This window comes from Hypanus sabinus, chromosome 11, assembly GCF_030144855.1.
Source record: "Hypanus sabinus isolate sHypSab1 chromosome 11, sHypSab1.hap1, whole genome shotgun sequence".
NCBI classification, from domain to species: domain Eukaryota; kingdom Metazoa; phylum Chordata; class Chondrichthyes; order Myliobatiformes; family Dasyatidae; genus Hypanus; species Hypanus sabinus.
The window spans coordinates 17,866,278-18,154,635 of NC_082716.1; the positions used below are offsets into that span (position 1 = coordinate 17,866,278).

At 41.5% G+C, this 288,358-nt stretch overlaps 3 protein-coding genes across 5 annotated transcripts; all 3 read left to right on the forward strand.

The window, feature by feature from the left end:
* The first annotated feature begins 27,496 nt into the window (after window positions 1-27,496).
* Window positions 27,497-160,473, forward strand: LOC132401727 (volume-regulated anion channel subunit LRRC8D-like). Its single transcript, XM_059983853.1, has 3 exons — window positions 27,497-27,770; window positions 63,908-64,035; window positions 157,350-160,473. Exon 3 carries the CDS (start codon window positions 157,352-157,354, stop codon window positions 159,827-159,829), a length of 2,478 nt encoding a protein of 825 aa, XP_059839836.1. The 5' UTR covers window positions 27,497-27,770; window positions 63,908-64,035; window positions 157,350-157,351; the 3' UTR covers window positions 159,830-160,473.
* Window positions 160,474-179,153: 18,680 nt separating this feature from the next.
* On the forward strand, window positions 179,154-189,487 carry LOC132401728 (volume-regulated anion channel subunit LRRC8C-like). 3 transcript variants are annotated; one of them, XM_059983854.1, is made up of 3 exons: window positions 179,154-179,463; window positions 181,394-181,533; window positions 185,662-189,487. In XM_059983854.1, the coding sequence occupies exons 1-3, from the start codon at window positions 179,298-179,300 to the stop codon at window positions 187,981-187,983; spliced, it is 2,628 nt and encodes an 875-aa protein (XP_059839837.1). In that variant the 5' UTR covers window positions 179,154-179,297; the 3' UTR covers window positions 187,984-189,487. The 3 variants fall into 3 exon arrangements, with proteins under 3 accessions (XP_059839837.1, XP_059839838.1, XP_059839839.1); XM_059983855.1 differs by lacking the exons at window positions 179,154-179,463; window positions 181,394-181,533 and adding an exon at window positions 183,172-183,267 and having other exon boundaries at window positions 185,659-189,487; XM_059983856.1 differs by lacking the exons at window positions 179,154-179,463; window positions 181,394-181,533 and adding an exon at window positions 183,224-183,267.
* Window positions 189,488-195,602: 6,115 nt separating this feature from the next.
* Window positions 195,603-231,507, forward strand: znf326 (zinc finger protein 326). The gene is made up of 15 exons (XM_059983860.1): window positions 195,603-195,754; window positions 197,965-198,189; window positions 205,372-205,437; window positions 207,447-207,545; window positions 207,738-207,819; window positions 209,891-210,332; window positions 213,779-213,947; window positions 219,147-219,187; window positions 220,703-220,799; window positions 220,888-221,002; window positions 226,017-226,164; window positions 227,681-227,783; window positions 229,021-229,151; window positions 229,658-229,753; window positions 230,739-231,507. The coding sequence occupies exons 2-15, from the start codon at window positions 198,075-198,077 to the stop codon at window positions 230,952-230,954; spliced, it is 1,920 nt and encodes a 639-aa protein (XP_059839843.1). The 5' UTR covers window positions 195,603-195,754; window positions 197,965-198,074; the 3' UTR covers window positions 230,955-231,507.
* The last annotated feature ends 56,851 nt before the right edge of the window (window positions 231,508-288,358 follow it).

Below are 288,358 nucleotides of genomic sequence, written 5' to 3' on the forward strand. Positions count from 1 at the left end.
TATATTTTATTTACTCATTTGTGCCAATATTTTGTGCTGTGTGTGATATATGTGATATATTTGTGGGTGCATCGTGGTCAGGAAGAATTAAATTGACTTTATTTCTTACATCCTTCACATACATGAGGAGTAAAAATCTTTACGTTACGTCTCCATCTAGTTTGTAAATGTGCAATGTGCAATCATAGTAATTTATAATAAATAGAACAGCCAATGTAACAGAGAAATACACTCAAATCATTGTGAGTTCATCAGCCTGATGTCCTGGTGGAAGAAGCTGTCTCGGAGCCTGTTGGTCCTGGCTTTTATGCAGCGGTACCATTTCCTGGATGGTAGCAGCTGGAACGGTTTGTGGGTGGGGTGACTCCATGTCCCTAGTGATCCTTCGGGCCCTTTTTACACACCTGTCTTTGTAAATGTCCCGAATTGTGGGAAGTTCACAACTACTGATGCGTTGGGCTGTCCGTACCACTCTCTACAGATGCGGTTCTGTGCAGAACATTGTTTCCCTGAGATGTCAATACAGTCAGATGAACTTGATAACGTTAGAAAATCAAAAACAATGCAGATGCTGGAAATCCAAAGTAAAGTTTGGGAAACCCTCAACAGGTCAGACCTGGAATGTTAATTCTGTATATTTTCCCCACAAATATCACCTGACCACTTAAGCATCTTCAACTTTTTCACTATTTTCTTAGGTAATGTTAGTGAAGTGTATGATTTACTTTAAAATGTAATAAGAGAATAAGTGAGCACATACTCTTGGTAGAGTCAAAATGCAAACATGTGTCTACCTAGTGCATGACATTGCATTGCTCCAAAGCTGAAGTAAATTTTATTACCAAAGTGCATATATATTACCTTATACAAACCTGAGATTCATTATCTTGTGGGCATACTCAGCAAATGTGTAGCTACAACAGGTTCTTGAATCACTGAATTACTATTCAATAGTAACTGTTCTTGAACCTGGTGGTGCAAGTCCTGAAGCTCTTGCACCTTCTACCTGATGGGGGCAATGAGAAGAGTGCACGTCCTGGGTGGTGGGGATTTCCGATGATGGATGCTGCTTTCCTACAACAGTAGACGTGCTCAGTGGTTGGGAGGGCTTTAGCCGTGATGCACTGGGCCGAATCCATTAACTTCTGTAGGACTTTCCATTCAAAGGCATTGTAGTTTTCATACCAGGCCATGATGCAGCCAGGCCAAAGCTCAAAGTAAATTAATAGCCCAAGTACATATATGGCACAATATACAGCCCTGAGATTCTTTTGTTCTGCCTGCATACTCAATAGTTGGTAGGACAATGGGTGATGATCATCATCACAACCTTGGATAGAAGGTATGGAGATCCTGAGATGCCCAGCCGTCAAGATCCCCCTCTCGGTCTCACCAGTGTGGTCCAAAGGAAACCTATGTCTGGCACCAGATGGGCTGCAGGAGCTGCTGGAAAGATGTTCGATGATGTCCAGCTGCCTTAGAGGAGTCCACTCCGAATTTGCTGCCTAGGTTTACTCACGTAACCTTCGCCTCTCCTGAAACAGCTCACAAGGCAGTGGGACTATCTACCCATTGCTGGGGATCTAGTTAATGAGCACCAGGGCATGTCCACACGCCAGTGGGCCTAGCGTGCTACATGTGCAGGGGTCAGACCTCTTCCCCCATCCTCTGTAGTTCAGCCTGAGTCTGAAAGGAGTTCAGTTTCCATGTGTCGCCAGCGAGGAGGCACTGCATGAGGCTTGCTGTTGGAGAGACGGTGTACTGACGGGGAGAGACTGACACATTCAGCTCTCCTTTTCGCGAGACTGCTAGCCAGCGGTGGAAGCTGAAATCGAGAGTGTCAAGCACTACCACTACACTACCACACTTGACTCATTACAACAACCATTTTGACACTCATACTCAATAAATCCATAGAATGATAACCATAACAGTATCAATGAAAGACCGCACCAACTCGGGCATTCAACCAGTGTACAAAATACAACAAGCTGCAAATACAAAAAGGAATAAATAATAATAATAAGTATGAGAACATGAGATGAAGAGTCCTTGAAAGTGAGTCCATAGGGTGTGGGAACATTTCAATGACAGGGCAAGTGAAGTTCAGTGAAGTTATCCCCCCTAGTTCAAGAGCCTGATGATTGAGAGGTAATAAATGTTCCTGAACCTGGCGATGTGAGTCCTGAGGCTCTTGTACCTGCTTCCTGATGGCAGTGGTGAGAAGAGAGCTTCACCTGGATGGTGAGGGTACCTGATGATGGATGCTGTTTTCCTGTGATAGTGTTTTATGTAGATGGGCTCAATGGTGGGGACGAATTAACCTGTGATGGACTGGGCTGTATCCACTCCACAAAGTAAAGTGGACCAAATTATTCTTAAACTGAATTAGATGAATACATTTGCCAGGGTATCTTTCCAGAAGTTATCAGAAATTTGGGTGATCTCACAGAGGTACATAGAACTGTGAGGGACATGTGTGGACAATGCAGGAAGACAAACGTTAAGATAATGTGCAGGCAAGGATAATTTACAGATGTACTGTACAGGATCAGAAAATCTGCAGAGGCATGTAAACTCAACATCTCCTTCATGAGCACTCGCCTCCCCAGCATCAAGGGCATCTTCAGCAGGCAATGCCTCAGAGAGGCAGCATTAAGGACCCCACCATCTAGGACATGCCCTCTTCTCAATACTATGATCAGGGAGGAGGTGCAGGAGCCTGCAGACACACACTTATTTAGGAACACCTTCCCCCTCTCTACCATCAGATTATCCTAAGATGTGTCTGAGCATCTGAATGGATCATGAATCCGTGAAAACTACCTGCCTTTTTGCTCTTTTTTGTACTACTTAATTATTTTTTAATATTTCTTACTGCAACATAGTATCTTTATGTATTACACTGCTTCTGCAAAATGACAAACTTCATGACATATGTCAGTGACGATAAATCTGACTCTGATTAACAGACCTCCAAGAGGACCTCAACCCTGTTGTAGGATTTGGAGGCTTGCATACCCCAATGAGCTATGATGGCTGGAGCCAGGGACTCCTGCTTTGGCTGTGGGTAGGGTCACCCATGCCAAACAGGTCAAAGGGTAGAGGCCAGACTAAGAGTGGTCCACCGGTCCTCCAGGTTCAGGGGTTCAGCTCAGGGTTAACAACACTGACTGATCAAAAAAAGAATTGTTATGGAGAAAGCAATGTAGAATCCTTCTATATAGACAGTGCTGGAGGCCCTACATTGCTGCCCTAAACACCAGCGGTGTACCAGGAATTACCATAGGACCATAAGACCATAAGACATAGGAGAAAAATTAGGCCATTTGGCCCATTGAGTCTGCTCCGCCATTCAATCATGCCTCATCCTTTTTTCCTCCTCCTCAACCCCATTTCCCAGCCTTCTTTCAGTAACCCGGGGGTTCCCAACCTGGGGTGCACGATGGAATTTTAGGGGGTGCGACAAACAGTGGCTTGTGTCCTTGAGTGAGGAGTCACGAGTCATCACTCAGCCAGCTGCCAGTGTGCCTTGAGAAGTGGTAGTAACATTTGTCCTAAGCACACTCCAGTCTCCCGCTGCCGGAGTCGAGAGAGACGTAAACTCACTCCAGTCTCCCGCTGCCCGAGTCAGCGTTGAGGATTCTCATCAGTGTAACCTGGGAGTTACACCTCAGAGTTGAGGAGTCTCATCAATGTTAGCTAGAAGGCTATATCTCAGAGTTAAAAATCATTTCATAATGCCAAAATCCTTATACACCCCGAATCAACCATCGAGTAACGACTTTGCGTTGAAACTAAACCCGCAAACAGTAAGTAAATTATTCAAATATAAAATTTTAAAAAGCCGCATTTTGATTAAAAAAAAGCTGCTGAAGTCATTCATTCGCATTTGTCTCAATGCATTAAAGAAGTTTTTGAATTTCAAAGGTTTTTTTTTCTCTTAAAGGTTTTTTTCTTGAATTGTTGATAATTTTGAATTGTGTTAGTTGAGGAGGTATCATGGTTAGCACCGAGGACTTTGAATCGTGTGATGGGAGTTCATATCTCTGGTAATCATCGGAAATAGGTGTGTAAATTCAGTAGAGAGTAGCCTAATAAGTCACGTCGTGTCCCCGTAGCATTTCCACCTGACGATTTATCTTGGCGTAACCGCAGATAATATCGGAATATAATATTCAAAAGTGTATTTCTCGCGATACTTTGCTGTAGGCATTCTGGTTGAGTAAAGCGGTCATCCCTGACTTAGATAGTTTTTCTCATATTAGCTCATATTTTTCTCTTTACCCTTAACCCTTCATCATGTCAAAAGAAGGAAATGGAATGATGACTGTCTTCTTTGGTTTCACTTGCACAACAGGAAATGATGGCTTCCAAAAACCCCAGTGCATTCTTTGTAGCATTGTGTTTTCCAACTCAAATCTGAAACCATCCAATCTTCAAGAGCACTTCAAGAACAAGCATGGCGGAGCTGATGTTGAAGGACATGATGTTGGGTCATTGAAAATCAAAAGAACTCGTTTTGATTCACAAGGAACATCAAGCCATGTGCACTGGAAATGGCAACAATTATCCTGGGCAAAGAAGCAAGAAAAAAATTTGAACAGGTTCCCTTATCAAATAATGTCATTCACGAACAAATCAGTGATTTGAGTGAAGATATTTCAGACCAAGTCATCTCAGATGTCAGAGCTAGTCCTCTTAAAATCTCTATTCAGTTGGATGAGTCAACTGATGTCTCCAGTTGCAGTCAACTCATCACATTAATGAGGCATGTCAATGATGGTGCTGTGAAGGAAGATTTCCCATTTTGTAAAGATTTGAAAACAAACACAACTGCAAAGGATGTGATGCAGCTGGTGAAAGACGTCTTTGCCAATCATGATTTCGATATCAAAGTCATTGGTTCTGTGTGCACTGACGGGGCACCTGCAATGCTTGGAAATAAATCTGACTTTTCTGCATCGATGAAAAAGGAGATTCCAGACCTGCAAGTTACCCATTGTTTTGTTCATCGGCATGCTTTGACATCAAAAACATTGCCTCCAAATTTGAAGAAAGTCCTTGATACTTGTGTGAAGATCATCAACTGGATCAGGGGCATGCTTTGAACCATCGCATCTTCAAATCATTTTGTGAGGATCTGGGAAGTGAGCATTCAGTTTTGCTTTTTCACACAGAAGTCCATTGGTTGTCACAAGGACAAGCTTTAACTCGCTTCTTTGAACTGCGGGAAGAAATCAAAGTTTTTCTGGAGGAGCGTGAATGTGATCTGGTTGGGGCAATGGAATCACAGGAATTCGCTCAAATGCTGGCTTACCTCACTGACATTTTCACTCGTATGAATGACCTGAGTGTTTCTCTTCAAGGAAAAGGGATAAACATATTGAAGGCTTGTGTAAAGTTGAATGCCTTCAAAGAAAAGTTAATCTTTGACGTTGAAGGATGGAAAGAGGCAGTCTCTCAAATTTTCCTTCACTAGAAGAGATGGTTGATGATGCTGGATCCATAACTCCTACTGTGCGTGAAGAAATTGTGGCTCATTTGGAAATGCTGTCAGAATTGTTTGATGGATATTTTGCTGCTGGAGACCTGAAGATTTCAGAAGAATGGATCATGAATCCATATTCCTACAATTTGGAGAAAATGTCAGATGATGAAGAGCTGAAGGAAAATTTTATTGATTTGCAGACAAATTGAGCTCTTGAAGTGCAATTTGAAAGCAAGACTTTGGAGGAGTTTTGGTGTGCAGCACTGGATATGTTCCCAAGACTTGATGGAAAAGCATTCCGTGTCCTCATTCCATTTGCAACATAATACTTGTCTAAATCTGGATTCAGTTCAAGACAAAATCTAGACTCACCTGAGTCCACAGGCAGACCTGCGGATCACAGTCAGCAAGAAAGTTCCACGTTTTGACAAAATCATGAATGAGAAGTAGGAGCAAAGAAATCATTGAATTTTATGTTCACAATTGGGATTGATTTTACTGTTTACAATTTTTTTCTGAATAAATTAGAATCTAATTGCTCAATTTATATTTGCATTTTATGTACTGAGTTAAAGCTTTTTTTTAAGTTCAATTTGTTCACCCGCAGTATTGTATGTGGTTCAATTTGTGGTTCAAAAATTGGAAATGAGACTTCTTCATCTTCAACTGTGATATTACTTTTGTAGGGCGTGGAAATATTAATCAAACATTTCCTAGGGGTGTGGGGCATAGAAAAGTTTGGGAACCACTGCTGTAACCTTTGATGCCAGGTCCAATCAAGAACCTATCAATCTCCGCCATAAATACACCCAATGGCCTGTCCTCCACAGCTGCACATGGCAACAAATTCCACAAGTTCACCATCCTCTAACTAAAGAAATTTCTCCACATCTCTGTTTTGAATGGACGCCCCTCTATCCCGAGGCTGTCTTGTCCCAGACCCTCCCACCATGGGAAACATCCTTTCCACATCTACTCTGTCTAGGCCTTTCAACACTCGAAAGGTTTCGATGAGATCCCCCTTCATTCTTGTAGATTCCAGCGAGTACAGACCCAGAGCAATCAAACGATCCCCATGTGATAACCCTTTCATTCTTCTAAGATGAGGAGCCCAAAACTGTACACAATACTCAAGGTGAGGCTTCACCACTGTCTTATAAAGCCTCAGCATCACATCCCTGCTCTTGTATTCTAGACCTCTTGAAATGAATGCTAACATTGCACTTGCCTTCCTCACCACCAACTCAACCTGCAGGGTGTTCTGCACAAGGACTCCCAAGTCCTTTTGCATTTCAGATTTTTGGATTTCCTCCCCATTTAGAAAGTAGTCCACACATTTATTTCCTCTATCAAAGTGCATGACCATGCATTTTTCAACAATATATTTCATTTGCCACTTTTTTTTCCTTCTGCATCTTACCTGTTTCCTCAACACTACCTGCCAATCTTCATATCACCTGCAAACTTGGCAAAAAAGCTATCTATTTCATCATCTAAATCATTTATATACAGCATAAAATAAGTGGTCCAACACTGTGGAACACCACACAAGTATCCTTTTATTCCCACTCGCTGCCTTCTTCCAATCAGCCAATGCCCTAATGATGTTAGTAACTTTTCTGTAATACCATGGGCTCTTAAATTGGTAAGCAGTGTAAAGTGTGACACCTTGTCAAAGGCCTTCTGAAAGTCCAAATATACAACATCCACTGCATCCCCTTTATCTATCCGACTTGTAATCTCTTCACCGGTTCATCAGGCAGAATTTTCCCTGAAGGAAACCATGCTGACTTTGTACTATCTTGTCCTGTGTCACCAAGTACTCCATCACATCATCCTTAACAATTGACTCCAACATTTTCCAACCCACTGAGGTCAGGCTAACTGGTCTATAAATTCCTTTCTGTTGCCTTCCTCCTTTCTTAAAGAGTGGAGTGATATTTGCAATTTTCCAGTCCTCTGGCACCATGACAGAGTCCAGTGATTTTTAAAAGATCATTTCTAATGCCACCACAATCACTAACGCTACCTCTTTCAGAACTCTAGGGTGCAGCTCGTCTGGTCTGGGTGACTTACGTACTTTTAGGTCTTTCAGCTTTTTGAGTACCTTCTCCCTTGTAATAGTAACTGCACCACTCTTCTCTTCCTTCGCACACTACAACATCTGGCACACTGCTAGTGTCTTCCACAGTGAAGACTGATGCAAAATACTCACTTAGTTCACCTGTATCTCCTTGTCCCCCATTATTATTTCTCCTGCTCCATTTTCTAGTTGTACTATGTCCAGTTTCATCTCTCTTTTATTTTTTTACATACTTGAAAAAGCTTTTACTACCCACTTTGATATTATTTGTGAGCTTGCTTTCATATTTCATCTTTTCCCTTCTGATGATTCTTTTGACTGCCTTTGTAGATTTTTAAAAACCCAATCCACTGTCTTCTCACTAATTTTTGCTTTGCTATATGCCCTCTCTTTTGTTTTTACCTTAGCTTTGACTTCCCTCATCAGCCACAGTTGCACTATTTTGCTATTTGAGTATTTCTTCATTTTTTGGAATACACATGTCCTACATCTTCCTCATTTTTCCCAAAAATGCACAGCATTGCTGCTCTGCTGACATCCCTGCCAGCAGCTCCTTCCAATTTACTTTGACCAACTCCTCTCTCATACCACTGTAATTTCCCTTACTCTACTGAAAAAATGCTACGCCAGATTTTACTTTCTCCCTATCGAATTTCAAGTTGAGCTCAATCAAATTGTGATCACTGGTTCCTAAGGGTTCTTTTACCTTAGGTTCTCTAATTGCCTCTGGTTCATTACATAACACCCAATCCAGTATTACTAATCCCCTAGTAGGCTCAACAGCAAACTACTTTAAGAAGCCATCTCTTGGGCATTCAACAAACCCATTCTCTTGAGATCCATTACCAACTTAATTTTCCCCAATCAACCTGCATGTTAAAATCTCCCATGACTATCATAACATTGCCCTTTTGACACACCTGTTCTATTTGCTGTTGTAATCTGTGGTCCACCTCCCAGCCACTGTTGGGAGGCCTGTATACAACTGCCATCTGTGTCCTTTTACCCTTGCAGTTTCTTAACTCAACATCTTCCAATCCTATATCATATCTTTCTACTGATTTGATGCCATTCTTTACCAGTAGACCCACACCACCCCCTCTGCCTACCTTCCTATCCCTCTGATACAATGTGTAACCTTGGACATTCAGCTCCCAACTACAACCATTCTTCAGCCACGATTCAGTGATGGCCACAACATCATACCTGGCAACCTGTAATAGTGCAACAAGATCATCCACCTCATTTCTTATACTCCGTGCATTGAGATACACCTTGAGAACCGTATTTGCTACCCTTTTTGCATCCCTATTGTATTGATAGTCACCCTGTTGGCTGCGACAATGTCCCATCACCTGCCTGCCCTTACTGAAGGTCTGACTGCACACTATCTTCGCTTTTTTATTATCTGTCCTATCCTGAATCCCTTCATTCTGTTTCCCACAACCATGCCAAATTAGTTTAAAGCCTCCCCAACAAGTCTAACAAACCTGCCCGTGAGAATCTTGGTCACCCTCAGGTTCAGGGGCAACCCATCACTCTTGAACAGGTCATATCTCCCACAGAAGAGATCCCAGTGATCTAAGAATCTGAAGCCTTGCCCTTGCACCAGCTTCTCAGACATGCATTTATCTGCCAAATATCCTCACTGACGCGTGGCACAGGCAGCAATCCAGAAACTACTACCCTGGAGGTCCTGCTTCTCAGCTTTCTTCATAGCTGTCTAAAATCTCTTTTCAGGACCTCTTTGCTTGTCCTTCCTATGTCATTGGTACCAATAGGTACCAAGCCAACTGGCTGCTCTCCCTCCCTTTCCAAGATGTTGTGGACGTAATCTGAGATGCAAGTAAGTACGTGAAGAGAAGGACAATAATTAAAGGTGTGAGAGAAAAGGATGTCTCTTGACAGTGCCGTCCCAGCCAGTAAGTTAGAAGCTGGATTTGGTTTTAGTCTCTCAGCAAACAGTCAGATTACTCAGAAAACAGATTCTATAGGAACAGGGGAAGACAATAGAAACAACTTTTGACGGACTCTACATTAAATTCAGGTTAAAATTTCCAGAAAAATGCCATGAGTAGGGGTTAATTACACAGAAATTATTTGCATAGGATCAATCTCAGTCATTTACCATAGGATATTCACCAAAGTCTGAATAAGAAGAGAATCACATAAACACTATTTATAGCCATTAAAATCATTATGAGAAATATTATCAGCACTTCAATAGCAAAAGAAACAAAAGCCTTTGGACACAGAAAGAGCTGAAGCAGAGCAAACACTGTGAATAGTCAGTAAACACCATGAACAGCCTCTTCCTCCAAGTATTCACAAGCAAGTCACTGGCATCGTGCCCTCACAACAAAGGTAACCAGCCAATAGATGGATTCAAAAACAGCAAATTCCCCATGGACACTATTTATATCAAAGATGAAAGCAACTTGAGGAAAATATACACAGCCTTGATAATTATTTTGGAGCATTCACAAGACGCTGGGGAGTTCGAAATAAAACTGGGTGGTGTCTGTGTTGAAAACAGTGACCAATTCAAATTAGATGACAAAGGCATTTCTGTAATAACTGTTACAATATTCAGGACATGCCAAAGCATTGTAATTACTATCATAATGACGGAAATAAAGCAGTCCATTTTGGCACAGCATGATTCTGCATTTTTCCCTTGTATTTGATCCGTCCCATCTCTGCCAACTTAGAAGTCTGCATAGATTTAGCATGTCATCTAAAATTTTGACAAACTTCTATAGCTGCACAGTGGAGATTATCCTGACTAGTTATATCACGGTCTGGTATGGAAGCACCAATGCCCGGGAACAGGAAAGTCCACAAAAAGTAGTGGATATGATCCAGTCTGTCCCGGGCAAATCCTGCCATATCATTGAGCCTACCTACAAGGAGCACCTCCACAAGAAACCAGCATCCATCATCAAGGACACCCACCATCCAGGCCATGTTCTCTCCTCGCAACAAGAGTTTTAGGTCCTCACTATTGTTTTCAGGAAGAGTTATTGCCCTACAACCATTGGGCTCCTGAACCAGATAGGAGAGCTTCACACTCCTCAACTCTGAACTGATTCTATAACCTATAGATTCACTGTCAAGGACTCTAAAACAAATGTTCTCCTTATTATGTATTTATTTATTTTGTTCTGATTAATTTGTCTTCTTTTGCACATTGGTTATCTCTCAGTCTTTGTTTATGTATTGTTTTTCATAAATTCTGTTGGATTTCTCTATTTTCCTGAAATACCTGCAAGAAAATAAATCGCAAGGTAGTATATAGTTGTATATGTACTTTGATAAAATTTATGTTGACTTTGCCGTTGAACTCTCTGAGCAATTCCATTCCCCGGCGTAATTCTCTATTTTCTCACATATCCCTGACAAGTATTTCCCAATTCTCCCACCAGCCAACTGTTCTAGTGATTTCCAAACAGCCAACACACCTTTGGGATGTGGAGGAAATTAATGCATCCATTGGAAACTCAGGAACCCCCACACAGACAGCACCAGAGGTCAGGATTGAGATTAAGCTGCTCGAGCTGAGAGGTGCCATTACTACTTGTTATGATACAGTGCCAACTGTGACGCTAGGAAGAAAATCACAGCCTCTGTTTCAGTGATGTTAATTGAGGATTAACTATTTAGATGCTCATCCAAGACCTTGCAACTAGTCCCCTGGTTCTTCTTCAAAACTAACCCTTGGTAATTTTTTACAACCTCTTAAGAAACCAGATACACTTATTCAGGTCCACTAACGAGCCCTTGAATATGGCACATTCCACTGACTATTCTATCGCTGCTCCTCTGCCTCCTATACCACCACTTTGTTGCCCTTACTTCTGGTGCCTTGCTCTTTAGTCTCTGTCTGCATGCAGGTAGGAGGACAGCCGGATGATCGGATTTCCCAAAATGTGGTGAAGGGCCAGACAGTGAGCATTTCGATGGTAGTGTAGCTGGATTGAGTACTTCATGCCTGGGCAGGCCACCAAAAAGCACTGAGCTCTGAGATTTTTAGATCACCTGAAGTGGTTAATTGTTGTTTAGTAAGAGTCGTTAATCATTTAGAGTTCCTAGTGTTTTTCTCGAGTGTCTTGCTTTTTGTAATGTGGGTAGCCTGGTGCTTTCTGTTTGAGCTTGTTCAATTTATTTTGATAGGCTCATGAATTCTGTGTTACTTATATTATTTAAGCAGATGCCTGATTAGTGCTAATTGTGGGGTCCTAGATTTGAGAATGTTACTTCTCATGGCGTTGTTCGGCTGAGCACAGATGTTCTTTTGGAATTATTATGAATAAACTTTCATTGTCGTCTTTACATCGGAGTCTGCCTTACCTCAGCATTAGCGTTCCAATATTGGCAGCACACACTGTGACTGTGTGTGGCAGTGGCAGTGGTTGAGTGTGTTGGGTTCTCTTGTGTTGGAGATGATGTACTGATGGTAGTTGGGTGAGATTAGGAGATAAAATTACATGAGAAGAAATGGAATTAATTAGTCAGGCATATGGGGGTGAAGAATTTTAGGAATGTATTTTGATTGTACCACATAGACATTGTAAGTAATACTGAAATGCAAAGGGTTAAAATAGAAGGAGGTTGAGCTGCAAGGCTGTTTTTCAACTGGAAATGATTGTATAATGATATCCCTCTCACTGTTGTACATTCTGCCCTTGACCGTGTGGGTTTCCTCCTGGTGCCATGGTTTCCTCCTGCTTTCGGAAGATGTATGTGTCAGTAGATTAATTGGTCACATGGTTGCACTGAGTCATTGGGCCAGAAGGGCCTGTTACTGTAATAATACATAAAAAATGGTGGAGGAACTCAGCAGGTCAGGCAGCAGCTAAGGAAAGGAAAAAACAAGCAAAGTTTCAAACTGAGACCCCTCATCAGAATTTGGAAAGGCAGAATAAGAAGGTAGATGGAGGGGACGGAGTACAAGGTAAAAGGTGATAGGTGAAGCCAGGCGAGGGAGAAGGTGCTGTAGGCTGATGGGGGAGGGACAATAAATTGAAAAGCTGGGTGGTGACAGGTGGAAGAGGTAAAAGGGTGAAGAAGAAGGAATTTGATTGGAGAGATGAGTGGACCATGAAATAAAGGGAAGGAGGATTCTAATGCCCAAAACGTTGACAGTTTATTCCTTTCCATGGATGCTGCCTGACCTTCTGATTTCCTCTACCATTTTGCACGTGTTACTGTGGATTTCTAACATCCGCAGAATCTTTTGTGTTTGTGGTGTGCCCGTCACCATGCCATATCTCCAAATAAATAAATATATCTTAATAATTAATTTACCTCATGTACCACCAATATCCATGTGCATCCGTGTACCTTCCAGAGGAAGTTGTAGAGGCAGGAACAATTGCAACATCTAAATGACATTTGGATGGGTATGGAGTTAGAAAGGTTAGAGTAATATGGGTCAAATGCAGCAGAATGTTCTCAAGTAGGTAAACTGACATGGATGAGTTGGGTCACAGGGACTGTCTTCATTTTACAGAACTATATGACTTCAGGATGAAGTAGTAAATGCATTCAAGATGAGGTAGATAGTAAATCGGATTCAACACTGGCTTCTCCGTGTTAGTGGAGGGTTGCCCCTCTGACTGGAGGCTTGTGGCTAGTGGTGTGCTGCAGGGACCGGTGCTGGGTCTGTTGTTGCTTGTCGTCTATAGCGACGATCTGGATGATAATCTTATAAAATGGATCAGCAAATTTGCAGAAGACACCACGGTTGGTGGTGTAGTGGACAGCGAGGAAGGCTGTCAAAGCTTGCAGCAGGATCTGTACCAGCTGGCAACATGAGCTGAAAAATGGCAGATGGAATTTAATGCGGACAAGTGTAAGGTGATGCACTTTGGGAGGACCAACCAGGGTAGGTCTTACAAGGTGAGCGGTAGGGCACTGAGGAGTGTAATAGAACAGATGGATCTGGGCATAGAGGTCCATAATTCATTGAAATTGCTGTCACCAGTAGTTAGGAACATAAAGAGCACATTGGGCACCTTTACACATTGACCTTCAGAAATCGAAGTACTGGAGTTGGGATGTTGTGTTAAAATTGTATGACACTGGCGAGGCCTAATTTAGACTACAGTGTGCAGTTCAGGTCACCAGCCTACAGGAAAGAGCTCAATAACATTGAAAGAGTACAGAGAAATTTCACAGCAATGTTGTCAGGACTTGAAGACCTGAGTTATAGAGAAATGTTGAATAGGCTAGGACTTTATTCCCCGGAGCGTAGGAGAATGAGGAGAGATTTTAAAGAAGTGTTCAAAAATACGAGGAGTATATATAGGGTTAATGTAAGCAGGCAATTTCCACTGAAGTTGTTTGCTATGCTCTGGGTGCAGGTCAATGGGACGTGGCCTAATAACGGTTCAGCATGGACGAGGTTGTCAAGGGCCTGCTTTGGTGCTGTACTACTCTATGACTACTTATAAGGAGATACTTCCGGTACTACAGTGTTCTTTCAGTATTAGGTGTATAAGATGATGTTGAGAGGCACTGATCGTGTGGATAGTCAGAGGCTTTTTCCCTGGGCTGAAATGGCTAACACGAGAGGGTACAATTTAAAGGTGCTTGGAAGAAAGTACAGAGATGACCGGGGTAAGTTTTTTACACAGAGAGTGGTGAGTGTGTGGAATGGGCTGCTGGTGATGGTGGTGGAGGCAGATACTATAGGGTCTTTTAAGAGTCTCTTGGATAGGTACATGGAGCTTAGAAAAATAGAGGGCTATGGGTAACCCTCGGTAATTTCTAAAGTAAGTACATGTTCGGCACAGCATTGTGGTCTGAAGGACCTGTATTGTGCTGTAGGTTCTCCATGTTTTATGTTCTGCACTGATTTTTCACTTACATCTTAGTATTCATATCCCTGGAGTGGGGAATTTCATTGTATTTGAGTAACTACACCTCCAAGAGGACCACAGCATTATCATGGTTGGAGGCTTGTGTGCCTCAGTGACCCGGAGAGCTATGTTGGCTGGAGTCCGAGCTTTATGCTTTGGCTCTTGGTGAGGTCATCCATGCCTAACAGGCCAAACAGTAGACGCCGAACTAAGAGTGGTCCACCGTTCCTCCAGGTTCAGGGGTTCAGCTCAGGGCTAACAACCCTGAATGGTAAAACTAAACTGTTACGGAAACAGCAACGAAGGATCCTTCTACATCTGTGTCGGATGGCATTCCTGAGTTTCCACCCAGTTCTTGCATTCCTGACAGTAGTGAAAACTGAGAGGAAGCTACTGGTATGATGAACACTGCCAGAGAGATGGAGGAACGTCATTGTGTCCCAAAGCGCCGCAGTATAATGGGCAGTAAGAGTAACGACAGACCCAAAATCGTAATCGATATTATTAAACAGAATTAATGGTCAAGTTCAGATTCAAAGATGAATGTAGTAGGGATAAGAGGGTATGCTTATTTGCACAAAATGATTAGTACATGCAGTGGACTCCCCTATAAAAGAAATGAAGAAGAGAACGTTTACAGGATTGTTCGCCTTCCCTTTTTCTCACCTTCTCCTCCACAAACAGATCCCCTAGGAAGGACAGAACTGAAAGAACTGTGGTGCAGGTTAGGCGATGATATGGTATCATCATTCTCATGATGAGTGTCCCTTTTAGATAACGTCCCAGGTTCACTGTGACCTTCCCTCGAAGTTTCCTGTTCCAGTGACAGGAAGGAAGTCGCAGAAACAGACCATTCGACTCATCTAGGGTCTAGAACTAGGACAAAGCTGGAGTACATAAGGTCTCAACACATCAGGTCAGACTTGCCTAAAAATTTCCTGTTAGTTGTCAGATGCTGACAAGTCTCTCCTCCACACTGAACTGCGTTGAAGTCACATTGCTTTAATCAAGGATGCAGACTGCATGCTGGGCACTCTGTTCCAGAATCAACTCCTCAACTAGCTGCTTGCACCCAGAGAGTGTGGACAATGTTCAGACTAAGTATGATGAGTGGCAAGTAATACTCACACAGCACAAGTACTGGACAATGATCTCCAATAAGTTCAAGTTTATTGCCATTCAACCATATACGTACTTACAAACAGCTAAACAAAAAAACATTCCTCCGGATCAAGGTACACAGCACAGTGCATATAACTCACACACAACCCATAAAGTAATACTGCCATAAGTAAATTAACAAATAATAAAATACATTCCATAGGATTGACAATACGTAAAATGCAATAACAGAAGTTCTAGCCATGCTCCACCACAAGCATCCTGGGGACATCAGCTCAAACCAGAAAGCAAACAGAGGCAGCCACAGAAGTAGTACTTGCCCAAGAGAAGATCATGGTTGTGGTGAGGCGTGACTCACCTCCTTGCTCCCCAAACCCGTCTCATTAACCACTGTGGGGTGTAGGTTATACAAAGAGACTCAAGAGGCTTGGACACTTCTCCCTGGAAGGTAGGAATAGATGGCGGGGTAGTATAGTGGCTAGTACAATCCCTTTACAGTGTCATTTGGAAGATCTGGGCTGGACTCCCGCCGGTGTCAGTAAGTAGTTTGTACGTGCTCCCTGCGAGTGTCTGGATTTCCTCCCGATGCTCCAGGATTGATACCTCCCACACTCTAAAGGCACAGTGTTAGAGTTACTAAGTTGTGGGCACGCTATGTTGGTGCTGGAAGAGTGGTGCTACTTGCGGGCTGCCTCCCCCGGCGCAGTCCTCGCCTGATTTGATTTGATGCAAAACGAAGCGTTTTCACTGCATGTTTCGATGTTCATGTGATAAATAAAGCTAATCTCTCATCCTCAGCAGGCCAAGAGCTGACCCTATTCAGCAGGGGTTCCCACCCTGGGGTCCACTGACCCCCTCAGTTAATGGTAGGGGTCCACAGCATAAAAAAGGATGGGAACCCCTGTTATGGAGGTTTATAAAATCATGAGAGGCATGGTTAAGGAGAAAACTAGCAGACATCAGTTCAGAGTGAGAAGGAAGAGATTTAAAAGGAAGCTCAGGGACAACTCTTTCTAACAGTGGTGGGTAGATATATGGAATGATCTGCCACAGGAAGTGGCAGTGGCGGGTATAATTACTACACTTAGGTAATGATAGGTATGATCCAAAGTTCAAAGTGAATTTATTATCAAATTACATATAGGTCACCATATACAACACTGAGATTCATTTTCTTGCAGGCATACTCAATAAATCCATAGAATAATAACTATAACAGAATCAATGAAAGACCGCACCAACCTGGGCGTTCAAACAGTGTGCAGGAGACAACAAACTTCAAGTACAAAAAGGAAGAATTAATAATAATAAATAAATAAGCAATAAATATTGAAAACATGAAATGAAGGGTTCTTGAAAGCAAGTCCATTGGTTGTGGGAACATTTTAATGATGGGGCAAGTGAAGTTGAGTGAATTTATTCCGTGATGGTGAGGGGTAGCAACTGTTCCTGAACCTTGTGATGTGAAACCGGAGGCTCCTGTAACTGCTTCCCGATGGCCACAGTGGGAAGAGACCTGAGTGGTGGGGATATCTGACGATGGATGCTGCTTTCCTGCAACAACACCCCCGTGCAGATGCGCTCAGTGGTGAGGAGGGCTTTACCCGTGATGGACTGGGTTGTATCCGGTACTCTTTGCAGGATTTTCCATACAAGGGCATTGGTGTTTCCATTCCAGGCTGTGACGCAGCCAGTCAATATACTCTCCGCTACATGTTTATAGAAGCTTGTCGAAGTTTTACATGTGAAGTTTTAGGTTTAGAGGGACATGTGGCAGCCACGGGCATTGGTACCAGCTTAGGTACGCACCTTGGTTGGCATGAACGAATGGGTCAATGAGTCTGTTTCCATGCAGTTTAACTCTATGCCTTACATATGTCAATGAATAGGGAAAAAATTTCTAGGAAATCAATTATCAGCAACTCCATTTGATTGTTCCAATCAAATTGATAAAATCTGCTCCGAATATAACATTTTAGTATGTTTTCCTGGTTTCATGTAGAAGAAAAACTTGGTCTCCAGAACTTCGGGTATATTGTTATAAATGTCCACACTAGGTGGTTGAGGAACAGCTACTTTCTAATCAGGTCTACATGCAGAGAATAGGAGGAATTTAGAAGATTCTTTTATATAAAGCATCTGATGCTGCTTCTGTAGTTAGAGACTGAGATTGAGATTTATTTTTCAGGTGTACATCAAAACATACAATGAAATGAGTAATTTGAGTTAACAACCAACACACCTAAGGATTCATTGGGGCAGCCGCAAGTGTCACCACACATTCCACTGCCATCATATCATGCGCACCACTTTTGACAGAACAACACGGAACACAACGATCAACTAAACAACAAAAACAAAACAAGCCCCTTTCCTGCCTCTGACCCTCCCTTCCACGTCCACACAGGGCCAGTCCTCCAACACCACGACACACCTTCGAGCCTCCAAGCTTCAGGCTTCAGTCAACAAATGCACTCAGAAACTTCTATAGTTGTACTGTGGAGAGCATTCTGACAGGCTGCATCACTGCCTGGTATGGAGGGGCTACTGCACAGGACTGAAAGAAGCTGCAAAAGATTGGAAATCTAGTCAGCTCCACCTTAGGTACTAGTCTATAAAGTACCCAGGACATCTTTAGGGAGCAGTGTCTCAGAAAGGCAGCGTCCATTATTAAGGAACTCCAGCACCTGGGGCATGCCCTTTTCTCACTGTTACCTTCAGGTAGGAGATACAGAAGCCTGAAGGAACACACTCGGCGATTCAGGAACAGCTTCTTCTCCTCTGCCATCCAATTCCTAAATGGACATTGAAGCTTTGGACACTAACTCACTTTTTAAAAAATATACAGTATTTCTGTTTTTGCACATTTTTAAAATCTATTCAATATACATAATTGATTTACTTGTTTATTTATTATTACATTTTATTTTATTTATTATTTTCTCTCTGCTAGATTATGTATTGCATTGAACTGCTGCTGCTAAGTTAACAAATTTCACAACACATGCTGGTGATATTAAACCTGACGCTGATACTGATTCTGGACTTTGGATCCATCTCCTGGCTTCGACATTCGGTATTGAAGCCCAGACTAATTGACGATGGGACCCTGCAGCTAAAACACTGGTGCATCAACTGACCAATCCTCGTGCCTCCTGCTCACATGAACATGCACCAGCCTGGGACTGCCTGACGACCACAGTCTTTCTTCATCCCCTTGTCCACATCGCTAGCCTTCTAGTGCAAAACCGAGGTCTGGATTCTGGATATATTCACTTAGCCTTTCAAGTACAGAGTGGAGGCCTTGACCCCAGATGTCCTTTGTTTCCTCTCCCATGTCACTGGCCTTCAAACACAGAGTGCAGAGTGGAGGCCTAACCTCTAACTCCTCCACATCCCTGTCACTGAAGCTCAATCTGAGCTCTAACTCCAGGATTCACCGTCTCTAAATCCTAACTTGACCCCTAACTCCCTTCTCTCACCCCAAATCCATCCCGACAAATTTTAAAAAGCAACTAAGTCTGAGGTATGATCTCAACGGAGACTGCAGCTCAATACCATCTGGAAGAGACATGGTTTTGAGCTTGAAGTCAGAGGGATCCAGGAGTTATCCTGGAAAGACATGGGGCAATTGATGCTGCTTCCATAGTTAATGTTAAATGTGAGATAGATAGGAGCAAAGGAATTTCAAAATAAATTTATTATCCAAGTACGTATATGTCACCGTATACAACCTGGAGATTCATTTTCTTACAGGCATTCATGGTAGAAGAAAGAAATACAATAGAATCAATGAAAATCTGCTCACGAAGACTGGCGAACAACCAGTGTGCAAAAGAAGACAATCCATGCAAATAAAATATATAAATAGTCATACAGATAGATGAATTAGTAAATAAATAATACTGTGAACATCAGATGTAGAGCCTTGAAAGTGAGTCTGGAGGTTGTGGAACCAGTTCAGAGCTGAGCGGAGTGAAATCATCCACAATAGTTCAAATGCCTGATGATTGTAGAGTAATAACTGTTCCTGGACATTTTGCTGTGGGATCAAAGGCTCTTGTACCTCCTGTAGTTGAGAGAAGTGAGGATCTTTACGGATGGATGCTGTCTTCTTGTGGGAGTGTTCCTTGGAAATGTGAGATCTTATTGTGAACGGATTTAGTAGGTTAGGATAGAGCACAGGCTCCCGACATCCAGTCTACAGACCCCTCGCTTAATGATAAGGGTTCGTGGCATAAAACAGGTTGGGAACCCCTGGCATAGATAGATGTGGGGAGTCCTGAGCAGGTAACATAGGATCAGTAGTAAGCTATCGACTCACTTAAACCTGTTGTGTCATTAGGTAAGGCAAAGGCTGATATGCATCTTCATTTTGATATCTGTGGTTAACCTATTTTGCAGTAAGATCAGTCAAGCTCTGACTTTAAACCAAGATTTCAAGTCCTAGAGTCACAGAAAGATACAGTACAGAAACAGACCCTTCAGCCCATCAAATGTCTGCCAACCATCAAGCACTGATTTTAACTAACCCCACGCAGATTTCATTTTATTTCCCCCATATTCCCATCAGCTCCTCCCAAATTCTACCACTCACCTACACATTAGCAGAATCTCTTGAGTACCATAATTTTATCTCTCGGCCCTCTGTATTCCAACATATACCGACCGATCACGCTTCAAAATGTAGGCTTTTAAATTTTGGGGGACATTACTGAGCAGGTCAGGCAGTGTGTAATGAGACAGACATAAAATGGATGTTTCCACTTAACGACCTTTCAGCAGAGAATCAGCTGTGTTTTGAATTGCAGAGTAAGTGAAGGGGTGGAGGAAGCAAAGGAAATATCTGTGATACGATGAGATCTGATGGTGGTGCTGCCTGAGAGAAGGTCCAAAGGTTTGTTAATCCTGGATGGAGAGACTATAAATTAAAGAAAGGTGTTACGATAGGCACCCATGGGTGCCGGCCTCTGGGGTTTAAATGTCTGACCCTTCGGAATATGCATAACTGCTTTGGCCCCTTTAAAGACCCAGGCCTGCCCTGCTAATTGGCAGCCATGTTTGGTGCCAGGATTTTAATATTGAAAGAGCCCCTGAACTGAAGTTCAGTGCTCTATCATCAACTCTCTTTTGGATTCTCGCATCAAATTTAGTACCCCATTCTCATCTCCGTCTTGTTTCATTTCTCAGAAAATCCAGCACTTGGTTCCAACCATCCATGCCTGGGTCTCTCATTACAAAGAGAAGAAGAGAAAAGGACAGAAAAAGAGAGAAAGGGCAAAGCTGGTACTGAGAGAAGGACCCTGTAAAAACTTATGACTGCAGATGCTGGAAATCCGAAATAAAAACTGAGAATGCTCTAAATAATCACGATCGGGTGGCATCTGTGCAGACAAAGAGAGAGCAAGCCTTCAGATTGATGACCAGATCAGAGAACATTCTCAAATGGCAGGGCTAGCCAACCATGGCTGATAAGGGAAGTTAAGGAATGCATGAAAGCCAAACAAAGGGCAGAAAGGTAGAAAAAGTGAATGGAAAGTTAGTTGATTGGGAAGCCTTTAAAATTCAACACAAGGTAACTAAAAGAGCTATAAGAAGGGAAAGGATGTAATATGAGGGCAAAATAGCCAAAAATATAAAGCAGGATATGAAAGGTTTTTTTTCAGTTATATAAAGAGTAAAAGGGAGGTGAGAGTTGATATTGGACCACTGGAAAATTATGCTGGTGAGATAGTAATGGGGGACAAAGAAATGGAAGATGAACTTAATGGGTACTTTGCATCTGTCTTCACTGTGGAAGACATTAGCAGTGTGCCAGTGGTCCATGAGTGTCAGGAAGTAGGAGTGAGTGCCATTGCTATTACAAAGGAAAATGGTGCTAGATAGACACAAAGGTCTTAAGGTGGATAAGTCACCTGGACCAGATGGAGTGCATCGCAGAGTCCTGAGAGAGGTTGCTGAAGAGATAACGGATGCATTGGTCATGATCTTTCAAGAATCACTTGATTCTGGCCTGGTCCCAGAGAACTGGAAGGTGCCAAATGTCACTCCATTCTTTAAGAAGGGAAGAAGGCAAAAGAGAAGATATTATAGGCCAGTTAGTCTGACCTCAGTGGCTGGGAAATTGTTGGGGTCTATTATTAAGGATGAGATTTCAGGTACTTGGAGACTAATGATAAAATAAGTCAAAGTCAACATGGTTTTTGTATAGGGAAATTTTGCCTGACAAATCTGTTAGAGTTCCTTGAGGAAGTAACAAGCAGGGTGGACAAAGGAGAGGCAGTGGATGTCTTTTACTTGGATTTTCAGAAGGCATTTGATAAGCTGCCACACATGAGGCTGCTTAACTAGATAAAATCCTATGGCGTGACAGGAAAGATATTGGCATGGATAGAGGAATAGTTGACACGCAGGAGGCAGTGAGTGGGAATAAAGGTTGGTTGGCTGCTGGTGACTAGTGTTCCTCAGGGGTCTGTATTGGGGCCGCCACTTTTCACATTGTTTGTCAATGATTTAGATAGTGGAATTGATGGCTTTGTGGCAAAGTTTGTGGATGATACGAAGATAGGTGGAGGGGTTGGTTGTGCTGAGGAATGCAATGTGATTGGAGCAGGATTTAGACAAATTGGAAGAATGTGGCAGATGGAATACAGTACTGGAAAATGTATGTTAATATATTTTGGTAAAAGGAACAATAGTACGGACTATTATCTAAATGGGGAGAAGGTTCAAACGTCAATGGTGCAGAGGGAGTCCTCGTGCAAGACTCCCAGAAGGTTAATTTACAGGTTGAGTCTGTGGTAAAGAAGGCAAATGCAATGTTGCCATTCATTTCAAGGGGAATAGAATATAAAAGCAAGGAGATAATGTTAAGGCTTAATAAGATACTGGTCAGATTGCACTTAAGAGTATTGTCAACAGTTTTGGGCCCATATCACAGAAAGGATGTGTTGTCATTGGAGAGAGTCCAGGAGAGGTTCATGAGGATGATTCTGAAAATGAAGGGGTTAACATATAAGGAACATTTGACAGCTTTGGGCCTGTACTCACTGGAATGGAAACCTACCAAATGCTTAACGGACTGGATATGGTGGAAGGGGAGAGGATGTTTCTTATGTGGGGAAATCCAGAACTAGAGGGCGCAGCCTCAAAATTGAGGGGTGACCCTTTAGAACAGAGGTAAGGAGGATTTTTTAGTGAGAGAGTGGTGAATCTGTGGAGTGCTCTGCTATAGACTGCGGTGGAGGCCAAATCCGAGGGTAAATTTAAGGCAGACGTTGATCGTTTCCCGATCAGTCAGGGCATCAAAGGATATGGCGAGAAGGCAGGTGTATGGGGGTTGAGTGGGATCCGGGATCAGCCATGATGGAATGGTGGAGCAGTCTTGGGCTGAATGGCCTAATTCTGATCCCATGTCTGATGGTCTTACCTTCTCTCCTGCTATGTTCATCATCATCTTTTGTTGCCTCAGTTGCTTTTGGTGCTGTTTCATATCCTAACTGAAGAAGACAGTGCCAGCAAACAACACGACCAAAGGCGATCTCCTTCAGACAGTTCAAGAAACTACTTTTGCTTCCTCATCTTCTTTCGGATATGATTCTACTCCAATTGGATCCAGTGATTCACATTTTGGAGATGTGTCTTCAGGCTGATCGAGCGAACTGGCACTTTGCTGTTTGCGAGGGAGTTCGGTGACATTTGAAGTGGAGTGGGCAGCCTGGTTAAGAGGCCTGGACACAGGATGCGAGCCCACAATCAGCTCCATTCCTCACCGATTGAAGCATTGAGCAAGGTTGAAATCAACGAGGACGAGGCTGTTCAGCGTCATCTTCCTGGCTTTGATTGGTATCTGTCTCAGTCTTGCTCGCTGCTGCTGGAGGAAGGTGGCTGCATTTTACAAGGTCTTGCTCCCTCCCGCTTGTTGCTTCCAGAGGAATGTGTGACTGGTCTCTCTCCCTCTCATTTGACGATGCCACAGTCTTGGATCTTGGGCAAGGTTTAATCAACGCAGTTTGTGGATTGGACTCTGGAGTTCATGTTATGATGTTGTTCTGCTTTCGCATTACTTCTTTTTTATTGCTACTTCGTGCAATTTTGATCAGGATACACTGGCTTCGCAGCCTGTAGTCAACAAACAACAGAGCACTAAATTGAACTGTACTGAACTAAACTAAATATTCCTAGATTGTTTCAGTGACTCTGTGCTTAGATATTCTGTGTTAACATAGAACATAGAAAATCTACAGCATGTTACTGTCATGGTCCAGTCCGTGAAGTCTGCGTTCCAGTTCACGGTCCGGTCTGTGGACTCCGGACTCCGGGTCTTCTGGCTGTCCGTTGTCTCAGTTGGGCTTAATCACAGGCACCTGGTTTTCATATTGGGGCTGGAATATAAGTGGCCCTGGGTTTGTGTGTGGTTGCTGGTTTGTCTTGTTGGTGCCCTGTCCTTGCCTCTGTTGGGTAAGTCAGGCTGTCTTTGCTGTTACCCTGAGGCTGGACTGTTCCCTTCCTTCCCTCTGAAGCCTGGCCAAAGCCCTGCTGGCTACCCATGCCTGTATTGCCATCAAGTTCAGCTGCTGGAGTGAGACTGGAGCCTTGCCATGCCTACAGAAGGATCTATCTATTGTTGAACTTGGAACGGTCTCCTTGTGTCTCTGTGTTTAGTGTCTGTGTATGAGACCCAGCCCTATGCCCTGTTCCCAAGGAGGGGTCCTGGCTCTGTGTTCTGTGCTCCAGTCCAAGGCTCTGAGGAGGTTCCAGTCTGTGTCCAAGTTGTAGCCTAGTCCCCAAGTCCTGGTCTCATCCAGGGCTAGTGTCTGTGTTCCAGCTATGCCTCTCTCTGCTTCTGCTTTGCTCTCCCTCGAGCTAGGCTCTGCATTACTGCTCTCCCTTGACCAAGACCTAGTCTGAGCTTCATGTCCTCATCCAGCCCTGGAGTCCTGTGTCCTGCCCCCCACGTCCAGTCCTCAACTGGATCTGGAGTCCAAGACCCAGGTTCTGGGTCCCTGTCCAGTCTCTGGCTCGGAGTCCTTGTCCAGGTTCCAGGTTCCTAGTTCCTCGTCCAGCTCCCACTTTCTGACTCTAGTCCTAGCCCATGCCCTGTCTCCTAGTCTTGTCCAGTGTTGTTTCTTCCCCACTTCCCTTGCTTTCTTGATACACCTAGTCCTCTCCCTAGTACTTCAGTGTCTGTGTCTTGCATTTGGGTCTGTTCCCAATGCCCACCTTATGACAATTACAAGCCCTTTGGTCCACAATGTTGTGCTGACTACGTCACTTACTCTAGAAACTCCCTAGAATTTCCCTTCTGCAGAATCCCCTATTTTTCTAAGCTCAATGTACCTATCTAAGAGTCTCTTAAAAGACCCTATTGTATCCACCTCTACCGTTTTTCTTGGCAGTGCACTCCATGCACCCACCACTCTGTGTGGAAAAACAAGAACTTGAAGCCCTGCCTCCTGCACTAACTCCTCAGCCACTCATTCATCTGCACTTCATCAGCCCACGGCACTGGGAGTAATCCAGAGATTACCACCTTGGAGGTTGTGCTCTTCACCCTCCTTCCTAATTCCCTCAGCTTACTAGCAGAACCTCTGCTCTATATCACTGGTACCAACATGTACCACAACCTCCCGCTACTCTTTTTTTTTGCGGTTGCATGATTCGGCCATTTTTATATGCACTTTTGAGTTTGTGTTCTTTGAACGATTCCATGGTGTTCCTTTGTGACTTTTCCGGAGACTCTGATCATGGAATGATTGCTGATGCCTTGAGTATCTCAGACATTGCTGATCCCTGGAGTTTAGAGAAAGATGTGGAAAAACAAACAAAAAAAAAATCCAGCGAGCAGCAGTTCTGTGGGCAAAAACACCTTGTTAATGAGAGAGGCCAGAAGCCTTTTAATGGTCAGACTGGTTCAAGCTGACAGGAAGGTGTCAGTAACTCAAATAACCATGCATAACAGCAGTGGTGCAGACCATCTTGGAATGCAGGACAGGAGGAACCTTAAAGTGAATGGGCTATAGCAGCAAAAGATCACACCAGGTCCCATTCCTGTATCTAATAAAGTGGCCACTGAGTGTATTTGAATTATTGTTGACTAACCTTTACTAACAGGGCCCATCTAGGACTTTTTTCCTCTTTATCAATTCTATCAGGTGATTTAATCAACCTCTATCAGATCTATCTTCCCCCATAGTCATATCAGATGATGCAACTCTTTCTGATAGAGAGGAACTGTCAGTTTCACTTACTCAACAACAAAATTGGAACATAGAACATGATGTCGTGCCGACTTTTTAAACGACTCTAAAAACAATCTAACCCTTCCCTCCTACAAAACCTTCAATTTCCCTAGCATCCCTGTTTACCTAAGAGTTCCATAAATGTTCCTGAAGCATCTGCCTCTACCACCCGCCGTGGCCGGGCGTTTCACGCAGCCCTCAAAATACCTCCGACTTACACCCCACCCCCGCCTCATACTTTCCTCCGATCATCTTAAAATGTCCCTTCGTGTTTGCAATTTCCGCCCTGAGAATACAGTCTCCGGCTATCCAGATAGTGGGCAACACACAACATCTGCTAGATTTAGACTCAGATTAATCGATGTACCCAGAGGTAGAAATAATCTTTTACTGGAAGGTCACCAACCCGCTGAAATTCATAGTCTGAACTGTGGTTGTGGTCCAGGCGCAGACCGATGCATCGAGCAGAATGAGAGTCCGGCACGGACTAGATGGGCGGAAGAGCCTGTTTCTCGGCTGCTGTGCTCGATGGACCTATGACACGAGAAGTCAGAGTCCTGAATGACAGCCGCGTTCTCCCTCAGTAACTTGAGCCTCGCTGGAGTGAAGCCCGAACAAGGTTCAATTATTACGGTGCGGTACCAGCATAATGGCAGGAGCTGCGAATTGTGATTGATCAGCAAAGATCAAAGGCGCGTTTGGTGGATAGTGGTTATATTTATATAAAGAAACAAAGAAGGAAATATTGCTCTGATAGTGTGCCTTATGCTATACGGAAATTTGCCTTGAATTGTGTTTATATAGGTGTTATATTAAAAAAATATGCGTGCAATATGTAGATTATGTATTCAGCATCTGCAGTCTCCTGTGTCTGGATGAAATGGTATTTGAATTTATTTGACTCTTGTGTGTCTGATACATCTGTCGGTCACTTTACACTAAAGTTGCGGGTAATCGTTAAGCACAAGAGGTTTTGCAGATACTGCGAATCCAGAGCAACACACACAAAATGCTGGAGGAACTCAGCAGATCAGACAGCATCTTTGTGGACATTTCGAACCGACACCCTTCATCAGGACTGGAGAGGAAGTTGGGGGGGGGGAAGAAGCAAGAAAGTTGCGGGTGTTTTTGTTGTGTAAAGTTATCTCCCTAGCGTGCGCTTGTTTCTGTGTTTACGCGCGTATATACATGAAATGCAGCGTTTCAACATGGTGGCCAACTTCCATTCTGCCCCCCTCCCGGCCCAATCGGGCAACAAACTTTTAATTCATTCTGGGGATATGGGTGTCGCTCCGTTGCACGGGCTGACGACGCTCGTTCGCTTTCTAGTCGCTGCTTCCCTCTGTGGGATGATTCCACCCAACGTGGCAACAGCCAGTCGGCTCCGACCTAAACAGGTTCTGACTAGTCCTGCCGCGCCTGCCTGCCAGCCTGAATGATAAACTTGATTAATTTTTTGTTTTTTTTTTGACGAAGTAGAACTAGAAACGCAGTAAAATATTAGATTGAAATTGACTCCAGAAATTAAACAGAATGCATAATTTATTTTTGATTTAGTTTATATGTGCGTGGAAGCCATGGTTTTATATTAATGTGATATTGCAGTGAAGAGGTGCTGCAATAAGTCTTTGTGTTATGTTAAGTGTCTTTTTTGATGTAATTCCCCCACCTCTCTATAACACACATACACACACGCACAAAGCCCATTGGTGTTTGCCGGGTGCCTGAGTTTTGTGAATAGAAAGTAAATAAGGGCTCGGCTCGGCAGCGCGTCGTCATTTAAGAGCAAGCGGCAGAGGGAGAGGGTTCCCCGGCGCAGAGCGGGGGGAGACAATTCCCGGCCGCCCTGCCGCCGCCGCCGCCTCCTCCCACTCTCGCACCGGAGCGGAGCCGCTCCGCTCAGTCTGGCGTTCAGACTGACAAGGGGGAAGAAGAGGAGGACAGCGGCGGTCCCTGTCACTCTGCAGCCGGTGAGTACCAATACTGCAGCAAGCCATGGCAGAGTGCTACCCCGTTCCGCTCTCTCTCTCTTCCCCCCTTTCCATTGTTGGCCACGGCCAAGGTAGCGAAAGCGGAGCCGGTTCCGTGTAATTCTCCTCGGGATCTGCAGCTGCCATTAAGCCGGCGTAGTGAGTGAAGGAGTGGGGGAAGAAGATAAGCCTGACCGCGCCAATATGTGGTGTTTCTTGCGATGTCCCTGCCGATAAACACCATACTATGGCGGTTCAGCTTCCAACCGTATACAAGTAGTGCAGTGCCTATAGGGGTTCAGTGCGCCTTGTATCCTCGTCCAACTATCTTTTTTTAGCGGAATTTAGCAGAGAAACATTATGACCCAAGGAATAAATTGCGTCACTTTTTGCTGAATGGAAAAGTGGAAGCCGGTTTTTATTTTTTAAATGTTGAAGTTTGCATATGTTCTGGATTTTTGGGGAGGAATTATCCAGAAGCTTCATTCTCAGGGCAGAACGACCCAGTCCTACAATATTGAGTATATGAGCCTTGTATAAATGTGTGTATGTACGTGTGTGTTATTCTGGCAAATCCACAGGGCAGTGTAATAGCTTGCATCGTTTTTTTTTCCCCAAGAAAATCGCATTATTCTGACTCGCCTGCAAAAAAAAAACAAGTTAAAAGGGTTGCACAAAAGTTGTTTTGACAAATTTGTGTTCTCAAAGGAATTGTAGGTCAGAGCTTGTTAAAACACATTCACAGCACATGTATTCTCCACAGCTACTCTCTCTCAATTTGAGACAATGTGTAGATTTTATTTGGAGGGAACATACTCTTAAGTACAGTTGCTGTGTTACATTGTAGCTAATGGGATAGGATGGATGTGTACATCAAGTTATGGTGTTCAAATGACCAGTTTCCTTCCAATCATAAACAGTAGGGAAAAAAAGTTCAGTATTGGAAAGATTGGCCCAAATGCTTCAACTCATTCAACAGAGCATCCATTCGCCAGGCACCAATTCCTCAGAAGGAGAATCCCATTTTTTTAAATGTTAGTTCCTTCAAATATTTATGCTCTTGTATCTGAGCCCATTTTCTTAACTCTTTTTGTAACTGAGGCCTAGCTAGAGGTTTAGCACAGTTTGGTATTTTATATATATACCTCAGATTATAAAGTCGATGCACTTTTTTTGAAAAGAAATATTAGAATTTAGTTATTAACATAAGTTAATACACAACTATTTACTTTGGCATTTGTATCTTCTTACCAAATCAATAGCACCCTGAAAACATCATAATTTTTAAAGCCTCTATCTAAAACTCTTCATAGAATCCTAGTCCATTACAGCACAGAAACAAGCCCTTCAGACCAACTGGCCCTGGCTGACCAAGATGGTTACATCTGGCTACATTTGACCAATCTGTTTCCTATCCATGTGCCTGTCTAACTGTTTTTAACATGTTTTTATTGAACCTGTCTCAACCATTTCCTGTGGCAGGTCAGTCCTCATACAGTACTTACTTTGTGTGTGTGTGTCTGTCTTTTTTTTAAAGTTGTCTTTCAAGTTTCTATGCAATCTCTCCTCTTACCTTAACCTATGCTCTTTAGTTCAGAAGACTGTGTGAATTCACCCAATCTGCTCCTCATAATTTCATATTGTCTATAAAATCACCTCTTTTCCTAAGCTCCAAGAAAAATAAGGTCCATCTTGTCCAATCTCTCCCCATAACACAGTCTCTCAAGTCCTATTAACACCTTTGTAAACAGGAGAGATTGTGAAGATGTTGGATAACTAGAGCAACACACAAAATGCTGGAGAAACTCCACAGGTCAAGCAGCATCTATGGAGATGAATATGGAGTCCCGATGAAGGGTCTTGGCTTTAAATGACAATTCTTACTCCTCTTCATAGACAACACCCTTGTAAATCCTTTCTTCACATTTTTTCAGTAGCGAGGTGACTAAAGCTGGACACAATACTCTGAATGAGGCCTCATTGGCTTCTTGTATGAGTGCACTTTGACCTCACAACATTTTTACTAAGTGCCCTGACTGGTGAAGGCCAGCGTGCCAAAAGTTTTCTTTACCACCCCGTCTCCCTCTGTTTAGGGCACCATCATTCATTGTGGAAAGTCCTACCTGCATTTGGCCCCTAGTTGATCAAGATCCCCTATAATTTTGATGACCTTTATCATCGATTTTTAGTGTCATCTGTGAATTAATTTTGTTCTTTTCCTCTTTAACACAGAGGTTTTTTTTGATGATCTATCAAATTTAGTAATAAATTGGGGGTAATTTTTATTGAATGATACAAAACAAAATTAAGACAATTTAACACGTTTTCCCTATTCTGACTCTTCTCCAGGTGGTGTTATTCCACTGCTCTTTTCCTGCCCAAGAAATGTTCTCTAAGTATTCATCCAAATTGATTTTGAGAGTTACTATTGAATTCTGTGTCCATCTTTTCCTCCTCGTTGGCAGCTCCTTGGATGGAAGATGACTGACTTCCATTTTGATTTTGTGGGTTCCAGACTGACTAATGAGGTGAATGTAGGAACTGAAGGTTCTTTTGCAGATGGGGCAGCAGGTGCCTGATGAGGCATTTGGGTGGGTAGCACTGTGGACCGCTCCTTTTGCCTGTTGCATGCGTTTTCTGTCTGCTTCTAGTACATGAAGTTGAGGTTCAAGTGACATCTTCAATGCTTTTTCTCGATTATGTGCCAGGGATTCGCAAGAATCGGTGGTGACTTATTCAAAGGACGTACTTAGGTCTGTATGTATGTCTGTCTGATAATCCTTTCCCATGACAGGATTTAGAATAGAGTCTGTTGCAGGGTTCTGATATGCCGGGGGGGTAGGGTAGTTTACAAGCAATGTGGTCCACTCATTGTAGTCGGTGCAGAGCAACTGGTGCCTCAATGCCAGGGGTGATGGCCTGCGAGAGAATGTTGATGCGGACTTGCCAATCTTTTTGGTGAAACTTTCGGGTTGTTGTGAGGAAATGTCTAATACCAGAAGCCGTACATTGAAGGTGAGAGGGGTAGGTTCAAAGGGGATGTGAGGGGTAAGTTTTTTTTTAACATGGAGAGTGGAGGATGCCTGGAATGTGCCTCCTGCTATGGTGCCAGACACATGTACATTAGAGGCTTTTAAGAGGTGGTTAGATAGGCAAGTGATCGTGAGGAAGATGGAGGAATATGGACATTGTGTAGATGGGAGGGATTAATTTTTAGGGGTTTTCCAATATACCTTTTTAGGTGGTTCAGCACAGCATTGCGGACCAAAGGTCCTGTTCCTGTGCTGTAACGTTTTATGTTCTGTGTGAAGTGTTGATGGTGTGTACAGACTTCAGGTGCCTGGCCCAAGTAGACCAAGTCAGGGTAGCGTAGCGACTAACATAATGCTTTACAGTGCCAGCGATCAGGATTCAATTCCCAATGCTGTCTGTGAGACCCCTGTGACTGCATGGGTTTCCTCTGGTTGCCCGGGTTTCCTTCTACAGTCCAAAAACATAGACGTTAGTAAGTTGTGGGCTTGTTATGTTGGCAGCAGAAACACGGGGTTGCTTGCAGCCTGTCCACAGAACACCCTTGGATTGTGTTGGCTGTTGTTGCAAATGATACGTTTTACTGCAAGTTGAGAGATGTAAAGCTCATCTTTATCTCAGAAGTGCAGGGTGCAACCACGCACTTGAGTTTGTAGCACGTGTTTCTGTCACTCATTCAGGCACCATATCCCAGATCTAAACAACTTGTGTTGTATTTGCCTTGTTTTATGATAACTCTGTTTCCTACCATCACCAAAACACCTGCACTTAAAGATTTCCCCTTGTTTAGTCCCTCAAAATCCTTCTTGTCTTTACAACCTTTGGAAAATTCCCTTTAATTACTGTTCCTATGAATATTACTCCTTATCTCTCTGTGGTTCCACTTGCATACTAAAGCTTGGATACTCTTCCTTGTTACTCAGAATTGAGCACAAGACTTGCATTAGATCTGACAGGTGAATTACAACAACAAGTTATAATTGAATTGTAATTTACCAGACATTGGTTGAGGAACTGCTTTGCTCTGTGTTCAACAGGGAGGATTTGCCTGTGACCAAATGTTTTAATTTCACTGCCCATTCCCATTCCAAATGTGTTGATCCGAGGACACTCTCAAGTTGGAGGTGCAGGACCTCGTAGTCTGTATGGGTGGCCTCCAACCTGATGGCATGAACATCGATTTCTCTAACTTCCAGCCATTTTCCCCCCTCATCTTTTGCTTTTTTTTCCTATCCCCACTCTGGCTCTCCTCTTAACCCTACCCCCCCCCCCCAACTCTGGACTTCTCCGTACCTACCCATCACCTTCCCCTGGTGTCTCTCATTCCCTTTCTCCCCTGATCAACTCTCCAATCAGATTCCTCCTTCAGTCATAGAAACATAGAAAACCTACAGCATAATACAGGCCCTTCGGCCCATAATGCTATGCTGAACATGTACCCTTTCCATCTATCACTTCCCAGTTTCTCTTTTCATCCTATGTGGTCCGCCCACCTGGCTTCACCGATCACGTTCTTGCTTGTACTTCATTTCCACCCCACACCCCCACCTTCTTAATTTGGCTTCTTCCTTTCCAGTCCTGAAGACGGGTTCAGATTCAAACATCGACTGTTTATTTCTTTCCATGGATGCTGCCTGACCCGCTGAGTTCTGCCAGCGTTTTGGATTTCCAGCATCTGCAGAACCCCTTGTGTTTATAGTATGGCATTTTCTTGCCTTTTGTGCTTCCTGTTTACAACATCAAGAATCCTGTCCTCTTGCCTATTTGTTGACTCACCTTCCACCTTTTAAAGTCTGGTGCCATTTGAGGCCTCAATGGTGCCTCTACAAGACTCACATTTATGACGAAAACTATAGCAATTACATTTTTATTGTAAATCTGTTCCTTTTATCTTAACATCCACAGAGTTAGAGACAGTCCACTTACTGACAACTTCACTAGATATACTATGGATGTGCATTACGTTCTGGCAAGGCCAGTGATGCCTACACCTTCTATATGACTAGAAACAAAAGCCTTGTAACTATAAGTTCTGCTACAAGCATCTGCAGATGCTAGAAATCTAAAGCAGCACCTACAAAATGCCGGAGGAGTTCAGCAGGTCAGGCAGCGTCAATGGAAAAAAGTAAGCAGTTGTACATACACAAAAATCCAACTGCAGATGCTGTGGATCAAAGAATGCGTACACAACGCTGGAAGAACTCAGCAGGCCAGGCAGCATCCGTGAGAAAAGAGTGTTTTGGGTGGAGACCCTTCTTCAGGACTGAGAAGGAAGGGGGAAGATGTCAGAACAAAAAGTGCGGAGAAGAAAAAGGGACTGGCTGGAAGTTGATAGGTGAAGCCAGGTGGTCGGGAGAAGTCAAGGGCTGGAGAAGTAGGAATCTGATAGGAGAGGAAAGTGGACCATAGGAGTAAGGAGAGGAGGAGGGCACCCACCCAGGGGGAAGTAATAGGCAAGTGAGGAGGAGTAAAAAGTCAGAGTGGGGAAAAGAGGAAGGGGTGGGATATTGTTCACCGGAAGGAGAAATCAATATTCATGTCATCAGGTTGGAGGGTAACCAGGAGGAAAATAAAGTGTTGCCCTTCCCTGAGAGTGGCCTCCCCTTTTGACATGTAGTCCCCTAAACAGGCTGAAAGTTAAAATCATTCATTGGAGTTCTGCAGCATAGAAACAACCCCTGTGCCCCTTTGCTATCCCTTTCCCTTTCTCTCAATTCCTCTGCCTCCGCTGCATCTGCTCTCAGGATGAGGCCTTTCATTCTAGGACAAAGGAGATGTCTTCCTTTTTTAAAGAAAGGGGTTTCTCATCATCCACTATCAACTCTGCCCTCCATTGCGTCTCCCACATTTCATGCACCTCTGCCCTCACCCCATCCCGCCCGCGAGCCCACCAGGGGTAGAGTCCCCCTGGTCCTCACCTATCACCTTACCAGCCTACAGATCCAACGTATAATCCTCCGTAACTTTCGCCACCTCCTATGGGATCCCACCACCAGACACATCTTCCCCAACCCCCAACTCTCGGCTTTCCGCAGGGATCGCTCTCTACGTGACTCCCTTGTCCATCCCTCCCCACCGACCTCCCTCCAGGCACTCATCCCTGCAAACGGAAGAAGTGCTACACCTGCCCCCACACTTCTTCCCTCACCACCATCCCAGGCCCCAGGCAGTCCTTTCAGGTGAGGCACCAGTTCACCTGTGAGTCATCTGTGGTGATATACTGTATCCGGTGCTCCCAATGTGGCCATTTATACATTGGGGAGACCCATTCCATGCTACTTCACTTCTGATGAAGGGTTTCGGCCTGAAACGCTGTCACTACCTCCTCCCATAGATGCTGTCTGGCCTGCTGAGATCTGCCAGCATTTTGTGTTTTTATTTATTTCCAACATCTGCAGATTCACTCATGTTCCCTGTGTCCCAACTTGTCCAAGCTGCCATCCTTAGCTAGTTCTACCTGCCTGCATTTAGGTCACATCTTCCCAAACCTTTCCTATTCATGAGCCTGTCTTTAAGCATTGTAATTGCACCTGAAATCCAGTTTATAATCAACTGACATATGTCATGAAATTTGTAGTTTTACAGCAGCAGTACAGTGTAATATGTCAATATACTATAAATTACAATATGAAATGTATACAATCAATATGTAGTGCAGAAGGAGAGCAAAGATAGCGAGGTAGTCTTCATGGACTGTTCAGAAATCTGATGGCAGAGGAGAAGAAGCTGTTTCTAAAACCTTGAGTGTGATTAGTCTGTGTACCTCTCCCTGGTGGTTGTAATGAGACGAGGGTATGTCCTGGTTGATGAGGGTCCTTCCTAATGGATGCCGCCTTCTTGAGGAATCTTGTCATTGATGGTGAGGAGACTAGTACCCATGATGGACCTAGATGAGTTTACAACCCTCTGCAGTATTTCCAACCCTGTGCAGTGGCTCCTCTGTACCCTATTGCAATGCCGTCAATAAAAATGCTCTTCATGTTACATCTGTAGCAATTTGCTAGACTCTTTGGTAACATATCAGATCTCCTACAACTCCTAATGAACTATAAGTGCTGTTGTGCCTTCTTCATCAATATGTTGAGCACAGGATAGATCTTCAGAGGTGTTGACACCCAGGAACTTGAACAGGTCTCCGTTCCACTGTTGACCTTTCATTGAGGACTGTTGAATGTTCTCTTAACTTTGCCTTCCTGAAGTGCCTCTACCGCTCCCGATGCACACCATCTTCTGTGTGCAAAAGTGTTCCTCTCGGGTCCTCTTCAGTTCTGATCCCCTCTTTTTAAATCTAAAATATAGTGTTAGGCACCCCTGGGGGGAAGACTGTGGCTATCCCCCCTTGTCTATGCCTTTCATGTTTTGCAAACCTCTCTAAAGTCGCCCTTCAGCCAATTTCACTCCAGAAAGAACTGTTCCAGTCTCATATAACCCAAGGTGTCCTGACCCAGCAACATTGTTGTGAGTCGTTTCTGCATCCCTCACAAACTTAATCACTTCCTTCTATAGCACAGTGATTAGAACTGCACTTAATGTTCCTGGTGCAGCCTCGCTAACATGCTGTTCAACTGTAATGTGAACAAAACAGTTCTGGTCAGCAGCTTGATGGGCAGAATGACCCTATTACTTGTGTTCTTAAAATGTCAATGTGTCTGCTTTATGCAGACACCAAGAAGCGTGTTACCTATTTCCAGGAATGTGTTATGCAGAGGGTGCTGGGGTGGAGATATGTCCCTATGAAAGGAGGTGTAAGGTGCTCCTTCCCTCTGCTAGCCTGTAGGCCACCCTCAGGCAAGGTAATAGCAGCTGTTTAGTACCCCTGATCAGGGTCTCATGATGCCATGAGAACAGGTGGTGGATGGTCCTATGAGCAGCTGGTGCATATCACAAGTCCAGGTTATGCAACCACTGACACTAGGCAGACAATCTCTGAAGAATATTGATGATGGCTGGGGTAACCCACATTGTAACAACACTGCCCAGAAGAAGAAAATGGCAAACCACTTCTGTAGAAAAATTTGCCAAGAACAGAAATGGTCATGGAAAGACCACAATTGCTCATGTCAGGCATATAAACGATATAAACTTAAGTTAGGCAGAGTGGAGCACTGTTGAAGTTTGCAAGCATTGCAGATGTGGTGGACAGTGGGAAGAGATTATCTAAGATGACAACAGGATCTAGGTCAACTGGGACTGCGCGCAAGGGAATGGCGGGTGGAATTTAACTCGAATGAATGAAAAATGATGTATTTTAGGAAACTAAACTAAGGCAGGATTTGCATAGTCCAGTCCTCTTTATCCTAATGTAATGCAGCACTTCCTTGCAGTATTGTCAAAATGTCATAGAGTGTTTACAGGCCCATTGACCCATCTAGTCCATGCCATGTATTATTCTGTCTGTTCCCATTGCCCTGCACCTAGACCATAGCCCTCCATAGCTCTCAAACTTCTCTTACACGTTGAACTGGAGCCCACATCCACCACTTCCACTGGCAGCTCATTCCACATTCTCATCACCTTCTGAGTGCTAAATTCCCCTTTGGGTTCCTCTTTGTATTTCAGCTTTCACCCTCATCCTATAATAATTCAAATCGCACCCAACCTCAGGAGAAAAAGCCCGCTTAGATTTTTATACCTCTATCAAATCTACCCCCATCCTCTCATTGATACTAAAATGTATGTAGACAGTAAAGATGATCAGAAACTGCAGCAGGATCCTGATCGGCTAGATATGCAGGCTGAATGATGTTCAATTTAGACCTTGGAAAGTTGAACTGTTGTGGGACTCGTACAAGAACCTAGGAATACAGGTATATAGTTCACTGAAAGTGGCTTGGTATGTAAACAAGTTGGTGAAAAAGCATTTGGCATGCTAGTCTTCATCAGTAAGGGTACTGAGTTTAGGAGTTGGGATAGCCAGACTAATTCCCAGGGCAGAAATGGGTGATATGAGTGGGCATAATTTTAAGATGATTGGGGGAAAAGTATTGGGGTGGTGGGGTTGGATATCAGAAGTAATTTTTTTTTAAACAAAGTAGTGGGTGTGCGGAACATGCTGCCATGAGTGCTGGTGGGGGCAGCTACATTAGAGTTATGTAAGGGACTCATAGATGATAGAATAATGGAGGGCTATGTGGGAAGGGAGGACTAGATTGCTCTTACAGTAGAAGTTGGCGCAATATTGTGGGCCGAAGGGCCTCCACTGAGCTGTAACCTTCCATGTTCTATTGTGTTGAAGTGATCGAGAAATTAGAGAGACCCTACTCTGAGTATCGTGTGATGACATGGTCATTCTCTTGTAGGAAAGAAGCCAGTAAACTGGAAAGAGTGCAGGGAGTATTGACGGGAATGCTTCTAGGACTTGAGTTGTAGGAAGAGGTTGTACAAACTTGGACTTTATTCCTTGGAATGCAGGAGATGGACAGGGGGCCAAGGAGTACAGATAGGGTGAATGCATGTAGTCTGTCTTTTCCCCAGAGGGGGAAGAACTGAAAACAAGAGGTTTATGGTAAGACATGGTGGATTTAAAAGGGACTTGAAGAGTAACTACTTCATGCGGAGAAGTGGTGCGTCTGTGGAATGAACTGCCTGAGGAAGTTGCTGAGGCAGGTCCAATAGCAACTTTTAAAAGTCTTTTGGATAAATACAAGGTGAGGATTTTAGAGGATACAGTGTAAATGCAGGCAAGTGGGTCAAGCTTGATGGACAGTATGGACAAGTTGGGCCAAAAGGCCTGTTTCTGCGCTGTATTATTCAACTCTATGTAAATATAATTACACTGACTCCATATTCCAGCACCAGTGTCTCAGGTTCCATTCTGCCACTGTCTGTAATGAGTTTGTTCTCACCATAACCACCTGGGTTTCCTCCAGGTGCTCTGGTTTCCTCCCACATTCCAACGACATATGGTTTATATATTAATTAGTTACATGGATGTAACTGGGTGGTGAATCTATGGAATTCATTGCCATGGGCAGCTGTGGAGGCCAAATCATTGAATATATTTAAAGTGGCAGTTGATAGGTTATTAATTAGTAAGAAAGTCAAAAGTACAGGAAGAAGGCAGGAGAATGGGGTTAAGAGTGATGATAAATCAGACATGATGGAATGCGGAGCAGACTAGATTAGCCAAATGGCCTCATTTCTTCTCTTATGTCTTGTTGTCTGTAACTGTTCAAGGCAAATGCATGCATGGTGTGGGGCTGGCCAAATTAAATATAATTAAATATAATGCTGTTGTAAATTTCTGTATCATTTGCAGTGTAGGACAGTGTTCTGTTTGCTTTCTTAATTAGTCGCTGTAACAGCCTGCTAATATTTTGTTTATTATACAAGGTCACCAGATTTTTTTTCTCTGAACATAAGCATTCATCTTAGGCTTGCATCGTATGCAGGTGAGTAACGTACACAAAATGCTGCAGTAACTTAAGGAATGCAAAGGAACTCGAGGCCTGTTGGAAATCTGCCTACTGTTGAAGAAGTTTGAAGAGTTCCTCAAGCATTTTGTGTGTGTGTGTGTGTGTTTGTGTCACTCTGGATTTACAGCATTTGCAGGATCTCCTGTGTTTACCATATAAGTAATCTGCTTTTCTGTTTTGCCTAAACCTCACATTTTCCCACATAATGCTCCAGCAGTTCGGCTGTACTTCAGTGCATGAAAGAAGGAATTGTCAGACTTCCCAATGGCATCTTGTTGAATGAGGGAAGATAAAACATGCAGATAAGCTACTACAATTGATTTTGTGAAATGGTGGAACAGATCATCTGTTGAGCAGTAAGAAGAAGCAAAAATCGCATGAATAGTTTATGCACTCATTTAGCTTTTCCAAGGAAACTCAAGGACCTACAAAACATAAGCCTGACTTTCAGGCCTAAAGCAAAAATCTTTGCAAATACACACAAGATTACCAAATCCAAATAAAACAGATCATCAGATCTCCCTCCCAAACACAAGCACAGTTGTATAATCTTGTCTGACAGCACGATAGCATAGGAGTATAACAGTAGCCTGTGAGTACTGCAAACACTTTACAGTGCCAGCAATCACTGATTGGAATTCACTTCTGCTGTCTAAGGAGTTTGTTCATTCCACAGTGACCATGTGGGTTTCCTCTGGGTGCTCTGGTTTCCTCCCGCATTCCAAAGACTGGTGGATAATGTTACTGTGTTATGGGCGTGATATGTTGGCGCTGAAGCATGGTGACACTCACAGGTTACCCAGAAAATCCTCGCTGACTGGATTTGAAGCAAACTATGCATTTCACTGTATGTTTGGATGTATGTGTGACAAAAAAAGCTAGCCTTTCTATCTTTCTTTCTTTCTTTTCCAGCATCCGTTAGAAGAAGAACCAACATCTCTCGCCTTTCTGAATGTACCCCATATTTCCATCAGTCCTGCTTAAACCTTCCTCAAAGTTCAAAGTAAAATTTATTATCCGAGTACATACATGACACTGCACACAACCCTGAGGTTCTTTTTACTGAAGGCATGCTCAGCAAATCTATGGACTAGCAATTATAAGCAGGATCAGTGAAAGAGCAAGAACATTGAAGACAACAAACTCTGCAACTGCAAATATAAATAAATAGCAATAAATAATGAAAGTCCTTAATTGAAATGATCGGTTGTGGGAACATTTCAATAGATGAGTGTAGTTTATCCTCTTTTGTTCAGAAGCCTGATGATTGAGGGGTAGTAGCTGTTCTTGAACCTGGTGGTGCAAGTCCTGAGGCTCCTGCACGTTCTACCTAATGGCAGCAGCGAGAAAAGAGCATGGCCTGGATGGTGAGGATCTTTGATGGATGCTGCTTTCCTACGACAGTGTTTCATGTAGATGTGCTCAGTGGTTGGGAGGGCTTTACCTGTGATGTACTGGGCTGGATCCACTACCTTTTGTCAGATTTTCCATTCAAAGGCATTGGTGTTCCCATACCAGTCCATAATGCAGCTAGTCAATGCACAGATATAGAATTTTGTCAAGGTTTTTGAAGACATGCCGAATTTCTGCAGACTCCTGAGGAAATATGCTTGTGTTAAGCTCGCATTTGAATGGAGGGTTACTGAAAGAGAGAATTCTATTCTTAAAAAAAACTAATTTTCTACATTTCCATGACATTTGAGCTGTTGACTCTACCTGCCACTTGGGTGACAGAGTAGCGTATTGGTTAGTGTAATGCTATTACAGTATCAGAGACTCAGGTTCAGTTTTGCCACTGTCTTAAAAGAGTGTGGCTATTTGCAGGGTTTCCTCCGGGGTGCTCCAGTTTCCCCTCTTATTCCAAGGATGTACAGGCTGGCAGATTAATTGCTCAAAGTTCAAGCTTAAAGTTGATTTATTATTAAAGTATGGCTATGTCACCATATATAACCTTGAGATTAATTTACTCGTGGGCATGCTCAATATGTCCATAGTAATAGAATCAATGAAAGACCGTGCCAATTTGGGTGTTCAACCAGTGTGCAAAAGACGACAAACTGTGCAAATGCAAAGAGTACTAATAATAAATGAGCCATAAACATTAAGAACATGAGATAAGGAGGCCTTGAAAGTGAGTCCATGGGTTGTAGGAGCAGTTCAATGCTGGGGCGAGTGAAGTTATTCCCTTTGATTCAAGAGCCTGATGGTTGAGGGGTAATAATTGTTCCTGAACCTGGTGGTGTGAGTCCTGAGGCTCCTGTGCCACCTTCCTGATGGCAGTAGTGAGAAGAGAACATGTCCTGGGTGGTGGGATGATTTTGCTTTTCTGCAAAAGCGCTCTGTGTTGATGTGCTAAATGGTGGGGAGAGCTTTACCCATGGTCACGTCACTGTAGTTGGGTAATATGGACTCATTGGGATGGACAGGTCTGCTAACCTTCCAAATAAATAAATAGTATCACCCTTATTCTAAACAAGTCTGCTCCAATTATGCAGTATTTTTCACATAATTGTTATTAAATTTCCTTTGTAAGACTTTTATAATTAGTAAAAAGCAATACGATGGAAGAACAATTCGAGAGAAGTCCATCAATGGGAACATAATGGCATATTATACTGAGAGTCAAGTGTTTTTTGTTTTTGGAGATGACCTCTGTAAGGTGAACAAGAATCAATATTTAATCCATTTGTGGTTATTCTATTATATTAACATTTATTGTTAAAAGAATGCTGCAATTTAAAACTATTGAAACTATTTGTGACCTTAGCTGTTTCTAAGATAAAATTCTATAGCCCTCAATACTTGGAGGCTGGATATAATTTTGTTTTTATAGCTGCTGTATAGAAAAACAAAATTCATTCAGACCAAAGCCAGTATATGGCAAGTTGTGTTAAGATAGATATGAGCGCACCAGGGCAGTACTTCATTGCAGGTGTGTTTCTCAGCAGAAGCCTCATTTTGCAATGTGGATTCTACAGTCTGTAATATTATAACGGTAGTGTAGTGGTTAGCACAACGCTTTACATTACAGGTGTCTCGAGTTCAATTCCTGTTGCTTGTGCATTCTCACCATGACCATGTAGGTTTCCTCCAGGTTCTCTGGTTTTTTCCCCCATATCCAAAGACCTACTGGTTGGTAGGTTAATTGGTCATTGTAAAACGTTCCATGATTAGGCTAGGTTTAAATCTGGGGATTGCCGGGTGGGGTCGGAAGGGTCTATTGCGTGTTGTATCTCAATAAATAAATAAACACTGGAAAAACTAGAGACTAATTCCATTCTACAATACTTGCTGTTATATCTAAAAGAGCTGTGCCGCTCTATAAAACATTTTTGTCCGCACTTGGAGTGTTGTGCTCGGTTCTGGTTGCTTCATTATTGGAAGGATGCGGAAGCTTTGGAGAGGATGTTGAGGAGATTTGCTAGGATGCTGCCTGGATTAGAGAGCATGCCTCAAGAAGAAAGGTTGAGTGGGTTAGGACTTTTCTTTTTGGAACAAAGGAGGATTGAGGTGACTTGATAGAGGTGTGCAAGATGATAAGAGGCATAAATCAAGTGGACAGCCAGAGACTTTTTCCCAGGACCAACATGTCTTGTCCTCCAAGGGACAAGCTTGTCATGGTTTGGAGGCTTGTGTGCCTCAGTGACCTGGAGAGCTATGTTGGGTCGAGTCAGGTCTTTGTGCTTTGAACTGTTGGGCATGGGTGACTCTACCATGAGCACAGTAGAGCCCTGAAAAGTAGAGGACAGATGAAGAGTGGTCCACCAGTCCTCCAGGTTCAGGGCTAACAGCTCTGACTGATACAGCCAAGTTGGTACGGAAACAGCAATGAAGAATCCTACATCTGAGTGCAATGGTGCTCCTGAGTCTCCACCCGGGAGACAGTAGTGAAAACTGAGAGGAAGCTACTGATATTATGAAGGAATCCCTGAACACTGCCAGAGTTGGAAGACATTCATTGCTGCCCTAAATGCCAGCAGTGTAATGGGCAGTAAGCAAGAAATGGCTTATACCAGGGGCCATAACTTTAAGGAGTTTGGAGAAAAGTGTAGGAGGCTTGTAAACGAGATGGCACTTTGACGATTGATCATAAAGAGATAAATAAAGCCTTTCAAGATTTTTATAATTCTTTATATCAATCAGAATTTGTTGAGGATTCTTCCATAATGGATGAATTTTTAAGAAAATTGAATATCCCGAAATTAACAACGGAAGATAGTGTACTTCTAGATGCACCTATTACGGAAACCAAAGTAAAAGAGGCTATTTTTTCAATGAATTCAGGTAAAGCCCCTGGTCCGGATGGTTATACTGCAGAATTTTTAAAATCCTTTTCTTCTATACTCTCCCCTTGGCTTTGTAAAATTTTTAAAGATGCGTTAACTGTAGGTAAATTACCACAATCTTTTTATGATGCCTCCATTTCTCTAATTCTTAAAAAAAGATAAAGACCCCACTGAATGTGCATCCTATTGGCCTATATCCTTGCTGAATACGGATTCTAAGATTTTTACCGAAATTTTGGCCACTTGATTAGAAAATATATTACCTAAAATTATTTCTGAAGGTCAGACCGGATTTATTAAAAACCGTTATTCATCTTTTAACATCAGAAAATTAATTAATATAATTTGTACTCCATCAGAATACCAGAATGTGTTATTTCCTTAGATGCTGAAAAAGCGTTCGATAGAGTTGAATGGCCATATTTATTTAATACGTTGCAGAATTTTAATTTTAGTTTAAAATTTATATCATGGATTAAATTAATATATTAAAAACCTTTGGCTTCGGTTCTTACCAATAATCAGAGATTTTTTTTCAGTTATCCCGTGGTACGAGGCAAGGCTGTCCTTTAAGTCCTTTATTATTTGACATTGTTTTGGAACCTTTAGCCATTGCCATTTGTGAATCTCCTAATATTTTTGGTATTACTCGTGGGGAAGGGACATAAGTTATCAATATATGCTGATGATTTGTTACTATACATATCTGACATTGAGAGATCTATTCCTGCTATTTCGTTCTTGCTTACTCAGTAGCTTTTCTGGTTACAAACAGAATTTTAATAAGAGTGAATTATTTCCATTAAATATGCAAGTTCCAATTTATAAACACTTACCATTTAAACTTGTTACAGATCATTTGGGTATTAAAATTACCAAGAAACATAAGGATTTATTTAAAGTTAATTTTTTACCTTTAATTGACCAAATCAAGCAACTTGTTACCAGGTGGTCCCCATTATCTTTGTCATTGGTTGGTCGAATTAATGCTATTAAGATGATAGTATTACCCAAATTTTTATATTTATTCCAAGCATTACCAATTTTTATTCCTAAATCTTTTTTTGATATTATTGACTCCAGAATATCCTCGTATGTGTGGCAGAATAAAAATCCTAGATTAAGTAAAAAATATTTACAGAAGCCTAAGAAGGAGGGTGGTTGCCAAACCTGAGATTTTACTATTGGGCAGTTAATATTTGATATTTAATATTTTGGATGCAAGAATCGATTATAGTATCTTGCCCACAATGGGTAAATTTGGAATGTAAATCTGTACAAGACTTCTCATTGTTTTCTATTATAGGATCTTCGCTTCCTTTTGCTTTATCTAAATTGAATAAACAAATAACCAATCCTATTGTTAAACATACATTACGAATATGGTTTCAATTTCGTAAATTCTTTGGCTTGAATAAGTTTATCTTATCAAGCCCTATTATATCTAACTTTCTTTTTTGGCCCTCTTTTATGGATCAAGCCTTTGTATTATGGAAAACAAAAGGTATAACATGTTTTCATGATTTTTTTTTAGACAATAGTTGTATGTCCTTTGAGCAGCTATCTAATAAATATAATTTGCCTAAAACTCATTTCTTTAGATACTTGCAAGTTAGAAATTTCTTGAATAACGTGTTACAGTTTTTTCTGAAATTATGTCCAATGGACATTATGGAAAAATTTTTAGCTCTGAATCCTTGCCAGAAGGGTTTAGTAGCCATCATTTATAATATGATCATGAAAATACAGCCAGAAGTATCAGGAAAAATTAAGAAGAAATTGGAAAAAGTATTTCATTGTCTTATACCCACTGAGCAGTGGGGGAAAATTTTACAATTAATCAATTCTTCTATTTGTGCTAAACATGCCTTAATACAATTTAAGGTTGTACATGGGGCTCACATGTCTAAGGATAAACTTGCTCAATTTTATTCTTATGTTAATCCAACCTGTGACGGATGTCATTCTGAAGTTGCTTCATTGACCCACATGTTTTGGTCTTGCAAAATTATTGGAAAAATATTTTCGGTATTATTTCAAAAGTTCTGAATATTAAATTGCAACCGCATCCTATTACTGCAATTTTTGGTTTACCAATGGTGGATAATAGTTGGCGGATGATTGCATTTGTAACGTTAATGGCTAGAAGATCTATCCTATCGAATTGGAAAGAATTTAATCTTCCAACCATATTTCAGTGGTTTTCTCAAACTATTTCTTGTTTGAGTTTAGAAAAAATTAGAAGTGTTGTTTTTGACCCTTCAATTAAATTTGAAGAAACTTGGAGACCATTTATTCAACATTTTCAGATGAGCTAAACTGACTTTTCCTAAACCTTACTTTTATTATCCTTAATTATTTGGATGGAGGTGCGGAGTTATTGACGCTACTGTGTATATTTGACATAATGCAATGGCCCATGTTGGTTAGATTTTTTTTTGGAGGGCTTTCTTACTTACTCCTTTTTTCGTAATTACTATGAGTTTGGGAGGTTATTATATATGGATTATCATCTATTTGTATTTATACTTTAAACTATTAATTATGTTTTCTCAAACTCTCTGTATCTATGTCTCTCTTATGTTTGTTTAAAATTAATAAAAATATAAAAAGAAAGAAAGAAAGGAGGCAGGTTTTCAACATGGAGGGCAGTAGGTATGTGATACGTACTGCCAGGGGTGGTGGAATAGGCAAATAATTGGGAATGTTTAAGTGACTTTTGGATAGGTGCATGGATGAAAGAAAAATGAAGGGAAATGTTAGATTGATCTTAATGGGACAATACCACATCATGGGCTGAAGCACCAGTACTGTGCTGTACTCTTCTATGTTCTTAAAAGGTAGAATTACGTGGGGATAGAAATCGTGCTGCAGTTTATAAAAATCTTGCTGACACCATAGCTGGACTATGTTGAAAAACATACATTTGGAGGAAATATAGTTCAGATGTCCAAGATTAATTACTGGGCTGTGTTAAATAAGAGATTGCAGACATTTTAACTGGAATGAAAAAAGTGATTTGATTGGGGGAAGGAACCAAAAAAGATAAAAGGACACCCATTCTGCATGTTAGATGCTTTAGTACAAGGGCATAAATTCTAAAATGAGAGCAATGCCATTTTGGGGGAACGTTGGGAAAAATGTCTATACACAGAGGGTAGTAAACTTAGAATTTCATTCCACAACTGCAGCTGAAGCTAGTTAAATCTTTTTAATGCTCATTTGAGAAGAATAAAGGATGTGTGGAAAGGTGTTTGGGCACACATCAGCTATGATCATCTTGTCAAGTGGAATAGGCTCAAGGCTGAGTAACCTGTTGAGGGTATGTTTAGGAGCTGCTCTGATTGACCCAGTGAAATTCTGTTTCATTGCATTCAATTGCATAACTTTTCTTCCTACTTTACAGTTCCATCTGTGCAGCAACTTAATGGATAATTGCTTAAACAGCTGCTGAGATGAAGTTCAGGCATGTTTGCTGTGCAACAAGTGATTTTTTTTTCTTTCTCCATTATTTATTTTCTTAGAAGACTGTCCTGTGACAAGAAGTCTGCAGTTAAACTTCCTGTACATGCTCCAGAATTATTGATTGCAAAGAAAATGAGGGATGGAATTTATTTAAATCTGTATTTTCTTTTGGCTAGTTTTAGAATCTTCTATTTGCAACTTTCAACCATTTACCATTTAAAAAAAAGTTGTAGGAAGATTTTAAAAATCTTTCTGTAATCTTGGCAAGAGGTGTTTATAACACTTAAGTTTCAACACTCTTGCAGCCAGATATGCTTGTGTTGTTCATTTGATTTCTCAGCCCATTCAGTCCTTTTTCTCTGGTCACTGAAACAAGGATTTTACAATTGTTTTGCTGATTGGAAAACAACATAAAGAATTGGAGTAGGAAAGCAAGGCTGCTTGCGCCTATGTTGTTAGTTTTAAAAAAAAATCTAAGCCTCCACATTAACCATACCTTATAAGAGTTGAGCTTCCTTTTTAAATATACATCAAAACATGCAATTAAATTTGACGTTTGTGTCAACAACCAACAGTTTGAAGATGTGCCAGGAGAAGCCAGCAAGTGTCAATGTAGCATGTTCACTATTGACTAACCCTTGCGTCTTTTTGCGATGTGGAGGAAATCGGCGCACCGTCAGAAAGCCACACAGTCATGGAGAATGTCTGTAAGGAATTTGCACAGCAGTGGAATTGAACCTGGTTCACTCTAACTATAAAGCTTTGCAATAACCATTATCCCACTGTACTACCCTATATTAGGGATATATTCCCCATATTATTTAACTTTCATAATGGAAAAACAGTGCCGTGCAAAAGTCTTGGGCACATATATGTAGTGAGTCTGCCTAAGACTTTTGCACTAAAACGTAATTTTCAGAATCAGGTTTAATATCACCACCATATATCAGGAAATTGGTTATCATAATGGCAGCAGTGCAATGCGATGCATGATAATATAGGGAAAAAGATAAATGTATTGCACTAAGTATGTATATTAAATTTGAAATGTGTATATTTAAATTTTATGTATTGCACCGTACTGCTGCCACAAAAAACACAATTTTCATGACATATGTGAGTGATGATGAACCTGTTTCAGATGTGGGTCTCTATTGTAGACTGAGAGTGCAAAAGGTGGCAGGGAGTGCAGATGGAGTGGAAAGTACCAGGGAGACATTCTGTAATGATCAATAAACCAATTGTTTGGAATCAGATGACCTGGCCTGAAGTCTCAGTGCTAATTGGGTCTGTACCTGTGCCACCAGTCCCACACCCCTCCCGCAACGTACCACCCTTGCCATTCCCAACATCTTTTGCTCCCGCCAGATTTACAAACTTGCTTTTTGCTCCATGTTGACAAATACAGTACCGTCCGAAAGTCCTAGGCAGCCTTGGACTTTGTGTGTGTGTATGTAAATGTGTGTATGTATATATATACATATATATGTGTGTGTGTGTGTGTGTGTGTGTCTGGAAAAAAAATCCTGACTTTTGTACAGTATTGTATCTTAACACGAAATATACTGATCTACATATCAACAGCATAGTGGTAAAGTTACTGTGCAGGCATCCAATGGCTTTTCAGGGAACCATTTGAATCAGGTTGGCTAATGTGTTTATATTAACATACTAAACTGGAATTTGAAAAGTCAGTGTGAAATTACGGCATTATCATTAAAAACCAGTGTGATTCACTGATGTTCTTTGAGGAAGTATGTTCTCCTCCCTTGTGCTGCTCGTCCTATCAGAGACTCCAAGCCCACCATTGGCTTGGCTTGTTAGGGTCTCCTTGCTTCAGGCAATTAGAGATGTGCTAATTACCAACGTAATCACTTCTCATAAAGTAACTTGATTTAAAAATCTCATGGTAGAGATTTAAAACATGCCAGGAAGTGGCAATTTAAGCGTAAATGGCCAACGCCTTAATCCTGAGATTACAGTCACACCCTAAACCAGGACATTTCAACCAAAAGCAGCAAGAGTCTGCAGCAGTGGAGGTTCACCAGGATGCTGTCTGGGTTAGAGGGTTTCATCTGTCAAGAAAGATTGAACACATCAGCAGTATTGGAGGTTGAGGGGAGGCCTGGTAGACGCATATGAAGACAGTGAGACAGATGGGTAAGAATTTTTTCTTCCAGGGAGAAATATCAACTACTAGAGAACAGCTTTAAGATGAGTAGGGGGAAAGCTTTAAAGGGCATGTTTCTTTTTCTCGCAGTATTATAGACAATAGGTGCAGAAGTAGACCATTCGGCCCTTCAAGCCTGCACCGCCATTCTGAGATCATGGCTGATCATCTACTATCAATACCCGGTTCCTGCCTTGTCCCCATACTCCTTGATTCCCCTATCCATAAGATACCTATCTAGCTCCTTCTTGAAAGCATCCAGAGAATTGGCCTCCACTACCTTCCTAGGCAGTGCATTCCAGATCCCCACAACTCTCTGGGAGATGAAGTTTTTCCTGTATTGGGTGCAGGGTGGTGGCAAAAGCGGATACAATAGTGGTGTTTAGACAGCCACACGTAGGGAATGGAGGCATATGGATCAAGTACATGGAGATGGGATTTCATTTATTGACGTGATTGGCATGTACTGAAGAGCTTGTGCCTGCACCATACTGCTCTATGTTCCATTTAACCTGTCATTCCAACTAAGTAATTTGTTTTCATTGTAAATCCAGAGAATGCAAGCCATTCTGTGTCATTTTCCTTTGTAGAAATACCCTCCTATTCCAGGAATCAGTAAATGTACATCCATTGACCATTCCCTGTGTCCATTACTCCAGATGTGCTACACATGTTCAAATGATCCATTAGTGAGACACAATAACTTTCCTATTAAATCTGTCCAAAGTGTCCTTGATTAACTTGTGCGTCACTCACTGCTCATTTATATGATGGTTAAACTCTTCCCAGTGATCTGCCCAACACCAATGTTCTGCCCATTGGTCTGTAGCTATTATGTCTTTTTTTTCCTGCATCAAATATGTTAGCAATCTTCTGGTTCTCCTGCATTGAGCCAATAGAAAAGAGATGGCTTGTCCGCTCTTGCTTCACAGAACAGCATATGATGCAATTTTTTGGGGCCTTTTCACTCCCATTCTTTCAAAGCTGCCAGATGCCTCTACTTTACCTCTGTATAGAAACTGAGTTTCCTTTGCAGACTGAATCCCTCAAAGGAAAATGGAGCCATTGTCTTAAGTGGTTTATCCGGGCTATACACGCACAACGTTAGTGTTTATTTCTGGTGATTATCCTTTCTCTTTGAACTGGTTATACTCCAGCTGTGACCCCTATGTGCATCTTGGGGTTGCCAAGATTTGGCTGCTGCTGGTCTGTAATCTATGCTGCACCCTGCACCTAGTTCATTAGTGGAGGGATAGGTTTGAGGGGCCAAGTGGGTGGCTCCATCTTGGATCAACAAGATCCTTGTGTAGGTTCCTGGTGGAGTTTGATTGGGTGGTGGATGAAGTGTACCTGGAGATGATCACAGAGTTGTAAGACCTATTAAATGTTTCCTTGAGTGGAGGGGATGTTTCCTCTGGTGGGGGAGTCCAAGACCAGAGGAGACAGCCTTGGAATAGAGGGACATCCTTTGTAAATGGAGATGAGGTATTTCCTTAGCCAGAGAGTGGTGAATCTGTGGAATTCACATGGCTGTGGAGGCCAATTCATTGGGTATATTTAAAGCACAGGTTGACAAATTCTTGGTTAGACCGGGAAAAGTCAGGAGATTGGGGCTGAGCGGGAAAATGGATCAGCCATGATGAAATGGTGGAGCAGACTTGATGGGCCAAATGGTCTAATTCTGCTCTTGTATCTTAGCCTTACAAGACATGAGAGCAGAATTATGATCTTCAGACAACTTAATCTGTGCTGAACTATTATTCTGCCTAGTTCCATTGCCCTGCAGCTGAAGCCTAGCCATCCATACTCCACTTCTCCTGTCTGTGTACCTATCCAAGTTCCCTTTAAATGTTGAAATCGAACCCGCACCCACCACCTCTACTGGCAGCTCATTCCTCACTTGCCCCCCTTCTGAATGAAGAAGTTCCACTTGATGTTTACCATAACCATTCAACCTTTCATTGTTGACCCATGACCTCTAGTTCTAGGCTCAATCAACCTCAGTGGGAAAATGCCTGCCTGTATCTACCCTCGTAACTTTGCAGCAAATCTTTCCTCATTCATCTGTGCTCCAGTGATTTGAAGCAAGTGGCATGCCCAGGGAAAACCTGAATGGGAAATTACTGATGAAGTTTGCAGACAACATAGGTGGAGGGGCAGGTAATGCTGAGGAAGCCGGGAGTCTGGAGAAGGACTCAGACTGATTGGGAGAATGTACGATGGAATCCTGTGTATGGTCATGCATTTTGGCAAAATAAATTAAGGAGCAATCTACTTTCTAAACATGAAGAGAATTCAAAACTCAAGAGGTGCAAAAGGACTTGGGAATCATTGTGCAGGAGTCCCTAAAGCTTAACCTGCAGGTTGAGTCTGTGGTATGCAAAGCAAATGCAATGTTAGTGTTCACTTCAAGAGGACTAGAATGTGAACACTAAGGATTAGATACTGAGGGTTTATAAGTCATTGGTTACACCACACTTGGAATATTGTGAGGTGTTTTGGGTCCCTTATCTACGAAAGGATGTGCTGGCATTGGAGAGCTTTCAGAGGAGGTTCACGAAAATGATCTTGGAAATGAAAGGGTTAAAAGTATGAGGCACTTTTGATGGCTCTGGGCCTGTACTCACGGAAGTTTAGAAGAATGAGGGGGGGTTCTCATTGAAACCTCTTGAATATTGTAAGGCCTAGATAGAGCGGATGTGAAGAAGATGTTTTCAAAAGTGGGAAAATCTAGGACCAGATGGCGTAGCCTTGGACTACAGGGATGTCCACATAGAACAGAGATGAGAAGGAATTTCTTTAGCCAGAGGGCGGTGATTCTGTGGAATTTGTAACCACAGGAAGTTTTGGAGGCCAAGTCATTGAATGTATATTTAAAGCGGTTCTTGGTTAGTCAGGGTGTCAAACCTTATGAGTAGAAGGCAGGAGAATGGGGTTGGAGGAATAATAATTCCACCATGATGGATTGGTGGAGCAGACTCAATGGGCTGAATGGCCTAATTCTGTTCCTGTGCCTTGTGGTCTTATGAAATGAATGCCTGTCTAGTTCTGCACATGGGAAGATTTTTATTCTAGAATTGTTAATCGTTTTTGCACTCGAAGCTGCTTAAGTAATGGAGGAGAGCTGGATATTAGAATGTTTTCTAACTGTTCCTAAACAGTAGAGTTTAATTAAAATCTTTCTTGGGCTTCAACCTAAAGTGCCAAAAGATGCACATTCTTGATTCTTAAATCATAAAATATATGTCCTTGTTTCTGAAAATGATGAGTCAAATCATCTGCTGTTAACTTGCAAAGGAAGCTCTTTAGGTAACTAAATGGCTTCATCTGCTCCAGTGAAAGCTCTCAATCATTTGGCAGATGTGTACTTGGATAATAGATTGGTGTTATGAATAAATAAGTAACCCTTCCATTGTTCCATTCTCTGTCCAGTTTCAGAAAAGGGAGTGACTGAATGAAATACTAAAGAGTGCCTGACAAATGCCCTCTTCTCATTACTACCATCAAGGAAGAGGTAGAAGAGACTGAAGGCCCACGCTCAGTGTTTTAGGGATAGCTTCTTCTCCTCTGCCATCAAGTTTCTGAATAGTCAAACTGGAAGTCAAAAGAAGAAGAGAGAGATGTATAGGCAACAGGGAGGAAATAAGATGCTTGAGGAGTATAAAAAGAGTAAGAAAATACTTGAGAAAGAAATCAGGAGGGTTAAAAGTAGACATGAGGTTACTTTGGCAGTCAGGGTGAAGGATAATCCTAAAAGCTTCTACAGGTATGTTGAGAGCAAAAAGATAGTAAGGGATAAAATTGGTCCTCTTGAAGATCAGAGTGATTGGCTATGTATGGAACCAAAAGAAATGGAAGAGATATTAAATGGGTTTTTTGCTTCTGTATTTACTAAGGAAACTGGAATGGAGTCTATGGAAACAAGGCAAACAAGTAGGGAGTTCATGAAACTTATACAGATCAAAGAGGAGGAGGTGCTTGCTGTCTTGAGGCAAACCAGAGTAGATAAATCCCCAGGACCTGACAGGGTATTCCCACGGACATTGAGAGAGACTAGTGTTGAAACTGCAGAGGCCCTGGCAGAAATATTTAAAACGTTGATATCCACGGGTCAGGTGCTGGAGGATTGTAGGATAGCTCATGTCGTTCCGTTGTTTAAAAAAGGCTCAAAGTAAGCCGGGAAATTATAGGCCGGTAAGTGTGACATTGGTAGTAGGTAAATTATTGGAAGAAATACTGAGAGATAGGATCTACAAGTATTTGGATAGACAGGGACTTATTAGAAACAGTCAGCATGCCTCTAACCAATCTATTAGAGTTACCAGGAAAGTGGATGAAGGGAAGGCAGTGGATGTTGTATACGTGGACTTCAGTAAGGCCTTTGACAAGATCCCACATGGGAGGTTAGTTAGGAAGATTCAGTCGCTAGGTATACATGGAGAAGTAGTAAATTGGATTAGACATTGGCTCAGTGGAACAATCCAGAGAGTGGTAGTGGAGGATTGCTACTATGAGTAGAGGCTTGTGACTAGTGGTGTGCCACAGGGATCAGTGCTGGGTCCATTGTTATTTGTCATCTGTATCAATGATCTGGATGATAATGTGGCAAATTGGATCAGCAAATTTGCTGATGATACAAAGATTGGAGGTGTAGTGGACAGTGAGGAAGGTTTTCAAAGCTTGCAGAGGGATTTGGACCAGTTGGAGGAATGGGCAGAAAAATGGCAGATGGAGTTTAATGCGGACAAGTGTGAGGTATTGCACTTCGGAAGGTCAAATCAAGGTAGAACATACAAGGTAAATGGTAGGACACTGAAGAATGCAGTAGAACAGAGGGATTTGGGAGTACAGATACATAATTCCCTAAAAGTGACGTCACGAGTAGATAGGGTTGTAAAGAGAGCATTTGGTACATTGGCCTTTATAAATCAAAGTATTGAGTATAAGAGTTGGAATGTAATGGTGAGGTTGTATAAGACATTGGTGAGACCGAATTTGGAGTATTGTGTGCAGTTTTGGTCACCTAATTATAGGAAGGATATTAATAAGGTTGAAAGAGTGCAGAGAAGATTTACAAGGATGTTGCCGGGACTTGAGAAACTGAGTTACAGAGAAAGGTTGAATAGGTTAGGACTTTATTCCCTGGAGCGTAGGAGAATGAGGGGTGATTTGATAGAGGTGTATAAAATTATGATGGGTATAGATAGAGTGAATGCAAGCAGGCTTTTTCCATTGAGGCCAGGGGAGAAAAAAACCAGATGGGTTAAGGGTGAAGGGGGAAAAGTTTAAAGGGAACACTAGGGGGGGGCTTCTTCATGCAGAGAGTGGTGGGAGTGTGGAATGAGCTGCCTGATGAAGTGGTGAATGTGGGCTCACTTTTGACATTTACGAAAAACTTGGATGGGTATATGGATAAGCGGGGTTTGGAGGGATATGGCCCAGGTCAGTGGGACTAGGCAGAAAAATGGTTTGGCACAGACAAGAAGGGCCAAAAGGCTTGTTTCTGTGCTGTAATGTTCTATGGTTCTATGGAACTGAAGGCCTACGTACAATTGTGTGTGGAAGCTTTAGAGAGAGCGAAGGAGATTTACTTAGATTTTGCCTGGACTAGAGAGCATGCCTTAGAGGATAGATTGGGTGAGCTAAGGCTTTACCCTTTGGGTTGAGAGGTGACTTGATGCAAGTGTACAAGATAAACTTTATTTTTCCCCCAGGGTAGAAATGGCTAATACAAGGGACTTAATTTCGATGTGATTGGAGGAAAGTGTAGGGGGATGTCAGAGTTGGGTTTTTAACACAAAGTACGAGTGCATAGAAATTACTGCTGGGGTGGTGGTAGAGGCAGATACATTTTAAGAAATTCTTAGGCAGGCACATGAATGATAGAAAAACGGAGGACTGTGGAGGGGGGAAGGGTTAGATTAATCTTGGAGTAGGTTAAAAGGTCAACACAGCATCGTGGGATGAAGTTTCTGTACTGTGCTGTAGTGTTTGACGTAAATCATGAAAACTACCTCTCTATTCTTTTACACTATTTCTATGTGTTTATTGTCACTTATTATTTGTTACGCCTGCACTGTACCACTGCCACAAAACAACAAATTTAACGACTTGTGTCAATGACAAAAATCTGATTCTGATGCTGAAAAGGATTGCTGTGTCACTTTGCTTGTATTTTTTTTAAACCTGGAAAATGAAGGCATGTGTAAAGGTCTGGCTGTGATCCATTCAGCCTTGAGTGTGATTGAGATTAGAGCAGATGGGGGAAAGCCCAGGCATGTTTTTGTACATAGCCAATGCTAGCTGATCTCAGCCCGGTGGAGCGAGGAAGTAGGAAAGAGATGACAGCTGACTTTCTTGTTTACATGGGGGGAGAAAATTAACCCAGGCTACTGCAGCTGGGAAAATAAGCACAGGCTTCTGAGGGTGAGATATTGCTGTGCTCAAGCTTTGGCCAGTTAATTCACATGCTGATCCTTGCACTCCAGGCCAACCGTTGTTATTTGGATGATGTCACTGGAGCATGGTACATATTCAGAGTAGCAGAAGCTATACTCAATGGCCACCTAATATTAGGTACACCTTTACACCTCATTAATGTAATTATCTAATCAGCCAATCATGTGACAGCAACTTGATGCATAAAAGCATGCAGACATGGTCAAGAGGTTCAGTTGGTGTTCGCACCAAACGTCAGAATGGAGAAGAAATGTGATCTAAGTGCCCTTCTGGAGTGATTATTGGTGCCAGATAGGTTGGTTTGAGTATCTCAGAAGATGTTGGTCGCCTGGGGTTTTCATGCCCAGTAGCATCTCTGACCGCACAACATGTTGAACCTTGACGTGGATGGGCTACAGCAGCAGCAAACCATGGATATTTGCTCAGTGGTCACTTTATTAGATAAAGGAGGTAGAGTAGAGTGGGAGCCACTGACATTGGGGAAAAGGAGGAGGGGATTGGGACATGGGAAGATGTTACTTGTTCTTCTGTTTTCTTAGTCCAGTCTAAACATGACCTTTTAAATGTCATTGAAGGCAAACTGGTGTGGTATTGTTACTGAGACATGCATAACATGACTCATTACAGCCCTATTCACTGCTTTGGTATGACAATACTACGAGCAGTCTGCCCAACAATGGCACTCTTTTTGTGTTCTTTCTAGTATAACTTATGTTGTTTAATGCTTTTCTTGTGAATGTCGTGCATCTGTGAAGTGGCTGCAATTTTTTTAAATTGCACCCATGCATACATGTTCAATGTTCAACTTTGACTGTAGTGCACTCCGCCCTTGTAAAGATGGATGAGGCATGCTAATGCCTCAGGTGAAGGCAGGTAGTTCCACTTGTGCTGAGGAAACATTATGGACCATGACAAAATCTTGTGTATTTTATTTAGAGATACATTGCTGAACAAGTTTGTCTGGCCCTTTGAGCCACATTGCCCAGCAACCCCAGATTTAACCCTAGCTTAATCATGGGACAGTTTACAATGACCAATTAACATACTAACTGGCAAGTCTTGGACTATGGGAGGAAGCAGGACCTGGGGAAAACCCACTCATTCTACTTGAAGGACATACCAACTCTTTGCAGTGTCATTGGTTTTGAACTCCGATGCCCTAAGCAGTAATAGCATCACACAAACTGCTACGCTAATGTGGGCACAGTGCAATCCTTTTCTGCTATCTGTGAAAAGCTGGGTCAAAAATACTACCTGCAAGATATAATTGTAACTGCAGAATAGCTGACGTAATCAAATAAGAAACACTGGGAATTATATAACTGGTCTTCAAGGCAATGAAGAAATTGTATTCTATGCTTGCAACCAGTCCTCCTGCACATTAACCCAACCTCTTTCCCCTCATAAAATCATTGGATGAATTATTACTCACCTAAAGTATTAATGATCACTGCTCCTTTTCAGATAGATCGTCAGACATAAGAACTGAATTGGGCCATTCGGCCCATTGAGTTTCTTTGTCATTCGAAGGGAAAAGATGAAATATGAAAGCAAGCTAGCAAATAATATCAAAATAGATAGTAAAAGTTTTTTCAAGTATGTTAGAAATAAAAGAGAAATGAGAGTGGATATAGGACCGCTAGTAAATGAAGGAGGAGAAATAATAATGGGGGACAAGGAGATGGCTAATGAACTAAATGAGTATTTTGTATCAGTCTTCATTGTGGAAGACACTAGCAGTATCCCTGACTATGCAGTGTGTGAAGGAAGAGAAGTGAGTGCAGTTACTATTACCAGAGAGAAGGTGCTCAAAAAGCTGAAAGACCTAATGGTACATAATGGTGGATCCAGAACTGGCTTGCCCACAGAAGGCAAAGAGTGGTTGTAAATGGATCATATTCTGTATGGAGGCTGGTGACCAGTGGTTTACCTCAGGGATCTCTTTGGAACCCCTTCTCTTCGAGATTTTTATAATTGACCTGGATGAGAAAGTGGTGGGGTGGTTAGTAAATTTGCTGATGACACAAAGGTTGAGGGTGTTGTGGATAGTGTGGAGGGCTGTCAGAGGCTGTCAGAACTTACCCCTGACATCTCCTCTGTACCTACTCGCCAGCACCTTAAACCTATGTCCTTTTGTGGCAACCATTTCAGCCCTGGGAAAAAGCCTCTGACTATCCACATGATCAATGCCTCTCATCATCTTGCACACCTCTATCAAGTCTCCTCTCATCCTCCTTCGCTCCAAGGAGAAAAGGCTGAGTTCACTCAACCTATTCTCATAAGGCATGCTCCCCAATCCAGGCAACATCCTTGTAAATCTTCTCTGCACCCTTTCTATGGTTTCCACATCCTTCCTGTAGTGAGGCGACCAGAACTGAGCACAATACTCCAACTGGGGTCTGACCAGGGTCCTATATAACTGCAACATTACCTCTTGACTCCCTAAATTTAATTCTACGATTGATGAAGGCCAATACATCATATGCCACCTTAACCATAGAGTCAACCCGCGCAGCTGCTTTGAGTGTCCTATGGACTTGGACCCCAAGATCCTTCTGATTCTCCATACTGCCAAGAGTTTTACCATTAATACTATATTCTGCCATCATATTTGACCTGCCAAAGTGAACCACCTCACACTTATCTGGGTTGAACTCCATCTGCCACTTCTCAGCCCAGTTTTGCATCCTATCAATGTCCCACTGTAACCTCTGACAGCCCTCCACACTATCCACAACACCCCCAACCTTTATGTCATCAGCAAACTTGCTAACCCATCCCTCCACTTCCTCATCCAGATCATTTATAAAAATCTCAAAGAGTGAGGGTTCCAGAACAGGTCCTTGAGGCACACCACAGGTCACCACCCTTCATGCAGAATATGACCCATCTATAACCACTCTTTTCCTTCTGTGGGCAAGCCAGTTCTGGATCCACAAAGCAATGTCCCGTTGGATTCCATGCCTCCTTACTTTCTCAATAAGCTTTGCATGGGGTACCTTATCAAATGCCTTGCTGAGATCCATATACACTACATCTACAGCTCTTCCTTCATCAATGTGTTTAGTCACATCCTCAAAAAATTCAATCAGGCTGATAAGGCACGACCTGCCCTTTACAAAGCCATGCTGACTATTCCTAATTATATATACCTCTCCAAATCTTCATAAATCCTGCCTCACAGGATCTTCTCTATCAACTTACCAGCCACTGAGGTAAGACTCACTGTTCTATAATGTTTGATGGCTCTGGGTCTGTACTCGCTGGAATTCAGAAGTATTGGGTGGGGGGGGTGGGGAATCTCATTGAAACCTTTCAAATGTTGAAGGGCCTGGGCAGAGTAGATGTGGAAAGAGTGTTTCCCATGATGGGAGAGTCTAGTATGAGGGCATGGCCTCGGGATAGGGGGACGTCCTTTCAAAACAGATGTGGAGAAATTTCTTTAGCCAGAGTGTGGTGAACTTATGGAATTTGTTGCCACATGCAGCTGTGGAGGCCAGGTCGTTGGGTGTATTTAAGGCAGAGATTGATAGGTTCATGATTGGACATGGCATCAAAGCTTACGGGAAGAAGGCCAGAACTGGAGTTTAGGAGATGAGAACAAAAAGGATCAGCCGTGGTTGAATAGCGAAGCAGACTCGATGGGCCGGATGACCTAATTCTGCTCCATCACAGTTTAGTTATACCTAACTTGTGTATTTTTTTGTGTAATAACATTAGCATTAGCATTTACAGAATATTGACCTGAAAGCTACCACACTGGTACAATGTACTGCAATAAATATAAACTGTGGCCAGTTAATAGCACTCTGTGCTTGAGGGTTGCAGGTTCGAGACCCACTTCTGAATTCTACATAGATATCATGACTGGTTCTCCTGTGCGTTATTGTGAGAGGTCTGTACTCCCAAAGGTGTCATCCTTAAGACCAGGCAGGAGGCTTTTATTTCAGATGTTTGTTACATATGCATGGAGCTGGATGGACAACAGAGTAGTGTTTTTTACTGAGTCATGTTAGTAACAGTAAATGCCAAATTGCAGCGTGGGAGCTACAACATGCATACTTGAAGGCCCAAGCCAAATAAGACTGCCTCTGTCACGTAAGAGACCTAGTCGATGGGTGCCACAGTAGCATAGCAGTTACTGAGATGCCTTCAATTTCAATGCCCTCTGAAAGGAGTTTCTACATTCTTCCTGTGAGCATGTGGCTTTCCTTTCACAATCCGAAGACATACCATTTGGTAGATTAACTGCTCATTTATTGTAGATTGTCATGTGATTAAGCTAGTGTTAAATAGAGAGGTTGCTGGGCAATGTGCTTCATTGGGCCAGAAGGGGCTATACCACACTATCTCTAAATAAAACCGATTCACTTCGCCATCCCTTTGGCCGCATCCACACTTGCTCGTTTGCCGTGTTATTACGATTGATCTGATGCAGTATGTTAACATCTTCAGTTTATTTACCTCCATCTCTCCAACCCCCCCCCCCCCCCCCCCACCACCCAAACTAATTCCTAAATCCTGAGGCTCTGTCTGTGTTTTTAAAAAGAGCAGAGGTGAATTATCCCCTGTATCATGGCTAAAATTTATCCCCTAATCTGGATCATTGTAAAAGCAGATTATCTGGTTGTTACCATGTTGAGTGTAGCATCTTGCTCCACACAAAGTGGCCATTACATTTCCTGTTGTGTAATAATGCTTGCACATCGAGTCTGTTTCAGGGCAGTGCAGGTTATCTCTCTGTGTTACTTGTATTAGATCAAGTTGCTTCTGCCAACATTGATAGGCCCTGCGGTTCTTTACACTGTTGTGTAACTTGCTGTCTCGTGTGATGTGCAGAGTGGCTGCCTGGAAAAGCTGCTGGAGAGGCAGAGCCAAAAGAGCTGTTTAGAAGACACTTGGATCGGCACGTGAGCGTGTAGAGAATGGAGTGGTATAGACATCGGTGTTCCCGGGTGATGGGAATCCTTAAAGATGGATGCTGCCTTTTCGAGGCATTGTCCATTGAAGATGTCTTGGATACTACATGCCCATGATGGAGCTAACCAATTTTACAACTCTGCAGCTTACTGTATAGCAGCCCTTCCTCCCCACCCTCATACCAGTTGGTGATGTAACTGGTTAGAATGCTTTCGACAGTACATCTGTAGAAATTTGCAAGTGTTCTTGGTGACATACCAAATCTGAAACTCCTAATGAAGTATAGCCTCTGTCTTGACTTCTTTACAGCTGCAGCTATAAAGAAGATACGTGAAAAGCTTGTCTTGCATACTGTTTATACAGATCAAGTCATTACAGTGTATTGAGGTAGAACAAGGTAATGATACTGAATAAAGGGTAACAGCTGAAGAGGAAGTGTGGTGCAGGTAAAGAATAAGGTGCAATATCATAACAAGGCAGATTGTTAGGTCAAGTGTCCGATTTATAGATTTAATAGTCTTATGATGGCTTTTGTATCTTCTGCCTTTTGAGAAAGGAGAGAATATCCCAGATGAGTGGAACCTTTGATTTTGCTGGCCTCTTTACTGAGACAGCAAGTGGTTATCGATAGATTCCATAGTGGGAAGGTTGGTTCCTGTGATGTGCTGAGCTGTGTTCACAACTCTCTAAAGCTTCTCTCAGTCACGGGTAGAGCATTGGCTGTACCAAGCTATTACACAACCAGACAGAATGCTTTCTGTACACCACACACAAAATGCTGCAGGAACTCAGCAGGCCAGGCACCATCCATGGAAAAGAGTCCAGTCAAAGTTTTGGACCGAAATCCTTCAAAGGGGCTTGGTACGAAACATCGACTGTACTCTTTTCCATAGATGCTGCCTGGCCTGCTGAGTTCCTGCAGCATTTTGTGTGTGGCACTTGGGTGTTCAGCGTCTGTAGATTTTCTGTTGTTCGAGGATGCTTTCTGTGGTGCATTGATTAAAACTGGGTGAGATTTGACAGAAATATGCCAAATCTCTAGCCTCCTGAGGAAATGGAGGCATTGGAGAGTTTGGCTGTGACATCAACATGACTGGACCAAGACAGGTCATTGGTGATGTTCACACTGAGGAACTTGAAGCTCTGAATGCCCTCAACATCAATACTGTTAATGTATACAGGGGCATGTGCACTGCCCACTCCTACCCCCCACCTCTCTGAGATCACTGACCAACTCTTTTGTTGGCATTGAGGGGAAGGTTATTGTTATGACACCATGTCACTCAGCCCTCTACCTCCTTCCTGTACACATCTCAAGTAATGATGAGTCAATGACAGTGGCATCGTTTGCAAACCTGACAGGGGTTGGAGCGGAATCTGACCACTCATTGTAGATCAGGGGTTCCCAAACTGACGTCTGTAATGGTATTGGTACTGGCATAAAAAAGGTTGGAAACCCCCTTGTAGAGGGAGAGAATGGGGCTGAGAACATAGATAGAAAGGATTCATTCAGTTGAACATTTTGACTTTATTCTACTTAGTTGGGACAACATCCTGGGCTGAAGTGCCTGTACTACTTTATGTTCTATGGAACATCATTGTGGAGTTTGTGTGGGTCTAAGTAAAACAAAATCTGACAGCACTCCAAGCCAGAGTGCCTCAGGAAAGACAAAGATTCAGGTGGAGAGTCCACAACCTGAAAGATTAGCCCTCTTTCTCTCCCCGTTGACGCTGCTTGACCCGCTGAGTGTTCTCCAGTATCATTTTCATGTCCCAGCAAACGTTTGTATTTTTCAAAGTTCAAAGTGTACTTATTTATGGAAGAATATACGCAGTATACACCGCTAAAACTGGTCTTCCCCACAGACAGTCACGACACAAGCAGCATGGGGAGAATCCACTCAAAGGTCAAACATCAAACCCACCCTACCCTGCACACAAAAAAAATGCAAACGGCAATAAAAAAGCGAGCAAAAACGCAATAATAAAAACAAAAAAAAATGATCAGAAGGCATATTTCAGTAGCATCCAGCTCGGTGTTTATTATCTACAGGCTGCTCCAATTTAAAAATTACCCATTAAGTAATAAGAAAAAAAAAGGCCAAATCCATGTCACTGTGCAATTTGGAAGCTGGGTAATCTTTGTCATTTCCATCCCTGTGTGATACTTTTCCTTTTGCCTTGTGCTTTCCAGTCAGTGAGGATATCTTCATTATGTACTAATGTTGTCTTGGATGCTTGGTTTATTTTTCATCCGAAATAGTTCTTCCACAGGTCACGTTAGAAAGTGTAAGAGTGTCTCTCCTTACCCTAGAGAGCCTGAGACTAAGGTAATCTTGTAGACTGAGAGAGCGTAGAGCAAGACAGTACAGTACAGGCCGTTATGATCTACTCTTAAGATCAATCTGGCCTTTCCCTCCAACATAGCCCATAAGTCTTTGATTATTTTGTGCCAATGTAAGAGTTTCTTAAGTGCGCCTTATGCAGGGGCTCCCAACCTGGGATCCACAGACCACTTGGTTAATAGTAACAGTCCATGGCGTAAAAAGGTTCAGAATTCCTGCACTAATAGATCTGCCTGTGTCACTATCCTGGCAGGGTATCCTATGTACCCACCGCTCTCAGTTAAAAAAAAACTTGTCTCTGACATCCCCCACCACCGCCCCCATACTGTACCAAAAGTACAGCACAGAAGCAGGCCCTTTGGCCCATCTAGTCCATGCTGAACCTTTTTAAACTGCCTACAGCCATCAACGCTGCACTAGGACCACAGCCCTCCATACTCCTACCATCTGTGTACCTATTGAAACTTCTCTTAAACAGTGAAACTGAGCTCATGTGCGCCAGTTGTGCTGGCAGCTTGTTCCACATTCTCACGACCCTCTGAGTGAAGAAGTTTCCCCTCATGTTCCCCTTAAACTTTTCACCTTTCATCTTTAGCCCACGACCTCTGGTTGTACAGGGCAGAAATGGGCCATTCAGCCCAACCTGTTCATACTGACATTTGTGCTTCATTTGAACCTCCTCCTTTCTTTTCCATTTCTAAATCTATTGTCATGGCTCTCTCTTCCGTTCTTCCTCGTGTGCTTGTTGATCCTCCCCTTAAATACATCTCCTTCCTTCAGTCACCAGCTTTCACATTCACATGACCCTAGAAAACTCATAAGTAGCTTTAACTAATTGAATTTTTTTGGTGATTTTTTTTTCTTGTAATGATGCTCTCTAATTATGCCTCTTTACATCCTCTTCACGTTCACTCTATCAAAACCATACCTTTACAGGTCCTTCAGCCTCCACTCAGCTGCTTCATCTCTGGAGAAGAATCAGAATTAGGTTTATTATCACTGATATGTCTTGCCATCTGACTGGGAACGCCAAACTGTGTGTGTACCAAGCCTGTGTTCTTGGCACTCTCCTCTGCAGCACAATCTATGCTACTTGAGAAGAAGTTGAACAGCTTTCACCTGTGCTGCCTCACATGGATCCTGCACAGAGCCACAATTTAGAGGTCTTTCAACGCGCAGGTATCCCCAGCACGTTTACCCTTGCCAGCGCCAACACGAGGGGAAACTCCTTCACTCAGAGGGTCGTGACCCAAGTTGACTTTTCTCATGTCTTGCAAGGCGGAAGAATGCCAGCAATGTTGCAACAGTACCGTGCAATGCAAGAGAAAAAAACTCACTAAAAGTTGCAGTACGAATGTATAAAAACGAGTGCAGAAAGAGAACAAAGTAGTGAGCTTGGGTTCATGGAGCATTCAGAAATCCGATGGTGGAGGGGAAGAAGTTGTTTCTAAAAGGGGTGGGGTGTGTGTCTGTCTTCAGGCTCCTGTACCACCACCTTGACGGCGTGACTGGGCTGGTGAGTGTCCTTAATGAAGGATGCTGCCATTTTGAGGCATCGCCTTCTGAGGATATCCTTGATGGAGGAGAGGCTAGTGCCCATGATGGAGCTGCCCGAGTCTGCAGCCCTCTGCAGCTGTTTATGTTCTGCGCATGGGTACCACCATACCAGACAGTGATGCAGCCGGTTAGATGCTCTCCGTAGTACATTTGTAGAAATCTGCGGGTGTCTTTGGTGACAAACCAAATCTCCTCAAAATACAAAAAAACGTTGAATGAAGTAGCAGGCATTTCATCAGGCCTTGTTGCAGGTGTTTTGAAACATGGGCAACTTGCTAGCGCCTGACAGCTTCGCGTTAGCTCCAGAATATTCGGAGCACTTAGCATTTGGCTAAGGAATAAGCTGCTGAAAGTTGTAACATAAATTGCCTCTGTCAAACGTGTAATGGAGTTTGTCAGGAAGTACCAGTACACAAACGATAAGAGATTTTCTTTTAAGGATAGAAGCAGAAGAAAGTAGTTTATTAACCGAGCTTTCTGTTTTGCGTAGGTATCCGGCTCTGACAGTACTTTAAGGTACAACTCTCCGGACGTGCATCCATTTCAAAATGGCATGAATGCTCTGACAGCCTCAACTGCTGACAGCAAGCTTGATCCTTTTACATTTCATTTCACCAAGTAAGTAAACTGTTTAAATATCTGTGGGAATTTTTCAGCAGTTAGGTTTCATCTTGTCTGTTGCATGGCAGCTACTTGTAGAATTGTTCCTTAAATTCACTCTGGCCAACCGTCGACAGGAAAGGAAAGCGAATTGCTGGAAGAACCCTGCTGATCAGGCAGGATCTGTGGTGGCAAACATTTTGGGGCCAAAGCACTGCATCCAGATTGAAGGTGTATAGTGAAGTTGGCCAGTACAGGTCCTCCCCAGCTTATGCAAAGCCCATACATCAGCACAGTAGTGTAGAGCAGAATTTTAGCACCAACAAACCAGATTCAAATCCTGCTGCTCTCTATTAAGAACGTTCTTCCTGTGATCGTGTGGGTTTCCTCTGGGTTGCTGCCATATTCCAGTAGAAAGGAGTCGCAGTTTAATTGGTCACACCGGTCTAACTGGGCAACACTGGCCCGTTAGTCTGGAAGGTCCAGTTATCGTGCTGCATCTGCAAATAAAACTTAAACAAAAATATGACCCGGTGTTAGGGTGGTGTTAGCAGCTGAGATGAAGCTGCGGGCACCTTCAGCCGTGTGGGAACTCGACTCGCGGGCAGATTTCTGACCGTTGAACTGTTTGGGTTGCTGCTCGCAGGAACAGCACTCTGACCCGGAGAGGACGTGAAGATTGAAGTGTGTGTGATGGGGGAGGGGGTGTTAGGTGATGGGTGGAACTAGAGGAGGAGGAGAACGATGGGCAGGTGGAAGTGAGTAGCCCTAACGCGTACATCTGTGGAATGTGGGAAGAAAGCCATGTGATTACAGAGAGAGCGTGCAACCTCCTTACAGTGGCAGGAACTGAACCCACGTCACTGGCGCCATAATTGTGTTATGTTAACTGCTACGTGACCACGCTGCCCTCTGTAGCTTCTTGCTTTTTTGCGCTGAGCAGCTGTCATACATATTAACAGGAGGAACGATGATAGTGTGGATCAGCCCAGTGGTGTCAGAGAATTGTAACCAGTTTGGTTTCCTCTCTATCCTGTGTTGTGTATGTACCTGACACTTGTGCTGTTCTGACTTAAAGGCTTAATGTAGCAACACACTGTACTTGAACCAGAGAAACATTTCTGTATTTGGTCACTTTACATTGTATTAATTATGCTTAATATGTAAATGTCAAGGTAACAAAAGTATCACTGTTGGTTGGAATGATCTAAGTAGTTTATTATTTACTCTGAATCCTTTTGAGGATTGTCCACTTTACAAATGTTAATTACCCATTTTGACCATAAGACACAGGAGCGGAATTGAGCCATTCAGCCCATCGAGTCTTCTCTATCACCATTATAGCTGATTTACTATCCCTCTTGACCCCATTCTCCTGCCTTTTCCGCAGACATTTTGATGAGGAGAAATGTAATTAGCTCGAGGTCGTGAATCTGTGGAATTCATTGCCACAGGTGGCTGTGAAGGCCAAATCATTGGGTATATTTAAAGCAGTGGTTGAAAGTTTCTAGGTTAGTAGTGGCATCATAAAACATAGGAGCAGGATTAGCCTATTCGGCCCCTTGAGACTGCTCTGCCATTTCAACATGGCTGATCCAATGGGCTAAATGTCTAATTCTGCTTTTGTGTCTTGTGGTCCTGTGCTGTTACTAATCAAGAAACCTATCAACTTTAAATATACCCCAAATGACTTGGCCTTTGTAGCCACCTGTGGCAATGAATTCCACAGATCCACTACCTTTGGCTGATGAAGTTCCTCCTCATCAAAATGTCCGGGGGGGAAAAAGCTGGAGTATAGGATCTAGAAGGATAATAAATCAGCTATAATGGAATGATAGCGAGGATTTGATGGACCAAATGGCCAAATTCTGCTCCTGTGTCTTATGGCCATAGTGGGTAAATAACATTTACATGGAGGGCAATCTAATGGCCATATGGCCAATCAACAGTGATACTTCTGTTTCCTTGACATTTAGGTATTAAGCATAATTCACCACGCACTGACTAGAGAGGTTCCTCCTCATCTCTGTTCTAATGAGATATCGTCATATTCTAAGACTCTGGTTCCAGCCTCCACCCATTATAGGAAATACTCTCTTCATGTCCAGACTGTGAGTCTTTCAATTAATCAGTAGGTTTCAATGAGATCCCCCTCATTCTTCTAAACTCCTGCAGATGCAGGCCCAAAGCCATCAATTGCTCCTCGTACATTAACCCTTTCATTCGCATGATCACTCTCATAAATCTCCTTTCAACTCTCTCCAATACCAGCACATCCTATCTTCAATAAGGGGCCCAAACGTTGTTGTTGTGTTTTTTTTTGCAGCTGTTGAGTTTTGGTGTTTCATGTGTATATTGTGAACACCAGCAATACTGTGACTAAGACTTTGGGGAAAGCTTACTCTAAGGGCGTGAGAGTTGTATTTGGCACATGCTTAAGGTCAGTGGGGCTAATTTTAGGTTTAATTTATGAAAGCTCGAACTGTTTTTGGGAGAGAATGTTTTGAACCCGTAGGCAGTAGGGAACAGAACTGCTGTTTACAGATACAGTAATCAGAGGTGGTTGAGACAGAGTTTCAAGAAGTTTGGCGCTAAATTAAAATAATGTTTGCATACTTTCACAGGATGTGGACCCTACAGCCAAGGCCTCATTTATTGTCCAAACCCTGATTGCCTCCAGAACCAAGTGTCTGAACAGAGAATACAGCACAGCAGCAGGCCTTTCAAGCCATTTATGGGTGGTTAAATATCAACCCTCTGTGGGCATTTAGATGTACATAGAGCTCAGACTTGATAGATTCACTTTTCCTTCCCCAAAGAGGACTAGTGAACTGGAATTGAAGGGTCTGTTTCTGTCCTGCAGTGTTCTATGTCTCTAGCTTTACTGAGGCACTATTGTAGGGTGACAGCCCTTCTTCGGTGCCTTGGGCTACTGAATTGTCCAGTGGAAAACTGTAATCCTTGGGAGTCATCAGCATACTGTAGTAGCCCCAGCCTTGATTTTGCATTTTAACATTTTCATTTGTAAAGCACATAGCTGAGTTTTAGTTTAACATATTCAGTCCAAAGTCTTGGCAGGATGTGCCCTCTGAAGTACTTGTACTGTCTGTGACTTGTATATAACTGCAAGGTGTCTGTGGTGCAGTGAGTTGAGAGGTCCCCCATGGGTCAAGGTTGTATCTCAGCTGTCTTATGTGAGAAGCAAGCCAGAGCAGAAGCAAGCATGGAGAGCAAGATTTTGCCCATGTAGTAGGCACCCCCTCTCCATGCATCTGATGAACCCAGAGGAACGGTACAGACAGATACATTTTGGCACCCAGTGGCATTTCAGGAGTTGCCAGTTAGCACTGAACTCAATGTCGGTGTGCCTTGGGGACTCCAGCTTCTGATTTTCTTTTTACCCTCTACCCTCGGGGTTCCCTCCCAGAGACTTCCCCAGGAGTGGGTATAGCCACAAGACTGTGGAGGTTTGACTTGATTGTTGTCATTTCCCGAGATGAGCCACCAACCACAGCTAACAAGCCCCATCTGCCCAAAGTGATCGGTTTTAAGGCACCAGTTACCTGACTTTGCCCCTTCTCCTGTCAGTAGAAATGGTTCCACCAGGCTTAGTAGCTAAGCCACACATGAAGGCCAGGGGCTGGACTTGGTTGTCAGAGGCTATTTGAGGTGCACGCCATTGGGAGCATTTAATAGGTAGTGGGAGCTTATCCCCTCTACTTCCCCCAGCTATAGCAAGGAACCAGTACGGTGAGTTACTGGCTCAGTATCTGGAGATCTGGGTGATTGGTGCAAGTTCAAATACCTCCACTGAAACTGGTAGCAATTCTACTGCTAGTGGGAAGGGAGGGGCTGGTTTGGGTGAGGAAGTCTGTCCTTTACTGTAGTAGTAAATCCCCTCAGGGTGCCACATGGAGTGACAGCTGGGCTACTGGTGTGAAGGAATTCAATGGAACAGTACTGAAAGCTTTGAAACGACGAATGTGAGAATGAAAAGACATTGCACAGTTAATTGTAAATATTTTTTGCTATGAATAAAGATTATTTTGGTATTAAAAGACGTAAGTTTTGTTCCTCAGTAATGGTTGCTATGGAAAGACCAGAAGGTTGAAAACCAACCTTGACCAATGTCACCTAATATGTGACCTTGGAACCATAGCAATAAATGTGACACACTGTTGACTACCCTCTGAAACAGGGCAGTTCAGTTCAAGGATAGATGGAGACTGTATATAAATATTTGCCTTGTCAATGATACCCATGTCCTCTGGATGCATAAATGAAGGGTACCTACTTAGTAGTTTGGATCAGTTCTGTGAAGACCAGTGGGTAACAGTCCGGAGTACCTTTCTATTCTATATGCACACAATGAACTCACATTGTTTATGTACCTATGACACAAGAGATTCTGCAGATGCTGGAAATCTAGAGAAACAAACACATGCATGCATACACACAATGCTGGAAGAACTCAGCAGGTCAGGCAGCACCTATGAAGAGGAATAAAGAGTCAACATTTTAGGTTGAGACCCTTCATCAGGACTGGGAAGGAAGGGGGAGGGGTTGTCAGATGACAGGTGAAACCATGTGAGGAGGAAGGTGGGTGAAGGAGAACAGACGGCGAGAAGCTGGGAGGTGGTAGGTGGAAAAGAAGGAAAGTGATCAAAGAGAGTTGACTGTGAGAGAAAGAGAAGGGAGGGGGGCACCAGAAGGAGGTGATGGGAAGGTGAGGAATAGAGAAGGAGTAAGAGGAAGGTCAGAATTAAGTATCTATACAAGTACAGAAAGCTATGGGGAAATGGACTTGGAAATTGGAATAATATACAGTATTGTGCAAAAGGCTTAGGAGCAAGTATATAACTCGGGCACCTAAGACTTGTTCACCGTACTGTATTTGTCGACATGGAGCAGAGAGTGAGTTTGTAAATCTGGCGGGAGAAAAGGATGAATTGTGCAGGAGGGGTGTTGGACAGGTGGTAGAGAAGGAGTGCGAGGGATGAGAGGTGGCGCATGTGCAGATACACCCAGTCCAGAGACACTAAACAAGATCATTTGATTCCAAACATTTGGTTTATTAATCATGACAGAATGTCTCTCCAGTGCTTCCTGCTCTCTCCCCTCTTCTTTCCCCTCTCCCTGCCCCCTTCCCACTCTCAGCCACAACAGAAACCCATATCATCACTCTCATATTTAATGAGATTTGCTTTTATATGTGGCATTCAGTATGTGTGTGTGTGTGTGTGTGTGTATATATACACATAAATATTTTCTTTGTATTCAGCTAGAGTTCCTAAGACTTTTGCATAATACTGTAGGTCAGTACTTGATGGTCAGAATGGACACCATGGGCTTAATGATCTATTTCTTCTTCATTTGTCTCTCAAATCAACAGGAAAAAAAACACAATCAAGCAAAGCCAACATAGTTTTGTGAAAGGGATATTATATTTAAGTTTTATTTGAGAACTTTGGATATGTTAAAATCAAGGTAATTGAAGAGTGACGGGGAGATAGATGTTAGTGCATTTGTATTTTCATAAAGGCTTTTGATAAAGTATCATGGAATTGTCTTATGAGGCAAATCTCACAGAACAAGGGCTAATAATGATAGAAAATGGACTAAGCAATAACAAACAATATTGATTCTAAACAGGTCATTTAGAGATGGCGAAAACTGATACTGGGATCTTTGCTGGTGCCACAGCTGGGTAAAATTTACACTAATGACTTGGGTTGAAGGATGAGGGACGCTCCTATGTAATTTTGCGAAAAACACAGATAGGTGAGAAAGTAACTTGGACACGAGCAAATGCCTGAAGTTATTCGGTTTTACAGAGTAATAACACTAATGCTTGGTTGTCTTGCTGTTATTGGAGCAGAAAACTCTAGGCTGTGTGACTCAGATTTTTCAGGAATTTTTCAGAAAATTAAACATAGAGCAGTTTCCAGTTCTCACTGTCTTTAGCTATGGTCTCTTTCAAAGGGTGTAAGTAGGGTTTTGTGACAGACTACTTTTGATATTTTCTATTGCACTGCTTTCCAATTTGCCCTAAGCGAAATTAGATCTGCAGAATTTAAATGTGCATTAGTTCCTAATCTGATTGTTGATAATAAACTATATAAAGAAGTTAAATATCTTTCCATGCAAATATGGAAAATTTGGAGAGCAGTTTTAATTCGATGTCAAAGTAAATTTATTTTCAAAGTACACATATGTTTAAATGGTTCGGCATGTGCCTTTGGCAATGAATTCACAAGATTCACTGCCTTCTGGCTAAAGAAATTCTTAATCATTTCTATTAGGTACTGCAAGTGAGCAGTTGTGTCTGAGAAAGTTGAAAACTTAAGTCTCTCCATTTTTGTAAACTGTGAGCGAAGTGTATGCTATCAATTCTGAGTGCAGTTAATGCAAATACTTGGTTTGTCTATCAGTTGAACTTTGTTTTAACTTTGTGGATTTGGGTGTTGCTGATAATGCCAGCATTTATTGCCTCTCCCTGATTGTTCATGGATGAAGGAGGCTGTAAAGTGTCAACCACATTGGAAGGTCAAAATCAGAGACAGATCTGGGTTTCGTATCACTGACCTACGTTGTGAAAATTGTTGTTTTGTGGCAGCATTACAGTGCAAGAGTTTAATGTCTGCATAACCATGTGGGTTTTCCTCAGGTGCTGCAGTTTTCTCCCTTATTCTGAAGACATGCGGGTTGTAATTTGTGAGCATGCTTTGTTAATGCTGGAAGCATGGACATATTTGTGGACTGCCCCAGCACGTGCTCAGTCCGCGTTGGTCGTTGAAGCAAACAACACACTTCATTGTATGTTTCCATGCATGAGACAGATAAAGCCAGTCTTTAACTAGTCAAGTAATGTTTGAGTTCATGGACCATTTAGAAATCTGACTGAGAATCTGAAATACTGATTCTGCCTTCAGGTTCCTGTAACTGCTCCCTGATGGAAGTAATGAGATGAGGGCGTCTCTCAGATGGTGAGGGTCCTAAAAGATGGATGCTGCCGGCACCTTAAGGTGCTTCCTATTGAAGATGTCCTCAATGGTGGGGAGGAGGAGGGCTTGTGCCCAGGATGGAGCTGGCTGAGTCTGGGGTTATGCATGGAACAGACTGTGTAAGGATGTTACATCTTCTTCCCTGAGGGACGTTACCAGAGGCTTTGTCTTGCAACATTTCAACAGTTTCCTGGTCACTGTTACTGAAACCAGGCCTTTTGTTGCATGGAATAGGGAGTGTTCTAGTTACTTATTGCATGATGTGTGAAAAAGCTCCTCTTTGTACCTCTTCCATTTCAAAACCCTACCAGCTGGCTTTACAACTTACTCAATTTATTATTACTGTTGTATGACCAGGGATTTGAAACATTTGTATAGTTATAATGTAATAATGCAGAGCATTTTAGTACAAAACTATTCCCATTCCAGTGATTATGAACTTGGAAATTGTGACCTATAAGTTACTTAAAGACTGCTTCCTACTTGAGCTTAGTTTGGCTCAACCTGAAACATGTTGTTATGGAATGAATGAACACCTAAGACTACAATGCTCAAGTACATTTGGAGCAGATGGGATTGGCAATGTAGAGGAAGGACCTAAATGCCCTCCAGTTTAACTCATTGTATCTGTGCCTGAAAGCAAACAAAAATGTTAATTGGATATGTTTCCAGGTATTATAGGAATTGGGGAATATGATGAAAGGGCATGACACTAATGCTTGAGGTCAGATGTGCCTTTGCATAAAATTGCATATTTGAAGGACTGAATGGCCTATTCCTTTTCCTATTTTCTTACACTCAATGTGAACTTAGTTAGGTACCTCCATAGCTAATAGTGGTCACTGAATATATGTTAATGGTCTTTTGCTTCTGTATCCCATTCTCTTCAAAGTCCAAAGTGGTGTGTGTTCAGAGATGTTCTTCTGCACACCACTGTGGTAACGGGTGGTTATTTGGGTTATTGTCACCTTCCTGTCAGCTTGAACCAGTCTTACCATCTCCTCAAAGTTCAAGATACATGTATGTCACCCTGAGGTTAGTCTGCTTCCAGGCATTCACGGTAAGTACAAGAAGCATAATAAAATCAATGCAAGACTGCAACCATCAGGACAGGCAAACAACCAATGCGTAAAAGACAATAAGCTGTGCAAATAAGAAAAGAAAATTGATAATAATAAGTAAGAATGCAATAGATATTGAGAACATGAGATGAAGAGTCCTTGAAAGTGAGTCCATAAGATCAGTGATGGCGCAGATGAAGTCATCCTCTCTGGTTCAAGAGCCTGATGGTTGAGGAGTGGAAACTGTTCCTGAACCTGGTAGAATGGGTCTTGAGGCTCCTGTACCACCTTCCTGGTGGCATTAATGAGATATTTTCACCCACAGAAATGCCACTCATTGGATTTTTTTTTTACACCATTCTCTATAAATTCTAGAAACCATTTTTAGGTGGAAATCCCAGGAGATCAGCAATTTCTGAGATACTCAAGTGACTCCATCTGGCACCAACAATTGTTCCAGGGTCAAATTTCTTCTCCATTCTGATGGTTGGTCTGAACAACAGCTGAACTTCCTGACCATGATTAAGTATCTTCATTGATGAGCAGGTATACAGGTGTACCTAACAGTGTTCACTGTAGCCTATAAGGCCATTGGCATAAATAAAATGAAGCCATGGCCTTGTAGGCTACTATGCTTCAGGTATTCTGTGCAGATACACATTAAACATGATGTGCGTTTGTGATATTCCCCAATTCCTAAATGCAAGTCACCAAGCTCCACGGTTTTAGGTGGTTCTTTCTATTTTCCACCAATTACGTTAATTGGAGTCCTCTGCTCAGAGAGCACTACTTCCTATTCATCTGGCCCAGTCCTCTCGTAATGTAATATCTGACGCAGAATCAGGCTTCAGCCTTGTACTGAAGGGAATTGAAATTGAACAGTTCAACAAAAGTAGAGGTCACAGTTAAAGTGAGTCAGAAAATCTAGTAACTCCAGTGTGAAGAAGTTATTAGATCTGTAATTGATGAAAAGGTGTTGACAGTGGCTCAAAACATCTATTGAAAGGGAGTAAACGGGGGGGGGGGGGGTAACTTGGTGGTGTAATGGTTAGTGCAACACCATTACAGCTTAGGGCAATGGAGTTCAGAGTTCAACTCCAATAACATCTCTGAAGAAGTTTGCGTGTTCTTCCCATGTGTGCGTGGGTTTCTTCTGGGTACTCCAATTTCCTCCTCCTGTCCAAAGATGTACTGGTGAGAAGGTTAATTGGTCATTGTAAGTTGTCCTGTGATTATGCTAGAGGTTAAATTGGTGGGTTGCTGGGCGGTAAGGGCCCTTTATCATGCTGTATCTTTAAATAAAATTTAAAAAATAATCCTTTGCAATCCCTCTCCTAAAAAAATTCACTGGACTTCTGAGTAAGAGACCAAAAATGGGACAAAATACCTGAGTGAATCAAACTGTTTGCCAGTATGAAATAATCAACATCATCCATTTCCTTTCAATGTGCTAAGTTTATGAAGATGGCTTAAATGGTGTTATCAATAAAGATTATGACCCACCCAAAGTGATGATAGAGCGGATAAGCAGCAACTTTATCTTGGCAGTCCATGCTGCCTCATTTAAGAACATCTGCTTTATGGTTGCCACTTGTGTGCGAATGAGCTTCAATAATATTTTTTAAATTCTAAAGTCCAAGGTACATAGGTAGCAACATGCACAAAATGTGGATGTGGAAACTATGTTTCCTTTGGTGGGAGAGTCTAGGATCAGAGTACACAGCCTCAGAATAGAGGGGTGTTCTCTTAGATAGGGGATGAGGAATTTCTTCATTCAGAGAGTGGTGAATCTGTGGAATTCATTGCCACAGACAGCTGTGGAGGCCAAGCCTTTTTTATATTTAAGGCAGAGGTTGATAGATTCTTGATTGGTCAGGGCATGAAGGAACATGGGGAGGAGGCAGAAGATTGGATCTGAGAGTGAAAATGGGTCAGCCATGATGAAATGGTGGCGCTTACTCAATGGGCCAAATTCTGCTCCTATATCCTATGGTATTGTGGTCCAAAATGCTGGAGGAACTCGGCAATGAGACACATTTATAGAGTAGAATAAACAGTTGATGTTTGTGGCCAAGACCCTTCATCAGAACTGAAAGTGATGGGTGAGAAAAAGAAGCCAGGATAAGAAGATGAGGAAGGCAAGGGGATGGAGTGTTACATTATTATTATTATTATTATTATTATTATTATTGTAGTTTTAATTGTATTTACTGTGAATGTCTGCATGAAAATGATTCTGATTGTTGTACAGGTTTCCCTCGCTATTCGAAGGTAGAGTGTTCCTATGAAACTTTTTGTAAGCCGAAATGTCGTAAAGCGAAGAAGCAATTACCATTAATTTATATGGGAAAATTTTCGAGTGTTCCCAGACCCAAAAAATAACTTACCAAATCAAACCAAATAACACATAAAACCTAAAATAACACTAACATATAGTAAAAGCAGGAATGATATGATAAATACACAGCCTATATAAAGTAGAAATATTGTATGTACGGTGTAGTTTCACTTATCAGACTTGGGAAGACAGCGAGCCAAAATTGATTTGGAGAAAAAAAAAATCAGCAGGTACACACATGCGCAAGCAACTGCCTGCACAAGGCTTCACGGTCATTGTAGTCTTTCTCGGGGTATGCACATGTATAAAGCGGGCATCTTTATTTTCATAAGTGCAAAAATCCTCTTTGCTTAGCAAAAACAGGTACTAATGTAGGTCTTTCGTAACAGCGAGCTGCTGTAAAAGGAAAGTTTGAAAAGCGGGGGCCACCTGTATTTGATCTTTGATAATAAATTTACTCTGACTTTACAAGCTTAGACTGTGATAGGTGAGACCAGGTATGGAAGGTGGGAGAGTGGAAATGATGTCAGAAGGTAGGTGCAAAAGGTGAAAGGTTGAAGAAAGAGAAACCTTTTGGGAGAGAAGAGTGGGCCATGGGAGGAAAGGGGAGAAGGAAGGGTGCCACAGGGAGGTGTTAGGCAGGCGAGGGGAAAAGAAGGGTTAAGAGGGGAGCTGTAATGAGGAATGGAAAGAGAGAATGGGGGAGAAGAAATGACTAGAAGTTAGAGAAATCTGTATTCATGCCGTTGGGTTGGAAAATACCCAGGTGGAATACGAGGTGTTGCTCCTCCAGCCTAAATGTGACCTCATCATGGCAGTGGAGGAGCCGTGGGGCAAACATGTCAGATTGGGAATCGGCAGTGGAATTAAAATAGTCGGCCAACTGATACCTATGTTGGTTTCTTCGAGCAGCTGAACTAGTTTCAGATAAACAAGAGATTCTGCAGATGCTGGAAATCTAGAGCAAACCACACAAAATGCTGGAGGTACTGTGCAGGAGAGGGATAAAGAGCCAACAGTTCGGACGAAGGCCCTTCAGGATTGGAAAGGAGTGGGGAAGAAACCAGAACTGGTTTTAGAATCAAAATCAGTGTGTTATCACTGAAATATGCCTTGGAGTTTGCTGTTCTGTGACAATATGTACAAAAAAGAACTTGAGCCACAGTAAGTAAATTGCAGTAGTGTTCATGGACAATTCAGAAATCTGATGGCAGAGGGGTAGAATCTGCTCCTAAGACACCAAGTCTGGGTCTTCAGGCTCCCGTACCTCCTCTTTGATTGTATAAAGAGAGTGGGCATGTCCCAGATGGTGAAGGGCCGTAATGATGGATGCCACCTTCTTGATGCAAAGCGTTTGGAGATTACCCCTGTGCTGCACAGCTCTGTAAACACTTTAAGCCACTTTTTCTACTGCTGTCTATATTGTAAATACATGCTGGTATTTATGCACATTTTATTCCTTTAATCTCCAATTTCAAGTCACGTCACTTTTTATTGTCATTTCGACTGTAACTGCTGGTACAGTTTTTACATAGTAAAAACGAGACGTTTTTTCAGAGCCATGGTTACATGACACAGTACAAAAACTAGACTGAACTATGTAAACAAACAACACAGAAAAAAACTACACTAGACTACAGACCTACCCAGGACTGCATAAAGTGCACAAAACAGTGCAGGCATTACAATAAATAATAAACAGGACAATAGGGCAGTAAGGTGTCAGGCCAGGCTCTGGGTATTGAGGAGTCTGATAGCTTGGGGGAAGAAACTGTTCCATAGTCTGCTCGTAAGAGCCTGAATGCTTCGGTGCTTTTTCCCAGATGGCAGGAGGGAGAAGAGGTTGTATGAGGGGCGTGTGAGGTCCTTCATAATGCTGTTTGCTTTGTGGATGCAGTGTGTTGTGTAAATGTCTGTAATGGTGGGAAGGGAGACCCCCAGTGATCTTCTCAACTGACCTCACTATCCGCTGCAGGGTCTTGCGATCCGAGATGGTGCAATTTCCGAACCAGGCAGTGATGCAGCTGCTCAGGATGCTCTCAATACAACCCCTGTAGAATAAGATGAGGCTGGGGGGTGGGAGATGGACTTTCCTCAGCCTTCGCAGAAAGCAGAGATGCTGCTGGGCTTTCTTTGCTATGGAGCTGTTGTTGAAGGACCAGGTGAGATTCTCCGCCAGGTGAACAGCAAGAAATTTGGTGCTCTTAACGATCTCTACTGGGGAGCCGTCAGTGTTCAGCGGGGAGTGGTTGCTCCGTGCCCTCCTGAAGTCAACAACCATCTCTTTTCATTAACTCTTTCATTTATATCTGTTTAATTCTTTATCTTTTTTATAAAATTCTTTATTTTTTATAATTGCTGAATGTTTTTCTTTGTTATTGCTTCTAGTGTCCTGACCACACCATAGCAATTTTCTGATGTATGTAAATGTATAAGATGAACAAAGTTGATCTTTGATGTCATTTGTATCAAATTCATGGAGAAGGGAAGGTGATAAACAGACTCAGTGGCACTGGAATAGTTTGCCTGACATAAGGTATGGATGCTGGTTTCTGCAGCTAGTGATCTGGGTAGCAGCAGAGTCTCTAATACAAAATACTGGAGGAATTTAATAGGTCAGGCAGCCCCTATGAAGAGAAATGAACAGTTGACATTGGGGGCCGCGACCCTTCAACGTGGCATAAGGTCAAATTTTCAATTCAGTCAAATACAAATGAAAATTTGTGGCAATTGATTGCCGGGGGAGGATGTTTGTTGGGGAATTCTGTTGTTCAATGGGTGACCATCCCTAACTGACTTTGAGAAACTTGTGGTAGTCAATGTCTTGATCTGCTGCTTGCAGTGAGCGTGCTTCTCGAATATCTAAAATTTATCTAGTAAAATATCTAAAATTTACAATCAATGCTGATTAAAACAGACATTTCCAAGTCAGAATAGTCCATGATTTGGAGGAGAACTTGCTGTTGGTGGGATTTCCACAGGTCAGCTGCTTTTGATCAGATTTTACACTGATGTTTATTTTTGCTCATTTTCACTAGTGAAGAGGTTTTTATTCCAGGCTAGTTAATTACAGATTTAAGATTGGTGGAGCAGACCCAATGGCCTCAATCTGCCACTGTTTCAAGGTCTTATCTACTGCTATTGAGATGGGATGCAAACTCCTGTGCTTGTTTCATTGGCCCTTGCCTCCATGTTGCATCTCTGCTACACTTCACTATAGAAGCTTCTGGCATCACCATCTCCCTTTAACTAATTGCAGACTATTTATTAGTCATTCTGTTGTGTCTTTCTAGAGGTGTCAGTTTAAAGCACAAAGCAAGTGATTTCATTTCTGCTTTTGATAGGGGAAGTTCTAGCGAGATCCTTGCCCTTGGGTGTTCCTGGTATGCAAATTGATTTCTGTGACGTGTATTTAGCAGCCACTTTATTAGGTACACCTGTACACCTTGTTAATGCAAATGTCTAATCAGCCAATCATGTGGCAGCAACATAAAAACACACGGACAAAGTCAAGAGGTTCTGTTGTTGCTCAGATCAAACATCAGAATGGAGAAGATCTTTGTGAATAATTGTTGATGCCAGTCAGGGTGGTTTGAGTATCTCAGAAATGGCAGATCTCCTGAGGTTTTCATGCACAAGGAATCTCTCGAGCAGGGGTTCCTAACTGGGGTTCCACAGACCCCTTGCTTAATGGAATTGGTCTGTGGCATTAAAAAAAAGCCTTGCTCTCGAGTTTACTAAGAATTGAATTGACTTTATTTCTTACATTGTTTATATACATGAGGAGTAAGAGTCTTTATGTTATGTCTCCATCTAAATGTGCAATCATAGTAATTTATAATAAATAGAACAGTCAATGTAACATAGAAATACGCTCAAATCAGTGTGAGTTAATTAGTCTGATGGCCTGGTGGAAGAAGTTGTCCCAGAGCCTGTTGGTCCTGGCTTTTATGCTGCGGTACCATTTCCCAGATGGTAGCAGCTGGAATAGATTGTGGCTGGGGTAACTCGGGTCCCAATGATCCTATGGGCCATTTTTACACACCTGTCTTTGTAAATGTCCTGAATAGTGGGTAGTTCACATGTACAGACGTGCTGGGCTGTCTGCACCACTCTCTGCCGAGTCCTGCGATTGTCACAGAAGGTATCGTCCTCATACCAGACAGTGATGCAGCCAGTCAGGATGCTCTCAATTGTGCTCCTGTAGAAAGTTCTTAGGATTTGGGGGCCCATACCAAACTTCCTCAACCGTCTGAGGTGGAAGAGGTGCTGTTGTGCCTTTTTCACCACACAGCTGGTGTGTACAGACCACGTGAGGTCCTCGGTGATGTGGATGCTGAGGAACTTAAAGCTGTTCACCCTCTCAACCCCAGATCCATCAACATCAATAGAGGTAAGCCTGTCTCCATTCCTCCTGTAATCCACAACCAGCTTCTTTGTTTTTGCAACATTGAGGGAGAGGTTGTTTTCTTGACACCACTGTGTCAGAGAGATGACTTCTTCCCTGTATTGTCTGAGATAAGGCCAATCACTGTAGTGACCGGTAAATTTAATTAGCAGATTAGAGCTGTGGGTGGCATGGGGAGGGGTGACAGGGAGGAGGGGAGGGGTCTTAGTACACAGCCCTGAGAGGCTCCTGCATATCCAAAAAAAATCCAGTGATTGGCAGTTCTGTGGGCAAAATCACCTTGTTAATGAGAGTGGTCAGAAGAGAATGGCCAGATTGGTTTCAGCTGACAGAAAGGCAATAGTAACTCAAACAACCATGTGTTTAACGATGGTGTAAATCTGAATGCACAACACATCGAACCTTGGGCTACAGCAGCAGAAGACCATGAAGATTCGCTCAGCGGCCACTTTATTAGGTACAGGAGGTGCCTAATAAAGTGGCCACTGAGTGTAAGATGGATTGCAAAATAAAGTTGGAATTCCAGAGCAACACCTATAAAATGCTGGAGGAACTCAGCAGGTCAGGCGGCATCGATGGCTAAGGATGAAGAGTCGAAGTTTGGGGCCGAGACTCTCCTTCAGGATTGAGGTAACTCCACATTACAAGAATGGCGTGCAGAAGAGCATCTCTGAAAGCTCAGCGTGCTGAGCCTTGAAGTGGATGCGCCTCAGCTGCAGCGGACCGCGAACAAACACGCCCGTCACTTTACTGGGTAACGGAGGCACGTAGCAAAGTAGCCACTGAGTGTACATATGTAGAAAGATTTGTCATTTCCTTACATGATTACAGCATCAATTCCTCTAATTTGCAGCATTGTATAACATGGTATTAGGCAGATGTGAGTCCCTTTTAATATGTTATGGACTGTTTTAATTGGTCAAATTGCAGGTTTGATCCTAGCTCTGTCTTTAAGCTTGATAGATAAATAAAGTCACCACCTTTATTACAGTACCCTGGCGTACTTTAATTGACAAGAACAATGAAGGTCTAAATTAACTGCACTAAGGCATGTATTTACAGTGTAATGGTAGATATACACTGCACATCTGCAGTTATGAGCAATGTAGACTTCTCATGGCAATAAATCAATTGAAGATTAACCATGCAATTCTGCTGAAGAGCGTATCTGATAATAAACAGTAAAGACCCTTGCCCAACGCGCAGAGAAAGAGAAAAGACACAAGTCACGCAAACGATAGCAGCATTCCGAACCATACTGAGTCCTCGGATCTGAATATCTGGAGAAGGCCCAAAGCCTTGGTCTCAGTTAATCATGTCAGCAGGGCAAATGGCAGTGAAACACAGCCACGGGGCCAGGCTCAGGGCTTCAGCGCCATGGAGAGAAGAGTGGACATTCTGGGAGAGCGAGTGAGATCGGCCCGACCCTCACATCCAGTCCTGACACCCAGCACCTGCAGGAATTTTTATTGTTGGATTGTTATTATATTTTCAAATTTGTTTCAGATTTTTAACCCAATTACTGCCCAATTATTGGACACTGATTTTTTTTTTAAAAAAAGGTTCCCCTCCATAAAACATCACTTGAAAAGCCACTGGATTTTCTTTTATGAACGGTTTCCTAATGCTGTTCAGTGGAAGGGGAAACGCTATTCCACTGGGGAGGGGGTGAAAATGGAGTATTTGCGAGTGTGTATAGTTTATCTTTTTGACTCTGGACTTGATTTCTTGCTGTGGATGTGCCTTTCAGTTGGGCAGGAGTATGAAGTGTGGAGCTCTGGTGGTTATTGTGATCGTGTGCATTGATATTTCAATTTTTCTCTTGACTGGAACCAAAGCTTGCTCTGCAGGGGGGAGAGAATTTAAAAAGAGACATAGGGTAGTAATTTTCTGTTGTAGATAGAGTATACCAACCACCACTTTGGTGTTGGATCCACATTGAAAACTTCATGGTCTCTGAACAAGTCTACTGGACCACAGGGAGGTAGTTGCCCCTAAGTTGTAGGTGGCAGGTACTTAAGTGACTGTCAGGAGAGGGAAAGGGAATGGGCAGTTAGTGCAAAGCATCCCTGAGTTCATTCATTTCCCCCCAATGATAAGTCGATCACTTTGGATACTGTTTGGTGGTGGGGTGGGGAGGCCACAGCATCCCGGTCTCTGACACTGTCTGTCCCTGTGGCTCAGAAGGCAAGGGGGGAGAAGAGGTCTGCAGTATTGATAGGGGGTTCCATCATTAGAGTATTAGACATGAGGTTCTGTGGACACGATGGAGATACCTGGATGGTGTGTTGCCTCCCAGGTGCCTGGTTTGGGGATGTCTCGGGTTTGGTCCATGATATTCTAAAGGGGGGAGGGTGAGCACCTGAAGACTTGGTAAAGTGCTTATCAAAAAGTAGTCAGCCCCACTCTCCCACTGGAGTTTTATTGTTTTACAACATTGAATCATAGTGGATTTAATTTGGCTTTTTTGACACTGATCAAATGAAAACGACTTGTGTCAAAGTGAAAATAGATCTCTATAAAAGTGATCTAAATTAATTACAAATATAAAACACAAAATAATCGATTGCTCAAGTATTTACCCTCTTCTTCTCTCCCCCCCCCCCATTAAAATGACACACCAGATCATCACTGGTGCAGCCAGTTGGTTTCAGAAGTCACATAATTAGTTAAATGGAGATTGCCATGTGCAGTCAAGCTGTTTCAATTAATTGTAGTAAAACTATGCCTGTATCTAGAGGTCCAACTGCTGGAGAAACAATTCTGGCAAAAACTACACCATGAAGACAAAAGAATACGCCAAGCAACTCCACAAAAGGTTATTGTCAGGAGATTTCCAAGAAAATTTCCAAGTCACTGAATATCCTTTGGAATACAGTTCAGTCAATCAGCAAGAAATGGAAAAAATATGACACAGCTGTAAATCTGCCCAGAGCAGGCTGTCCTGAAAAACTGAGGGATCGTGCAAGAAGGGGACAAGTGAGGGAGGCCAGCAAGAGACCTGTGACAACTCTGGAGGAGTTACAAGCTTCAGTGGCTGAGATAGGAGAGACTGCACATACAACTATTGCCTGGATGTTTCACCAGTCGCAGCTATATGGGAAAGTGGCAAAGAGAAAATTACTGTTGATAAAAGCTCATGTGAAATCTCACTAGAGTTTTCCAGAAGGCATGTGGGAGGCTGGTAGAAGGTTCCATGGTCTGATGAAACCAAAATTAAGCTTTTTGGTCATCAGACTAAACACTATTTTGGGACGTAAGCCAAACACACCATCCCTACTGTGATGCAGGGTAGTCACTGCATAATTCTGTGAGGATGCTTTACCGTAGCAGGTCCTGGAAAGCTTGTGAAGGTAGAGGGTAAAATGAATGTAGCAAAATACAGGGAACTCCTGGAGGAAAACCTGATGCAGTCTGCAAAAGAACTGCAACTTAGGAGAAGATTTGTTTTCCAGCAAGGCAAATGACCCTAAGCAAGAAGCCAAAGCTACACAGGAATGAATTAAAAACAATAAATTTAATGTCATGGAGTGGCCCAAGTCAGAGCTCAAACCTCAATCCAATTGAGAATTTGTGGGTGGACTTGAAAAGAGCTCTCTACTCACATTCCTCATGCATTGGAACAGAGCTTGAACAGTTTTGTAAAGGAGAATGGGGGAAAATTGCAGTGCCCAGATGTGTAAACCTATCCACACAGACTCAAGGCTGTAATTGCTGCCATGGTGCATCAACTAAATACTGACTTGAAGGGGGTGAGTAATTATGCAATCAGTTATTCTGTGTTTAATAATTGTAATAAATTTAGACCAATTTGTAGAAACTTGTTTTCACTTAGACATGAAGGAGTCTTTTTTGCTGATCACTATCAGGAAATCCAAATTAAATCTGCTGTGATTCGATGTTGTAAAACAATAAAACATGAAAACTTTTGGGGTGGGCGGGTGAATACTTTTTATAGGCATTGTACATATTGGCACGAATGTCATTGGTAGGAAAAGGGAAGAAGTCCTGAAGAGAGTTAGGTAAACAGCTGAAAAGCTTCCGGGGTAGTAATTTTTGAATGGCTGCCTGTGTCACATGTCAGTGAGGGTCAGAATAGAATGATTTGGCAGATAAATGTGTGGCTGAGGAACTTGTGCAAGGGACGGTAATTTAAGTTTCATTGGGATTTCTTCTGGTGAAGGTGTTACGCCCGTGGCCCCCTCCTTTTTGAGAATCGCAAGATCACTATTAAGTCAGGTCAGGAGACCCAGGAAATGAGGGAGAGACACGCAGAATCCACAAAGTGTTTGGAATGTGTCCTGGCCTCCAAAAGGTGGAACCATTGATAACGGCTATTGTCTCTTGGAGACGGAATTGTGTATTGAATACTGTACGATGCATCGAAGCCCCCAGGCAATGAACCGGGGGGGGGTTGGTGGAGGGATTGCATCATCCCAACCTGATTGACATCTGAGACCCTGTGAGTCAGGATAAAGGAGGGTCTGGGGAAACAGCCCCTCAGACGCACCAAAAGAAATGCTAGAACTCCTGTAACAGCGTAATAGCGAAAGCCGGTGGAAAAGCCCATGTGCGTCCTTTTCCATTTGCCTCGGAATTGGTGGGCCTTTACCACGAAAGCATGGCTTTAGCTAACCACAAAGGGGAAATCAGTCCCCAACGACTCTCGAAGGATTGACATCATAAAAGGAATGGGCAAGTTAAACCTCCATCTTTCTCTCCAACCAAAAAGTTGCAGCTTGAATGAACTTGAGTGACTTTTATATTTCCATCGGACAATACATTACCCCTTAGACAACGATAGAGCTATTTCTTATTGATTATTATTATACCCGTGCTTTTAGATTTAGTATTGACGACGTATATTATCTGTATGTTTGCATTGATATTATTTTCGTGTACTTTTATCAATAAATACTGTTAAAAATAGTACCATTGGACTTCAACGGACCTCTCTATCTTTGCTGGTAAGTGACCCAGTTACGGGGTACATAACAAAAGTAAAACTTCTACAAAAGGGACGGGTTACACCTGAACCCAAGGGGTACCAATATCCATATGGGTAGGTTTGCTAGAACAGTTGGGAAGGGTTTAAGCTAATTTGGCAGGGCCATGGGAAACTGAGTGATAGGGCTGAGGTTGGGACAGTTGATGTACAAGTAGAGGCAGTGTGTTCTGAGACTGTCAGGAAGGACGGGCAGATAATAGGGTAAAATTGCAGTCAGTGGGATGAGTTGAAGTGTAACGGAGACAAAATTGAAAAGCGTGATGAATACAGGACTGAAGGTGTTGTATTTGAATGCATGCAGTATATGGAATACGGGAGATGATCTTATAGTACAGTTAGAGATTGGCGAGTATAACTGTAGGCATCACTGAAACAGGGCTGAAAGAAGATTATAGTTGGGAGCTTAACATCCAAGGATACACCTTGTATCAACAGGACAGGTAAGTTGGCAGGGGGGTGGGGTAGCTCATTTGGTAAAAAAAAATGACATCAAATCATTAGAAAGAGGTGACATAGGATCGAAAGGTGTTGAATCATTGTGGGCAGAGCTAAAGAACTACGAGGGTAATAAAGGCCCTGACGGGAGTCTTATTGAGGCCTCCAAACCATAGCAAAGATGTGGGTTACAAATTATAACAGGAGATAGAAAATTCAAGTATAAAGGGCAATGTTACAATCATATTGGGGATTTCAATATGCAGGTAGATTGGGAAAATCAGTTGATGCAGGAGTCCAAGAGGGGGAATTTCTAGAAGGCCTACAGGATGGCTTTTTCGTGCAACTTGTGGTTGAGCCCACTAAGGGATCTGCTATTCTGGATTGGGTATTGTGTAGTGAACCAGATTTGAGTAGGGAGCTTAAGGTAAAGGAACCCTTGGGTGCCAGTGATCATAACATGAGAGAATTTACTCTACACTTTAAGAAGCTCAAGAAACTAAAGTCAAATGTATCAGTATTACAGTAGAATAAAGGGAATTATAGAGGCATGAGAGAAGAGCTGTCCAAAGTTGATTGGAAGTTGACTGTAGCAGGAATGACAGCAAAGCAGCAATGGCTGGAGTCTCTGGGAACAATTCAGAGGGCACGGGATAGATACATACCGAAGGAGTATTCTAAAGACAGACTGACACAACCATGGCTGACAATTCAAAGCCAACATAAGCAAAAGAGAGGGCATATAATAAAGCAAAAAGTTGTGGGAATTTAGAAGATTGGAAAACTATTGAAAAACCAACAGAAGGCAACTAAAAAAGCCAATAATATCAAAGAGGATACCAAAGTGTTTTTTTTTCCTTAGATGTATTAAAGAGGCAAGAGTAGATATTGAACCACTGGAGAATAATACTGGAGAAGTAGTGATAGGGGACAGTGAAATGGATGAACTGAATAAGTATTCTGTATCATCCTTTACTGTGGAAGACATTAGCAGTATGGTAGAAGTTCCAGGTATTGGGTCAGAATTGAGTACAGTTACTATTTCTAGGGAGAAGATGCTTGGTAAGCTGAAAGATCTGAAGGTGTTTAAGTCATCTGAACCAGATGGACTACACCCCAGGGTCTTGAAAGAGGTAGCTGAAGAGATTGTGGAGGCATTAGTAATGATCTTTCAAGAATCACTAGATTCTGACATAGTTCAGAAGTTGGGAAGGTGGTGGAGTTGTTTGTTAAGAATGTGCTTTCAGGGTACATGGAGGGACATGGTAAAATAGAGTAAAGTCAGCATGGTTTCCTTAAGGAAAAATCACGCCTGGCAAATCTGTTGGAATTTGATGAGGAAGTACCAAACAGGATAGACAAAGGAGAATTGGTGGATGTTGTGTATTGGAATTAAAATAATTCCAAGAAAGAAAAGCTTACCGTGTGAGAATCACTTGATGGCTCTGGGCCTGTGCTGTCTGGAGTTTAGAATAATGGGGTGGGGTGGGGAAGGATTTCATTGAAATCTATAAAATGCTGAAAGGCCTTGATAGAGTGGATGTGGAGAGGGACATACATTTAGAACAGAGATGAGGAATGTCACTATCCAGAGGGTGGTGAATCTGTGGAAGTCATTGTCACAGACGGCTGTGGGGGCCAGGTCATTGGGTCTACTTAAGGTGACGGTTGATAGATTCTTGATCAGTCAGGTCCTGAAAGGTTATGGGCCGAAGGCAAGAGAGTTGAATTGAGAGGGAAATGAATCAGCCATGATCAAATGGTAGAGCTGACTTGATGGGTGGAATGGCCTAATTCTGCATTTATGTGTTAGAGTCTTGACCAACAGCTTGAGTAACATTGAAAGAGTTCTGCCTTCTGCTGTGCTTCCCATAATCGATTACATTGGTGGAAGAGAGTTCACAGATGAAAGCTGGATTTGAATCCTTGCCAGATGTACTAATTGACATAAATTCCTTCGGTTTGGAGGGTGAATAAATTGAGAAAGATCACAACTCAAACTACTAGAGGAACACAAGGGTCAGATAGCATATGTGAAGTGAAATGAAGAGTCGGTATTTCAGATGGTGTCCAAGATGAACAAGCCAAGTCATTGACTGTCCAGTTCACTCCACAGAAGCTGACTGACCCGCTGAGTTCCCCAAGCAGTTTTCTTTTTGGCCCCAGATTCCAGCATCTACTGTCCCTTCTCTCTCTCTCTTACAAAAGGTTTAAGTCTGTGAAGTGAGGTGTGGGATGGATACCTTGTGGTACCAGCAGCTACCCAGTACAGTCCCCTGATACAGCTGATTCCTCAATGCAGAGTAATCCTACCCATCCATCTGCCTCACCATGTGTCATTTGCATCAGCACTGTGCAAGGATGTACTGGGGGAGCACACAAGTTTCACCGTGCCTCTATTGCTAACGTAGCATGTCTACAGCTCTGTAACCTAACCATACATCTTTGCAATGAGGGAGGAAACTGGAGCACCCGTAGAAAACCCTCACAGACATAGGGAGAACATACAAACTCCTTACAAACAGCATTGGGAATCGAACCCCAACTGGGTGATCACTGATGATGTAAAGCGATTGCAGCAACCACTACACTAACATGCCACTGACATTGTATTGATTTGTGTAGGGCATTTAGCCCAGTATATCAATGCCAACCTGAAATTAGCCTACCCATTTCATTTACTCCTGGTTCATAGTTCACAACGCAGGTGGCAGGGTTGTAGAGTCACAGCACAGAAATGGGATTTTGGTTCATTAAGTCCTCTGTAGCTATAAAACACCTTTGTTTACATTATTAAATGTTTATTAAATTGATAAAGATCTTCCAATTAGTGCTGCTTAAGAAGCAGATTTTGTTCTGTGACCTCCTTTCCCATGAACCGTCCTCCAAACAGTTGGAGGAAGCATTAATCTCATCTGTGACTGGGCTTAAACCCTGCCAAAAGGTGAAAGGTCAGCTTTTAATGCACAATAACATCTACTGTCCCACGCCCACCAGTGCTCTGAACTAGAGTCCAGTCTTCAGTAAGCAGAAACCCAAGGTAAATTATAGTCAGCATTGCTGTATTGCTGAAGCATGTGATGGTGGTTTGGCCCTTTTGCTTTCAAAGCAGCTGCAGTTCCTGTAAGTCTGCCTGCTTTGATTTCAGGCCTTGGTCTCTGATGTTGTTGTGATTGTTGGGGCATAGTTAATGTAATAGGCAATCTCTCTTTTTGTTTGTTTTTTTTTGTTGCACGGGAAGAAGAGAACTTACCTAGTTTATGCACTGGGCTCACTGCACAGGATCAAAATAAATTGCAGAGAGTTGTAAACTTAGTCAGCTCCATCGTGGGCATTAACCTCCGTAGTAACCAGGACATCTTCAAGGAGCGATGCCTCAAAAAGGCGACAAGCGTCATTAAGGACCCCCATCACCCAGGTTGTGCGCTCGTCTCATTGCTACCATCAAGGAGGAAGTACAGGAGCCTGAAGGCAGACACTCAACAATTTAGGAACAACCTCTTTTCCTCTGCCATCCGATTTCTGGATGGACATTGAACCCATTAACATTAAAATTGTGTGCCTCAGTAACCCGGAAAGCTATGTTGGCTGGAGTCTGGGCCTTCTGCTTTGGCTGTAGGTAGTCTCATACCAAGCAGGTCAAAGGGTAGGGGCCAGACTAAGAGTGGTCCACTGGTCATCCTGATTGGTCAAAAAATTTGTTACTTATTCAAGTTAAATAAAATATATACTGTAATCCGTGTTTTTTTCCATTATGCATTGCATTGTACTGCTGCCACAAAGATGACAAATTTCACAATGCATGCTGATGATATTAAACCTGATTCTGACTCTGAGCACATTCTCACCTATCACCTACCGCCTTGTACTTCTTCCTCTCTTCTCTCCACCTTACTGCCTGTCTTCTCAGCTTTTTCCAATCCGAATTAAGTGGCTCGGCCTGAAATTTCAGCTGTACTCTTTTCCACAGACACTGCCTGGCCTGTTGAGTTCCTCCAGCATTCTGAGTGTGTTGCTTGTGCTCTGCAATATCTGATAGCTGTTCTTTAACGAGACTTCTCCTCCTGGATACAATCACTCAGAGAGCTGAGCTTTGAAATACTCACCACAAATGGCCTGCTAATCCACTCCTGTGCTTTCCATGTTTTGTGTTTTAATCCACAACGTGTATTCTAGAGTTAGAATAACAGTCGTAGTCACACAGCATGGAAATAGGCTCTTCAGCCCAATTGGCCCAAGCTGACCATGATTCCCTTTAATCTAATCCCATTTGTCCATGTTTGCCCCAAACCCCTCTTAAACTTTTCCTGTCCATGTACCTGTCCAAGTGCCATTCAAATGTGCCGCTTGTTCTTTCCTTCTATTTTTTAAAATAAGAAAGAAAACAGCATCTGTAATCAAGGTCCCCCACCATCCAGGACATGCTCTCTCCTTACTGCTGGGAGATACTGCAACCTTGGGTCCCACACCACTGGATTCAGGTACAGTTATTACCCTACAACCGTCAGTCTCCTGATCTAGTGTGGATAACTTCACTCACTTCAACACTGAACTGACAACCTATGGACTCACTTTCAAGGATTCTGCATCTCAGTCGTATTTTTATGCATTTTTATTATTTGCAGAATTTGTCTTTTCACATTTGTAATTACGGGTTTACTTTGTAATAAAAAGGTTGCTTTGGTTAATGTTTATGCTCCAAATGTGGATTGTCCTGACTTTTTTAAGTCTTTATTTACTTCTTTACCCAATCTAAACGAATATGTTAATAATGGGTGGTGACTTTAATTGTTGTTTAAATCCTCTGATGGATAAATCTTTATCTATTCACACTTTACCTAATAAGTCGACCACTTGTATTAACTCCTTTTTGACTGACAATGGAGTTTTTGATGTTTGGAGATTTCGGCATTCTAATGACAAAGAGTTTTCTTTTTTCTCACATGTTTATCACTCTTATTCAAGAATTGATTATTTTTTTGTAGACTCTTGTTTTATTCCATTGGTAATCGGTTGTAACTATGATATTATAGCTATCTCTGATCATGCTCCGTTATTACTTTCTATGAAATTTACGGATACAGCTTTTAATGCTAGACAATGGCGATTTGACTCTACCTTGTTGCAAGACTCTGACTTTATTAAATTTATGGAGGAGCAGATCGACTTCTTCTTCTCAACTAATTCTACAGATGATATTTCCTGCGGAACACTTTGGGACACTTTTAAAGCTTATATACGTGGACAGATTATTTCTTATTCTGTTGGTTTGAGGAAACGTATCAAGATGGAAACTCTTTTATTGGTTGATAAAATTAAAGAGATTGATAAGAAATATTCGATTGCTCCTAGTAAGGAGCTTTACAAACAAAGGGTTGAACTTCAAATGGAACATAGTTTATTACTTACATCCTCGATTGAAAATCAATTAATGAAAACTAAATCTGATTTTTATATACATAGTGATAAATCTGGTAAACTGTTAGCTAGTCAATTGAAGAATGCTCTGGTTAAACATCAAATCACTAAGATTGGTCTGCAGAATGGGAATCTGACAGTTAATCATGATGAGATAAATAAGGCATTTCAAGATTTCTATACCTCCCTGTATCAATCTGAATTTCCTCAAGATTATAATACCATGTCTGATTTTCTGGGGAAATTAAATTTTCCAAGGTTATCATCTGATGATCTTTTGATATTGGATACTCCTATTACGGATGTAGAAATTAAAGGGGCTATTTCCTCAATGAATTCTGGGAAAGCACCGGGTCCAGATGGTTATACAGTTGAATTTTTTAAATTTTTTTCCGCTACTCTTTCCCCTTGGTTAGGTAAGGTTTTTGAGGAGGCCATTAGATTAGGGAATTTGCCACAATCTTTTTATAGAGCTTCCATTTCTCTAATATTGGAGAAAGATAAAGACCCTTCTAATTGTGCTTCTTATAGACCTATATCTTTATTGAATGTAGACTCCAAGATTTTTTCTAAGTTACTGGCATCTAGATTGGAGAAGGTATTACCCAAAATTATTTCAGATGATCAAACTGGCTTTATTAAAAATCGTTATTCTTTTTTTAACATTAGGAGATTGTTGAATATTGTTTATACTCCCTCACATGATACTTCAGAATGCGTGATTTCATTAGATGCGGAGAAAGCATTTGACAGAGTTGAATGGCCTTACTTATTTAATGTGTTGGAGAAGTTTAATTTTAGTCCGATATTTATATCATGGATTAAATTGATTTATCATACTCCAGTAGCCTCAGTGGTTACCAATAATCAAAGATCTCCCTTTTTTCGCCTATTTCGGGGCACTAGACAGGGATGTCCTCTTAGTCCATTACTATTTAACATTGCCTTAGAACCTTTGGCAATTGCCATCAGACAATCACAGGATATTTTGGGTATTAATCGTGGGACAGATATTCATAAGTTATCTTTGTATGCAGATGATTTATTACTATTCATTTCTAACCCGGAGAAATCCATTCCAGCAGTTTTATCATTATTGGCTCAATTTAGTGAGTTTTCTGGGTATAAGAAATCTTAATAAAAGTGAATTGTTTCCATTAAATAAACGGGTCCCAATTTATGGTCCCAATTTACCCTTTAAATTAGTTAATGACTCTTTTACTTATTTAGGGATCAAAATCACAAAGAACCATAAAGATTTGTTTGGATTTAATTTATTACCCTTAATTGATCAGATTAAAGGTTTGTTTACTAAGTGGTCACCTTTGTCTCTATCTCTAATAGGTAGGATTAATGCTATTAAGATGGTTATTTTACCTAAGTTTTTATATATTTTTCAAGCGATACCAATTTTTATCCCGAAATCTTTTTTTACTAATGTTGACTCTAAAATTTCTTCATATATATGGCAGTATAAAAATCCCAGGTTAGGTAAAACATATTTACAGAAGACAAAAAAGGAAGGCGGGTTAGCATTACCTAATTTCAGATTTTACTATTGGGCAGTTAATATTAGATATTTGTTATGCTGGTTGAAAGATGGGGGTGGATCTTTTGGCCCTTGTTGGGTGAGTTTAGAAACTAAATCGGTATCAGAAATTGTCTTTTCACATTTGTAATTTATAGATTTTCTTAAATTCGATTGGCTTTATTTTCCTTTGAATGCCTGCAAGAAAATAAACATCAAGGGAGCATATGGTAACATATGATTACTTTAATAATAAATTTATTTTGAATATTTGAACTTTGTACCTGCTTCAACTACATCTTCTAGCATCCTGTTCCATATTTTGACCGCCCTCTTGTGAAAAAGTTGCCCCTGGAATTCCATTTTAATCTTTCCCCTCTCACCTTAACTCTGTGTCCTCTTGTTCTTGATTTCCCAGTACTGTGAAAAATACTATACACATTCACTGTACCGTTGGCCCTCATAATTTTATTCACCTCTATATTATCACCCCTCATTCTCTGTTCTCATGAGTAATGTACTAACCTGCTCAACCTCTCTCCATAACACAGTCTCTCAACTCTTGAAAACTCTCTGCACTCTTTCCAGCTTAATGGCATCTTTCCTACAACAGGGTGACCAAAACAGAACACGTTGTTGCAAATGCAGCCCAACTATCATCTTGGACAACTGCAGCATAACATCCCAATTTCCATACTCAGTTCCTTGAATGAAGGTTGGTGTGCCAAAATCGGCACCCTGTTCACCTGTGATCTCTTTGTCTCAGGTTCTTGTTATTTATTGCTATTTATTTATATTTGCATTTGCAGAGTTTGCTGTCTTCTGCACTCTGGTTGATCTTTCATTGATCCTGTTATAGTTATTATTCTATAGGTTTGCTGAGTCTACCCACAGCAAAATGAGTCACAGCATTTGAATATGGTGACATATTTGTACTTTGATAATAAAATTTACTTTGAAGGTTGAAATACAGCACTAAGAAAACTTCGACTAGTCCACATTTTGTGCTGAGTTTCCATCTCCTGGCAAAAAATAGTGAAAATCTAGCTGTTGCTCTACCATTGTCAGCTGCAGCTCAGTCTAAATGTACTCTCGCAATAGAATCACCCAGCACTACCCTCAACCCTTCTTGTCGAAAAATGGTGAAGTCAGTTGAGCAGATTTTTATTTGTCTTGTCAGTTAGCTGGTGGGAAACTGGCTGGAGATGATCTGTGGTAAGTGCATCGGTCATAAATTCCCAGGGTGATAGAAGAGCCAGATGCATTAGGGACTAAGAGACTCTTAGATAAACATATAGATGAAAGAAAAGAGGAAGGTTATGTGAGAAGGAAAGGTTAGATTGATCTTGGAGTGGGTTAAAACATTGGCACAACATAGAGTTGAAGGACCTGTACTGTTACATGATCTACAGCATTGATGCATCCTTGCTTGACTCCAGTCTAAATTAAGATTTGGGTCTGCTCTGGATTTGATGGTTATGATTATGTCAGCTAGCCATAATGAGTCAGATGGAAGATGCACACTGCTCTGCAAAAGTCAGAGGCACATGGATAAAAAGAAATTTAAAGTGAAGATGCTTTCAAGAATAATGAAATGAGAATTTTCTAAATGTTAAAAAAAATTATTGTAAAGAGCTGCAGACAGTTTAAAAAAAAACTAAAATCAAAGCAACGTCTGGTGTCACCACCCTTTGCCTTTTAAATGTGCTTCAATTCTTTTGGTTACACCGTCATGCAGTTTTGGAAGAAAATCGGCCGGTAGGTTGTTCCGAGCATCTTGGAGAACTTGTCACAGTTCTTCTGCAGACTTTGGCTGTCTCACTTGCTTCTGTCTCTCCAGGTAATCCCAGACAGCCTTGATGGTGTATATTCAGGGCTCTTATGGAGGCCGTACCATCTGTTTCAGTACTGTTTGTTCTTTGTTTCACTGAAGGCAGATCATAATGACCTTGGCTGTATGTTTGGGGTCACTGTTGTGCTGCAGAATGAAGTTAGGACCAATCAGCTGCCTGCTTTGATCGTATTGCATGGGAAAAGAATCAGCATTGAGCATTCCATTAATTTTGACCAGATCACCATTCTGGGCTGCGTTTATAGAAATGTAGCCTAAAGCCTGCAAGAACTTCTGCCGTTCTTCATGGTTGGCTGCATACACTCACCCACTTAGCACTCTCCTGCTCTTCTGTGGGCAAACTGTCTCCAATCTAGCCAAAAGTTTCAAATTTAGACTCATCAGTGTTGTTGCCATCGTTCGGCACCCCAGACCTTCTGTTTTTGTGCAGAGGTGAGTCTCTTGCCTTGCTTTCTACTTGGGAGGAATGGATGTTTAGTAGTGCTCTTCCATGAAGACCAGTTCTGACAAGACTTCTCTACACTGTTGAGGCGTATACTCTGGTCCCACTGGTTTCTATGAGATCAGAGATGATAGTAGTGTTAGACTTCTTCCGATTTGGAAGGTATATCAGTTTAATGTATCTCTTGTCTGCTGCACTGTTTTCATTACCAACTGCTATGTTTCTGGTCATCCGTTTCTTTGTGCTTGTTCAGAGGAGCTCTGACAGCACATATTGAAACTCCCATCTGCTGCAAAATTCTTGCTTAGGAGAGACCTTGCAGAGCAGGATGACCATTTTGTGTCTTGTTGCTATGCCCACTCTTGCTATGCTGTAAGAATTGATGATTTGAAGGTTCAACTGTTACATCTGCCACACCTTCACTTTTCAGTTTGGTTGTCCTTCTCCACCTGTTTCTGTTTTAGTTAATCAGTTTGGTTTATTCAACTCTGTCATTGATCATTAGCACCTGTTTGTTATCATTGTTTAATCTCACATTGGATTATATACAGTCGGCCCTCTTTATCCGCGGATTCCACATGTGCGGATTCAACCAACCGCAGATCAGGAAAACCCGGAAGTTCTCTCTCCAGCACTCGTTGCTTGAGCATGTACAGACTATTTTTTCTTGTCATTATTCCCTAAACAATACAGTATAACAACTATTTACATAGCATTTACATTGTATTAGGTATTGTAAGTAATCTAGAAATGACTTACAAGTACAGGCATTCCCCAGGTTATGAATGAGTTCCATTCCTGAGTCTGTCTTTAAGTCAGATTTGAAGTCGGAACAGATATGTCCATTATTATTTAGCGTCAGTTAGTCAAATGTTTTTCTTAGCATATAGTACATATTTTACCTTTCTATGCATATAAAACACTTAAGAAAAATACATATTTCAATAATTTAACCACTGCTTTGCTTAGTAATAATTGTAGCTTTCATCGGGGCAGGGCCTTTCACATGCTCCATTAAAATTGTTCAGATCGTTGACTGACTGCAGCCTAACGCTTTTCCAATGACCGATGGTGTTTCACCTCTTTCCGATTGCTTTATTACTTCCACCTTATTTTCAATCGCGATCATGATTATTTTCGTGAACAGAAACACTGTGGATTCAGAGCTGCGCAGCCAGGTCCTAATGTCCACCACATGGAGACATGTTAATTAAAGTCCGGGATTCTGCTGGGTCCTAAAGACCACCGCACTGTGACAGATTAAATAAGGGACTTGAGCATCTGTGAACTTTGGTATCCGCGGGGGGGGGGGGGGGGGGGGGTCCCGGAACCAATCCCCCGCGGATAAGGAGGGCTGACTATACCTACAAAGTGATCAAGTTTTTATTTGAAAATGGTCTATTACTTAATATGTTACTTTCTTTAACAAATACAAAAGTTTATCCGTGACATTTAATTTCTTGGAAAATGAATGTTTGGAAATGTAAAATTTGCTCTTTTCTGACACGCTAATGCAGAAGGCAAAAGAAAACATCTAAAACAAAATTTATATTAAAAACGATCAAGAGTGCCTAAGACTCTTGCACAGTGCTGTATGTGTCATATATATCTCTACAGCAGACCTCGCTGGAGACAGCTCTTAGAAAATTCTCCAAATCCACTCACCATATTGCATAAAGGCAATCAGGCTTTGGAATGCTGAAAATTAACACTTTCTAAGAAAAGGAACCAAGTCAGGTCATCAATAATCACAAGTGTATAATCACAACTCTGTGGCTCTGTTTAACCCGACTAAATATTGGCCTGTAATTCTTTTGATAACTGGCATTTGCATAATTTCTTCTAGACGCCACTGGTGCCAAACTGCTCTCTGCCATTTCTTTGATTCATCAGCTGCATGGAGAGTGGGAGCCTGCTGCACGAGCAACAGGTTGCTGTCCATATTGACCTGGTACATCCATGATCGTGTGGATAGTCAGAGGCTTTTCCCCAGGGCTGAATTGGCTAGCACGAGAGGGCATAGTTTTAAGGTGCTTGGAAGTGGGGTCAGAAGAGATGTCGGGTAAGTTTTTTTTACACAGAGAGTGGTGAGTGCGTGGAATGGGCTGCCAGCGGCGGTGGTAGAGGCGGAAATGATAGGGTCTTTTAAGAGACTCCTGAACAGGTACATGGAACTTAAAAATAGAGGGCTATGGGTAAGGTCTAGGTAGTTTTAAGGTGGACATGTTCGGCACAGCTTTATATTGTGCTGTATGTTTACTATGTTTCTATGTATATGCCATCATGGTTGTTTAACAAGCTAAGCATTTGTTAACATTGCTTTCTATCAAGTCATTCTCTGCTATGAACCATAACTTCAACCCTAAGAATTGTTATGTTTACAGTTTTCCTGATCTGTGTGAGAAATGTGTAGAGCTAGTCATTACCAAATGACGACATGATTACTAACAAGTCTGGCACGAATATCTTGGACCTAATTACGTCTGAGATGGTTGACCTTCATGCCATGTCTTGTAGTAATTCTATGACGCCAGTAGACAGTGCACTTTCTCAGTGTTCCCACATGCACTGCGTAGCCAATGTACGCCTGTAATCATCAAAATAATTGTTATATGCTCTGTTGTTTTAACCTTCACTTGGCCTGATGAGTTTGGATGTGCTGGTTATCTTAAGAACAACTGGCATGACATTGTTGCAATGGTTGTATGGCTTGGTACTAAAGATCAAAGTAAATTACATATCAAAGTACAGACTGTCTGTCACCAGATACAAACCTGTGGGCATACTGTTACGTATTCAGGCAACAATAAATATATGAGTTCGGCAAGGGTTTCTTATAACAAACAACACGTTTGTTAAACACAGAAAACAAACCCCCCAAAAGTAAACAAACACTACCGTAACCGGAAACAGCTGCTGAGCGGCAGCCCAAACAGTTCGTAAAGTGATATTCCAAAACAGTTCTTTAAAGTGGTATTGCCAAAAGTTCGATATGCTCACAGTCCATTTAAAAGGAGAGACTTTACAGGACGATTTAGGTTCTCTTTCACGTCGCTTGCTTCGATCCCCGACGTCGAACTTCCCACGAAGAATTCACGAAACAGAACGGCTTAAAGGCACTGACCTTTCCTTCTCCACTACCTTCAATCCTTTCTAGGTAAACCTAGGGATTAACACGAAGATAGTCAACGAAATCCTTCCAAATAAGGATCAAACAAAGGTCGCCCCCGTTTCACCGTAGAAAGCGATTCTCCTCGATCTTTAACTTCCAACTTCGAATCTTCACTCTCCTCTAATTTCCTCGAACTAACAGAATCATAAAGAACCTGCTGGCAATGACCTTTTAAACTTTAGCGTTAAATAAAAACTTCATCCTTCAGCTAAACTGCGTCATCTCTTAAAACACGCAGTGGCATGAAGTCAACCTGGCAAATCCAGCCACGAACTGCCCCTCCTCACAGGGTGGGGTCTACCTTTTATAACCTGTGTAAAAAAAAAAAAACCCGTCACATGATCTCTACTGGCGGGAAAATGACATCATTCCACCATCACAAGACCATCACCTCAAGTCCAGTACAGCTTCAACCCCAGTCACATGACAAGGGCACCACTGTCATGTGTCACGAGTACGTAACACCTCCCTCCAAAAAAACATTTTTGGTCTGACAAGAACAAAAGTTTTTAACAATTGCTTACAAAAAAAACAAAGGTATAAATTTTATAACATATACAATACACAACACCATCATATAACAGCTTATAAGTCACAATACAGTAGGAGTGTTACAATTGAAAAAAAAACCACTCCATAAAAAAAATTAGTGTACATTCAACATCGAGATAGACAAACAGCAACCACATTATCTTTACCTTTAATATGAGTCATCACAATATTGTACTCTTGTAACATCAAACTCCAATTTAATAATCTCCTGTTTTTGTTTTTCATCTTACTCAGAAAAACTAACGGATTATGATCAGTGTAAACAATAGGTGGTTTCTGAGTTGTACTAACATATACCTCAAAATATTCCAAAGCTAAAACAAGAGATAACAATTCTTTCTCTATTGTCGAATAATTTCTTTGATGCTTATTAAATTTCTTAGAAAAGTAAGCTACTGGATGATCAACCTCATCACCCTCATTCCTTTGCATTAATACTGCTCCTGCAGCCTCATCACTAGCATCCACAGCCAATGAAAAAGGTTTTCCAAAGTCAGGTGCCTTAAGCACAGGTTGTTGACATATCATTGTTTTCAATTTTTCAAATGCTTCTTGACAAGGCACCGTCCATACAAACTTCTCATTCTTCCGCAGAAGGTTAGTTAATGGAAGGGCAACATTAGCAAAATTCTTACAAAATTTCCGATAATATCCTACCATTCCCAAAAACCTTCTGAGAGTTTTTTTCCCCGTTGGAGTGGGAATCTCTAAAATTGCCTGAACTTTTGCCTGAACAGGAGCTACCTTACCTTGACCCACAACATAACCAAGGTAAGTCACAGTGGCATGTCCAAATTCACTCTTAGCTAAATTAATAGTTAAGTTAGCTTTTGAAAGCCTTTCAAACAATTTCTCCATCGCAATAATGTGTGCTTCCCAAGTATCATTTCCTGTCACTAAATCATCAATATAAGCATCAGTATCTTTCAATCCCTGAATCACAAAGTTAATCATCCTCTGGAAAGTACCTGGGGCATTCTTCATCCCAAATGGAAGAACATTATACTCACATAACCCAGATGGAGTTACAAATGCAGAAATCTCTCTACCTCTGTCCGTTAATGGAACACACCAATATCCTTTCAATAAATCAATCTTTGTAAGGAACTTTGCCTTTCCAACTTTATCTACACAATCATCTACTCTTGGAATTGGATATGCATCTGTTTTCGTTACAGCATTCACCTTCCTATAATCCGTACAAAACCTAATACTAACATCTGGCTTTGGCACCATAACACATGGCGAACTCCAATTCGAGTTGGAATGTCTAATGATATTATTCTCTAACATATATTCAATTTCTTTCTCAGCAAGTTCACATTTTTCCATGTTCATCCTATATGGATGTTGTTTGATAGGTTTGGCATCCCCAACATCTACATCATGTGAAGCTATAGTAGTCCTTCTCGGAACATCTGGAAACAACTCCCTATATTTAAAAATCAACTCCTTCATCTGTTGTCTCTGATCTAACTGTAAATGTGCTAATTTTTCATCAATATTTTCCAGAATGGTTGAATTTGGTAACCTAACAGAAACAATGTTGGATTTAGAATGAAAGTCAGATGAATCATCTATCATGTTCCTAGTTAAATCAAACTCATTCTCACTAACCACAACAGTCACAGTATCAGATTGTTTCTCAAAATATGGTTTCAACATATTTATATGGCAAAGTTGTGTTGACCTTCTACGATCTGGAGTTTTTACCACGTAATCCACATCATTGATTTTAGACACAATTTCATAAGGACCATGAAATCTAGCTTGTAAAGGATTTGTCTGCACTGGGAAAAGAACCAACACCTTATCTCCAGGCTTAAACATCCTCATCCTAGCATCTTTATCATACCAAGTCTTCATTTTCTCCTGAGCCAACTTTAAATTTTCCTTAGCTAAGCTACAAGCTTTATGTAACCTGTCCTTAAATTTCAACACATAGTCCAACAAATTAGTGTGTACTTCCTTATTAATCCACTGTTCTTTCAACAAAGCTAAAGGTCCTCTAACTCTATGCCCAAACACAAGTTCAAATGGACTAAAACCTAAAGATTCCTGTACCGATTCCCTTACTGCAAATAAAAGTAAGTTTATACCCTCATTCCAGTCACTTTCATTTTCCACACAAAATGTCCTAATCATATTCTTGAGGGTAGAATGAAACCTCTCCAAGGCACCCTGCGATTCTGGATGGTATGCAGACGAAGTGATTTGCTTAGCTCCCAATTTATAAACTATCTGTTGAAACAATCCAGACATAAAATTACTGCCTTGATCAGTTTGTATCTCCTTAGGTAATCCAAAATAAGTAAAAAAATTTATAAGGGCCTTTGTCACAGTCTTAGCTTTTATATTCCTAAGTGGTACCGCCTCTGGAAACCTAGAAGAAGTACACATGATAGTCAACAAATACTGATAACCAGTTTTTGTCTTTGGTAATGGACCAACACAATCTACAATAACTTTAGAAAATGGTTCACCAAATGCTGGGATAGGTTGTAATGGAGCTACTGGTGTAACCTGATTTGGTTTACCCACAATTTGACAAGTATGGCACGTTTTACAAAACATCGCCACATCTTTTCTTAGACCAGGCCAGTAAAAATGTTTTAAAATCTTGTCCACAGTTTTCCTTACCCCTTGATGTCCACCTAAAGGCACACTATGAGCTAAAGTCAAAATCTCATTTCGATAAGCTTTTGGAACAACTACCTGGTAAACAACATTCCAATCCTCACTTGCAGGAATTGTAGGCGATCTCCACTTCCTCATCAACACTCCTTTTTCCAAGTAATATCCTACTGGCACCTTATCAATTTCACTATCTAGTAAAACCTGCTCTCTTAATTTTATAATCTCAGAGACTCTATTCTGCTCTGCTATCATCTCCTTCCGAGACAAAGATAAATCTTTATAGTCAGACTTACTCCCAGAATCTTGTTCAAACAACGAAGATAAGAAAGTCTCTGACACATCCTCAAAACTTGAATCCTGAGTTGAACAGTCCTGAATAACAACCTCATTCTGCGCATCAATCTTTTTAGCCATAGCTCTAGTCACAACACAGGAAGAATCTGTGTTAGAATTCAACTCTGGTTCCTCTGACTCCATTGTCAAATGCACTTCAGGAAAAACTTGTCCACCTGCCAAGTCATTACCTAACAATAAAGAAATACCCTTCACAGGTAAGCTATGCTGTAATCCTACTTTAACAAATCCAGTAACTAACCCCGACTTTAAATTTACTTTATGTAAATGTACAGGCATAAAATCACTCCAAACACCTCTTATGTAATTTACCTCACCAGTATCAGACTCTTCATCAAACTTCAACACACAGTCTAACATCAATGATTGAGAAGCACCAGTATCCCTAAGGATTTTTGTTGGCACCAGAGTAGATCCTTCCTTCAAGGATACAAACCCTTCAGTTATAAAATGATCATATCCCTTTCTAACTTGGTCAGACTCTAACAAAGCCTCATTTGTTTTTATCAAACCCTGTAACTTTACAGGTGCTTCAGTATGTTGCACACAAGCATCTGGAACTGCTTCCTTCTCTTTCTTTTTCAATTTGAAACAGTTAGCTATTACATGGCCAGGCTTCTTTCAATAGTTACAAGTAAGACCAAACTGTCTTTCCTTCACAGGCTTTCCTTTCTCATCAACTTTCTCATTAACCTCCGATTTAATTTCAAATTTACCTGGAGTCTCTGTGTTATTTTTCCTCTTAAAAATTCTGCCCTGAGGAAATTTGTTCTTATGGATCAAAACATACTCATCAGCTAATCTAGCACAGTCCTGCAATTTACCAGTATCCTTCTCATTTAAGTAGGTCCTTACTTCAACAGGAATGCTTCTTTTAAATTCCTCCATTAAAATCAGCTCTCTCAATGTATCATAGTCCCCATTTACATTTTTAGAAGAAACCCATCTCTCAAAACACATAGCTTTATCATAGGCGAATCCCACATAAGTTTTTTCCACAGACTTTTTCAATGAATCTTTCCCTATATGCTTCTGGGACTAACTCATATGCGTTTAAAATATGACTCTTTACAATATCATAATCAAGAGCTTGTGCAGCTGTTAAAGCTGTGTAAACTTGTGCTTTGCTTTTAATTACACTCTGTAACAACACTGACCATTTATCTTTCGGCCACTCTGACATCCGAGCAATAGTTTCAAAATGTTGAGAATACCTTTCCACTTCTGTTTCACTAAATGGAGGGACCAATTTAATTTCTTGACTAGCAACAAACGTTTTTTTAGAACCAGAAGACTGATTTCCAGTCCTTAATTCCTCCATTGCATATGCAAATTCTCTCTGCTTTTGTTCCATCTCCAATTTACACCTCTCCAATTTCATTTGTTCGATTTGCAACTGCATCTCCAGATTACTTATTGGAAACGACTCTAAAATCGATTCATCAAAAACACCCGAATCCACATAGTGTGACGCGATTTTCCTCTGTATTACAGCCTTAGAAGTAGTCTGCAAAATACCTTTAAGTCGCAATCTACTGGCTATCTCAAACACCTCAGTTTTTTTCGCCTTCGCCAACACCTCCGCAGCTGGCGAAGCCAGAAACTCATCAATATTCATTGCTGCCGAATACCACAACAAGCCAAACAAAAGAACCGAGTAATCCCCGTTTCCAAAACACCGATTTAAAAGTCAGCAAGCATTTAAACTCAAAAGTTTCAATCCCGGACGAGCCAATGTTACGTATTCAGGCAACAATAAATATATGAGATCGGCAAGGGTTTCTTATAACAAACAACACGTTTGTTAAACACAGAAAACAAACCCCCCCAAAAGTAAACAAACACTACCGTAACCGGAAACAGCTGCTGAGCGGCTGTTCAAACAGTTCGTAAAGTGATATTCCAAAACAGTTCTTTAAAGTGGTATTGCCAAAAGTTCGATATGCTCACAGTCCATTTAAAAGGAGAGACTTTACAGGACGATTTAGGTTCTCTTTCACGTCGCTTGCTTCGATCCCCGACGTCGAACTTCCCACGAAGAATTCACGAAACAGAACGGCTTAAAGGCACTGACCTTTCCTTCTGCACTACCTTCAATCCTTTCTAGGTAAACCTAGGGATTAACACGAAGATAGTCAACGAAATCCTTCCAAATAAGGATCAAACAAAGGTCGCCCCCGTTTCACCGTAGAAAGCGATTCTCCTCGATCTTTAACTTCCAACTTCGAATCTTCACTCTCCTCTAATTTCCTCGAACTAACAGAATCATAAAGAACCTGCTGGCAATGACCTTTTAAACTTTAGCGTTAAATAAAAACTTCATCCTTCAGCTAAACTGCGTCATCTCTTAAAACACGCAGTGGCATGAAGTCAACCTGGCAAATCCAGCCACGAACTGCCCCTCCTCACAGGGTGGGGTCTACCTTTTATAACCTGTAAAAAAAAAAAAACCCGTCACATGATCTCTACTGGCGGGAAAATGACATCATTCCACCATCACAAGACCATCACCTCAAGTCCAGTACAGCTTCAACCCCAGTCACGTGACAAGGGCACCACTGTCATGTGTCACGAGTACGTAACAATACTCACTTTGAACTTCCCTGTAAATGTCTAGTAAACTAGTGGAGGAATGGAAGTGCTCTGAAAGCCAGTATCAACTTAATGGGCCAAAAGGCCTTTTCTACATCACAACATGAGCCAAAGGGCTTGTACAGCTCTGTAGTATTCTTTGTTCTAATTTTATAGGTAAAGGGGGACATTACTAAAGTCAACCGTGAATTACTGACTTGCTCACAAACGTGAAACGGAGGGCGGCATGGTAACTTGGTGGTTAGCACGACGCTTTACAGTGTCAATTCCTGCCGCTGTCTGTGAGGAGTTTGTACATTGCCCCCTGACCACATGGATTTCCTCCCACAGCTCAAAGGCTGCTGGTTGGTAGGTTAATTGGTCATTGCAAATTGTCCTATGATTAGGCAGTGTGGCTCGAAAAGGCTGGAAAGGCCTATTCTGCGCTATATCTCAATAAATAAATAAAATTCAATCTATTAAGCATAATTTTTTTTGTTGAGATACAGAATAGGCCTTTCACTCACTTTGAGTCCTGCTGCCCAGCAACTCCCTTTATAACTCTAGCTTAATCATGGTACAGTTCACAATGACCAATTAACCTCCCAACGGTACATCTTTTGACTGTGGGAGGAAACAGAGAACGTAGGAACTCCTTACAGACAGTGGCAGGAACTGAAACCAGCTTACTGGTACTGTGAAGCGTTGTGCTAACCACTACGCTACCGCAACACCAAATATAATCAACGAAAAATTGCAACAACAGGGCAAAAGATAACAAACTGTGCAAATACAAAAAATAAAGAAATATAATAAATATGTAATAAATATTGAGAATGTGAGATGAAGAGTCCTTGAAAATGAGTCTGTAGGTTGTGGGAACAGTTCAGTGTTGGAATGAGGGAAGATCCCCCCCTCCAGTTCAAGACCCTGAAGGTTGAGGACTAATAACAGTTCCTGTACATGGTGGTGTTAGTCCTGAGGCTCACATACCACCGTCCTGCCCTCAATAGGACATGTTGGTTCACAAGAACAGCTCCCACCACGGTATTGGCACTGTGAGCCTCGTCTTTCGAGGTGAGGATGTTTCCTATGGTGGGAGTGTCTAGGATCAGAGGACACTGCCCCCTCAGAACCCTTTGGACCAGAGATGAGGAAAAATTCCTTTAGGCAGAGGTGGAAAATCTGTGGAATTTACTACCACTGACAGCTGTGGAAGTTGATTAGTAAGGGCAGCAAGGGTAATGGGGAGAAGGCTGAAGAATGGGTTCAGAGGGACTGTTTAATGGTTTTATTCTGACGAAGCTGGCCATTGTTCACTTATTAATGGTCAAAATAAAAGTGTCAGCCCTTCTGTTCAGTTTCCTTCTGATTCTGTGAGAATACTACCTTGGGTGGTCTTTTACCCTCGACCATTCTGATATTGATTACACAGATTGCAGCATCTCGGACAGTTCAATATTGTTTTCAAGGTCTTTCCTTTCTTGATCTGCAAAGAATTTGCATTTTGTAGATCTGCGCAATTCTGATCAGTTGTATTCTTTGTGCAGTGGATATCTCAAGCTGCCTTCTTCATTGGTGAAGTATTCAGTCACTACAGCTTTCAATGTAGTTAGCAGCTGTTGATGTTCCTTCAATATCCTGCAACTCGTCATCATCATAGCATTAGAGGGGTTATTGCATTTTCTTTGATTCGATCATTTTCTCCTTAAGCCTGTGAAGCCACTTTCCCCAGCAGGGCAGGCCAGGGATGACTAGTAGTGCACAATAAATGATGTGAATTAGGCATGGCCGTCGCAGTCTTAGCGGTATGCTAAGGATGGTGCTGCACTGACTACTCTGAGCATTTTTCCTAACATTCAGTATACACAGTGGCCACTTTTATTAAGTACAGGAGTGGAACCTGGTATGGTTTTCTGCTGTTGTAGCCCGTCCACATCAGAGTTCGATATGTTGTGTATTCAGCCATGCTCTTTTGCACATCACTTTCCTGTCAGTGAACCAGTCTGGCCTTTCCCCTCTGCCCTCTCTCATCATCAAGGCCTATTGGCCCACAGAACTGCCACTAGCTTGATGTTTTGTCACTCCATTCTCTGAAAAGTCTGGAGCCTGTTGTGCATGAAATTCCAAGCAGATCAGCAGTTTCTGAGACACTCAAACCACCCTGTCAGGCACCAGTCACTCCACAATCAAAGTCACTTGCATCACCTCTCTTTCCCCATTCCTGATGTTTGGTCTGAACGACAATTGACTATGTCAGCATGCTTTATGCATTGAGTTGCTGCCGCATGATTGGCTGACTGGAGATTTGCATTAAAGAGCAGGTGTACAGGCCTAATAAAGTGGCCACTGAGAGTGCATGTTCAATGTTAATTGTTTTGTATGTTTCGAATCTGGTGATTATTCAGCACTTTGAGGTTTAACTGACTCAGATACAAACATCAAAGATGAGAAATCCTGTTCATTGCATTAAGAAAAATAAACAAGAAATAGTACATTGTTTGTACTACTCATAAATTTGTGAAGTTTGTGATGATAAAGTTCAAAGTAAATTTATTATCGAAGTACTAGCTATCCTGAGATTCACTTTCTTGTTGACATTGTCAATCAATGAAAAACTACACACAACGTGAAAATGAAGGCAAATTGTGCAAATACAAACAAAAAACAAAATAATAATAAATGTATGATAAATAATACTGTGAACATGAGTTGTAGAATACTTGAAAATGAGACCACAGGTTGTGGATTCAGTTCAGCATTGGGCTGAGTGAAATTATCCACGCTGGTTCAGGAGCGTGATGGCTGGGGGTAGTAACTGTTCCTAAACCTGGTGCTGTAGGACCTAAGGCAACACGTAGAGTTCCACTTTCTTCATTGCCAAGGTAAACTCTGATGTGTGCGCCTGTCTGTCTAATTTGGCTTAGAACAAATAGCCAGCTTCCTTTTATTATCATGGTCAAAATTTTGGGAATTCTATCAATTATTCATTCCTAGAAAAGAAATGCACTCAGATTTTTGAAAGGCGTTGAATTGTAGATAATCCTTATCAAAGAATTCGTAACAGGAGTGGAGGAGAGGGAAGGGGGTATTGGGGGGAATGATACTGAAACAAAAAGCACTGGCAAAAGTCTAGAATACTGGAAAGTCTAAAAAACTATATTTTCCAGAAAGTCTAGAAAACTCCACAGGCAAAGCAGCATCTGTTGAAAGTGAAATGTTACGTCAGCCCCATTGAGTTTTGAAAAAAACTGGAAGAAGGATTGGTTATCTGAAAATACTGTATTCAGTGTTAAATCCATTCCCACTTCTCCACTACTTCAAATGCATTTGATTCTAATGTATTATGTCTCATCCTTCATCCAAAGTGCTCTTTCCCTCCCCACTGATGGTGCTTACCAACTGGATATTTCCAGCGTCCTGTTTTAATTTCAGCTTTCTACCATCAGCGGTATATTGCTTTTGGATTAATAATTCACGTGCCGTGTAGGTTCTGACAGCTGAGTCACTGGTGGACAAAAGTCACGAATGTGCTCTGATTCATTGCTTGTACTTATGCAGATGAACAAGTTGCATGTTCTTTTGCATAAACAAAGAAGATGAGCACATTTCTCCCCTCTAGATCCCCTCGCCCACCCATTTCTATCTATTATCCCCATCACTGCACTGCGAACATTAAAAGCCACTTTTTATAATGCTATTTATATTGTAAATACAAGCTGGTATTTATGTATTTGTGCTCATTTGATTCCGTATCTGAACTTCTAAGTTTATTTTATATATGTAATTCTGTATAATTTTTGGACGTTACTGGTTTTTGTTGCATGTCATGCCAACACACCACAATAATTTCCTAATACATGTTAATGTGTATGGTTAATAAAGTTAATCAATCTTCATGCTGCAAATAGAACACTTTAACTTGCAAAGTATTCTGCCGGGATCTGAAACTGGATATCAGTGATAGTGTTGATACAGGATGAGGCAAACCTATTTTATACGCTACTCTTTCTGGAGTCAGTCATAGAAAGGTACATCACAAAATCTGGCCCTTTGGCCCATCTAGTCTGTGCCAACCATTTAAGCTGCCTGGTCCCAATGACCCTTACCCAGAGCACAGCCCTCCATAACTCTGTCATCTATGGACCAATCCAAGCTTCTGTTAAACTGTGAAATTGAGCGTGCATGCATCACTCGCACTGGCAGCTTGTTCCACACTCTTACCACCCTCTGGGTGCCCTTTTCCACTGCATTCTGCTTGATATTGCAGTCATATGCTATGGTTTGGCAACGTACCAGGTTTACCATTCTGATAATACTGTTGACAATAGAATCTTAATGGTGTGTATAGTGTAGAAGGTTGCTGCAGGTTACATCAGAACATTGACAGAATGCAGAGCTGGGCTGTGAAGAAGTAGATGGTGTTCAATCTGGGAAAAATATGAAGTGGTACGCTTTGGAAGGTGGAATTTGAAGGAAGAATACGGGGTTAATGGCGGGCTGCGTAACTGTGGAGAAACGGTGTTCTTGCGGTTCACATCCATAGTTCCCTCGAAGTTGCAGCACAAGTTAATAGAGTGGTTATGAAGGCTTATGGTGTGTTGGCCTTCATTTGTTGGGGAATTGAATTCAAGAGCCACAAGGTAATATTGCAGCTCTTCAGAGCTCTGGTTAGACCACATTTGGAATACGCATTCGGTTCTGCTCAACATGTTATAGAAAGTGTGCGGAAGTTTTATAGAGGGTGCAGAGGAGACTAGTCAGGATGACACCTGGATTAGAAACCATGTTTTATGAGGATAGTTGAGCAAGCTAGGACTCTTCTCTTTGGAGAGGAGGATGAGAGTCTTATGAGGATATGTTGAATATCTTTGGAGAGGAAGATAAAATGGGAATTGCTACAGGAGTACAAGGTGAGAAGCAGAGATCGAGTGGACAGACAGAGACTTTTCCCCAAGGTGGAAAAACGAACATGAGGGGTCATAACTTTGTGTTGGGGGGAGGGAAGGTATGAGGGGATGTCGAAAGTAGTGTGTGAGATGTGTGGAATGTACTGCTGATGTGGTGGTAGAGGGAGATACATTAGGGACACCTATGGGACTCTCAGATAGGCACACCCATTCAGCATCCTCTGATTTTCTACCATCAGGCAGGGGACTCCGATGCATAAAGGCAAGAATGGTCAGGATGGGAAACAGTTTCTTCCCCTAGGCCAATAGGCTTCTAAACTCCCTGCCAGATCGCATTCGAAGTGTCACTTAATCTGCTCTGCACCTGACAGTATTTAATTTCTGCAGTTATGCATAATTCATCTGTAGATTTTATCTTTACTTTCCTGTTATTGTGTGTTATGTGTGTTATATGTGTACCACTGCTCTTTACACCTTGGTTTGGAGAAACGTCTCGTTTGACGATATAGATGTATACAGTTAAATGACAAATGACTTGTCATGATTGATGAAAAATGGACGGCTATGTGGGAGGGAAGGGTTAAATTGATCTTGTAGTAAGTTATAGTGTTGACTTAACATCATGGGCCGAAGGGTCTGTTCTGCGCTGTAGAGTTCGAAGTTCTCAAAGCAGGAGTGTTGAAAATGGTCACAGAGGGAGAAACAAAGTTAACCATTTCTAGTAGATGACCTTTCTTCACTTTAGGTTATTTTAATGACTTCCTGTGATTCTGAATGTACCATACTTTTGTCCAAACCAGCTGGTGTGCCTGATAAGAAATGTGCTGTTGAGTTCTTGATGGCATGCAGTGTTTTATTGATAATATAATTATTGGGGACTTCAGTTAAACATACTGAAGCTGTGTTAAGTGTGTGTCTTCATCAAGTTTTCAATACTTGCTTTGTTGCACTTTGAGTCTTGCGATCAAGGCCATGTATGAAGCAACTTATTTCCAAGACAAAATATACAGTTTATCCCTGTCCCTAGCAGCAGTCACCCCTGGAAACCATCGACTTAATCTTTCCAAAGTTTCATATGAGGAAAAACATCTCCTGTGTACATTAAGCAATGTCAATGACTTCCTCAAACTCTGACTGTAGCAAAATAAAGACTTCACTGTAAGAGCATCATGGAAATATTAAAGTGTTTAAACACTGGTGACATGCCAATCCCTCCAGCCATGTGTATTTCAAAACTAGATTGCTACCTTATCGATTAGGTTGCATCTCACCGTTCTGATGTGTGGGTCTCGCAGTGTTTCTGCATGGATGAGTACTGCATGCTGAGAGGTTGCAGGGAGGTCGTGCAGCTGCACTTAGCTGGCAAGAAAAGCAAAAGACATTCATTTCCTTGTGGGTTACTTTTTTTTTTCTCCTCCTTCCTGCCTCTCCCTGCATTGACACGTGCCCTTCTGTGGGAAAACCAATTCCATAGCAAGCTTCTTCTCGGTTTCTGCTACTCCTTTTGTCGAACTGCATGTGGAGCATGTGAAAAGCAGCCTGCAGTGATGTAACATGCTGTGTTTTTTCCCCCGTCAACAGAGTTGTGCCTGGCCTCTGCCCTGAATCATCTGGGAGTTTGCTTGGCAGAGAATCATAGGTAGAAACCGGGCACCCTTTTCTTTCAAGCTGCTCCAAAATTAATATTATTATCACCCAAAATTATTTATCTCTTGTACATCAAAACATGCAGCGAAATGCTCTGTTTGGGTTAACGACTGACACACCCAAGAATGTGCTGGGGGCAGCCCACAAATATAGCCACACATTCCGCCACCTATGTTGTGTACCCACGGTGTTCAGTAGAACAAAACAAGCAGCAGCGACAGCAAAGCAAGCCTATTGTAACACGCACAAAATGCAGGCCAGACAGCATCTATGGGGGAAAAAAGTAAACAGTCGATGTTTCAGGCCAAAACACTTCATCAGGAGAAGCCCCTTTTGCACCCTCCCTCTCACCCACCCACCATCTCAAACACAGACAGGCCTCCAGCCTCAGGACAGGCTGCCCTCTGAACCACTGATCCTAGGTTCCAGGCTCACAGCCATCAGCCTTCCAACTTGGGACTTCACCCCAGGATATGAGGGGTGGGCGGGTGAAATAAAAGATTTTGTATTAGAAAGTTTATGCACATCGATTGAGGGTAATCGTCCTTGTGGCAAGTAAAGCAAATCTTTAATCCTGATATTTAACTGAGGAGAATGGACATCTTTGGTAGAAATCTAGAATTTACCGACCTTCCCACCATTGTACTGTTACTTAGTCTGTTCTTGGTTGAATTTTATTACCAGATTATCCAATCTAAAATACATTTTCTTGTGTTAGATTAAGCAATGTGAAAATTTATTGTTTAAAGAGTGAGTGATTGGGCTCCATATCAATTTATCTGGATGTTCTATTAAAAATATATGGAAATGCTTAGTCAGGCAGTATCATATTCTGCATGGATGTCGGTGACCCGTGGTGTGCCTCAGGGATCTGTTCTGAGACCCTTTCTCTTCATGATTTTTATAAATGTCCTGGATGAGGAAGTGGAGGGATGGGTTAGTAAGTTTGCTGATGACACAAAGGTTGGAGGAGTTGTGGATAGTGTGGAGGGCTGTCAGAGGTTACAGCGGGACACTGATAGGATGCAAAACTGGGCTGAGAAGTGGCAGATGGAGTTCTCAACCCAGGTAAGTGTGAAGTGGTTCATTTTGGTAGGTCAAATATGATGGCAGAGTATAGCATTAATGGTAAGACTCTTGGCAGTGTGGAGGATCAGAGGGATCTTGGGGTCTGAGTCCATAGGACACTCAAAGCTGCTATGCAGGTTGACTCTGGTTAAGAAAGCATACAGTGCATTGGATTTCATCAACCGTGGGATTGAGTTTAAGAGCCGTGAGGTAATGTTGCAGCCATATTGGACCCTGGTCAGACCCCACTTGGAGTACTGTGCTCAGTTCTAGTCACCTCACTATAGGAAGGACATGGAAACCATAGAAAGGGTGCAGAGGAGATTTACAAGGATGTTGCCTGGATTGGGGAGCATGCCTTATGAGAATAGGTTGAGTGAACTCAGCCTTTTCTCCTTGGAATGACAAAGGATGAGAGGTGACCTGATAGAGGTGTACAAGATAATGAGAGGCATTGATCATGTGGATAGTCAGAGGCTTTTTCCCAGGACTGAAATGGCTAGCACGGGAGGGTATCGTTCTGAGGTGTTTAGAAGTAGGTACAGAGGAGATGTCAGGGGTAAGTTTTTTTTTGAACGCAGAGAGTGCTGAATGCGTGGAATGGGCTGCCAGCGGTGGTGGTGGAGGCGGAAACGATCAGGTCTTTTAAGAGACTCCTGGATGGCTTCATGGAGCTTAGAAAAATAGAGGGCTATGGGTAAAGCCTAAGTAGTTCTAAGGTAGGGACATGTTTGGTACAGCTTTGTATTGTGTATTGTGCTGTCTGTTTTCTATGTTTCTATGTATCTGGTTTAAAGTGTTCGTCTTCATGTTTTTGTGAATGACCTTGGTTCAGGAGGAGTAGTTATGGGACTAAATGACAGATAATGCAGCTGAAGGTAGGTGGTATTGCAACAAGTTGTAGCAGAGCTATTAGAATCATTACATGAAACATAGAAACAAAGCACTGGTAGTTATTCAATGAGTTGACACTGGCTGTGGAAACAGCAACAAATTTAATGGGTCTCATCAGTACTGAATCAAGTGGACTGGGTGATGTATTTCTGACAAAGGGGCTTCATCCAGAAGCATGAGCTCCGTTTTCCTTTCGCACAGATTCCTGCCTGACCTGCTGAGAATGTCTAGTATTTTTATTATTGTATTTAGCGATACAACACAGGAACCCACCATGCCAGCCAAATGAGCCCACGCCACCCAGTGGCACCCAAGGGACCAATTAGTTAACGCCGGTCTGTCTTCAGAATGTGGGAGGCAACCTGCGCACCAGGAGGAAAGCAAAGCAGTGACAAACTCCTTACAGGTGCAAGGAGTAATTGAAACTGGTTGTCTGGCACCGTAATAGTGTTGTGCTAATAACCATTCTAATGGGCTGACGCAGTACGCTAACAAACCGTGTCACCTGGACCGTGGCTAAACACCCCTGTACGGTAGAAAACCATGTCACCCAGATACCCCAGTATGGTAAAAAACCGTCTCACCTGGACCGTGGCTAAACATCCCAGTACAGTAGAAAGTCGTGTTACCAGGACTGTGGCTTATACCCCAGTACGGCAGAAAAACGTGTCACCTGGACTGTGACAAAACACCCCAGTACAGTAGAGAACCGTGCAGCCACAGTGTATGTCACCACATACTACCCTGACATTTATTTTTTTGTGGGAATTCGCAGTAAAACAAAGAAATACAATCGAGTCAGTGAAAAACTGCACATAAAGCAATGAGAATGAAGCTTGTAACTTTTTGATGCCTTCACTAGCTAGTGTGTGTATATGAGATATTCTTATGTATTTATTATATTTATTCTGTTTTTTATTGTTCTTTCTGCTTATTGTGCATTTTACACTGAATCCGATCCGGAGTAACAAGCATTGTGTTCTTTACACTTCTGTACTGATGAATGACATAAGCAATCATGAATATTGAATTTTCCACTCTCTTCCCATGATTTCAAAGTGACCATTTCCCCTTGGATACCTTGGTCACTTCTGGTACTAAGTCCAACCCATTCCCTTAGCAGCTTTTCATACAAACAGGGGATGCTACCTTGAATAGCACCTACAAGTGCTGGAGAAACTCAGCAGGCTGTGAGTCTTGATGAAGGGTCTTGGCCCAAAATGTCCACGGTTTATTCTTTTCCATGGACGCTGCCTGACCTGGTGAGTTCCTCCAGCAACTTGTGTGCATTATTCTTAATTTCCAACATCTGCAGAATCTCTTGTGTTTAGGCGTTGCTACCTCCCCCAATTATTGCTGCTTGTCTCTTGTGCCCAACCCCATACAGTCTTTCCAAGTGAAACAGCAATTCAGTTGTACTGCTTTAGACTTTTAACAATGCAGTCTCCTCTGTGCTGTGGTGATGAAGTCGCGATTGGATGTCCTCCTATACTCAGTAAGCATGGCCTTGATGTTCAGCACCTGTCGCTGGAATTACCCCTCCCATTGTCACCCTGACCCTTCATCCTTTGTTTTGTAGCATCATGGTCTGCTTTGGAAAAGCCAATGCCCATGAATGGAAAAGCTACAAACTGGGGTGGATGATATCCAGTCCATCGTGTACAAAGCCACAAGAAGTCAGCATCCATCAGCATGGACATGCACCATCCAGGCTTGCTGCTGCCATCGTGATGGGGATACAAGAGCTTTAGGTCCCGCAGCACAGGGTTCAGGAACACTTATTAGCCTACTACCACCAGTGTGGATAACTTCACTCACCTCAACACTGAGCTGATGCCTCAGCCTACAGACTCACTTTCAAGGATTTCTACAACTAATGTTCTCAGTATTATTTATGTATTGTTATTTTGTTTTTTTCTTTTTGGATTTCCACAGTTTGTTGTGTTTTGCATATTGGTTACTAGTCATTCTTTGTGTGCAGTTTTTCATTGATTCTATTGTATTGCTTTGTTCCTGTGAACGCCTGCAAGGAAATGAATCTCCGGGTAGGATTTGGTGTCATATATGCACTTTGATAATAAATTTACTTTGAAATTTGAACTCATCCGTTTACCCAGGGAGAGTAGCTCATCTTCTTCCCTGATATGATTTAGCCTTCCAGGGCGATGGTATCCAGAAAATTCTCCGCAGTCCAGGTAGGATCTGCAGAATGGAGAGAGCTGTTGATGTACTGAATGTTTCTGGTATTTTATGATCTTTCTTCAGATCACCAGCATTGGCCAACTATTTTACTTCTGGACTCAAGAATTAACTGGTCTATTTCGGATAATGCTAATATTCTCATTTGATGCTCCTTTGAGCAATTGTTATAACTGCAATCACAGTACTGTCATATTTCTTGTGATTTAATCCCAAGGATCGGCGTTACTCAGTGGCCTCTTCATTCAGTAGAGGAGTGGAGCCAGGTGTGGTCTTCTGCTGCTGTAGCCCATCCACTTCAAGGTGCAGTGTGGTGTGGGTTCAGAGATGCTCTTCTGCACATCACTGTTGTAATGCCTGGTTATCTGGTTTACCATTGCCCTCCTGTCAGCTTGAACCAGTCTGGCTATTGTCCTCTGACCTCTCTCACTAGCAAGGCATTTTCTCCAACAAAACTGCCACTCAATGGATGGTTTTGTTTTCCACACGATTCTCTGTAAACTTCAGAGACTGTTGTGTGTGGAAAATCCCAGGAGACCAGCACTTCCTGAGAGACTGAGTCCCCCTCATCTAACACTAATGGTCAAAGTCACTCAGATCACATTTTTTCCCCACTCTGATGTTTGGTCTGAACAACAGCTGAACCTCTTGACCATATCGGCATGCTTTTATGCATTGAGTTGCTGCCACTTGATTGGCTGATTAGAGATTTGCATTCGCAAGCAGGTGTACAGGTGTACCTGATAAACTGGCCACGGAGTGTGAATTTACACGTATCAGGAATTTGCTGTGGTGTGTTGGTGAGGGTGTAGCTGAGCTGAAAAAAAAACATTTAACAATTATAAAGAATAAAGACTTGTATAAAAGTAAACTTTGTGGTTGAAGTACAGATATGGAATAAAATGAGCATAAATACATAAACACCAGTATATATTTACAATGTAAACAGCATTGTAAAACATGACTTTAAAGTGTCTAAAGTGCAGTAACGGGACTAATAGAAAGAGGGGTTAGGGGCTAACAAGAATAGTTGATCAGATTAACTGATGGGGGAAGAAATTTTTAAGATGGTGTGAAATCTTTATTTTAATCTCTCCTGCCTTTCTCCCATCTCCCATGTTTTTCATCCCCTACCCCTTCCAACATGCTTGTTCAGATTTTTTTTTATTATGTGCACTTCTTTTCCCTCCTGTACCTGGTGGTGCTCCTGACACTTCTGTGTCTGTTTCTCCTTTCCACACCAGTGTTGTTTTGCTTCTTGCTTGAGTGCAGCTTGCTCAGCATATCAGATGTAACTGCTGAGTCATACCAGAGCCCACCTACATTGACAGACCACCTCTGTGCAGTGGCTGAGGGAGTTACTTAGGAAGCAAGGAGTTTTGAAACCAAGTGATACCATTTTCTTTCCTCCCCCTTGTGTGATTGCAACTGTGATGGAAGTAGGTTGTACTTTTGCAAAGGAGTTTCCGCAGCTGTTTGTGAGGGGAAGGCGTCATAAGGTGTATTGCTCCTTGTTTGTTGAGCTTAATGAGTGTGGCAAAGTACTTCAGCATGCAATTTTCATATCTGAATCTGATATCCTGCTTTGATTTGAAGGAACAAATGTTTTTCTTTTAAGGTGGTTCCAAAGGGCATTTTTGAAAGATCTTGACCTGAACATAGCAGAGGAGTTACCAGCACTGTGGAGTCTAGTTCAGACGGCTCACTGTATCAGAATCAAGTTTAATATCACTGACATACATTGTGGAATTCATTATGTAGTGGCAGCAGTACAGTGCAATAGATTAAAAACTTAAAATTACAAGAATTTTTTTTAATTAAGTAGTGGAAGTGAGGTAGTATTCCTGGGTTGCTTCATTGTCTGTTCAGAAATCTGATGGCAGAAGGGAAGAAGCTGGTCCTCAACTATTGTGTGTGTGTCTTCAGGCTCCTATACCTCCTCTCTGGTGGTAGCAATGAGACGAGGGCATGTTGTGGGCAACGGGGGTCCTTGGTGATAGATGCCGCCTTCCTGAAGCATCACCTTTTGAAGATGCCCTCAGTGTTGGTGCCCATTGATGTAGAGGTAGAGCATTAGAAAGACTTATTTGCATTGGATGTATCTTTTTTTCATGACCTCTCTGAGATTACCAAGCTTTATCCAGCCAGTGAGTCTATTAAAGGATGTTCGCTGTTGTAATGCAGACACGGCAGTTCAATCCGGTTAATTATCACTGACATGTTCTGTGGCATAGTACAGTACAAAATTACTGTAAGTTACAATAAAAAAATGACAATACTATATATATAGTATAAAGAGAGAGAGCTAGGATGCCTAAGACTTTTGCATAGTACCAAAGTAATTTTATGTATTGTACTGTACTGATGCTGCTGCAAAAAAAAAATCATGACATATGTGGGTGATGATGAACTTGATTCTGATATGGGTCTGTTGTTGACTGAGAGTGAGAAGGGTGCAGGGCAACGAGACGTGGTTGGGAGAAGGAGAAGGGAGAGGGAGGCACCAGAGAGATAATGGAATGTAATGGAATCCGATAACCTTGCTGATGTCTCAGGGCTGGTTGTGTCTGCTCCCACGTCATCCTCCACCCCAGCTTGCTTTCTCGACCACCTGTCCTCCACTCCTCCTGCAGTGCTCCACCCTCAACATGCTTTGCTCCCCAATTTACAAACTTGCTCTCCACTCAACATTGACAAATGCAGCACAGCAAAAAAGTCTTAGGTGCCCTAGCTATATACGGTGCCTATAAAAACTATTCACTGCCCCCCCCCCCGGAAGTTTTCATGTTTTATTGTTTTACAACATTGAATCACAGTGGATTTAATTTGGCTTTTTTGACACTGATCAACAGAAAAACACTCTACAAACAGATCTCCACAAAGTAATCTAAATTAATTACAAATATAAAACACAATATAATTGATCGCACAAGTATTCATCCCCTTCAAGTCAGTATTTAGCAGATGCACTTTTGGCAATAATTACAGCCTTGAGTCTGTGTGGATAGGTCTCCATCAGCTTTACACATCCAGACACTGTAATTTTTCTCCATTCCTCTTTTCAAAAGTGCTCAACCCCTATCAGATTGCATGGGGTTGGTGAGTGAACAGTACTTTTCAAATCCATCCACAAATTCTCAATTGGATCGAGTTGTAGATTCTGACTTGGACATTAATGTTGTAGTTTTTAAGCTATCCTTGTGTAGCTTTGGCTTTATGTTTGGGGTCATTGTCATGCTAGAAAGCAACTTTTCTCCCAAGTTGCAGTTCCCTTGCCGACTGCATCAGATTTTCCTCCAGGAGTTCCCTGTATTTTGATGCATTGATTTTACCCACTACCTTCACAAGCCTTCCAGGGCCTGCAGTCGTGAAGCATCCCCACAGCATGATGCAGCCACCACCATACTTCACAGTAGGGATGGTGTGTGGTGCTTGGCTTACGCCAGATGTAGCATTTAGTCCGATGGCCAAAAAGCTCAGTTTTAGTTTAATCAGACTATAGAACCTTCCAGCTGACTTCAGAATCTCTCACATGTCTTCTAGCAAACTCTAGCTGAGATTTCATGTGAGTTTTTTTTTCAACAGTGGCTTTCTCTTTGCCACTCTCCCATAAAGCTGCAACTGTTGAAGTACCCGGGCAACAGTTGTTGTATGCACAGTCTCTCTCATCTCAGCCACTGAAGCTTGTAACTCCTCCATAGATCTCTTGGTGGCCTCCCTCACTAGTCCCCTTCTTGCACCATCACTGAGGATGGCTGATTTACAGCTGTGTCATGTTCTTTCCATTTCTGATTGACTTAACTGTACTCCAACGGACATTCAGTGACTTGGAAATTTTCTTGTATCCATCTCCTGGCTTGTGCTTTTCAATAACCTTTTTGCAGAGTTTCTTGGAGTGTTCTTCTGTCTTCATGCAGTAGTTTTTGCTAAGATGCTGACTCACCAGCAGTTGAAAATACTAGATACAGGTATATTTTGACTACAATCAATTGAAACACCTAAACTCCAAAACTAAATCTCCATTTAACTAATTATGTGACTTCTAAAACCAATTGGTTGCACCAGTGATGATTTGGTGTGTTATATTAAAGGGGGGGAGGTGAATACTTAGGCAATCTATTATTTTGCATTTTATATTTGTAATTAATTTAAATCACTTTGTGGAGATCTGTTTTCACCTTGACATGAAAGAGTTTTTAAATCCACTGTGATTTAATGTAAAACATTAAAACATGAAAACTACCAAATGTGTGAATACTTTTCACAGGCACTGTGTATTTATGTGTATAAAAGGGTAGTGCCATAGAGAGCAAAATAATGAGGCAGTGTTCATGGACTACTCAAAATCTGATGGTGGAGGGGAAGAAGAGGTTTCTAAAACATTGAATGTGTGCTTCAGGCTTGTGAATCTTCTCCCCGATAACAATAATTAAGAAGAAGACATGCCCTGGTGGTGTGGGTCCTTAACGGAGCTGGCTGTTTTCCAACATTCTGCAGTCTTTTCTGGTCCCGTGTGTTGATGCCTGCAATCCCGATGGAGATGCAACCAATTGGAATGCTCTCCATAGTACATCTGTTGCAATTCGCTAGAGTCTTTGGGGATAGATAAAATCCCCAAATCCTAATGAGACAGGGTCACTGGCATGCTGCCTTAATTGCACTAATATGTTGGGCCCAGGAACTTGAAACTGCTCACCCTTTCCACTGCTGGCCTTTCAATAAGGACTGGTGTGTGTTCTTTCGACTTCGCCTTCCCGAAGTCTGCAGACGTTGAATGCAAGGTTGTCGTTACGGTCATAGTCGCCAAGTGCTGCAGTTAACTTGTGCTCAGTAATATCTCACAAAGAACAATTTCATTGTGACTGAGTAATCTGTTTGATCTTAATTTGCGTGGTATTGTTCACGAGTTCACAGAAGAGAACTTCCCTTTGCCTTTTTGAAAGAGTGGCTTGGGATCTTCCTGTGTTCATCAATAAGGCAGATCTTCGGTCACTGCACCCAAAAGAACTCTTGTCCTGGAATCCCATTGACAAACAGCACTCGTCTCCAAATCCCAGCTTTGGTTTACCACCTCTTGCAACAAAACATTCTAAATGATTCTACTGGAGGAAGTTATCAAATAAAAATGTAATGCTGAGTCATAGAAGGACCTGACCAGATGATTGTTAGAATAGGTATTTCTTAAGGAATGCCTTGGAAGTAGAAAGATTTGGAAATTGTGTAAGTTTTTGAATTGAATTGACTTTATTTCTTACATCCTTCACATTTACATGAGTAAAAATCTTTACATTACATCTCATCTAAAAGTGCAATGTGCAATCAAAGTAATTTATAATGAATAGAACAGTCAATGTAACATAGAAATACACTCAAATCAGTGTGAGTTAATCAGTCTGATGGCCTGGTGGAAGAAGCTGTCCCGGAGTCTGTTGGTCCTGACTTTTATGCAGAGGGACCGTTTCCTGGATTGTAGCAGCTGGAGTAAATTGTGGTTGGGGTGACTTGGGTCCCTAATGATCCTTCGGGCCCTTTTTATGCACCTGTCTTTGTAAATGTCCTGAATCTTGGGAAGTTCGCAACTGCATATGCGCTGGGCTGTCTGCACAACTCTCTGCAGAGTCCGCAAGCAGCTCCTTTGTTTTTACAACATTAAGGGAGAGGTTGATTTCTGGACACCACTGTGTCAGAGAGATGACTTCTCTGTAGGCTGCCTTCTTACTGTTTGAGACGAGGCCAATCATTTTAATGTCATTGGCAAATTTAATGAGCAGATTAGAGCGGTGGGTGGTGCCACAGTCATGGGTATACAGGGAGTAAAGGAGGGGACTGAGTACACAGCCCTGAGGGGCTCCTGTTTTGAGATTCAGAGGGGCGGAGGTGATGGAAGGGCTATAGATCTCATGGCCTTGACTGGTGAAGCCACTGCCATCATTGGTAGTTTTAAGTATGTAAAGATGACCAGCTGGGCAAAATTGAAAGAATGCATTAATCTTGAAGATAGGTAGGCTTGGAAGTCAATTAAAAGGTGTGGAGGGACATGATAACTGGAACCATTTTGGAAAAAAAGTATTTTAAAATGTTTTGTCTTACTTAACCAGGCCAGTAGTTAGAGAACGCGTGGATATCAGGTGAATTGAGCTTGTGTGGATATATTCAGTAGAGTTCTGAATGACTGAACTTCCCTAGCCAAGTATGAATGACCTCTAGTTGATCCAGCTGTTGGCTGGTCCTTGTTGAGAATGAGGGACGCTGGCCAACAGCTTAATGAAGTCTCAAACTTCTGCCTCAACAATAACTGCTTTTTTTTTAAAAACAATAACTTTGGTACCACAAGACCTTAAAACATAGGAGCAGAATTAAGCCATTCAGCCCATGGAATCATAGAGAAGTACAGCACAGAAACAAGCCCTTTGGCCCATCTAGTCCATGCGGAAACTATTTAAGCTGCTTACTCCATTGACCCGCACCAGGACCATAATCATACCCCTACCATCCAAATGCCTATCCAAACTTCTCTTCAATGTTGAAGTTGAGCTTGCATGCCCTGGTTGTGCTGGCAGCTCATTCCAAACTCTCACAATCCACTGAGTGAAGAAGTTTCCCCTCGTGGTCCTCTTAAACATCCTACCTTTCACCCTTAACTCATGACCTGTGGTTGTAGTCCCACCCAACCTCAGAGGAAAAAGCCTGCTTCCATTTGCCCTGTCTATACCCCTCATAAATTTCTATACCTCTATCAAATCTTCTCTCAGTCTGAATGCAGTCCTAACCTATTCAATCTTTCCTTATAACTCAGGTCCCACAGTCCCGGCAACATCCTTGTAAACTTTCTCTGCACTCCTTTAACCTTGTTTACATCTTCCCTATGGTGGCCAAAACTGCATGCAGTACTCCAAGTTAGTCTTGTACAACTTCAACGAAACATCCCATCTTCTATACTCAGTACATTATGAAGGCCAATGTGCCAAAACTCTCTTTACAACCCTGTCTATCTGTGACATCACTTCAAACTAACGATGGCCCTGTATTCCCAGATCCCTTTGTTCTACCACGCTCCTCAATGCCCTACTGTTCACTGGTTGGTCCTCCCAGTGCAAATCCCTATACTTTGCAATTCCATCATGACTAATTTATTATCTCTCTCAACTCCATTCTCCTGCAATACAAGTCCATTTAATAAATAGTTAGCTGGTTTGTAAACATTTACATCATACTTCATTATACTTTTTGATATTTGAAGATGAGTGAAAATGGAGACTGGTTGATGTACCTGCCTCTGGCTTGTATTTGAACTCCTGATCAAGTTCTGCTATGAATTGGAGTTCCAGCATTGACAGATTGCATTGTTAATTTGTGACCACTGAATAATCTCAAAATTAGCAGCAACTGTGTTGGCGTGTATTCAACTATTCTGATGGTTGAGTTCAAACCGTTTTTTTTAATGATCACTAAAAAGATGGCGCGTGTTGAAAATTACAATGCCTCCACTATAAACGATGTATGTGCTTATGTGGTAAGAAATCTTGCTTTCCACCAGTTTGCAGCATTACAAAGTATTATCTCACAATAAACTGTGTGCCTGTTCAGTCGGTTCACTGATTTGTTTGTTCATGAATTAAGAAAATTGGATTCCTTACTCAGCTGATGTGCCAAGTAACTGCAGTTCAAGATGTCGAGGCAGCATTACTGGAAGGAGATGATGCCTAAATTCTGAAAACTGACCAACATAGTATTCGGAGCTTATAGCTCTTCCAGCTGGAGCTTCTTTCAGTTTATTCGGCTGCACTTCGTACTTGCTAAATACCTGTACTCTCTTCCACACTGGAGTAACTAAACATCAGTTGCTAAATACTCTCTTCCACACTGGAGTAACTAAACATCAGTTGCTAAATACTCTCTTCCACACTGGAGTAACTAAACATCAGTTGCTAAATACTCTCTTCCACACTGGAGTAACTAAACATCAGTTGGATGTCCACATTTCAAAACAAAGACACCGCTGTTACAAAGAAGCAGGTTCACTGGTTTGGTGAATTGAGACTGAAGACACTGATTACAAATAAGTGCATTTATTTACAGACAGCTAAGCTACCCTAAGCTTCATGAACTATGATAGTAAGCATTCAGGAAAAATTCAAACTCAACAAGAACTTTAAGTCTTCCCAATTTACACAATTACAAAATTAAATGTTTAACAAACAGATACTTAGCTAAGTGCGCATTTGGGCTCTCCTATATGTGGGTCAGTGGGACTAGGTGAGAGTAAGCGTTCAGCACGGTCTAGAAGGGCCGAGATGGCCTGTTTCGGTGCAGTTATGGTTATATCTGCAGCACACATTCCCAGTGGTTCTTCAATACTGGTCGTGATCTCAGTGTGAAGATGAACCCCTGGAGACAAAGGAAAGTCAGCAAGACTCTCGCACATGCTGTTCTTACTCCCTGAGGTGCCCGGAATCGGACACAGGTGCTGTTTTGTGCAAGGCAACAATAGGAAAGAGCTGCTGCATCTCTCGAACTGGTCAATCAACAACCAGTATGGCGGAAGTGACTTTTGACCGGCGAGTAAACTAATCCTTCACATTACAACCGCTGAACATAGTTTCTTGCCAGCAGAATTCCCTTCCCCACTCCCACCATGACTTCGCTTTTTACACCCTCCTCCGTTGTTCTAATGATGCCTGTGGAGGCCAAGCCATTGAGTTATATTTAAAGTGGAGCTTGATAGGTTCATGATTAGTCAGGGAGTCAGAGGTTACGAGGAGAAGGCAGAAGAAATAAGGTTGAGAGGGGTAGTGGATTGACCTTGATGGAATGGTTGTGTATATTCAATGGGCCAAATGGCCTACTTTTGCTTTTATGTCGTGTGGTCTAATACAAACTCAAAGAAAAGCTTCTGCCCTTCCATCTGGCCATGTTATTACCATTATCACCTAATACTATGTTTAGAAATTACAATTACATGCCACAAATTGGGCTATATGTTCTGTTTCGACTTAATTATGTTTCAAATCATACTAGTTTTTAAAGTAATTATCACCTTGAAAACTTTACACTGTTGTAGACATTCCCTCTGTTCTCTCCACCATCCCTTCTCTGCAGCTTTTTTTTCACTTTACCGGTTATTCGTACTGTATATATCCAACTCTGGGTGCAAGATGCAGGCAGGGACAGCTTACATTTAATGGCACAAGCAAGTTGTGGGAATTGTGTACTGGGATATCTGTGTTGAATATGGATTGGACACTCCCAAGTCCAAATGGGGAAACACCCGAGAAGGTAGTGGAGAATGACAGAGCTAAGAATCTGTAGGACTTCCAAAGAGAGACCGATAAAGCAGGTACTGGCCAACCAACCAGACAGAGTAATACTGAACAAGGAACAGATGAAAGCAATAGTAATGGACGTGGCCATCCGGAATGACAGTAACTTCAGGAGGAAAGAATTTGAGAAGCTAGAGAAATGCCAGGGCTTGAAAGAGCAGGTAGATAGGATGTGGAAGGTTAAAGCCAGAGTAATCCTGGTGGTGGTAGGTGCACTTGGAGCTGTGATACTTGGACTGGGAGAGTAGTTCCAACAAATCCTGGGAACAACATCTGAGATCTTGGTCCAGAAGAGTCGACTACTAAGGACAGCAAGGATACTGCACTGAATCCTTGAGCTCACAGACCTCTGATAGAGGACCTGAGATTGAGGCAGATACACACCATCCATAAGGGGTGAAAAAGATACATCTATATAATATAAAACTTAGTGATTGTATCTGCCTCTGCCGTTTCCTCTTGCAGATCATTGCATATACTCACCTCCATGTCCATGGGGACGTTTATCATCAGGTCTCTTTTAAATCTTTCCTCTCTCACCTAGAGTCTGCGTCCTCCATTTCTAGACTTCTTTGCCCAGAGAAATGGGTTTTCTCTCTGCTGTTGCTGCCTGACGCTTTACATGCTCCAGCACTCTCTGTCACGATCTGTGGAACATTTACATGCTGATATATTCTAAATCATCATCATTATGTGCTGTCAAGTTTATTGTCATTTAACTAGATACATGTATAAGGTCGAAAGAGCCAACGTTTCTCCAAACCAGGCTGTGAAGCACAGTAGTACACGTAACACACAATAACTTGGGAAAGTAAGATTAAAATCTACAAGTGAATTTTATGCATAAATAAAGTGCATAAGCTACATATTGTAGAGTACAGTACAAATTATTCAGTGACACTTCGATTGCGATGTGGCGGGGAGTTCAGAAGCCTAATGGCCTGAGGGAAGAAACTTTTCCATCCTGATGTTCTTGTCTTAATATATCAGAGTCTCTTGCCTGATGGTAAAAAGTCAGAGGATTCGGGATGGATGGGTGGAATCCTTAATAATACTGAGGGCCCTGCGTGTACAATGCTCCTGATAAATATTCCCTGTGGATAGGAGGGAGACCCCTTTGATCCTGTCTGCCATTCTCTTTGTAGGGAATTCCGGTCTGATGCTCTGCTGCTCCCATACCAGATGGAGATGCAACTTGTCAGGACACTCTCGGTGGTATTCCTGTAAAATTCAGCTAAGATGGTAGGGGTGGGGTAGCCTCGCAGACCTCAATCTCCTCAGGAAAGGGAGCTGCTGCTGTGCCGCCTTATTCACGGAGTTGATATTGAGGGACCAGGTGAGGCCATCCGATATGTGAACTCCCAGGAACTTGGTGCACTTAACTCTCTACGGAGGAGCCATGTATGCGCAGAGGGATGGTTCATCTACACCTTCCTAAAGTCCACAATCATTTTCTTGGTCTCCTCCACATTCAGACTTGCGTTGCTGGCTTCACATCAGTCCACCAGCCGCTCCACTTCCCCTCTACTCCATCGAATTGTACTGCTGTGTCATTGGCAAACCTGATGCAGTTTGAGCTGAATCCTGTGGCACAGTGTGAACAGCAGTGCTGAGAGTAATGGGACTAGAGACTTTGCTGCCCACACACAGCCTTTCTGTTAAGCCCAAGATCATGCTGAATGATGTAGGCAATGGTGGTCTCGTGACCCTGTTTGTTCTTGACCATTGCCACCTTCCGGGCAGTGTCATTACAAGGCAGGTGACCTCGGCCATTATCAGTTCAGAGACTGTCTGCCTGGTGTCTGTGGTCTCATAACCAGGACTTCTGATATGCACCAGCTCCTCCACTGGATCCCATGGCTTCATGTGACTCTGATTGAGGGCAGGGTGCTAAGCAGGTACTGCACTTTGCCCGAGGGTGAGCTGCAGGCTGGCGGAGGGAAGCGGTGCCTTGCAAGTCCTTTGGTAGAGACATATCTCCACCCTGCCACTCTGCCATTCTAAATAGATTTTGAGAAACTGACATGCAGTGGCCTTATCTTAGTGCAGGTACCTGTAAAACCTCAGCAAGAAGAAATACAAAACCTACTTGAACTGAACTTCTGACTTTGCAAGAGACCATTTACTAGATGAACTTCGTTCACAGTTTCATTACTGGGAAGATGTCAAGTGCACCTGGTCATGAAGAAATCTTTAATACCCTGCCATGTAAAATGAATGGCAGATAATATTAGCACTGAAGTATAGAGGAATTTCCTCACTTTAGAAAATTAAACCTTTGGACATCCTGATGATTGCACTGTGGATGACTTGAGCATGTTCAAAGGTACGCATAGAAGTTTGGGTCTAAACAGGTTGAATGCTAAAGGGATCAAGTAGGACATCACATTGGATTTGCAAGATTAGGTATGATCTCATTGCTTGTTAGACCAAGCTCAAAGGGCTGTCTGACATTCGCTATTCCTATCTGATATATTTATAAAGCATCAAAGGTAATCTGGAGCCATTTGCAGATTTGGAACTTGGAAAAAATGTGTTGAAAAGACATTTATTTCTTTATTTTTGATTTTTGAAGGGAGTAAAACTACATTAACTGGATGATTTTCACATGAATAACGTGATCAAAAAGTTTCTCGGTGTATCAGAATTGTGCAGTGGATAAAGTGGGATAAACTCATTTGATGTGTAATGAGTGAAGGTTTTTCTGGAGTGGTAGAATCTAGCAAATAAGGGGCAAGTAATAATTATTGACCTTCAGTCATTAAGAGGATATGGATTCAATCAAGTGGTTTAATTGTTAGACAAGTGGCAAACTAAGGACTAGTTTTGGCTTCTGTGTTGATTATTGAAATTCACTAGTAACACAGAAAAATAGATGAGAAAATGGAAGCAGAAGATTTCGATCGACTGAATTTTGTGATGTTTTAGGGTTTCACTGGAACCTCCATTCATTGTATCTTGCCTGGAATTTGCTAAGATCTGTGAAACATTTTGTACTTATATGGCACATGTTTCATTGAAACCACACTGCACAGTGCATGGCCCTTCTCCTCAATATGAATGCTTCTTTGGCTGGTGGGAAGTGGGAGTAGTGGGAAAGAACTATTGAGATTTTCCCTTATTACTTGATAAGCTGTCAATATTGGTCTCACTAGCAATACCGCATCTCACATAATAAACCCTGAAGGATTTTAATTATTTATCACATCAATCCTGTTGTCTCTCCTTTAAAATTATGTTTGGAAAGAATCCCATGCTCCAAAAATGTATTTTTTTTCTTTTATTCCATTGAGTTGGTCCCCATGATTTCATTGATGGATATTTAATTTTTTAAAAATTAGTTAACCCTCTATTTTTACACACTTTTTTATTCATAAACATGAGAGAATGTTCAGATACTGGAAATCCACACACAAAATGCTGGAAGAACTCAGCTGGTCAGGCAGCATCTATGGAAAAGAGTTAACAGTCGACATTTTGGGCCAAGACATGAGTCGTAGATGAAGGGTCTCGGCCCAAAATGTTGTTTGTTGGCTCTTTTATTCAGTCTTTTCTCATTATATTTCATGATCTTATTCCTCAAGAATTTTACCAACTGTTCATGTTTTTTTAACCGCCCCGCCCCCCCACCCTAAATGCACCAGTTTGCAGTCTTCTGTATTTATCTTATTAATTGTTTCCATTAAACTCCCTCTGCAAGGTGCCATACATGGGAATTCATCAAAACCAGCCTTGTTTACAATTTTTTTCTCATTAACTTGGGGGCTGATTTGGAAAAGCACGTGCCCCTAGGATATTTCCTCCTCTTGGCGCATTATTTACCCCAACAATGATACACAAACAACTTTTAAGTTTTTTTTTCCTCCAACAGATGCTGCTTGACCCACTCACTTCTTCATTGGTCCAGACTACAGCATCTGCAGTCTCTCGTGCCTCTCTTCCATATCAAATGTTAGCGAATTATATCCCCCACCCCCCGGGAAAATGACATCCGGTTTTGTTTCTGATCTTGGCTGCTCTCTGTGTGGAACTTGAACTTTGTTCAGCAACAGCATGGGCTTCCTCCCATGTCCCAAAGACTTGCTGAAGGCTAGGCTAAGTAACTAGTGTAAAAGTGCTCCTAATATAGATACGTGGAACGAGACTCAAAGGGTATGAGTAAGTTATTGGGGATGCCAGAGGCAAATTGAGATTGGAATGGTGTGGACAGATGGTACGGAATGCTGAATTACCCATGCTGAAATTCCCGTCTCTGATTAAATTACCCTCTTTGTTGTTTGTCCATCGTCTGGCGCACCAATATATCATCTAACACTCAACTCAGATTCAGTAGTTTTGTCTCAGCATAGCATGAAAGAGGCATCTCTTGTTCTAACTTGATGTCACATGATCGACCCCTCTTTTTGACTGCCCCACAACCTATCCCACTCTTCCAGACTCCAGTTCGTCGTCTCACTTGTGTTAGTACATTGGGCTGGTACAGTAGCATAGTGGGTAGCACAATGTTTTGCAGTACTCGTGACCTGGGTTTGATTCCCATGACTGCCTTTAAGGAGTTTGTACATTCTGTCCGTGACCGTGTGGGTTTTTTCCAGGTGTTCTAGTTTCCTCCCACAGTCCAACGATGCACTAGTTGGTAGGTGAATTGGTCATTGTAAGTTGTCCTGTGATTAAGCTAGGATTAAATCGGGGGAATACTGGGCGGAGCAGCTCGAATGGCCAGGAAGAGCTTGCTCTGGGCTGTATCTCGATAAATAAATCAACAGTCCAAGTTTCAGATAAGATACACATCCAGGGCTTCATTAAATACTTGGGTTATTGCAAGAAGTCCCCTATCAAGTTAAGCACTTGTCACAAGAAAGACATTTAATTAGCTCTTAGTAATATTACTGATCCAAAATTGAACTCTGCTCTTTTGTTTTTCAAAATGAAAAGTTTGTATTGCAGTAATAAATATATTATGTATATTGAGGTAATAGCAGAGAAATAATTGCTATATGTATTGATTCTGTAGTGAAGAGGCTATGTTCTCTCCTCACTGCTCTCATCAGGAAGGAGGTTCAGAAGCCTCAGGTCCCACACCTCCAGTTCAGAAACAATTACCCTTCTACCATCAGGTTCTTGAATCAGAATGGATCACTTCATTCGCACCATCAATGAACTGATTCCACAGCCTATAGACTCGCTTTTAAGGACACTACAACTCGTGTTCATGTGCTCTCTCTCTCTTGCTCTCTCTTTCATGTATATGTGTGTGTGTAATGTATTTATTCTTTTCTGTTTTTATTTACACAATATGTTGTCTTTTGCATGTTGGTTGTTGTTCCGTCTTCGCAGTTTTTCATTGATTCCAGTGAGTTTCCTTGTATTTACTGTGAATGCCCGCAAGAAAATAAATGTCAGGGTAGTATATGGTGCCTTGTATAAACTTTGATAATAAATTTACTTTAAACCTTGAACTTTGGGGTTGCATCAATGTTTCAAATCTTAGTCTAAAGATATGCATTTACTATCTTCTAATCTTCCTTATCTTCTTCGAATATGAATCCAATTAAATTATAGATTGTCTATTTTCTAACTGCAGAATGCTCACTTGCCATACATTGTGGTTGAGAATTGGATCTTACAGTCCATCATTCCTTGTTGGCTAATTATGGATGGGAGTTAGTTGCATTCTTAAATCTGTTGCTTCTAGGGTGAGAGCCTAAGGCAGATTCGGTCCCCAGCCTGATAATGCATCTTACACCAATTATACAGGGCCCTAGTGAGACTGTGTCTGGTATATGGTATTGTGGTCTGGTCTCTCTATTGAATGAAAAATATTCTTGCAATAGAGGGCTTGCATTGAAACTTCATGCAAGGGATGAGAAATTGTCAGACGAGGAGAGTGAAAAGACTGATATTTTATTCTCTGGAGTTTGGAGGTGCGAGATGTGGCCTCATTAAAATATCTTGAGGCACTCGACAGGATAGAGTGAAGGATAATGATCCTTTGGCTGGGGTGGTCTAGAATCGAGGGTCACTGTTTTCATGTGAATTAAGTTACCAGAGAGGAGTACTGGTAGATATGAAGCTGTTTCTTTATTTGACAAAATCAGACGGAGTAGGCACCGTATTGAGACCCCTTTTTGGAGGAAAAAGGCCTGCTTGACCCAACACTACGTGACATGGTGGGCCAAAGGGCCTGTATAACGCTGTAGGTTTTCTCTGTTTCTGTTTTATATGCTAAAGATCAAAGGACCATTCCATGTTTTACAATGGTTCCTTTGAACTTCACACCACTCTCTTCGTACCCACACTGCACACACCCGAAAAATGAATTTAATCAGCATTGTCTGGTCTTCCAATGGATTGTGAATCACAGTCTTAGGAACCCATTGTTCAGAGCTGCATTTTAGATTTAATTCACAGTTCATATTCAAACCTGAAGACTGGCGGCTAAAGTCAGTTGCTGAAGTTATTTGCTGTATGCACTAACCCCAAAAAATGCTCTTACAGTCACATTCCCAAAATAAGGAATCAGCTATTTAGGACCCATGAGAATTTTTTTTCTGAACCTTCGGCATTCTCTGATTAAAGTGGGGGGGTGAGGGCAGGTGAAGTTACTGCATGCATCCAAAACAAAATCAGCTGAATTTTTAGATATTGAGGGAATAGAGGGAGATGGTATTAATTTGACACCACATTATAGAACGTTGATTATTCATAGAATAACCTAGTCAAGGAACAAACTCTTTGGCCAATTAAATTCTACTGAACTAATTAAGCCAATGACACCTAAATCCTTCTGCCTGCACATAGTGCATTGAATGGAGGGATATAGACAATCTAAGAGCCCCTTAAATGCTTATGTATCTGCCTCGGTCATCATCCCTGTCAATGCTTTCGAGGAACCAACCACACTTAACCCCTCCCCACCTCTTTGTATTCTTATCCCACCCCAACTTTATAAACTTATGGGGTCTTCCCTCAGCTGTGAGCTTGTTAAGTAGTAGTACCGGTGTGTGGGGCCAAATGGCCTGTTGCATTAACATTCAGATGCTCCTGGGTGCTGTAAAAGTGCTGCTGGTCTGAATGGTGTTTCCCATCCTCTGTGGAACAGGTTTGATATTCCCGACTGTCCTGATATCTTCACTTCAGCCCTGAAGGATGGCTAAGGAGTCAAGCTAATTTATCCCCATGACTACCAGTCTGCCAGGTGTCATTTTAATTGTAATATGCTCCCATGCCTCAGTAGCGCCAAGCGGAGACGCATTCCACTTGATCCAAATCAGGCAAAGAGAACTTCAAGCCATCTGACTCACGATGACTTCAAGCTGATAGGAAATCCAATGCATTAGTCGTCTTAAGTTCATGCAGCTACCCATTTGAGGTCGGATTTTTTAATTCTCACCCGGAGCTTGGCCTTGGAAACAGACTTTATTTTTGACCGGCTAGTTCTTTCAACATCAGCATTGTTTTTTTACACATCGTATCTGGCACAGAGGAGGCCTGGGGTGGGTCAGCCAAGATCGTGTGGAATGGTGGGGCAGACTTGAGCAGTCAGGTGTGTTCTGCATTCACAACCCCGGAGTGAGGTCACTAACTGTTCGCATCCACTCTGACAAATTGTGGTTCCTGTCCCAAGACCCTGCTAAAGCGTATACAGTCAGCCCTCCGTATCCGCAGGTTCCGCATCCATGGATTCAATCAACCGCGGATCGGGTAAGAACCCGGAAGTTCTCTCTCCAGCATTCATTGCTTGAGCATTGTTCGCCTCGCATCTCATTCGGTCATTACTTGTATTGTGTGCACCCTTAGGCTATGTCCACGCTGCACCGGATAAATCCGTAACTGAAGCATTTTCTCTTCATTTTTACCCTCCGTCCACACTAAAACGGCATTTTCATCCCCCAAAACCGGAGCTTTTCAGAAACGCTTTCCAGGGCGGGTATTTTTCAAAATGCAGCTTGGGCAGATCAGTGTGGACGGGGTAACCGGAGACATTTGAAAACGCTATCAGACAGCAGCGCGCTATTTCATTGTTTTCCTGAATGCAAACTAACAATTTCAGAACAGACAGCAACGAGACTGAAGCCAGAAGAGTTAGAAATGTACTCACCAAATACTTTGACCCATAACTTACTAAATAAATAAGTATACTGTACTCACTTTGCCCTGTTTTCTGTCCTTGCTCGTATGAAGGTGGTTTACCTATTTATGCAAGTACTTCTCTGACAATAGATGTGTAACAGCCTAATGTAACATTGTATGGAAATACAAGATAATACTGATGCAGACATGTTTTATACATTTAACAAGGGGCTTTGTTAATGCAACAGAGTTAGTCAGTTTTTCGATGTTTGTTGTCAGCTGGGTCATACGGTCTGTGAACTCCCCGTCAGTTGCTTTTGTACGCTCCAGTATTTTTTTGACTTTTAAGTTCCTCTGCGCGAAAGCCAACAGCTGTCCGTCGTTTTAAGTTTTTCTGCTCTGTAACTACACAAACACGCACTTTTACGGCAAGATTTGACACTAATGTATCTTGCGCATGCCCAGCAGGAGGAGGTTTGCCGAAATCTCCGTTTCAAAAACATATAGTGTGGACATCTATCGTTTTTACGCGAAACCGGCGTTTTCAAAATTATCTGGTCTAGTGTGGATGTAGCCTTAGTTTCTGTGAAAAAATGCCTCCTAAAAAGCAATTAAGTGGTCAAAACAATTCCTCAAAGGCTAAGAGAGAGCGTAAAGTGCTGCAATTAAAAGTATTACTCGTTGTTTGAACATTGTTTGCCTCGTGTCCAATTTGTTTGCTACTTGTGTTGTGAGCAAGATGAAGGAGTTTAAGGCTAGTAAGGAATGGCTGGCTAGCTATGTAAAGCGCTACAGCCTCAAGAGCTTAAAGATCACGGGAGAATCGGCATCGATTGATGCCGAGACAGAATCTGTGTTCCGAGAAGAGCTACGATGGTTGCGTCTGTACTGAACATGTATAGACTTTCTCTTCTTGTCATTATTCCCTAACCAATACAGTATAACAACTATTTACATAGCATTTACATTGTATTTCGAGCAGTTTTAGGACCCATACATAAGAAAAGATGCGCTGAAATTGGAGAGGTACCAAAGGAGGTTTATGGTCCTAAAACTGCTCGAAATACTCTAAATATGGTCTGACCAATATTTTATAAAGCCTCAACATTACAGCCTTGCTTTTGTATTCTAGTCCCCTTGAAATGAGTACTGTCATTGCTTTGCCTTCCTTTCTACTGATTCAACCTGGCAGTTAACCTTTAGGGAATCCTGCACTAGGAATCCCAAGTCCCTTTTCACATCTCATTTTTGAATTTGAATAGTAATGGGAATGTGCCTGGTTTGCATGCTTCCACAGAATGTAGGCATTCATCAGCTGCACTGTGTTAGGCCTTGCACAGAGATCCTTGGTAATTTTCTTCCAGGTCTACTTGGCTGTAAACCTGTAAAGAAAGAATGTCCATTCTTCATTGGCTTGCCATGACCCCTCTGACTATGGGAACAATGCCTCGCCTCAGCACTGAACGGACTCGGTGGCTGAGGCCTGCAGTCATCCGACTCCTGGGCCAACCTGGCGCCATGTCTGTGGACTCACTCTCAGGGACTCTGCGGTTCGTGTTCTCTGTGTTATTTGTTTACTTTTTATTGTTTGCACTATTTGTCCCTTTTCACACGATGGTGTTTGTGTGGATTTTTAAATGTGTTCTATTGAATTTCTCTGCTTTGTGGCTGCCTGCAAGAGACAAACCTCAAGGTTGTACACAGTACTCGTACTTTGATAATAAATGTACTTTGAACATTTTTTCTCATTGCAAGATCCATTTATTAACTAACAACAGTTTGGGAAGTTGAACTTGAAGGCAGGGTACAGAGTTAATGACATTTTTATCAAAAATGTAAATTCAGATTTCATCTCCTTTAAGGAGAACAATAGCAGCTGCTGTGGGAGTGAAGTCATAATTAACAGTGCAGCAGATCCACTCTGCCTCCTCAACAGGACTTGGCATTCTTCATAAACTCTGATGCCCAAAATTGAATGGCACATTTTACCAAGGACTTGGCCAGAGATAAGAATAGCTTACTTACTGTTGCCATCCTAATTGTTAGTATTCCTAGGATCTCATTTGCACGTTATTTATCTTGCCTTTTCTATAGGTTGTTCTATCACAAATGCCCACTGCCACTCCATCTTCCTCTTCTTGCACCCAATTTTGAAATGGCACCTTTTAACTTGTTCCTTTCTTCATCATCCTTCCAAATTGTAAAATCTCACACTTCTCTGCATTAAGTCCTGTCTGACATGTGACTTAGATCATAAGAGGTAGGAGCAGAATTAGGCCATTCACCCATTAAGTCCCTCTGCCATTCTGTCACAGCTGATTTATTATCCCTCTCAGTCCCATTCATCTGCCTTCTCCCCTTAACATTTGCCATCCTTACTAGTCTTTTTCTTTTTACAATATTTTTATTCAGAAGATGAAAACAAGATTTACAGAGTGCAACACATAGATACATCTCAACATAACTTGTGTACATTCATATATTGTAATAAACCATATAACCATATAACAATCACAGCACGGAAACAGGCCATCTTGGCCCTCCTAGTCCGTGCAGAACCCTTAATCTCACCTAGTCCCACCTACCCGCACTCAGCCCATAACCCTCCACTCCTTTCCTGTCCATATACCTATCCAATTTTACCTTAAATGACACAACTGAACTGGCCTCTACTACTTCTACAGGAAGCTCATTCCACACAGCTATCACTCTCTGAGTAAAGAAATACCCCCTCGTGTTTCCCTTAAACTTCTGCCCCCTAACTCTCAAATCATGTCCTCTAGTTTGAATCTCCCCTACTTTCAATGGAAACAGCCTGTTCACGTCAACTCTATCTATCAAAATTTTAAATACCTCGATCAAATCCCCCCTCAACCTTCTACACTCCAATGAATAGAGACCTAACTTGTTCAACCTTTCTCTGTAACTTAATTGCTGAAACCCAGGTAACATCCTAGTAAATCGTCTCTGCACTCTCTCTAATTTATTGATATCTTTCCTATAATTCGGTGACCAGAACTGCACACAATATTCCGAATTTGGCCTTACCAATGCCTTGTACAACTTTAGCATTACATCCCAACTTCTGTACTCAATGCTTTGATTTATAAAGGCCAGCGTTCCAAAAGCCCTCTTCACCACCCTATCTACATGAGACTCCACTTTCAGGGAACTATGCACAGTTATTCCTAGATCTCTCTGTTCCTCTGCATTCCTCAATGCCCTACCATTTACTCTGTATGTTCTATTTGGATTATTCCTGCCAAAATGTAGATCCTCACACTTCTCAGCATTAAACTCCATCTGCCAACGTTCAGCCCATTCTTCTAACCGGCATAAATCTCCCTGCAAGCTTTGAAAATCCACCTCATTATCCACAACACCTCCTACCTTAGTATCATCGGCATACTTACTAATCCAATTTACCACCCCATCATCCAGATCATTTATGTATATTACAAACAACATTGGGCCCAAAACAGATCCTTGAGGCACCCTGCTAGTCACCGGCCTCCATCCCGATAAACAATTATCCACCACTACTCTCTGGCATCTCCCATCTAGCCACTGTTGAATCCATTTTATTACTCCAGTATTAATACCTAACGACTGAACCTTCTTAACTAACCTTCCATGTGGAACTTTGTCAAAGGCTTTGCTGAAGTCCATATAGACTACATCCACTGCCTTACCCTCGTCAACATTCGTCGTAACTTCTTCAAAAAATTCAATAAGGTTTGTCAAACATGACCTTCCACGCACAAATCCATGCTGGCTACTTCTAATCAGATCCCGTCTATCCAGATAATTATAAATACTATCTCTAAGAATACTTTCCATTAATTTACCCACCACTGATGTCAAACTGACAGGTCTATAATTGCTAGGCTTCCTTCTAGAACCCTTTTTAAACAATGGAACCACATGAGCAATACGCCAATCCTCTGGCACAATCCCCGTTTCTAATGACATATTAAAGATCTCCGTCAGAGCTCCTGCTATTTCTACACAAACTTCCCTCAAGGTCCTGGGGAATATCCTGTCAGGACCCGGAGATTTATCCACTTTTAAATTTCTTAAAAGCGCCAGTACCTCCACCTCTTTAATTGTCATAGGTTCCATAACTTCCTTACTTGTTTCCCACACCTTAGACAATTCAATATCCTTCTCCTTAGTGAATACCGAAGAGAAGAAATCATTCAAAATCTCTCCCATCTCCTTCGGTTCCACACATAGCTGACCACTCTGATTCTCTAAGGGGCCAATTTTATCCCTCACTGTCCTCTTGCTTTTAATATAACTGTAGAAACCTTTCGGATTTACTTTCACCTTATTTACCAAACCAACCTCGTATCTTCTTTTAGCTTTTCTAATCTCTTTCTTAAGATTCCTTTTACATTCTTTATATTCCTCGAGCAATTCCTTTACTCCATGCTGCCTATATCTATTGTAGACATCCCTCTTTTTCTGAACCAAATTTCTAATATCCCTTGAAAACCATGGTGCTTTCAAACCTTTAACCTTTCCTTTCAATCTGACAGGAACATAAAGATTCTGTACCCTCATAATTTCACCCTTAAATGACCTCCATTTCTCTATTACATCCTTCCCATAAAACAACTTGACCCAATCCACTCTCTCTAAATCCCTTCGCATCCCCTCAAAGTTAGCCTTTCTCCAATCAAAAATCTCAACTCTAGGTCCAGTCCTGTCCTTCTCCATAATTATATTGAAGCTAATGCTATTGTGATCACTGGACCCGAAGTGCTCCCCAACACATACATCTGTCAGCTGACCTATCGCATTCCCTAACAGGAGATCCAACACTGCCCCATCTCTAGTCGGTACTTCTATGTATTGTTGCAAAAAACTATCCTGCACACATTTCACAAACTCTAAACCATCCAGCCCTTTTACAGAATGAGCTTCCCAATCTACGTGTGGAAAATTAAAATCTCCCACAATCACCACCTTGTGTTTACTACAAATATCTGCTATCTCCTTACACATTTGCTCTTCCAACTCACGCGCCCCATTAGGTGGCCTATAATACACTCCTATCAGTGTTACTGCACCTTTCCCATTCTTCAATTCCACCCAAATGGCCTCCCTAGAGGAGCTCTCTAATCTATCCTTCCAAAGCACCGCCATAAGATTTTCTCGGACAAGCAATGCAACACCTCCTCCTCTGGCCCCTCCTACTCTATCACACCTGAAGCAACTAAATCCAGGAATATTTAGTTGCCAATCACACCCTTCCTGCAACCATGTTTCACTAATAGCTACAACATCATAATTCCAGGTATCAATCCACGCTTTAAGCTCATCCACCTTTCTTACAATGCTCCTAGCATTAAAATAGATACATTTAAGATACTCTCCATCTCCTCCTCTTTCCATCCCTAACAATGCATTCAAATTTATTATCCTTTTCTTTCTTCTCCCCTACATCCCCTAAAATTGATCAAAATGTTATAGCATAACACATAAAGGTATACCACTCTGTAATCAAAAATTTAAAGATAAGTCATACATCATAAAAGAAATTTTTTATATAAAAAAAAGTCAACCCCCTACCAACTACCAAAGAAAAAAGCTGATGGATGACAATGGATAATTAGAAGAAAAACATATTCACTTAAGAAGAGAAGATAAAAATATACATAAAAGTCTGTACACTGTTAAACTTTATAAATTGGAAAAGTAATTTAGGAAAGGTCCCCAAATATCATAAAAAGATTGTTTCGAATTTAAGACTAAGCAGCTGATCTTTTCTAGATTTAAATAAGACATAATATCACGTAGCCATTGAAGACGTGTAGGAGGGGTAGACGCCTTCCATTTAAGCAAGATTGCTCTTCTTGCTAAAAGAGAGGTAAAAACTTTTTTTTGCCATCCTTACTAGTCAAGAAGCTGTCAATCTCCACTTTAAATATACCCAATGACTTTGCCTTCACAGCCATATAAGGCAATAAATTCCAGAGATTTACCACCCCCTGACTAAAGAAATTACTCTTCATTTCAGTTCTAAAAGGACATTATTCTGAGGCTATGTCCTTTGGTCCTAGATCCTCCCCCTATTGGAAACATCCTCTCTATCTAGGCCTTTCAATATTCATAGGTTTCTGTGAGATTCCTCAATCATTCTAAACTCCACAGAGTACAAACCCAGGACCATGAAACACACCTTTCATTCATGGGATAATTATTTCAAATTTCCTCTGAATCCTCTCTAATGCCAATGCATCCTTTTGTTAGATAAGGGGACCAAAACTGCTTGCAATACTCCAAGTGTAGTCTAACCAATGCCTTACAAAGTGTCAGCATCAGATCCTTGCTTTTATATTCTAGTCCTCTTGGAAATTGCTGTGTCTACTTGATGTCAGTTTCTATTACTTAGTACTTTCCCAAATGAAGTGTCATCTGAAACTTTGAAATGCCCTCTCCTTGTTATTTCAAAAGCTAAAGTGATCACTTGAGCATGCTGCTGGCTGCTTCTAGCAAAACTCCCTGGATTTTGGAGGGGTTCCAGAGGAAGACTGGAAATGTAATGCCACTATTCTAGATCAGAGACCAAAAGCAGGAAACTACAGAGCACGTAGCCAAATTTCTGTCAATGGCTAAAATGCCGCAATCCATGATTAATGAGGTAATCGCAGGATGTTTACAATGTTGTAACTCAGCCTTCCAGTGTCATCATGATTTAGGGGAAGAGCAATCTTGTTTAATGCAATTATATTCTGTAAATCTCTGGTTAGGTCACATCTGGAGTATTGCATACAGTTCTCGTCACCCCACTATCAGGAAGAAGTTGAGGCTCTGCAGGGGGTGCAGAAGAGGTCTGCCAGTGTGCTGCCTGGTTTAGAGGACACATGCTATCATGAGAGGCTGGATAAACTTGGGCTGTTTTCTCTAGGGTGTTGGGGGCTGAGGGGAGATCTGATAGAGGTTTACGAGATTATGAGAGGCATAGATGGAGTGAACAGAGAACATCTGTTTCCCATGGTTGAAATTTCTAATACCAGAGGGCACGCTTAGAAAATGAGAGAGGGTAGGTTCAAGGGGGATGTGAGGGGTAAGCTTTTTACTCAGAGAGTCATGGATGCCTGGATTACGCTGTCTGGTATGATGGTAGAGGCAAATACATTGGGGACTTTTAAGAGACGTTTGGATAGGCACATGGATGTAAGGAAGATGGAGGGATATGCACATGGTGTAGGTAGGAGGGATGAGTGTTTGGTTGTTCTTTAATTTTAATTTTTAGCTGGGTTTGCACAACATTTTGAGTCTATTGGCCTGTTCCTGTGCTGTATTCTTCTGTGTTCTCTGGAATTCTTTGAGGATGTAAGGAACCAGTAAAGGTAGTGTAGTTGTGTTTCCAAAAGATGTTCAATATGATCAAACATAGAAGGTTACTCCACAAGGTTAAAAAATGAGAGTAGGATATTGAATCACATGGTAGTGTAGAGGTTAGCATAACATTACTACAGCACCAGCAACCTAGGTTCAATTCCACCTCTGTCTGTAAGGAGTTTGTACATTCACATCCGGCCTGTGATGCCCCATTTAAAAGGAGTTTGAGGTTTAGGGAGAGAAGTCCATGGTTAGAAAGTTGGTTGATATATTCTGAAAATCTAGCAAACGTTGATAGAGCATAGAATAAAACAGCATAGTACAGGCCTTACAGCTCATCATGTTGTGCCAACCCAGTAGCCCTCTATTCTTTCCAAAAACATCTAGAAATGACTTAGTATGCAGGATTAAAGCAGAGTACACAGTTGGAGATGGGGTGTGGTATTATTGGACTGGGAGTTAAAGTAAGAAAGCACAAGCAAGGAGAGTGAACAAGATTGAACTCTGAGGTTTGGGCAAATTCAAGATCAAGAAAAGTGAGTTGTTGACTCAGTCTGTTTAAGAAAATATTCTGTCAGTATATTCACGGACCTGTGCTGCTCCTGGGCCCCAGTAAAACTATTGGACCAGGAATGCTTCTTCCAATATTGTACTGCCCCTGTTTGTTTCTAGCCAGTAGTCACTATTTTTCATCAGAACTGTTATCATAACACTAGCCAATTAACAGCATATTTCCTTTGATCTCAGAATAAATTTTCTCATCCTCCTGCTGTTGAAACTGTCCACTGGTTTGTCCATTGTCCATTTCCAACAATCAAGGTCTGCATTGTACAGGCAATGCTAAAATCCCCAATTCATTGAAGTGATAATCAACACTAACTTGACGTTGGTCAAGAACTATACTACAATCCAGGGGTTCCCAACCTGGGAAACACGGTATAAAAAGCATTTGGAATCCCTGCCGTAAAGCATACGCCTCATATTTCAGTAAAATAAAGAGCTGAAGATCTCTCACTTTTTTAAAAGTGAGATGCCTTTAACATTTGAAGGCTTCCCTTAAAAGTATGGAAGATTCTATAAAAGCAAATAATTCAATTAAGTTTTCTTTTCTTTCTTTTTCAATATTTTTATTATTAATAATATGAACAAAATACAATTGATATATTAATAAAGGGATTACAAACATACAAATTCCCATTACACATGAAAGAATACATAAGCAATGATTACAATATAAATGAGTTTTCCCAAAACATGAACTATACAGTATATGTATGAACAAGGTAAATTTAGGTATTTCATAATATATAATATGAAAAAACACAGAGAAAAGAAAAAAATGTTATGCAATAATAACTAAACTACTAATCTAATAGCTAATAAAGAAGAAAAAAAGCAAAAAAGAGGGGAAAAAAGAAAGAAAAACTAGAAAAAGAAAAAAAAGGGCTTTTTATAATATCTCACAAGAATACATAATCAGTGTCATCAACTCCGATCCTCTCAACGTAAGTAAGATTAAAGCTGGAAAATCAAATAAGCTTGGAACAGGGTCAAATTACATCATATGAAAATATTGAATAAATGGTCTCCATATCTTTTCAAATTTAATAGAAGTTTCAAATACACCACTTCTAATTTTTTCTAAATTTAAACATAACATAGTTTGAGAAAGCCAATGAAATACAGTGGGAGGATTAATTTCCTTCCAATTCAGCAAAATAGATCTTCTAGCCATCAGAGTGAGAAATGCAATCATTCGACAGGCGGAAAAAGATAAATGAAGTAAGTCCATCATTGGTAAACCAAAAATTGCGGTAATAGGGTGGGGTTGTAAATAGATGTTCAATACCGCGGAGATAATATCAAAAATATCTTTCCAATATTTTTTCAAAAGCGGACATGACCAAAACATATGAGTTAAAGACGCAGTTTCAAATTGACATCTATCACAAATAGGATTTATATAAGAATAAAAATGAGCTAATTTATCCTTGGACATATGGGCCCTATGTACGACCTTAAATTGTATTAATGAATGTTTGGCACATATAGAAGATGTAGTAACTAATTGAAGAATTCTATCCCAATTCTCAATAGGAATAATAAGATTAAGCTCTCTTTCCCAATCATTTTCGGTCTTATAAAGGGGCTCTGAACGTATCTTCATAATTATATTATAAAGTTTTAATATAAGCCCTTTTTGAAAAGGGTTTAATTCAAACAAACTCTCCAAAATATCTGAAGGCACAAAATTTGGAAACGTAGGAAGTACAGTACTTAAAAAATGCCTAATCTGTAAATATCTAAAAAAATGAAATCTAGGCAAATTATATTTATTAGATAATTGCTCAAAAGACATAAAACAATTGTCCAAAAATAAATCAGAAAATCTTAGTAATCCCTTAGTTTTCCAAGCCGAATAAGCTTGATCTATAATTGAAGGGTGGAAAAAGCAATTAGATACACTAGGAATATTTAAAACGAATTGAGTCAACCCGAAAAATTTCCAAAATTGAAACCATATACGTAAAGTATGTTTAACTATCGGGTTGTCAATTCGTTTCGGCAATTTAGAAAGAGCAAAAGGGAGAGAAGTCCCTAAAATAGAACCCAGAGCATAACCTGGTACCGATTTAATTTCCAAACTCACCCAATGAGGGCCAAAAGATCCATCCCAGTCTTTCAACCAACGTAACAAATATCTAATATTAAGTGCCCAATAATAAAATCTGAAATTAGGTAATGCTAACCCACCTTCCTTCTTTGTCTTCTGTAAATATATTTTACCTAACCTGGGATTTTTATTCTGCCATATATATGAGGAAATTTGAATCAACATTAGTTAAAAAAAAAGATTTCGGAATAAAAATTGGTACCACTTGAAAAATATATAAAAACTTGGGTAAAATAACCATCCTAATAGCATTAATCCTACCTATCAGAGATAAAGATAATGGTGACCACTTAGTAAACAAGCCTTTAATCTGATCAATTAAGGGTAAAAAATTAAACCTAAATAAATCTTTATGATTTTTTGTGATTTTAATCCCTAAGTAAATAAAAGAGTCATTAACTAATTTAAAAGGTAAATTTCCATAAATTGGGACCTGTCTATTCAAAGGAAACAATTCACTCTTATTAAGATTTAACATATGCCCAGAAAACTCACTAAATTGAGCCAACAATGATAGAACTGCTGGAATAGATTTCTCAGGGTTAGAAATGAATAATAATAAATCATCTGCATACAAAGATAACTTATGAATATCTGTCCCACGATTAATACCTGAATTATCCTGTGATTCTCTGATGGCAATTGCCAAAGGTTCTAAAGCAATGTTAAATAGTAATGGGCTAAGAGGACATCCTTGTCTAGTGCCCCAAAATAAACGAAAAAAGGGAGATCTTTGATTATTAGTAAACACTGAGGCTACTGGAGTGTGATAAATCAGTTTAATCCAGGAAATGAATGTCGGACTAAAATTAAACTTCTCCAACACATTAAATAAGTAAGGCCATTCAACTCTATCAAATGCTTTCTCCGCATCTAATGAAATCACACATTCTGAAGTGCTATGTGAAGGAGTATAAAATTAAGTTTTAATGACAATAACAACTAAAAGAACATTCGCTGGAAAACAGATGCATTATCAGAATAGACTGTCATTATTGAATTTGCTAATAAAAAGTCATCAGCAGTAAAACATTTTCTCTGTTTTTCTCTCTCCTGAGGAGCTGTCTGATCTACTGAGTATTCTAGTGTCCTTCTGTTGTGTGTCAGTTACATAAAATAGAACGAATAAGTCCAGGCCTCTTCAGTTCACAATGTCTGTGCCAAGCACGACACCTAATTAAACTAAACTTTTCTGCCTGTAGCTGATCCATTTCCCACCATTCTCTGGTTATTCATCTGCTCATTTGAAAATCTCTTGAACGCGACTATCATATCTGCTTCCATTGTTCCTGTGCTGTACTTGCTGATACATCTTCAAGAAAAGGAACTGGACATTTTAAGCAAAAGTATTAAAAATGTTCATATTTCTGAGAGTGGAGTATCACTGCCCCAGAGAGCTGTGGAAGCCGGTTCATTAGAAGTACTCAAAGTGGATGTGTCTGAAGGCAGAGACACTTCCCATTAATCATTGGCAAAGATTCTTGGAAAGAAAAAATATAATCTGATTTTTCCTCTCTCTCGGTGCTGCCCGACCTGCTGAGTTCTTCCAGCATTTTGTGTATGTTGTTCAAGATTTCCAGCATCTGCAAAATCCCTACTGTTAGAAATTAAATGGATATATGTGGCTAAGCTTCACACAGAAGGCTGAAGAGGTATATCATAAGATATAGGAGCAGAATTAGTCTGCTCTGCCATTTCGTCATAGCTGATTGAGTTTTCCTCTCAGCTGCAATCTCCTGCCTTCTCATATCCTATCATGTCCTGACCAATCAAGAATCTATCAACCTCTGCCTTAAATATACATAAAGACTTGGCCTCCACAGCTACCTGTGGCAAATAATTCCACAGATTCAACTCTCTGGCTGAAGAAATTCCTCCTCCTCTCCATTCTAAAAGAATGCCCCTCTATTCTGAAGCTGGCCCACCAAAGGAAACATCCCCACCATGTTCTCTCTATCAAGGCCTTTCACTATTTAATAGGTTTCAATGAGGTCACCCCTCATTCTTCTGAATTCTAGTGAATAAGGCCCAGAGCCACCAAACACTCTTCACATGACAAGCCATTCAATCCTGGCATCATTTTCATGAACTTCCCTTGAACCCTCTCCAGTTTCAGCTAATCCTTTCTAAGATAAGCAGCCCAAACATGCTCACATTCTCCAAGTGAGGCCTCGCTGGTGCTGTATAAAGTTTCAACACTACATCCTTGCTTTTATATTGTAAACCTCTTGAAATGAACGCTAACATTGCATTTGCCTTCCTCACCACAGACTCAACCTGCAAATGAACCTTTAGACAATCCTGCACGAGGACTCCCAAGTCCTTTTGCACCTTGGTTTTTTGTATTTTCTCTCCATTTAGGAAATAGTCAGCCCATTTATTTCTTCTACCAAAGTGCATGACCATACACTTCTCAACACTGTCTTCTCCTAATCTGTCTAAGTTCTTCCGTAGCCTCTGTACTTCCTCAGAACTACCTAGCCTTCTGTCTGTATCCTCTGCAAACTTTGCAACAAAGTCATCAATTCCATCCTCCAAATCATTGCCATATAACGTAAAAAGAATCGTTCCCAACACCAGCAGCCAATCAGAAAGGGCTCCCTTTATTCCCAATCTTTGCCTCCTGCCAGTGAGTTACTGCTTTATCCATGCTAGAATCTTTCCTGTAATACCCTGGGCTTGTAGCTTGTTAAGCAGCCTCATCTGTGGCACCTTGTCAAAGGACTTCTGAAAATCCACGTAGACAACATCATTCAATTCTCCTTCGTCTATCCTGCTTGTAACTTCAAAGAATTTCAACAATTTGTCAGACGAGATTTTTCCTTGAGGAAACCATGCTGACTACAGCCAATTTTATCACATTCCTCCAAGTACCCTGAGACTTCATCATTAATAATGACTCCCAACATCTTCCCAACCACTGACTAATTGGCCCATAGTTTCCTTTCTTCGACCTCTCTCCCTTCATGAAGAGTGGAGTGACACTTGCAATTTACCAGTCTTCTAGAAACATAGAAAACCTACAGCACAATACAGGCCCTTCGGCCCACAAAGTTGTGCCGAACATGTCCCTACCTCAGAAATTACTAGGCTTACCTATAGCCCTCTATTTTGCTAAGCTCCATGTACCTGTCTAAAGGCTCTTAAAAGACCCTTTCATATCCACCTCCACCACTGTTGCTGACAGCCCATTCCACGCACTCACTGCTCTCTGAGTAAAAAACTTACCCCTGACTTCTACTCTGTACCTACTCCCCAATACCTTAAACCCGTGTCCTCTTGTGGCAGCCATTTCAGCCCCGGGAAAAACCCTCTGACTATCCACACAATCAATGCCTCTCATCATCTTGTATCCCTCTATCGGGTCATCTCTCATCCTCCTTCGCTCTAAGGAGAAAAGGCTGAGTGCTATTCATAAGGCACACTCCCCAATCCAGGCAACATCCTTGTAAATCTCCTGTGCACCCTTTCTATGGCTTCCACATTTTTCTTGTAGTAAGGCGACCAGAACTGAGCACAGTACTCCAAGTGGGGTCTGATCAGGGTCCTATAGAGCTGCAACATTACCTCTTGGCTCCTAAATTCAATTCCATGATTGATGAAGACCAATACACCATACACCTTCTTAACCACAGAGTCAACCTGCGCAGCTGCTTTGAGCGTCCTATGGACTCGGACCCCAAGATCCCTCTGATCCTCCACACTGCCAAGAGTCTTACCATTAATACTATATTCTGCCACCATATTTGACCTACCAAAATGAACCACCTCACACTTATCTGGGTTGAACTCCATCTGCCACTTCTCAGCCCAGTTTTGCATCCTATCAATGTCCTGCTGTAACCTCTGACAACCCTCCACACTATCCACAACACCTCCAACCTTTGTGTCATCAGCAAACTTACTAACACATCCCTCCATTTCCTCATCCAGGTTATTTATAAAAATCATTAATAGTAAGGGTCCCAGAACAGATCCCTGAGGCACACCACTGGTGACCGACCTCCATGTAGAATATGACCCTCTACAACTACTCCTTGCTTTCTGTGGACAAGCCAGTTCTGGATCCACAAAGCAATGTCCCCTTGGATCCTATGCCTATTTGCTTTTTAGTGATTCTTGAAAGATCATTCCTAGTGCCTCCACAATCTCTTTAGCAGCCTCTTTCAGAACTTTGGGTTGTACACCATCTGGTCCAGTTGACTTGTGTCCCTTCAACCTTTCAGTTTCCCAAGAACCTCCCCTCTAGTAATGTTAACTTCACACCTTCATGCTCCCTGATGCCTGGAACTTCCACCATACTGCTAATGTGTTCCACAGTGAAGATTGATTGAAAATACTTATTCGGTTCGTCTGCTATTTCATTGTCCCCCATTACTACCTCTCCAGCATCATTTTCCAGCAGTCTAGGCTCTTTTTTTACACTTTGTGTGTCTGAAGAAACTTTTGGTATCCTCTTTAATATTATTGGCTAGCAACTTTTGTATTCCATCTTTACCTCCTTTAATGAGTATTTAGTTGCCTTCTGTTGGTTTTTAAAAGCTTCCCATTCCTCTAACTTCCCACTAATTTTTGCACAATTATATACCCTCTCTTTGGCTTTTATGTTGGCATTGACTTGTCTTCTTAGCTACGGTTGTTTCATCTTTCCATGACAGTACTGCTTCCTCTTTGGGATGTATATATCTTGTGCCTTCTAAATTGCTTCCAGAAATTCCAGCCATTGCTGCTCTGCCAGTGTTCTTTTCCAGTCCATTCTGGCCAGCTGCTCTCTTATAGCTCTGTAATTCCCTTTACTCCACTGTAATACTCATACATCTGACTTTAGCTTTTCCTTCTCAAATTTCAGGGTGAATTCAGTCATATTATGATCACTTGCCCCGGGTTCTTTTGCCTTGAGCTTTCTAAATCAATTCTGGTTCATTGCACAACGTCCAATCCAGGATAGCTGAACCTCAAATGGGCTCAACCACGAGCTGCTCTAAAAAGCCATTCTGTCACATTGCTGCATTGTACAAAAGTGATTCCAAAACAGGTCCTCTTATCTTTCATTTTGCCATTCGAGTGAAAGTTACAGAACAGCATCAGCAAAGGTTCACTGAAGAACTGCAGTCTCTTTTTAGATGGCAGTTCCACTGATTTGCCAGGTAGAGTCTTTCTCTGGAGGGAAGATGTGAGAAGTTTTCAGAGGTGCCCACAGGAGCAAGGACTGATAATCACAGAATGAAAACAGGAGATGCTGGAAACCCGGGCAGCTCAGACAACAATCTGATGGAGAAGAAACAGATGGAAATGGAGAGTTATGTGGGAAGGAAAGATTAGATTGATTTTGGTATAACGTGGAAAGTCTCTTCAGCCCAACTAGTACAGCCTGACCACAGTATCCACCATCCTACTCCCAGTTGCTGGCACTTGACTCATTACACTCGAAGCCATTCCCTTCCATGCCTCTTAAATATTGCATTTGTACCTGTCTCGCTACTCTCTAAAGAAGTTAATTCTCAGGTCTCCCTTAAGTCACTCTCCTCTTGTATCTGTGCCCTCTTGTTTTGGTCTCCCTGTCCCTGGGAGAAGACAATGACTGTCCAACATCCATACTCCTTATTTTATAAACAACGTTGAGCCCACCTCTCATACTTCTGTACTCCAAAGAATAAAGCTGCCCATGGCCAGCCTCTCCCTATAATTCAGACCCTCTAGTCCAGGGAGTATCTTTGTTCATCTCTTCTCCATCCTCTCCAGCTTGACAGGGTGACCAAATTTTCACCAGTGATTTGCATAATTCTCTACTGCCCATTATAGTGCTGGTATTTAATGCAGCAACGAAGATGTTCAGGGCTTCCTTTATTGTGTCAGTAGCTTCCTCTCGGTTTTTTCTACTGTCACTCACATAGTTCAGGATGGACACTCAGGAGTACTGCCGTGCACAGATGTAGAAAGATTCTTCATTGCTGTTTAGTGGCACTTTTGTTTTACAGGTCAGGATTGTTAGCTGATCCTGAACCTGGAATACCAGTGGACCACTCTCGGTCTGCCATCTACCCTTTGATCTGTTTGACTCCAGCCAACACAGCTCTCTGGGTCACTGAGGCATGCAAGCCTCCAAACCACGACAAGGGTTTCTCCTAAACTCGCTGCCCTAACTGATGAAGGTCTGCATGCTAAATGACTTCCTCACCACGCTAGCATTCCCAACTCCCGCTGTTCCATAGCATTCATCAGACCAATATATGTCATCTCATACTTACCTAAGTTGAAATTCATTAATCTTCTAAATCAGCCATCTTATCAAGGCCTTACTGAAGTCCAAGCAGACGCAGTGCTAGATTGAACTGAACACTCCTGGACTGTTTCGATGACTTTGTGGTTTGATGTTTTTTATCCTGTGCTTTTCACTCTCTTTTTGCCGTTTACGTGATTTGTTTTTTTTTGGTGGGTAACTGTTACGTTACTTCTGTTTAAACGTATCGTGGGTTAACAATGAAGAATCATATTCTGGAAGAATTATAGAACTTATATTTACAGTAATAAACAAAACACGTCTTAACCCAGCCACGTGCTGGAACATTCTGGCAATCCTGCGCATGCTCAGTGCTCTGCCTAATCACATACTGGCACACCATTACACGTGATATCACCACATCTTCTTTTCCTTAAAAAGAAAATCAATTAACAAAGTTAATCAAAGCAAATACATAATTCAGCAAGTCTCTATCAGTCTCTCTGTGGGTTTACGGACACGAGTAGACCTCCTGAATGGTACACACAAATCTTGTGTTTCCTTGTTATTATTTACAAGTTTTGTCTCATCTGCATCTGTTAACTGAATCTCTGAAGTAGGCCCTTTCTTGAGGTCTTTGCGATTTCTTCGTACCACTGCTCCCTCCTCTGTTTGGACCATGTATAATCTGGGTTGTACTTCAAGTCCTGTAGCTTTCTGTGTCCATGTGCTCACTTTGTCTTGTATTCTTACTTCATCTCTCTGATGCAGTTCAGCTAATGGACGACAACGTCTATCAAAGTATATTTTCTGCTTTGCTTTTTGTTCATCTTTCCATCTTTTCCCTTGTTCAGCTTCCTCTGTTCTCAGTAGTCTCTCATCCATTGGCAGATTAGATCTCAAACGTTGCCCCATCAAGAGCTGAGCAGGTGAAAATCCACATTCAAGTGGAGTACTTCAGTAGGCTAACAAAGCTTTATAAAAATCACTTGCACTATCTTTTGTTTTGAGCATCAGTTTCTTGACAATTCCTACTGAATTCTCAACTAATCTATTAGACTGAGGGAAAATTGACTAGATGTTGTATGAACAAAGCCCCATTCATGAGCAAAATGTTTCATGCATTCGCTACTGAACTGTGGACCATTGTCTGTGAAAACTTCATCAGGTACACCATGTCTGGAAAAATCTGATTTCATGCATGTAATTACATTCTCTGCTGTTGTTCTGCTCAAACCACACACTTCAGGATACGATGAGTAGTAATCTGTTATTAATAGATAATCCTTGTTGTCAGTTACAAATATACGAATGCCTACCTCCTGATAAGGTCTCTGAGGACTAGGATGTGGATGCAGTGGCTCCTTAGGGTTGTTTGGTATTTAAGGCATATTTGACAAGAAGACACCAATTCTGCAATCTCTTGATTTATCCTGGGCCACTTCCCGTGCCCCCCCCCTTACATTTTTCAATGCCTAGGAGGTCTTCATGAATGTTATCAAGCATTTCTTTATGGAGACTGTTAGGTATTACAATTCTACTACCTTTGTACAATATCCCATCCACAACAGACAGTTCTGATCTGTGGTTCCAATAATCTTGTACGACTGAAGTACAGTCATGCCTATTATCTGGCCATCCATCACCACTTGTAATTACCTGATTGAGAATTTAGTCCTTCTCTGTCTCAGCAGTTCCAACATTTTGGGAGCAACAGGTACAGTTTCTATAACCATATCAATGAATACCTGAACATCAATAACGTTCCTGTGACTGTCTTTTGTTGTTGGATCCACAGCTCTGGTAAGTGTGTCAGCCGTGTACATGAATTTTCCAGGTTTGTATGACACATTTAAAGCATATCTTTGCAATTTGATCATCATTCGCTGAATTTGCAAAGGACAGTGGCTTTAAGATTTGTTAAACAATGCAATCAACAGCTTATGATCGGTTTCAACATCAATAGGTTGCCCTGACACAAACTGATAAAATCTCTCACAAGCAAACATAATGCTGAGCAATTCTTTTTCAATTTGGGCATACCTTGTTTCTGGATCAGATAATGAACGAGATGCATGTACCACTGGTAGCCATTCCTGATCATGTTCTTGGAGTAACACTGCCCCTAAGCCCGCTTGAGATGCATCTCATGTGATTATGATGGGTCTCTCAGCATCATAGAATTTCAACAGAGGTTCTTTAGTGAGCACTTTCTTGAGATTTTGCCATGCCTTCTCCTGTTCATGATTCCAGCTCCGTCTATTTTTCTTTTCTGTTAGCTGCCTCAATGGAGCAAGCTGTTCCGAGAGATTGGGTATAAATTTTCCCATATAGCTATCCATTCCCATAAACCTATGAACATCCTTTTTACATTGCAGTCTTGGCATGTTCTCAATAGCAGAAACCTTCAATGGATCAGGACGCACACCCTCATCGCTGATGATATCACCCACAAATGTAAGTTCAGTCACTCCTAGCTGACATTTGTCTTTATTCAATTTCAGGTTAGCCTTGCGTGTTGCCTCAAAGATTTGTCTGAGCCTGGTGTCATACTCTTGCTTAGTCAATCCCCAAATAATAATATCATCCATGGATGTATCTACGCTCTCCATGTGCTCATATAACATGTGAATGGTGTTATGGTGCACTTCAGGAGCCTGTGCAGTTCCAAAAGGAAGCCTGAGAAAACAGTATCTGGCAAAAGGTGTGTTAAAGGTACACAATTTTGAACTTGGTTCATCTAATTTGAGTTGCCAGAATCTGGAGGATGCACCTAATTTACTAAAATACTTTCCATTAGCAAACTCTGTAATTTCTTCACGAGTGGGCAATTTGAAATGTTCCCTTTTAATGGCCCGATTCAAGTCTCTTGGATCTAAACAAATACTCCGTTTTCCATTTTTCTTATTAACAATGACAAGTGAGTTGACCCATTCAGTTGGTTCATCGACTCCTAGCCTTTCCATTCTGTCTAGCTCTGTTTTCAGTTGATGATGTAATGCAAGAGGTACTTTTCTGCATGGATGTGTTACGGGTTGCACTGTGTTGTCAATTTTAATCGTGTGCTCTGCTGGAAGACAAACAAGCCCTTTAAACAAGTCTTCATACTCTTTCATCAAGTCCCTGTATTCTGACTCTGTGTCACTATCCAGGACTAAAATTCTTTTCCCCAAATTAAGTCTTTCACAGGCAAATAAACCCAGAACTGACTGTACATTTTTTGGCACGACCACAAATGAAAGCATATGCACAATATTTTTGTGTGACACCTTTGCCACACATGTTCCTTTAACTGGAATGTCTGCACCTGAATACCCAGTCACTTTTATATTTGTCTGATGTAACTTCAGTCTTGGCTTTAAAGCATTGAACTCAGATTCTGCAAGAACATTTACTTGGACTCCAGTATCCAGTTTAAACAGAATATAGTTTTGATTCACTTGCAGCGGAATAGTCCAGTCATTCTTACTTTATTTTCACAAAGCACATCTTCAAGCACAGCATTTACTTGTTTCATTTTATTTTCCTTCTTCCTACTTTTACAACAGCATGAAAAATAATTAATCTTACCGCAGCCGTTGCAAATTTTGCCATATGTGGGACATTGATTTGGACAATGTTCCCGCGTCCAATGTCGTCTTGCTCTCTGTCAGTTTCGTTGACATATTATATTTCTTGATGTAGCTGCGCTTTTTTACAGCATTTACATTGCAGTTTTCGACAAAAAGCTCTTCAGCCTGCAATGTCACGGTCTCAGAAGCTTTGCAAAGCAACAAAGCTTTTTCAAAATTTAAATCTTGCTCTCTCAACAACCTTTCTCTCAGAGCATTATCAGAGCCACAAACAAGTCTCTCTTTAATGAGAGAGTCCGTGAGCAATCCAAACTCGCATGTTCTGCTACGCTTTCTTATCTCAGTGGCATACTGATCAATTGTTTCAGCGGCTCTCTGCGGACGTGAAGAATTTATATCGCTCATATGTTAATTTATGCTTGGGTATGCAAAATACTTCAAATCTGTCCATTATTGACTTTAAATTGAAATTATCTCCATCTTCAAAGACAAAATTATTATAAACCTCTACTATGTCGTTCCCGATTACATGGAGCAGAAACGCAGATTTTGTTTTTTCCAATTTTTCTTCATAATTGATCGCCGATAAGTACAATTCAAACTGTTGCTTGAATATCCTCCAATTCTCAGCTACATTTGCCAGTCAGCTGAAGTTTTGGTGGGGGTTGTAACCCTTCCATTTTACCGTTTACAGTTCGAACCTTTTTCTTTTTTTCCGATTATCTTCAATTCTCGATTCTCCCATATTATTCTTCCAAAGCCACTCCTGACACCATGTTCTGTTACTTCTGTGTAAACATACTGTGGGTTAACAATGAAGAATCATATTCTGGAAGAATTAGAGAACTTTTATTTACAGTAGTAAACAAACATGTTTTAACCCATCTGTGTGCTGGAACATTCTAGCAATCCCACGCATACTCAGTGCTCTGTCCAATCATGTACTGGCACATCATTGCACATGATGTCACCACAGGTAACGAATTTAATGTTTTTCTTTGAAGGGGTTCCATGGTTGCCTTTGTTTCGTGGTTGTCTATGGGAAGACAAATCTCAGGGTTGTATACTGCATACACACTTTGATAATAAATGTACTTTGAATCTGTGAATTGAACATGCCTTCAGCATACATACGATGCCCTAGCTTGATCTACCTCCTTAGTTATCTCTTTAAAAAGCTCAAAAGATTTGTCAGTTATGACTCCCCACAAAGCCATGTTGCCTATTCCTGATCAGGCTTTGACTATCAAAATGATTGTAGGTCTCGTCCCTCAGAATTCCCTCCAGTAACTTCCCTACAACAGAAGTCAGACTCACCAGCCTGTAATTCTTTAGTTTGTTCTCGCTGCCCTTCCTGAGCATTGCAAGTTCACCAGAACTTCAGTCTCCGTAGAGCTATAAAATGTTGAAGGAGACCATTTGGCCAGCATCATATATACTGGCTAATTCATCCAACTGTCTGGATAGCACTACTTCCAGTTTATGGTCAATAACCTTGTAGTAAATGGCCTTTAAAATAGTTTTCCATGTATTTTTTTCATGTTTTCCAGCAAGTTTCAGACTCCTCACTGCTACTTTCCACCTCCAGCAGATTCCTTTCTCCCACATTTTTGCTGATTTATGAAATCATTCAGTAACATGGCATATACCACTCGTCCACTCGACCTGCAGTGACTTGTCAATTATAAACCTGAGAATCTGAGCAGCAGCAACTTCTGTATATTGATGTTGTTACCTACCCTCTTCATGAATCTTGTAAATTTAACTATTTTAACTAGTTAACTATTCTCCTCAGATTATCTCAAATGGAAGAATTTGGATTATTGCTCATAATACTTCCCCACGTGGATTTGGATTTGGATCTAATCTAAGTTGGAAGGCCTAGACTGAGTGGACATTGAGAAGATGTTCCAATGGTGCATTAGTAATATCTGTCAGTGCGTTGTACTTTTCCTCAAAATCCAAGTTGCGTTTATTGTCAAGTGCACAAGTACAGGGCATGAATGCTTATGAGCAGAGGGCAGAATATTGGGGCTGAGAGAAAACGTGGTCAGCCATGATGAAGTGGTGGAGCAGCCTTGATGGGCCAAATGGCCTAATTCTGCTCCATTTCTCTTGTGATCTTGTGTATGCATAGGTGTAGTGAAAAACATACTTGCAACATCACGGGCACACAGCATCAGATTAGCAGCATTTGCAAAATAAGCATAAATTGAACCAATTTTGCAAGAAAGAACACAATTAGAACAAAAAAAGAAAATGTTTAATGTAATTACTGACAGGAATGACATCTTCCAATAAAGCAGTTGATTTCATTTATTTTCTCGAGGATTAAAACTCTCTTTTCTCAGAACTTGTACTTTGTGCAAGTTGAATGTCAGTTTAGTCCTTTCTGCATGGTTTCTGCTTTCAGGCATATGGAAGTTCAAACTGTTTCTCTTCATTCAAGGCTTATTGAAGTACTGACAGAAAGTTAGCACCAGGGCTGCCCTAAATATTCTCATCTTGATCGCACTTTTTCTTTTCTTTTACAAGGTCTTTTTATGCAAGTATTTATTCCAGTTCAGATTACATGTTGGCTTAGATTCCAAAATCAGAAATGGCTGTGAGTGTATTAATCCTCCCACTTTCTTCAGACTCAAGGGGTAGCAATGGGCACTCACATGGGTTTCAGCTATGCCTGCCTTTTTGTTAACTCCCTTTACCAGTCCATGTTCCAAACCTTCTCTGGTAATGCTCCCAACTCTTCCTACACTGCATTGACAACTCCATCGGTGCTGCTCATGTACCCATGCTGAATGTGTCAAATTCTTCAACTTTGCCTTCAATTTCCACCCTGCCCTTGAATTCCTTTGGTCCATTTCTGTCACCACCCTCCCTTTTCTCGATCTCTCTGCCTCCTTCTGACATCTTTTATAAACCTACTGATCCGCTCAGTGATCTTGACTATACCTCTTCCTACCCTGTCTCCTGTGGGGGTGGGGGGGGAATCTTCTTCCCTTTCCTCAGTTCCTTTATCTCTGCTGCATCTGTTGCAGGGTGCAGCTCTTCTTTCCAAGACATTAGAGATGTCTTCTTCCTTCAAAGAATAGGATTGCCCTTTCTCCACCACTGATGCTGCCCTCACCTCATCTCCTCCGTTTCCTGAACATCTGCACTCACCCCATCTTTCCACCAGCTTAACAGCAATAGTTCCTTTCATTTTATTATCAGAGTACATATGCAGAATACAGCTCTGAGACTTGTCTTCTCCAGATGGCCATAAAATACAGAAAACCATAGAAATAGTTGATAGAAAGACCTCAATTCTCCCCCCGACACAAAAATAAAATGAAACAGAAACTCGCAGACCCCAAACCCTCCCTTCCACAAAAACTAATAGATTATGTAAACTTCCGCCCACAAATCAGTAACAGAAAGAATTGGCAAGAACACGAAAAAAGACACAGAACTGAAAGAGGCCAATATGAACTACAGTCTAATCCATAAATCTCAGAGTGCATTGGGTCCCTCTCCGAGGGCAGAGACATGAGCCAACGGCCTCCTCATTCAACACACCATCCTCTGCAATTTCCAAAGGGACCCTACCATGAAACATATCTTTACCTCCAATCTGCCCCCTACCGCTTTCCACAGAGATCACTGCCTTCATGATTCCCTTGTCCGGTCAACCCTCCCCGTTAGTCTCAGTCCCAGCACATATCCCTCCAAGCAGCCAAAATGCTACAGCTGCTCATTCACCTCCTCCCTCAAATCCATTCATGGCCCCAAACAATACTTTCAGGTGAATCAACACTTCAGCTGTAAATCTGCTGGGGTTGTCCATTGTGTCCAGTGCTTCCGATGTGGCCTCTCCTACATCGTTGAAATACATCGAAAATCGGGGGTCTGCTACGTCAAGCATCTCCACTCCATCCACCAAAAGTAGAATTAAACAATGGCCAAACATTTTAATTCCCATTCCCATTCCAACATGTCTGTCCATAGACTCCTCTTGTGCTATACTGAGGCCACCTTCAGGGTGGAGGAGCAACACCTTATATTCTGTCCAACATAATGGAATGGATTTCTTCTTCCCCTCCCCCGCCCCTCTTCTGTTCCCCCACTGTGGACTCCCTCCACCCCCTTCCCCTTTCTCCTATGGTCTACTGGCATCTCCTATCAAATTCCTTCCTCTCCTGCCTTTTACCTTTCCTACCCACCGGGCTTCACCTATTACCTTCTTGCTAGCTTCCTTCCCCTTCCCTCACCTGGCGTCTTCCCTCTTCCCTTCCAGTCCTGATGAAAGATCTCAGCCCCAAAACATCAACTGTTCATTCATTTCCATAGATGCTGCCTGACCTGGTGAGTTCCTCCCGCATTTTGTGTGTGTTGCTTTTGGATTTCTGGCATCTGTAGAACTTCTCGAGTGTATTATGTAATTGCAATGGAAACTAAATGTTATTATAAATTTGTTTTCTCCAAGTATTTGTTTCAAATTAGAATCTTCCTAAATTCCATGTAAATTTCCTTGCCTCTCTACTTAGTGGGGCTTTGGGAAGAAATGCTGATCTTACCCTTTTATTATTCTGATGAAAAGCTAACTATCTGAAGCATTGCTTCTACTTTTTCCACAGATGCTGCCTGACCTACTGGATATTTCAAGCATTTCTGCTTTTTATATATAAAATTTGACATAATCGTAATTGTAACCAGTTTACTACTTTCTGAAATATTGGCAGAGTTAGCTCTTGCCGAGCTCTTTCTGGATTGCAGTTTCTTATGTGTCAGTGGCCTTCCAGATCCCTAACATCAATGTTTCCTCTAAGTTGTGCCCATGTGTGTGTGCACACATCTTTTGCTACTAACACACAAAGCAATTTAAGCTGCACAGAAAAGGTTGTCAGCCCCTAACCTGTTAACATGTTAAGAATATTTCACAATCATACACAATCACATTTCCTGATGTGGATGGTGTTGACAACGTGGATGTGGAAGAATTTCTTCACCAATTTACTATAAGAGAATGCAGTCACCAATTTACTCTGAGAGACTACCCTGTAATCAAACAAATAAAAACACAGCCATTGATATACGGTTAACCCCTTAATAGGTGATCACAGAGAACCATTTCAAGACTCTACCAATGTCAGGTTAGATCTTAAATTTATACAGTAAATGTTACGCAGTAGTGAACAGCTAAACATTCTTGGTCAGTGATTTCAAAAAGCACTTGTTAGGTATCAGCCAATCTACTAATGTTTCTGTACGGTACACAAAATTGGAACTGCATATCCACATTCACTCCCCCTATTAGCCAGATAGACTCAGACAAAGATTAGCAATATCTTATTATTAGCATGAGACGAGCAGGCTGTAAGTCACTTTGCTTCTCAAAGGTCAGCAATTATCGGTATAATCTATTGTTAGCTAACACAAGCAAGACAGAGTCTGCGTCTTATCTTGTCACCCTCGTGAGCCAAATCTTGGGCGATACTTAACTAGTCAAGCTCAACAACAAAATTTAATTTTCTTCCACAGTGGAGTTTGCAGTGATTTACCTGCAGATTTTAGAACTGGCTTATTTATATTGAAGAAATTATACAGTGGGCAAAAAAAACGCACAGTGCAAGATTTTTGGGCACATTGGTTATTACAAATTGGAGGGAAGATTGCCTAATAACCTTGCCTTTTGTAAATAGAACCATTTTATAAATAGCACTACTGTCCACATTCTCAGCAGAGAGCTGTGAGAATTGGTAACCACATTGGATTACATATGGAGTAGATCTTGAGATCCCCAGAACTCACTGCACCATTCAGTACAGTCCCATCTGATCCAATTTGTCCAATTCCCCATCTGTACTCCATATCTTTCTATTGACTTAAAAATGTATCTATAAAAAAAAATAAATAAAGGGCTGAGATAGAGTGGATGTGGGGAGGATGTTTCCAATAGGAGGGAGCCTACGGCCAGAGGACACAGCCTCAGGATACAAAGGTGCCCTTTAGAACAGAAATGAGGAGGATTTCCTTTTAGCCAGAAGCTGGTAAATCTGTGGAATTAATTGCCACAGGCGACTGTAGAGGCTAAGTCATTGGGTATATTTAAATTGGATGCTAATCGGTTCTTGATTTATGAGGAAAAGAGTTATGGGGAAAGGCTGGAGAATGGGATTCAAAGGGTTAAAAAATCAGCCCTCGTGGAAAGGCAGAGCAGACTCGATGGGCCAAATGACCTAAGGATGCACCTATGCCTTATGGTTTATTTTATCCTTAAATGTATTCAGTGATTCCAGTCACTGGTGTAGGGTATTTTCAAACATTCAGAAACTGAGGAAATATTTCCTCATCTGCTTCTTAAATCAGCAACCTTTGAAGCATAGTCCTCTAGGTTTGAGAATCCTGCAAAGGCTGACATTTTCTCAGCTTCTTGCTGAGTCAAGCTCTGTTTTCCCTTGCTCCTGCAGAATTTTACGTTTCATTAAGACCATCTCTCATTCTTCGGATCTACAGTGTATATACCTTCTGCCTTGTTTCTGAATGGTACAAATATCCTGTAAACTGTGAGGGTGGAATAGGCTGACTTTCAGAAATAACTTCCACTTGCTCCATTTGTAATTATTTTTCTTCTATTTTACAGGAATGTTTACCCTCACAGAAGTTGCATCCCTCAATGATATCCAGGCAACTTATCGAATCCTGAAGCCATGGTGGGATGTGTTCATGGACTACTTAGCCATCGTAATGCTGATGGTTGCTATATTTGCAGGCACCATGCAGCTAACCAAAGATCAAGTTGTATGTCTTCCTGTTTTCTCTCAGTATGCAGAAGGTGGAAGTCCAGCAACAACATCTCCGACTTCCAATGTGGGGAACACCATCTCTCCGAGTACCTCCTTTCCATCTACGACACCTGCAGGCTCCACCTCAAGGTCCCCTCTAAACTCCGGCCGGCCAACTAACCTGGAATACCAGCAATATATCTTCATCAATCAGATGTGCTATCACGTGGCCTTGCCTTGGTATTCTAAGTATTTCCCCTACCTTGCACTGATTCACACCCTCATCCTCATGGTCAGCAGCAACTTCTGGTTCAAGTACCCCAAAACCAGTTCAAAGATCGAACATTTTGTTTCTATATTAGGAAAATGCTTCGAGTCTCCTTGGACTACTAAAGCGCTCTCCGAAACAGCGTGCGAGGACTCAGAGGAGAACAAGCAACTCTTTAAGTCCTCGGTTGCAAAGCATTTGTCAACCGGCAGCGAAGAAGAAAGCCCCAGTTCCAGTACGCCCACGATATCAAGAATTGGACCCAAATTTTCAACAGAGAAGCCTGTCTTTGAAGTCCCCAGCATGACTATTTTGGACAAGAAAGATGGGGAACAGGCGAAAGCCCTTTTTGAGAAAGTTCGTAAGTTCCGTGCCCATGTGGAAGACAGTGATTTGATATATAAACTCTATGTGGTCCAGACAGTCATAAAGACAGTGAAATTAATGTTTATTTTGTGCTATACACTTAATTTTATGACTTCTATAAGCTTTAGCCATGTCTGTAAACCAGAGATAGAGCATTTGACTGGATATACACAGTTTCATTGTACGCACAACATGGCATTTATGCTACGGAAATTACTAATTAGTTACGTTACACTAATATGTGTTTATGGACTAGTTTGCCTTTATACTTTGTTTTGGCTGTTCAGGAGGCCTTTAAAGGAGTATTCATTTGAAAAAGTCCGTGAAGAAAGTAGCTTTAGTGATATTCCAGATGTTAAAAATGACTTTGCCTTTCTACTGCACATGGTCGATCAGTACGACCAGCTTTACTCCAAGCGGTTTGGGGTTTTCCTGTCTGAAGTGAGTGAGAACAAGCTGCGCGAGCTCAGTCTGAACCACGAATGGACATATGAGAAACTCAAGCAGCACGTCTCTCGCAACCCTCAGGAGAAACAGGAGCTGCACCTCTTCATGTTATCGGGGGTGCCTGACGCTGTGTTTGACATGACCGAGCTGGAGGTACTGAAGCTGGAGCTGATCCCTGAAGCCAAGATTCCTGCCAAGATTTCCCAGATGGTCAACCTTCTAGAGCTGCACCTTTACCACTGCCCGGCTAAAGTGGAGCAGACCGCCTTCAGTTTCCTCCGGGACCACCTTAGGTACCTACACATTAAGTTCACCGACGTGGCAGAGATTCCCACCTGGGTCTACTTGCTTAGAAACCTACGTGAACTCCACCTGGTTGGTAACCTAAACTCAGAAAACAATAAAATGATAGCTCTGGAGTCACTGAGGGAGCTGAAGCACCTTAAGATCTTGCACTTGAAGAGTAATCTAACCAAAGTCCCATCAAATGTCACTGACGTTGCTCCCCACCTCACTGCACTGCTGGTTCACAATGATGGGACCAAGCTCTTAGTATTGAACAGCTTGAAGAAGATGATCAATCTCACTGAGCTGGAGCTGCATAACTGCGAGTTAGAACGCATTCCTCACGCCATCTTCAGTCTGTCCAACCTACAGGAACTTGACTTGAAGTCCAACAACATTCGCAGCATTGAAGAGGTGATTAGCTTCCAGCACCTGAAGCGTCTGACCTGCCTGAAGCTGTGGCACAATAAAATCATCACCATCCCATCCTCCATCAGCCTGGTGAAAAACCTGGAGCTGCTTTACCTTTCCCACAACAAACTGGAGTCACTGCCAGCGGCTCTCTTCACGCTGCAGAAGCTCCGAATGCTAGACATAAGCCACAACTCCATCACCATCATTCCGGCCGAGATCGCCTCCCTCCAGAATTTGCAGCAGTTCGCAATGACAGGGAACCGAGTGGAATTCTTGCCAAAGCAGCTTTTTAAGTGTACAAAGTTGAGAGCCTTGAACATGGGGCAAAACTGTATCACTTCCATTTCAGACAAGATCTGTCAGCTCGTGCAGTTAACTCAGCTGGAGGTGAAGGGAAACTGCCTCGACAGGCTTCCGGCAGAGTTAGTCCACTGTCGTCTTCTGAAGAAAAGCGGGCTGATTGTCGAGGATCATCTCTTTGATACACTGCCACCTGAAGTCAAGGATCTCATCAATCAAGACTTCAACTCAAACACAACTTTTGGCACAGGAATATAAAGTATTGAGCAAAGCATATATCGCAGCTTTGGAACTGAATGTTTGCTTGCTTGTTAACTTGAAAACAAAATGTATTAAATAGAACAAGGTACTTAAACAAGGCAACTAGATAACAATGATAGTTTTATTCCCTGAAAAACCTCTGAAATCATTGTAATCAATTGTAACCAATTAATTAACTGTTGGTCGCTGGTTATCTTATACAAGTCTGTCGCCGACTGAATATTTCTTCATGTAACTTTGTTAAATGAATTTAATTTTAATTTATTCTCAGCATTTGGAGGGGCAGTTTCTGTTGAAGAGTAGATGAATTGTTCTCTCTGTGCCCTCTCCAAATGATGGACCTCTGATGTAGAGGCAGCCAATACGGGATCTCTGCAAGTGCAGTGCCAGTGTATTTCAGATTCCTGACGTTTACCTCCCTTCGGGCACCTTGAATGCTCTTTTAATAGCACAGTTCTGATCAGAAGGTTGCTCTGTCAGATATTAACCCACAATTATGTGTCTGTGCTACCACAATACCTGTCTTTATTTTGTACTTATGGAGGGGGGAGTCCCAGGCTCCAAGCAATGTGCATAGACTGTACAGACTCTAACTTCTAGCACCAATTTCAAATCTTTCTAAATAAAAGACTACAAACCTACCTCGAAGTAATTAGTCTCTTGAGCTGCTGGGACTCACATTAAAGAAGGAAGCAAGGGAGGGAGGGGGTTACAATTGTAGCGAGAGGGACTTTTATAGTATGTTTGTTTATGGAGTGTAACCTTCCCTTTGCTTCCTATTTTCAATTGGCAAATAATCCCTTCTCCAGTCATTTCAGAAGTTGACTTTCACAAGTGAAAACCTTGGATAAAGCATGACACAGTCCTTCCATACATCCCAAGGAAGTCACACATTATACCAGCGTCGTTCCAACCACAGGCAGTAGGTGACCTGGGGAAAGGGCTCAAACTTCAAGTAAATTTATTACCGAAGTACATATATATCACCAGATATAACTCTGATTCATTTTCTTGTGGACATACTCAACAAATACATAAAATATTAACTATAACAGGATCAGTGAAAAGTACAGAAAACAATAAACTCTGCAAATGCAAATTTAAACAAATAGCAATAAATAATGAGAACTTGAGATAATGAGTCCTTAAAGTTAGTTGGCTGGGGGAACATATCAATAGATGGGCAAGTGAGTGTAGTTACCCTTTTTGCTGAGGGCTGACATGGAAGCAAGAATACTGACTGCTTTCCCTTTCCACGTTCAGCTCATGATCTACCTGCACCCATGTTTTTAATTCATGGATATAGATAATGCTAGGGTGAGTCTAGGACCATAGAGTGTAACCTCAGAATAGAAGTGTTCCCCTTTAGAACAGAAATGAGGAGGAATTTTGTTAGCTGGAGGTAGTGAATCTAAGGAATTCAGTGCCACTGATAGCTGCGAAGACCAAGTCATTGGGTATATTTAAAGTTGGGGTCGATAGGTATTTAATGCATAAGATTGTCAAAGGTTATGAGGAGAAGGCCAGAGAATCAGCTGCGATGGAATGGCGGAGCAACCTCAATGGGCTGAATGGCCTAGTTCAGATAATATGTTTTGTGGTTTATTGTATCCCAAGGGTTGACACCTTATTTATTGCTCAGCTCTGGTAATGATGATGATAAATCAGCCATGATTGAATAGTGGAACAGAATCAAAGGGCCAAATGGCCTGCCTAATTCTGCTACTATGTCATATGGACTATAATTGGGTAGTTGGCAATGTGCTGCCTCCTTAAACATTTGTAGTTGTTCTGGTAAAGGTATTCCCACAATACTGTAGACAGGGGGTCCCATAGTTTAGAGTTAAGAAAAACAAAGAAAGTTGACATATTTCCAAGACTGCGAGGAGAACCTCAGCATTCTAGCACTGAGCAGTATCCACTAGCCTTTTCCTAGATGAGTGGATATCATTGGGTAAGGCAGGGGTTCCCCAGCCTGGGGTCCACAGACCCTTGGGTTAATGGTTAGGGGTACATGGCATAAAAAAAGGTTGGGAACCCCTAGTTCAAGGGAAGTTCTCTAAATGTTTTGCTCTGGAGTAAGTCTTGGCAGTCCTCCACTACTATCAGTAGTTGCATCTGTCCTATAACAAAGACCCGAAATTGTACCATGTTATTCTCCAAGTAAACATCTCTCCTAGCTAGGAGAAGATATCTTAAGTTGGCAAGTGAAACATTAAAATTAGGGGCACTGGTATTTGCCCAAATTACATTTGAATCCAGAAATATTAATACCTAACAGATAGCTTAGCCTAGTTGTCCGTTTATTCAATGAAAAATACTCTGACCCTGCAGAGGAAGATCACAAACAACAACAAAACTGAGAGTCGTAGTTCACATCTTCTTGAGAACAAGAACATGATATTGAGTATGTCATCGTCATCCAAGTGGAGTGGTTCATGTGCTTAAGAGTGACCTCACCATCCCTCTGCTTCTTACAATGGCAGAGTCAACCACCACTCAAAATTTATGGAAGCCTACTACAGTGACTCTATGGGCATTGTGCAAGAAGGGTTGATCGTGTCAAGACGAGGATGTAGAGGTGGAATAGTCACTTGAAGTTGTACATAACACATACCTCGATCCTCCTGCTATACTTCAGAGCTGTGGTGTAAAAGAGACAGTATTTACAGTATACAGCCTGTTAACAGTTTGCAGTTTAACAGCTTACGGCCTGTTTCATTTCTTCAGGGTATCCCAAAATGCTTCACAGCCAATGAGTGTGTTTTATAATGCACACAGGCAACTGGCAGTTGAAAAGTTCACTGCAAGGATTCTTAATGCAACAAGCATGATGTAATTCGTAAGTAGATTATATCAGTGCTGTCGAATGAGGGGGAAAAGTCAACAGTCTAAAATAAAAATAAAGCAACGACTGTGTCAACTTCTACAGAAATGAATTTTAGTGCTCAAAATGTAGCCCCGTGATTAGAACTGGTCATGTGACTCTACCCTTTTCCTTTTCAAACATTCACAGTTATCTGGATGCACCCTGAACTTACCTGTAGACAATTACTTGCACACAGCTGCCTCAAGGCCAGAAGACATCAAACTGCCGGTGTAACACACACACAGTGCTGGAGGAACTCAGCAGGTCAGGCAGCATCTAAACAGAAGAGTAAACAGTTAACGTTTCAGGCCTAGACGCTTGATGAAAGGTCTCAGCCTGAAACGTCGACTGTTCACTCTTTTCCACAGATGCTGGATGACCTGCTGAGCTCCTCCAGCATTCTGTGGGCCTAGCTTTGGGTTTCCAGCTTCTGTGGATTTTCTCATGTTTGTGAAACTTCAGGCGGGCTGTAGTTAAAAAAAACCTGCATTTTGGAAACGATTAAATTGGATGAAATTACTGTGCTAGGGGATACTATTTATCTTGGAGGGACATCCTGCACTCAATGATTCCATCCCTGTTGTCAGAATCAGCTCCAGGGTTTGAATGAAAAGGTGCTGAAAGTTTCCTCTGATAAGTTGGCCGGAGAACTTTGTGAATAGTTGATAGTTCTGTGAGTGGACATAGAATTCCTCTGCTGCAGATATCAGAGTCCAGTTCTATCTGTGCCATATGCAATGAAAACAAAATTAAATTTTCAAGCACTGAAGATTTTCTCTCTCAGTTGGTAATGATGCTGAGAAATTTTGATTTTTGGGTTGGAAGGAGACATATGAATGCTGGGTTAAGTGCATTGCATTCCAGTATACATTAACGGATGGATGACTTCATTTTAACATGCCACATACAAGACAGCATCTTGACAACTTTTAACTCTGTGCTACTCAGCAGGCGATTATGGATCAAAGATGGGAAAACGTAGAAAGTCCAACTTTAGTCCGAGATTTATTTCCCAGGGTAAATTGAATAGCAGTGATTTTTAAAACTATGTTAAAATGAGCAGTACAGACAAAATACATTTTAAGTGTATAACATTAGCAGTTTTAATTATGCAAATACATTCTATTTTTCTGAGGCGTCTTTTAATAATCTGAGTGTAACTCTATTAAGATGATAATCTACTTAATCACTTTTCTGTATTGTAAAATGTATTTTTTTAATTTTGCTGCTGCAGAGATTCTTCATGGTTGCCTGAAGCATGTATTTTGTAACAACTCTGACAAAATAACTTATGACGTAAGTGACTTGAAAAATGCTGGTCTCCATCTCACATGCCTGTCAATCATTTCAGGTTTTGTTTCTCAAAGCCAATATTTCTTTAATATAGTGTTGTTTAATTTCACTGCCTTGTTGGTTTTAAGGCAAAATTTGGTGCTCAAAATGGCGATGCACTGTTAACTTGTAACAGGCATTGTGGTTTCAGAATATGATAAAAGGCGCCTCATGTTCATTCACTTAAACAATGTTGTTGCATGGGACATGACTGCCCTCTGGTGCAGATGTGATGCTATAATTAATGAATTAAACCACGTTGAATCCAAGTTTTTGAATCCACAGACTTGACATTGTCTGTACCCAACTTAGGGGGTTGCCCAGAAGTGTGATCTAATCAAAAATGCTTGAAATTACATTTTTTCTCAGTATTGTGAAGATTTTGTTCCATTTTAAAATTCCACCGTTTAAAGAAAGTGTTAACAAGAACATAAATCGTAGAACATTTATTTCTCAAGAATGGTGCCTTGACTGGAGGACTGAGTTATAAGGAATGATTGAATAGGTTAAGACTTTATTCCATGGAATATAGAAGATTAAGAGGAGATTTGATAGAGGTATACAAAATTATAAAGGGTATCGATAGATTAAATGCAAGCAGGCTTTTTCCACTGAAGTTGGGTGAGACTACAACCAGAGGTCATGGGGTAAGGAGGAAAAGTGAAAAGTTTAGGGGGAACATGAGGGGAAACTTCTTCACTCTGGATTGTGAGAGTGTGGAACAAGCTGCCAGTGTAAGTGGTGCATGTGAGTGCGATTTTAACATTTAAGAGAAGTTTGGATAGGTTCATGGATAGTAGGGCTATGGTTCCGGTGCAGGTTGATGGGAGTAGGCAGTTTAAGTGGTTCGGCAAAGACTAGATGGCTGAAGTGCTTGTTTCTGTGCCGCACTTTTCTATGATTCTAATGGTACAACACAGTAGAGGCCATTCGGTCCTCGATGTTGTGCAGACCTAAATAAACCTACTAATCTAACCTTTCCCGCCTATGTAGCCCATAAACCTACACTTTTCTTCCATTCATGTGTCTATCTAAGAGTCTCTTAAATGTCGCTATTGTATCAGCCTCTATTACTAACCCTGGTAGTGCATTCCAAGCATCTTCCACTAACTGTAAAAAAACACAAACCTACCTCACAAATCTCCCCTAAACTCTCCTTCACTCACATTAAACAGAAGCCCATCGGTACTGGCTATTGCCAGCCTGGGTTAAAAGTGCTGGTATTCCACTCTATCTATGCCTCTCATAATAATCCATACAGCTCTATCAAACTATCTCTCATCTTCCTTCGCTTCAAAAAGAAGTGCCCTAGTTTGCCTCAAGACATGCTCTCTAATCCAGGCAGCAACTGGGTAAATCTCCTCTGCAGCCTCTCTAAATCTTCCACATCCTTCCTATAATGAGGCAACCAGAACCGAACACAATGCACTCCAAGTGCAGTCCGACCAGAGTTTGAGAGCTCATTACTTCATGGAGATCACTACACTGACTAATGAAAGCTAACACACTTATTAACTTCTCAATCAACTTGTGGGGCAACTTCGAGGGGTCTATGAATGTGGATCCAAAGATCCCACTTGTTGGTCCACATTGTTATTAATCGTGCCATTAACTTTGTACCCTGCCTTCATGTTCAGTCTAACAAAATGTATCACTTCACACTTTTCAGTCGGGAAACATAATTTTTTTTATTGAGATACAGTGTGGAATAGGCCCTCCCAGCCTATGGAGAAATGCCACCCAGCAAGCCCCCCCCCCCCCCGCCCAGTTTAACCCTAGCCTAATCATGGGACAATTTGCAGTGACCAATTAACCTACCAACTAGTATGCCTTTAGGCCGTGGAAGGAAACCCATGCAGTCACAGGGAGACCATGCAAACTCCTTACAGACAGCAGCAGGAATTGGACCTGGGTTGCTGGCTCTGTATAGCGTTGTGCAATCACTACACTTAGATACCGCACCATCTCTGCATTCATTCTATTTAGTCCTAAAAGAATGTTGCCGGCTTCGCAAAGGTGTACGCTCATTCTTCTAAGCTCCAGGGCATACGTACCGCAAACGTGCCGACCCTGGGGCAAGCCTTCTGAACCATGAACAGTACACTCAATAGTTGCAAATTGTTCCATGAGGTATTGCCTCTTTTGACTATTATTCTTGAGACTGCCCCATTTAGTCAGCCCATTTTGTTACTGTGATCTTGTGTAAAGGTGTATGTTCATTTCCGTAGATGTTGCCTAACCTGCTGAGTTCCTCCAGCATTTTGTAGCCTAAAATGTTGACTGTTTATTCATTTCCGTAGATGCTGCCTGACCTGTTGATTTCCTCCAGCATTTTGTGTTCGTGGCTTTTAATTTTCTTGAATTTTAAATCAAGAACCACAAGATAATAGTACATTGACATAGAGTCATAAAACACTACAGCACAGAAATAGGCCATTCAGCTCATCTGTTCCATGCCAAACTGATATTCTGCCCAGTCTCATCAACCCACACGTGGACCATAGCCACTCAGACTCCTCTCAGCCGTGCACTTATCGAAACGTTTCTTGCTTCTATAATTCTGTTTAAAAGTCAAGTTAATTCAAATGACTGTTTACCTTTTCTTACATAATTTTCTCTATGCCACCTGTGAACTTTCCATTGAGGTGGGCATTTAGTTTGCGATCTGCTTTAATTTCTGAGGTCCATGAAACCTTGGAACCTGCTTTGACTATTGCTACAGTTCCCTTTCCAATGATTTCACATGTAGGTCCCATTAAAATGGAAATAGCTTGTAGGATTTGGTGGAGGGAAGCTGTATCACTTTTAAAAAAAACAACCTTTTTTTTGATGAAAAATATAGTCATGGACACCCTATTAGGTACAGGTGGTCACTGAGTGTATGTTTGTGGTCTTCTGCTGTTCAGCTCATTCACTTCAGTTTGATGTGCTGTCCATTCAGAGATGCTCTTCTGCTCCTCACTGTTGTAATGTGTGGTTATTTGATTTCCTGTCACCTTGTCTGCTTGAACCAGTCTGGCCATTCTCCTCTGACCTCTTTCAACCTCAGTGCTGCCACTCATGGGTTTTTTTTTGTTTTTCCCACCATTCTCTGTAAACTCTAGAGATTGTTGTGCGTGAAAATCCCAGAAAATCAGTTTCTGAGATCCTCAACCTACCAATCATTCCCTGGTCAAAGTCACTTAGATCACATTTCTCTTCCATTCTGATGTTTGGTTTGAACAACAACTGAACCTCTTGGCCATGTCTGCATGCTTTTGTGCATTGAGTTGCTGCCACATGATTGGCTGATTAGATATTTGCATTAATGAGTAGGTGTGCCTAATAATGTGACTACTGAGAATAGTGTCACAGAGCCCTAAAGAATGGAAGCAAGCCCTTCATCCCATCTGGTCCATGCTGAACTGATATTTCGCCTAGTCCCATCAACCCACATATAAACCATAGTCTTCCATGAACTTAATCAAGTTCTTTCATGAACTTAATCAAAATGTTCTTGTTTCTGAGATTAAAGGTCAAACCAATTCAAATGACTTTTTATTTACCTTTTTCTATATATTTTTTTCTAAATCATTCCTCCTGAACATGTTTGTAAATGTGCCATTGAAGTGGACATTTATTTGCAAAATGCTTTTAAGTATTTGTTTAGCGATACAGTGTGGAGCAGGTCTAACTAGCCTCTCAAGCCATACTGCCCCAGCAATCCCACAACTCCGATTAACCCTAACCTAATCATGGGACAATTTACAATGACCAATTAACCAATCCACTTTAACCACAGTCTTTGTACTGTGGGAGGAAACTGGAGCACTAGGGAAGAATTTTTAATTTTTAAAGACCATAAGAACTTCAGAAAGCAGGTTCTGTGGATGAGATTGAGATTCCTGGATGGTTTGTCGCCTCCTGGGTGCTAGAGTCAGGATCAAGTCCACAGAATACTTAAATGGAAGGGTGAGTAGGCAGAGGTTATGGTCCACGTTGTTGCCATGGGTAGGATGGGTGATAAGATCCTGCAAAGTGAATTCATGGAATTAGGTGCTAAGTTAAAGGGCAGGAAATCCAGGGTCATGGTCTCAAGATTGCTAGCCTTGCCATGTACAATTGAGGCCAGAACTAATGCTAGTGAGGATAAAACTAAGATGATTATACAGTTTAATATGTAGTTAAGGAGTTGGTGTAGGAGGGAGGGCATAAGATTTTTGGATCATTGGACTCTCTTCCAGGGAAGGTGGGACATGTACAGAGATGGTTTGCACCTGAACTGGAGGGGGCTAATATTCTAGAGGGAAGGTTTGTTAATGCTCAATGGTGGGTTTCAACTGGAGTTGCAGGGGGATAGGAACCAGAGTGCCAGAACAGTTAGTGGAGAGGTTGTAGAGGCAGATGTTAGGACCTCAGACAAAGTCAGGAAGAAAAAGGTTGAGCCTGGTGAACCTAATATTCTGAGCTCCATATATGCCAATGCAGGGACTACGTAGAAAAGGTAGATTAGTTCAGGGCATGAATTACCATGTAGGATAATGGTATTGTAGCCATTAGTGAGACCTGGTTGCAGGAGTGGCAGGACAGCAGCTCAATGTTCCAGGGTTCCATTGTTTTTGACATGATAAAGTGGGAGAGATTAAAGGGGGAGAGGTGACATTATTAGTGGAGATAGTGCCATGGCAGTGTTCAGACTGGAGAGCTCATCCAGTGAGGCTTTATGGGTAGAACTGAGGAATAAGTAAGGTATGACCACATTAATGGGATTATATTATAGACCACCCAACAGTCCATGGAATTTAGAGAAGCAAATTTGTAGAGTGAGCACAGACTGGTGCAAGGAACATAAGATTGCAATAGTAGGTAATTTTAACTTTCTACATATTGTCTGTGACGCCCATACAGTAAAAGGGCTGGATGGGAAAGAGTCTGTCAAATGTGTTCAGGAAAGTTACCTAAATCTGAAGTCCCAACTGGAAAGAGTGTGATACAACAACCCAATCTTTTGGTTTCACCTGCAAATTTGTTGACTCTCTTAACCACATTATCATCCAGATCAATGATATAGATGACAAACTACAATGGGCACATCCCTGTAGCACTCTACAAGTCACAGACCTCCATTTGGAGAGGCAACCATCTACAACCATTCTGGCTTCTTCTGCAAAGCCAATTTACTACCTCATCTTGAAGGCCAAGTGACTGAACCTTGACCAGTCTCCTATGCAGGACCTTGTCAAAGTCCATGGAATTCAGAGAAGCAAGTTTGTAGAGAGAGTGCAGACTGGTGCAAGGAATGTAAGATTGTGATAGTAGATAATTTTAACTTTCCACATATTGCCTGTGACACCCATACAGTAAAAGGGCTGGATGGGAAAGAGTTTGTCAAATGCGTTCAGAAAGTTTCCTAAATCAGTACATAGAAGTCCCAACTGGAAAGAGTGTAATACCAGAACTCCTATTAGGGGATGAGACAGGGTGGGATCTGGCAAGTGTGAATTGGAACAGGTTGTTTTCTGACAAAGGTGTACTTGATAAATGGGAGGCCCTCAAAGGTGAAATTTTGAGAGTTTTTATGTTCCTGTTAGAATAAAAAGCAAGGATAACATGTTTATGGAGCCTGGTTTCAGATATGTTGAGGCCCTGATTAAGAAAAAGAAGTAGATGCATAGCAGGTATAAGCAGGTAGGAACAAATGAGGTGCTTATGGAGTATAAGAAATGCAAGAGAACACTTAAGAAGGAAATCGTCGTCGTCTGAACCCAGTGCCTAGGTGGCACATGGGGCCTCCAGAAGGGTCTTCCATTTCTGCCGGTCTTTCTCTCTGCTGCTCGCCGTTACCCAGTTCATGCCTACTTCTTTCAGTTCTGCTTCCACAGATCTTCGCCATATCACTTTGGGCCTGCCCCTACTTTGCTTTCCCTGTGGAGTCCACTGTAGTGCTACTTTTGCTAGTTGATCATTTGGCATTCTCAATACATGGCCCAGCTATCTCCATCGCCTTCTTTTCACACAAGCTGAGATTGATTCCATATTGCAAGATGCAAGCAAGTCTGGGTTTCTGATTTTCTCAGGCCAGAAGATCTTTGTGATACATCATAGACATTTTGTCTGGAACGTGTCAAGTTTCTTGCAGATGTCTTTTGTCGTCTTCCAACATTCACTTTCATAAAGTAGCACACTTAGGATGTTGCTTTTAAAAGTTCTGATTTTGGTGTTAAGTTTGAGTTGTGTGGATTTCCAAACTGCATTGAGACTGCCAAAAGCTTGATTTGCTTTAGATAGTCTTGCTAATAAGTCCTTACCCCTATCTCCATCAGTGCTGACTTTACTCCCAAGGTACCTGAACTCATCTACCTCTTCCACTTGCTGATTATTGATGATTACTGGTTGGAGGTTGGAAGTGTTCATCTTCATGATCTTTGTTTTAATAAGGAAATCAGATAGGGCAAAAGAAGACATGAGTTTGCTCTAGCAGACAAGGTGAAGGAGCTCTTCTACAGATATTATTAAGAACAAAAGGATAGCAAGAACAAAATGAGTCCCCTGGAAGATCAGAGTGGTAATTTATGCATGGAGCTGAAAGAAATTGTGTAGATCTCAAATGGACTTTTTGCATCTGTACTTACTTGGGAGATGGACAAACAGAGTTTATAGATGTGAGCCAACGCAGCAGTGAAATCATTGACCCTATACAGATCACAGAGGAGGAGTTTTCTGTCTTGAGGTAAATTAGGGTGGATAAATCCCCAGGGCCCTTGGACTCTGGCTGGCAAGTGCAGAAACTGCAAGGGCCCTAGCAGAGATATTTAAAATATCCTTAGCCACAGGTGAGGTGCTTGAGGGTTGGAGGATAGCTAGAGTTATTCCATTGTTTATGAAAGACTCTAAGAATAAACTAGGAAATTATAGGCTGGTGAGCCTTATATCCCTATTGGGAAAGTTATTGGCAGTTATTCTAAGGGACCTGATATATAAGCATTTGGATAGACAGGGACTGATTAGGGATGGTCAACATGGCCTTGTGCATGGTAAGTTGTGTCTAACCAATGTTATAGAGTTCTTTGAGGAAGTTACCAGGAAAGTTGAAGAAGGTAAGGCAAAAGATGTTGTCTGCATGGATTTTAGCAAGACCTTTGACAAAGTCCTGCATAGGAGACTGGTCAAGGTTCAGTTGCTTGGCATTTAAGATGAGGTAGTAAATTGGATCCGACATTGGCTTTGCGGAAGAAGCCAGAGTGGTTGTAGATGGTTGCCTCTCCAAATGGAGGTCAGTGACTTGTAGAGTGCTACAGGGATGTGACCATTGTAGTTTGCCATCTATATCATTGATCTGGATGATAATGTGGTTAAGAGAGTCAACAAATTTCCAGGTGAAACCAAGATTGGGGGTGTAGTGGATAGCTCTATCAAAGCTTGCAATGGGAGCAGGACCAGCTGGAATTTAATGAGACAAATGTGAGCTGTCACACTTTGAAAGGAGTCCTTACACGGTGAGCAGCAGGGCACTGAGGAGTGTGGTAGAACGAAGGACCGGGGAATACAGATTCATTATTCCTTGGAAGTGGTATCCAGATGGCTAGGGTCATAAAGAAAACTTTTGGCACATTGGCCTTTATCAATCAATGTATTGAGTACAGGAGTTGGGATGTTCTGTTAAAGTTGTATAAGATGTTGGTGAGGCCGAATTTGGATGATTGTGTGCAATTTTGGTCATCTACCTACAGGAAAGATGTAAACAAGTCTAAAAGAATGCAGAAAAAATTTACAAGGATGTTGCCGGGACTTGAGAATCTGAGTTATAAGGAAAGGCTGAATAGGTTAGGACTTTATTCCCTAGAATGTAGAAGACTTGAGGGGAGATTTGATAAAGGAATACAAAATGATGAAGGGTATAGATGGAGTAAATGCAAGCCGGCCTTTCTTTTCTAGTGAGGTTGGGTGAGAATAGAACTAGAGGTCATGGGTTCAGGATGAAAGGTGAAAAGTTTATGAGGAACATAAAGGGAACCTCTTCACTCAGAAAGTGGTGAGAATGTGAAATGAGATGCCAGCATAAATGGTGCACACAGGGTTGATTTCAACATTTAAGAGAAATTTGGATAGATAAATGGATGAGTGGGGTATAGAAAGCTTTGGATCGTCCAGGTGCAGGTCAGTGGCACTAGGCAGAATATTGGTTCAGCACAGACTGCGTGGGTCGAAGGGCCTGTTTCTGTTCTGTACTCTTCTATGACTCTTATAAAACCTTGCAGCCTGTTTTGAACATTGCTACAGTAATATTGAAAGTGAGATGTTCTGCCCCCATAAAATGCTACATGTAGGTTCCATTTTGATACACGTGACTTGTAGCATTTTTATGGGGTGGGGCGGGTGGAATATGTTGCACTTCCAAAAAAGCATTTTTCTTTTTATGACTTATTTATTTTATTTAGAGATATAGCACAGGTACAGACCTTTCTGGCCCAATGAACACAGTGCTGCCTCTGTGACCAATTAACCTACTAACCTGTACGTCTTTGCAATGTGGGAGGAAACCAGAGCACCCGGAGGAAACCCACATCATCACAGAGAGAATGCGCGAACTCCTTACAGACAGCAGCGGGAATTGAACCCCTGTTGCTGGCACTGTAAAGTATTATGCTAACTGCTATGCTATCAGAAGATGAATGATAACATTGAGTAGAAATAATTGGTTTACTGTCCAGACAATTAATTTATAGGGTGTGGGACTCACTGGCTAGACCCGCATTTATGCCCAACCTTAATTGTTCTTGAGAAGACGATGGTGAACTCTCATAGTGGTATTGGGGAATCCCCCAACTTGGACATAGCAACGATGAAGAATTGTAACATATTTTCATTTGAGGATGGTGTTTTACTTGGTGGTGAACCTTGCATATGCTAAAGATGAACTTGTTCTCCCAGTCCACCTCATTGTGGCCCTTGCACCTTATTTAATTGAATTAATTAATTTGTTTGCTTATTTATTTACAGGCAATTCACCTGCACTGTACTTTTTCTGTAACTAAAAAGGCCATAAGATGCAGGAGCAGAATTAGACCATTTGACCCATTGTACCTGCTCCACCATCCCATTATGGCTGATTATGCCCCCCTAAACCTCATTCTCTTGCCTTCCCTGTAGTCTTTAAAGCCTGACTAATCAAGAAATTATCAACTGCTGCTTTAAGTATAGTCACTGACTTGGCCTCGACAATTGTCTGTGGCAATGATTCCACAGGTTCTCTACCCTCTGACTAAAGAAATTCCTCTACATCTCTGTTCTAAATGGATGCCCCTCTACTCTGAAACTCTGCCATCTGGTCTTAAACTCTTAAACTATAGGAAACATCCTCTCCACATCCACTCCATCTAGGCCTTTCAAAATTCAATAGGTTTCAATGAGATCCTCATTCTTCTAAATTCCAGCAAGTACAGGCCCAGAGTGGCCTTTGTACAAAATGCTGGAGGAACACAGCAGGCCAGACAGCATCTACAAAAAAAGAGTACAGTCGAAGTTTTGGGCTGAGACCCTTCAGCAGGTCTCATACAAGAACACTTTCATTCCCGGATCCTCCTCATATGAGAACATTTTCATTCCCAGAATCATTCCTGTGAACCTCCTCTGGACCCTCTCCAATGCCAGCATGTCTTTTCTTAGTAAAGGAGCCCAAAACTGCTCACAATACCCCAAGTGTGGTCTGACCAGTGCCTTACAAAGCGTCAACATTCCATATTCAATTCCTCTCAAAATGAGTGCTAACATTGCATTTATCTTCCATTTACACACTTATTCTATATTCTGTTTTTCTTTTTACTAATACTAATTTATTAATACCTGTGTTCAGCACGATGGTATGCATACAAAAACTTTTCATTGTTTCATCGAACTTTGTCTATACTTCTTGCTGCATCAGTAAAGCAATCAGCAAAGCCAAAGAGCACACCCTCTCTGGATATTCTCTTTTCTCCCCTCTTCCACTGGGCAGAAGATACAAAAGCCTGAAAGGTCACAGCACCGGGCTCAAGGACAGCTTCTACGCTGCCATTATGAGACTATTAAATAGTTTTCTACTATGATAAGTTGGACTCTTAACCTTGCAATCTACCTTGTTATGATCTTGTACTTTCTCTGTGGCGATTACACTTTATCCTGCATTTTATTGTTGTACCTTGATCTACCTCGATGTACCATGTAATGATTTGATGTGTATGCAAAACAAGCTTTTCATTGTACCTTGGTACATGTGACAATAATAAACTAATTCATGGGGAATCAGAATCAGAGTCAGGTTTATTAGCACCGGCAGGTGACGTGAAATTTGTTAACTTAGCAGCAGCGGTTCAATGCAAAACATAATCCAGCAGAGAGATTATTAGTAAATAAACAAGTAAATTACATACATTGAATAGATTATTTTAAAAATGTGCAAAAACAGAAATACTGTATATTAAAAAAGTGAGGTAGTGTCCAAAACTTCAAAGTCCATTCAGGAATCAGATGGCAGAGGGGAAGAAGTGAGAGGGATAATCAACCAGCCATGATGGAATGGCAAGCAGACTTGATGGGCTGAATTACTTAATGCTGCTTCCATGTCTTATAGTCTTATGGTCTTAGTCCAGTTCTAATTTCAGTGATGGTACATATGTCAATAGGAAACAAGTTATAATCATATACCTCTCGCTGGGTTCTCCCAATTGCCTCTGCCCTGCCTCCATTCTTTTTGCAAGATGGTTTTTAATTAGACCGACATAATTTTTATAATTAAGTTTTTTGCCTACTCCTATTGCCCTCCTCTCCCCCACTACCAGAAAAATAAATTGTGACCACTGAGAGGCAAATAATTCAGCTGGCTTCGCTTTTATGAATAAGTGGTAAGTACCAATATTCTTCAGGCTGTTACAATAGTAATGGGTCTTTTTCTTCACTGCGTGTAAGAGCATATTAGACACAATTAAATAAGCAAAAAGCAACTTGCAAAACGTGCAACTGGCTCCCGCATAGTAATTACAGATGCAGATTCTTTCAGAGTAATTTTATTTATTACGTGTACATGATGCATTTAGTGAAATGCATCATTTGCATTAACAACCAACAGAATCTAAGAATGCACTGGGGGAAGGCTGAAAGTGTTGCCAAACGTCCATGCCCAGAATGCTTGGCTGAACAACACACAGGACAGCACGACATAATCCGCAAGCAACAAAATACTGTATATGGGTGTAACAAATACAAAATGCTGGGGGAACTCAGAAGGCCAGGCAGCGCCTATGGGAAACAAGCACAGTTGACCTTTTGGGGCAAGACCTTCACCAGTCCTGCCAAACAGTCTCGGCCCAAAACATCGAGTGTACTTTTTTCTGTAGATGCTGCCTGGCCTGCTGAGTTCCTGCAGTATTTTGTGTGTGTTGCTTGGATTTCCACAGCTGAAGATTTTCTCTTGTTTGTGGCTATATATGGGTGCGTTGGTTGTTTACACAGACAATGCATTTCACTGTATATTTCAGTATTTTTTTCTGAAGCCCATCACCCCTACTGGGGCATAGGATGCCAACTGCAGATCATCAGTCCCCTGTCCTGGACCAATGTTTCAATTATTTCCATGTGTAGCCCATCTTTGAAGATCCTTCCTCTCCCAGGTTCGAGGTCTTTGGAGCTTCTGTTGGCATTTCTGAGGCCCTGGGATTTTACAGGATGGGTTGTTCATTTCACTCTCTCAACACCTTATGAGGGAAGAAGATCTCCCCATGCCCGACCCTCCTCCTTTAGTAGCCAGGCTTGGGAGCGTCTATGGCACAGTTATGTTTCTATGTACTTGTGATAAATAAATCTCTGTTTGAATTGCACAAACAATGCCATTGATCAAAAACAGATGACTTGTTAATCATTTAAGATTTCTGAGAATGTTGCCAGGACTTGAGGGGCCTCTATTAGAGGGGGAGGTTGGATAGGTAGGACTTTATTCCTCAGTGCATAGGAGGCAGAGGGATGACCTCACAGAGGTGTATAGAAGCATGGCGGGTGAATGTACACCGTCTGTTTTTCCCAGGCAAATCAAAAAGTAGAGAGCACAGGTGAGAAGAGAATGATTTAAAAGTGATCTTTGGGGCAACTTCACATAGAAGGAGGTGTGTACATGGGATTGAGGAAGTAGATGAGGCAGGTACAATACCAAGGTTTAAAAGACATTTGGACAGGTACTTAGGTAGGAAAGGTGGAGAGGAAAATGGGCCAAACATGGGCAAATGGTCAAACAGTTTAGATGGGCATATTGGGTAACAGAAACAAGTTGGGCTAAAGGGCCTCTTCCCACTTTATTTGGTATCCGTGTACAACTGCTTGTTAATGCAAGTATCTAATCAACCAATCACATGACAGCAACTCAATCCATTGTAGCATGTGGACATGGTCAAGATGTTCAGTTCTTGTTCAGACCAAATGTCAGAATGGGGAAGAAATGTGATTTAAGTGACTTTGAGTTGGGAATGATCAGTGGGTTGAGGATCTCAGAAGCTGCTGATCTCCTGGATGCACAACAGCCTCTAGAGTTTACAGAGAAATGGTGTGTGAAACAAAAAATAACATCCAGTGAGTGACAGTTCTGTGGGTGAAAATGCCTTGTTAACGAGAGAGGTCAGAGGAGAATGGCCAGACTGGTTCAAGCTGACAGGAAGGCGACAGTAACTCAAATAACCACATGTTACAACAGCGGTGGGCAGAAGAGCATCTCTGAATGCACAACACGTCAAACCTCGAAGAGGATGGGCTACAGCAGCAAAAGGAGGTACCTAATAAAGTGCCCATTGAGTGTATATAGTCAGTTCTGGTTTGGTTTGGTTCTGCACCCAAGGATTAGAATAATGCTTTGATATCCTCATGCAGCAAATGTACAATGGACCACTTTTAAAAGGCTGCTCCATGACTGAACGAGTAAAACATCTGAGATCAATAAAAACCATATGCATTTATCTCTGGCTTGATACAAGATGAAGTTCCTGGCCATTGTTCCCTTTGGTGAGAGGAATGTGCATTGCAGATTTGGGTGAAACTCTTCAGCCTCTGGGGAGAGGCAGATGGTGAGGATTCTTCCATTAACTTTCCCTGTGGCAGCTGCAAAGAAACTCCATAATACTACAATAAGACATGCCTATGGCAGTCCCATTACGTGGCATCCTGTCTCACTCCTGTTCCCCCCAAATTGGAACACCTAGTGGTCAAGTGTCATCCATTTTATCTGCCGAAGAAGTTTTCCTCCATCATTACATATTAAGAAATAAGTAATTTCTTACTGAAATTTATAGTTTATTATGTATTTCATTGTACTGCTGTTGCAAACAGCAAATTTCACAACATATGTTAGTGATATAAAAACCTGATTCTGATTCAGCCCCTTCTCTATTAGGACACTTTTTAATTGTTGCCACATTCTCTGCTTCAATGCATAGGAGATAAAGTTACAACTTCATGTCCGAAGTTTGATGTTTTAGTTATCTCTAGGGGTGGGGATATGAACTGCCTCAGAAACCTTGTTCATTTCAACTTTTGGGTGATATTTTCTAGGTTTTGCTGAGCTGGTGGGTGGGGAGGTGCTGTGGCAGGCTGTGTGCTGCGGTGTGGAGTCAAGAACACTCAGGTCAAAGATACAGTCTTGGTTGAAGAGATGTTGAAAACACAAAGTTCAAAGTAAATTTATTCATTTACTTGCAGGCAGTCACAGAAAACGCAAAGAAACAACAAATTAAAAAAGCAAAATAGTAATAAAAGATAAGCAATAAACATCAAAAATGTGAGATGAAGATTCCTTGAAAGGGAGTCCATAGGTTGTGGGAACAGTTCAGTGTTGGGGGCAAGTGAAGTTATCCCCTCTGGTACTACAGCCTGATGGATGAGAAGTAATAATTGTTCCTGAAGCTGGAGTGGGGCCTGAGGCTCCTGTACCTTCTTCCTGATGGTAGCAGCAAGGAGAGAGCATGGCCTGGATGGTGGTGGTCCTTGATGTTGGATGCTGCTTTCCCGTGACAGCGCTCCTTGTAGATGTGCTCAATAATGGGGATGGACTGGGGTGTATCCACTACTTTTTGTAGGCTTTTCCATTCAAAGGCATTGGTGTTTCCATACCAGGCTTTTGTAGAAGTTTGTCCTTCTCCCTTTCTAATAGATGTTAAGGCCTGTAGAAAGGAAACAGGACAATGCGGTGACACAGACGCACTGCCAGAAAACCTGCTGCTCTACATTTCCAGTGAGCTCCAGTGCAGCTTCCACAGTCTCCTTGTGACTGTTTTGGTTCCAGTTTTCTCCCCATATCACAAAGATGGATGAGTTGATAGGTTAATTGGCCAATCTAAATTGTCCCTAGTTTATGGATAAATGGCAAGACTTGGTGTTGGGGTAGGGGGGTGCTATTTAGGATTATGTCATAGCGTAGCAGATAGCACACCATTATAGCTCGGGACTGGAATTCACATTTCATTTTCTGCGGCCTCTGTAAGAACTTTGTACCTTCCTACCGTAAACACATGGGTTACCTCCGGGTACTCCGGTTTCCTCCCACAATCTAAAGGTGTACCAGTTAGTATGTAAATTGGTCATTATAAATTGTTCTGTGTTGGTGCATGGCCAAGTGGTTAAGACATTGGTCTAGTGATTTGAAGGTCGCTAGTTCAAGCCTCAGCTAAGGCAGTGTGTTGATTCTTGAGAAGGTTGCATTAATTCTCGAGCAAGGCACTTAACCACACATTGCTCTGCGATGACACTGGTGCCAAGCTGTAACAGCCCTTGCCCTTCCCCTGGACAACACTGGTGGCATGGAGAGGGGAGACTTGCAGCATGGGCAACTGCCAGTCTCCGATACAACCCTGCCCAGGCTAAGGTGCAAATCCATGGTCTCTCGAGACTAACGGATGCCTAATAAATTGTTCTGTGATTCGGCTAGGGTTAATAGGAAGGTTGCTGCGCAATATGGCTTGTTGAACCAGTAGGGGCTGTTCTGCGCTGTATCTCTAAATAAAAATTAAAAATTGAAGGGAATGTGGGGAGATAAAATAGGATTAGTGCAGATGGGTGCCAGATGATTGGCATGGACTGAGGAATCTGCTACTGTGATGCATGACTGTGGGACGTGGGATAATTTGGCCTCTTGCTGTGCGATAACATTCTACAGTACTAGGTATTACAGGTCAATATTGTCTTGCATTATCCCCAGTTGCGGAAAAGATAACGCCCTGGCTTGCATCCACTGCCAGATCTCCAGGCTCAGAACGCCCCTTGACTGCAACAAAGATGGCGCCGCCTTCTCTCAAGTCATCACAACCCCTGGTTGCCAGGCACACGCTCTGCGGCGCGCGGGGACAGGCGTGCGATCAGACGCGCCTGCCGCGGGGGCGCGCGCGCCCGCGTGCGCGTTTAACGGTTCCTCAGTGGGCTGGGAGCGAGCCCGCGGCTGCAGGTAAGGAGTGAGCACACGGGGCGCGTCAGGGAAACAAAACACTATGTGAAGGATCAGAAAGCAGCAACTCCCTGGTATGAATTAAAGGAGAATTAAATTACAAAGCCTCGCCCTCATTTTGTATAGAAACCCAATATATTAAAATATTAATACTATATAATTTAATTTGTGTGATACACACACACACACATAGACATATCTAAAGGAAGGTGTAAGGGCAGGTAGTGTGGAGGGAGCAGGGACTTAGACAGATTAGGAGAATGGGCTAAGAAGTGGCATATAGAATATAGTGTAGGGAAGTGCATGGCCATGCCCTTTGTAAAAGAAATAAAAAGCATAGACTCACAAACAAGGGGAAATCTGCAGATGCTGGAAATCTGAGCAACACGCACAAAATGTTGAAGGTACTCAGCAGGCCAGGCAGCATCTACGGAGAAGCGTGCAGTCGATGTTTCGGACCAAACCCTTCGGCAGGACCGGAAAGGTGAGGGTTAGATTTCAAAGGTTGGGGGGGGGGGGGTGTGAGGGGGAGAGAGAAACATCAGGCAATAGGCGAAACCTGGAGGGGAGGGATGAAGTAAAAAGCTGGGAGGTTGATTGGTGAAAGAGACAGAAGGCCATGGTCCTCTGCCCTTTTTCTTTCTTCCATGGTCTTCTGTCTCCTTCACCAATCAACTTCCCAGCTCTTTACTACACCCCTTTCCTTTCAGGTTTCACCTCTCACCTCTCTCCCCTCCCTCACCTTTTTAAATCAAGTCCTCAGTTCTTTTACTCCAGTCCTGCTGAAGAGTTTCGGCCCAAAACGTCGACTATACTCTTTTCCATAGATGCTGCCTGGCCTGCTGAGTTCTTCCAGCAATTTTTGTGTGCTGTAAAGGCATAGACTATTTTTGACATTCAGAAATTGGAAGTGAAAAGGGACTTGGGAGTCCTTGAGCATGAAATCCCCTGCAGTTTGAGTAGGTGATAAGGAAGACAAGTACAAGTAATTTGGAGCCGGCTAGAAATTAAAAGCAACCAGGAGGGTCTAGGTAACACACACAAAATGCTGGAGGAACTCAGCAGGCACAGTTGCATAGTGGTTAGCACAATGCCGTGGTTAGTACCAGCGACCCGAGTTCATTTCCCACTGCTGCCTGTAAGGAGTTTGTAATTTCTCATTGTGACTGCATGGGTTTCCTCCAGATGCTCCGGTTTCCTCCCACAGTCCAAAGACATACTGGTTGGTAGGGTAATTGGTCATTGGTCTCTCTCTCTCCCTGTCTCTCTCCTCCTTCTCTCCCTCCCTGCCCCCCTCTCCTCCTCCCCGAGAGAGAGGGGGAGAGAGATATTACTCCTACAACAGACGAGAAGGAGACTAACAGCTCACTGTTTCGATGTTACGATCTGCAGTTCAACTGACTTAAGCCTTTTATCGACAGCAGCATATGCTGCCATCTTGATATTACAATCTCCCATGCACTTCAGTCAGTGACACCAACAAGGAATCGGATTGTTCATTGGGCCGCATCCACAAGACACACGTCTTCCATTGAGCAGTTAGCTGGGAATCTGTTCTCCTTATTAGTGATTTGAGACGAAGGAAAGAGATTCCTGTTCTTAGATCTTACCTGGGTTTTATCATGCTGACAGAACAGGATTTCCAGTCTTAAGTTAAATGACCGTTTATGACTGCATTCTCCTTTCTATTCAGCACTTCAAGGTCTAGTCTCATTCACTAATCCTCTTTGTTTCAAACTAAAATTAGTTCTGAGTCACTTTGTAGCTTGAAGCTCCAATTCCTAGTATCCAAATCTTTAACAGATTAGCTCAAAGTGTTCAAATACAGCCTTTCCAATGATCCTTACAAAACGAGTTAAACACCACCGGTCTTAGAACAAACTATTTTATGAAAGTAATTTGTACAAATAGCATTTTTTTGTTTCTTTAGATATGTTTTCGGTGGTTGAGCTAAAATATTTTGGAGATCAACGAGCAACATTTAAAATCTTAAAGCCGTGGTGGGATGTTTTCACAGATTACTTAACCATTTTGATGCTTATGGTTGCAGTTTATGGAGGCACGTTACAGGTACTGTTTTGTTTGGAATGATCAATACTTCTCAATTTAGTTTATTAAAGTTCAAAGTAAGTTTATAATTGAAGTACATATACAACAACAGAGATTAATTTTCTTGTAGGCAAACTCAATAAATCTATAGGACAATAACCATAACAGAATTAATGAAAGACCGCACCAACTTGGGCATTCATCCAGTGTGCTAAAGACACAAACTGTGCAAATGCAAAAAGAAAGAAATAATAATAAATAATAACCAATAAAGATCAAAAACATGAGATGAAAAGTCCTTGAAAGTGAGTCCATTGATTGTGGGAACATTTCAATGATGGGGCAAGAGAATTTGAGTAAAATTGTGACAAATGTGTGACTATGCATGCATCTGCATGACAGGAAATTATTTAAAATGGAACAACAGTCTGCTGCTGGAGCTCAGCTAGTTGAGCAGCATCTGTGAGGAGAACGTTTCAGTTTTAACCCAGGGTTTCAACCCAAAGTATTGACAATATCTAAAAGGAGTTGTTGGTAATTTAGGCTGCCCTACATCAGGACTGAAGCAAAGACTGAACAGCCCTTGTTGCTCCAGATTCCAGCACCTGTAGCCTCGTTTCCCAGTCAATTTGAAGACAGTTGGACCAAATAAAGCCTCTGTTTCTGATTATGAAAATGCACAGATTTTACTGCACTTTTGGGAAACCGTATTTGCTTGGTTTGCCTGATTGGCCATTTGAGCATGTTTTCTCCAGCAGCATTTATACTTGGAAATACGAATGGTTGAAATTTATTTTGAATTCACAGACCAAGGTAAAACCTGAGTAAAGAAAAGTTAATTGTAACCAGTTACCAGGATTGCAGCCACACTCCATAAATATTACCTTTCTTTGGAGAACTTTCTCTATGGATTTTGAATCTCCAAATGAAATGGAAGTTCATTCAGGTGATGTCCATAGCACAGAAACAGGATAAAGGCTATTTGTATCACATACATCCTTGCACCTGATGAACAGGTTCTCTTCAGATACTGGGAGTAGTGTTGCTCCCAGGTTCCCAGCCTCTGTTAAGGCTAGCATAATTTTGAGTGTGGTTTGTGCCTGGAATGCCCTGAAATGCTCTATGCTAATACCTCTTTGGTTGGTGTGATTCAGTTTAAACAACTACCAACAGAAATGATTCCAGTGTTATAAAAGATCCCAATGAGATCTTTCAAATGAAAATATAGATCAGTGTTGTCATATAGGGCTGAATCAAACTGATAGACATTTAACTATTAACTGTCAACCCTTTGGGCCTCAATGCACCTCACACACGCCTGGCCAAATACAGAATTTCAAGATGAGCTGAAGGAGAGATCCTGGTACATCTTGCCTTCTGCTGCTTATTTGGCTTCCTCCCAATCTTAGTCACAGAGCAATGATATACATCAAACCTTTAGCTTTATGTGAAGGAAGGCTAGTAACTCCATTCATTGGAAGACAAATGTTCACCCAGAGAATAATGCTAATGTAATTTCATGTTTTACCTAATTCTTCATACTTCTTATTTTATCATTCATGCACCATCAATAACTCACTCTGAGACGTAAAGGTGAGATATCGGCTTTCATTGACTGGAAGAAGGAACAAGCAGTGAGTGACCACCATACTACATCCTGGAGACTGAGAGGCCGGGCTCAGGCCTTGATCGCCTTTATACCAGGGTCTGTGGGAGGAGTCATAGGAGCAGTCAGCAGGGGGCGTGTCCAGACAGGTATATCAGAATCAGAATCAGAATCAGAATCAGACTTTAATTGCCAAGTACCTGTGCACATACAAGGAATTTACTTCCGGCAGATGTTGTCTCTCTGCTCATAACAATAATAATGATAAGTATAAATGAAAATAAAGATTATACATACAGGTAGTGCAATCCAAGTAATAGTTAGCCGACAGTTAACCAGCAGTTAACTGTTCAGCAAAGTGACTGCAGTAAGGAAAAAACTTCTCCAGTGCCTATTAGTCTTAGTCTGGAGGGATCTGAAGCGCCTACCAGACGGAAGCAGTTCAAACAGTCCGTGCACAGGATGGAAAGAGTCCTTTATGATGTTCCCCACCCTCTTCTTCAACCTGGAAGAGCACAGGTCCACAGTAGAGGGCAGGGAGGCTCCAATGATGCGCTCGGCAGTCCTCACTGTGCGCTGTAGTCTGGTTCTATCCTGCTTGGTGGCGGCTCCAAACCACACAGTGATGGAGGTGCACAGGACAGACTCAATGACTGCAGTGTAGAACTGCAGCAGCAATTCCTGAGGCAGACCATATTTCCTCAAGAGCCGCAGGAAATACATCCGCTGCTGGGCCTTCTTCAGGATGGAGCTGATGTTCTGCTCCCACTTCAGATCCTGAGAGATGGTGGTTCCCAGGAACCTGAAGTGCTCCACGGTGGACACAGGGCTGCTGAGGACTGTGAGGGGGGACATAACGGGGGGATGTCTCCTGAAATCCACTATTCACCACAATCATCATCGCCTTTATCTAGTTATTTAAGGTGATTTGCATTGTTTTTTAAATGTTTCTGATTATCAGAGGTACACAAAAACAGTTCATATGCTTTTGACAGCATCACTCCCCCAGGGTCTCACTTTGCATTACCTGCCACCTAATTTTTGGGTGTGGATGGTCAACTTTCTCAGCTTTCCACCTCCTGAAGATCAGTCCATGGAGGCTGGCACTGTGGCAATGGGTCTGGTCGGTGGACCATGAAGAGACCAATCTAGTGTAATAAATGCAATCTATATTTGTATAAACATTAATGTTCTTCTATATTGTGTTACCTTTATGCAGAGTGATTTTTTTTCTCTGTAATGTACTGAATGTCATCAAATTTAAATACTTGCTCACAACTTGCCAAAAATTGACATAAGGGTCTGAAGATGTTAGAATATGGAGCAAAACATAAACTCCTGGAAGAACTCAGTGCCTTGTGTGGAGCCGAAAGTAAGGTTGGGACCCTGTATCAGAACTGAGAATGCTCAGGGAAGATAGCCAATACATAGTAGTGAGAGGGAGGGGTGATAAATAGAACACAATGAGGGGAAAAGATGATGGTTAGATGGAGTCGGGGGGGGGTGGAATTGGGAGTGTTGAAACAGGCTGCTGGGTGATAGGTAGGAACATGAAAGTGAAATAAAAAACAAAAGAACTAAGTGGGGGGGTAGGCCAGAAGCTGGTAGGTTATAGGTAGAACCAAAAAATAGAAGGATGATGGGTATATGAAAACCAAGTGAGAGAGAGAATAGGAATGGTGAGCCATAGAATATAAACCCATATAGATAAGTATGCGGGTAACGGGCAGATGGAACCAGGCAGGGGAGGAACATGACGGCTCTAGGCCTGTACTCACTGAAGCTTAGAAGAGTGAGGGGGGATCTTATTGAAACCAATCTAATATTGAAAGGCCTAGATAGAGTGAATGTGGAGTGGATGCTTCCTGTAGTGGGGGAGGATCAGAGTGCGTAGACTCAGAATAGAAGGATGTCCCTTTAGAACAGAGATGAGGAGCAATCTTTTAGCAAGAGGGTGGTGAATCTGTGGAATTTATTGCCACACACAGCTGTGGAGGCCAGGTCTTTGGGTGTATTTGAAATGGAGGTTAATGCATTCCTGATTAGTAAGACTGTCAAAGGTTACAGGGAGAAGGCAGGAGAATGGGATTAAGAAGAATAATAAATCAGCCAAGATGGAATGGCAGAGCAGACTCAATGGGCTGAATGACCTAATTCCTATGTTTGTACTATTTAGCTGTTGGTTACCCAAGCAAAATATGGGGCGCTTTTCTGGTTTGCATTGTGCTTTACAGTGGCAATGGGAAAGGCTGAAGACTGAGAGTTCAGCATGGAAGACGATGCTGCAGTGAAATGCAACTGAAGGTCAAGATGACCATTTTGGACAGAGTACAGATTGCTCTGCAAGACAGTTGCCTAGTGTATGCTTGGTCTTGCCAGTGTCGAGGAGAAATGCAATTGTGTGCATTTGTGATTTCTATAAGTGAGCCTTTAAAATTTATTTGTTGATGTCATATTCTTTATCAGCGAAATGGAAGGCGAGGCATTTGGTCTTTTAATGATGTATTTTCATTATGATAAAATTCTTCTCTGTATTTCAGCAGATATCAACAGACAAGATCATCTGTGTACCTGTGCCGGAAGGTTTCTTGATGACTACCATGCAATGGAACAAAAGTGCTCTTAAAGGTCGTAAATTAAATAGTTTCCATTCTGGATTTAAGACTGACCTAGACCGTGAACAGTACAATTTAATGGATCAGTATTGTTATGATCATGCAATCCAGTGGTATTCCAAGTATTTCCCTTACATTGCTATCATTCACACACTTATATTCTTGATAAGCAGTAACTTCTGGTTCAAATTTCCAGGAACAAGTTCCAAAATTGAACACTTCATATCAATCCTAGGGAAATGTTTAGATTCCCAGTGGACCACTAAGGCACTTTCAGAAACTGTTTATGAGGATTCTGATCTACAGATTCCACAAAGAACAGTTTTATCAAATGAACCATCTATACCTTGCTCTTTAAACCATCAACAATCTTCTGAAACGGCCCTCTTGTTGGGAGACAAAGAAATCAGTAACAACAAAATCTGTGAGAATGAACCGCAAGCCTCTCTGTGCAAGCCTCCATCTAAGACTTTCAAGACAGTTGGGGGCGGTGTTTATGGCCATGCCGCAGTGAAAATCTTGGACAAAAAAGAAGGAGAACAAGCAAAGGCGTTGTTTGAAAAGGTCAAAAAGTTTCGTCTTCACACTGAAGAAGGTCATATTCTTTATATGATGTACATAAGACAAACTGTTTTACGTTGCGTTCAAACAATTTTCATCCTAGCTTACTTCGTAACTCGGATACCTCAAATGAAACATATTGTCCACTGTGTAGACAAAATTCATATTACAGGCTTCACAGAATTTTTCTGCATCCATGGCCTTTGGAGGATATTCAGGATGTTGTCCATTGTGTATGTCGTGGTTATCTTCATTTATTTTATAACGTGCATCTACACATTGTACTGGATTTTTTACTTCAAACTTAAGGAATATTCTTTTGCATATGTCCGAGAAGAAACTGGGATTGATGATATTCCAGATGTGAAGAATGACTTTGCATTTTTGCTGCACCTTATTGACCAGTATGATAAATTGTATGCCAGGAAGTTTGCCGTCTTTCTCTCTGACGTCAGTGAAAACAAGCTCCGCCAACTGAACTTGAGTTACGAATGGACACATGAGAAGCTTCAGCAACGTATAGTTACTAATGAAGACAATAAAATTGAATTGCATCTCTTCTTGCTGCCTGGTATTCCTAACAGTGTTTATGATATTTATAACCTGGAAGTATTAAAGCTTGAATTTATTAAAGACATCTCAATTAGTGCAGCCATCTCACAGCAAACCTCACTTCAAGAACTGTGGGTGTACAACTGTACAATAAAAGTAGAAAACCGAGCACTTGCATTTTTAAAAGATACAATAACCATTTTGAGAGTACGGTTTGCAAATGCTTATGAAATACCACAATGGATGTATTGCCTTAAGAATCTTCGTGTATTGTATCTTGAAGGCAACTTGTTAATTGACAACAAATCTTCTCTAGTCCTGCAGTCATTTTGTGACTTAGAACGGCTTAGATCTTTACATTTAAAATCAAATGTCACCAAAATACCTGCAGCAGTCATTGATGTTGCCCACCATCTTCAGCACCTAACTATTGACAATCAGGGCAAAAGGTTCACCACTCTCAATAGCCTTCGAAAGATGCTTTGCTTGTCCGTTTTAAAACTATACAGCTGTGATCTGGAGCAAATCCCAAGTGCCATATTTAGCCTGAGCAATCTCCAAGAATTAGATCTCAAAGACAACAACTTGAGGACCTTAGAAGAGTTGGCTAGTTTCCAACATCTTCGCAAACTCACCACGTTGAAGCTTCATTACAACAAAATTGCACAGATTCCAGTGTACATTGCCAAAGCTAGCTCACTTGAAATGCTGTATTTAACAAACAACAACATTAGTTTTCTTCCATCCAATCTGTTTAAGCTCACTAGGCTACAGCATCTGGATGTTGGTCATAACAACATTACACGCATTCCTCCTGAGATAGAACGACTGGCGGATCTTCATTACTTCAATATTGAGAGTAACCAAGTGTCTGAATTACCCTTGGAATTGTTTTATTGTACAAAGCTTCGAGTGCTAATACTTTCACATAATCTTTTGACATACATTCCACCCAAGGTGAAAAATCTGATACAGCTGCGACAGCTAGAGCTAAAAGGGAACAAACTGCAGTATTTGCCACCTGAACTGGGGAAGTGTCAGTGTCTGAAGGGAAATCAGCTGAATGTGGAAGAGGATGTTTTCAACACGCTGCCATATGAAGTCAGAGAAGAATTTATAAACAGAGAATCTAAGTGAACTGCAAATATATTTCAATACTGTCTTTAAAAGGGCTGCCACAGTGGCATAGCAGTTAAAGCAACACTATTACAGCTCAGGGCATTGGAGTACAGAGTGTCTGTAAGAAGTTTGTATGCCTTCCCCGTGAACGCGTGAGTTTCCTTAAAGTGCACCGGTTTTCTCCTATATTCCAAAGACGTACCAGTTAGTAGATTAATTGGCCATTTTAACTTTCCTGTGATTAAGCCAGGGTTAAATAGGTGGGTTGCTGGGTGGTGTGGCTCAATGGGCTGGAAGGACCCCTTTCTTGTTGTATTTCTAAATAAATAAACAATCAATTTTGGAGCATTTTATAACATCGGGTGTGTATAGTGTTCAAATATATCCTTGTGTTTTAAAAAATTCACCCAGGATAATTTTTCAAACTACTACTTAAATTTACTTGTACTTTTATTGCAGTTAGATACACATCTCAAAACGTAAAAATGCTCACAAAAAAAGCTGCCGAGCATGGAGGGGAGTATTTAGAAGAGATTGTATTCCTCGAAAAAGCTGAGAATTGCCAATATATGCATTTAAGGCAAGGATTCTCAAAAGGGGTTCCGCGAGAGATTGTGATTTAAAAAAAAGCATCAGTTTTTGAACCGCGCAATGCTAGTGCTCACAGTGGTGGGTAGTGGCTGAGCAGCCCTGTTAGCGATCTCATTCGAGGTCTTTCAGCCCAGTGTGTGGCAGCATGCAGCTGGACCATGTTTATTTGGATTAGGCCATTCTCAGTTTTTGATGCGAGATAGGGGAGACCAACATTAATACTGTACTGCACAGAGAGGAAGACGGTAGGTTGATGAGGAGCACTGAACTGCACAGAGGGGAGGATAGTAGGCTGATGAGGTGCACTGTATTGCATGGAGGGTTGGACGGTGGACTGATAATTGGGGAGAGCTATATTGCATGGAGGGTTGGACGGTGGACTGATAATTGGGGAGAGCTGTATTGCATGGAGGGGTGGACAGTGGGCTGATAATTGGTGAGAGCTGTATTGCATGGAGGGATGGACGGTGGGCTGATAATTGGCGAGAGCTGTATTGCATGGAGGGGTGGACGGTGGGCTGATAATTGGTGAGAGCTGTATTGCATGGAGGGGTGGACGGTGGGCTGATAATTGGTGAGAGCTGTATTGCATGGAGGGGTGGACGGTGGGCTGATAATTGGCGAGAGCTGTATTGCATGGAGGGGTGGTCGGTGGACTGATAATTGGCGAGAGCTATATTGCACGGAAGGGTGAATGGTGGGCTGATAATTGGCAAGAGCTGTATTGCACGGAGGGGTGGACAGTAGGCTGCTGAGTGTGAAGTGTGTTTTCTGATCATTGAATTGACTCGCCCAACTTGGGCTGTGAAGTCAGTCCCTCCCTCCTGAATTACCTCCCCAACTTCCCTGACGCACAGAGTGAACAAATTCTGCTGGCGTAGTAGAAAACCGGAGGGAAATTTTCATTCTAAAGGGATATTCACGTGCTGCGATTCAGCTGCTGGCCTACCATTTTGCTGTCGTTGTAAACTTTGCAAAAGGTGGATTGTGTAGGTTAGAAGTGAATTGCTTTGAGAAGTTTTCGTATTTTTTGTGGTTTTCTCATTTCGCTTTTTATTAACCCCTGTGTTTTACAGACATGTCTGACAGTACAATCTTCTGAGTCATTTCACTTCAGTAGTGCAACAATGGACAGAACAAAAGTCCGCCTTTACAATGAAAGCTACTTATCAATGGTTTTCCATGGACAGGTGATCCACGTTGTCCTGGTCTGTGGCAAACAACTTACACATGTAGCAATGGCTCCAACAAAACTGAAAAGACACTTAACTAGACACTTAAAAAGACACTGCCATATGACACATAAAAATGCAGATTATTTTAAACGGCTATTGGAATCTCAAAGCAAACAGAGTAAAGCTTTGTTAATAAAGTCACAGTCAGTAAATGTGTTCAGGAAGCAATTTATTTAGTAGCAGAACTTATTACCCAGAAAAGGAAAAGTCACACAGTTGGTTAGAACCTAATAACACCAGCAGGTAAAATTATAGTAGGTAAAATGCAAGGACAAGATGCAGTACATGAAATTTAAAAGGGTTCACTCTCAAACAGTACAATAAATTGATGTATTGATGACATGTCACATCATGCTGAAGAGGTTTTGTGTGATAAGCTGAAAACAATAACAGCCTCTCTATCTAGGTTGACGATTCAACAGATTTCACCAATAAATGTCATATAGGATTTGTAAGATTTGTAAATGATGGTGAAATTCAATAAAACTTTTTCTGTTGCAAAGAGCTGCATGAAACAAGCAAAGGCCAAGATATATTTAATGTTCTGTCTTCAATCTGGAAACAAATAATCTGTCTTGGAAGAACTGTGGTTTTTAGTAACTTCACAGTTCAACATTGTCAATAAATTTTCATGTTGTAAATAGCATTAATTAAAATCAATTTACAACTTTTAGTTAAATTAAATCTACTGAGCCTAGCTTTAGAAAAATTAAATCCTATTTTGACTTATGAGTTATTTAGCAGAAGCTTATTTCGTTTTCCTTATGAATTTTTAAAATTTTTTGAAAGAGAGAGAGATTAGTTTTAAGAAATGTAAGACAAGGGTTTAGACAAGGGTTAAGGGGGGGAGGGTTAATATTATTTTTCTCTCTCTTACTATTTTATTATTACATTTATTCTTTGTAATTTTCTAAAAAATTAATAAATAAATAATAAGGAAAAAAGAAATGTAAACCAAGCTTAGCTACCTTTTTTTCAAAAAAGGTTGGTTAAAAATTCATTCTCTGCTCAAGAGCGGACAATTATTTTTGGATCATTATATCTACAACTTACTGATCACTCTAATGTACTGCGAGCTGTAGATATAATTTTTATGCAGCAGTTTCCTGAGACCTGAAAATTATTTCAACGGTTCCTCCAGAGCAAAAAGGTTGAGAAAGGCTGATTTAGGGCATTATCCCAAAGTACAGACCTAAGGCTTGCCACAAAATGGAGAGAATGTTTTATGGGATAAGTCGATTCTAAAGTGCTGGTTTAGCTGGAGTTGGCACGCTAATTGTACATAGAGAAAAAAATCTCATGTAAGACAAACTGTGAAATCTTTAGTGTTTGTGAAAATACATAATATTTTCAGTTTTTCAAAGATCAAAATAAATTTTATCATCAAAGTACTATACATATATGTCAACATATTGAACCCTGAGGTTCTTTTTCATGTTCTTTTACGATACAATCTATGAAAGACTGCACCCAACAGGACGGTCAAACAGCAAATATGCAAAAGAAAACAAACACAAAAGAAAAATAATAATAAATAAATGAGCAATAAATATTGAGAACATGAGATGAAGAGTCCTTGAAAGTGAGTCCATAGGTTATGGGGACAGTTCAGTGATGAACAGTGCTTCAGTTATCACCACTGGTTCAAGACTCTCATGGATGAGGGGTAATAACTGTTCCTGAACCTGGTGCTGTGGGTTCTGAGGCTCCTGTACCTTCTTCCTGATGGCAGCAGTGAGAAGAGAGCATGGATGGTGGGGGTCCTTGATGATTCATGTTGCTTTCCTGTGACAGCATTCTGTGTAGTCATACTCAATGCTGAGGAGGGCTTTTCCCATGATGGACAGGGCCACATCCATTACTTTGTGTAGGGTTTTCTGTTCAAGGACATTGGTGTTTCCATACCTGGCTGTGATGCAACCAGCCAATATACTCTCCACTAAACATCTGTGAAAGTTTGTCAAAGTTTTAGATGTCAAGCTGAAACTTCGCAAACTTCTAAAGAAGTTGAGGCACTGCCATGCTTTCTTCACAATGGCTCTTAGATGCTTTAGCCAGGACATATCCTCTGAAGGATAGTACTGAAGAATTTTAAGCTGCTGACTCTCATAACCTCTAATCTCCCTATAAGGACCAGCTCATGGACCTCTAGTTTCCTCCTTCTGAAGTCAACAATCATCTCCTTGGTCTTGCTGACATTGAATGAGTGGTTGTTGTGGCATCATTCAGCCAGATTTTCAGTCTCCCTCCTGTATGCTGATCTGTTAATCACTTTTCATTTGGCCTGTGTCAGTGTTGTCAGCAAACTTAAATATGGCATTGAAACTGTTCAACTTCACAGTCATACACATAAAGCAAGTAGAGCAGGAGACTAAGCACACAGCTTGTGGTGCACTTGTGCTGATGGAGATTGTGGAGGAGACTCTGTTCTACTGTGAATGCCTGTAAGAAAATGAAGCACAAGATAATATATCTTCACATCACCCTGGTTCGGTTTGGTGCAGCGGTGTCTCACAATATATAAAAACTACAGCAAGCTGTCAGGTCAGCAGAAAAAGTATTTGGCTGCTGTCTACAAGCACTGCAGGACCTGTACGTGTCTAGGACACTGCAGACACCACCCACTCAACAAACAACCTTTTCCTAAAGTTCCCATCTGAAAAGCGCTATAGGGCTATTAAAACAAAATCTGAATACTATTTTAAAAGTATCTTCCCCCTGGGCTGTTAATCTGATCAACCATTACAGTTAGCCTTTCCCCACTTTCCTCTATTACCCGAATCACTACACTGTAAACACTTTTTATAATGCTGCTAAAAATTGTAAATATACTGTATGCTGGTATTTATGTATTTATCCAAGATTCAAATTTCTTTGTCACGTGTACATTGAAACACAGTGAAATGTGTTGTTTGTGTTAAGTGTGCTGGGGGCACCCCGCAAGTGTCACCACACATTCCAATGCAAACATAGCATGCCCACAATGCATGGCAGAACAACACAGAACGCATCAAGCAACAAAACATCAACAGCAAAAACCAAGTTCCGTTCCTCCCTTCCAATACCGTGCACATACACAGTCCTTAAGCGCCTGGAGAGGCCTCCAACAAACACGAACTTGGGCTTTGGCCGCCCCAGTGGACTCAGGTTCATAGACTTGGCTCCGATAACAGGTCTTGACTTCCAGACTACTATACACACATTATATTCCATATCTATACTTCTAGGTTTATTTTTTTATGTAACCCTTTATAATTGTTGAACATTGTTATTTTTTGCTACATGCGGTGCCAACACACTGCAGCAAATTCCTAATACAGGTAAATGTGTATGGCAAATAAAGTTGATCCTTGATTTTACATTATGTGATCAACCAATGTAGTAGCACATAGTTTATTAAAGAAAATTGGAATCATTAGAGACCATATAGTGCTTAGTGAAACCATTTTTCTCTGCAAAAATTTGAGTTACCTATTTTTCTTTTGTATTGCTGAAATCTTCCTCCAGATATATAGATAAAATTCTCTTTTTATTAACATATTAAATTATGTTAAAGCATCTTACATTACTTCAGCATGAAAATATTTCTTTAACTTTACAAAACCCCATGTGTCAAATTGTCAATCCAGTGAATTTTTTTTTCACTTACTTACCTTTCAAGACGGTTCATAATGTTAAAAAAACTTATATTTTATTTTGCATTCTTTTGTATCAAAGAAAGAAATACCTAGGTTTTTAAAAATCTCATTTGTTCCAGTAACTTTTTGTTGAGATCACTTTTCTGCAACTTTGCTGTGCTTTTCAGAATTAGTTTTAATATCTCCGACATATATCATGAAATTTTTTGTTATGCGGCAGCTGTATATTGCAATATGTAACAATAACTGAATTACAGTAAGATATATATATATATATATATATATATATATATAATTACAAAGGTAAATAAATAGTGCAAAAAAGTAGTGAGGCATATTTATGGGTTCAAAGTCCATTCAGAAACCTGACAGCAAGAGGGGAAGAAGCTGTTCCTGAATCGTTGAGTGCGTGCCTTCAGGCTCTTGTAACTCCTCCCTGATGGTAGCAATGACAATAGGGCATGTTCTGGGTGATGGGAGTCCTTAATGATGGATGACATCTTTTTGGGGCATCACTTCTTGAAGATGTCCAGGAGCTGACTGAGTTTACAAGTTTCTGCAGCTTAATTCAATCTGCTGCAGTGCCCTCTCCCCATACCAGATGGTGATGAAGCCAGTTAGAATGCGCTTCATGGAACATCTGTAGAAATTTGTGAGTGTTTTTGGTGACATACCATAACTCCTCAAACTCCTAATGAAATATAGCTGCAATCATGCCTTCTTCATAACTGCATCAATACGTTGGGATAGACCCTCAGAAATATTGACACCCAGGAACTTGAGGCTGCTCACTCTTTCCACTTCTGATCCCCCTATGAGGACAGGTGTGTGTTCCCTCGTCTTACCCCTTCTGAAGTCCACTATCAATTCTTTGGTCCTACTGATGAGTGCAAGATTGTTGCTGCGACACCACTCAACTAGTTAATCTGTCTCGCTCCTGTATGCCTTCTCATCACCTTCTGAGATTCTGCCAACAAAATGTAGATTTCCAGGACTCTTACATTCTTTTTGTTAAAGTTAATTACTAGGTTTTGTCAAATCTCGTTTATGATAATTATTCAGCTTTGTTCATGTAAGAAATGTGTTATTTATACAACAATTTTTTGTTATTTAGGGAACTTTTCTCCAATTCTGTTGCTCAATTTTTCTAAAGAAATTCAGATCTGTTCTGCATCCAAATAGACAAGCCTAGTTTAAATTGACTAAGGTCTGAGGTATCAACTAATGCCATCTATAGACTCAGTTAATAAGCCACTACAATAATACTACTGCCACCAGAGCCAGCGTTAATTCACCACAAAATGCTGTGCCATGTCGATTTTCAGCCAGTAATCTTGCAAATGATCAAGTGGTTTTCAGCACGATTAATACTGAGTGTGATTTTACAAAATATCAATTCATGCCAGATTGTGATTCCAAGAACTGTCTGTGTAAACTGTTCTGTTAAGTGGTGATACTGCCCTTTCTCAATTACAATTTAAAATAATCTGATTCTGGGAGAGCTTTCCAGTGTATGAGCTAAAAAAAAATTACGAAAATAGCAGCTTCATTTGTGGTTCTGATCTCTTAGGAAAATTTAGGGAGAGAGATTTCATTTGATAAAATCTCCTTAAAGCACAAGACCCCACTTTTACAATTCTGGGTAAATTGGAATAATTACACTAATAGCAGTTTATAAATAATTCTATTTGAGTGCATGATTAAAATGTGATCTATGGAACTTTGAACAAGGCTATGTTACAGCTTGAAGTGCTGCTCCTGGTTAATTTGTCCACTTTCTTTCATTTAGTGGATATTTAGTGAAGTTGTGATTACTGTACTGCATAATGAGATAATTGTAATATTATTGCCCTATGGCTCAGGAATAAAGGCAAGCCATTTTTTCTTAAAATAGGACATGAATAAATGTTTGTATCCAAGATGTTTGCACTGTTTATCTTTAGACATTCATAATGTAAACATTGAAAAATATTGCAAATATTGCAACAGTTTACATTGAAATTTATTAAAAAATATTTAATTTAAAAATTAATATAACCTTTGAAATTACAATAACATAATTTAAATTTGTGGTGGATAATGTTATTAAAAAATTAGATGACTAGGAATGCATGGAATAATTATTGACTAATTCCTTTGTGTATTTTCAAGATTGCAGTATTCAATCCTGAGATTTGTCTACCCCACAAGCAGCCACGAAACAAAGAGAACCATGGAACCTGTTTAAAGAAAAGCATCGATCCATCAATCCCTCCCCCACATGCAAGCAGCAAAAAAAAAGAAAGAAAAACACAGAATACAAAACACAAAATCGAAAGAGTCCAGGTATATTCAGTTCAGCTCAGTGTTCATTAATCTAAATTGAGATTGCTACACTAATAGCAGTTTATAATTATAAATACATTTTTGACACCACTTACTGGATTTGCTGACATATTCTGAGGCTTATTTAATATAAGAAAAATAACGTAACAACACAGACAAAACACGGGTGTAAAAGCAAATTCTGTAAATTGCCTCTCTTTGTTTCTAGTATTCAGCATGTACTTTAAAATATGAATGATGTAGATTCTACTTAAATGTGCTAATTATTTTTACATATCAGTAGTGGCCCATTAGGCTGACTGCCTTGAAAGAAATATATTTTCTGAGTTGCAGCTAAATAGAAGGCCATGTGAATACATTTCTTAATACTTAGTTTGAATTCAGTCTTCTGCATTCTGTTTAAATAGTTGTTGTCACTGTAGCTCATCTGACGGTTTCCTCACTTAAAAATTACAAATTGTGATTTCAGGCGTTTGTGATTACAAACGAGTATAAAAATGTAGGCTGATGCTCTGGAGTACTAAAGGTTCTTGGCAGGGCCACATCACTAGTGAGATGTGCTCCTAAGTCCAATAGAAAGATTTCCAATATGAAATGTCAACCATTTCTTTCCCAACACTGATGCTATCTGACACGCTGCGGTCCTCCGTCAGGTTGTTTGTTGCTTCAGATTCATCTGCAGACTCTTGGGACTGTTAAGATCTCACAAGTGGATATAAATTATGACAAAACATTATCTTGGGACATCATTAACCTATTCCTCAGTTTTATATTATGAAGGAAGGATTGGGTGCATAGAACACACCATATAGCAGTAAACATGCTATTTTTATAAGCAATTAAATGGCAGGAGAACGCGACCTTCAAAACCACACCCATCTTGTAAAATACGATCCCTACGCTACCTGTGATAGAGCCTGTGAGAACCTACAATTTAGGATTGGTGACGCGAGTCATTCTTATCCCTGTAAGACCTTATCCTCACAAGATTTCCTAAGAATATCATGTTTTTCATAATCTTTAACAATGATGTATTTGTATAGTGCTCTTAACAATATATAATGTCCCAATTACAAGTTTAATTGTCATTCAACCATATACATATGGCCAAACGAAACTGTACCTTCAGGGCCAAGGTGCAAAAACGATACCACCACAACACAACACATAATGCATACAGCACATATAGTTACGAAAGCGGAAAACATGCAGTCACAGAAAACTTATAATATAGCGCAAGTACCTGTGTAGCATGGCATGTTGCTCTGGTCCAGCTTGGAGCATTAGAGTACATTCTACCATATAACCATATAACAATCACAGCACGGAAACAGGCCATCTTGGCCCTCCTAGTCCGTGCCAAACCCTTAATCTCACCTAGTCCCACCTACCCGCACTCAGCCCATAACCCTCCACTCCTTTCCTGTCCATATACCTATCCAATTTTACCTTAAATGACACAACTGAACTGGCCTCTACTACTTCTACAGGAAGCTCATTCCACACAGCTATCACTCTTTGAGTAAAGAAATACCCCCTCGTGTTTCCCTTAAACTTCTGCCCCCTAACTCTCAAATCATGTCCTCTAGTTTGAATCTCCAAACTAGCCAGAGAAACATTTGGATCAAAAATTAGTAGTTGTTACCACAGTGAAAATTATTTATTTTGCAGTTGTATTATTTGACGGGTAAAGATGACTTTTACCCCGACTCAAATAAAATACAATGTTGAAATATACAAGGTGGTGCAATCTTAACTTTCATCCCTTTGTCACCAGCCGAAAAAAAATTAGATTTCACTGGATAATCGTCGATACAATAAAGGAAATTAATTACTTTAAAGTGTTTTACTTTGAATAAAATAGGGTAGTAAATTCAGACTGAATATTCAATTTCAAAACGTTCAGACAAGAAATAGCTTTCAGGGCATGGGGTTTGGAACCAATTGGGCAGAGCATATTTTTTGGAAAAAAACTTTAATTATATAGAAAAAGCAAAGCAAATCTCCCTAAATGTCATTTGATCAATATATTCAGTAGCGTTAACGCATTTTGTGTGTGGTTTTGTGCAGCGGCACCATTGCCGTTCATGCAGCTGACTGGGGTGACATATTAAAAAGATTTCCCCACCGGACTCTGTAAGATAGCAGCAGCTTTCACACACACAAATAAATTAATGAGGTGTTTTGATGAAATCTCTGGGCTCCGGGAGGTGGCAGCCAGCCTCTGAAAGCCGGCCCCTCGCCGTGCGACGGAACGATTAGCGTGGCGGACCACGGGGGGAGGCGCCAGTCATCGAGCCGCAGCAGCAGCGACCACAGAATGACAGCCATGGACGGCCTAAGAGGCAGCAACCGCAACTGGGGTATGAGCGACAACGACGGCATGAGAGCCTCGAACCGGGGCTGGAGTTCCACCGATTCGGACGGGCTACGAGGTAAAGTAGGCACGGGGAGGGGGAAAAAGAGGGGGAGACGAGGCACGGCGGCCGTCTCGTCACCTTCCTCCATTTTCTTTTCTGAGCACTAGGCCGCGTGGTGCCACGGGGACCCAGGGCCGCCTTCTCCACTGCGGGCGACTGGCCTCCACCTTGCCCCTCGCCCCTCTCCATGTGGGTGTGAGTGGGCCAAGCAGTTGCGATGGACGATCGACCCCTTCCATCTGGCCGGGCGGGGCCGCCCTCCTGCTTTAAAATGGCCGTCGGCCTCTCATCCCCCCTCCCCCGTCCAGGCGATCGGTTACGAGGTGAAATCCCGTACCGGCTCTTCCTCCCTTCTGCTTCTATCTCAGCGCACGCCATCCCCTCCGGCAGAGGCTTGTTTTCTTATTCGGTGCCTGCTTGCATGTATCTAGAGGGAAATAAATCTCCCATGAAGAATTCAGTCTGCAGCTGCCCCAAATCACATTAAATGCGTGCAATGGAACCACCGGCCTCAGGTGATTGCTTTTTCTCTCTCTCTTTCTCTCTCTCTCTCTCTCTCCTTTGTTGCTTTGTTAAACAGTTCTTGTTAAGGGGAAGTATCGGACAAAATATGGATAAAATACTTAAAACATTGTTGAATTTAAGTGGGGCGTAAAGGTATAGAATTGTGTTCCCAGTATCATCCTTTGTCACAATTTAGCTATTAACCTGCCTCTAAATGTTCAAACATATCTTTCGATTTGGAAATATGAATTGTTGGCCCTCAATTTCTCACAACACAATGAGACTATTTGGCTTATCAAGACTATGCTAGTTGTAGCGCAGTCTCTCACGCACCACTTTGATTCTTCTACACTTCACCTACACTTGGAATGTCTAAATAGTCAATTAACTTTGTAATGCACACACCTTTGGAATGTAGGGAAAAGCTAGAGTAGTTGGGGAAATAGGTGGCTATAATGAGAGTGTGCATCCTCCAGTCAGCATTGAGCTGGTTTTGTTTGCTTTTATTACAGTTGAGTTTAGATTCAGTGTTTGGGAAAAGATGTATTTATACAATGTGGCATTGTGAGTGGTAGGTCATTGTGTGATTTCATAAAAAATTTTCTCCATGATACTAGGAAAGTTGATGAAGGTAAGGCAGTCATCGTTGTCTACATCCCACATGGGATGCTGATCCTGAAGGTTCAGTCACTTGGCATTCAGGATGAAAAAGTAAATTAGATTCAACGTAGGTTTAGCAGGAGAAGCCAGAGCGTAGTACTGGATGGTTGCCTCTGCCTGTGACTAATGATGTGCTGCAGATATCACTGTTGGGTTTATTGTTTGAAATCTATGTTAATGATTTAGATAATGTGGTAAACTGGATTAGCAAATTCTCAGATGACACCAAGGTTGGTGGTGTGGTGGACAGCAAATAGGCTGTTAAAGCTGGCAGCATAATCTGAACCAGCTAGGGAAAATGGCAGAATTGATGGAGTGGATAGCCAGAGGCCTTTTCCCAGGGCTGAATGGCTAACACAGGGGGGCATAGTTTCAAGGAAATAGTTACTGAGGGGATATCAGATGAGAGTTTTTTCACACAGTGGTGGGTGTGTGGAATGCACTGCCAGTGGTGGTGGAAGCGGATACAATAGGGACTTTTAAAAGTCTCTTAGATACATGGAACTTAGAAAGATAGAGGGCAATGTGCTAGGGAAATTCTAGGCAGTCTCTAAAGTAAGTTACATGGTCAGCACAACATTGTGGGCTGAAGCGCCTGTAATGGGTTGTAAATGTCTATGTTTAATGCAGCCAAGTCTGAGGTGTTGCACTTTGGGAGGACACACACAGTGAACGGTCAGGCACTGAGGAGTGTGATAGAACAGATGTACCTTGGAATTTAGGTCCATCATTGATTGAATGTGGCATCACAGGGTCATAAAGAGGGCTTTGGCACATTGGCCATAAATCAGAGCAGCGGGTTTAGGAGTTGGGATGTTGTATAGGAGTTGTAAAATATGTTGATGGGGCCAGGTTTGAAATATTCTGTGCAGTTCTGCTCACCTACCTACAGGAAAGATCTTCATAAGATTAAAAGAATGCAGAGGGAATTTACAAGGATGTTGCAAGGACTTGAGGATCTGAGTTACAGGGATATGTTGAATGAGTTAGTACTTTTTTCTCAGGAGTTTATGAGAATGAGAGGAGACATGGTAGAGGTATACAGTATTGAGGAGAAACATGCTTTGTACAATGAAATTAGTTGAGACTAGAACTAGAGATCATAAGTTAAAAGTGAAAGGTAAAATTTGTAAGAGGAACTTGAGTGGGAACATCTTTACTCAGGGTGGTGACAGTGTAAAACAAGCTGCCAGCATAAATGGTTGAGAAGTTTGAATATGTATATAAATAGGAAGGTATGGAGGGCTGTGGTCCAGATGTGGGTCAATGGGAATAGGCAAATAACAGTTAAACATGGACTGGATGGGCTGACGGGCCTGTTTCTGTGCTGTAGGGCTCTGACTATTTCCAGTTGCTTACAATTTCAGAAACAAATACTTTTGAAATTAAAATGTTTTGAAATTTAATGTAATTGGTAATTTAAACTGGTTATCACTTTTCAAAGCTATACTTAAGTTTACATTTTATGAGGCAATGTTGTTAGATTTGGTTTAATGTTTCTTAGGTTATAATGTATTGCTATTGTACCTACAGCAAAGCCCAAATAACTGGAAGAAGGTAACTTTTGCATGCAAAAGAGCAACCCCATCATGATTTTATCTTGCTTCACCATACTCCTGGGTTCTTGTGCTTCTTATCAGCAAAATCTGCTGTTTTTGAACTCCCAAAATCTTGTCTTTCTCCTTCCCTCCTGGTAAAGATATTTTTCCTCCTTTGATCAAGCAGTCTGTTAGTAATTGCTACTCCTTTGTCTGAAAGTCATATTTTTTCCAGCTTGGCTCCTTAGGAGAGCTTGGATCCTTTTTTTCAATTTGAACATGAGATTCTGCAGATGCTGGAACTCCACAGTAACTCACAAAAAAATGTTGGAAGAACTCAGCAGGTCAGGCAACATCTATGGAGAGGAGTAGGGTTGACATTGTGGGCTGAGTTTATGTTTGGTAATTTGATTGGAAGAGTATGACAACCTATCATCAGAATCAAGTTTGTTATTGACATATGTCTTAAAATTTGTTATGTGGCAGCAGTACAATGTAAGACACAAAATGTCACCATATTTTACAATAAAAAGAGGAATAGTGAAGTAGTGTTTATGGGGCCATGGACCATTCAAGAAATCTGATGGCAGAGGGGAAGAAGCTGCCATTAAAACATTGGCAAAATATCACCAATTGGCACTGACCTCAAAACTTCCTATGAAGAGCTAAAAATTGAGCCTTTTAATTCCTAGTGTCAATTTGAAAAACCTGCTGGTGCTTGGTAACAATGATCTCACCATAGAGACATGTGGATGCTGAAGTCTGCAATGATGCACAAAGTGCAGGAGGAACTTGGCAATCAGGCAGCATCTGTGGAAGGAAATGGACGGTTGACGTATTGGTTCAAGATACTTCACCTGGTCTAGCTGTTCAAGTTTCCAGAGCAATCATATTCAGGGATTATCTGAGCCAGAGACAACAAAAGTAGTCATCAATAACTTTTTAAGCATTATATAAAGTATGAAAGTTTGTAATGTCTCCACGATTAATATCTCTTTTGATATTCAAGTGAAACAGCTGTGCAGTAGATTTTAAGGGACAGTTTATTAAAGAGTAACTTATGGCTTAGAACTCCAGTAAAAACTCACTTCGGCCTTGAATTCCAGGACTAGTTAGAATTCATGTCAGTTAATGATTTTCCCCAGAAAGTTATAACCTAAAAAGGTGCTGGTAACAACTTTAAGCTTCTGTTTTTAAAGTATTATCAGTAAAAGTCCTGTGGTTGCATTTGGTTTCAAAAGTGAACACTAATATGCTCAGACCCCACATAATACTACCCCGCATGGCGCTGATTCTTTACAACACGGTTATTCAATTCTTTATTGAAATTTTAACTGTGACAAAAATTCATTCTAAACAACACTTAAGCCTTCTCAAGAGTGGCTGCCATTACAGTACATATTTAACCAGGCAATGAGAGCGCTTTACATTGGCTGTGAGGGGCTCACAGCCAATCAGGTATTAGTTCGTGCTCTGCCTCCCCCGTGTGTGTGAAAATTCTTGCTCTCTCACAAATTTATTCCTTTTTTTCATAATGTCTGGAATACTGCCTTCAACTTCCAGTGAGGGTAGTACATCTAAGAAGTCTAGGAAAAACAGCGCGAATGTGAAACTCCTAGGGTTTCAGGCATAACCATTCAAAATGTCGTTGAACTGGCCAATGAAGCAGGATTAGAGGATGTTAATGATGGCGATGTTGAAGAGTTACTGCAGTCTCATGGAATGCCTTAGTAACAAAGAGCTTTGAGAACTGGCAGAGCAATGTATCCTGGGTGAATCTGAGGACAAGGATGGAGAAGAGGAAACACCAGTAAGAAATCTCACCACAAAATTCCTCAGCACTAGCATCACCATGATCGCACAGATCATGGACCAGTTCATGGATAATGACCCTGACTAGGAGCGAAGCAACAAGGTTAAGAGAGGTATTCTCATTATGATTTCCTGCTAACGAGAACTGCTTCATCAGCCTGATCCCTCCTCTGAGATGCAACCACCACCTACTTCCCTCTGCTGCTACTGCAGTGTGTTGCTGCTCTGCTCCACTGATGTACAGGCTAGGCCTATTTGTCTGTTACTTCACGAATTACTGTCTGTACATAAAATAATATCATATCTCAGGTTTGATTTTTTTTAAAAAAAATCAGACACATGTCCATATATGTAATGTTATAATGACTATGCACATCGCTGATTTACATAGCACACCACCCCCAAGGAACGCACCCTCAACATTAAGCAGGGTCTCTAAATTGATAACTTTCCAACCACTTGAGCTCCATCTAGTGTTTGTTGTAAGTGGTGAATTTTCTTCAAAAATGAATGCTTTGATTTTTCAGTGTCAACGTGGAAGCAAGTGTAGCTACTATATTATTCTGTTTCGTGATCAATTTTAAGTTGATGAGTACTGACTTCCTTCAAGTTCTTTGTCACTGTGTGTCTGTTACATGATGAAACCAAGATCCTAAACAGACCAGCCACAGGTTCATTTTCAAAACAGCCTAGTGTCAAGGGATTGTGTGTTACTGCATAATCCTATTCTAACTGCTTAAGAAGCGATGGATGCTGGATATCTGAAATGCACGGCATAGTTACAAAAATAAATAATGAAAAAGAAGAACCGAAGAGGTTTACCAGGAGGATTGAAGTGTATGAGCAATGAGAAGCTGGGCATACCAGTTGTTTGCTGTCGAGCATTGGAGGCTGAGGGAAGAACTGATAAGTTTATATAGAACAGATTAAGAGAGGTATAGATACAGTAGGTGGTCAGGGTCTTCCCAGGGTAAAAATGCTTAAAAGCTGGATAACATACTTTTAAGGTGAGAGAAAATTAAAAGTTGTTCAAGACAAATCTCTTCTACACTGGGAAAAGCTGCCTGTGATAGAAACATTTCTGATAGTCTCTTAGACAGATAAATATAGAGGGACATGGCTCACAAGCTGGCAGAAGACTCTGCTTCATTATTGGAAACATCTGTTCAGATGTTCGTTGTATGATTTCTATGCTCGTTGTAGTGGAGAATGTGATTGGAAGTGCTGCTGCTCTCTATTGGCATTTTCAGACTCTCCAGATTTTTCATATTGTCAGTGTTTAAGCTTGACAGTTCTTTCATTGTGACTGTGTATATCTGGGGGAATATTATTGTTTTAGTATTTAAGTAGGAAAATTAGCTTTTTAAATTGATTTGTATAAATAGACAAAATGATAGTACAGTAGTCCACAAACCATCAATAGATTCTGGCCTGTTAAATTTCTTTGACATCTTGTAGTTTCAGTCTTAATGTTGAACAACAGTGTATTGGGAAGAAGCACAATAAGGTGTTGCTTATTGAGTATTTTAAATAACTTTCGCAAACTTCCTTTAAGATGTGTGTATATTTGCTGAAGCTAGGGTGTGGAAAACTTGTTTTGGGTAGGGAGCAGTTACAGTGATGGAAGTGTAACAAAACTATGAACAGAAATTCAACTTGATTTCAGAAGTTGTCATTGGGGGATTAAAAATCAGTTACTTGTCAGGGATTTGGGTAATGGGTACACATCATGGACAAACTATCAGAAGTAAAGTTTCAATGGAGAGACAAATAATCAGCTCTAGATTTGGTGGGTAAATAAAGTTTTTTAAAGCATGAAAATGCAAGCTTCATTGTGCTGCTTGTCCTTTTTGAGCTGAGAACACTGGAGAGAGTTGGAATTGGACAGAGCATTCTAATATGGTAATTCAGAGAGAACTTTGGTTGCCTTGTCTATTCTCCCTCCTCAAACAACTAACTTGTGTTTGTACACTTCAAACACAGGAAAGGTCAGGATCTGCACTGGAATATGATGAAACAAGGCAGGTGATAGATCTCATCTACAATGCCAGCCAATATTTTTTTGTGCATTTCTATTGAATTTATAGTAATTCATCACTTCCAGGTTTTAAGTATTCCAAAGAATGCATGGGTTGTCACATACACAGTACTGTAGTAATTTCATGTACTGCACTGTACTGCTGCAAAAGAGAATAAATCATGACGTGAGAGATGATAAACCTGATTCTGATATGGGTCTCTATTTTGGACTGAGAGTGGAACCACAGTTGGGAAAAGGTAGAAGGGAGAGTGGAGGAGACAGGAAGAACCTGGTGTCTCAGGGCTGAGTGTGTCTGCACCCGCGTCGTCATCTGCCCCTGGCATTTCTTCTCTGCCACCTATACTGCACTACTCCCAAGGTATTCCCAGCTTCGTGTGTTGTCACCCGATTTACAAGTTCACTATCTGTGCCATATTAACAAATACAGTCCAGTACAAAAGTCTTTGGCAATGTTGTTTTATATATCTGCCTTAGACTTTTGCACAGTACTGTAGAAACAGTCTGTATTGCATTTTGTGTAGCCTTTTTAGTTCATAATGCTTTACTTAGAGAAGCATAAACCAGGATTTCTTCCTTTTTGTAAATAGAGAAATCATCATACCTTAAATTTGGCAATACAATTATTTGTATTTTCTTTGGCAGGTGGATCGGAATGGTTCAACAGTGGTACCAGCAGCAATTGGAACAGCCGGGATAACTGGAAATCAGGTGGGATCTGAATGGCTAAGTGGCATCAATGGGAGTAGCACTGGAAAATTATCTTGATTTGTGCATTATCTTTACTGACAAGAACATCTGTGTTGCCACAGCTGTCTTGATATTTACTTAAGTAAAATTGATTGGGTGTTTGAAAGTTTAAAAATTACTCTGTTACATTATAATGTTTCATGTTAGATATGATGGCAGTCATTTTCAGTGATCTGTAGTTCTTGTATACCAATGGCTGTCGGGTTAGTTGAAAGCCCAATTTCAGGGCGTCTCTGTCACCTGGAGGCCAAAGAACATGGGCTGTCTTGGGGTTAGAGTGTGTTGGTGGCAAGGAAGAATGGGGCTTGTTTTATTTATTGAGATGCAAGCTGCGTGGAATAGGCTTTTCCAGCCCTTCGAACAACACCACCCAACCCTGGTTTAATACTGGCCTACTCAAGATAATTTACAGTGCCCAATTAACCTACCAACAAATATGTTTTTGGACTGGAGATGGGAGGAAACCCACAGGGAGAAAATAGAAACTCTTTATAGGCAGCAGCAGGAATTGAATCTGGGCCGCTGGTACTGTCAAACATTGTGCTAACCACTACTTAGCTGCTCCATCTTGTGTGCATTCATCCGGTTCAGTCCTGAAAGAATTTTGTCGGCCAAAATTCCTGATTGTTCCTCTATTTACATATCATCGTGCTTTTGAACTTTTAGGATTCTTGTTTTTTTAAAAAAAAACTTTCTTATGATTTGTACTTGACTTCTAATTGGCATTGGCCTTTTTTATAAAATAAAATAATTTTGCACTTGTGATTTGAGATGCTTGGCGTTGGTAACTTGCCAAATGATTTGCACTTTATTGTTTTTATTAAAAAAGTAGAGCTCAAGCTACTTAGCGTCTGCTCTATAAACTAATTACAGACTCATTTAGTTTGAATTGCTGATAGAATATCACCTAGAATTTGAGAGTGGAAATCTAATGAAGTTGACACAGTGGAGTACGTCATAACCAAATATCAATTGAGCACATCTTTTGGCGGAAGACTGCTGAAAGTACTATCTTAAAATATTCTTGGGATACGTAATTAGCCAATCTTGTTAAGATCTGAAACTTTGAAGGTTGTCTTGTAGCATTGAATCAGTATTTTCTCACTGCTAGCTGCACTATAGCACTCAGCCTGACTTGCTGAGTTCCTCCAGCATTTTGTTTATTGCTCTGGATTTCCAGCATTTGTAGAATCTCTTGTGTTTTTTACTGCTATACCTCTGCCTTCATTGCTGTCTTTTTGAATTGGGCAAACACTATTTCTAAATGCCTAACTCGCTCTTTAGTAGCAAGATAAATTCCTGTTATGAAAAGCGTAAGCAGTAATTTATTGTTAAATCTATTAAATGATGGTTGAGTGGGTAAAATTTTGATAAATCAAGGGGTTGGAGTAGAGCTTTTAGGGGAATTAATACCTGCGAAGGAAGGCAGGATGTCATTTCTTATATATTTCAGTTGTATTAAACTTAACTGCATCCAACAAGGAAAAAGTATATGTCTTAATTTGTGGGGCATAGGAGCTAGGAACTGTGGATTGCTTGCTATATGAGTGATGTAAGCAATTAGCAGTTGCAAAAGTGTTGGTGTGTATTCTCTGCCTGAGATGCAGGAGAAAGCTACAATTTTGATTAGGTCTCCACTGTAGGTCTGCAGCTTTTGTTGCAGTATCCATATTTCACAATGAACTTTCATTGTTAATTGCCTGAGTTTTGGGTATGCTTGTTTGTTTTCAAACTTATTTTTCAAACTGTTGTCCTGTGGGTCAGGATTTGTGACTGTTCCATTTGTACCTTCACAAATGAGCATTGAAATCTGACCAAGTGGCAGCACAACACATCCTTTTATGCTTAGTGTTTGCGTAAATTGGTGGATATATTATTCCCACCCACTACCAGTCTGTCTCAAATTGAGAACAGATGTTGGACTTACCTGTATGACCAAGTACTGCCTTTTGTTCTATATTTACTCACAGAACTAACAAGATGGGAGAGTGAAGATGAATACTTAAGCTTTAATACAGAGAAAATGGAAATGGGAAATGTTCATTCGGCCAATCTAGCTCTCCCTGTCGGTTAGTTGCATGTACTTAGATCATTTTGTCTCCCTTCTGGCTTAATGCCAAGCATACATCTGCCTGCTGTCATTTCTCTTTGAATGCTACCAGTGAATGATGGTTCGATAAATTCTTCAATAATTATTGAATGTGAGCATTCATTTATCTGAGAGTTCAGCTGAAAGGTAACTTTCTTTTCCTCCATTAAAGGTATGATGAGTGGTGACTACGATCGAAGCTCTTATGGGAGCTCCAGGTCTTACCAGGAATCCTATTCTAATAGGAATGAGAGGTAGGTGAAATACACTTAGTAACTCATTCTCTATATTTAGACTTGTTTCTAGTCTTTATAGCATTTTGCTTATGAATTAATATGTCAGTACCAGTGGTAACATAACCAGGCAGGTTATCTTGAAATAATACTGCCGAGTTATGGAATTTGAAATTCTGAGTCAAATTGTGTTGGCCTGCTTTCTATTGCTAATTAATACTTGATCTGCAACAAAGCTGCTAATTAAACCTGTTGAAAATTTATTTGTGCAGTAAAACCATTTCTCTCTCCACTGAGCTTTGAAAGATTGTCCTCTTTAGGTAAAACCCCAGTAGCGGCAGGCACAATATCTTGCCAGAATTGGATGTGTTTTAGCGTAGAAGATGAATATTTTCTTTTGCATTGGGAGGTGGGATGGACATTGAGTGGTACATTTAAGAAGATAAATAACAAAATATTCTAAGGAACTTTAAAAATGCATTATTAAAAAGGTTATTGTGAGAAAAGCCTTTTTAATTTGTGGACTGTTTCATATAGACATCTGACTCAAACATTTTGAGTTAAGTATTTATACCTATTCCCAAGCATTGCTTTTCACCTAATGAGCCAGAAGGTTTGGTTTTGCTCAATCCTTCATGGCAATTGCAGTTTGAGATTTCTAAACACTGGGAACTTTAGAAGTTCATCAGTGGAAATCAGTCCCAAATGTAACTTAGCCTGGTGACAAAAGAAAAATGGTTTATTCCTTTAAATTTGTTTCTATAGACACAAAACCACATCACATAAGAATTCTGAAAACATTGGTCATTTAATAATCATTCTGACAAAAAGGAAATTGTGGGAATAGTTTTTAATATTGGAAAGAGGGGTTTGTTCAGTCAGGATTGTAGAGATTACCAAACATTGTTGCTTGAATTGAGGGTATATTAGGTACTACAAATTCTCACTTCGTATTGGTTTATTGATTCTTAAATCCCATCTGAATGTTGAGAGCCTTATTCTAGTACTATGGCTGTAATAGCCATTAGTATTTGCAGTTTTATGTAGGATGTATGTTATAATTTGTATGCTTACATGTTAAAGGAATTATAAATGTTCAAAATTCCTTTTGTTCTGCGGGTGGGTGGAGCTTGACTGTTATAATTGAATTTTCTTGAAACTAGGGCAGAAATGGGTATCTCAGAGCATAATTATGCTTGGGGATGTTCAACTGCTGCATCTATACCAGGTGCAAAAAAATGCCTTACAACTTCAGTTGAGAAGATACTGGGCTGAAATCTGAGTTGTCTAAACAGATTGTAATGTCTACTGTTCAGTTATTTTTTTAAGAAGTTGAATTTCTATTGCATGTAAGCATACTGATGATTATGGAGACCCATTCCCTGTCAGCTTCCAAGCTGTTGGAAATCTCCATGCTAAGAGGCTGTGGATATGAAAGCTAATTGGTTTAACATCGCTACTACAAGATAAAAAGAAAAATGCTCTCTAGATACAATTAAAAGATGCAAATCATCTTTAAAAAAAAATAACAATTTAGTTAACTAATAATTTGCATAATCTGTAAGTAGCTCAGACAATTGTTAAAGTTGGCTGCTTATTATTGCTAACTGAAACTGCTTTCATATTCTAGGTAGGGTTTAATATTTTAGTGAAATGCTTTAACATACTGTAAATAAGTTTTCACTCTCGTATCTTAAAATGATAGGAAAGTGGCAACTTCCATGAAGTAGCCTACTTTGAATATTGGCTGCACAATTTTATTCACTGGTAATTTCAATCCAAAGTAACTCATTTATGCAGAATATTATAATTCTTGTATCTTTGCCAGTAATTTTATAAAATTGTAACCTTATTCTCAAATCACTAATGGCAAAGTAACATCTTTTTGTTGAGTTTGAAAACTTATTTTCAAAATACATTTAATTTAACTAATGCTGTATATAATTTATACATACATAAACAAGAATATACCTACGAAAAAGGGAATGAATATTTGAACCCTTTTTAGCAGGTAATAGTGTTTTGTTCTGGTTTTATTATACTGTATGTCACTGGTAACTTTACCGGTTTCCTTACTGTGCAACTTTTCCAGGTTTGGACCTTATGAGTCGCATGACTCCAGGTCTGCTCTGGATGGCCGTGATCTGTATAGATCTGGCTACGATTTACATGAACCAGGACGAAGTCGCTTTGGGGATAGCTATCCTGATCGATCCGAGAGCTCCTACAGGAATTTCGGTGATCAATACCTTGACCCTTATGAAGGTAGAAGCCAGAGCCGATTATATGATAATGGCAGGTCTAACTGGGATGACACCTACACACATTCAAGTTCAATGCCTAGGGTGTGGGCTGATTCGGATACGGGAAGAGGAAGTTACTCTTCCTACAACAGCTTTTCTTCACTCCTTTCGAAGCCTTCATCTGTAGGCTCTCGGGGGAGGGGAATGCTTGGTTATTCTGGCAACGAATATGGAGGCGGATCCTTTTCGATGATGGGAGGACAAGGAGGAGGCAGAGGTCGAGGCAGAGAAGTAAGTACAGAATCTTTGAGATTCTATTCCCTTGTCAGCTTTTTTTTTTAAAAGGATACAATTTCTGATCACTAGCATTATTTTGCTAGTGGGAGAAAATAAGTGTTCCACGTGAGCTACAATGGTTGCTTTAGTATAGTTGGTATTTAAAATTCATGTAAACTTTTGTTAATAGTAGGTGTTAATTTGTACTCATTTTTAAAACTGGGAAACTGCTGAATGTTTTTTCTTTCCCAAACATCTACAAATTTTGGTTTAAGATTGAAATAATTCAACTACAAGGTGCTGTTCTGATAATGTTGAGTTATTAAATTTTCCTTCCAACCAAACTCTGCTATTAAGTAAAGAGCTTGGCATATGTGAGGCAATTTAAGTATTGCTGGCCAACTCACCAACATTCTCACCAGAGAAACAGAGGACATGATTGCAGGTGGACATAATTGATTTTGGCTACTACATTCATTCACAGCTGTTGGTCAGACACCTTTCAAAATTGTGCTGCGTTCAGCACAATTTTTAAGACTTGTTAATGTCTTATCTCTCAATGGAAAGGCCAAGTGCTGATACAAAGCCTTATTTGCTCAGGAGGAGCCTGCTCAGATTAGGCAATCTGGTGCCTCCAAACCTTGTTGAAAATATGTACCCTTTTGATGAAGTCAGTTATTGGTGTTGTACTCAATTTGCTGCTTAACTTCCAAGGTTAAAAACAAAACTTGTGTTCACTGTGTGTGCAAGTTAAAATATAAGGTGTGATTTGATACCCTGCTTTCCTTCCGTGTTACTGTTTTGACTTGCTTTGATTTCATAGCTAATTGCTTAGAGTGAGGAGAGAAGTCTCATCCTGAAGCCAGTGAAGGAAAATCTGTTTGCTGGTTTTAAATAACTATTTAAATGACTATTTGAGTTGACTTAACAGTTCAATCTTGTACACGTTTACATTTTATATTCACTTGGATCTGATAGGAATTTCGATTTTGAAAGTGGATTTTTCTACAAAACAAAAACATTTAGGGACAACAGCTTTAGGAGGAAACTATCAGAAGCACATTAACTGTTAAGAGTTTAGATATATACACAATATGCTTTGAACATCTGTTATCTTGGGCAATTAATACAATTTTGGCATGTCTGTGATTCATGTATTTATTTAATGAAAGGGTCCTATGGAGAGCAGATTCTCAATACGAACTTGTAATTTTGGGGAAGTTCAATATTTCAACTGGGACGTTTTGGTGCATTGTGGAATGTTGTTCCAGTGGTAATTGATTAATTATGATTGACACATTAGACTATTCATGCTGTAATGATTCTGGCCACACCATGAAGCTGTGTTCTAATTAGTGGGAAAATTACCCCTTTTCAGTCACCTTTGTACACTCTTTACACTCTTTGTACACTCTTTACAAATATTTTGGCCACTGCTGCAACATCTATCACATCTAGTCTTGCCTATTTGTGTTCAAAGGGCACCTTTTGTACAGGTAACATTTCCTGCTTCAGTTAGCTGTCCATTGGAAAATGAATTTGCCAAAATGTTGATGGTTCACTTTTGACTGTTTAGTTTGAGCAGTCTCAGCCAAGTTCGATAAATGAATTTTATACCCAGATGGTATATCCATTCCATTACTCAGAATTTATAATGAATCTAGATTCTAAAGGTGGAAAAGTAGGTGATCAAATAAGTGTCCACATTCCAAGTGCTTACAATTCAATGTAATAGGTTGTGTTTTCATGAATGGAGTCTTTGCATGCACTCGTAGCCTGTGATCGTCAATCTTTCTGCAGATCTGGAAGGCTCATTGTTCCAACTCAGAAGAGACTTGGTTTATGTAATTGGGTGGTATTGATGAGCCAGAAATACCTGTAGGCAAATTTAATTGAGTAGTAGTTTGTCTTTGAAATAGTTTTTTTTTAAAGTTGAGGGAGACTTCACTTCCTGTTGATACACTGGTTACAAGAATCTAATTCATTAAATGCTTATTCTTTCTCAGTAGCAAATTCTACTACTTGAAGCTGCACAATTTTATATTGTTTACTATTGGAGCCATACAAACAATGAAATACCCAATATATTTAGTTACAAAATGTACTAGAAGCCCTAGTGATATTGATAGAAAGTCTTCAACATAAATTATGAATTTTTGAAGGAACATTTTCAGACTTTCCTTGATACTTGTGAAATTATAGCCTTATCAGATAACTTTAATGCAACTTAGCAGGGCTGTGTTGAGTAATTCATAAAAAAAAATGGGGAGTTTGAAGTTTAAAATATCTTTAGCAATTCAGGACATTGAAAATCTTCACATTGGTGCAGACATTGGTTATTTTTATCATGTATTAAAGTGTGCCATCCCACACAATCATGTACATGTTTCTATAACTAATACTCAATACATTTTCAGTGCTGTTAATTCCTATTTTATCCACTTTCACTCTGACTGTCTCTTGAAACAAAGCGGAACAAGCAGTTTCCTGTTCTGAATTGCTTATAGCTGGAACTATACAAAAGTTGTTGGTCACTACCAGAGAGGTGACATTGGGAAAACTAAAGATGATAGGATTTTTGCTTAAGTTTGCAGTGGGGTTTGTAATTGTCCTCTGGAGCATCGTCCATGTGCTGCAATATAAAAAAAAGCTCATATTTATTGTGCAGTAGAAATTTTCCTTTTTTTGGAAAATTTATTAGGATAATGCTTCTGCATTAGTTTTGCAGATTCTCTTTGTTGCTTCAAAATTGTTCTAGGGGATAAAAGCACAATTCTTGAATGCAGTTAACTTTATAAATAGAGGTACATTTCAAGTGCATCCATTTTTTTTTTAATTCCCACAATTTTCCCCAGACTTTTCTGTTTGGAATTGTTGGATCAGGAGCCATTGCAGCTATTGTTGCTTCAATACTTATTAGAATAACCACCAGTTCTATAGTGATTCAAGGGCATTGAAGAACATGGTAGATTCCTTGGTTCTGTAGGGGAGTGCTTTTGAATGTTTCATTTCAAAATCAGTGAAATGGTCTTTTTCGGTTAGCAAATTTTTAGCCAGCTTTCCAAATTAATTAAGACATCAATATTGTAATTGTGTAGCATGGAGATGGAAGAAAACAATATTTACTCCATAATAGTTTTTAGTATGGGATGCAGAAGCCTGCGTTTTTCCAAAAATAAATGAGGACTTGGATCTTCTGCAGTTCAGGGAAGGTAGGTGAATCCCAGATAATTGGTAGTAAACAGTTCCTAATATGATTTATAGAAATTAGGCAAAAATTAACCCATTGACTTTGTTACTGTGAGATGAGGTTTGTCAGTCCGTGGCCTGGAACTTTTTGAATATTAACTTTAGATTTGGGCTTTGACGCTGAGCCCTAACGATGCAGGCTAGAAGAAAATCTAGATATTTTTGAGACCAATGTAGTAACAATTTATACTTGCTTTTAAAATACATTACAGCTGTCAGATGTAGATATGTACTCAAGATCTGGGCATAATCAGTCATACAACAGAGGTGGGTTTGCGTCAAATTTTGGACGAGGCATGAAAAGGAAAGGGATACAAATCAACAAAGCTGCAATAAAGAAACAGAAACTGGCAGCTGCTGAAAAAATACTCAAAGCGGCTGGTAAGTACTTGTGTTCCACTTGGCTGAAAAGAATTCTTGTTTTGAGGTTATTTCCAAGAACTAAATCTGAGATCTTGTAACTGAGAAAGATCAGTAGTTAATGTTAATTAGTTTAATTTTACTCTGAATATCATTAAGTTGTTTTGAATTTGACATTTTTGGATAACATTTGGGAAAACAGTATTGATTTTTCATGATGTAATTTTGATGCCATAGGTGGTTTCTATAAAATGGAGTCATTGGAGATGGTTCATCTTGGGGTTAGAACATGAACAGGGATTGCCCAGGATAGTGTTGTAGATTATTGAGGTTGAAAATGAGTGTGTTTGATTTCCTTGCGTAGCTACCTGGATAATGGTGTGAATTTGTTACTTTTAAAAGTTAGTTGTTAGATAGTGCTACAAGTATTTCCCTTTACAACTGTGGAGAAGTTTGGACACCATGCTGGCGTGGCATCATTAAGGATGCCACACGTTCTGTAATCATTTGCCACTGGCAGCACCACTCAACTTAAACATAAGAAATAGGGGCAGGGGTAGGCCATCTGGTCTGTCGGTAAACTCAGCTCCATCTACCTGCCTTTTCCCCATAACCCTTAATTCCTTTACTATGTAAAAATGTCTTAACTGTATCTTAAATATATGTAGTAAAGAAGCCTCAACTGTTTCCCTGGGCAGAAAATTCCACAGATTCACCGCTCTCTGGGGAAAAACAGTTTCTCCTCATCTGAGTCCTATATCTTCTCCCCTGAATCTTGAGGCAATGTCCCCTAGTTCTAGTCTTGCCTACCAATGGAAACAACTTTCCTACTTCTACCTTATCCCTTTCAAAATTTTGTATGTTTCTATAAGTTCCCCTCTCATTCCTCTGAATTCCAGAGAGTATAGTCCCAGGTGACTCAATCTCTCCTCATAGGTTAACCTCTTCATCTCTGGAATCAACCCGGTGAACCTCCTCTGCACTGCCTCCAAAGCCAGTATATCCTTCTTCAAGTATGGAGACGAGAACTGCACACAGTACTCCAGGTGCGGCCTCACCAGTACCCTGTATAGTTGCAGCACGACCTCCCTGCTCTTGAACTCAATCCCTCTAGCAATGAAGGCCAACATCCTGTTTGCCTTCTTAATAATTTCTTGTACCTGCAAGCCAACTTTTTGCGATTCATGAACAAGCACTCCCAAGTCCCTCTGCACAACAGGATGCTGCAGTGTCACTATTTAAATAATAATCTGCTCTTCTATTATTCCTTCCAAAGTGGATGATCTCGCATTTACCAATGTTGTATTCCATCTGCCAGACCTTGGCCCACTCACTTTACCTATATCCCTCAGCAGACTCTCCACAGCCTCTATAGAATTTGCTCTTCCACTCGCTTTAGTGTCATCAGCAAAATTTGCTATGTTACACTGAGTTCCCTCTTCCAAATCATCAATGTAAACAGTAAACAGCTGCGGGCCTACACTGACCCCTGTGACACCACAGACTGCCAACCGGAGAACCACCTATTTATACCAATTCTCTGCCTTCTATTGGTTAACCAATTCACTATCCATGCCAATACACTTCCTCCAACTCCATGCATCCGTATCTTATTTATAAGTCTCTTGTGTGGCACCTTATCATACGCCTTCTAGAAATCCAAGTATATGACATCCACCTGTTCCCCTCTATCCACTGCACTCATTATGTCCTCAAGGAACTCCAGTAAATTTGTCAAACAGGACCTGCCCTTTCTGAATGCATTCTGCATCTGTCTAATGGAACCACTCCTTTCTAAATATTTTGCTATTTCTTCCTTAATGACAGCTTCAAGAATTTTCCCAACTACAGATGTTAAGCTAACTGGCCTGAAGCTGCCTGTCTTTTGCTGACATCCTTTTTTAAAAAAGTGGCATGATATTTGCTGTCTTCCAATTCGCCAGGACCTGTCCAGAGTCTAGAGAGTTTTGGTAAATGATTACCAACGCGTCTACTATAACTTCCGCCAATTCCCTCAGCACCCTGGGATGCATCCCATCAGGACTGGGGAATTACCTACCTTTGGGCCATCTAGTTTGCTCATCACTATCTCTTTATTGACAGTGATTTTATTGAGGTCCTCACTTCCCATTTCATCCATAACATCATTCTTTGGCATGTTAGACATACCCTCCACTGTGAAGACCGGCACAACATAGTTGTTCAATGCCTCAGTCATTTCCTTATCACCCAATATCAATTTCCCCTTCTGGTCTTCCAAGGGACCTATGTTGACTAGCCACCCTCTTCCGCTTTATGTATTTATAAAAACTTCTGCTATCTGTTTTTATATTTTGTGCTAATTTACTTTCATGCTCTTATCTTCCCTTTCCTTAATTCTTGATTAGTTGTTCTTTGTTGCTTTTTAAAGTTCCCCCAATCCTCCAGTCTCCCACTACTCATTGTGACTTTGTACACATCAGCTTTTAATTTGATACTATATTTCCTTAGTTATCCAAAGCTGGATCACCCCACACTTACTGCCTGTACTTTTGACTGGAATATACTTTTGTTGAGCACTGTGAAAAATCTCTTTGAAAGTATTCCACTGTTCCTCAACTGTCCTACCAAATAGCCCATGCTCCCAATCCACATTAGCCAACTCCTCACTCATCCCGTTGCAGTCTCCCTTGTTCAAGCATAATACACTAGTTTTAGATCTAACTATTTCATCCTCCATCTGAATGCGAAATTCAGTCATACTATGATCATTCTTTACAAGAGGATCCCTGACTACAAGATCATTAATCTTACCTGTCTCATTGCACAGGACTAGATCTAAGATAGCATTTTCCCATGTAGGTTCACTAACATACTTCTCAAGAAAACCATCATGGATGCATTCTATGAAGTTCTCCTCAACTTGAATTTCAGTTTTTCAGCAGTTCCCCCTGCATATGTTGTTAAAAGAGTCACTATTGACTATGAGTAGCAAGTGATCCATCCACTAACCCCCAAAACTTGTCCTGTGTTTGAAAGGCACAACTATAGAATATTTCAACCATTATTGTAGCTATAACGTGTATCACCAGTTCTATACTTTCATCTTTTAATAGGTTTCCACTGGAAAAATATAATTGAGGAAGAAGTAAGAAGACTTCCAAAATAATTGGATTTGGCAGGGTTAATAGGGATTTATGACAAGAAAATCACACTTGACATTATCCAGTGTTTTCCTTTTTATCAGAAAAGAACAAGCCAATTGGTGATGCATTTGGGGTTTCAGAATGCCTTTGAGAGGAAGTTATTTAAATTGAATATATTCTGGGCTAGATTGAGGATAATGTAATGGGCACATGGGTAATATCAGGCTAGAGGACACTGGAATGTTGCACAGTTGGAAAGTGGATGCGGTCTGTAACAGTGACTAAACGGATGGATTGTGTGACCTATAACCAAGTTTGATTCTGAGCCAGGAGACGTGGGCTTTGAGGAGGAAACAAAAGTGTATTGCTTCAGGGGGTCGGTCTCAAAATAATGAATCAGTATCTTTTGGCATACATGGTGGATTTTGTTTTGTGGCAACAGTACATTACACTACATAATAAAAACTATAAATTACAGTAATAACTATATTAAAAATATCAAATAAGTACTGCAAAAGGAGAGAAAAGAAATACTGAGGTAGTGTTCATGGTTTGATTGTCCATTCAGAAATCTGATGGCGGATGCATTTTGGCGATTTAGGACAGATGCAAGGAAACTTAAGGGCTTGGTGAATCTTTGGATGTCTGGAAGCTTGGTCACTAAGCATACAACAGAAATTGAAAGTAAATAATAAGAAATTGAAATTAAACAAAGTAGAGGTATAATATCAACCCTGAACTCAATGAAAGGGAAAACTGGCAAGTGCAGCCAAGTGGCCTACTCTTGTTGGTTTACTTCATCCACATGCTCATTCTCCATGCTGCTTACATACGGTAATTGCAGTTTGTGGAATTCAATAGAGTAAATCACAGAGTTCTTTGACAGCCTGGGAGCACTCTTCAATTATTCTTTTCAACTTGCTGTTTCAGGTTTTCTCACCTATTGGTTCAAAGGTTCATTTATTATCAAAGTCTCCAAATCTGAAGTTCTTTTTCTCCAGATAGCCGTGAAACCAGAAAAGAAAAGCACAGCAGCATGATCATTGACCCCCACCCCCATCCCTCCTCACACAAAAATGGAATAGGCACCTTAACCCCCCCCCCAAGTCTCCCACTGCTGCACACAAAAAATGAGAAAGATCAGGTGAAAAACACAGGATATTAAAACTGGGCGGGGGGCAGGTGTGGAGTCTATAGTGCAAGACCATATCCAAATTGCAGAAATCTAGGGTAACAGTCTCTGGGCGTAGCTGCAGGCCTTTCGCTCACCAACAGCTAACAATCCCACCAGCAATCAAAATGCAGGCAGCCGGTACTCACCTTCCACATTCGCTTTGGTGTTTCATTCCTGCTTGTCACTTTAATCTGCGAAATGAGGTCGAACGTGGGCTTGTGCCCTGTCCTGCAGCCTGCCTGCTATGAGGTTCGCACATACTGCACGTCTTCAAATGATCTCCAGACTGCAAATCACAGACTCGGAACAGTTCCAGAATCACATTCAAGACTAAAAACAAATATAAAAGACAAACGAAGTGAAATGTTTGGTTTCATGCTCTATCCAGGAGATGTCGACTGAAGGAATGTTGTACGCAGGTGCCAACTTGACCACAGTTGTAGTTATGCTGGCTTCCAACAAAGTAGTCCCATTTCACTCACTGGCCTGTAACCTACTCCCTCTGGGAGCTCTTGAGTTCCTCCCTGATTCTCCTGTCAACCACCTACATTAAAGGTCATCACCAATGTGTAATCTACAAGCATGACCTTGGGATTTGAGAGTCCAGGAGGAATCCATATGGCCATTAATAGCATCGAAACTCAATACTGTTCCAAAGGTTAGAACTGAACTTCGCAGCACTAACTGATGCCTCTTTAAGTTAAATGCTTTTCAGCATTTTTCCCAGCTGATGATTGATTCATGGGGATTGAAAGTCAGTTGCTTATTGTCACTTTATTGAGACTAATTAGAGGCATGCAATAAATCTAAAACTTAGTGACTCATTGACTATGATTTTTTTAAAATTTAACATGTATACTCGAATTTATTTTTGTATGTGGTAGTTGCAATTAAATGAAATTGTATTTTCTTTAATTTCAGCAGCCAAGGCAGCTAACCAGGCTAACAATGGAGAATCTAAGGTATCAAAGATGCGGGTGATAAAATCTTAAATTTTAGATACAAAGTACACTGCAGATGCTGGGGTCAAAGCAACACGTACAACAAGCTGGAGGAACTCAGTGGGTGGGGCAGCATCCGTGGAAACGAGCAGTCAACATTGACTGCTTGTTTCTACGGATGCTGCCCGGCCTGCTGAGTTCCTCCAGCTTGTACGTGTTGCTTTAATTTTAGATATTCTTTTAATAACATTTAAATATCACTTAGTCTGTAATCAACATTCCAGTAGGGCATCTTCGGTAAACTGAATGTTTATAATATAAGGTATCAATCTGAAAACTGCACAGTAATGTCCTTTGTGTTTTTGGAATAATTATGAAGAATCCACCAACTCTTATTGTGTAAATATTACCAGTCACCATATTATCAAATATTTGTTTTCCTGTGACATTATTAAAGTTTAATATTTGAATCACAAATAAGAGAAAATCTCCAGATGCTGGAAGTCTGAGCAACACACACAAAATGCTGGAGGAACTCAGCAGGCCCAGGCAGCAACTATGGAGAAAAGCACAGTTGACATATTGGGCTGAAGCTTTACTGCAGGACTGGAGAAAAAGGCTGAGGAGTAGATTTAAAAGGTGGGTGGGGGGGAGAGGTGAAAGGTAATAAGTGAAACTTGGAGGGGGGAAGGATGGAGTAAAGAGCTAGGAAATTGATGAAAGAGACAGAAGGCCAGGGAAGAAAGAAAAAAAAGAGGGGTGGGGAAAAGCACCAACTGGAGGCGATGGACGGACACTGGGGGGGGGGGGGTGATGGGAAATTGTGAAGGCGAGAGTCTGGAAATCTGAAAAATCAATATTCATGCCATCAGGTTGGAAGCTACCCAAATGGAATACAAGGTGGTGTTCCTTCAACCTTAGTGTGGCGACAGTGGAGGAGGCCATAGATGGACGTAGCGGAATGGGAAATGGAGTTAAAATGAGTGGCCACTAGGATATCTCACTTGTTCTGGCGGACGGAGCATTGATGCTCAGTGAAGCAGTCTCCCAATCTATGTCGGGTCTCATCGATATACAGGAGGCCAAACCAGGAGCACTGAACACAGTAGATGACCCCAACAAACTCAGGTGAAGTGTCACCTCACCTGGAAGGACTGTTTGAGGCTCTGAATGGTGGTGAGGGAGGAGGTGTAGCACCTGTTCCACTTGCAAGGTTAAGTGTCAGGAGGGAGATCAGTGGGGAAGGTCAAATGGACAAGGAGTCGCATAGGCAGAAAGTTGGGGGGGGAGGTGGGAGGAAAGATGTGTTTGGTGGTTTCCCTCCTCCCCTTTCCCCATTTCTGCTTTCCACAGGGATCGCTCCCTATGCAACACCATCTCCATTGATCTCCCTCCTGGGACTTAACCTTGCAAGCTGTACATGGATGCTGCCTGGCCTGCTGAGTACCTCCAGCATTTTGTGTTAATATTTGAATAGCAGTTTAATAAATTTCATAACAATTCTCAACATTAAGATTTTTAAATTACTGTTTACAGACTCCTGCATCAGGTACAGATCAGGAACTGAAGGACGAAGATTTTACTAAAGATGCATATGAACCAGATGCATATGAATGCTTTGACAAAAATGAGGGTAAGTTGGTTTGAGTCTTTTCCTAATGTACGCAGTCACTTAGTTTTCCTACAGAGAGTTTTCAAAGAAATAAATTATTCTAATTAAGGTAAAAAGAAACCTGATACTGAAGATGAAGAGGAGAAAAAGAAACTTGAGGCAAGAAGAGAGAAGCAACGCCGCAGGCGTGAGAAGAACACTGAAAAGTATGGAGAGGATTACCGGTATGTGTAAATGCTACAGAACCCATTTTTAGAAAAATAACAACCTTTTAAGACCATAAGATAGAGGAGCAGAATAGGCCATTTGGCCCATCAAGTCTGTGCTCTGCCATTTCATCATGGCTGTTTCAATTTTCCTCTCAGCTCCAATCTCCTGCTTTCTTCCCATGTCCCTTCATGCCCTTATCATCAAGAAAATAATCAACTTCTGCCTTAAATATACATAGTCTTAGCCTCCACAGCTGCCTGTGGCTAAGAATTTCACGAATTCGCCACTGTGTGGCTAAAGAAATTCCTCCGCATCTCTGTTCTAAAGGATTGCCGCTCTATTCTGAGGCTGTGTCCTGTGGTCTCATTCTCTCTCACCATAGTCTGTATGAGTCAACCTATAGCTGGAGAAGTGAAGACTACCCCTCCCACCACCCCTGGTTAGACTATATGTGGTAACTTGTTTTTTATTCTGTCAACTTCTAATATTTATATCTGTGTACTTGTAATGCTGCTGTGACACTAATTTCCTTTTGGGATCAGTAAAGTATCTAAAAGCATAGGAAACATCCCCTCCACATGCACTCCATCAAGGCCTCTCACCGTTTGATAGTTTTCAATTAGGTCACCCCTCATTCTTCTGAATTCTACTGAATACTGGCCCAGAGTCAGACACTCTTCATATAACAATTCACTCAATCCAGTAATCATTTTCGTGAATCTCCTTTGTACCCTCTCCAGTTTCCCATCCTTCCTAAGATAAAGGACCCAAAGCTGCACATAATACTCCCATATGGGGCCTTACTAGTGCTTTATAAAGATTCAACATTACATCCTTGCTTTTATATTCTAGTCTACTTGAAATTAATACTAATATCACATTTGCCTTCCTCACTATACTGACTCAACATGCATACTAACCTTCGGGGAATCCTGCACACAAACTCCCAAGTCCCTTTGCATCTGCTTTTTGTATTTTCTTTCCATTTATGAAATAGTCAACCCTTTTATTTCTTCTACCAAAGTGGTGACCATACACTTCCTGATACTGTATTTCATCTGCCATTTTTTTAACCATTCTCCTAAGATGTCGAAGTCCTTCCTCTTCCTCAAAACTACCTGCCCTCCAGCTAACTTCATAACATCTGCAAACTTTGCAACAAAGCCATCAAGTACACTGAGACCCATCCTTAATCGACTCTAGCATCTCCCAACCACCGAGGCCAGACTACCTAGCCTATACTTTCTTCAATTCTCTTCCTTCTTGAAGAGTGGAATGACATTTGCAATTTTCCAGTCTTCTGGAACCATTCCAGAATCTAGTGATTCTTGAAAAAACCATTACTAACGCCTCCACAATCACTTCAGCCATCTTTTTCAAAACTTTGGCATGTACACCATTTGGTCCAGGTGACTTATCTACCTTCAGACATTTCAGTTTCTGTCTAATTTTAACTTCACGCACTTGGACCATTATGCCGTAAGACATAGGAGCAGAATTAGGTCATTTGGCCTACAGAGTGTGCTCCATCATTCAATTGTGGCTGATCATTTTTTCTACTCCTCAACCCCACTCCCTGGCCTTCTCTCCATAACCTTTGATTCTGTGTCCAATCAAGAACCTATCAATCTCGACCTTAAGTACACCCAATGAACTGGCCTCCACAGCTGCCTGTGGTAATAAATTCCACAAATTCACCACCCTCTGGCAAAAGAAATTTCTCTGCATCTCTGTTTTAAATGGACCCCCTTTATGTGCCCTCTTATCCTAGACTTCCCCCACCTTGGGTAGCATCCTTTCCACATCTAGTTTGTCTAGGCCTTTCAACATTTGAAAGGTTTCAATGAGATCCACCCTCATCCTTCTAAATTCCAGAGAGTTCAGGGCCACAGACATCAAATGTTCCTCGTATGGTGACTCTTTCATTCCTGGAATCCTTGTGAACCTCCTCTGAACCCTCTCCAATGCCAGCACATCTTTTCTTAGATGAGGGGCCCAAAACTGTTCATAATCCTCAAGGTTAGGCATCATCAGTGCCTTATAATGACTGAGCATTACATTCATGTACTTCATGCCCCCAACACATGGAACTTCCACCATACTGCCAGCGTCTTCCACAGTGAAGACTGATGTAAAATACTTACTCAATTTGTCCAATATTTTGTTGTCCCTCCCTATTACTACCTCTCTGATAACGTTTTTCAGTGGTCCAATATCCACTCTCACCTCTTTTACACTTTATGTATCTGAAGAAACTGTTGGTACTTATTATAATAATATATTATATAATAATATACTTATGTTATTGGCTGGCTAGCTTTCATATTCCAAAGCTTCCCAATCCTCTTCTCACTAATCTTTGCTCAATTATATTGCTTCTCTTTGGCTTTTATATTGGCTTTGACTTCTCTTGTTAGCCATGGTTGTGTCATCTTTCCTTTGGAATATTTCTTACTTGTTAAGAGATATATCCTGTGCCTGAATCCCTGAACTCCCTATGCAGAATCTCGTCACTCGTCCTACCCATGTCATTGATACCTACATGGATCACAACTTCTGGCTGTTTGCCTTCCCACTTAAGAAGGTCGAGGACTCGATCTAAGATGTCTCATCCAGGAGGCAACATGCCTTCTGGGAATTTTGTTATTGCTAACAACTCCTCCATCACCACAGCACGCCTCTTCTTTCCCCTTCCTGCCTGAATCACAGAGGCAGACTGAGTGCAAGAGATACCCGACCACAGTGACTTTCCTCTCTTGGGTCATTCTCCCCCAACCCCTTCCCTGGCAGCATCTCAAGTGATACACCTGTTGAAGGGCATGGCCACAGGGGTACTCTGAACTGGCTCCTTCACCCCTTTCCCCTTCCTGTCACCCAGTTGCCTGTGTCCTGCACCTTTGGAAATGGATGAACTCAGGACCATTTGGGAGGCTGAAGGGTTGAAACATAGGATATATAGAAAGGTAATTGCATCAAGGTGCAGGACACAGGCCTTCAGCTTCCCAAATCATCCTGAGTTCATCCAGTTCCACCTCCAACTTAACTCGGTTTGTTAGAAGCTGCAGCTGGATGCACTTCTGGCAGTTGTGGTCAGGGATACTGGAGGTCTCCCTGCCTTCCCACAGCCTGCAAGTGGAATTTTGCGCTATCCTGCCTGTACCTACCTACCTGGAGAAAATATAAAGAAGAGAAGGGGGAAAAAAAACTTGCTTTCCTTTCCTTTGCTTTCTTTGAGTGAAGCCTCAAAGAGCTAAAGCCCTAAGATCACCACTGTAGGTCCACTCAAGAGGTTGTCTGCTGTGTTTGCCCCTGCATTCCTTTAATTTGCTCGTGCTAATTAATCCCAAACACTGATTAGCCAAATATTTATTACACTGCCTTTTTTATCCTTGGGTGGTGGACCTGATTGAAGTCTCCTCTGCTCCAAACTTCTGATGATCGGATTAACCGCTAGTCAAAGCTGTACTTAAGTTGAAACATTACATTGTATGAGTGAATACATTTAGATTTGAAAATTGAATTTTTAGAAATATTACTAAAAGTATATTGTATTTCATGAACTGAGGGTTTTTGGAATTTATTACTGAAAGCACTAGGGGAAATGAAGAATACATTTTCCAAGAGTCATGTTTGCATATTTGTAGGTGAATTTGTTATTTCTTGTCCTTTCTATTTAACTTCCAAAAAATAATCAGCCCTGTTGTACTTCCTGAAATGTGGAAAGTTGAATACTAATTATATATTTTAACAAATACAATTTAACTATAATAAAGAAATTGCTTTTGGTCAGTATGTATTTTTGAAAATTAAGCAGTATGTTTAACTGCCTGAAGTTGAGAGTGGATGTGGTGAGCACTAGTTCGTTGCAGGTTAAACTACATCTGCTTGTCCTTAAATGTTGTAAAGGTAAAATGAAACAACACTGGAATAACTGCAGTGTGTACAGAAATATTCCAGGCAGCTCCTGCAGAGAAATAAAATGAAGAGAGTATAAAAGTGATAATGTCAAGACTTGGAGAAATTTGATGTCAAAAACAGTGAAGGTAGTGACCAGCAAGCAAGTGTCAGAGAGAGTTAAGAACATAAAACATTACAGCAGAGTACAGGCCCTTTGGCCCACAATGTGCTGACCTTTTATCCTACTCTTAAGATCAATCTAACTCTTCCCTCCTACATAACCGTCCATTTTTTTTTTGAACAACCTAAGAGTTTGTTGAATGCCTCTAGTGTATCTGCCTCTACCACCAGTCCCAGGAGGGTGTTCCATTCACCTACCACTGTGTATATGAAGCAAACTCTTAACTCTGACACTCCCCATCCTTTCCTCTAATCACCTTAGTATTATGCCCCCTCATATCAACCATTTTTACCCTGGGAAAAGTCTCCAGCAGCCTCTTAATCTATTCCCCTCATCATCTTGTACTCATCTATAAAATCAACCTGCGTAGCAACTTTAAGGTATATATGGACATGGGCCCTAACATCCTTCTGTTCCTTCACACTACTAAGAATCTTGCCAATAATCCTATATACTGCATTGAGATTCAAACTTCTAAAGTGATTCACTTCACACATTTACAAGTTGAAATCCATTTGCCACTTCTCAGTTTAGCTCTGCGTCATGTCAATGTCCCATTGTAATCTATGACAACCTACATTATCAGCAATTCTACCAGCCTTTGTGTCATCTACAGACTTGCTAACCCTCCCTTCCACTCTCTTCTGTTTCAATCAAAGACAAATTAAACCCTGAAGTTACCAGATGAGGACTGATTACAAAGCTTTTCAAAGTTTAGATATTGCATTTTTTAATGAACTGTATTTGAGTACATGACATTGAGATTTTCTAAAATATAGTGAACCAGAGCTAGATTTTGGCTGGATGTAGCCAGAAAAGCATTAGAATCTACTGAGGAATAGGAAGCACAAACTTCCTCTTCCTTCAAATTGATCTACAACCAATCATTTATAGGATCTGGAAATTTTTGTCCAAGTTGTGTAACTGAAAAGAATTTCTTTTTTTTTTAGGAATGCATTTACATGCTCCCTTTGTAAGTTTCGAACTACGGAGGAGCAAGAGATTGAGGCTCACCTGGAAACTCCATACCATAAAGAAACTCTGGATTTCATTGCAAAGAACATTCAGTTTGACAAAGGAGCTGCAGATTTTCTTCATGTAGGTTATTCCTCTTTGAAAGCATTTAGAATTGAAGATAAAAGCTAGTATTTATAAAATTCAGTTTTGGTGCCATTAAGTTTGTTTCAGCACAAACTTATATGTTCAACTTTGTGGCTTGTGTATTAGCTATGATTCTCCTATCACACTGGAACTTAGTTCAACACCTTGTGTGGAATGAAAGTTGATTATTGATTAGCACAATTAAGCATGCACAGATGTACTGTCTTGAAAAGTTTAGGGCGTATATTTGTGTAGTACATTTCAACACTTTCCAGTGTCACTGAAGTCATGTTTTGACAAGTAACAGTGAAATAATTAAGTTATTCTTTTTGTTTGTTGGCTCTTCCTGTTTTGAATGGTGATTTGCTACATTCCTTCATCTCTGAGAGATTAGTGTTGGATCATGCTCTTATTTGAAGTGGCCATTGTGCCTAACCCTCTAAAACCATAACTTCTGGCTTGGGTCTAAGTAGTACAATTCTCGTAGCTGACCCCTACCACAAGACTGCTGCTGTCTGTAAGGTGTTTGTATGTTCTCCCTGTGACTGCGTGGGTTTTCTCCAGGTGTTCCAGTTTCCTCCCACAGTCCAAAGGTGTACTGGTTGGTAGACGCCACTGCAAATCGTCCCACCATGATTAGGCTAGGGTTAAATTGCAGGTTGCTGGGCAGAGTGGCTTGAAGGGCCTTTTTAATTACTTCCTGGGATTTGGCTAAGTTAGAGTTTTTGTATTCTGTTTCACATAACCCAGTGAATTAATGTTTCTTGATATTCATTATTCATCTAAGATAGTCTTCCAATAAAATTCTTCTTTGGATATAAATGTTACTGAAAGTCTTGTTCAGTGCTTTTACTCTGTTCTGAAGGGCTAGAGTACTGCTTGGATACTAAGCAGTGTAATTACAGATATTTTTACTTTGGAGCTCTTTATGGTCATCTGTGTGGAAGAAGTCCAGCCTGTGGCATTTGTTCCTTCAGTGTTAAAAGCTGTAGTTTACTGTGTAAATTGACCCTGTCCATTGAGCCTTGAAAATTATGTCAGTAATGTAATTGTAGAATTGGAATGATTTGTAAAACACCCTCTGATTTTTTTTGTATGTACATAATTCTACCAAAATGTTTAGACCACTTGGATGTTTTAGTGGTGTGACTGGATAGAATTTTGACCAACGTACCAGCAGCTTATTCTTTGATTGGTTCATTGATATTTACAGGATTAATGTAATGTGATCCAGATTTGAAGGGCATCTTGGAGTGCAGCACTTAGTATTGACTGAGGTGTACACTGCCTATGGTATTCAAGTCCATAGTTTTTATTTTCCAGAGGCTGTGTTACCACTTAATCTGAATGTGGTTATACTTGTGTGAAAGAGAGGGCACTTAATACAGTAAAAATGAGTGTGAAGCCAGAGGACTGGGTCTAGTGACTATTAATCTTTCCCATTGCTAACTTCAAATTTGTTATCATGACCTTTTAACTAAATCTCTAACTTTTAAAACAATATTTGTATTAGGCATCTATGGTGAACAAGAATAAGAAAATTGCAGCTCGTAAACAACTGCAACAGCAGGAACAAAAGGAGCCGGCACAGAAGCTTTCCAAGGATGTTTTGATGGGTAAGCTACATATTGGATCTTTGTAATCAAGCCCAAGAGCAAAGCTTTAAAATCCTAGTGATGAGCAGTAATGATTAACCCCAAGCAATTCTAATGCAAGTTGACTTGCCTGTTGAATTCTAATGAAAATACTGCCATTGTGGTGGTTTGGTCAGTGTAGATCCGGACCATTATCTCCATGTTCTTGCTAATCTGTTAAGTGTCTGGGTGGTAAGGATATGGGACATGGAGGCATTTGGCGCCAATCTAAGTAGAGGCTATAGACCAGCAAAGTTGCTAATAGGAGGAAATGGGAGTGTATATTACTTGGTCAACATTGTCAGTGAATAAGTTTTTTATGTTTGGCATCAGTCCTTGTAATGTGAATGGGATCTCCAATACTGTGGCATGATCTCAGCACTGTGTACGGTCATACCAGGCCCCTGTGGCCTGCTAAGTCCTGCACTTGAATGTGCACTCCTGCAACGCAAGTGACCGAGTAACTGCAGAACAGCTTTGAACATAACCTTCCATTGATTCTGAATAAAAAAAATGGCTGCAGAGAGAACATGTCATGGAAATTTCCGTAATACTGAACTTCATGTTAAAACACAGTTATCAGAGTTTGTTGTCTCCTATGGTCTTTTTGAGCCAAACTGGCACAACTTTAAAATAATAATTTTCATGGAGCCATGTTAGTTGGAAATGTTTGCTACCATCCAGAGCCCAATGCTGTCAAAGTGCCTTTGAACTGCTTTTAGATGTTTGGTATTATTCTAATGTGTACAAGTAATCAGGTATATTTTACATGTTTAGTTTCTTTTTATAGTTAATAAAGACTCAGTTAAAATAATGTTGTTCTCCACAATTTCCCTTTGTGGGTCACCTTCCCTGGCGTATAAAAAAAAAACCGAAGTTGAATGCAAAATGCTCTGAATTTCTTTCCATGTGCATATTCACGATACTCGATGCATTGAGGACCATATCACAGTTACTCACCTAAGCTACTCTTGACAGCTCATCCTAAAAGTTCAAAGCGCACACCATCCTGGCTTTGACAATCATCTCTATTTACTTGTAGCTGCTGGAATTCCATATTCATATTCCAGTCCATAGCATGGTCAGAGTACTTTTATAGGACAGATTCCAGTACTTCAATGACCTTACAATTTCCAAATCCATTTGAAATTCAAGTATTCTAGTTGCATTACTTAGTACTTACTGCTTTATTAAAAAATGATTCTGCTTTGTTTTTAAGGTGTTTCTTCAGATGATCAAATGAAAAAGGTTGAAACTGTTCAGTGTGCTGTCTGCAACACCTATATTCCTTGCCTCTTTCACTCTGTACAGCAGCATTTGAAGTCTAATGAACATATCAATAGCAAGAAGGTATATATTTCCCCTTGATAAAATTAATTGTATTCGGTCCCATAATTAAGAGCTATAAAAATAAATCCCTAAAATATTTTCAGTCTTATTTTAAATTTTCATAGTCAAAAAGGCAGATTGGGTTGATTTGTAAATGTTCGTTGTGTGGCAAATCATATACTAGTTTTAAATAGTGGGGGGAAATGAAGTCTTAATTTTGCTTGGAGAAACAAAGCACTTTAATGGACATGTAGGGTAAGATGATGGGAAAGTTTGTAAATGTTTTAAAAATAATTACTTTTATTTGGTCAGGAATCCACAGCAGTTGAGCAGAAACTAGTCTGAAGGATAAAGCTTTATTTGCATGTTAGTATATAGCCCAGACTAGAGTAATTTAAAGCTAAATCTTAAGTTTATTATGGCCTGTGCTTCTAAGAATTTTGCTCAATAACCATTCAAGTTTCAAGTGCAGGTAGAGTTTTTTTAACCTGTGTCACTTTTTCAGTGCTGATTTTCCTTTATTTCAGAATTATCATGACCAAGTTAGAAGGGAGAGTCTCCTCACAGCCAGTAGCATGCTGAACAACCCAACTGTAAAGGCTAAATTTGAGCTCTTCCTTAAGGTAAGTTTTGCTGTAATAACAAGTAGGACCTCTTAATTATTTTTGTAATATGGTGGGTGATACTGCTATTGTCTGTTATTTTCTATTCATGTAACTGCAGAAGATTGTTGGTACCTCTGTTCCCTTGACTATCAAGCCACATTCAGGGGTTCATTGTTCCCAATAATGGTGCAAAGTCAGTTTTAGGATTTTGGCCTAGTAATGATAAAAAGGTGGTTGTATATTTGCTAGTCAGACAAATGTTTCCTCAACAGTTAATCTCATTTAATGTTAAGGCTTGCAGAAGTGAATGTGCTGGTGAATTTCACATTTTCTGCAAATATTACAATCTATTTTATGGCTACTGAGTAATTGGTTTAAGCACACCGTGTTTATGCAGACCAAAATGACAGTGTAGCTAGTGTAGTCTACATCCCTCTATCCCCTGCTCTTTCATCTACTTGCTTAAATAGCTCTATGCATCTCTTTCGACTAACTATCCTTCAAAGTCCTTCGCAAGGACTTGTGCTAAAATTGGGAGTTGTTTCATAGGCTAATCAGATACTAGCTTGGGTTAATTTATGCTTCAGCCTAGACCCCTTCAGCAGCTTGCCTGGCAATGTTCTATTCCACTGACAATGGTATTGAAATGCCCCACAGAGTCCTTGTTTTGATCAGAAACCCCAGAACAATCTGTAAAATTGGATAAGAAAGATTAAGAATTGCCTGGTGTACTCCCATTAGCTGCTGAATCAGTGTCTGTCCACATTGAAGGCCATTGGGAAACTTCACTTGCGATGGTGGGGATACCATATCTTTTCTGGTTGAGGTTATGTTCATCACCAATAGTGACTGGATCATATGGCTATTGGATTAAGCTTGCTTAGGTTGGAAATTCACTTACAGGAGAACAGCATGTTTGGCTTAGTCCAGCCCAATCTGTCTTTAGCATATGTAGAAGCCTATGACTTTGTCATATTGTGGCTTTTTTAAACTTTGTGTATAGGGTGAGAATCCTTTTGAAAATCCGCAAGAGCAGCTGCAGCAACAACAGCAGGAACAGCAACAGGAGCAGCAGCAAGAGCTTGAACAGCAGCAGCAGAAGGAGGAGAAAGAGGAGGAGAAACAAGAGGAGGAAGAATACCAGGCAGATGAACCAAATGACCAGGCACCAGTGAAAGAGGGAAATGAAGCGGAGATGGGGGAGCCTGCTGACCAGTAGCAACTTCATTCTGGTTCTATGAAAGTGCAGCAGTAATGAGAAAGATGCTTCCCCACTATCCTCACAAGCGTTGTTTTGATGGTTTGATATGCCTTGGCTAATTTGTAATCACAATGCTTTCTCTGAAGTCTATTAATGTTTTGTTTTTGTTAACAGATTAGTGATTAGTTTTCCATAAAGAACCATGTATTATTGGAGGAAATACTTAAAATGTAATTGAAAAGATGTTCGAATAGGTTTTCAAACATGGAACAATGTGTCTTTTAAAGAATTTCTGCATTTTGGTGCATCAAGTGTTTAGAAACTTGTTAGAAACCTGGCTTATTGTTGCATAGTTTAGAAAGGCAAGGAGGCAATGCAATTTTTTTCTTAAAATCTCTTATTGTAATCATTTGGAATACATTTGTTGCTTAGCTACTGATTCACATTAAGAAGGTTTTGCTTGTTTTCCCACATTGTAAAGTGAAAGCTTGGCTTAATCATCTTTTCACTGATGTGAAGCCTGTTGTATGCTATTAATGGGAATAAAAAATTTTAGATACATAATCTTAAATACGAGATTCCGCAAATGCTGAAAATTTAGAGTAATACACACAGATATGTAATCTGTTGGTTTGTAAACAAGTTAGCACTAATTAAAACTGGAAGAAAGTGTAAATGTTAATTCATGACTTTACAGGCTGAACTGGGTTAGCATCATAGAAATGTACAGCAACTAAACAGGCCCTTCTGGTCTCACCTCAACTATGCTCACCTTCTGCACTAATCCCATTTTCCTGTGTCCCTGTTCCTTTCCTATTCAAGTACCTGTCTAATTGCCATTCTTTAAATGTATGTCCTGTACAACCATCTCTGATAGTTCATTCCAAATGTTCCCCAACTTGTGGGGGTTGGGGTGTAGGGTAGAACTTGCCTCTCATATCTGTTAAAATTTCTCTCTTCACCTTTAAGCCTGTTTCCTGTAGTTCTAGTCTTTTCTAACAAGGAAAAATCTCTGCCCCATGTCCCTCAGGTTTGTAAATCTGCAAGGCCACTCCTCAACCGCCTGTATTTCAGTGATGATAATCTTGGCCTACCCAACTTCTCCTTACAACAGGCAATATCATGGTGAATATCTGCACTCTCTCTTGCTATCACGTCTTTCTTGCAGTGTGTGACTAGCACTGTACACAATACCCCAAATGTGGTCTAAACATGCTTTGTACAACAGTAGCACAGTGCACCCAGCCTTGTACTGAGTATCTCAGTCCAAGCATACCATCTATTTTTGTTTTTGTTACTGTGTCCAACTGTGTTGCTGCTATCAAAATTGGACTTGCACTCCAAGGTCTGCCTGTATGTCAATGCTCTTAAGGCTTCTGCCATTGATTATGTGTCACAACTCCCAAAGGGAATCACCTTACATGTGCAGCTTTAAATTCCAGCTGCCCCCACTCTACTTAACTTGAAACCTTCATTAGGACACTACTAATTTTTGTAACCACTGCAAACTGACTGATCATACCCTTGGGTTCTCATACAAATTATTTAAACCAAAATTAGCTTCCAGTTTTTTTCTTAGCACCGCTGAAAATTTGCCCTAAATACATGGTTAATTTGGGTGCATACATAATCATAGGAATGGTGAGTTTATTTATTTCAGTGTTGAAAATTTAGGGATCAGTTAGACCAAGGTTTTTAGCATATTGTGGATTATATCTAAGTGGATAAGAACTTATGGAATGAGCTGATAAGCAGGTGGGCATGATCCTAAACCCTTGGAACAATTTTTACAACAAAAGGGGATCATTAATGAATGTTGAACAGTGCCTATTTTAAAAATTGGTTCATGTTTATGCTATATGTTGATAAAACTGAATTCGATCCTGAATTCTTATAAAACAGGAACAGAATTGAGCAATTTGACCTATAAAAGTCTGCTTTGCCATTTGATCATGGCTGATTTACTTCTCCCCCTCATCTCCTTTCTACCTGTAACCTTAACACTTAATATAACACAAGTCATTTATCCATTTTTATCCTCTAATCATAAGACATGGAGCAGAATTAGGCCATTTGGCCCATCAACATTGTAATTTGATAATGACTGATATATTATCCCTCTCAACTCCGTTCTCCAGCATTCTCAGCGTAACCTTTCACACCCTAATCAATCTACTGACCTCGTGGCCTTCACAGCTTTATGTAGCAATGAATTCCACAGATTCACTCCCTTCTGGGTAAAGGAATTCTTACTCGTCTTCTAAAGAGACATAGTTGCTTTCTGAGGCTTTCCCTCTAGTTACGGACTCCCCATAATAATCTCCATATCTACTCCAGGCCTTTCAATATTCAGGCTTCAATGAGATTCACTCTCATTCTTCTAAACTCCTGTGAGTTCAGGCCTGGAGCCATCCAATGCTGCTCAACCCCATGAGTCTCCTCTGGACCCACCCCACTGTCAGCATGTCCCTTCCCAGATAAGAGGCCCCAAACATGTTAACAGTACTGAGTGCAGTCTGACCAATGCCTTACAAAGCCTCAGCATTGCATTCTTTCTTTTATATTCTAGTCCCCTCAAAATTAATGCTGAATTGTATTTATTGAGTGAGGTAACAGTGCAGAATAGCCCCTTTGAGCTGTGCTGCCTTATAATTCCCCAATTTAATCTTAGCCTAATCATGGGACAATTTACAATGACCAATTAACCTACGTCTTTGGATTGTGGGACGCACCCAGAGGAAACCCATGCAGTCATGGAGAACATAAACTTCTTAGAGGCAGCATTGGGAATTGAACCTGGGTCACCAGTACTGTAAAGCATTGTGCTAACCACAGCACTACCATTCCCTTCTTTACCACCAACTCAAAAGGCAAGTTGACCTTTAGGGAATCCTTCAGATGGACTCCCCAAGTCCCTTTGCACCTCTGACTTCTGAAATTTGTTCCCCTTATTGCTTTGTGGTACTGTCATACCATGTTCGTCACCACAAAAAATTAATTTTTTTCTTAAGTATCAATGTGATAGTCAAATTTGCAGATAATCTCAGTCTCTGAAAACTTTTTAAAGTACTCAGCAATTACTGTTCCAGTGTCTGAATGTCTGAGTACGAGAAATGGAACTGGTTATGACTGAGCCTGAGTGGGACCAGTATCCTTGCAGGCAGGCTTGCTAGAGCTGTCTGGGACTGTTCAAACTAATTTTGCAGCGGCATGGGAACTGGAGAGATGGTACTGAAGATGAGGTAGTTAATTACAAACAGGCATGGTGTAGTGAATTGCTAGCAAGGATGGGCTGTTACGGCAAAATTGCACTCAACCGGATGAGTTGCAACGTAAAAGGCTGACAAAATTGAAAAGGGTGAACACAGGACTGAAGGTGTTAAGTTTGAATGCACAGAATAAGGTAGATGAATTCGTAGCACTGCTTACAGATTGGCATTATGGGCATCACTGAATCATAGCTGGGAGCTTAATGTCCAAACATGCACATTGTATTGAAAGGACAGGTAGGTAGGCATAGGGATGGCATGGTTAGAAAGTGGTAACACAGGATCAGCAGTGTTGAGTCGTGAGTAGAGCTAAAGAACTGCAAGGGTAAAAAGACCTTGATGGGAGTTATATACAGACGCCCAAACCGTAGTTAAGATGTGGCCTACAAATTACAACAGGAGATAGAAAATCCATTCAAAAGGGCGATGATATGATAGTCATAGGGGATTTCAATACAACTGGGAAAATTAGGTTGGTGTTGGATCCCAAGAGGGGGAATTAACAGAGTACCTATAAGATGGCTTTCTAGAGCAGCCGGTGCTTAAGCCCACTAGGGGGTCAGTTTTTCTGGTTTGGGTGCTGTGCCATGAATCAGAGAGCTTAAGGTAAAGAAACCTTTAGGAGACAAATGATCATAATATGAGAGAATTCATTTGACAATTTGAGAAGGAGAAGCTAAAGTCAAATGTATTACTATTACAGTGGAGTAAAGGGAACTGCAGAGGCATTAAGAGAGGAACTGGCCAAAATTAATTGGAAAGGAACACTAGCAGGAATGATGCTAGAGCAACAATGGCTAGAATTTCTGGGAGCAATTCATAAGATGCAGCCTTTTCTTCACTGGCAAGAAAAGTCAAAGCCAACATAAAAGCCAAAGAGGGCAATAATAGAGCAAAAATTAGTGGAAAGTTAGAGGATTGGGAAGCTTTTAAAATAAAAAGGCAATAAAAAGGTCATTAAGAAGGAAAGGATGAGATATGAAGGTAAGCTAGCCAATAATATTAAAGAAGATACCGAAAGTTTCTTCAGATATACAAAGTGTAAAAAAGGTGAAAATAGGTATTGGACCATTGGAAAATTATGCTAGAGAGGTAGTATGGGAGACACGGAAATGGCAGATGAACTGAATAAGCATTCTTTTTCACTCTGGAAGCAGTATGCCGAAAGTTTGAGAGTATCGGGGCAAAAGTGTGAAGTTGCCATTTCTAGGGAAGATGTTCTTAGGAAACTGAAGGGTCTGAAGGTAGATAAGTCATCTGGACCAGATACACCCCAGGGGTTCTGAAAGAGGTGTCTGAAGAGATTGTGGAGGTGTTTCCAGGCAGTGATGCAACCAGTCAGGATGCTCTCTATGGTACAGGAGGCAGTGGGTGGTATGTGAGCTGATGTGCTCCTTCTGCTGTTTACATGGGGTTCTGTGTGTGGCTTAACATTCTCTGTACCATCCGGAAGGTTCCATGGCCCAGAGTTTGTCAGGAGTCAGTGCGGATGTTGCATTTCATCAATCTAATTACATAAAGTTAGTCTTTATACAGGCATCTAAGTAAAGTCTCATCTTTGTAAAAGTATGCAAGCACACATGATTAGAGTTTGCACAAATAGATTTAATGATTTTAATCTTCCACTGAATGTCTCGCTGAAACATTAGCAAAGTTTTGATGGTCCTGCTGAGTGTTCCCCTAAACCAGGGGTCAGCAACCTTTACCACTGAAAGAGCCACTTGGACCCGTTTCCCACAGAAAAGAAAACACTGGGAGCCGCAAAACCCGTTTGACATTTAAAATGAAATAACACTGCATACAACGTTTTGTTTTGCCTTTATGCTATGTATAAACAAACTATAATGTGTTGCATTTATGAAATTGATGAACTCCTGCAGAGAAAACGAAATTACATTTCTGCATGCAACAAAAACATTTTGAACTCCGAAAAAAAGACGTTGGGTTGAAGGTTACTTTTAAGTAAAATACTCAACGTCTATTTGAGTCCTTCTTGTATTTATGAAAAACGCCAAACTTAAATTTGCCGCCAGCAGCAAACCAAAAATAACGTCAGCCAGCTGTCAACCTGAAAAATAAAAGGACTATTTCACTGAACAATGAAAACATATGAATATACGTAAAATAATAGGCAATTAAAATATTTATCATACTTGTTCAGGTTGACTCACACCTGACAATGCAGTCGTATTCAGTAGGGATGGATCGATGCTTAGGGGAGTGACCGGGAAGGATAATGTGTTTTTTTCCTCTCTGAACTCACAGAAGCGTTTCCCAAACGATGTTTGCATTGCAATGATTGCAGAATGTAAATACTCCGAATTTATCATGTCGTGACCTTGTTTGAACTCTCTCAAATTGGGGAAGTGAGACAATGTGTCTTTCTGTAAATCTCTGGCAAGCAACGTCAACTTGCGCTCGAATGCCAAAACATCCTCCAACATGTGCAGGGCTGTACGTTCTTACCCCGTTGAAGAGCTGTGTTCAGCGTGTTCAGGTGCGCTGTCATGTCTACCATGAAGTGTAGCTTTTCCAGCCACTCTGGCTGTTCCAGCTCAGGAAAGGTGAGCCCTTTGCTGCCCAGGAAAGTTTTCTCTTCTTCCAGACACGCGACAAAGCGTTTCAGCACCTCCCCTCTGGACAGCCAGCGATAAAAACACGTTGTAGCGGTTGCTACACGCAGTCAGTAAACTGCAGTCAAAGATAGCTTTATTCGAACTAAACAGCCTTGCTTTTAAGCCTCCCTCAACCCGCCCCCCATGGGTGCGGATGCTGCAAAAGGCACGTACTCACAAACCCCCGTAGGCTATCTCCCTTAGCCTGAGCGCTGGCTAATTGTGAGCCGGTTCGGATGTGTCAGGAAATGGGTCGCCACAACGTCTTATTTAGATTGTACAAGATCACCATAATCTTCAAATTTAGAATTACATTTCAAAAACTAACAAACTAACATAAAATACATTTTAATTAAATACTGACCATGTAGCGGTGTGCTACACGCAGCGCTAAAATTACGACACGGAGTCGGTAACTGCAGTCGAAGGAAAAAACTTTATTCGAAATCTTCAGCCTCACTTTTAAGCCTCCCTCAACCTGCCCCCCATGGCGCAGAGGCTCCAAAGCTGTGCTCGCAAACCCCCGTAGGCTATCTAATAGTGAGTCGGTTCAGATGTGCCAGGAAAAGGGTCGCCACAACCAATTATTTCCCAAAGCAACAGGGAGCCGCAGCACAGACGTAAAAGAGCCACATGTGGCTCCGGAGCCGCGGGTTGCTGACCCCCGCCCTAAACAAAGCCCCAGCTTGGGAAGCTGGGAATGATCAATTGGTTTGAACGATAGAAATATGAAAGGTTTGCTCTTTAAGTGTCAGTTTACTGATAATCACTACTGGCTGACTTTTTTGTTCATTCAGATTTGCTTTGTGGATCCATTGAAACTCATTTACAGTGATGATCAAGCTAGCAGGCATTTTGTGCAGATAAAACAGAATGGTACAGCATAGGAAAGTCCTTTGGCCCATGATGTTGTGCTGAACAAATTAAGCCAAAAGCTATTATTCTAATCCCTTCTGCCTGCACATGGTCCCTATTCCAGTATCTGCATCAGAGCTTTTTAATCACCTCTTATATTTTCTTCTGCCACCCCTGGTAATACATTACAGGCACCTGCCACTCTTTAAAAAAAAACTACCTTGCATATCTCTTTTGGATGTTCTCCAGTCATCTTCAATGCATGTCTTCTGGTGTTGGATGTTTCTACTCAGGGAGAAACGTACAGCACTGTGTGCCTCTCATAATTTTATAACCCTATGTCAAGTCTATGTTCAGCCTCCAACACCGAAGAGCAAACATCCCAAGTTTGCCCTTACAGTGCACGCCAGCTGATGCTAGCAGCATCATGGTAAACCACAACCAGAATTGAATGTGGTTTTCCAAATCTGACCTAACCAGTGTTTTAAAGCAGCAATATAATTTTAAATATGCAATTAAAAGTTTTAAACTGGGATTGATTTGAATTCATCCTGTAGCTGGGACCCAAGCATTGATTTATGGGGTGCCTCAAAATTTACAGCGAGTAACCCTATGGAAATTCATTCCTACCCTTTGTAAACACGAAATTCGCAGATGCTGGAAATTCAAGCAACACACAAAATGCTGGTGGAATGCAGCAGGCCAGGCAGCGTCTGTAGGAAGTACAGTTGACATTTCAGGCCGAGACCCTTTGGGCCGAAACGTCGACTGTAGAGTTAGTCCTGCCGAAGGATCTCGGCCCAAAACGTCGACTGTGCAACTTCCTATAGATGCTACCTGGCCTGCTGCATTCCACCAGCATTTTGTGTGTGTTCCTACCCTTTGTATTCTGTTTTGTAACTAATTCTCAATCCATGTCAGAAACTAGCCCTGACTCATACGCTTGATAACGAACTTCATAAATGGGACTTAAGCATATTTGGATTCATCCAAAAATCTCATTATGCCATATTGGCAGAGTTGTGCTTATCAAGTCCCATCTTCAAAAATCTATCAAAGATGATTACATGATTTCTTGCTGACAAACTCCCATAGTTCTTATAAAAGATCAACCTTGTTGCTGTATGTATTTACACATATTAGAAACTGGCTGCAATGTGTTGGTCAGGGTGTGACATAAAACAGAAACACCATTCAGTAATAACAAAGAATTACATAAAAATAAAAGTTTATGAAGTTAGAGGTTAAAAGTCACATATGGAATAAAATATTCATAAGTAAACATCAGTATGTAGCAGCATTATAAAAAGTGATTTAAAGTACTTACAACACTGCAGTGGCAAGGATAATAGACAAGGTGGGAGGGGGCTAACTAGAATGGTTGATCAGATTAACTGCCTGAATGAAGATACTTTTAAGATGGTGTAGTTTTTTCTTTTAATAGCCCTATACTGCTTTTCCAAAGGGAATTTTTGAAAAATGCTGTTTGCAGGGTGGGCAGTGGCTACAATGATTTTTCCTGCCCACTTCTTTATTCTGGACACAAAATGGTAGACCAGTGACCTTTCCTGCTGACCTGATAGTTTGCTGTAGTGTTTTTGTATAGCGTGAGAGGATGCTGCACCAAATGAGACTGGTTATTCTATTAGAGATTCCAGCAATTTCCTTCCCTCCTTTAGTAAGTAATGGAATCACATTAGCTCTCAATTCCACAGGAGCATTTCTGAAATTGATAGCATTGTGCAAGATGATTAACTTCACTATAAGAGCTGCTTTTACTGCCACAGTCGGATGTGCAGACCAAGTGATTGAGTATAATTAAAGCGAAGACTGATAGGTTCTTGATTAGTAAGGATGTCGAAGATTATGGGGAGAAGGCGGGAGAATGAGATTGAGAGGGATAATAAGTCTGCCATGAATAGCAGAACAGACTTGATTGGCTGAATAGCCTAACTTTGCTCCTATGTCTTATGGTCTTTCATAACTCCAGCACATAGATCATTAGGTCTTGGGATTTATCAACACTTAAACCCACTACTTTTGTTTTTAGTTAGTACCTATTTCCCCAGTTCCTTATTCTTGTTGATATCTTGGTTCTCATGTATTTCAGTCAGGTTTTTATACTTTGCACGAAGACAGGCACATAATAGTAGTTTAATTTCTATGCCACGTCCTTATTCCCACTGTTCTACTTACGTTTGTAATAATCTTTACAGCATCTGAAATTAGCATGTAATGGATTTATGGTGATTGATTGTAACATGGTAAATATTTTCATAAAGGATACAGTTTGCTCAAAGCTGTTTAGCTGAATAAAGCTGATAAAAGCAGTAAACTAGTTAAATAATAAATGATAATCTTGCAGAAATGATCAGCATGACATCTAGATCTACTCAGGGACCCCATTCCTAATTCTCTCATCTGTGCCAACTTCTGAAGGAAAGACATTCCCATGGTACAATCTGTCCATGGTCCTTTGCCAAATTATGTATGTTGATAAGTACTTGAGCCTGGAGGATACTGACCTAGCTCTCAAAGAGCGCAAATTTCACCTGCAATTCCCTGGATCTCCATTGGTTGTGGGCATCCGGGTGCTGGAGGCTCAGCTGATACTACCTAATACAATAGCGTGAAGCCCAGGACCCTCTCATCTGTCTTTTGAATGGCTGGTTCCTTAAGGTTGTCATAGCCAGGGGTGGTAACGGGGATACTCTCCCACTACCTAGTAAATGTTTCCAATGGCTGCATTTCAAATAGCCTCTGACAATCAAGTCCAGCTCCTAGCCTTCATGTGTGGCTTAGCTACTAAGCCCAGTGGAAACATTTCTACCATCAGGAGAAGGGGTAAAGGTGGGTTACTGGTGCCTTACAGCCAGACACTTAAGGTAGATGGGGCGCATTGGCCCTGGTTGGCAGGTCATCTAGGAGAAAGAAATCTCTGATTTCAAACCCCTGCTGTCTTGTAGCTCTACCCACTCACAGGGAAGGCTCTGGGAGTAAATCCAGAACTGGAATCCCCAAGTTCCCCAGTGTTGACTGGTAACTCTTGTTATTAGTTTATTGGAATGCTTTGAAAACAAAAAAAAACAACAACTCATTTGAAGTTTTGAAAAATAGCTGAAAATGAAACATAGAACATTACAGCACAGTACAGGCCCTTTGGCCCATGATGTTATGCAGACCTTTTAACCTCAAAGGTCAATCTAGCCCTGTCCTCCCACCTAACCCTCCATTTTTCTATCATCCATGTGCCTATCTAAGAGTTTCTTATATACCCTAATGTATTTGCCTCTTCCATCACCTGTAGCAGGGAGTTCCATGCATCCACCACTCACTGTGTAAAGAACTTACCTCTGACTGTACTTTCTTCCAAATAACCTGTCGTATAAACCATCTGTTCCCTGGGGTAAAGGTCTCTGGTTATGCTTTTATCGCCCTGTACATCTCCATCAAGTCACCTCTCATCTCTCTTCATTCCAAAGAAAAAAACCCTAGCTCATTGAACCTATCTTCACAAGTCATACCATCTCAACCTGTCAGCATCCTGCTAACTCTCCTCTACAGTCTCTTTAAAGCTTCCACACCCTTCCCATAATGAGGGGACCAGAACTGAATACAATATTCCATGTGTGGTCTAAGCAGGGTTTTATAGAGCTGTGACATTACCTCACAGTTCTTGAACTCAATCCCCTAACTAGTGAAGTTTGGACTTAACTAAGCAGCTGAATCTCAAATCAGGTATAATAGATTATTCGATTAAAGAATCAGGTATTGCAAAGCTCAAACGAGGTTTCATAGTAGAAGATTCTCATTGTGCCATATCACACTGATCTGACCTGCAACTTACAGAGTCTGCACGTTAGCTGCTTTTTGAAGCAGTCAGCAGGACAGGGGCAAGTCAGGTGCACAACGATTACCTGCATTCAGCACTATACAACCCCTGGGCAGAATGGTGGGTCCAGCTAGTGTATTCCACCAAATTATGTACATTAAGTCAGGAAATGTAAATGGCATTGTAACATCAATGGATCTGGGTTTGAGAGGGTAAACAGCTTCAAGTTCCTCAGCATCCACATCACCGAGGACCTCACGTGGTCTGTACACACCAGCTGTGTGGTGAAAAAGGCACAACAGCGCCCATTTCACCTCAGACAGTTGAGGTTGTTTGGTGTGGGCCCCAAAATCCCAAGAACTTTCGACAGGGGCACAATTGAGAGCGTCCCGATTGGCTGCATCACTGCCTGGTATGGAAACTGTACCTCCCTTAATTGCAGGACTCTGCAGAGAGTGGTGCGGACAGCCCAGTGCATCTGTGGTTGTGAACTTCACATGATTCAGGACATTTACAAAGACAGGTATGTTGGTCCTGCTGCTACCATCTAGGAAGAGGTACCACAACATTAAAGCCAGGACCAACATAGATTGTGAGGCCGATAATCCATTTTAACAAAACACATTGCTGAAGGTAGAGCAGTAGATGTAGTGTATATGGATTTCAGTAAGACATTTGACCCCCATCCCAGACTCCTTCAGAAAGTAAGGAAGATTGGGATCCAGGGAGACCTTGCTTTGTGGCTCCAGAATTGACTTGCCCACAGAAGGCAAGCCAATTGACCTTTGTAGATATTTGTACTCCGGATGGAGGACAGTGAACAGTGGTGTTCTGCAGGGATCTGTTCTGGGTCCCCTCCACTTGGTGATTTTTATAAATGTCCTGGAATTAGAAGTAGAAGGGTGGGTTAGTAAGTTTGCTGATGACACAAAGGTTGGGGGTGTTGTGGATAGTCTGGAGGGTTGTGATAGGATGCAAAACTGGGCTGAGAAGTGGCAGATTGGGCTTCAACCCAAATAAGTACGAGCTGGTTCATTTTGGTAGGTCAAATTTGAAGGCAGAATATAATATTAATGGTAAGACTCTTGGCAATGTGGAAGATCTGAGAGATGTTGGGGTCTGTATCCATAGGACACTCAAAGCTGCTGTGTAGGTTGACAGTGTTGTTAAGAAGGCGTATTGTGTGTTGGCATTCATGGGATTGTTCAAAAGTCATAAGGTAATGTTACAGTTATATAAGACCTTGGTCAGATCCCACTTGGAGTACTGTGTTCAGTTCTGGTCACCTCACTACAGGAAGGATGTGGATACTATAGAGAGAATGCAGAGGAGATTTACAAGGATGTTGCCTGCATTAGAGGACGTACCTTATGATAAGGGACATTGATCATGTGGATAGCCAGAGGCTTTCTCCCAGGGCTGAAATGGATTATAAAGGGGGCAGAGTTTTAAGGTGCTTGGAAATAAGTACGGAGAGGATGTCAGGGTAAGTTTCTCGCACAGAGAGTGGTGGGTGCATGGAATGTACTGCCGGCCGTGGTGGTGGAAGTGGATACAATAAGGTCTTTTAAGATCCTCTTAGATAGGTACATGGAGCTTAGAAAATAGAGGGCTATGCATTAGGGAAATTCCAGGCAGTTTCTAGAGTAGGTTACATGGTCAGTACAATGTTGTGGGCTGAAAGGCCTGTAATGTGCTGTAGATTTCTATGTTCTATGTTCTACATTCTTCTCATACACGAGATCCATTTAAGTCAGGTAACAGTGGGATAGAAACTGTCCTTGGGTCTGGTGATATGTTCACACTTTTGTATCTTTTGCCCTGGAGGGATGGGGGGGGGGGGAAATCTTTGATTATCCTGACTGGTACTGAGGCAACGAGAAACATAGACAGAGTCCATAGGGGGAAAATGGGTTCCTGTGATGTGCTGAGCTGTGTCCACAACTCCCTGCAGTTTCTTGCAGTCATCAGCAAAGCAGTTGCTATACCAAGCCCGAGGGCGTCCTACCAACTTCACTAATCGACTCACACACTCCACTATTCCCCTCACACCTCTCACTGCTAACAACAGAGCACAATTGAACTTGAAAGTTGGAGTAGTTTGAGAAAGGTCGGTGGATTTGAGTATCTTCGGTAAATTGAAAGATGTGGAGTCTGGTGATATTCTTCTGATATTTACACATCATTCAATGTTGTCATAGGATTGACTTTGATGGCACAGAACTGCTGTGGGATCACCTGGTGAAGGAAGCCATTGAAATAAGAATTTCAACAAAGACAAAGGTTTGGCTCTAACTAAGAACTGGAATATGGTTTTAAACAAGGTGGGACCGCGGAAACCTAATTGGTTGAGGACTAACCAATCAGGAGGGACAGCTGACAGGAGCTGAGTATATACATCACCGAACCAGACCTGCCTAGGCATTGTCCTTGATGAAGATGGTGGCACTTGTCATCGAAACGTTGGTTACAATTGGCATCTGGATCTGCCTGGAAGTCCGAGATGAGTTAATGAGCTGTCACTCTAGCCTGATAACTGTTGAGATGCACTAAAGCTTTACCTCATTACATCCCCTTTTACATTGAATAGACATGGAGAACATCCTTAATTTCTGCAGCCCTTTCCATCTTCATGATGTCTTCCCATGCCCGACAGTTTCCTTAAGTGGTGGACCGAAGATCTAGGAGGTGGTATTTCTTCAGTCTGCAATGGGGTTCCACTGAGATTTGGGTTATAATCTGCTCCAAGATGAAGTAGAATTTGGCCAGAACATGTAGGAGCTGGTGGTTAGATGATTGTTTGACCTTTGGAGACAGATTGTTCTTACCTGCAGATTAACAACTTTTCATTACAGAGTTCTTAGCATTTACATTTGAACTTCGATATACAACATAAAAATAAACAAACCAACATACATATCCCTGTGAATCCGTTTGGAACTTGCTACAACTTACAAAACAGGGCAGCACAGTTGCACAGTGCCAGCGACCCGGAGTTAATTGCTGTTTGTCAGGAGTTTTTACGTTCCCCTCATGACTGTGTGGGTTTCCTCTGGGTGCTTTAATTTCCTTCTATATTTGAACGAAGTACAGGTTAGTAGGTCAAATGGGTGCCAATGGGTGGCACAGGCTCACTAATGTGCTGTTTCTCTAAAATATAAAAACATAAATAACCAGCACCAGCCCCACAAGGAGAGGGCTCTTTGCCGTCTTCTTGAGGGTAATTAGCACTGGCAGATAAATACAGACCTTCTCAGCATTGCCCATGTAGGCTGCCTCAATAAGGCTAAAATGATGTTGCTTCAGACAGAGGCAAAGATGGCGTTGGACATTGGCCATTACGTGGACCAGTGAGCATGTGACATTTTGTCACATGCTGGCTGCTGTGTGCTCATCCCCTGCTCTGTACAACAAACACAAAACTCAGCAGGTCAGGCAGCATCTGTGGTGGAAAATAAGTAGTTGACATTCATGAAGGGTCTTGGTCTGCATCATTGCATCTCAGTCCGGTCCTGCCGAAGGGTCTCGGCCCAAAACATTGATGTTTACTCTTCCCCATAGATGTTGCCTGGCCTGTTGAGATCCTCCAGCATTTTGTGTGTGTTGCTCGGATTTCCAGCATCTGCAGACTTTCTCTTGTTTGTGATGGACTCTTTATTCTCCACTCTGGCCTCTCTTCACAGAATCAGAATCAGGTTTAATATTACCGGCCCATGACGTGAAATTTGTTCATTTTTCAGCTGCAATACAATGCAAGATGTGATAAATATAGGAAAAAAACTGTCAGAGGGGAAGAAGCTGTTCCTGAATCACTGAGTGAGTGCCTTCAGGCTTCTCTACCTCCTATCAATGAGAAGAGGGCATGCCCTCGGTAATAGGAGTTCTTAATGATGGACACTGCCTTTTTGAGACTCCGCTTCTTGAAGATATCTTGGCTACTACAGAGGCTAATGACCGAGCTGGCTAATTTAACAGATCTCTGCAGCTTACTTCAATGCAGCTAGTTAGAATGCTCTCCCCGGCACATCTATAGAAGTTTTCAAGTGCTTTAGGTGACAAATCAAATCTCTTCATGCTCCTAGTGAAATATAGCTGCTATCTTGCCTTCTTTATAGCTGCATTGAAATGTCGGGGCCAGGTTAAGTTCTCAAAGATACCTGCCTATCACCTTCCCCTGGGTCTCCTCCTCCTTTCCTTTCTCCAATGGTCCACTTTCCTCTCCTATAAGGTTCTTTACTCTCCAGCCCTTTACCTTTCTCACCCATTTGGCTTCACCTATCATCTTCTAGTTATCCTCCTTCTCTTCCCCCACCTTTTTATTTTGGCGATCTCTCCCTTTCATTCCAGTCCTGAAGAAGGGTCTCCACCCGAAATGTTTGCTATTTCGTTAGATGCAACCTGACCTGCTGTGTTCCTCCAGCATGTTGTGTGTGTTGCTTTGTACTTGCAGCATCTGCAGACATTCTTGTGTTTATGTTCTGAAGATTCTCCTGTGACTCTTGCAGAAAATGCTCTAACAAATCCATTTGCAATAAACCTTGGTGAAGTGCTGTTAGGCTTCATTATAAGGCCACATTTATACACTGACCAAACTTGTGAATAGTTGCTAGTAACTTCCTGAGAGGAGCCAATTTCTTTTTACACCTTATTCCCAAGATCAGACAAGAGAAATAAAGTAAATGTCCCACTGACAACACTGAGTTTGATGAGAAGATTTTGGCTGAGGAATATGCAGCATATTGAGCAGAGCAAGCGGAATGGGGAGCTTTAGCTTCTTCATTACTGCCTAAGCTGAGTGTTTCAAACTGTATTCATCTCTGCAGTGGGACTCTGAGTTAGGGTGTAGGTCATATGGACTTGAGTTCAGTTCTTTATTATTGCCGGAAGGATGTGGAAGCGTTGCAGAGGGTGCAGAGATTTAGCAGGATACCTCGATTAGAGAGTGTGTCTTATGAGGAAAGGTTGAGCAAGCCAAGGCTTTTCTCTTTGGATAGAAGAAGGACAATAGGTGAACTGAGAGAGATGCATCAGATAATAAGCATAGATAGAATGGGGGGCCATCCCCTTTTTCCCAAGATGGCAATGGTTAATACAAGAGAGCATATTTTTAAGGTGATTGGACAAAATCACAGAGGTGATGTCAGGGCTGGGTTTTTTACACCGAGTGTGGTAGGTGCATGGAAGGTGTTGACAGGGGTGGTGGTAGAAGCAGATACATTAGGGACACTTGAGAGACTCTTAGACAAATGGATGAAAGAAATATACAGGGTTGTGTGGGCGGGAAGTGTTGGAGCGATCTTGGAGTAGGTTAGAAGTTTGGCACGATATTGTGGGCTGAAGGGCCTGTACTATGCCGTGTTCAATGTTCTTTGAATAAATGCTGACAGGTACAAGAATATACACATTTCATCTTCCCTGGTGCCTCTAGAACTTCAATGAAGTACAGTAATCAATTTTCATCAAATCTCACAGATATTCAGCAGGCTATTTAAGCATGAGAATGAGGGAGATTATGATCATTTCACCCAAAGGGTAGCTTCATGCTGTATCGTCTTTCTTTCCATAAACAGGAAATTTTTTTTTGCATATTGATCAAGAATATGACATTAAGTGTGATTAAGTGGGCTATTAAGACAAAAGCTTCACGGCATCTTAAAAGTTTCTTCCCCTGGGCAATAAACCTAGTTTTAGTTAGCTTCTCACAATCCCCTCTATTACCTCAATTGCTACACTGTACTGTAAACACATTAAACTACTTTTTATAAAGCTGTTTGTATTGTAAATGCACCCTGGTACTGTATTTAAGTAGTCATGCACAGTTAATACCATATTGATACTTCAAAATTTATTTAATATATGTAACGCTTGTGTATAATTGTTGAATTTTGTTGGTTTTTGTTGCATTTAATGCCAACACACCACAGCAAATATATATAGCAAATAAAGTTGATCCTTGATATTTGTTGGTTTTTTAATTTTGACGAAGTATTTTTAGTTCACACAGCAACACAGCAACACATCCACTTGGACCAATTCCCAGTGAGTGAACATTAGTAAACAAAGCAACAGTTTTAATTTACATCATGCTCTTTACATGTCCCAAGAGTGCCGAACAAGATCTGTCCTAGGCAGAATTTTGTTTTAGATGACTTAAGCTGATTCAGTGAGGATCAACGACAATAAGGGGAGCAGGCAAATGAAGGAGGAACTCAGCAGGTGAGGGAGGGAAATGGACAGTTGGCATTTTGGTGTCATCTCTCCAGAGGAGATGGGTTTAAGCTGAGAGAGGAAAGATTTAAAGGGTACATGTGGTGGGGGAGCGTTTTTCACACAGATAGTGGTGGATATATAGAATGAGTAAGCAAAGGAAGTCATAGGGGCAGGTACAAATACAACATTTAAAAGACATTTAGATCAAAGACTGGACACTATCCTAAATGGTTGCACCTTGGCCTGGTTTGGAAACATTTATGCCCAGGAACAGAAAAATCCAGCATATAAATACTATTGCAAAGAAGGCACAACATGCCTCTACTTTCTTAGAACTTTGCGAAGATTTGGCATGTCATGTAAAATTTTTACAGATGCACAGTGGAGAGTGTCCTGAGTGGTTGCATCATGGCCTAGTATGGAAACACTAATGCCCAGGAGTGGAAAAGTCTGCAGAACGTGCTAGGTACAACATGGTCCATCACGGGCAAAGCCCTCCCCGCCACTGAGTACACTTACAAAGAGCGCTGCCACAAGAAAGCCTCTCCATCATCAAGGACCCCCACCATCCAGGCCATGCTTTCTTCTCGTTGAGCCATCAAGAAGGATGTACAGGAGCCTTAGGTCCCACACCACCGGGTTCAGGAACAGTTATCACCCTACCACCATCAGCTTCTGAACTGGCATTGATAACTTCACTCTCCACAATACTGAACTGATTCCACAATGCAGGGTCTCACTTTCCAGGACTCCACAACTGATGTTTTCAGTGTTAGTTTGTTTATTTATTTTTATTTATATGCCCACTTTTTCATTGATTCTATTATATTTCTTTGCTTTACTGTGAATTCCTGCAAGAGAGCGAACCTCAAGGTAGTATATGGTACCGTGTTCATACTTTGATAATAATTTTACTTTGACTAGTGAAGGTCAAATTCAAGTTTAATTGTTGTTCCACTGTACATGAATATCCACAAATACATCAAATGTAACAGCGTTACTCCAGGGCCAATGTGCAAAAAACACAGTCCCAACAGTCACACATAGCACATATAACAAACAGCAAGCTCATATAAAATACAGTCAAACACAACACAATACAGTCCAAGTCCCTGAGCCATGAACATTGCAGCAGCCTGCCGTTGGACACAATGCAGCTTGTTTTCTGCCAAGTAAACACTAGGGGGCAGCAACATCTCCAGTGTGAACGCTGCACCATACTGCCCCGGTACTCCGGTGGAGCAAACAACTGCGGCTTGCGGCCTAGTCCTCGCTATGACAGGCCACGCAGCTCCCCCGTTGCCCACCCCCACTATTCACCGATAAACCAATGAATTGGACTTGCAACATTCCACACCACCAACGTCCAACTGGGTCCTGCGATCACAAGTAAAGCAACTAAGACAACCGCTCGCAGTTAGACTGCACACCTCCTTCATGCACTAATACCTCTCTGTTGCAGGCAGCATTATGGTCTGCACCATCCAGTTAATTCAGTTTCTCTGCCGATGAGCAGCTCGCTGATGGGATAGGGCTGCAGTACTTAATGTCCAGCAGGGTCTGGCGATTGTGAACAACATGTTTAAAAAAGACAGTAACAGCTCTTGTTGATCCCGTAGAAGTTGCTGCATCCAAGCGCACCACCCTCTTACTGAAAGTTCTGGAGTTCCAGGGGGATATGGGCTAAATGCAGGTGAGTGGGACTAGCTCAGTTAAGCTCTTTGGTTAGTATGGGCAAATAGGCTGAAGGGTCTTTTTTCATACTGTATGGCTTGCAAAACAGAGTTTTTCATGTACAATGGACAATAATAAAACAAAGCATATTATATTTTACCAAGATCAATACCTATGGTGAGACATAAGAGAGACTGCAGATGCTGGAAATCTAATGCACCACACACACAATGCTGCAGAAAGTCAGCAGGTCAGACTGCACCTATGTCAACGTATTTTGGGTTCATTAGGACAGGAAAAAGGGGAGTTGATCCACCTATCACTTTATACCTATTGCTCCACCCATTCTTGTACTGGTTGGGTCCACTCCTTCTTTCCGCTCCAGATGAAGGGTCTCAACCTGAAGTGCCGACTGTCTGCTTCCCCCCGCAGATGCTGCCTGACCCACTGAGAGTTCCGCCAGCTCTCCTCTTTCTATTTCTCCAATGCAACTATGAGACTCTGTGAGCCGCCAGTATGTGGTGCAATCCCTCAATCAGCAGGTAGAGGGCACCATAGCTACAATTCTACCGTGGAAGCACCAGGCAATGTAATTCATCGGTGAAATGTGTCACAAATGAGGATGTTTGAAAATGCAGCTATTTTTGGCTAACGTGTTCTGAGGTACATATTTTGCAGCATTTAACTTTGAGAAGATGTGTTTATTAAGTAATAGGTATATTTTCAGATTCAGATTTATCTATCCCATGTACATTGAAACATACAGCAAAATGCGTCTTTTGTGTTAATAAGCTGAGGATGTGCAATGGGCAGCCCACAAGTGATGCCACGCATTCTAGCACCAACCAGGAATGCCCACTGTATTCAGCAGTACAACGCAAGCAGCACGAACAACAACACAACAGCAAAACACACCCTCACACAAACACATAACTAAATAGGAAGTGAAACGTTATCTGGTTTTAACTGCTGTGGCTATTAATTTGGAAATTGTAGCTATTTATAAGCGGTGATCCTCCATGCCAACATCAGTGGAAAACCACTGACAAATTAATGACTCACACCAAGTCTGACAAAGTTTTCTATCCACATTCTTAGTGTTTGCAGCCACTTGCTGGCATAATAAATCACACTTAATGCAGCGGAATGCCACTTAATTATGTCACAATGCCAAATTGTCTACACAGTGCGAGACAACGAACAGCCCAGGCTGATTAATTCCTGAGGTCATGGGCTGAGGTCCCTAATCAAAATGCAAGTACCATCTATTTCATAAACTTTCACTGTGTTCAAAGAATTAACAATGAACTTTAGAATGCCAGGTAGATTATCTAAAAGATGCTGAGTTTAAAAGATAGATGCGACATTTGAGTGAAGAGAAATACATACATTAAGTTTATAGAATCGCTTTTATATTTATAGTGCCTTGAAAAAATATTTACACATTTTACTCTCATTTTCTAAATCTGAAATACATTGAAGTATGATTTTTTGAAATAATCTATGAAACAGTATGAATCATATCAAATCAAAAGAAAAAATCCAAAACCTGTCAACTATATACTAAAAGTTAAAAAACAAAATTGTGAAGCTGAAGAAGTATTCATCCCCTTTGTAATTACTACACAAACTTTCCTCAGCTGCAATACTGTATTTAACCTACCCAACTCACCCAATTTGTTGATGTAGGTGATTGGAGGATCACCTGAGTAAATACCCCCTCTCTCGGTAAGGTCCAACAGCACGGTAGATTTTCAACAGACCAAATCAAAATGGAGACAAAAGAGCATTCAAGGCAAGTCAGAGAAATGATAATAGAGAAGCACAAATCTGGGGGGAGGGTACAAGACCATCTCAAAGGTACTGAACATACCTCAGAGCTCAGTGCAGCCCATCGTGAAAAAGTGAGAAAATATGCCTAGGTCGGGCTGCCCATCTAAACTTAGTCACCAGAAAGAATGGCACTTGTAAGAGAGACTACTGTGACCCCAACTGTCTCTCTGAGTGAGCTGCAGAAGTCAGTGGTTCTAACTGGAGATGAAGTTCATGGCTCCACAATCTCTAATGTCTTGCACAGAAAGGGTATCTATGGAAGAGTGGCAAGGAAGAGGCCCTGACTGAAAAAAATGCATATCCTTGACTGTAAAGACTTTGCAAAGTGTCATTTAGAAAACACCGAGAAGATGTGGAAGAAGATCTTATGGTTGGATGAGACTAAAGTGGAACTTTTTGGCCTCAACACCAAACGGTACATAGAGCATAAATTTAATACTGTGCATCAGCCAAATAACACCATCCTTACTGCAAAGTGTGGTGGAGGTAGCATCGTGCTGTGCTGATGCTTTTCAGCAGCAGGGTCTGGAAATCTGGTCAGGATTGATGGGAAGATGAATGCTGCTAAATGCAGAGAGATCCTGGCTCAAAATGTGCTAGCTTCTGCCAGAAAGCTTAAACTGGGGAGAAGTTTGTCTTTCAGCAGGACAACAACCTAAAGCACACTGTCAGAGTAACAATGGAGTGGCTTCAAATGGAAAAAAGTCGATGTCCTTGAGTGGCCTGGTCCGAGTCCTGACCTTAACCCAATCAAGCACCTCTGGCAAGACCTCAAGATTGCTTTCCACTGCTGCTCCCCAACTAACCGGGCTCAGCCAACTTTACTCAGCTCAAATGGTGAATCATGAGATGCTGAGCAGAAGCCTGAAGTACACAGAATCGAAGGACTTCAAAGTGAAACAGGTTAGATCGAAGTAACTTGGAGCCTTTGTGACCGACAGCACTATGAAGATTTATAGCCAGACTGGTCCTGCCATTGCTGGTCGCTAATCTGAAGAAGATGTTTCATTACAAAACTACCCTTGCCAAACATTTAAAGTGAATAATTAATATAGTTATTTGTGAGTTACGCATAGAGGCTTTCAGATTGATCCTGTGCTCTGTGAAAGAATGAAGAACAACAACTGTAGGATTCCATAAACACCATAAATCCAGAGCAACACACACAAAACGCTGGAGGAGCTCAGCAGGTCAGGCAGCATCTACGGAAAGGAATAAACAGTCAACGTTTTCAGCCAAGTCACTTCTTCAGGACTGGAAAGGAAAAGGAAAGACACCAGAATAAATGGAAGGGGGAGGGGAAGGAGGAAAGCTGGATGGTGACAGGAGAAGCCAAGTGGGAAAGTTCAAGGACTGGGGAGGAGAGTGGGTCATAGGAGAAAGAGAGGGAAGAGGGGACCCAAGGGATGGTGGTAGACAGGCAAAAAGAGGTAAAAGGCCAATGTGGGGAAAAGAAGAAGAGAGGAAGGAGAGGGAATTTTTCTTAACTGGAAGGAGAAATGAATATTCATGCTATCAGGTTGGAGGCCGCCCAGATGGAATATATGGTGTTGCTCCTCCACCCTGAGGGTGGCTTCAACTTGACAGAAGAGGAGGTCATGGACTGACATGTCAGAAGGGGAATGGCAGGTGTCACATTATTTGAATCTATCTATTTATTTGGTTAACTGCTAACTGTTGAAATGTTAACGGAATCAGCTGTCTGGTCTAAGAAGACCAGACCATATTTATTCACACTCTCTTTTTCTCTCTGCTCATTCTTCGTTCTTCCTTCCCTCTTTGTTTTCTTTATTCTTGCAACGCTCAATAAGATGATCGTTTTATGCCTCGTTCTTAATTTACAAAGAACCTTTGTATCTCAGAGCATCAGGATCCAATAACAGGCTGCCACCTTTATGCTGACAGAATTGTCAGATTTTTAAGATGATGCAATATATGTACATAGAGTAACGCACTGTATTTTCTGTCACTGAAAGTTATTTGCTCCCAGATGGTTTCTCTGCTGAGCTGTAAACTTTGCTCTTTTTGTCGGTGACCCACTGCTTGAATCCCTCCCAACTGCAGACATCGAATCATAGAGTTGTGGAGCACCACAGTACAGAAACGGGCCCTTCAGTCCATGCTGAACCATTATTCTGCCTAGTTTCATCAACCATAGCCCTCCACACCCCTCCCATCAAAGTACCTATCCAAATTTCTTTTAAATATTGAAATCAACCCCACATCCACCACTTGCGTCAGCAGCACGTTTCACTTTCGGGCCATCCACTGAGTGAAGCAGTTCCCCTTCAAGTTCCCCTTAAATAATCTCACCTTTCACCCTCAATCAATGACTATGGAACAATAACTTCCACAGATTCCCTACTATCAAGCTGAAGGAGTTCCTCCACGTCTCTGTTTTAAATGGATGTCTCTCTACTCTGAGGATGTACCCTCTGAACCTGAGCTCCCCCACTACAGGAAACTCCTTTCCAACATCCACTCTATCTAGGCCTTTCAATTTAGATTAGATCGAAGTTCAAATCCACATGGGAAAGAATTAGGAACAATAATCCAAACTCTTCAATTTGAGATAATCTGAAGAGAATTTCTCAAAATAGTTAACGTTACGTAGATGTAGGCTATTTTGTTTTGCAACAGGGGTACTAGCCTCGTGGTAACCATATCTATGCTGCTCAGATTTTCAGATTTATGATTGACAAGTCGCAGCAGGTCTAGTGGACGAGTGGTATATGTCATGTTACAAAATGATTTCATAAATCAGCAGCAAAAATGCAGGAGAAAGAAATCAATAGGAGGTGAAAAGTGCATGTACTGTAGATTTATGGTGAAAGATGAAATGTTTAAAGGGAAGTTGAGGGAGATCTTCACTCCCTCTTTTTGGTGGTGAGAGCATGGAACGAGCTTCCAGTGAAAATGGTGGAAGAGGGTTCAACTGCAATGTTTAAGAGACATTCAGACACTTACATGGAAGGGAGGGGTATGGAAGACTCTTGTTTGGGTGCAGTAATCAGGACTAGGCAGGAAAACAGGTTGGCATGGACTAGATAGGCCTAAGGGCCTGTTTCTGAACTATGACTATGACATTCATTAAAAGCTTGGTTAATGATTAAGCTTCAAGGAGTATATTTTAAAAACAAAGTCAAAGTAAATGTACTATCAAAGTACATACCATATATGTCAGGCAATTACAGAAAAATAAAGAATTTATGAAAAACTATACATAAATAAAGACCGACAACCAATGTGCAAAAGAGGACAAAGCGTAAATAATAGAAAAGTAAACAAATAATACTGAGAGGACTGAACAGGTGAAGGGAGAGAATTCCAAAAGTTAGATCATATGATGGCATTCTGACTGATAGTATAAATCAATTAAATCTGGGGATTCACAAATGGGTGAATGCAAAGAGCTGGGATTGTACAGAGTGATGGGTATTTTTTGAACTGTAGTGCTGCGAGACTGGATATTAGAGTCATGGATGAACAGGAGCTGGTTGAAGTCTGGGACTGACAGCAGCACTGTGAACAAACACGGCTCGACTGGTGGGTGGACTCCCGGCTGGGAGGTCTTGAGGTAACTGAGCCATGTTGGGCGATGATGAGCCGGGTCGGCAGAGGAGAGCAGCAATGTACCCGCAGGCGGCTACTGATTGTGCAGAGAAGAGGACAAAAGCTCCTTTTGCCGTGATGAATTACACTTAAGGTTCAGAGATGCGGTACAGCATCAGTGGGTATGGGACACTGTTGGTAGAGAGAAGGAAGTGGGATTGGGTTAAGGCAAGTTTAGAGATTTAGAGACAGAACACAGTAACAGGTCCTTCTGGCCCAACAAGCGCACACTGCCCATTACATCCATGTGGCTAATTAACCTACTAACCAGTACGTCTTTGGAACGTGGGACGAGACCGGAGCACCCAGAGGAAATCAATGTGGCCACATGGAGAACGTCCAGTCTCCTTTCAGACATCGGTGGTAATTAAACCCAGGCCGCTGGCATTGTGACAGCATTACATTACCCTACCACCCCAAAATGCAGCTCCTGGAGGAAACCCACGTGGTAATGGGTAGAACATACAAACTCATTACAGACAGCGCCGGGAATCGAACCTGCATTGCAAACTGTTATCCTAACTGCTATGCTATCATCTGCCCCTAAGGTTTCCTCAGGTATGACAGTGTAGGAGCTGTTTAAAGAAACAAGAGGTTCTCTATCTTCATACAAACGTAGTGAGGTGAGTGTACTTCTAATTGGCTGGGTGTGGAAGGGTACTCAACTAGAATAATGTGGTCTCAAGACCACAGGCAGATTAGAAAGGATTTTCATGCCTTTGATAAGCGGTACCTCATCACTGATATCTTATTGAGGAGCTTCAAGTATGGGAAAGAAAGTCCCCAATTTTCATGATGATGAGGGTTTCAAGGAGGACAAGCGTGGCCAAGTCAAAGTTTGTGACGAATCAGCATTTAGAAGGGAGAACCGGCTGAATGGAGCCGCAGCAACACACTCTCAGCAAAACCAAGGAGATGTTTGTTGGCAACAGGAGGAAGAAATAGGGGGTTCACGAGCCCGTTCTCCTTATAGGATCGGAGGTGGAGCGGGCCAGCGACTTTAAATCCCGCGGAGTTATCATTTGTAAGGACCCGTCCGGGGGCGAGCACGTCGCGTAGAAGTTTGTGCAAACATCTATAGGTACACAGTGGAGAGTGTCCCGACTGGCTGTATCGCAGCCTGGTATGGAAACGCCAATTCCCGGGAATGGAAAAGCCTGCAGAAATTCGCGGACCCAGCCCGGTCCGCCCCCGGCAAAGTGCTCCACGCCCCCGAGCACATTTACGTGGCATCCGCCACGAGGGGTTCTCCCCCACCACTACCATCGGATAAATTCGCAGAGGCTTTGGATCAAGCGCAGAAAATTCACAAGTTTGCGGGCACCACCTGACTTGCTGAGTATTTTTTGTTGTGCCACAGATTTCTAGCCTCCAGAAGATTTTGCTTCTGCATCTTTGCTCAGTGACAAGTGTGAAAGGTACATTGTTCCCGCTCCACCCTGATGAGGTACTCTGCCGCCTGCGCCACAATTCAATTTGTGCTGCGTGACATTTGTTGTCAGGTAATGCGTGCCAGACTCCACTTTACTTCGCCAGTAAAATATCTCTTCTAAATAAATTAACAATTAAAACCCATTAAAGTTCACGTTCTTTATGTCACCTTATCCCTGTGTTGTGATTGGCTGGTGAATAAATTATACAGTATAAACTCAACTCCCTCATCCTGGGCTCTTGGATGAAAATGGCAGATGTATCAGGATGAGGAGTGGAGCTTTAATAATTCCCTCTTATTCCTTTGTGTTCTCATTTACTTATAAATCAATATCGTCTGCTGCATTGATTTTCCTCCCTGTTCATTTTTGTTATACTAGCTGTCAAGAGATATATAAATGCAATGCTCATCCTCTCTGCATTTTTTTCTTAAAGCATCTATTGTTTCAGAGGAGATTCTGTTTTGTACCTTAAGAATTAAGTTCATGTTTCTTTGACACTTTTCCTTTTAAAATCATGAGCAGGTGGGCATAGAGAGAGAAGAATACACCGTTGACCTGTTAATACTCATTCATCTGGTCTAACTCCAAGTTCAGAACAATAAACAGGCTTGAGCCTTCCCAGAACCCTTTTGACAAAAGCATCATGCAATCGAATAAGTGACTGTTGCAGAAAAGAAGGCCACTTAGCCCTCTCAGAGTTGTCTGCTCGAGTCTCCTGCTCCTTTCCCATAACCCTGCAAATTACTACAAAGGTAAAAACTTAGAATTTTTTTATTAACAAGATATACTTTATTCAAAAATAAAATTATGTACCATTCAATGACTCTCGGTACTTTACAGACGTTTCCACTATATTCTATACATTTCCACCCTTTTTGCTACTCACGTGGCATTCTGTTGTTCCATCTTTACTCACCATTGCTGAGGGGTAAACTCCCTCCCATCTGACCCCTCCCACTCCTGTGGGAGAAGAACCCTAAACCGTGGTCCTTCCCCACCGGGCCCTTGCGGTGGCTGCACCGAGTTTGAGTGCGTCCCTCATCACGTACTCCTGCAGCCAAGAATGTGCCAGTCGGCAGTATTCCCTCACGGACATCTCCGTGTGCTGGTAGACCATCAAGTTTCGGCCGACCAAAGAGCGTCCTTGACCGAGTTGATGATCTGCCAGCAGCACCGGATGTTGGTCTCCGTGTGCGTCCCCGGGAACAGCCCGTAGATCAGAGAGTCCTCTGTTACGCAGCTGCTGGGGATGAACATCGACACAGCCCCTTCCATCCTCCTCCACACCTTTTCCGCAAACCCACAGTGTGCAAAGAGGTGGGTCACCGACTCCTCCTCACTGCAGTCCTCCCGTGAGCAGTGGGGTATGGAGACGACGTTCCGGGCATACAGGAGGGATCTGACTGGGAGGGCCCCTCTCACCGCCAGCCAGGCGAGGTCTCGGTGCCTGTTGGTGAGGTCTGGCGATGAGGCCTTTTGCCAGATGAACTGGACAGTCTGCTCAGGGAACCACCCCACTGTGTCCATCTCGTCCTTCTCCTGCAGTACCTGCAGGACATTATGTGCTGACCACTGCCTGGTGGCCCTCTACTCTTAGAAAAATTAGCTTTGTTTGTCACACGTACATCGAAATATGCAGAGAAATGCATTGTTTGCGTCAAATCAAATCAGTGAGGATCTTTCCTGGCAGCTTGCAAATGTCACCCTGCTTGTAACTCACTAACCCTGATCATACGTCTTCGAAATGGGAGCACCAGGAGGAAACTCACACAGTAACGGGCAGAACATATAAACTCCTTACAGGCAGCGGCAGGAATCAAACCCAATCTTACAGCTGGCTCTTTCTAATGATCTGATTTCATTTTTTATCAACAGGGCCACGCCATCCTCTCTGCCTACCTGCTTGTCCTTTCGATACAACATGTATCCTTGGATATTAAGCTCCCAGTTATAATTATCTTCCAGCCTTGATTCAGTGATGCCCACAACGTCATACCTGCCAATCTGCAACTGTGCTGCAAGTTCATCTACCTTATCCCATGTATTATGCGCATTCAAATACAGCACTTTTAGTTTTGTTTTCTCCCATTTCTCCCTTTAACATTGCAATTTTGTCCTATTACCAGCCTCTGCTTGCTAGCAGTCTCACTACACACTGCCTCTGTAAACCATCTACCTCATCCTCAGCACTATCACTCCGGTTACCAACCCCCTGCCAAATTTTTGAAAGCCTTGACTGATTGTATTATGTACGATACAAAGGAAGGAGAGTGATTTTCACTGAAAAATGTTGGTTTCATTTTGTATGGCTCTTGCATTTACATAGAAACAGAGAAAACTTACAGCACAATACAGGCCCTTCAGCCCACAAAGCTGTGCTGAGCATGTCCATATCTTAGAAACTACCTAGGGTTACCCATTGCCCTCTATTTTTCTGAGCTCCATGTACCTGTCCAGGAGACTCTGAAAAGGCCCTTTTGTATTCGCCTCCACCACAGTTGCCAGCAGCCCATTCCACGCACACACCTCTCTGTGTAAGAAACTTAGCCCTGACATCTCCTCTGTATCTACTTCCAAACACCTTAAAACTGTGCCCTCTCATGCTAGCCATTCCAGCCCTGGGGAAAAGCCTCTGACTAACCACACGATCAATGCCTCTCATCATCTTGTACATCTCTATCAGGTCACCTCTCAACCTCTGTCACTACAAGGAAAAAAGGCTGAGTTCACTCAACCAAATTTGCAGATGATGTTGCATCTGTTGGTGACTTTTACTAAATATATGGAGGTTTTAGATAAAAAATTGCCTTAGGACAAGTTTTGGGATTAATATCAAAAAAAGATTGTGGAATTTCATAATACCTTTAAGAACAAAATCTTTATTTAACAGTGTTAGCAAGTGGAAATTTAAGAAGGTAACTCGATTTTAAGAAGGTAATTCGCTTCAAAGTCTGTTAACTATCGGCCCACTTCAGTGTAGTACTCCGCTCCGTACTTGGGCCATATCCGAACATAGTTTCAATCACAGGCATATGTCATGAAATTTGTTGTTATGTAGCAGCAGTACAATACATTACATAAATAATAATACATAATAAAAACTGTAAGCTGCAGTAGGTATATATTTATTAAAACACTTAAATAAATATCACAAAAAAAGAGAAAAAAGAGTGAGGATTCAATGTCCTGTCAGAAATTCGATGGCAGAGGGGAGAAAGCCATTTCTGAATCACTGAGTGTGTGCCTTCAGGCTTCTGTACTCCCTCCCTGAAGCTAGCATTGAGGAGAAGGCATGTCCTGGATGATGGGGGTCTTTCATAATGGATCCTGACTTTTTAAGGCATTGTTCCTTGATGCTTCACCCAAATTGGCACACTGGGTCTTCAGTACCTTATGTTCGTATCAGCTCACCCTGAGGCCTTGCTTTGCCCCTTTCTCCCCACCCCTCTCAGGTCTCCTTAGGCTGCACCCTGCCTCTCAGTTAAGCTTTAGCCCTCTCCTGCCTTTACTGTTTCAGCTCCACATGAGCTCCTTTCTGCCTTCACTCTTTTAGCTTGGCCTGCTCACTGATGCTTTAGTTCTTTGAGAGTCCACTTAACTGAAACTTTACACACATTATGTTCCATCCAGTGGTCTTCCTTGCCAGCCCGCATGAGTTTGATGCTGGTGTTACCACGTTCAGGTGTGTTAAAACACTATAGTGCCTTCACTGGTTCGGTCCACGTGAGCTTGATCCTGCAGTGTTGTTTAAGGGCTCATCCTGGTTTGCCCATTCAGGTCTGCATGAGTTTGACTCTGCAGTATTGCTTTACCAGCTATTCATAACTTTGCCCCTTCAGGTTCACAGGCACCACACTGCCGTAACCCTTAAGCTCCATCCTGCTGCGTTACTTTCAAATGCACTTTAAGCCCTTTTCCACCTGTTCAGGTCCGGATGATCCTGACATATCCCTCTCCGTGCTGCCCTCAGGTCCACTCTCCTACCGTATATGATCCTGCTGCATCCCTCGCAGGTCCACTAGGGCTGCGTGCTGCCCTTTCAAGTTTGCTTTGGCATTACCCTACCTTAGCTCTTCCAGGTGCACATGAGCTCCATTCTGCCCCTAACACTTTTAGCTCTGACTTCCCATTGATACTTCAGCTCTTTGAGAGTCCATTTATCTCAAGCTTCATCCATCTACCGCCATTTTCTGCTTCCTTGTCTCCTCATGCAAGACTTACTTTTCTGTTGCTGAAGTTAACTAAACTGGGCATCATTGCTTAGTGCTCACTTAAGTTGCCCGTGATGCCTTGATTGGCCAAAGTGAGATACTCCTAGTGATGTTACACTGTAAGAATGACATGGAACACAGAAAAATTATAGCTCTTGAGACCCATCAGGTCCATGCTGGCCCTGTGCATTCAAATTGACCCAATACCATCACCTCTCCCTGTCTTTCACTGCAATTTTTTTTCCATTCACACACTTATCCACAAAGCTGTCACATTTTATTTTTTAATCTTTTCTATAAGAATTATTCTGTAAATCCCAATAATAATCCCAATAAAAAGATCAGTGGGATCCCGCCAAATAAATAATAATTGATTTGTTCAAGGTTCAGGTAGGTAGGCCTCCATTAGTCTCAATAGACCATGGATTTGCACCTTGGAAAGTTTCCAGGGCAAGGTTTTTTTTTAATGGAAGACCGGCAGTTGCCCAAGCTGCAGGTCTCCCCTCTCTACACCGATGTTGTCCAAGGGAAGGGCATTAGGACCGATACAGCTTGGCACCGGTGTTGGCGCAGAGCAATGTGTGGTTTAGTGCCTTGCTCAAAGACACACACACAGCCTCAGCCAAGGCTTGAACTAACGACCTTCAGTTAACTAGACGAATGCCTTAACCACTTGGCCATGCGCCAACACATTTCAAGGTTCAATCTCAGACACGACAGAAGAATAAAGGCTGATTTATGGTTGTGTGTATGGGCTACGCCGTAGGCCTGATTTTCACTTCTGCGTTGGCTCTACACTGGAGCGAGCGTGCGTTGATGTGCACCAAAATGCTAGTTCGGTGGGGTTTCTTTGCCACTGTGTTGAGTTTCTTCGTGAGAGATGTGGACGAGAAAATGCATTTCAAACATTTTCACATGTCGGCAGGTAGATTTGACAATTTGGTTCATCTATTCCACATCAGTGTACAGAAAAGTCGGAGAAGAAGCAACCGGAAATGCGTAGGAGGAAATGCGATGCTACCAAGTGGACCAATCACAGTTGCTGCGGTCTGCATTGCCGCGACACGTGAGTTACTTTTTTGGGGAGGTGTGCATCACCGATACGGTGTAGGGTACACGGTACCTACGGTGTAGATGCAACACAGGAGTATAGATCAGCTTTAACCTTGGTCAATTATAACTTTGCTAGCTCTTTTCAAGACTTGTTCAATTCCCCCCATTTCCTCAGCACCTTCTCCATCTGACCTCCTTTTGAAGCTACATCAACCACAGTGATCGGGGTTCCATTCCTGCTGCTATCTGTAAAGAATTTATATGTTCTCCCTGGGAAAGTTTAGCGTTCCTCTAGGTGCTCCAGTTTCCTCCCACACTCCACAAGATGTACAGGGTACGGTGGTAAATTGTGGGCTTGCTATGTTAGCACCAGTAGCTTGGCGGAATTTCCGGGCTGCCCCCAGTGCGTCCTCAGACTGTGTTGCTCATTGACGTGGACAACACGTTTCACTGTACACTTCAATGTACAAGCGACAAGTAAAGCTAATTCAATTCAAACTTAGTTGTCACTCAACTGTACATGAATACTCATGAATACAGTTGAACGAGACAGCGTAACTACGGGGTCAAAGTGAAGAACACAGCACCAACAATCACACACAGCACAGCACACGCAAGATAACAAGCAGAAATGGATTCACAATCACGGAATAAAAGAGTTCCAAAGCTCGAGTTTATAAACAGCAGTAGAGCCCATCTCCTGCAGAGCGAACAATGTGGCCAGCAGTGACTCGGGACTGGAGATTGGACGCTGACCCTGGTGGAGCACACCAGCCCCAGTGCTCCCCAGTCCCCTACTCCTGGAAATACTGTGGCTTGAGGAGCAGTTCTCGCACATACAAGACAGCAAACTCATATAGAATGTCAGTAAAATATAAAAACACAGAATATGCATGCATGTAGTCCAGAACCCCCAGCCCATTGAGTTCATCTGTTAACCACAACAGAGCGCACTGGCCCCGACACCTGCCAGGCAACACCATGTCTTGAGCAACACACACAAAATGCTATGTACGTATATAGTCCAGATCCCTCCGTCCATATGAAACCAGTTGACCACAACTGTGCGACACTGCCCCCAGTGGAGCACTCCAGCTCAGACACCTCCACAGCGGCTTGGAACTCCAAGTCCATTTGCCAAGCAAATCAGCAGTCAGCCACAACAGAGCTTGTCTTCTACCAAGAGAAACCCTGGCAGGGCAGCACCAAATCCATTCTGGACACCACAACACCCCCCACCCCCTGGTGAAGCACAATGGCTTCGTCCCCTCACTCCGAGTGGCTGCAAACAAGTGACACAGTGGATTGAGGCCTAGTTCTCGCTACAGGTGACACCATGGTTTGAGGCCTAGTTCTCACTACAGCCGAGGCCAGGCAGCTCCCCCACCATCCACCCCTGCTCTCATCCAATAAATCAACAAACAGAACTTGAAGCCTACCAGATTAGCAATGACCAAAGGGGTCTCACGATTCTAAGAAAAACAATCATGACAGCCACTCACTACTTGACTGTAAGCCTCCATCGACTCAGGCAGCAGCATGTTGCACAGCTCCTTCATTATCTCTGCCAGCGAGCAACTCACTGATTGTTTAGACCTACAGTCCTTTGAGTTCTTAATGTATAGCAAAATTTTGCTAATCTCTTTAATCTCACTATTTCAGGAAGAGTACTCTGGATTATGGTGACTGCAGATTCCCTGTCTCACCACTCTCCCTTTCCTCTCTATCCTGACCATCTGCTCATTCCATGCAGAGTTTTGACCTGAAACATTGACAATTTATTTTCCCCGCACGAACCCTGAGTTCTTCCAACGTACTGTTTGTTGCATTCCGGTTCACTGCCTTAAAAACCTACACCTAGTTTTCTACCTGACACAACTCAAATTTCCCTTCCTCCCAATCTCTGCACCACCCCCTACCCCACCATGTCCCCTGCTTCCCCACTCTTTTTTTAGAATGCTTCATTCTTCAAGGTTTCACTGTTGGCGATCTTCCATTTAATATGTCCGGCTGCCTGCCTGTTTTTTTTTGTGTTAGCTTGCGTTTCAGTGCAACCCCAGCAGATTTGTCACTGTGTTCAGAAGGGCCCCACAATTTAGTCATTCAGTCCCTGACAAAGAATAACAGCTAGTTCCATCGCCTACCCCCCCGTCCCCCGTTTGCCGCTTGCTCCGTGAAAATGCTTGTTTTCCCTCAAAATAATGACTACTCCTACACTTCGAAATCCAGACCCATTTGCTAGCATGACAAGCTTTTCGAAATCCCAGCAAAACTGGGATGGAAGTTCCCCATTCATAGTCCAACTGGTTAAATGTATGATTTGAAACTAAGTCAAATAAACTTATGATAGAGCTTCAGTCTGCTAAAGGAGGATAATTTGACTAATAACAGCACCTTTAAAAACAGTTTTAAACTCAAATCAAATCAAGTACATTAATTATCAAAGGAAATATAAATTATACCCTCTTGCTTATAGACAGCCACAATGCAAGAAACCTGAAGAACTTTATTACCAAGAAGAGGGATTGTAACTACTGCACAGAGAAAGAGCAATAAAGCACCCATCATGCAAATGGCAACATTCTGAGCCAGACTGTGTCCTTACATCCTGTAGATGGATGTGGCATTTTCAATGAGTGCTAATAACAAAGGTTTTAAGCCAATGGAGAGTCAGAGGGATCATGAAGGCTTTTCCAGACATAATGCGCCTCCCATTTCCAGTCTCCCAGCTCCAACCTGCTCATAGTGAGGCTTTTACTGAATTATGCTTGATTAGTTTTCCACCCGTTTTTTTCAGGTCAATGGATTGGATTGAGATGTAACATAAAGCAAAATCATTTTATCTAGTGACCAGTCAATGAAGCCAAATTATGAAGGTGGTTTTCTCTGGCAGGGTTAGGGTTTGAAGCTCTTGTGGGTGACACTTAAGACTATAAGACATAGGAGTAGAATGAGACCATTCAGCCCGTTGAGTGTGCTCCGCCATTTTATCATACCTGATCCTTGGATCGCAGTCAACTCCATACAGCTGCCCTCTCACCATATCCCTTGATGGCCCGACTAATCAGGAATCAACCTCCGCTTTAAATATACTTGGCCTCCACTGCAATCTGTGGCCAAGCATTTCACAGATTCACTACTCTTTGGCTAAAAAAAAAAATCCTCTTGACTTCTGTTCTAAAAGGTTGCCCATCAATTTTGAGGCTGTGCTCTCTATGTTCTGCATATCCCACCAGAGGGACCATCCTCTCCACATCCACCCTTCTAATCCTTTCAACATTCAGTAGGTTTCAATGAGATCCCCCGCATTCCTTGAGATTCCAGTGAGTACAGGCCCAAAGCTGCCAAATGCTCCTCATATGTTGTGGTGAACTATGTGTATACCTGTCGGGACACGCCCCTCTGCTGACTGCTCCTGTAGCTCCTCCCACAGACCCCTGTATAAAGGCGATTGGAGGCACTGCTCCTCCCTCAGCCTCCAAGATGTTGTGGTCACATCTGCTGCTCATAAAAGCTTATCGTTCGCCTCCCGTCTCACAGAGTTATTGATGGTGCATCATGTGTTAACCCCTTCATTCCTGGAATCATTCTCATGAACCTCCTCTGGACTCTCTCCAATGCCAATACATCCTTTCTGAGATAAGGGACCCAAAACTATACTCCAAGTGCGGCCTGACCAGTGTCTTATAAAACCTCAGCATTATCTCCTTGCTTTTATATTCTATTCCCCTTGAAATAAATGCCAGCATTGCATTTGCCTTCTTTACCACAGACTCAACCTGTGAATTAACCTTCTGGGACTCTTGCACGAGGTCTCCTAAGTCCCCCTGCAGCTCCGATGCTTGAGTTTTCTCTCCATTTGGATAATAGTCCGCACTATTGTTCCTTTTACCAAAATGTATTATCATACACTTCCCAACACTGTATTCCATCTGCCACCCTTTTGCCCATTTTCCAAGTTAAGTCCTACTGCAATCTCATTGCTTCTTCAGCACTACCTACTCCTCCACCTATCCACCACAAACTTTGTCACAAAGCCATCAATTCCACAATTTAAATGTGAAAATAACATTCCCAATACTGACCCCTGAGGAACACCACTAGTCACTGGCAGCCAACCAGAAAAGGCCCCCTTTATTCCCACTCACTGCCTCCTGCCTGTCAGCCATTCCGCTGTGCGTACCAGTATCTTTCCTGCAACACCATAGGATTTTATTTTGTTAAGCAGCCTCATGTGAGGCATCTTATCAAATGCCTTCTGAAAGTCTAAGTAAATAACATCCACTGCCTCTCCTTTGTCCACACTGCTTGTTACTTCCTCGAAGAATTCTAGCAGATTTGTCAGGCAAGATTTCCCTTCACAGAAACCATGCTGAATTTGTCTTATTTTTTTCATTAATCACCAACTACCCTGGTACCTCATCCTTAATAATGGACTACAACATTTTCCCAACCACTGAGGTTAGGTGAACTGTCTTTTGTCTTCCTCCATTCTTAAAGAGTGGAGAAATATTTCAATTTTTCAGTCCTCCATGACAATGCCAGGATCAAGTGATTCTTGAAAGATCATGACTGATGCATCTGTTATCTCTTCAGCAACCTCTCTCAGGACTCTGGGATGTAGCCCATCTGATCCTGGTGATTTATCTAGCTTTAAGATCTTTCAGTTTGCCTAGCACTTTTTCCTTTGTAATAGCAACAGCAGTCACTCCTGCTCCCTGACACTCACGGACCCGTGGCACACTGCTAGTGTCTTCTACAGAAAAGACTGAAGCAAAGTACTTATTAAGTTCATCTGCCATTTCTTTGCCCCCATTACTACCTCACCAGCATCATTTTCCAGTAGTCCAATATCAACTGTCACCTCCCTTTTATTCTTTATGTAACTGAAAATACTTAGTATCCTGGTTTATATTATCGGCTAGTTTGGCTTCATATTTCATCTTTTCCCTTCTTATAGCCTTTGTTAAGTTGCCTTTTGCTGAACGTTAAAAGCTTTCCAATCATCCAACTTTTCCTCTCACTTTTGCTACCATATATGCCCTTTCCTTGGTTTTTATGCAGTCCAAGGCTTCCTTTGTCAGCCACGGTTGCCTACCCCTGCCATTTGAGAACTTCCTCCTCTGTGGGACATATCTATACTGCGCTTTGTGAATTATTCCCAGAAACTCCAGCCATCATCCCCGCCAGTATCCTCCTCCAATCCACCTGGGCAAGCTCCTCTCTCGTGCCTCGGAAATTCCCTTTATTCCACTGCCATACTGGTACTGGTGACTTGTGCTTCTCCCTTTCAAACTGCAGTATGAATTCAATCATATTACGATCACCGCCTCCTGAGTGTTCCTTGACATTAAGCTGACTAACTACAAAACACCCAATCTGCAATAGCCTTTCCCCAGTAGGCTCATGCACAAGCTGCTCTAAAAAAAGCCATCTTGTAGACATTTAGCAATTTCCCTCTCTTGCAATCAGACTCCAATCTGACTTTCCCAAGCCCTTTGCATATTGAAGTCCCCCATTACAAATGTGACACTACCCTCATTGTTGGCGTGTGGCCTAGTGGGCACGGCATCAGACTAGTAACCTGCAGGTCACTGGTTCAAGCATCAGCTGAGGCAGCATGTTTGTACCCTTGAGCAAGGCACTTAACAGCACATTGCTCTGCGATGTCACCAGTGCCAAGCTGCATGGGTCCTAGTGCCCTTCCCTTGGACAACATCGGTGGCGTGGAGAGGGGAAGGCCTGCAGCTTGGGGAACTGCCGGTCTCCCATACAACCCTGCCCAGACCTGCTCCCTGGAAACTCCAGGCGCAGATCCATGGTCTCTCGAGACCGACGGATGCCACCACCACCCTCATTACATGCCCTTTCAGCTCCCTTTGCAATCTCAGCCCCACATCTTGGCTACTACTTGGAAGCCTATATGATTCCCATAATGGTTTTTTAACCCTTGCAGTTTCTTAACTCCACCCACAAAGATTCAACATTCTCTGACCCTATGTCACCTCTTTCTAAAGATGTAATTCCATCTCTTACCAACAGAACCACACCACTGCCTATGCCTTCCTGCCTGTCCTTTTCATACAAAGTATATCCTTTGATGTTAAACTCCCAACTATGGCCTTCTTTCAGCCTCGACTCAGTGATGCCCACAACGCCATACTGTCACCAGGTTTGGATATGGCCCAAGTGCAGAGTGAGAGACACTGAAGCAGGTCGATAGTTCACAGACTTTAATAATAACAATAAATGCTAGGACAAAAAGGGCCGTTAACTCTCAAAAGGAACACGAAGCCTACACTGCGGCTGAAAAGAACATCTGAATATTAAGTGAACACTGCTAGTCTTCAGAGCCAGTCAATTGGAAAGTCAGTATCTCAGGGAAGGGTGAATGCAAACAGGCAGAGAAGCGTTGCTATGCTCTGTCCAAGTCTCGACAAGTACTGCGATGATAAGTATGGAGTTAAATACTATCATGATAAAATAATAATTAGTTGACACATGCAAATTCACAAGTGCAATTGCCATATCTACTGCGCTGCCCAATCCGTGGTTGTGACAGGGCCCCCTCTCTAAGCGGAGACCCTGAGGCGCCACAGACCTGTGGCTGCTGGAAGTCCCGGAGCAGCGACTTGTCCTTTGCCAGGATACAAGTATGTTCTTCTGGACCGTACCCTTCCCAGTCCACAAGGTACTGGACCTTACCACGTACCCGGCGAGATGCCAGTATAGACAAGAGAACCATCTACCAGGCAGGGAGGAGGGGGAGGTGGGGTGACTGGGGCCAAAGGGGAGGTAGTAACCGGCTTGAGCTGGGAAACGTGGAATACTGGGTGGATCTTAGTGGTGCTGGTAGATGCAATCTATAGGACACCTTGTTTACAGTCGTTTCCACTGCAAACGGTCCCAGGTAGTGCGGCGCCAATTTCCGGTTCTCGACTTTCAGGGGAAGATCCCGCGATGCCAACCAGACCTCCTCCCCTGGCTTGAATGGCCTTACCCGTCGACGGAGCCAATCAGCCTGCCGGGAATGCTGTTTCTGGGCGCGCAGCAGAGAAGCCCTGGCTCGTCTCCAGATGCGCTTGTAGCGCTGGATCAGCTGCTCAGCAGCAGGAACTCCTACGTCGATCTCCTGATCAGGGAAAGGAGGGGGCTGGAATCCCTTCTGGCATTCAAAGGGAGACATACCAGCGGAGGACGACTGGAGGTTATCGTGGGTGATCTCTGCCCAAACCAATTCCAATTGGGAGCTCCAGTTCGTGGGGCTGGAAGAGGCAAGACTGCGCTGTCAGGGTTGTCTCCAACTCCTGGATCACTCTCTCAGTCTAACCATTAGATTGGGGTGGAAGCCAGACAAGAGGCTGGCCGTGGATCCTACAGGAGAGCTGAAAGCCTTCCAAAAGCGGGAAGTGAACTGTGGTTCATGATCTGACACTACGTCTTGAGAAAAGCCATGGAGACTGAACACATGTTGAAGCATGAGCGTGGCAGTCTCACGAGCCGATAGGAGCTCGGGGAGGGCAATGAAGCGGGCAGCCTTGGAAAATTGATCCACAACAACCAAAATGGTGGTGGTTCCATTAGACGGGGGCAGACCAGTGATGAAATCTACTGAGAGGTGGGACTGGGGGCAGCGGGGCACAGGCAGTGGACATAGCAGACCTGCAGGATGCTGGCAAGATGTCTTGTTCCGAGCGCAGATACAAAGTCGTGGCCATCCTGGGACATAGATGGCCACCAAAATTGTCTCTATAAACTCTTGACTCCGTTGAATTCCCGGATGTCCAGCCGGATAGGAGGAGTGACCCCATTCCAACACTTTGGAATGCACCGCAGCAGGGACAAACAGCTGGTTGGAGGTCCCCCATCTGGGCCTGGATTTGATTGTTGGACGGCCCTCACCTCTGCTTCTGTTCCCCAGATCACCGGAGCGTTAGCAGCAGAGATTGTCGGGGCAGTAGAAAAGGAGGATCTGCGAGATGCTGGGAGTGGGACTGAGGCGGCCGGAGGCTGCTGAACTGAGCTGGCGAGAACATTAATGGCTGTCAGATGATGCAGGCTGTTCACAGTAAGCTCGTGGACGGCAGCCGTGAGTGCAGAAATCACAGACACCTGAGTCCGCTTGTCTCTGATGAGCTGTTGAGCAGTTGTGGCTAGGGACGATACTTTTCCCAATTACGGACCATCAAGGGGAAGGTTGGATTATTCCAGCCAAGAGCTCAATGGTGGAGCTGGTGGAAGATGATGACACATCACAAGGGCAGTAAGCAGGAGGAAGGCTGCAGCAGTGAAGGGTCCCCAGTCACCTTGTATTCCATGGCACAGGACCCTGATCTGTCAAGGATTGAGTGGTGGATGCTCATGTATCGGCAAAGTCACACACAGGGATTCTCCGTTAATCCACCACAACCAGAGAACAAGGAGAGACTGAACAACCAAAAGACCCAGCCATTAACCCCAGCCACCACTTACTCTTACCCACACTGCACCAGGATATGTGGATCCCTGATCAGAACCTACAGATGCCTGAATAAGGAGCCACCAATAAATGGCCCCTTAGGAGAACATCAGAATCGACTCGGGTGATCGTACTACTACTGTCTCCTTGTGATCCTCTCCGAGCACGTCCAGCAGGTATCAACGAATAAACTAGGTCTATGTTTTCTTGGCCAAAGGATGTATGTATGCTGAGGCAGAGACTGTTTACAAGGTCTGATACTGATTTTAATTTGAAATTGATTTTTCTTTAAGCATTGAAGAAACGGCAGGTATCAAAGTACATTTTTTTTCTAGCAACACAGTTCTCATCCACACATGATTAACTGAGTGCTAACTGTAAATAAATTTGACAAAGTGAACCATGCTGCTCTGTTGGTGAGCATTGGGATCCGATGTGAGAAGCTGTATAAAATTCCTCTGAAAACAGCAGAAACACCAGCCCAAGGAATGTTCAAGAATTGCAAAATATTACCACTCTTAAAAATAAGGACAATTCTTCCACTTGATATCTTTTTGGTAATGTTTAGTACCTAAAGTTCTTTGATTTAAGACTGTGTTTATGATTTTATGCTCAAAATATGAAAGCAAATCTGGTTTATGCTGGGCAAAAATGTATTTAATTGAAACACAACAAAAAGCAGCATTGCCCCAGTAATGCAGACAATGTTATCAAAGACCCCACCCACCCCAGACATTCTCTCTTCTACCTCTCCCATTGAGCAAAGTTCGGAGCTCAAAGTAAATTTATTATCAAAGTACATGTATGTCACCATATTCAACCCGGAGATTCATTTTCTTGTGGGCATTCACAGTAAGTACAAAGAAAGCCTATAGAATGAATGAAAAATTGTACATGCGACAAACAACCAATGTGTAGAATACAATGAACTGTTAATACGAAAAGAGGAAAAAACAAACATCATAATTATAATAAGTAAGCAATAAACATCAAGAACATGAGATGAAGAATTCTTGATCATGAGTCCTTCTGTTGTGGGGACAGTTCAGTGTTGAAGAGAGTGAAGTTATACCCTCTGGTTCAGGAACCTGATGTTTGAAGGGTAATAGCTGTTCCAGGACCTGGCAGAGTGGATCCTGGGACTCCTCTACCTTGTTCCTGATGGCAGCAGCAGGGAGAGAGCATGGCCTGGATGGTGGGGATCCTTAATGATGGATGCAGTCTTCCAACGACGGTGCTCCATGTAGATGTGCTCAATGGTGGGGAGCACTTTACCTGTGATGGACGGGGTCAAATCCACCACTTCATGTAGGCTCTTCCGTTCAAGTGCATTGGTGTTTCCATACCAGACCAATATGCAACCAGTCAATATACTCCTCACAGCACATCTACAGAAGTTTGTCAAAGTTTTAGATGTCACCCTGAATCTTCACAAACTCCTGAGAAAGTATAGGTGCTGCTGGGCTTTCTTTGTCGAAGATACAAAAGCCAGATATACCTGTTCAAAGATAGCTTCTATCCTGCTGCTGAATGGTTCCTTGGAAGATTTAATTGGCTTATTATTGTCACATGTAGTGGTGTACAGTGAAAAGCATTGTTCCATATGTCATCATCATAAATCATTCCACTAAAAGGAAAATATATAGAAAGTGCGGTGTGACATTCAATATGATGAAAGGTCACAACAAGATATGTTGTGAAGTCAAGAATCCATCATACAGGATCATACTGGAGAACCGTGGGATAGCTAATAACAGTGGGATAGAAGCTGTCGCTGAGCCTAGCAGTAGTTGCTTTTGTGATGGATATTCACTATCCTGTGAGATCCTGCTAAACTTGCTTTCTAAACATAGCTGCCAGTTGTAAGATCAAAAACAGATGTAAGTAAACTTCCAACTAATGCTGCATTGTTTTATTTCTAATCGTAAATGGAAGTCAAGTCTTCAGTTCATAATATGTAAATAGAAACAGTAATCAGTTTGAAGTTAAGGTATTGTCTACAGAATAGCTTTGCAAACAAGCTCTGTACTTTGCAGATGCTCTGTGTAAAAGCAGATGCTAGCACCCAGCATCCTATCTTACTGCTGGTGACCATGGGTTGGTTAGTTTGGGTTGTTTCAAACAGATAAGCAGACTCTTAAGTTGCTTAGTTCAAGGAAGTTTGCAGAACAGATGGATAATATCATTTGGCATATCAATAACAGAAGGATGATATCATTTAGTATATCAATAACAGAAGGATTTATGTACTCAAGGAAGTTAGCTTTACAGCATTAACTATGAACTGTAAACATTATGTTGAGGTCTATGTCTTCAAAAATATTTTTAGGCTGCTTGTGTTAAAAGGATATCTGAAGAATAAGTGCGTGTGAAGTCTCCCAAGTGGGAGAAAGAGGGTACGAGAGCAGTCCAGGTTTATTAGGAATGGGGCAAGGAACATCAAAAAGAAACATGGAAGAAACTAGAACCCATTCTTGTGAACTTGAATCCATTTCTCGAGCTTTGGTTTCTGTGATGGACAATGTGTTCCTGTGCATTGCGAGTTTGTCTTTTTAGTTTATATGAATTGTACCTGTGTTTTGGAAATTCTTTGTGTTTGAGAAATCCTCTGAGCTTAAGAAATCCTTTGTGCTTTGTACTTTATCCTTTGGGTTTTAGAAATAGTTTATGTTTGAGAAATGCTTTGAGCTTTAGAAATGGTTTGTAAATGGAACATGTTTAAGATAGAAATCCACTGTGAGTTTTAAATGTGCTGTGTGGATTTAAATGTGTATCGCTGAAAATAACTGAACTGTGTTTTAAACTACTTTGTTAGCTGGAAGTATCTGCTCATTGGTAGGGAGAGCAGACCCACAATTTGAATACTGGGCATTGGCAGGTAAACTCGCCGTGGCTAATAAACAGGGAAGTTTATTAGGTATATGGACAGGAAAGGAATGGAGGGTTATGGGCTGAGTGTGGGCCAGTGGGACTAAGTGAGAGTAAGCGTTCGGCACGGAATAGAAGGGCCGAGATGGCCTGTTTCTGTGCTGTAATTGTTATATGTTATATGGTTATATAAGTGAAGTAGTCTTTGAAGATAGGGTAGTTACAGAATAACCTCCCTTTAGTCAGAGTACGTGGCTATTTATATCAGATCAGGCATAAGGTCTTCATTTGAGTTTAGAACTTTGTGGCCAGCAAACCCGATACCATCACGCTTCAGGCTTTGATGTTTTCTGTCTGCCTTCACTGCACTTTCACTCTGTTTTTTTGTTTTCACTTGTGTTACCTCAATACACCTTTGTAATGAAGGAAAACATTGTTTTTCACAATACCTTGGTTGCATGTGGCATAAAAAAGATTATGTAATTCAGCTAAAAAAGCTTCAATTGCTTACTGTGTCCAGGTGAATGTTGTATTTAGGTAAAACCATAGTAACGTACAGTATAATAATTTCTAATATTTGCTGTAGTTATTGGGGAGACATGGTAGTGTGGTGGTTAGTGTACAGTGCCAATGACCCAGGTTCAGTAATGGCACTGTCTGTAAGGAGTTGGCACTTTCTCCCTATGACCGCGTGGGTTTCCTCCAGGTGCTTCCGCTTGCTCCAAAGACATACGGATTAGTACGTTAATTGGTCACATGGGTGTAACTGGGTGCTGGGGGCTTGTTGGGCCAAGAGGGCCTGTTACTTCTAAATAAAAATTAAAAAAAATCAGAATCAGAATCAGATTTAATATCACTGGCATACGTCATGAGATTTGTTGACTTTGCGGTAGCAGTACGATACAATACATAATAGAGAGAAAACAGTGAATTACAGTATATACAGGTATATAAATAGTTAAATTAGCTAAAAAGTGCAAACCAGAACTAAAAAAGTAGTGAAATAGTGTCCATAGGTTCACTGTCCATTCAGAAATCTGATGGTTGAGGGGAAGTAGCTGTTCCTGAATCGTCAGTGTGTGCCTTCAGGCTCCTGTACCTTGTTCCTGATGAGAACAAGGCATGGGGGTCCTTAATGATAGACGCCGTCTTTTTGAGGGAAAACCTATTCCCTGACAACATCCAATTCATTCTAGGTTCAAAAACTAGAGATCGGTCTAAAAACCTAATATTACTGACCATGGATTCAAAGGAAAGGATCCGAGCTTTCACGGTGGGATAAACGTTATCAAGAGAGGAGTTAAAGTTTATTAGTGAAAGCGTAGTTAATGTTTTGTTTGGTTGGACAAAAAAGCTTGTGAGGACTTTGCGATTGTAAATGAATCTTTAATGAAAATCTCTGCACTGTAGAACAGAGTGTTGAAACCTAATGTAGCAGATATAAGATATTCTGAATTTTGTCTGTTCTAACATGCCAAGAAAACCCACAGGCAATCCAAGAACATAGACATTGCCCAGATCTGCCTTCCAGCAGTCTGATCCAGACACAACCTTCTCATTAGCCTTTCTACACAAAATAAAAATAAAACAGGCACTTTTTAGCATAGATTCCCATCTATTTCTGTTTAGCTTTTGGTTCATTACAGGAGCAAAATTAATTAGAGTTTTTCAGATTCAAAGGTAGCATATTGACAACATTGATATAAAGAACTGCCTGACTAATCGTGATAATCCAAAGCTGTTCCAACTCAACTGTCCTGCTACGCAGACAATAGGAAGCCCATAGGCAGTCCTTCCAAGGTAGAAATGATAGGCATCTGTCCATCCTAAAGGTACTAGTGCATATCCTGTACCAGCCAATTTAAGAAATGCTTTCTCTTCCCTGTAGACGTACTATATTGGCACTTGATTTTCACTAACAGGTAACTTTGGGATTTCATTGTATTGTGTTTACTAGATCCTCATTTATTCACCTTAAATTAGCTCTCTAAAGAGCCACTGCCCAACTAGAAACACTTTGTTTACCAAAGCAATATTTTGAAAAAGGATACTGATGCTAAACGACCATCATTATTTTCAGTTCTATTCTCTGCAATGGAAATCTTATTAAATATGAATGCGCTTGGGGTGTAAGATGGTTAAATATTTACAGCCTTGATGTTAATGTATAATCTTTTTACCATTACCAGTCAACTGAAGTGATGCTACTGCAAGACACCTTATTCTTAGTTAATGTTTGATCACACAATTACAAATGGTAGAGTTATTTTTCTCGTAATTGCTATTCTCCCACTAAAATTTGCAGTTTCCCGTTAATTTAAGAGAATATGCAGGAAGATTATTAAATAGTTGCTCAAAGAAACAGTCAAGATTCATTTGCCAGCAGATTTACAAGAATCTTCCCTTCGTTGCAAAATTCAACAATCTGAAGATTTAACAAAGAAATTGGCAGACTTAATGTGGTGTTGGACCCTGATGCTTTTGCAATCCAAAGGTTTTTTGGAAGTCAAGATGAGGCATAAAACCTGTTGCTTACAGCCATTTTATTAAGAATAAACTCACTCACTTCAACTCTGAACAGACTCCACAATCGAAGGACCTAGCACTTAAGATTTCTGTATGTACTGTATGTATGTTAGGTGGGGGGTGGAGATACGTCTCCACCAAAGGAGGTGTAAGGTGCTCCTTCCCTCTGCTCGCCTGTAGGTCACCCTTGGGCAAGGTGTAGCACCTGCTTGGCCCCCAATCAGGGTCACAGGAAATCATGGGAGCAGGTGGCAGATGGTCGCATGAGCAACTGGTGCATATCACAAGTCCTGGTTATGCAACCAATGATGCCAGGCAGACAATCTCTGAAGAGTGTTGAATAGCCGGGGTCACCCATCTTGTAAAGACACGACACAGAAGGCAATAGTAAACCACTTCTGGAGAAAAATTTGCCAAGAACAATCATGGTCTTAAACCATGATCGCCCATGTCATATGGCATGCACTTAATGACCATGGTGACTGTATGTATTTATTTACACACACAATTTGTCTTCTTTTGCACATTGGCTGTTTGCCAGTCTTTGTGTGTACTTTTTCACTGATTCTATTGTATTTCCCTGTACTACTCTGAATGACTGCAAGAAAATGAATCTCAGAGTAGGTAGTCTATGGTGATATACAAGGGGTGATTGATAAATTCATGGCCTAAGGTTGAAAGAGTCAATTTTAGAAAACCTAGCACATTTATTTTTCAGCATGGTCCCCTCCTACATTTACACACTTAGTCCAGCTGTCATGGAGCATACGGATCCCTTCTTTGTAGAAGTCGGCGTCTTGGACCTCCAGAAGTGGTCCACAGCAGGGGGTGATTGATAAGTTTGTGGCCTAAGGTAGAAGGAGATGAATTATTAACTTAAAATTTTTGCATTTTCACTCAAAGAGTTGAACTGCACGTGCATGTAATGAGAGCTGTATAACTCATCTCTTTCTACTGTAGGCCACGAACTTATCAATCACTCCTGCTGTGTACCACTGGGAGGTCCAAGATGCTCTCGTTACATGCACGTGCAGTTCAACTCTTTGAGTGATAATGCAGGGAGTTTGAAGTTAATAACTCAACTTATCAATCACCCCTGCTGTGGACACTTTCTGGAGGTCCAGGATCCGTATGCTCCACGACCGCTGGACTAAGTGTGTAAATGTAGGAGGGGACTATATTGAAAAATAGATGTACTAGGTTTTCTAAAACTGATTCCTTCTACCCTAGGTCACGAACTAGGTCCATCAGCCCTCTACACTATACAAACTTCGATAATAAATTTAGTTTAAACCTTTGAATCTTTGTTGCAAGAGCAAAGAAGAAGTGTTGAGAGAAACAGACAAAAGAGGAGACTAAAAAGTAGTCATGGTCTTCTCATTCCAGACTAGAGATAAACATTGATAACAGGTAACTAACCAAATAGCCAGATTCAAGTAATATGATACACATACTGAAACCAAGAGCTTTCCAGAAAATTATAGAAGCAACTACAACCACTGGAAAACTCACTGAATCAATCACCTGCGTACAGGAGACCAGATAAAAATACAAGCAAGCACAGGGAAGTTAAACTACAAGCAAAGTCGCAGTTCTACAGCCCAGTCCAATGGTGGGCTCGCAGCGTTTTTAAGCAAAGATAAATATTCTCAGGTTGAACAGCAGAGATAACTATTTAATATCATTAGTCTACTACATTTATCTTGCATATTTTATCTTGAGCCATTAATAACAATTGCTCATAAGAATGACAAGGTGATACAATGGTCTTCAATGTAGTTAGACATTTGGCCCAAGAATAGACAAGCACTAATTCTTGAATTGTAAATTGGTTGGAAGTGTAAAGAGGTCATAACCTCCTTAGGATAAGCATGTACTCTAGAAGGTCTGAGTGGATTCCTGTATTACAATATGTACAGATACCCTAATACTGCAGATACTTCTAATTTGCACCACTGCACTGAAGATACTTGCACTATACCACAGATACTTCTAGTTAGTATCACTATACTATGGATACACCTAATCAGTACCACAGATTTGCAGATATTTCTCTAGTCCAGGAGTTTCCAACCTGGGGTTCATGGATTCCTTGGTCAATGGTAGGAGTCCATGGCATAAAAAAGACTGGGAGTCCCTGTCCTAATCAATACCAACGTACCAGAGATACTTCCACCATACCGCAGACTCTGGCAGATTCTGCTGATATTCCGGATCAACATACTGCTAGATGCACATACACAAGGCCAAAGCCCAATCTCAAATAAATCATGGAAGTTCATTCCTGAAGGGCAGGAAGTGAAAAAAAAACTCATTTGAGCTACAATGTTGGGATGGTAAATTATTATATTCTGGAATTATGCATGGAGCAAGCAAGGAAAATTGTTGAGAAGAACCTACACAGCTCATCCCTTTGGCAACTCTGACCGCAGACCGCAGAAATATTGCCTTTGTCCTATCTGTCCCTTTGTCACCCTCTCTGCAACGTAAAGTGAATGTTTTCCTTTTTTCCCCAGTTCTGATGAAGGGTATTTGAACTATTAAAGCAAGTTCTTAACATATAGATGGTCCATTAACCTGCTGACTACTTCTAGCAAACTGTCTTTATTTCACACTTCCAGCGTCTGCAGGTTTTTTTTTTCATTGATTCTCCAATTAGCTTAATATTGTCACATGGCCAAGATACAAGGAAAAGCTTGTCTTGCATACTGATGAAACTGATTAAATCATTACTCGGGACATTTTGCTGAGACTGAGGGGCAGCCCTAAAGAGGTGTATAAAATCACAAGGGGCATCCATAATGTGAATACACACAGTCCTTTACCTAGGAAAAGAGAATCATAAATTGAAAGGTGAGCAGGGAAAGATTAAAAAGGGGCCTGAGGGGCAATTTCTTCACACAGAAGATAGGTTTATGGAATGAGCTGCTGGAGAAAGTAGATGAAGTACAAATGCAACGGTTAAAAGACACAATTGGACATCTTCATGGATAGGATAGGTTGAGATGAATATTGGCCAAATAGAACCAGCTCTGATAAGTTGGGCTGAAAGGCCTTTTCCTGTGCTGCACTGTTCTATGACTCTATCATGATGGTTCAAAGAGGGAATATTCTGCATTCATCTACAAACAAGAGAAAATGTGAAAATGCTGGAAGTCAAACCAATACACACAAAATACTGAAGGATCTCAGCAGGCTACGCAGCAAGTATGGAAAAGAGCAAACAGTTGATATTTTTGGCTGAGACCCTTCTACATTCTTCTGCTGTGGTTAATTTGTTTCTTCAGTTCATCCCATAATGCATTAGGGAGTCAGCGGAGCTTTCTACAATCTGACCTCCAAATAAGCAGGTGTACCTCTAACCTTTAAACCATGAAATGCGAGGCAAAGTGAGCAATGAGGAAAATTCAGAGGGGTCAATATCTGTCATGGCAGATACACCAAGAAGTAATTCTTGAACTCTTGACCATAAAACTGTAAAATATAGGAGCAGAGTTAGGCTATTTGGCCCATTCAGTCTGCTCTGCCATGCTGCCGTGGCTGATTTATCCTTCTACCTCATTTCCTGCCTTCTATAACCATTGACACCCTTACTCATCAAGAACCTGTCAACTTCTGCTTTAAATATACCCAATGACTCGGGCTCCACAGTCTTTAATGGCAATGAACTCCACAGATTCACCTCCTCTGTCTAAAGAAATTCCTCCTCATCTCGGTTCATCCTTCTGATACTGTGCCCTCTGGTCCTAGACACTCCCAATATTGGAAACATCCTCTTCATACCCTCTCTCCCTAGGCAATAGAGCAGGGGTTGCCAACCTGGGCTCCACGGATCCCTTGGTTAAAGGTAAGGATCCATGGCATAAAAAGGTTGGGGACCCCTGAAAAAGAGGGTTATGGAATTAATGCTGGCGAGTGGGATTGTCATAGATAGCCATGATAGTCAGTACAGAATTGATGGACTGAAGGGCCTGTTTAAAACCTGTACATCTTTATGACTCAGGTGATGGAATGTAGTTAAGACCAGAGGAAAACAATAAGATGATTCAGGTAAATGGGAGGATATGAATGGAGAATGAAAGCTTTGAACGCTGGAAATCTGAGCTGGAAATTTGGGAAGGTAAATCATGTGTGTGGATTTATGTGTGGAGCAAGCAAGGATTATAGAAAATAAGTTTTATAAAGTTTAGCTTTAATTGACACATGTACGCCAAAACATACAGTGAAATACATCGTTAATATCAAATCCATTCAGTGAGGAGCTTGCATCTGTGTTTACTTGGGAGGTGGACACAATGTCTATAGATGTGAGGTAATATAGTAGCGAGGTCATAGACCCTATACAGATTACAGAGGAGGTGGTGGTTGCTGTCTTGAAGCAGGGCTTGACAAGGTGGTTCTCGGACCCTGAAGAAGGCAAGTGCAGAAATTGCAGGTGTCCTAGCAGAGATATTCAAACCATCCTTAGGATGAGGAATAGCCGGTGCTTAAGAAAGGCTCCAAGAATAAAGCTAGGGATTTCATGCTGGTGAGCCTGGTATCAGTTGTGGCAAAGCTATTGGATGGTATTCTAAGGGCCCTGGTATTTGGATAGACAGGGACTGCTTAGGGATAGTCGACATGGTTTTGTGCCTGGGAAGTTGTGTCTAACCAAACTTTTACACATTTTCGAGGAAGTTACCAGGAAAGATGATGAAGGCAAGACAACAGACGTTGTTCACAGGGACTTTAGCAAGACATTTGACAAGATCCCGTTTGGGAGGTTGGTCAAGGTTCGGTCACTTGGCATTCAAGACGAGGTAGTAAATTGGATTAAACTTTGGCTTTGCAGAAGAAGCCAGAGAGTGTAATCGATGGTTGCCTCTCCAAATGGAGGCCTGTGACTAGTGGAGTGTCGCAGTGACCAGTCCATTGTTGTTTGTCACCTGTATCAACGAAATGGATAATAATGTGGAAAACTGGATCAGGAAATTTGTAGATAACACCAGAATTGACAGTGTAGTGGACTGTGTGGAAGTCTATCAAAACTTGCAGTGGGATCTGTGTCAGCCAGAAAAATGGCCAATGGTGTGACACAAGTGTGAGCTATTGCACTTTGGGAGAAGCAACCATGTTAGGTCCCATGTTGTGAATGGTAGGGCACTGTAGTGCAGAGGGATCTGGGAATACAGATATATAGTTCCTTGAAAGTGGCACCAGAGGTAGGGAGGGTTGTAAAGAAAGCTTTTGGCACATTGATCTCCACAAATCTATGTATGAGTACAGGAGTTGGGGTGTCATGTTGAAATTGTATGAGATGTTTTTTGAGGACTAATTTGCAGTATTGTGTGCAGTTTTGGCCAGCTGTCCACAGGGAAGATATAAATAAGATTGAAAGAGTGCAGAGAAAATGTACAAGGATGTCACCAGGATTTGAGGACCTGAGTATTAGGGAAAGATTGAATAGGGTGGGACTTTATTCTCCGGAACACAGAAGACTGAGGGAGAGTTGACAGATGTATACAAGCTTATGAGTAGTATAGATAGGTTGAAAGCAAGCAGACACCAGGTTGTGTGAGACTACAACTAGAAATCAGGGTGAAAGGTGGAATGCTTAAGGGGAATATGAGACGGAACTGCTTCACTCAATCGGTGGTCAGAGTGTGGAATGAGCTGCCAACACAAATGGTGGATGTGGGCTTGATTTCAACACTTAAGAGAAATTTGGGTGGGTACATGGATGAGAGGGGTAAGGAGAGTTATGGTTTGGATGCGGGTCGATGGGAAAAGGCATAGTAATGGATCAGCACAGACTAGATGGGCTCAAGGGCGTGTTTCTGTGCTGTAGTTTTCAATGACTCTAGCATTGTGCTAGGCAAGTGTTGCTATGCTTCCAGTGCTAACATAGCATGCCCAGAGCACACTAAGTCTAACTTTGAGAAAATCGTTTTGAAAGGCTTGCACACCAGTTCCATACTGATATTAGCAGGTGAATGCAAAGTCTAATTTAGATAGATTTCTGTAATCTTGCATGAAGGAACAGCTTCTCCATTTCTTCATAATTTAACATTTATCAGGAAATGTATAATTCCTTTTACATTTTCTTCTAAAGCCACAGCCAGCAAGACATTCCCCCCTCCCCAAAAAAAGATGCAATATACGATTTTACCTTTGGTTATCTTCCCAGGAATCTTTGGACAGACTTTCTACACAATTGAGGATTTTTTTCTTCACCTTTTGCATTCATACAACGTTAATGTACAATTAATCAGAAGGCGAGACAAGAAAATGTCACTGTCACTCCTGGGAAAAGTCTGCAGTATATCAGAGCCAGCACCAAGATTTCATCCTTTCTTATCAACGACACAGCTTAAAAATTTAATCTTACATCTTGTGATCCAAACCTCAAGTATAACGAAAGGAAGGAAGCCAGCGTGAAGCGCTGGTAGCATTAAATTTTCCTCTTTGAAAGGTTTAACAGCAGGATGTACTTTTTTTAAAAAGAGAATTTGAAACAGATCCAATAATCTTTTATTTAGGGGAAGACGCAGAGACACGGGTCAGCAATAAAACAGCTTTTCATATGCTTCATTCTAAACATTTCAACAGAACTCAGTTGGGGATTGACAACTGCACTGGCAATTTCAGACAATGATTTACATCTCAGTGCTTATCCCAGATTTTCAGCCTTTCCATCCACATTAGTCTCCTTTCCACATGTTCTATCCCTTTAACAACTCATCAGTACTGAAGCCACGAGTCCTCCCACTGTGCGAGAGTCACCACGAGTGTCAAAAACTGCCTTGTACATCCTAACATCCAGCACGGCAACAGGCAGGCGGGATCTTGCTTCATTGCCTTATACAGAGACTGCTTCCCCAGAAATTTAAAGCTGCTATTCGGTTCTAGCTTTGGCCAAACTTCAGAAAACCAAATGGATGTCCAGGCAATTGGTGTGAACACATACTCAGTTGTCATTTTATTAGCTACATCTGTACACCTGCTCATTAAGGCAAGTACCTAATCAACCAGTCATGTGGCAATGAGCTCATTGCATAAAAGCATGTAGACATGGTCAAGAGGTTCAGTTATTGTTCACACCAAACATCAGAATGTGGAAGAAATGTGATCTACGTGACTTTGACTTTGGGATGGTTGTTGGTGCCAGACGGGGTGGTTTGATGATCTCAGAGACTGCTGAGCTCCTGGGATTTTCAAGCACAATAGTTTCTAGAGCTCTCAGAGAATGGTGCGATAAACAGAGAAAAAAAATCCGGTGAGTGACAGTTCTGTGGGCAAAAATGCCTTGTTAATGAGAGAGGTCGGAGGAGAATGGCCAGACTGGTTCAAGCTGACAGGAAGATGACAGTAACTCAAGTAAACATGCACTACAACTGTGGTGTGCAGAAGAGCATCTCTGAATGCACAACATGTTGAATAATGAAAAGAATAAACTACAGCAGAAGGCCATGAACTTACAGAAATATGCTCCATGGCCACATTATTAGATACTTCCTGTACCCAATAAAGTGGCCACTGAGGGCAGATAGAAATGGTTACAGGGTTCGTATTAGAATGATTAATCAGATTAACTGCCTGAAGAACGAAACTTCTAAGATGGTGTGACCCTTTTGTTACAATAGCCCTCCAGTGATTCCTTGAAGAGAACTTTAGAAGAAGGCTGTTTGCAGGGTGGGCAGCGTCCGCAGTGATTTTCCCCACCCACTTCTTTGTCCTGGACACACACAAGTCCTGCAGTGCTGGTAGACAGCAGCCAATGGCCTTTCCTGCTGACATGACAGTTTTGTACATCGCGAGAGGACGCTGCACCAAATCAGATGGCAATGGCTGATGTGAGGACGCTCTCTATGGCAGCAGCTTTTATGGCACCAACAAACATTCCAATATCAAATATAACATTCCAGATCAGATTCCTTTTCCATTCTGATGTTTGGTCTGAACAACAACTGAACCTCTTGACCATGTCTGCATGCTTTGATGCTTTGAGTTGCTGCCACATGATTGGCTGATTAGGTATTTGCATTAACGAGCAGGTGTACAGATGACTGAATAAAGTGGCCACTGAATGTATTATCCCTGTCACTGCACTGCACTCTAAACTACTTTTATAATACTGTTTACACTGTAAATATGTGCTGATATTTATTTACTTATATCCTTTAAATCTCAAATTGTATTAGTTACTTTATTTATATATAATTCTTTATTATTTATACGACCAAAAGATATAGAATAGAACTAGACCCATTTGACCCATTGAGTCAGCTCCGCCATTTCATCATGGCTGAAATATTTATTATTAAATAATAATTTTTTAAAATATTTTTCGAATGTTGTTCTTTTTGTTGCATGCCACACTCTGACCATCACACCACAGCAAATTCCTAAGACATGTAAATGTGTGCGGTGAATAAAATTGTTCCCTGATCCTTGATTTGGTCAATGAGTGACTGGGAACAGTTATGGAGTGAGAACTTAGACAAAGGGATGTGGGAGCTGCAAAATGCAGAGTAGGGAGACGTGCCCGGCAGGTCAGGCTGGACATCTTCTTCATGCATGGACAGAAAAGAAGAATAAAGGAAGGAATCTAAACACGATGCAAGCCAAGCCAATATCACAGACGGGCATGAAGTAATCTGAAGTTATAGAATTAACTGTGATATATTTTGTATTACCACATGCTGTATTCTGTGTTGTCACATACAAATTCCTTACTTCCTCATCTGCAACTTTTAAGGAGGTTTACTTGTTGGGCTCAATATAATCAAATTTTAGCTTCTGTGATGTCCAAGCCCTTGATGTCCTTGTCACTGGTTCCCTGGTCACTGAGTGTGTTCTGAGGAAATGGTGTCACTGTGGGAATGATACATTGGGTTAATTCTGTCCTAAAGTATCATTAGGTGTACTCTGGGTTGATTAAGTATGACTTAATTATACTTATGATTACAAGCATTTATAGTATTTAAATATGTATTATTTTAAATATTAAATAGTACGAGCGTTGGAAGAAGACAGGCAGAAGGAAAAAAATACACCTTATAATTCTGCAAAGCTATGGAACATTTTCCTGTTGAGAGCATAGTGTCCATCTCAAGCCTTTGTGGAGTCAATCGCAACAGTCCAAATTGTTTGCCGCAATGTAACTGAGCCAAAAAATTGGATAATGGTTTAAAGAAAGATGATATTATACAGAGGGCACGTAAGCTTCTGAAGACTCAGCAGTTGGTTCAATAAAACATAGTGGGAGGCATCGTTAGGCATTCTTAAGATCACTATGTATAATGTCAGCAAAATCAATGGTTGCATTGACTGTACACCAACAATAAACTTTACACTGAATGAAAATGCAAAGAGCTTGAGTGGCCAGAAGGAAGCTTTGAACATTTTTATGGTGTTCTCATTATCTCTGTGCTTAAGGAGAGGAGGGTCACTCAGTTTAAACCAGCTGATAGTCAATATTTAGTGAGCTGTAAGGGCCTGCACTCACGGGCATTCAGAAGAATGACGGGTGACCTAATTGAAACTTATCAAGTATTGAAAAGCCTTGATAGAGTGGATGTGGAGAGGATGTTTCCTGTGGTGAGAGACTGTAAAACCAGGGAACACAGCCTCAGAACAGAGGGGCATCCTTTTAGAATGGAGATGAGGAAGAATTTCTTCAGCCGCGGAGTGGTGAATCTGTGGAATTCGTTACCACTGTGGAGGCCAGCTTCTTAGGTGTATTTAAGGCAGAAGTTGATAGATTTGTGATTTGTCACTGCATGAAGGGATATGGGGAGAAGACAGGAGATTGGGGCTGAGAGGAAAATTGAATCAGCCACGACGAAATGGCAGAGCAGACTTGATGGGCCAAATGGCCTAAATCACTTCCTATATCTTATAGTCTCCACCTTCAGTCTCCCCTCCCACCCTTCACTCCTGGAACTATCTTCTATTGTGTTTTTTTCTGCCTGTCTCTATTTCTCAGCTCCACCCTCCCCAACTCTCCTACCTAGCTCAATCTGCCTGGCACCTTTCAGCATTCACCCACCCACCCTCAGTCCACCAGTCACTTCTGGCTCCTGTCTCAACACCCCTGCTCTATTTGCTCTGGCCTTCTTGCCTCTCAATTCTCAGTCCCCATGCAGGGTTTCAATCTGAAATTTTGACATTTCATTCCCTCTTCTCACTACTGCCATCAGGGAGGAGGTACAGGAGTCTGAAGACACACACTCAACGTTTTAGGATTAATTTCCTCCCCTCCACCATCAGATTTCTGAATGGACCATGAACACTTTAACACTACCTCATGACCCCTCTTTTGCTTTATCTATCTGTTTATTTATTTACTTCTCTATCTATTTATTTATCGCCCTGCTGCCACAAAACAACAAATTTAATGGCAGAGTACTGAACTAAAATTCTTAGGCACATGTAAAGCAAAGGCACTTTCAAAATAATGAAATGAAAAGTTTCTGAATATCAAAAAATTACTATAACGAGCAATAAATAGTAAAAATCTAAATCAAAGCAGTATTTGATGTGACCACCTTTTGCCTTTAAGAGTGCATCAATTCTCTCAGCTACACTGTCGTGCAGTGGCTGGTAGGTTGTTCCAAGCATTGGACAGAACTTGCTGTCTCTCTTGCTTCTGTCTCGCCAGGTAATTCCAGACAACCTTGATGATGTTGAGATCTGGTTTCTGTGGAGCTCATACCATCTGAAATCAGGTAAGAAGCGAGGGTGCCTCAGACTTTTGTACAGCACTGTGTGTCAGTGATGACAAACCTGATTCTGATTAGAACCATAGAACTATAGAACATTACAGCACAAGAAGCAAGCCCTTTGGCCTTTCTTAGCTGTGCCGAATCATTTTTCTGCCTAGTTCCACTGACCTGCACCTGGACCATATCCCTCCATACCCCTCTCATCCATGTACCTGTCCAAGTTTTTCTTAAATGTTAAAAGTGAGCCTGTAGCGGTGTGCTACACGCAGCGCTAAAATTACGACACGGAGTCGGTAACTGCAGTCGAAGGAAAAACTTTATTCGAAATCCTCAGCCTCACTTTTAAGCCTCCCTCAACCTGTCCCCCGTGGCGCAGAGGCTCCAAAGCTCTGTGCTCGCAAACCCCCGTAGGCGACCTAATTGTGAGCCGGTTCGGATGTGCCAGGAAATGGGTCGCCACAAGCCCACATTTACCACTTCATCTGGCAGCTCATTCCATACTCCCACCACTCTCTGTGTGAAGAAGCCCCCCACCCCATGTTCCCTTTAAACTTTTCCCCCTTCACCCATAATCCATGTCCTCTGGTTTTTTACTCCCCTGGCCTCAGTGGAAAAAGCCTGCTTGCATTCACTCTATCTATACCCATCAGAATTTTACATACCACTATCAAATCTCCCCTCATTCTTCTACGCTCCAGGGAATAAAATCCTAACCTATTCAACCTTTCTCTGTAACTCAGTTTCTCAAGTCCCAGCAACATCCTTGTAAACCTTCTCTACACTCTTTCAACCTTATTAATATCCTTCCTGTAATTAGGTGACAAAAACTGCACACAATACTCCAAATTCTTACACAACCTCACCATAACATTCCAACTCTTATACTCAATACTTTGATTTATAAAGGCCAATGTACCAAAAGCTCTTTTTACTACCCTATCTACCTGTGACGCCGCTTTTAGGGAATTATGTATCTGTATTCCCAGATCCTTTTGTTCTATTGCACTCCTCAGTCACCTACCATTTACCTTGTATGTTCTACCTTGGTTTGTCCTTCCAAAGTGCAATACCTCACATTTGTCTGCACTAAACTCCATCTGCCATTTTTCAGCCCATTTTTCCAACTGGTCCAAATCCCTCTGCAAGCTTTGAAAGCCTCCTCACTGTCCACTACACCTCCAATCTTTGTATCATCAGCAAATTTGCTGATCCAATTTACCACATTATCATCCAGATCATTGATATAGATGACAAATAACAATGGACCCAGCACTGATCCCTGAGGCACACCATTAGTCACAGGCCTCCACTCAGAGAAGCAATCCTCCACTACCACTCTCTGGCTTCTCCCATTGAGCCAATGTCTAATCCAATTTATTACCTCACCATGTATACCTAGTGACTGAATCTTCCTAACTAACCTCCCATGCGGGACCTTGTCAGAGGCCTTACTGAAGAACATGTAAACAACATCCACTGCCTTCCCTTCATCCACTTTCCTTGTAACCTCCTCAAAAAACTCTAACAGATTTGTTAAACATGACCAACCACGCACAAAGCTGTGTTGACTCTCCCTAATAATAATGATTCTGACTTTTTTTCTCGTCTCACGCTCAGATTTCGATTTATTTATCACATAAATATTGAAATAGTATTAAAATGGTAGTTGTGACATGTCAAATGGGGTAGGGTAGAGGGGAGTTCTTGACACTCTCGATTTCAGCTTCCACCGCTGGCTAGCAGTCTCGTGAAAGGGAGAGCTGAATGTGTCAGTCTCTCCCCGTCAGTACATCATCTCTCCAACAGCAAGCCTCATGCAGTGCCTCCTCGCTGGCGACACACGGAAACTGAACTCCTTTTGAACTCAGGCTGAACTACAGAGGATGGGGAGGAGGTCTGACTCCCGTACACATAGCGTGCAGGTGCACTGGTGTGTGGACCGCCCTAGTGCTCATGAACCAGATCCCTTGCTATGGGTAAATAGCGCCACTCCCTTGTGGGTAGCATTGGGAGAGACGTAGGCTACGGGAATAAATCCAGACAGAAAATCCAGCGTAGATCCCCTAAGGCAGCTGGGCGTCATTGAACATCCTTCCAGCAGCTCCTGCAGCCAAGCTGCTGCCAAATGTATTGCTTCATAAGCTTGCCCGTGGACTACACTGGTGAGGCCGAGAGGGGAATCCTGGTGACTCTCAGGATTTCCGTATCTTTTTCCCAGGCTTGTGATGATGTTCCTCATCACCCAAACTGACCTTCGAGACAGACGG

Excerpts from the sequence above, each read along its gene's own strand:
- LOC132401727 (XM_059983853.1), top strand. The coding sequence starts at position 157,352 with ATGTTTACCCTCACAGAAGTTGCATCCCTCAATGATATCCAGGCAACT.
- znf326 (XM_059983860.1), top strand. The coding sequence starts at position 198,075 with ATGACAGCCATGGACGGCCTAAGAGGCAGCAACCGCAACTGGGGTATG. Across the intron at positions 226,165-227,680 it reads GAGCTGCAGATTTTCTTCAT|GCATCTATGGTGAACAAGAA; the intron begins GTAGGTTATTCC and ends TATTTGTATTAG. Across the intron at positions 227,784-229,020 it reads TTCCAAGGATGTTTTGATGG|GTGTTTCTTCAGATGATCAA; the intron begins GTAAGCTACATA and ends TTTGTTTTTAAG.
- LOC132401728 (XM_059983854.1), top strand. The coding sequence starts at position 179,298 with ATGGCGCCGCCTTCTCTCAAGTCATCACAACCCCTGGTTGCCAGGCAC. Across the intron at positions 179,464-181,393 it reads GAGCGAGCCCGCGGCTGCAG|ATATGTTTTCGGTGGTTGAG; the intron begins GTAAGGAGTGAG and ends TTGTTTCTTTAG. Across the intron at positions 181,534-185,661 it reads TTTATGGAGGCACGTTACAG|ATATCAACAGACAAGATCAT; the intron begins GTACTGTTTTGT and ends GTATTTCAGCAG.